General features: G+C 37.4%; 3 protein-coding genes across 3 annotated transcripts; 2 read left to right on the top strand and 1 right to left on the bottom strand.

Moving 5' to 3' along the window:
* The first annotated feature begins 41,125 nt into the window (after positions 1-41,125).
* LOC139125023 (uncharacterized) lies at positions 41,126-64,701 on the top strand. The gene is made up of 7 exons (XM_070691136.1): positions 41,126-41,290; positions 44,699-44,937; positions 45,826-45,931; positions 51,829-52,100; positions 61,005-61,175; positions 61,958-62,106; positions 63,567-64,701. The coding sequence occupies exons 1-6, from the start codon at positions 41,182-41,184 to the stop codon at positions 62,006-62,008; spliced, it is 948 nt and encodes a 315-aa protein (XP_070547237.1). The 5' UTR covers positions 41,126-41,181; the 3' UTR covers positions 62,009-62,106; positions 63,567-64,701.
* LOC139125025 (uncharacterized) lies at positions 52,123-56,907 on the top strand. Its single transcript, XM_070691137.1, has 3 exons — positions 52,123-53,308; positions 53,838-53,944; positions 54,353-56,907. The coding sequence occupies exons 1-2, from the start codon at positions 52,597-52,599 to the stop codon at positions 53,843-53,845; spliced, it is 720 nt and encodes a 239-aa protein (XP_070547238.1). The 5' UTR covers positions 52,123-52,596; the 3' UTR covers positions 53,846-53,944; positions 54,353-56,907.
* Positions 64,702-118,087: 53,386 nt separating the features above from the next.
* LOC139124775 (cullin-1-like) lies at positions 118,088-267,609 on the bottom strand. The gene is made up of 11 exons (XM_070690887.1): positions 267,483-267,609; positions 266,858-266,965; positions 266,378-266,533; positions 243,518-243,649; positions 228,052-228,249; positions 214,459-214,590; positions 188,104-188,151; positions 149,270-149,337; positions 130,892-130,997; positions 128,487-128,600; positions 118,088-119,647 (listed from the first exon to the last, which is right to left on the bottom strand). Exons 1-11 carry the CDS (start codon positions 267,600-267,602, stop codon positions 119,567-119,569), a joined length of 1,263 nt encoding a protein of 420 aa, XP_070546988.1. The 5' UTR covers positions 267,603-267,609; the 3' UTR covers positions 118,088-119,566.
* Positions 267,610-276,931: the final 9,322 nt, after the last annotated feature.

Raw genomic sequence — 276,931 nt, 5'->3', positions numbered from 1 at the left:
TAGTATCGATGCTAGAGTCAGTCCCTGGAAGTCGGACTTGGCCAGAACTCTGAGGTTGTGAAATCTCCGATATATATCGGATATTTACTTGCGATTTGACAGACTCTAGTATCGTCTAGTATCGATGCTAGAGTCAGTCCTTGGAAGTCGGGCTTGGCCAGAACTCTGAGGTCGTGAAATCTCCGATATATATCGGATATTTACTTGCGATTTGACAGAGTAGTATCGTCTAGTATCGATGCTAGAGTCAGTCCTTGGAAGTCGGGCTTGGCCAGAATTGTGAGGTTGTGTAATCTCCGATATATCGGATATTTACTTGCGATTTGACAGACTCTAGTATCGTCTAGTATCGATGCTAGAGTCAGTCCCTGGAAGTCGGACTTGGCCAGAACTCTGAGGTTGTGAAATCTCCGATATATATCGGATATTTACTTGCGATTTGACAGACTCTAGTATCGTCTAGTATCGATGCTAGAGTCAGTCCCTGGAAGTCGGGCTTGGCCAGAACGGTGAGGTTGTGAAATCTCCGATATATATCGGATATTTACTTGCGATTTGACAGACTCTAGTATCGTCTAGTATCGATGCTAGAGTCAGTCCCTGGAAGTCGGGCTTGGCCAGAACTCTGAGGTTGTGAAATCTCCGATATATATCGGATATTTACTTGCGATTTGACAGACTCTAGTATCGTCTAGTATCGATGCTAGAGTCAGTCCCTGGAAGTCGGGCTTGGCCAGAACTCTGAGGTGTGAAATCTCCGATATATATCAGATATTTACTTGCGATTTGACAGACTCTAGTATCGTCTAGTATCGATGCTAGAGTCAGTCCACGGAAGTCGGGCTTGGCCAGAAAGGTGAGGTTGTGAAATCTCCGATATATATCGGATATTTACTTGCGATTTGACAGACTCTAGTATCGTCTAGTATCGATGCTAGAGTCAGTCCCTGGAAGTCGGGCTTGGCCAGAACGGTGAGGTTGTGAAATCTCCGATATATATCGGATATTTACTTGTGATTTGACAGACTCTAGTATCGTCTAGTATATCGATGCTACATCAGTCCTTGGAAGTCGGGCTTGGCCAGAAAGGTGAGGTTGTGAAATCTCCGATATATATCGGATATTTACTTGCGATTTGACAGACTCTAGTATCGTCTAGTATCGATGCTAGAGTCAGTCCTTGGAAGTCGGGCTTGGCCAGAACTCTGAGGTTGTGAAATCTCCGATATATATCGGATTTTTACTTGCGATTTGACAGACTCTAGTATCGTCTAGTATCGATGCTACAGTCAGTCCCAGGAAGTCGGGCTTGGCCAGAACGATGAGGTTGTGAAATCTCCGATATATATCGGATATTTACTTGCGATTTGACAGACTCTAGTATCGTCTAGTATCGATGCTAGAGTCAGTCCCTGGAAGTCGGACTTGGCCAGAACTCTGAGGTTGTGAAATCTCCGATATATATCGGATATTTACTTGCGATTTGACAGACTCTAGTATCGTCTAGTATCGATGCTAGAGTCAGTCCCTGGAAGTCGGGCTTGGCCAGAACGGTGAGGTTGTGAAATCTCCGATATATATCGGATATTTACTTGCGATTTGACAGACTCTAGTATCGTCTAGTATCGATGCTAGAGTCAGTCCTTGGAAGTCGGGCTTGGCCAGAACTCTGAGGTTGTGAAATCTCCGATATATATCGGATATTTACTTGCGATTTGACAGACTCTAGTATCGTCTAGTATCGATGCTAGAGTCAGTCCTCGGAAGTCGGGCTTGGCCAGAACGGTGAGGTTGTGAAATCTCCGATATATATCGGATATTTACTTGCGATTTGACAGACTCTAGTATCGTCTAGTATCGATGCTAGAGTCAGTCCTTGGAAGTCGGGCTTGGCCAGAACGGTGAGGTTGTGAAATCTCCGATATATATCGGATATTTACTTGCGATTTGACAGACTCTAGTATCGTCTAGTATCGATGCTAGAGTCATTCTTTTGAAATTGGCTTCGACAAGACCCGTAAAATGAAGTTAGAATCAGTCGGATTTAGGGGCTTTACCCAGCTATCATTAGGGCACCGAATATTAACCTGTGAATTGACATAGTTTATTATCGTGGAGAACCAAAATTAACCCTCTGAAGGCCAAAGTAAATCTTTTTTTCGTGACAATGTATACCCCAGTCAATTTTTTTCCAAACAAATTTGTTAAAGTTTGCGCTAAATTTTTGTTGGAGATAAATAACGCGCTCAGAGGGTTAGAACAGACGTTGGTTTTACCATTACTGTAAGGTGGTGAAATGTATGATATATACAAGCGACTGACTCAAAATATATATATATATATATATATATATATATATATATATATATATATATATATATATATATATGCAAAGATAGTAAAGAAGGCAAAGTTTTATTTCGATGCTCCAAGTTCGAACTAATTTATTCATAAACTTTTCTGTTAAAAGCAAAGCATGTACGTTAAACATGCAGAGTACAGAGGACATCGACTATTTTTTTAAAGGAAGTAAAAACAGACTGATAATATATGCACAATAGTACAGAGGTAAAAATGCTGTTAAAGGCACTGTATACTATCCCTGAGATCGCTTTGTTCTAGCCTGTGAGAGGATTATTGAGTTATGATAGCCTGATGCTTACGATTGAACTTGTAATCTGTTGGAATAATTTTGTGATGAGAGAATGCAATGTGGTGCCAACAAAGGCCTTTAAAGAAAACATATTAATCATATACAACCAGGCTCTCCACGTCATATAGACAAGAAACATGGCAAAATTTTAAGCACTGCAATATTTTAGTAGTCATAACACATTGTAATAAAAGTTGTCCATGAACGTAAGCGAGAGTACTTATTTTCGTGAGAAAAACTTCGTTAAATTGAAATGTTATCTGCTGTTGTATAATAAATTTCGAAAAAGAAAATATTAAGGCCGTACAACAACTGTAAAATAGCCTCATGAAATATAAATGGTTACAGTATTAGAAAAACGCAACTTTATGTTACTCGTACAAATTGGCGCACGACTAGCCTATACAAAACACAATTTTTGAAAAGAATCGATAATATTATTGCAGATAACAGATGTAATGTCTTTGAGTTCCTTGACTATCGTGGTAAAGTTGGAGATGGAGGCAAACAGTATATCTTAATGCCCGACAAGACAAACAATTTCTAGCGTACTTATGTATGTTGACTTCTTATTTTCTTGTAGTCATGCTCGGTGATGGCACACTGCATCAGCACATCTCTGGACTCACTTTCGAGTTCATCGAACTTCCTCTTGCGGAACAGCAGGGATTTTCTTTTAACTTCTATTGTACCAAGTCCAAAGTCAGCAACTATGTTCAGGAAGAATCGGCACGCGGAGGCAGTGTATCTAATATAGAAAGCGAAAAATTATCTGTTAAGAAGTTGGTTCATAGACGTAGACGCCATTTTGTGACACGAGCTTTCCTCAAATATGTGAAAAGTTGTTATGAAATACACAATATGTGTGCGCGGTTTATTTTGAAAGACGTAATCACGAGAACATTCGTCCGTATACGAAGCTAGAATCAAGCTGAGGACAGTAGAGGTACATCTTACCTGTTTTTTTCATTGCCTGGAGTCTTGAATGATGGCATCAAATGTGACTGCATCACTTTGGTTGATGTGAGTTCTTCTAAACCATATGAAAGTAGTGAACGGATGTTGTGCTCAGCTCCGAGTGGGAAGTCTGGATACTGTTGGTTGTATATCTGCCATAGTTCGACCACGCTGTACTTCAGTGGTGACTTCATATTTGACGGTAGGTCCGAGGTTTCCCAAGGTTCATCTTCGTCTTTCATTTCTGCCACATGAGACTTGATTTCATCTGGCATCAGGGCGAACTTTTGTTCAATGAAGTAGTTCATCATGTATGAAGCTGGTGCAACCGTTTGTAGATTAACCGTGTTTGTGTGGTATTCGGTATCGAGCAACTGGTTATCTTCGATGGGGTTGATGTCTTGAGATTTGAGTTCGGTAGCTCGTACGATTACGTCACGCACTGACATTGCAGTACCATGCATATTCTGAGAAACAGAAATTGTCCGCGGGCTTCGGCTATCATCCCACGTCTGTTTTCATCATCGATGATTTGTTTCTTTCTTAGAGTAAGGCTGTCGATATATACTCAATTGCCGCTTCCTTTGCTTCCTTCGAGAAATGATAGATTATTGTAGAGAGAGCGTGTCGTGTCCATTTGCTATCATTGTGTGAATTTCTTCCATCGATGGTGTTTGTTGCGGCACGTTCACCATTTTACGAACAAGTGGATCGATTTCTGGTGGGCATGAAAAAAGTTGTCGATCGAAAAACCCGTCGGCGTCTTCTGCCATTAGATTTTTAATTACATAGCGTGGTTGGATATAGCCTGTCACGTTCAAATTGGTGTCATCCACGGAAGGTAGGCCTGTGTTTGTTAAGTAGTCGCGGTTCCACTCACTTCCATTGTACAGGCTCAAGAAAAGCTTTCTGTCAAGCTGACCCTTACCTTTGCTGCTTGCGATGATCTCGTACAGCACCGACAGTTCGTCAAAGAAGCAGAGCATTTGGTGATCATTGGCGAGTAGCATCTGATGGAGTCTTTCGAACGAGAAAACGGAAGTGTATTTTCTTGGTTCTTGGTCATTGTTTTTCTCACCTGGACTGCCTTGCCCACCATCAGAATTCTTCCAGAGCTGTTGCTCTTTGGATTGCATCGCCTTCACGCCACTGATGACATACTTGCCAGCCAACGATTTTTTCTCTCCTTTCCTGGCTGCCACAGCAGTCCAGATGATGCACGGTTCAGTCCACTGGGGTGATAACTCGATTACCGCTTTGCTTCCCATTTGGGAGGCGGTAATCGGCAGCAAGGGAACCAGTAAGAATTCGTCTGGAACGCCAAGGGATCGGGAATATGCTTGAACAAATTCTTTGATGTCAGGACAACTAAATTTGTCCCAGTCGAATGGTAGGGCCCAGGCGTGTCTCAGCCTGGAGGAGTAGATGATATCGTCTGGAGAGTTTGACATGGCGCTCTAATTGAGATCTTCTGTCCAATAGTGAAGGTGCAAAAGAGTAACCCTTATATAAGTCGCGGTACATAGTGATCTCCATCAGAATTCATTGATGAAATGTATTAATTAGTTAGGATAGGACACGTGATGCCTGTATGTATGAATAGAAGAGGGAAGTGAGGTATATAAATAGGCAAAGGAGAATGTGTGAAAGTCAGACTCATCTCAATCATGATTTGTTGAGGAGCTGAATTAATGAGTTTAGGTTTGTCACATGATGCCCGTATGTACCGATAAAATAGAGATATACACATAGGCAAAATTAGATGCTAAAGGTCAGCAGAATGTGTTAGAGTCAGACTCATCTCAATCATGATTCGTTGAGGAGTTACATTAATGAGTTACTGTGGGAAACGTGATGACCGCATGTACGAATAGAAGAGGAGAAGGTGAGGTACGCAAATAGGCGAACTTAAATGCCAAAGGTCAGCAGAATGTGTGAAAGTCAGAGGTGAACAAGCCTATGAAAATCTTAGCGTCGCTTTGGCGTAGGTGTAGGCATTGATGAATTTTATGGTTTATCTATGCTTCTATGCTAGCTGCATTATTTTTTGAACGAAGAAAATTAAAAAATCGAGAAAAAAGACAATTTTATTGCATCACTATGTTTACCGGAATCACATTAAATTTAACTCGGAACAAAAAATAAAAAAGCAAGTTCGATTGATTGGCAAAACTACGAACCATAAAAAAGAGGTTTGTAAATCCTAGCCTCGACAGAAAAGAGAATGGGAATAACACAAAATATTTTCTGACAAATAAAATGTTACTCGAAAGGAATGTAAATTAGCATTATTGTTCGTGAGATTACTTCAAATGAGAAAATGTCCAAGTTCAAGTGGCTCCGACAAGTCTGCTACCAACCCCTACCCCTGGAAACAAATATGAAAATGCCAAAGTTCAGCTATACATAATAATCTCGATCATGATTGGTGGAGTAGATGCATTAATGAATTAGTGTGGGACACGTGATGACCGTGTGTACGAATAGAGGAGGAAGTGATGTATGCAAATAGGTGAACTTAAATGCCAAAGGTCAGCAGAATGTGTGAAAGTCAGAGGTGGACAAACCTATGAAAATCTTAGCGTCGGTTTGCATTGGTGAATTATATGGTTTATCTATGCTTCCATGCTAGCTGCATTATTTTTTGAACGAAGAAAATTAAAAAATCGAGAAAAAAGACAATTTTATTGCATCACTATGTTTACCGGAATCACATTAAATTTAACTTGGAACAAACAATAAAAGCCAGTTCCATAGATTTGCTGATATGCGAACAAGAAAAATGGGCAACTCTTCCAAAATAGGATTGTAAACCTTAGCCTCGACAGAAAAAGAATGGGAAAACAAAATATTTTGTGACAAATAAAATCTTACTCGAAAGGAATGTTAATTAGCAATGTTGTTAATGAGATTACTTCAAATGAGAAAAAGCCAAGGTTCAAGTGGCTCCGACAAGTCTGCTACCAACCCCTACCCCTGGAAACAAATATGAAAATGCCAAAGTTCAGCTATAGATGATAATCTCTATCATGATTGGTGGAGTAGATGCATTAATGAATTTGTGTTGGACACGTGATGACCGTGTGTATGAATAGAGGGAAATTGACGTATGCAAATAGGTGAAATTAAATGCCAAAGGTCGGCAGAATATGTTCAAGTTAGAGTGTGCAATCCTATGACAATCTTTGCGTCGGTTTGCTTGGGTATGCATGGATGTATTTTATGATTTATGTATGATTCTGTTCTTGCTGCGTTATTTATAATATGAAAATCGAGAAAAGAGACAGTTTTATTGCATTACTATGTTTACAGGAATCACAAAAAAGTTTATTCCAACAAAAAAATAAAAACAAGTCAGATAGATTGGCAAAACTGCGAACCATAAAAAAGAGGATTGTAAATTCTAGCCTCGACAGAAAAGAGAATGGGAATAACACATACATTTTGTGACAAATAAAATGTTACTCGAAAGGAATGTTAATTAGCATTATTGTTAATGAGATGACTCCAAATGAGAAAATGGCCAAGTTCAAGTGACTCCGAAAAGTCTGCTACCTACCCCTGTAAGAAAATGCCAACGCAGCCACACATGTCTATTGGCCACACCTGTTGCTAATTCCTATCCAAAATAAATCATGCCGGATAACCTACATTGAATGCTAACGCGTGCTATTATGACAAATATATACTGAGATGATTTAGAATGAGAAAGAGTAGATTGAGAAAATGCCGAGGTTCACAAGTCCCCGACAAGCTTATCAAACCACCTTCCCGACAAAGAATGAAAAAACAAGTAGATCACAGTAATTTCTAAGTCCTTGGTAAGGCTACTTAAATCATGTATGATTCTTAACATATAGTTTAACTATTCAACGTTGTAACTATGTTCCTAATTTACATTGATGTTACATATAAGACTATTGTTAGTTAGCTTTCTAAGTTAATGTTAAATGTTGTGTAAAGGAGACTGCGAGGTTGCAATTGTCCATGGCGTTGTGTTATTCGACGAGAATAAAGTAACGTAATGCATGTATGAGTTCGGAGACAACCCAAAAGTAGTAAGTATCACATATAAATTCAATATAACCCGTGCCAACAAGGAAAGGATACGAAATATAGGAGACATAATTTTTGTCACACAGAAATAAAAGTGGAGCATCACTCACCTTAGTCTTAGAGAATAAAATCAACAGCTACGTGATGACACCTTAGTACATGTTTTAACCATGTACTGGACCGTTTGAGATGACTGATAAGGTAGTGTTTAAACTGCTCATACGTGATTCGGGTAACCTGTAAATTTCGACCGCCGATTCTTGACTGTATAATATAACGGGTCACACAATTAACTATCAATATTGCAATCTTGCGTTTGGAGTCAATTTTCAATGATGCGTTAGAGTTGCCACATACATCGCGTGCAAGTATACCACAGTTGCGTAACATCAATCTAACACGATGATCGTTTAGTAACGACCTATTTCTGGTAGATCCCATCTCAAGTACAACGAATGATGTGGTATATGCTCCCCTTGTCTGTGGCATGTGTTACTCAAGGAGTGTACATTTGGAGTAAGGTTTTGTGGGAAGCATCATTTCGACCTGCGTACCTCATTGATTAATTGCCATGTAACGCCTAAGACCGTGCCGTTATTTTGTAACAATTAAATAGGTATCAAACGCTTTGACTGTTTAACTAAGATTACTTTTATACGATCTCACACGGGCTTCACTGTATAGAGCGTGAAATCAACACCTGTGCGAAGTCATCACGTGTTTCCTGTTTAAAAAATGCTAAGTCTGTTGATACATCAATTAACACTACCGTGGCTCCACGGACACTTCGATGCACGCATCACTACTGCATCTCCGCTTGTGTTGCTCTAGCGTGATACAACATGTAAACATGGAGAGATGCACGTGATTTTGTTAGATAGCTTTCACCGACGGATGGCGGATTACTGTCACGTAAACCAGTCCAAAACTACCATAAAAATAATTACATGTAGTTCGTTGCTGTTTTAGTGATATAGGGGGATTGTAGCGATTAGTGGAAGAGCTCTATCCATTCTACTCCTACCAAAATCTGCTAAACATTAGACCAAAAGGCATGGCGAAGCACATTTAAATCACTTTGTTACTGTCAGTGATTGAGTGCATTGTATAGTGCCCTTTACAGAAATTGATGAAGGAAAGCTTACAGAGAAACAACTAAAACTAATGTCTGCACAGTATCAGTAAAGAACGTATTTGAGGGAAAGAGTCATTAAAAATCCAGGAACAATGTGGAGAATTACTGCAGACCACGGTTACTTTACCCCACCGTGTGCAGACAGATGAGGGATGTGTGCAAGGTGTGGAAGTGAGGCTGTCGGTAGAGGTGTGAACATACGTTGTAATGCGTAATGCCTATTGTTTTGTTCCGCACATGTGTTTCATAGGAATATAACACACGTACACGGTCCGCGACACAGCTAAAGAGAGCCAAGCGTTGTTTGCTGTTCAAAGTGTTCAAAAATGCGTGGATTTTATGTTAACACGTGTGAGCTCTCAAGTATAATCTCAGCTGCCGTACAATTTCCAGAGAGAACACCAAATCGATGGAGACATGTCAGCAGATTGGTCAGCGAAGTCAACAAATCAGTAAAACATGACCTTCCCCGGTTTCCTGTCGGGAAGAACTGCATGGTTTTTGAGTCAACGGAAGCGTCCTGCCGGTCACTGTACACCTTAATTAAGAAGCACTATCCTGACATCATAAATTTGGCTGTTGTACAAGACAACGTATTGGTTAGTGATGGGGAGAGTAAGGAGTTCAAGTCCATCGTTCTACTCCCTCCAAAGCGTATTTATCACAACGGAAATGTGAGCATCATATCCAGGCAGAGTAATCTGCACGTTTTCACAACAAGTGGCACTTTCATAGCATAAGCTTATTCAGGTAAGAGTCAAAAACTTTATTGTTTCGCATGTTTTTCATCTCATTTTCGCAGCAGGTCCAAGTAACTGTTACTCTTACGTGTAACTTAAACGTTTATGTAAAGGGGAAGTTCACCAAGGATGATTTTTACATATGTGGTAGCTCTGTGGTCATTTACCCCAGAAAAGCTATTTTCACCATTTATAACTCGCCCGATTTTCTACGAAAATGATAAAAATAGTACAGGAAGTTGCCCATGTAATTTGAATCATGGGAAAAAAGCCCAATCTTGGACTTGCATCATGTGATATGGAAGGGACCATCTTCGGATGGTATGGCCCCCACATTGTCCACTCACAGTAATACAGTAGTAAACAGCAACACAAAATCTGACAGTGGACAGTTTATTATAAGTGATTCACCGTTTATGCAAGGATACTCAGTATAAACAAAAGGTATGTAAATACGCACAGCCTGGGGTAAGCATGAGTGAGTGGACAATGCCATACCCATGGGGAAATGGTGCCTTCCATCTCACATGATGCAAGCTCCAAGCTTGGCGCTTTTTTTCCCATGATTCAAATTACATGGGCAACTTCCTGTACTATTTCTATAGGTTTTTGTAAAAATCGTGCAAGTTATAAATGGCGAAAATAGCTTTTCCGGGGTAAGTGATCACAAGCTAGCATATATGTAAAAATCATCCTTAGTGAACTTCCCCTTTAAAAGCACTGTGTACATTGTTGCCATAGACGCGGTCACATACCTGGAGCAAATGTACGCACAGACATATTAAGCTGAACTTATTAATGACTGATTGATCGATACTCATGTACGAGAAAAGTAAAAATACATTTTCATCTTGCTTGCAGGGAGATGCAATGCCTGCAAGGTCAGTTTGAGGCATAGCTACTACGAACACGATGCCGGCGCAAAATATTTCTACCACCATCAGGAGAGTGATTATTTTCAGATTTCATCCAAGTCTGCCTTCGGAAAAGCCTTGTTGGAGGACATGGCATATAATATTGAAGTCAGGATATGCAGCATAGAAAGTAGGGCTGAGGTGAATAACCTAAGTCATGGGGACAGGGACCAGAAACGACTGGAAAACAAGCAGAAAGTTAAACGTCAAACCAAAGATAAAGAACAATGGTGGAAGCTAACAGCTGACAGGGCAGAAGAGGCGTTTTGTTGGAAATCGTCAGCTATTATCGAAGGGCTGAGAGAGAGTTGAACAAAATTAATGTAAGTACAGGAGCTCGACAATCGTAAAAGTAAACAACACAGGAACATTGAACCACTTTGCAAAAAAGTAATGGAAGATATTTACACAGACAAAGATGAATGGGTTGATCATATATGTAGTGTAAAAGGTTGCGCCGAAGGTTATGTAACCATCGACGGAAATGAAAAGATTCGACGACGTAAGTGTGCGGCTCCTCAAGAGACAGTAAGTGTTGACAAATCGATGCCAAAATTAGTACAGTGCTGTACAGAAAGCCCACGCACAGGGAATCAATATGGTAAAAGAGAGAGGTTTTGTGACAGGCACACTTACTTAGATATGACTGAAAAGTTCACGAGAGCAAAAGCTAGAAATGATTCACCAGTTGAGAACAGAATACCACCTGTAAAGATAAGAATAACAGAAAACGGGGCGGGTGAGGTAATATAAAGGGTACCACAAATATTGATAAAATTATCTGAGTTTGACGGAATGAATCCTGTAATAAATAAGGGTGAACTGGCTGATAACGACGATGAGAGTGTTAATGTGGGATACAAAACCGGGAAAAACATCCCATCATTTGTGGATCAAACTGCTGGCATCTTAGCTGCAGTAAAATCATGTGGAATTATTGTTGATTACCAAGAAATGTTTCCTCAAGAATCACCCACTCAATCTTTTCTGTTTCTATTACGCACGTTTGTAAAAGATGGAAGATATAAAATAAAATACTATGGCTATGACAGATCGTGTGATCTAGAGCCTTTTGTGCGAAATATGGCAAAACGAGGCAATGATGCAGCTTAAGATCTTCTGGATAATGTCAGTTTTCTTGTAGATATTTTCCATTGTAACAAGCACACTGAACCACAATGTTTTCCATCTGCAAATCATTTGTGTAGATATCACCCATCTCTGGATCATTTTGAGGTTATTCGTTGGGTAAATACAGAAAGTGCAGAGCAAGCATTTTCCTGGTTGAGCCGCTTCACTGTTGCTGTGCATTTCTCACAATGGTAGTTTAGAATGTTCTTATTCATTATTATACAAAGAAGAAATAATCGTTTATGTAAGAGATTAAAAATCAACAAAAAGTTGTAAAATTGTGATGGAATATTTACAGGCTGGGCTAACTGTACAAAATGTTAATGTAAACACCGTTAATGTAAGAAATGATATTTGTAAATAAATATGAGGCTGGCGTAATGTTAAACGAAGTGAACGAGTAATGTTTTAATAACGTAATCATAAAATTGCTGATACGTCTAGTATCGATATTAGAGTCACCAAATTGCCGATAAATATCGGGTAAATATCGGAGATTTCACAGATCCGGCGTGCCGAGGCACGAGGCAAGTCATTCTAGTATCGTCTAGTATCGATATTAGAGTCCCCAAATCGCCGAAAAATATCGGGTAAATATCGGAGATTTCACAGATCCGGCGTGCCGAGGTACAAGACAAGTCATTCTAGTATCGTCTAGTATCGATATTAGAGTCCCCAAATCGCCGAAAAATATCGGGTAAATATCGGAGATTTCACAAATCCGCGTGCCGAGGTACAAGACAAGTCATTCTAGTATCGTCTAGTATCGATATTAGAGTCCCCAAATCGCCGAAAAATATCGGGTAAATATCGGAGATTTCACAGATCCGGCGTGCCGAGGCACAAGGCAAGTCATTCTAGTATCGTCTAGTATCGATATTAGAGTCCCCAAATCGCCGAAAAATATCGGGTAAATATCGGAGATTTCACAGATCCGGCGTGCCGAGGCACAAGGCAAGTCATTCTAGTATCGTCTAGTATCGATATTAGAGTCCCCAAATCGCCGAAAATATCGGGTAAATATCGGAGATTTCACAGATCCGGCGCCGAGGCACAAGGCAAGTCATTCTAGTATCGTCTAGTATCGATATTAGAGTCCCAAATCGCCGAAAAATATCGGGTAAATATCGGAGATTTCACAGATCCGGTGTGCCGAGGTACAAGGCTAGTCATCATAGTATCGTCTAGTATCGATATTAAAGTCCCCAACGGCTTCCCATGAACGACGGCATTTCATTCTAGTATCGTCTAGTATCGATACTAGTCCCGAAAACGTCGATATGTCAAACTTCGATACTAGATTGTAAATATCCGATATTCAAAAATTGTGCAAAGTCGCGCCTTCATGTGAGCAACGCACCGTCCAGCCAAAATTATTGCTACATAGACCCTAAAACATTCTGACCGCCAGCAGTAATTCACAGTCCGTGGCTAAATCAAATCAGAGTGGGTTGAAATGATGCAGGCGCTAGGCGATAATGCGTGCTGGTAGACACCGATAAATTTATGCCACGCTGCCGTGCCTCGGCTGCTGCTCAATACTCGAAGTGAGAGCTCACATGTTCTTGAACGCCTCTAGAATTCGCCTTGAAATGTGCGTTAACACGAAGCAAAGGAGTCAAATGAGTTTCCATTGTTGGAAGTGACGAAAAAGGGGAATCAAAGTGGCCGGCAAAACTATAGTTTGAATAACTCATATCGAAATGGCCGGGTGTCAAAGTGAAGCAGGCCACCTGCACCGTCAGCTTTTTAATTTACTGGGAAGACTATATAATTCACTAGGAGACATTCTGTGCTAAAAGTGACCGAGGCCGCTCCGCTATTAATGTTCCTTATATATGATTGGACATACTACCAGAAATGCAAGAATGTGATCATATTAAGGCACGTAACCGAAGCGATCATATTTCCTGTGTGTTACCCGCGTTGCTTATGAATTGACAACGGGCAGTGGTCACAATTGCCCCGTCTGTCGAATGACGCCACTCGCTAGCAACCTCGACATAGTTGAGCAACCCCGCTCGAAACCCATATTGCATGTTCATCCTCTGTCTTCAGCACCGCAAACCACAAAAGTGTATGTTAAAAACAACGTGACTCATAATAATGTAGTTGAAAATTGCAACAAATCCTGCTGAAACGTGCATTGGGGCGTCATTTGTAGATTCGACGTACACGGCCTGTAACAGCTTAAGTGTGAGATTTAGGATGTGTAAGTTTCTGCCGGTCACACCCCTAGGGAATCGGCTTAATCGACGGGACAGTCCAGATATGTCTTGCAGCATGCCTCGCACCGGCGTCCGCTCTCTCTCATTCTCGTACGGCTCCCGTTTTCGAACGCATGAGGGGATTTACATAATTTTGCGCATGCGTGGTGGTGGGTAGACGATTTCTCCCTGATGACGTACGCGTTGTACGATACGGTATACAGGCCTCCAGTCGCAGCTGATATTGGCTGGCCAAGCGTTCATCCCACGATCTACGCAACAGCCTACCATTTAATAGCGCGACGGTCTGCTAATGTTTAGGGAGCGTTCAGTTTTTACGGCCTGGGGGGGGGGCCGGCAAAATGTTGTCGCTGGTGTTCAAAAAATATAGACCCCCCCTGCATTTTTTGTGAAAAAATGATGACCCCCCTTTGTCAGACGAAAAAAATTGATGACCCCCCCCCCCCCTGAAAAATAACCAAAACCCATATGTCAAATTTACCCGCATGTTTGGATTTGAACTCCGGTACGCGGCGCACTTTATTCGATGCCAGTGCACAAACTTCTCAGCCACATCCATTGAAACGTCTGTTAATTAGGACGACTGTAAGGCAATTTTTAACTTTATTTCCATAGACAACTCATGTCCATGGACATTGTATAAAGTAAACTTTATCGGAGTGGTTCGCCAAAGGCAGCCCTCCGGTTAAGAGGGTCATGGGCCATTACGTAAAGTCAACTTTATTCTAGTGGGCCACCAAAGGTGGCACGCCGGTAAAGAGGGTCGATCATGGCTATTGCATAAAGTAGACTTTACTGGACAGGGCCGCTGAAGGCGCGCGGCCATTACCATTATTCAGTGCGTGATCCCAGGGGTCCCTCAAAAATGTTTCTAATACAAGCCGCGGCTTCAATTGGGAATTTTACGGTAAGATTGCCGTGGGGTATTACATAAAGTCAATTTATTGTAGTGGGCCGCCGAAGGCGGCCCGCCGGTAAAGAGGGTCAATCATGGCCATTGCATGAAGTAAACCTAATTGAAGTGGGCCACCAAAGGCGTCTGCCCGTTAAGAGGGTCATGGGTAATACATAATGTATATTTATTGTAGTGGGCCGCCGAAGGCGGCCCGCCGGTAAAGAGGGTCGATCATGGCCATGGCATAAAGTGAACTTTATTGTTGGTATTATGTTTTTGAAAATGTGGTGACCCCCCCTTTCCTACCAGTGAAAAAGCGATGACCCCCCCTTTGCGGATTCCAAAATTATGATGACCCCCCCCTGGATTTTGCCGGCCCCCCCCCCGGCCGTAAAAACTGAACGGTACTTAGGCCTTCAGTCCAGATACGCCAGGAAACGATAAGGGAAATATTTTTAATGTAAAATAACACCTGAGGGTCGCATAATAACAGGCTCTCATCAGCCAACAGTCCAAAAAATTATAACAGCAAGGTTTTATGCGGTAAAAGTACCTCGTGCTGCCGTGTACCGTTTCAGAAAACGCATAAGGCTGTATGATAGTTTAACGTCGTATTATAAGTGGCTCTCGGCCTGAAAGCAAAGTTTTATAAAGTATCATAGTAACTACCTCGCAACGCCGTACCGTTTCAGAAAACATATTATACGATAGTTCAATTGTCATATATCTACCTCGCAACGCCGTACCGTTTCAGAAAACGTATTATAGGATAGTTCAATCGTCGTAGTTCTACCTCGCAACGCCGTACCGTTTCAGAAAACGTATTATACGATAGTTCAATTGTCATATATCTACCTCGCAACGCCGTACCGTTTCACAAAACGTATCATACGATAGTTCAATTGCCTTATATCTACCTCGCAACGGCCGTACCATTTCAGAAAACGTATTATAGGATAGTTCAATCGTCGTAGTTCTACCTCGCAACGGCCTACCGTTTCAGAAAACGTATTATACGATAGTTCAATTGTCTTATATCGACCTCGCAACGCCGTACCGTTTCAGTAAAAGTATTATACGATAGTTCAATTGTCATATATCTACCTCGCAACGCCGTACCGTTTCACAAAACGTATCATACGATAGTTCAATTGCCTTATATCTACCTCGCAACGGCGTACCATTTCAGAAAACGTATTATAGGATAGTTCAATCGTCGTGGTTCTACCTCGCAACGGCGTACGGTTTCAGAAAACGTATTATACGATAGTTCAATTGTCATATATCGACCACGCAACGCCGTACCGTTTCAGTAAAAGTATTATACGACAGTTCAATTGTCATATATCTACCTCGCAACGCCGTACCGTTTCAGAAAACGCATTATAGGATAGTTCAATCGTCGTAGTTCTACCTCGCAACGTCGTACCGTTTCAGAAAACGTATTATACGATAGTTCAATTGTCATATATCGACCTCGCAACGCCGTACGGTTTCAGTAAACGTATTATACGATAGTTCAATTGTCATATATCGACCTCGCAACGCCGTACGGTTTCAGTAAACGTATTATACGATAGTTCAATTGTCATATATCGACCTCGCAACGCCGTACGGTTTCAGTAAAAGTATTATACGATAGTTCAATTGTCATATATCGACCTCGCAACGCCGTACCGTTTCAGTAAAAGTATTATACGATAGTTCAATTGTCATATATCGACCTCGCAACGCCGTACGGTTTCAGTAAACGTATTATACGATAGTTCAATTGTCATATATCGACCTCGCAACGCCGTACGGTTTCAGTAAACGTATTATACGATAGTTCAATTGTCATGTATCGACCTTGCAACGTCGTACCTTTTCAGAAAACGTATTATACGATAGTTCAATTGTCATATATCGACCTCGCAACGCCGTACGGTTTCAGTAAAAGTATTATACGATAGTTCAATTGTCATATATCTACCTCGCAACGCCGTACCGTTTCAGAAAACGTATTATACGATAGTTTAATTGTCATATATCGACCTCGCAACGCCGTACCGTTTCACAAAATATGATACATACGATAGTTTTATGTAGTGTCCCAGCCCCGGATTGGTTTTTGTTTTGCTCATCAATCTTATTAGTTTGGTTGACTGTAGTACCGATTTGATGACAAATTGCATCTTGGTTTTTTGTGTTGTGGCAGAAAATGCAGACAAGTTAAGCAAAATAAATCTTTTTCGCAGAGTCTCCGTTTTTTATACCGCTATCGTGAAACCTTTTAGCTGTTTGAGCAATGCGGGCAAAGTGTGTTTGACTTTACTCACCGGATATTTAAGTTTTCGGTCCGGATATCGACTGAATTCTTAATCCTTCTTATCAACTGATCAAAGTTATTTAACGAGGTCAAAATGACATTATCTTAATACTGGGTTTACTCAGACTACAAATACATTCGTTGGGACCGATGCAGCTTGCTTTAAATGTATTCGAGATGTACCACTCAATGTAGGAACTTGACGCAGTTTTACGTTCCCAAAATTCCAAAGTTATTTAGGAAAGTTGCTGTCTCAGACTACGTCCATTAATATTTTAAATTATCGTTTCGACAAAGAAAACTGCACATTCTGCTTCATCAGCGCTGATAATGATTGACTTGTACTTCTGACGCGCACATTCTCATCAAGTTGTGTTGGAGCACGGGCGTATTCGGTCGCTGTTTTGAAACCTGTTTTGAGCACAACTCCGATCAAGAGACAAGTTTCGCAAAAAAATCGCAAAACACCAACAACCACATAATCATTTGAAGACTCTCTTTGTTGTCTTTTCAGAATCATAAGGATGTCTTCTCCAAACATAAATAATATTGTTCTTTGTGGATGTATCTTGACTTAAATGAGCGTTCTCTCGGCTGATATCGAAGATTCCAGTATTGATGCATTGAGTTCGTGGAAAGCATCACATGCAACCTCCACCTGTGGGCATGGCCCCCCATTCTACACACACTAGTTATCGTGACTGAGTGACTCTTATATTTGCTATGCAATACGTGCTTTGACAAGTCATGTCGAGCCTGATGCAGAACACGCGCGGATCCTGGAGCGGACCAATCACAGTGGAGTTAAATGGACCAATCAGGTTACATTACGTAGTCACTTCAGGACCTTTTACAGAGTGAAGCAGTAATCTTTGTAGCAATTTTCTCATGTTGTTTGGCTACAATTTTCCCGCCTGACGGGCTCTGTAGTTTTAGAGATTCGATCTCAACTTTGGGGAGTTCAGAGTACCAGCGTTGTTTGTCGTTTTCTATGCAATAAAACCTCAAGTGTTTTATATGCTTTACTTCTACTGCTGGTGGCCGAGACTCGTGACTGCCATTGCTTTATTACTCCCCAAACTAGTAGTAGAAGTAGAAGTAAGCTTAGTAGAAGTAGTAGTAGTAGTAGTAGTATAGTATATATATATATATATATATATATATATATATATATATATATATATATATATATATATATATATATATATATATATATATATTACACTACAAGAGTGTATAGAGAGGGGGGATGCCTGGCAAGGTGAATCTAGTCTGTTCCAAGTTTGTTCCTGTTTGTTTGTTTGTTTGCTTGTTTACTTGTTTGCGTTTTTACTTGTTTGCTTTTGCTTCCTTTTAGACCGTTTTTTTTTTCTATTTTTCCTTTTTTTATTTGCTTGTTTACTGTTATTCTGTCAGAGTTCCCTGCAGTGTGGTTTATATTGACCTCAGACTCTTTGCTTTGGCCAATTAGGTGACATCAGTATCTGCAATTCACTGGTAGGATACCCTGGATACCTGTCACCATTAACATATTCGTAAACTTAATGCTTATCGTTACATTGTCTTTCGTTGCAATTGAAAAGGCGTCCATGATACAGATCGAACCACGACCTAAGGTTCTAAGGGAACCGTCATTATTTACACCCCGGGGGGCGAAGGAATTTCATCGCAAGCTTCGAAATTTTCAGTAACCCCCATGCCAACCATGATGAATTTGAGAAACCCCCATTCTGACCAAAAATTTGACTGACACCCCCCCAAACTTAGAAAAGTTAAACACCATACATGTATTTGGAAAATTTACAAAAATACAGCAATAGTAAAGAACTTTCAATTCCTGATGTACCCTTCTAGATTATCATCGGTTATCTCAATATGGTGGAAAAAAGTGACACCAACAAAATGAAATCCAAAGTGACAACAAAATAGAGAATATGTAAAAGCTCATGCTATAGCCAAAACATATTGTTTAATTTGGATCGGTATCGTGAAAAGATTTTCACGGGGATATCTGACTTTGCAGAGTTTGAAAATACAGGGCGGGAACACGTGAGGAGATGAAGGGCAGAGTGTCAATAATACACGTTAAACTATCGTATAATAGATAATATGATATAATACAACAATAATAGGATACTAATAATACCAATAAATACGACAATAATACTAGATAATACGACATTAAACTGTCGTAAAATAGTTTTTCTAAGCGAACGCGCAATAAGAACTCTGGTTACGAGAGTGTAAACTATCGTGTAATACGTTTTCTGACCCGGTAAACCGGTGCGAGGTAGGTATATGACAATGGAACTATCGTATTATATCATTATCATTTTGTGGAACTGTTGGCTAAAGAGAGACTCTTATAATATGACATTAAAGGGTCTATGACATGATTTCCAAAGTTTTTATTTTTTCCCTTCAAAAACTCAGCTAGGGGACTTGTCATGCGCGGGATTGCTCCACCTTTTATGAAATAAATTCAACCGTGAAAAGTTTAAACTAAGATTGATATTGTCTTATTTCATAAAAAGAAAATTCACTACCCTTTCTGAAAACTATCACTCTGAGTGTAGCTGTGTTGGACGTCGACCTTTGACAGAACTATCATTTTCTTGAGCACGAGACAAATGATGCAATCGACTCGTGTTCCCGTGCATTTTCAGAGCAAACGAATCTTGCAAAAAGTGATGTGTTAGGCCTATTTTGTACATGTTTTGATGAAGAAAAACAAAGAAAGCTTGTCGCCGCATTGTCGGGTCCCCATTTTATTTCGAATCGCCGTCTTCGAAAAGCCGAAAAAAGTCGAACGAGTTGGGCTAAGCGTACACGCCCACCCGTAACATTTACTTGCGTATTATCTGGACGGGTGGGGGGGGGGAATACGCGATGCAATATAGTGACATAAGCTAACTTCAAAACCCAAAGAGTGATTTTACGTTTGGTTGTACGGGGCATGTCATAGGCCCTTTAAACTATCGCATTATACGTTTTCTGAAACGGTACGGCGTTGCGAGGTAGATATATGACAATTGAACTATCGTATTATACGTTTTCTGAAACGGTACGGCGTTGCGAGGTAGGTATATAACAATCGAACTACCGTATAATACGTTTTCTGAAACGGTACGGCATTGCGAGGTAGATATATGACAATTGAACAATCGTATAATACGTTTTCTGAAACCGAGCGACGTTGCGAGGTAGAACTACAACGATTGAACTATCCTATAATACGTTTTCTGAAACGGTACGGCGTTGCGAGGTAGATATGACAATTGACCATCGTATAATACGTTTTCTGAAACGGTACGGCGTTGCGAGGTAGTTACTATGATACTTTATAAAACTTTGCTTTCAGGCCGAGAGCCAGTTGTAATAAGACGTTAAACTATCATACAGCCTTATGCGTTTTCTGAAACGGTACACGGCAGCACGAGGTACTTTTACCGCACAAAACCTTGCTGTTATAATTTTTTGGGACTGTTGGCTGATGAGAGCCTGTTATTATGCGACCCTCAGGTGTTATTTTACATTAAAAACATTTTCCCTATCGTTTCCTGGCGTATCTGAACCACAGTCTCTTGGTGGGCTATTCAGCTCTGAGACTATTCGCCCCATAGACGAGTGTGCAGAAGCGAGAAACAACCCTTGCTTCTGTACGCTCGTCTATGGGGCGAATAGTCCACAGTCGCTCGAGAGCTATTAAGCTCTGGGACTATTCGCCCCATAGACGAGTATACAGAAGCGAGAAATACCCCTCGCTTCTGTATACTCAGAGTCGTCTATGGGGCGAATAGTCCCAGAGCTGAATAGCTCTCGAGCGACTGTGAATAGTCCCAGAGCTGAATAGCCCACCAAGGGACTGTGATCTGAACTGAAGGCCTAAACATTAGCAGACCGTCGCGCTAATGGTAGGCTGTTGCGTAGATCGTTGGATGAACCTTTGGCGGCACACAGTCCATGTAGCCGACAATGAGATGCAAATGATATGCGGTCAAGGTCTCCTCAACTAACTTTCAGCTGGTTCTTCACTTTCTACTATTTTTTTGTATTTTTTACAAAGGCACAGACTTATTCTACCTGCAACTTAAAACTTATAGTGATTTTGTAGCTCATTCTTTACTATTTTTCATACTTTTTAGTAGCCGGTAACACACACTTCGTGTTCGTGTCGGCTACATGGACGATCTGCCCGGTTGGCCAGCCAATAACTCAGCTGCGACTGGAGGCCTGTCTACCGTACCGTACAACGCGTACGTCATCAGGGAGAAATCGTCTACCCACCACCACGCATGCGCAAAATTATGTAAATCCCCTCATGCGTTCGAAAACGGGAGCCGTACGAGAATGAGAGAGAGCGAACGCCGGTGCGAGGCATGCTGCAAGACCCTTCTCGGACAGGAAGTGGATAAGGCGCGTTTACGTTAGCTTATAAAATCGTAAACGCCCGATTTCATACAGTGGGATATATGTATATCCGATGCTATTCATTTGTGCACAGACAAAGATCTTTTCGAGTTGTCTGTACTGTCTTGCTATATGCTGGAGCTTGAATGACCAGTGACCTTATTCAGAGAGCATGTTTGGATTCATAAGCTTTTGAGATGGCTTTGAGGGCTCAGGGCCATATTAAAAGTAACACTGTACTATCATAGAATTATAGAATTACGGCTTCGTCAACAGTTGAGCTCTCAAACTCGCTCAATGTTTGGAAAACAATCGATGATTAGTTTGCAGGATATTCTCGATTCAGATTATTATTTATTCAAAGTGTTATAAACGCGATTGGAACTTAGATTTTTGGACAATTGGATGGTGAAGTAGTGTCGATTTAATCTGCAATGTAAGCTCATCTGCTTTCCTTTTAAGTTTCACATTTATTTTTATAGTAATGTGTAAAATTGCAACATTGAGCTATAGAGCTTAACAATTTTGATAAATTTGAAAAATATGAAGATCCAATTATCACGAATTAGTTCCAATCTTGCTTATAACATTTATAAAGTGAACATGGCATGAAACTTACTTCTGCAGGTCAGCTTGATAATTTTATTTTGTGAAAGCCAGGGCTATTTCTGCTTGTTGCCATCTGTTCAGGCAGAATAAAGCCATGTTTGTATTGTTTTTTCATTCTTTTTAGTCAATTCTTTTGTGTTCTTGCCACAAGTCTAGGCCTATAGAAACTTTTGTAGAAATTGACGCGCCTCCCTCAATAATTAAATGTAAAATTTTGACCCCCCTAAAAATCGTTTTCATACAAAGTCACCCCTCCCACTTTCCACTGACCCTCACTGTAAAAACAATGCTCCCTTTATATGCTATACAGTTTCTCATCCTAGAGCTCGCACCCTTTATACCCTGAATACTAAATTCAGCTTGACCCCGACATAGCCTGCACTGGGTATCGGGTGTGTACGTTGTTGTTCTTCACAATGATGTGCCAGGCTTATCACGACTTCTCAACAAAAGCATATTTTACATTAAGAGGTTCAGGAAATCGCCCCAATAATGAATGTTTACACTTTTCCAGTTTCTATCATTGTTGGACGAGGATGCCAGAGTTTGCCATAAAATTGACCACGATCACTTCTTATAAATGTACGTCGTGATGATAACCATAATTTATTATCCATTTTGTCTGTCAAAGCATGCATACACCTGGTAACAGAGCTACATTCCAAAATGAGCCTCAATCTGAACAAATGTATCACATAAATTTTTGAAATATGTACTACGGAAATTCTGTAGCATATACATATACAGATGCTGCATTTTGCTTTTAATTTGCCTTTCTTTAAAAAAACATGGAAATTTGGCTTTGTGGGGTGACTTGTCTCTGTTGACAATGTACAAGTAGTAGCTGCGTACAGGAAATCATTTCATGTGTAGTAACTGGAATCAATTCGGGTCCGTTAAAAAAACTAAACTGTATAAGAGCACTCAAGATGGCCATCAAATAACCTAACTTTATTCAAAATTTCCTGTGTCAGCGACCTGTACTATACCTGGAACAAACTTTATCACTAAAATTGGTAGTGGTTCTTTAAAGATTGAGACCTCGATGATTTCTCGTCTGCACATCAGTGATTTGCTGTACCGTGTAAAAAGATGCTTCTTTTATGTTTCAAACTTTCCAGCATTCCTGTACTTCCATGTAAATTTGGTGCAGCATTAAATTTCTCTATTCGTTTTGTCATGGCATATAAAGAAAAGCATTGTGACAGAAAAAACAGGAAATATTGGCATTTCAGCATGCGCATTAGGGCGAAAAAACCTTCTGAGAAAAAGGAAATGAAAAAGAGATGCGGTTGACAGAAATAAATCAAGATGACGCAGCCAGGAAGAAGGAATGATGCTTCAGAGTAAATCTTCTAACCAACCCCCACCCCACCCCCCATATCACATCGTTCACTGTGTTACTGGGTTATCCGGGCAAAGAAAGATTGTCTACCGCAGTCGAAGTGATGAATTTGGCGAAATTGTTTCTGTTCAAAGTTGGCACCAACCACAGGCTTCCGATCAGAAGGCGAACCGCCAAACCGTCAAGTGCTGTGCAATATATCAGTGATGGTTTGGCGGCTCGCTTGCATTTATTCGAAAGCAAGTGGCACCGACCATCGATAATTTTCATGTTAAGGTGTGTCTATAGTGCGATCTTTTCTTTTTCCGCCGAGACGCAATCAATGTTGCGCTGCGCCCTTTCCCGGGCCCTTTCACGGTCCCTCCAGGGCCGTACTACTAGTTCTTATCCCATGCCACATCCACAGGGGCTCATAAGTGCCTATTTAAGTCAATATTACAGCGTTTTTCTTTCTTTTCCATGTTACAAATAAAGCTGAAGAGCACAACATTTGTGTAGCTGTCTTTTGTGTAGCTTGTATTGGCATGTATAGTGCGCCCTCAATGGGGAATGTGATCATATGTAAATACGACCTTTAGTTCCGTGACCTCTAGCCAATTCCTCTGGCCATGCCTTCTGGCCACGTGTACAGACGTCGCTGTGTTTACTGTACTGTATAGTACAGTAAGCATAGCGAGGGCAGGGCAGGAAGTAGGCATGGCTAGAGCCGGGCCTAGAGGTCAGGGAACTAAAGGTCACATTTACGAGGACGCACTATACATGCCAATACACGCTACACAAAGACAGCTACACAAGTGTTGTGCTCTTCAGCTGGATTATTTGTAACATTGAAAAAGAAAGAAAACGCTGTAATATTGACTTAAATAGGCACTACTTATGAGGCCCTGTGCCACATCGAGCGGGGACTGCTGTTTACATACATGCATTATGGTAATTTTATGCAAATTTCATCCAATATCAAATACAAATACACCTATACCTTCACGCTGGTATACGCGTACGTATGCTACAGATCCAAACGGGGATCAAAACCAGCCAAAAAATAAATTGCAGCTGACTACGGTAGCTCGTGTGAAGAGCCAGGGAGGGATCATACCAACAATCTCATAACCGATAGCCGAAAGAGAACAATTTCATAACCGATAGCCGAAGAAGAACCAATCGTAATATGTTACACATATGCAGAACTGGGTATCCGGTATCCATTCAGCGATACGCTTTCAAGCGGTGAGGCACCTTTCGGCAAAGGTCATCTTGATGACACATCGATACTTTCCTCTCACCAACCAACAGAATCCAGCGATTCATCATCACTGTCTACTCACCAAGAAACGGAAACAAGCCACACTAATGAACAATCTACACATTGTGACAGTGAGAACGCCAGTGAGTATGCATCAAGTTCAAATTCATGTGACGATAGTATGAGAGTACGGCAAACAAAGAGACGCCGTCTATCACAGCCACTCAGAAACTATTCCATTTTGTACTAGGTCACATGTTGCAAAAACGTATCAGGGGTCGCACTAGCGCTCGCCACATTCGCAAAATGCGACAGAAAGTGCTTGGTGGCGAATAAATGTCTTCCTGGTTCGCCACGCTCATGAAAGTGTGGTGAACTGGCCTCAAACTCAAAGATCCCGGTCAAATTCACGGTGAACGATGCGATACTATCAGGTGATGAAATCAACGTGACTATACTCTCGCTCTCAGCGCCACGTCAGTTTACGATACCCGACAGTGGTTGCGTACTATGCGTTCTGTCCAGCTTAGGTACGCATTGCCGAACTCAGCAAGCCATAAAGCTTTTTCTTTACCCTTTGAACCCAGTTTAGTACCATATAAGGACTAAAATAATGACATCATCCACCCTAACAATAGAGAGTTCCAGTAATTTATGCGAACTTTCCGAGAAGGGGTCAGTGGTTTACGTGAATATTTAATCAGGTCAGCTGCCCCGCTGCCGTGTACTCAACGAGAGCGAGAGTCGAGAGACCTTATGATAGCTTTTCCTCAACTCAGACACAGTAGACGATTATAATCTGTACAGCTATTGCTCTCTGAGTGATAGAAACGGTAGATTTTACCACTTTTTTGATAATATTCTATGGAAAAATCGAGCGATTTGCTAGCAAAGTTGATTGCCACTGAACGTAGCGTTGGATGGCAGCATGGCCATCATTGCGTGAAGCTGAACGCTCCAGAAGCTCGCACGGCTAGACGGTCCCCGTGGTTGAGGTTTTCTTTCAATGTGCATGATGAAGAAATTTGTAAGATTTTAGTTAAACTGGAGTGTATTCTGTTGATTTTCAAGTGACTTGCAATCGATAAACTCATGCAGACTGTTGATATCGTGGCCTTATCCAGACTAGCGACGGTCGACCTAGTAAGTTTGTTTACAAATTTATGTGTTGTTACTGTTGACATCGTGACATATTTCCTACGTCGCGTCGCGTCTGACATGTGTCTGTTGCATCACCACAAGGTGACTGGAAACCGTATTTTGTGAGTTCGAAACCAATTGAAAACACTGTATTTTTTAACTTGAAATAAACCGGGCCTGAAACTTGTATCTCAATACTTTGTGGTTTCTTTCTATCTAAAGACCGCTTTTGGTATGGTTGAAACACATTGACTAACACAGTATGACTACGAGACACGATTAAATCAAGGCAAGTTATCGAAAGCATATGTTGTACGTACGTGAATCAAACTAATGTCAGTTGGTCCAAACACCAAATTTAATCAATAAAAAATTAGTTAACTGTTTTTGTCTTCAGCTCTTCATTCTATTATACTTGCAGTTCAAATGATGGGGAAAGGAAGCCCTGTATTTGTGTGTATGTGTTGCACAATAGTTTACCTCTATTGGTTGTACTAATTGAATCATATGGGTTGCTAGGATTCCTTATCACAGAAAATGAACTGCACCAGTCTTTTTAAAGAAGTATAACAAGCAGTTGCGTTCAAAAAGTCCTTGTCTGAGAAGAGGGGGGGGGGGGGGGGGGGAGGTAGGTAGGGTGGATTGCATGTGAAGTCTATGGCACTTCAAACAAGATGAGACCTTAAAATATTTTTGTTTTGTTTTTATTGTACAAAAGTTCTGTGTGGCTAAAGAAAGTTGTGTGTGGCTAACAAGATGTATGACCAATTCGCCACGCAAGGAATCTGTGGCTAACAACTTTGAAATCCTAGCGCTACCCCTGCGTATGCATACAAGATTTTTCTCCCGCTGAATTAAAAGATGTAGAACTCACAGTCAAGGACATTGGCAATGAAGTGAAACAGAAACAATATATCCTCGACAACATTAGACAACATTATTCCGTTCTCAGTATGAAAGGGAAACGAAAGCACACAGAGACTGATTTCCGCATTCTCGGCAAGCCTGTTTGCGTAAGGCATGGCGTGAAATGCACGACATCAGTCAGAAGCGGTACGAAAATTGTGTACGCATGTACAAGGATGGTGTCATCAACGTATACATGGTAATGCCGATCAGATAAAAATGAAGAGGAAAACGACAATGGCGTTGACGTGGATGCGCTTCCTGTTCGAGCGAATTGGTGATAGGATGCCGCACAAAACTGAAGTTCACCTGCCGAAATCATCATCAAAGAAAATGTTCTATCAGAGAATGTGCAAAGAGTTTGAAGAGGACTATAACATAAAACCAGAGGACAACATAAGCTATGAATATTTCACTACATTTGGGCCGAGCATTTACCCGAATTTAAAGTTCCATTAGCTGTATCTTCTGGCGATGTTTCCGTTAGTTTTGATTGAAATGATCACACTGGCTCATGTTGAATAGCCTGTCAAATAACAGAGAATCGCATTATTCGGAAACATAACGTGCCCTACAACTATGTAACATGTGATTTTACAAAGAAAATTTCAATTTTTGTCCGGACAGAAATACAAACTCTGTTGACACGCGGATTGCAACGTAGGCATTCTTCTGCACCTGCGCGAGCCATTTACAGCAATTTCAAAATAAATATTCATTACTTATGCCCGGTACTTACGTCGTAGTCCATCGTCCGAGCACCTTGCGCAGCCAGATGTCTGGCAATCCACGACGCAATGTTGTTTTACTCCCGCAATAAACGTGAACTTGTACATCTTGCGTGATCGCGGCGTCACCATATCTGCGTTCTCCCCAGCACGCTGAGCATGCCAGACGTCAACAAACGAGCTCGGAAGGGCAACACGTTTGAACAAAAATTAGCAGTTTTATGTGGCTATAACATCACTAATCATGTTTGTTTCTTCGTAAAACAACATTTTGCAACAAATATGAGCCTCCAACATGGAATTTTCCGAGGTAAAAAATGGTCAAAAGTTACAAATAATGGCCCTTTAAGATTACTAAGGTGAGCCACGGTCTTACAACATACATGTATTGCTAAATTACTGCTGATGGCAGTCTCGTTTTAAATGCAGAAATTCAACAAGTGACTGCTCTATTTGATCGCTTGCAAACAATATCCGCATTGTTTTGGTGTTTACACAATAACAAATTATGCATACTAGTCGCTGCACATTGTTATGACTTGTGCTTATACTTTAATGTCCTGAACCATGGAGGTAGGAAGAGACCTACTCCATGCCTGAACTAAATCATATGGAAGAAAGTACAATGAAAAGGCTTCTGTGGTAAAATTACAATTAAATTTGTGGTATCGATGCATTAGACTATTCAAACTTTACTAAACGTGTTGGCACCAACTTAGTTGGGGCTTTGGTAGTCATTATAATCTAAATTTATGTAATGATAGTGAACTAAAATGGAGATCAACTGGAGTGAACAAATAGCGATAATTAAAATATAGCTGCAAAGCAGCAATCACCGGGTTTCGAGACATCTCGGTCAACAGGGGCAATAGAGAAATACATATGCAAAAAGATGGGAGGCTATGGTAGTATTTGTGAAATCAAAGTCAAAAGTAGTCGAGGTGATGTGACATTTTGTTAAAAGAATTCAATATCATAGTTATCCCTTATACCAAAAATCAGACCTCTAGCTCTATCACCTTAGCCTAGAATTAGATATGTGCATAATTAATGAGGTCTTGTCATGTGACATATTAACAATTGATTTCTATCCATAATACTCCCTGTGTACCAAAATTCTGATCTCTAGCCCTATTGGTTAGCCTAGAATTAGATATGCACATAAATAATGAGGTCTGGTCACGTGACATATTGACAATAGATTTCTATCCTATACTACTATCTGTGTACCAAAATTCGGTTTTCTAGCCCTATTGGTTAGCCTAAAATTAGATATGTGCATAATTAATGAGGTCTAGTCACGTGACATTTGGACAATAGATTTCTATGCCGTAGTAGTCCCTGTGTACCAAAATTCAGATCTCTAGTCCTATTGGTTAGCTCAGAATTAGATATGCACATAATTAATGAGTCTGGTCATGTGACATATTGACAATTGATTTCTATCCCAAACTACTATCTGTGTACCAAAATTCGGATCTCTAGTCCTATTGGTTAGCCTAGAATTAGATATGTGCATAATTAATGAGGTCAGGTCACGTGACATATTGACAATAGATTTCTATCCCATAGTAGTCCCTGCGTACCAAAATTCAGATCTCTAGCCCTATTGTTAGCCTAGAATTATATATGCCCATAATTCATGAGGTCTGGTCACGTGATATATTTGCAATAGATTTCTATCCCATAGTAGTCCCTGTGTACCAAAATTCGGATCTCTAGCCCTATTGGATAGCCTAGAATTAGATATGTCATAATTAATGAGGTCTGGTCACGTGACATATTTGCAATAGATTTCTATCCCATAGTAGTCCCTGTGTACCAAAATTCGGATCTCTAGCCCTATTGGTTAGCCTAGAATTTGATATGCGCATAATTAATGAGGTCTGGTCACGTGACATATTTGCAATAGATTTCTATCCCATAGTAGTCCCTGTGTACCAAAATTCGGATCTCTAGCCCTATTGGATAGCCTAGAATTAGATATGTCATAATTAATGAGGTCTGGTCACGTGACATATTTGCAATAGATTTCTATCCCATAGTAGTCCCTGTGTACCAAAATTCGGATCTCTAGCCCTATTGGTTAGCCTAGAATTTGATATGCACATAATTAATGAGGTCAGGTCACGTGACATATTTGCAATAGATTTCTATCCCATAGTAGTCCCTGTGTACCAAAATTTGGATCTCTACCCCTATTGGATAGCCTATAATTAGATATGCGCATAATTAATGAGGTCAAGGTCACGTGACCTGACCCAAAATATTTCGGTGAACATTAACAGCCAATGATCGTCTATGTCGAAAAAGAACCAGACTCCTAGCTCTATTGGCTAGCCTGTAATGGGCATTTGTAAATCTATAGGGGAGGTCAAAGGTCACTGAAAAATGTGAAAAATAATACTTTAAAAATCTTCTTCTCAAAATCGGCAGGGCCTATGACCTTGAAATTTGGCATGAAGAAGCCTAGCCCTATGGTCTACAAAAATATCTAACAGAATTTTGATTGGTTTATTTTTATGCAAATTAAGCCAAGTTGAAAGTTTAATTTCAATATGGCTGCCAGGTCACGTGACCCATTGTTATGGTCATGTGATCAAAAAATTACTTGTGAGGAGTTTTACCTATGTGCCAAATTTGAAGTCTCTAGGTGCAACAGTGTTCGCGTGGCAGTTGCATTTAGAGGACGGAAGAAGAAGAAGAAGAAAAAGAATAATAAATATAGCTGCAAAGCAGCAATCACCGGGTTTCGAGACATCTCGGTCAACAGGGGCAATAGAGAAATACATATGCAAAAAGATGGGAGGCTATGGTAGTATTTGTGAAATCGAGGTCAAAAGTAGTCGAGGTGATGTGACATTTTGTTAAAAGAATTCAATATCATAGTTATCCCTTTATACCAAAAATCAGACCTCTAGCTCTATCACCTTAGCCTAGAATTAGATATGTGCATAATTAATGAGGTCTTGTCATGTGACATATTGACAATTGATTTCTATCCCATAGTACTCCCTGTGTACCAAAATTCGGATCTCTAGCCCTATTGGTTAGCCTAGAATTAGATATGCGCATAACTAATGAGGTCTGGTCACGTGACATATTGACAATAGATTTCTATCCTATACTACTATCTGTGTACCAAAATTCGGATCTCTAGCCCTATTGGTTAGCCTAGAATTAGATATGTGCATAATTAATGAGGTCTTGTCATGTGACATATTGACATTAGATTTCTATCCCATAGTACACCCTGTGTACCAAAATTCGGTTTTCTAGTCCTATTGGTTAGCCTAGAATTAGATATGTGCATAATTAATGAGGTCTGGTCACGTGACATATTGACAATAGATTTCTATCCCATAGTAGTCCCTGTGTACCAAAATTCGGATCTCTAGCCCTATTGGTTAGCCTAGAATTAGATATGCGCATAATTAATGAGGTCTGGTCACGTGACATATTTGCAATAGATTTCTATCCCATAGTAGTCCCTGTGTACCAAAATTCGGATCTCTAGCCCTATTGGTTAGCCTAGAATTAGATATGTGCATAATTAATGAGGTCAAGGTCACGTGACCAGACCTAAAATATTTCGGTGAACATTAACAGCCATGATCGTCTATGACGAAAAAGAACCAGACTTATAGCTCTATTGGCTAGCCTGTAATGGGCATTTGTAAATCTATAGGGGAGGTCAAAGGTCACTGAAAAATGTGAAAAATAATACTTCAAAAATCTTCTTCTCAAAATCGGCAGGGCCTATGACCTTGAAATTTGGCATGAAGGAGCCTAGCCCTATGGTCTACAAAAATATCTGACAGAATTTTGATTGGTTTATTTTTATGCAAATTAAGCCAAGTTGAAAGTTTAATTTCAATATGGCTGCCAGGTCACGTGACCCATTGTTATGGTCATGTGATCAAAAAATTACTTGTGAGGAGTTTTACCTATGTGCCAAATTTGAAGTCTCTAGGTGCAACAGTGTTCGCGTGGCAGTTGCATTTAGAGGACGGAAGAAGAAGAAGAAGAAAAAGAATAATAATAATAATAATAATAATAAAAAACGGAACGATTACTAGAGGGTTTCGGACCCGTGGTCTCGAAACCCTAATAATAATAATAATAAATATAGCTGCAAGCAGCGATGACCGGGTTTCGACAAAAGTGGCAGCATTAGAGCAAAAGAAAAATTAGATTGTGAAATAATTAATGAAGTACAGGATGCAGTGTCATAAGGTCTCCCATCATACCACATATGAAGTCTGTAGCACTTGTGGTTATCAAGTTGTGGACATATAGGTATATTTAAGGTCAAAGGTCATCGAGGTCACATGACATTTTGTCAAAAAAATTTACTGCTAAGCTATCACTATATACCAAAAATCAGACATCTAGCTCTATTGGCTGGCTCAGAATTAGATATGCGCATAATTAATTAGGTACATGATGTGGTGTCATAAGGTCTCCAATCACGCCACATATGAAAGGTGTAGCCTTCTGGTTACTTAGTTATGCCCATATACGTATATATGAGGTCAAAGGTCATCGAGGTCACATGATATTTTGTCAAAAAAATTGTATTGCTAAGTTATCCCTATATACCAAAAATCAGACCTCTAGCTCTATTGGCTGGCTCAGAATTAGATATGCGCATAATAATGAGTTGCAGGAAGAGGCCAAGGTCAAAGGTCAAGTTGAATCCCCGAAATTGTGGAGTGCAATTTGGTCCCCTACTGGCCATTGTCCAAAAGACGCTTGCTGTCTTGGACTTAAACATAGGCCAGAATAAGCCATTGCCATAGCTTAGCTGCATAGGTATAGGGGAGGTCAAAGGTCACTGAAAAATCAGAAAAATAATACTTTAAAATCTTCTTCTCAAATTGGCAACACCTGTGACCTTGATATTTGGCATGAAGGAGCCTAACTTTATGGTCTACAAAAATTTAGGACAGAATTTGATTGGTTAATTTTTATGCAAATGAAGTCAATTTTAAAGTTTATTTTCAAAATGGCTGAAAGGTCACGTGACCTTTTGTTATGGTCATGTGACAAAAAATTACTTTTGCTGAGTTGTACCCGTGTACCAAATACGAAGTCTCTACGTGCAACGGTATTCGCATGGTAGTTGCAGAAGCGCAACGGAAGAAGAAGAAGAAGAATAATAATAAATATAGCTGCAAGCAGCGATGACCGGGTTTCGACACAAGTAGCAGCATTAAGAGCAAAAGAAAAATTAGATTGTGTGCATAATTAATGAAGTACAGGATGCAGTGTCATTAGGTCTCCCATCATACCACATATGAAGTCTGTAGCACTTGTGGTTATCAAGTTGTGGACATATAGGTATATTTAAGGTCAAAGGTCATCGAGGTCACATGACATTTTGTCAAAAAATTTTTATTGCTAAGCTATCCCTATATACCAAAAATCAGACCTCTAGCTCTATTGGCTGGCTCAGAATTAGATATGCGCATAATTAATTAGGTACAGGATGTGGTGACATAAGGTCTCCCATCATACCAAATATGAAGGGTCTAGCACTTGGGGTTACTTAGTTATGCCCATATATGTATATATAAGGTCAAAGGTCATCGAGGTCACATGACATTTTGTCAAAAAATTGTATTGCTAAGTTATCCCTATATGCCAAAAATCAGACCTCTAGCTCTATTGGCTGGCTCAGAATTAGATATGCGCATAATTAATGAGGTACAGGATGTGGTGTCATAAGGTCTCCCATCATACCAAATATGAAGGGTGTAGCACTTGTGGTTACTTAGTTATGGCCATATATGTATATTTGAGGTCAAAGGTCATCGAGGTCACATGACATTTTGTCAAAAAAATTGTATTGCTAAGTTATCCCTATATACCAAAAATCAGACCTCTAGCTCTATTGGCTGGCTCAGAATTAGATATGCGCATAATTAATGAGGTACAGGATGTGATGTCATAAGGTCTCCCATCATACCAAATATGAAGGGTGTAGCACTTATGGTTACCGAGTTATGGACATATACTCATATTTAAGGTCAAAGGTCATCGAGGTCACATGACATTTTGTCAAAAAATTTGTATTGCTAAGTTATCCCTATATACCAAAAATCAGACCTCTAGCTCTATTGGCTAGCTCAGAATTAGAAATGCGCATAATAAATGAGTTGCAGGAAGATGCCAAGGTCAAAGGTCAAGTTGAATCCCCAAAATTGTGGAGTGCAATTTGGTCCCCTGCTGGCCATGGTCCAATAGACGCTGGCTGTCTTGGACTTTAACATAGGCCAGAATAAGCCATTGCCATAGCTTAGCTGCATAGGTATAGGGGAGGTCAAAGGTCATAGAAAAATCAGAAAAATAATACTTTAAAAATCTTCTTCTCAAAATCGGCAGGGCCTATGACCTTGAAATTTGGCATGAAGGAGCCCAATCCTATGGTCTACAAAAATATAGGACAGAATTTTGATTGGTTAATTTTTATGCAAATGAAGTCAATTTTAAAGTTTATTTTCAAAATAGCAAAAAGGTCACGTGACCCCTGATTATGGTCATGTGATCAAAAATTTACTTTTGCACACTTCTACCTATGTGCCAAAAATGAAGACTCTAGGTCCAGCGGTTTTAGCTCCAGAGTTCCAAACATGCGACAGAAGAAGAAAAATAATAAATATAGCTGCAAGCAGCGATGACTGGGTTTCGACACAAGTAGCAGCATTAAGAGCAAAAGAAAAATTATATTGTGCGCATAATTAATGAAGTACAGGATGAAGTGTCATAAGTTCTCCCATCATACCACATATGAAGTCTGTAGCACTTGTGGTTATCAAGTTGTGGACATATAAGTATATTTAAGGTCAAAGGTCATCGAGGTCACATGATATTTTGTCAAAAAATTTTTATTGCTAAGCTATCCCTCTATACCAAAAATCAGACCTCTAGCTCTATTGGCTGGCTCAGAATTAGATATGCGCATAATTAATTAGGTACAGGATGTGGTGTCATAAGGTCTCCCATCATACCAAATATGAAGGGTCTAGCACTTGGGGTTACTTAGTTATGCCCATATATGTATATATAAGGTCAAAGGTCATGAAGGTCACATGACATTTCGTCAAAAAAATTGTACTGCTAAGTTATCCCTATATACCAAAAATCAGACCTCTAGCTCTATTGGCTGGCTCAGAATTAGATATGCGCATAATAAATGAGTTGCAGGAAGAGGCCAAGGTCAAAGGTCAAGGGCAATCCCCAAAATTGTGGGGTGCAGTTTGGTCCCCTACTGGCCATTGTCCAATAGAGGTTTGCTGTCTTGGACTTAATCATAGGCCAGAATAAGTTATTGCCATAGCTTAGATGCACAGGTATAGGGGCGGTCAAAGGTCACTGAAAAATCAGAAAAATAATACTTTAAAAATCTTCTTCTCAAAATTGGCAACACCTGCGACCTTGATATTTGGCATGAAGGAGCTTAACCCTATGGTCTCCAAAAATTTAGGACAGAATTTTGATTGGTTAATTTTTACGCAAATGAAGTCAATATTAAAGTTTATTTTCAAAATGGCCGAAAGGTCACGTGACCTTTTGTTATGGTCATGTGACAAAAAATTACTTTTGCTGAGTTGTACCTGTGTGCCAAATATGAAGACTCTAGGTCCAGCGGTGTTTGCTCCAGAGTTCCAAACGTGCGACAGAAGAAGAAAAATAATAAAAAACAGAACGATTACAATAGGGTTTCGCACCCATGGTGTCGAAACCCTAATAAAAAACAGAACGATTACAATAGGGTTTCGCACCCATGGTGTCGAAACCCTAATAAAAACAGAACGATTACAAGAGGGTTTCGCACCCATGGTGTCGAAACCCTAAAAAACAGAACGATTACAAGAGGGTTTCGCACCCATGGTGTCGAAACCCTAAAAAACAGAACGATTACAATAGGGTTTCGCACCCATGGTGTCGAAACCCTAATAATAAAAAACAGAACGATTACAAGAGGGTTTCGCACCCATGGTGTCGAAACCCTAATAAAAAACAGAACGATTACAAGAGGGTTTCGCACCCATGGTGTCGAAACCCTAATAATAAGAAAAACCCAATGAAAGCAATAGGGGAAAGCTGTAGGCTTATGGGCCATGGTACACATACACGGGGATATGCTGTTGAGATGCTTAGGTCAAAGGTAGAGCTACTAGGTCAAAGGTCATCCGTTACCCACGAAGATAGTCCGGTTCAAAAAGTAGTGCCTGTCTCTATGCTTGAATAGCAGCTGAACAGCACGCAGTTTGTGGCTTACAAAGATAGAGCATGGGTTGTAAGTTGATTTTAGAGCCAACATGAGATTCACTGCAAAATCAGATCAGTTTTTTCAGAATGTGAAGCAAGCGAGCTTTCATCTCATTGAGTTACGTACGAGGCCAGCCTATAGCTTATGAATAGGGAATATGCTCAGCCAGCATTACTGCACAGGGGCTGCTAATGCCAATGCTGGGCAAGCCAATAGAGCTAGGGGTCTGATTTTTGGTACATGGGGAGACGTGTGGAAGCCAAGATTTTGGGCAAAAAGTCACGTGACCAGGATGACCTTTGACCTCGATTTCACGAATAGGCCTGTAAATCAGTAACCACAAGTGCTACTGCCTTGATATTTGGTGGGATGGAAGACAATAGGGTACCACATCACCTCGCTCATTAATTATGCGCATATCTAATTCCGGGCTAGCCAATAGAGCTAGGGAACTGATTTTTGGTACACAGGGAGCAGTATAGGAGCAAAGTGTGTTGACAAAATGTCACGTGACCAGGATGACCTTTGACCTCAAAAACTTTGTTTGCGTCCTTATAGCTAATTTCAGAGCTCTTGCAGTGTCTGGTACTCCGGAATTGCATATGTGCCTATTTAATAATGTGCTAAATGATGCCAAGGTCAAAGGTCAAGGGGCATTCCCAAAATTTCGGTGTTCAATGTGGTCCCCAAAAAGGTCATTGTTCAAGACACACTTGCCTATTGGGACCCTTAGATAGGCCAGAAAAAGCCTTTGCCATAGCTTAGCTGCACAGGTATAGGAAGGTCAAAGGACATAGAAAAATCAGAAAAATAATACTTTAAAAATCTTCTTCTCAAAATCGGCAGGGCCTATGACCTTGAAATTTGGCATAAAGGAGCCCAATCCTATGGTCTACAAAAATATAGGACAGAATTTCGATTGGTTAATTTTTATGCAAATGAAGTCAATTTTAAAGTTTATTTTCAAAATAGCCGAAAGGTCACGTGACCTTGCGTTATGGTCATGTGACAAAAAAATTACTTTTGCTGAGTTGTACCTGTGTACCAAATATGAAATCTCTAGGTGCAACGGTGTTTGCGTGGTAGTTGCAAAAGCGCGACGGAAGAAGAATAATAATAATAATAAATATAGCTGCAAGCAGCGATGACCGGGTTCGACACAAGTAGCAGCATTAAGAGCAAAAGAAAAATTAGATTGTGCGCATAATAAATGAAGTACAGCATGCAGTGTCATTAGGTCTCCCATCATACTACATATGAAGTCTGTAGCACTTGTGGTTATCAAGTTGTGGACATATAGGTATATTTAAGGTCAAAGGTCATCGAGGTCACATGACATTTTGTCAAAAAATTTTTACTGCTAAGCTATCCCTATATACCAAAAATCAGACCTCTAGCTCTATCGGCTGGCTCAGAATTAGATATGCGCATAATTAATTAGGTACAGGATGTTGTGTCATAAGGTCTCCCATCAAACCAAATATGCAGGGTCTAGCACTTGGGGTTACTTAGTTATGCCCATATATGTATATATAAGGTCAAAGGTCATGAAGGTCACATGACATTTTGTCAAAAAAATTGTACTGCTAAGTTATCCCTATATACCAAAAATCAGACCTCTTGCTCTATTGGCTGGCTCAGAATTAGATATGCGCATAATTAATGAGGTACAGGATGTGATGTCATAAGGTCTCCCATCATACCAAAAATGAAGGGTGTACCACTTGTGGTTACTGAGTTATGGACATATACGTATATTTAAGGTCAAAGGTCATCGAGGTCACATGACATTTTGTCAAAAATTTGTATTACTAAGTTATCCCTATATACCACAAATCAGACCTCTAGCTCTATTGGCTGGCTCAGAATTAGATATGCGCATAATTAATGAGGTCTGGTCACGTGACATATTTGCAATAGATTTCTATCCCATAGTAGTCCCTGTGTACCAAATTTGGATCTCTAGCCCTATTGGTTAGCCTAGAATTAGATATGCGCATAATTATGAGGTCTGGTCACGTGACATATTTGCAATAGATTTCTATCCCATAGTAGTCCCTGTGTACGAAAATTCGGATCTCTAGCCCTATTGGTTAGCCTAGAATTAGATATGCGCATAATTAATGAGGTCTGGTCACGTGACATATTTGCAATAGATTTCTATCCCATAGTAGTCCCTGTGTACCAAAATTCGGATCTCTAGCCCTATTGGTTAGCCTAGAATTAGATATGCGCATAATTAATGAGGTCTGGTCACGTGACATAATTGCAATACATTTCTATCCCATAGTAGTCCCTGTGTATCCAAATTCGGATCTCTAGCCCTATTGGTTAGCCTAGAATTAGATATGCGCATAATTAATGAGGTCTGGTCACGTGACATATTTGCAATAGATTTCTATCCCATAGTAGTCCCTGTGTACCAAAATTTGGATCTCTAGCCCTATTGGTTAGCCTAGAATTAGATATGCGCATAATTAATGAGGTCTGGTCACGTGACATATTTGCAATAGATTTCTATCCCATAGTAGTCCCTGTGTACCAAAATTCGGATCTCTAGCCCTATTGGTTAGCCTAGAATTAGATATGCACATAATTAATGAGGTCAAGGTCACGTGACCTGACCCAAAATATTTCGGTGAACATTAACAGGCAATGATCGTCTGTGTCGGAAAAGAACCAGACTCCTAGCTCTATTGACTAGCCTATAATGGGCATTTGTAAATCTATAGGGGAGGTCAAAGGTCACTGAAAAATATGAAAAATAATACTTTAAAAATCTTCTTCTCAAAATCGGCAAGACCTGTGACCTTGATATTTGGCATGAAGGGGCCTAACCCTATGGTCTACAAAAATTTAGGACAGAATTTTGATTGGTTAATTTTTATGCAAATGAGGTCAATTTTAAAGTTTATTTTCAAAATGGCCGAAAGGTCACATGACCTTTTGTTATGGTCATGTGACAAAAAAATTACTTTTGGTGAGTTGTACCTGTGTACCAAATATGAAGTCTCTAGGTGCAACAGTGTTCGCGTGGTAGTTGCAAAAGAAAGGCGGAAGAAGAAGAATAATAATAATAAAAAACAGAACGATTACAATAGGGTTTCGCACCCATGGTGTCGAAACCCTAATAAAAAACAGAACGATTACAAGAGGGTTTCGCACCCATGGTGTCGAAACCCTAATAAAAAACAGAACGATTACAATAGGGTTTCGCACCCATGGTGTCGAAACCCTAATAATAATAATAATAATAATAATAATAAAAAATAGAACGATTGCAAGAGGGTTTCGAAAACAAGGTGTCAAAACCCTAATAATGATAATAAAAACAGAACGATTACAAGACGGTTTTGCACGCATGGACTCGAAACCCTAATAATAATAATAATAAAAAACAGAACGATTACTAGAGGGTTTCGCACCCGTGGTCTCGAAACCCTAATTAGCATATGAATACTTTTATATATAGAGTAGGTTTGCAAAATGACTTAGGAATTTTCCTAACTGGATGATTAGAATAAATTACCAGGTAATGCAACTAGCAACTGCAGGGCAAGGTGCAGGCATGCATTGTCTCTCCCTCCCCCCCCCCCCCCCCCCCCCCACACACACACACACAAACACAACTTCTGAATCGTTTGAAGGGAAGGGAAGGCCGTAGGTTTTGATCATTTTGTGATTCCTCGTAGTTTTGATTGATATATACGTATTCCTGGCCACATTGATGTTGTTAACTTGCCATGATGTATGGGTCACAGTCTTACAACACAAAAAAATATGAATGAACATATCAGTGCAGGGTATTTTTCTGCATTTACTCAATATGACAGCACTAATTGGAGTTTTCCATCTTGTTTTCACTCGTTCATATCCATTCACAGACTTCAGAATTTGTTGAGTGTAGCATATGTGCACAGTTGAAAGAAGACCGAAACCGAGCTAAGACAAAACAAGAAAAAGAAATCATTTCGGAATTGCTGAAAAAACATTTCGTCCAAGTTTAGTAAGTATTTTGTGCATGATAATTTTAATGGAATGATAATATTATGTGCTGTAAATGTGTCATGCCTTTTGACAATGTTTATGATGATATATGCTGTTTTCAGGAGTGAAATTAAATGGAAAAATTTCAGGTACGTCACTAGTGCAGACACATAGATTTGAAACAGGGGAGACCAGTATGATAGGCGTCCCTTCATTCATTATATTGTTGAAAGCTGCTAAATTTGATGATTTCAGTACTTTGTTTTTTTTGTTTATGAACTGTTTTTCTTGATCTATTTTGCATCATACTATAATAAATCAATGCCACTATTCTTCCCGTCAGATTTGTCCATCTCTGTGTAAGAAGTAAATTTTGTTATATTAAGAAATGAGTTCAAGTCCACTTCAGAATTCAATTTCCTAGAGTATGTAAGTGTACTGTAGGTATTTGCTTTATACCATTCAGGTTATTTCATTGTTTCATGGATAACATTGTAAGCATGTGAGCTAAATCAATCGTGAAGAGAGACAAAGTGTTCAGAGTTCTATCCTTGGACAACACTCTACCTTGACTCTAGTATTATATGTAGTCATAATGCATGAGTTTGTTTGAAATAAGTTGATTGAATGACTGTGATACTGGTATACCCATGAAGGCGCGACATAGGCTTTTCTTTATTATCGGATAATATCGTCCAAAATTTCTAAGTTAGAGAGTTCCAGGAACATGAGACCAAAGTGATCTAACAGAGATAATATTATCGATTTTATCCGATAAAACAGCGTTTTTAGAATTTTCAACGCATCTGCTTCTAATATTAGACTCTAACTTAGATTTTAGACGATATTATCGATTTTATCGGATATTATCCGATAAAACAGCATGTCGGGCATCTGCCCCTTCCCCACTCGTCTATTATTAGACTCTAACTTAGATTTTAGACGATATTATCGATTTTATCGGATATTATCCGATAAAACAGCATGTCGGGCATCTGCCTCTTCCCCACTCGTCTAATATTAGACTCTAACTTAGATTTTAGACGTTTATCGGATATTATCCGATAAAACAGCATGTCGGGCATCTGCCCCTTCCTTTTCGTCTAATATTAGACTCTAACTTAGATAACTTAGATAATATTATCCGATAATGCCTATAGTGCCAATGTCGCGGTATCCTCGGTATGCCATTGACCAAACAAATGCCAAAAATAACCAACATAACAACCTCACAAACTAATAAAGGGCCATACTATTACTATGCATTTGCAAAATAATTTGTGTTTTTTTAACCCCGTACCTGCACGCATACATGCATGTGTATTGGCTTTGGTATTCACAGTTGTACCTGTCGTTTGACAGCAGTGAAGAGCTTCATTGTTACCCAGAAGGTTGATTTTGTGTAGTATCATAGATTAGTATTGAGAATGTTGATATTGTATCTTTTATGTATATAGGACAGAGAGAAAGGTGTATCATGCAACCCGAGAACAGGCAAGATTTTAACCTGATGAAATAATGTGTATAATTCAGGATGGAATGGATCAGAAGAAAACAGCAATCCCAAGACTAGTAAATGAGGATAAGATGACAAGCTTGCTTGCCCGCATACGATTGCATATTACCGGTGAGTTGTTGTCAGCCTTTGTCCATAGGCGATATGCCACACCAAGCAATGGATAAACACTATGTAAAATACTTTATGTACGTTCTTGTATATTTATGTTTATGAATGTATGACACACCACACTAGCGTTATACGTACCTAAGATCTAATGCGGTGTTCCATATACATTCAGGAACGTAATTGTACAAGAACTTATATTCAGTATTTTACATAGGGAAAGCACACCCAGTGACGGCATACCATGAGATTTTGATCAGTTCACAACCTATTTGCACAAGGAAGAGCGATTGTATACATGAATGGTTTACTATCGCTAGATGTGATTTATTGCTATTATATCATAACACTATATTGGAATTCTTGCACTGATGTCAGAAAAGGATTTTGCTCTTGCCGAAAGCTCATGCAGGTGCCAAACATGATATATCACGTATATACCATGGTCTTTTTCATTCTCAACCAATCTGATAGCTACATTTGTGCCATCAATATGCTGGTATGATATAATGCAAGATATTGACCGGTTTCCAACATATATTCCCAAACAATGACAAGTGCTAATCTGGAGTGAAGCGGTCAAAAACTAGTGGTATATCCATTGTTCAGTTGTCTCTAACACAATTTTCTCCATGCTATTGTCCAATAATAATGCAACTGTGCAGATGCCAGTATGACATGTCTCTGAAAGTGCACAAATTTGTGTTTACAACACAAATGATTGTAGAAATATGTGGGCCGCAGGATGAAAGTTCTAATGTCAATTAGATATATTCATGTAACACAGTGTTTTAAAGTGGCAATATGGATCAGAATTGACCTTCATATTTCGAACATTTAACTTAATAGAAAAATCCACAACAATTTCATTTGCAGATTCGACCATTAACAGGAACACGGAGATGACTGTAATTTGAGTAAATTGATTTAATTACCAAATAAATTTCTGCTTTGGTACGTACTGTTTGCGAGAGTAAAGCACAGAATTTGAAACGTCATTTTTACTATTTGAATATGTACGCATGCGTATTTGATGCATGGTAACGGTTTATGAAATTGTAACATTGTGTCAACATGCCTAGCTAGCCTTCCCACGGGCAAGCGGTCAGGTCCCTGCCCGCGCCCTGGGTCTCTGCTGACTGATTCGGCCTTGCAAAAATGGAAGAAATTGGCCAAAAATGTCGGCAAAATAAACATTGTTTGGTTAGATCGAAAGATGAAACCAGAAAATGAGTGACACGCGACTACTGCACCACGACGAGGAGGCAGACTCTGTCTACAGTTTCTCTCGAAAACACCAACGTCGCCACTGTGTGATGATCAACTTGGCTAGCCAGCGGTGTTTCCTCGGGCAACACCAACCTACCAACACCGTGGCCGTGCGGACCCCACGATTTGTAATGTGAACCGGGCCATAGTCCCCCCGCAAGGAAATAACTTTAAGATCTGTTAGCATTCATTGATAATCTATCCTTCAGGTCAAATATGCATTTTTCGGAAACAAAGAAAAACAGCAGTCTCCATCATTACATGTCATGGCATGGTCTAACTGATTTGTGCTGACCCTCCAGTAGCCTTCCCACTGTTAAACAGTTTGCTTATTGTACAACTTGGATACTTTGTTGTCCTCTCGAAAGTGTTCAGTTTTGTACTTTGTCCAATTTTGGAATGTACCATACCACACTCTCTGCTGGTGTGAGTTGAGTATAATAAAGATTGATTGATTGATTGATTGATTTACGACCCGTCGATCGACGCGCTGACATGGCATGGCCATGCAAGACCAGACTGAGGGGCAAGACAGTTGCCGAACTTCTGCAGTGGTGGATGATACTGAAGTGGGCAAAGCTTTCAAATAAATATAGCGTGCAGATACCTCGCCTTTTAACATGAAAAATATAACAACATGCAACGGGGAGAGGATTGCGGAAACGCTGTCAGGCACGCGGCCGGTGAACACAACCAGATCGGTGTACGTGGTCTGGACGCTCGATCGATCGAACGTACACAGTAGGTGCACACGGCGCGGCACTGACATACATGTATATGGGTTAGAAAAATCAATCACACGATCTTTTGTAGAGCGTTACTTTATCATATCGATATACTTATATTTCTGAAACATTGTGATGCTATCAAAGTTAGGCAAACGCAAAGTTTACAATGAATTATCATTATGTATGTCAAGTTCTGTCAGCGTAACAACGGGGGTAACAACATCGCCCCTCCAATGTGCACTCCAGTGCGACGTCATCACTCTTGGTTGTACAGCAGAAAACGCCAATGTTTTTGTTTTGAAAGTTTGTTTACAAAACAGCTTTTCTAGGCGGCCGCAACGTATCAAAATGAACGTATTTGTGTGTTGGGATTGGTAAGAGGCTTAGCTAAGAAGAGTACTTCAACGTAGTATGGTCTATTTGCTTTAGTTTTACGAAAAAAAATCGACAATTTTGATCCATATTGCAACTTTAAGGAGGAAATCTGCATAAAAATCTTTCCACCTACTGTCTGTGGTTATTTCAATGGGAATATAAGAAGTCATGGGTGCACTGTGGAACTGCTGATGATGCATGTCATTTCACACTGAGGGTAGTTTTTGAATGCTGTATAATAAACAGTGGCTATAACCATTTATCTGAGGTAAACCACTATCTGTTTCACTCAAGGTGTAGCACATGTTTTGAAACTTGCATTCTATGACAAAAACAATATTTTTTTTAGTTTGTTAAGATTTTCAGACATTATATGATTGAATGACAAGGGCCTCATAAGGAGATTCTTGGATCAAACAAAACACGTTCGATCAGTAGCTGACTTTTTGACATTTTTCTAGACTTACAAAAATTAAGCATTTATAGTGGAAATTTCTGCTTGTAATGCAGTACCGTGTGTATCCTGTAACGGCTTTAGAACCATTGAACATAACTCCTTTGTACCGGTACATGGATGCAACCTGGACTGTTTATGAGATTTTGTTGGAAACAAAACTTATCGTTATGTAAAATTAAATAAAAAATATGAAAAAATTATATACTCAAGAATTATAGGTCAAGCTGATTTTATGACTTTGTAATTACTTTTCATGTATGAGAAAAAAGATTCTGAAAAACTCCTGTTGTATCAGCCACTCCATGATGGCAATACTGGTATCATTCCTCTGTTTACCTCAATCATGACTCCAAAGGGATATATGATTATCAGATGATACTATTACAAGGGAGGAATAATGAATGGGGAGAGGAGGCTGTGTGATTTTTATGATTGCTCAGTAATTTTATTTTAGGTTATATCGCTCATATTGCATGTCTGCATGTCATATAAATGTCATTGATTCTAATAGTCAAGTACAGAAATTGTTAAATAATGTATGAAATAATTCTCCCGATATTTTTTCTTTTCTCCAAAATACAGGCAATATTATCCATACTAATGTACCAGGTGGTAAAATAATACCAGCTTATGTTGACCTGTTGAACTATCCACACGACAGCAACCTATCCATGCACCTGCTGCTGCAAACATTGTTTGACAACCGAGCCCGTTTATCCAGATGTTTATTTACTCAATTAGACAACTGCTATCGTGAAAATAAAAATCGATACATGTTAAGTCTTGCTCATGTGTTGGTGCAGTACAAGGTATTTGATATGGTGAGTTTATTTACTAAACAGTGTTACATTTAATAGACACCTCATATTAAAGCTCCAGAAGCTGTATCTTTTGTCTATTTTTTTAGAACTTTTGTTTTGTGTTTTCCCTAAACTTTCTGCATTGGATGCCTGAACTGTAATTTAATGCCAAGTATTTAGCATATCAGCACAATCTATATGAGTGTAATCTGTATTGTTATTGTTGAAAATTGTTTTCAAGTCCAGACTAGAATTCATTTGAAAACAGTAAGCAATGATCACTACACACATACAAGCTGCATTGACCCAAAAAACACCTGAAATTTCAGCATGACAAACGAATTTGGGTCAAACACTGTAGTTGATATACAGAAGCAGAATACTGAAAAAACTTGATACAAGTTACAGCTTATGTGCCTTTAAAATAGACAATGAGTTTAAACGGGTGTGATTATACCTGTAGTGTAAAACTTCAAAGGGAGGTTTGAAGGTTGATTTTTACATAGCTTTTGGGTCGCTTATTCTGGAAAAAGCCATTTCCCCGCGATTTCTTGGCATATCATATGATTAAAGTGCCAAGCTTTTCACTTTCTCTCCATGATCCAAAATAAATTGAGTTGAAGAAGCCCTAAACTACAACTTCCACTACTATTTTTATCTGTTTTTGTAAAAAATTGCATGAGGTATGAATGGTGAAAATGGCTTTTCGGAATAAGTGACACCAAAGGCAGCACATACGCAAAAATCAGCCTTGGTGAACTTCCCCTTTAATTTCAAACAGGCACAAAGTTATCAAGATATTTCCTTATGTCTATCCTCTATGGAAAATGGTAAATTAAAGTGAAAGAATGCAATATTTTTCCATGTGTTTGAATGGTCACTATTTATTCAGTGATGTATCCTTCACAGGTTGACCTTCATTTCCTACTGGTCGGTCATACTCACGAGGATATTGACCAGTTGTTTTCCTGCATCAGCAGACACTTGAAGAAGACAAACATTTATACAATGGATGGTAAGTTTTAATTTAAAGGAGTAACCTCATTTGCTACAAACACCAGTATACCCCTTGCATTAAGATTATGCATTCATGATATTGTACAAAATGAGAAAACTACCATATAGGTTTCTGATAAGACGGCAGGTTTCTGATACTAATATTGTAATTTCAGCATTAACTTTCCTCAGATTGAGTTTTTTTAAGTCACTTAGGCAACGTGCTGTGAGTTTTCATTGTCCTGAGTAAAAAAAGGAAATGTTAGGCTGCGTATACAAATAACAGTTAGGAGGGCTGGAGGAATTGTGATGGAAATCTTATTTTTTTCATAGCCTGCCTCAATACCCTTAACAATTTCAAGCTCCCCGTCTATATGATCAAAAATTTTAAAGTCCCCCAAATTATCATCATGTTCTTCCCAGGATTTCCTGGTAGAGTGGAGACCATTTTCCATAACAATAAATTTAATTGTGATGATGATGAGTTTCTATAATATTTACCAAAAATTAAGAGTGGCAGCCAACACTATAATTGCTTAGGGATTACAATGATCATGTAGCTGCATATGTATTAGGGATGCACACAAAGAAAATATAGAAATCTATTGGCAGTTCTGCTCAGAAGTGTCCAACACTACCTGTTATTAGCAGTTTGTAGAGCCATATTCCCAGGCAAGTTCTTTAATTGATTCATTTTTAAAGACAGTCGACTTTTTTGAATTATCAGTCAAAGCCGACTTAAGGTAATCCAACTTGATCTGGCCACACCAATGGCACCTGCTGAAGAGCACACAAAATGATGGCCATGAAAGAGTGAATGCCTGGGCACATTAAATGCTAGTTATAAGTTGTACAAAATTGACAATACCAATAAGGAAGGATAAAATATTCCATCAAATAAATGTTTTAATTGCTGAAATTTTTGGTGAATGATGCTAATTTTGCTAAAATTAAAATAATTCCATCTGTCACACATTTTTATTAGCTTCTCGTCTATGTATAGACAGAGAAGCTATTAGAATTGAAAAAAATACTGTCAATAACGCTGTACCTTCTCTAATGTGTGGCCAGGTCAGGTAATTGGTTGTTGGCAAATGGTTGATGATGTAGGGGCATGAGGTGGGATATGGACCCAAAGAACCCAAAAGATGATTAAATATATCAATCAAAAAAATTCTAAGCTACAGTATAAACTGCCTAAAGATAGTTCAATGTGGAAAAAGTTAAATAATTCAGAAATAAGAATTAACAGTCCAAAGTAGTAATGACGCACTTCCCTGCTGACCTGAGTGTATGTGAAATACAAAACCTGGCATCTACAAACTAAATGTATACCAAGTGAACATTTTAAGTCACATTTACCTGTTATTAATGGAATTTCCAAAGAGTCCTATGGAAATGATGAAAAACGCTTATCTGGTCTTGTGTTTGTTAAACCTCAGCGCTGATAATTGTCATAGTATTGAAAAAAAAAAATTAAAAGTGAAGAAATTACTGTTTTTAATAGGCATATTTTCCTTGAAATACATGACCGTGTAAAGAATATATGCAAAAAGTGTTTAAAGGAAATTTCTTTTCAAAAAATAATTTAATTTGTGACCAAAGGATTTTTAGCTCAAATTTGGTGTACCAATGTGAGGTTATCGTATAAGCTAGATCAGTTCATTTGCATCTGATTTGCATGTCTGTATGTCTGTATATTTGTGGGTATGTGCGGATGTATGTCCGTCACACACAAAGGCTCCCATACCGCCAAAGCTACCATCTCAGTATTTGGTGTACAGGTAGATGCAGGGGTTGAGATGTGAATTTATTCAAATGAACACATCAGTGTCAAAAATGTGCAAATGAGGTAAGAAAAAGTGAAATCCTGCAAATGTGCAGGAGGCACGCCAGTGAGAAACAGGCAAACTCCACTGATCTTGACTCATTTCCTGTCATTGTTTATGAACTGTTACATATTAACAGACCAGCTGCAACCATAGACAGTAGATGGGGGAAGACCGTTTATACTAAACTAAGAGGGGCTTGTTTCTGCTATGCATGTTGCTAAAGTTGACCTCCAGTACCTAAAGTTAGACCTTAATTACTTTTGTCATTCTTGTTTTTCTGATTTAAATATTTCTTGTTGTTTTTCTGGTTTTACTGTACAGAAATCATTGCCATAACATCAACGTAGAATTTTCCTCCACTGAACAGATAGAAACAACATTTATTGTTGATTGGTAACCAATACTGGTATAAACCAATTCTGATCAAATTTGAGCGACACTGTATAATTGCGGTATTTTTATTCTTTGAGTTTACAAATTCAAACTTTGCAATTTGTTCAATCATCTTGTGCATTGCAAAATTTATAAAATGACTGAAAAGTAAAAAAAAATTGGCAGAATTATAGTCATTGTGAAGTAAAATTGTGGGTGGACATCACGATAACTGTTAATCTGTTTGAAGTACTAATATACTATAATTTAAAAAAGTAAAGTACATGCAGAAACGGTAACAAATATTGTCAGCAATTTAGTGTTAATTTTACCTTTACATCAAAATATGCCTTTTGCGGATACCAAATAAACAGGGCGAAATATTGAAATCAGCAAAATCCACACAACAGTATCCTTTTCTAATTTGATTTGATTTGATTTGCTTATGTTATCCTTGTATGACAGTAGTATAATATGGAACATGAACACAACACGGTGAATATGTATGCTGTAAATGGAATGGTGTGGCTGCATCCACATGCAGCAATCGTGGTGCCTTTGTCTCTCACCCCTCATTTCCGACCTGTCCCATTCCTGAAAAACTAGTTTTTGTCTTATAATTTCTATATTTGTTAAAATGTGCACATCTAAAAGACTTTAGAACATAAACAATTTCATTGTTTTTTATGGCTGACCAGTCAGTTAACCTGTTTATTTTGAATATTTGCGCATTTTTGCTCAGTGTTTGACATTTTCAGAATACCTTCTTATTCAATTTGTCATTTTCTAAAAGTTAAAATGCTCCTTCGTGAGGTCAAGCTTTCCACAAGCATCAAATGTGGTATTTCATATAGGAAGGTCTGCCTCTAGAGGGTGGGCATCATGAACGGTGTTTGTTAGTAATTTCCCCCACATATCAAACTTCTGATTTTACTGTAAACATTGAACATGGCCGACGTCCGATTTTCTTGTCTAAAACTTTCACTCATTTTCGTTCATATGACTCTGAAACTCAAGGAAACGATTGGGAAGAAAGAGTTATCTTGAAATACTGAGGTACTTGCCGATATTTGCAAAATTGAATGAGAAAAAATGCTACGAAAATGCTGACAGGCCTAAATGATGACCGTTTTCAGACTCAGAGGCATAGCATATGATTATCTGCAGGTTATGCAACAGGCCCATATCACGTGAGGCCATGAGGGGATATCCACGCAACGCAGTACCAAACACTAGCGCACACAGAGTGAGCAAACACAAAGTGAGTACCCCTAACGTCAGCTCAGTATTCTGTAATAGATCGTATTCAGCTAAGAAACCTTTGAGAAAGGCTTTACACTGTTGCTATGCCGCTAAGTCCCTTGATTTTTGTCACAGCTCAAAATCGTTCTCCTACATCTCAATCTGAACCATGAACACCCCCACCAGTTTATGATATGACCCATCACAATGGCATGACGTCAACAGATCTTGACAGACGGAAGTAGAGGTTGACAGACGGAAGTAGAAGTTGACACCAGCATACTGGTTTTCAAATCTAATACCTTCTCCGTCTATAAATATACACGAGAAGGTAACCAGTATGGTCATGTCAACTTTTACTCCCGTCTGTCAAATACGGTGACGTCATTGTGTTGTGATTGGTCATATCATAAACTGGTGGGGGTGTTCTTGGTTCGGGTTGAGGTGTAGAAGAATGATTTTGAACTGCGACAAAAATTAAAAGGGACTTAGCCACAGTACAGTGTTAAGCCTTTCTCCATGGTTACTTAGTTGTCTGCGATCCATTAATTACAGACTTACTGAGCTGACGTTGTAGGAGTACTCCCTTTGTGTTTCCTCACTCTGTGTGCGCTAGGCGTGCATGGTACTGCATTGCCTGGATATCCCCTCATTGTCTTACGTGATATGGGCCTGTTGCATAATCTGAATATGCCTCTGGAAACGGTCATTGTGTAACCCTGTCGGTATTTTTGCAACATTTTTTCTCACTTAATTTTGTAAAATGTAGTAGGCGAATACCTCAATATTTCAAGATAACCCTTTCTTCCCAATCTTTTCCTAGAGTTTCAGAGTCATATGAACGAAAATGAGTGAAAATTTTAGACAGGAAAATCGTACACCAGTACCGGCTACGCTACGACGGCCATGTTTAAAATGCAAGCCTATGTGGAGAAAATAACTAACAAACACCATTCATGATGCCCGCCCTCTAGAGGCAGACCTTCCTATATGAAGTACTGTCATTATGCTTGTGGAATTTACTGCCTGTTGAAAGCTTGACCGACACAAAGAAGCCTTTTAACTTTTAGGAAATGACAGAAATTGAATAAGAAGATATTCCGAAAATGTCAAATACTGAGGAAAAATGCACAAATATTCAGAGTTAACAGTTTTACTGACTGGTCAGTTATAATGAAGGAAAAAACAATGAAAATATTTATGATCAAAAGTTTTTGAGATGGGCATATTTTAACAAATACAGAAATTATTAACATTATATATATAGGACCAAACTATTTTTTCAGGGATGGGGCAGGCTGGAAATGAGGGGCGAGAGACAAAGGCATTCCTATTGCTGCATGTTGATGCAGCCACACCATTCCACTTACCGTATACTAGTACTTATTTTTAGATCATAGTCAAGTAGTACTTCAAACAGATTAACCATTATTTTTCTGTCAACCCCTAATTTTACATCGCAAAGACTGTAATTCTGCCAAAATTTGTATTTTTCAGGCATTTAAAAAAATTGCACTTCACAACATTGAAAAAAACTGCAATGTTTGAATATGTTAAGCTCAAAGAATAAAAATCCTTTATCACAGAGTAATTTCTTTAAAGAAATTACTTTTCAACATTTCCAGCATATATTCTTTACAGAGTCATGTATTTCAAGGAAAATATGCCTATTAAAACTGTAATTTCATCACTTTCAACTTTTTTCTATACTATGACAATTACTAGTATTGGCCATGCGGTACATTTACAAACACAAACCCCAAATAAGCATTTTTGTTCCTTTTCAAAGGACTCTTTGGAAATTGCATTTAACAGTATATAATGACTTAAATGTTCACTTGGTATACATTTAATTTACAGACACCAGGTTGTGCATTTCACATGCACTCAGGTCAGCAGGGAAGTGCGTCATTACTTTCAGCCTGGACTCTGATTCAAATATCACCCAATATTCCCATATGCAGGCTTTTAACGACAAACTGAATAATATGTGTTTCAGCATACTTTAGGGAGACAGCAAGCAACTGTATTTGATATATTTCATAGAACTATTGAAAAACTTATCAACAGTTCCAGCTTCTGCCCTAATACTACACCTACTTGTTTGCTTTTTAACGAAAATTCATTAATTTTTAAATTTTTTGGGGGACAAAAGTAATGAAATGATACAAAATGGTTCTAGATCTTTCATAATTGTTAGTTAACATTAAAACAATTGAATTACATTAAAATGTTATTAAATTTCATTGAATTTCCAACCAAACCTTGGAATCATAAACAAAGGGAACCCAAAAATTTCCAAGTTCCCCTGTAGGTAGAGCAAAACTTCAAGTCCCCCTCTACTACCCCAAAAATTTTCAAATGTTACCCAAAATTCCTCCAGCCCCCCCCGGTTTTTTGTGAACGCAGCCTTAAGCACACTTTCGCTATTCCCTTGAGTGTTTATTATTCTGAATGTCTTTCTGTGCAGATATGGAGCGTGCTGTGATGAATTCATATAATGTCCCTGTATTTGTCAAACATGTAGAAGGAGTGTTTGACATAAAGAAATGGCTGTTGCCACACATGGTGAAGAACTTCAAGGGACAGTCAAAGCCACTGCATTTTCAGTTCAAGGAATTTGATGGTAAAGTGCGAATGAGATATAGACATCGTTCAACTTCAAACCGGAGACCAGTTCTCCAGTTTAAAGATGATGACTTCACACCAATTGAAGAACCAAAGGGGTTGATTTGCTTGAAGGTTAGCCATATCCTCTTACATCTCTGTCACTTCACTAACACCCTTTAAACTCAAATATTGGATATCAAAGACATCCTTACTATTTGAAAATTCATAATGACACATCAATAACAAATAGCAACAGTAAGGTGTACCGCTCAGTGAAAATGACACACCACCAGTCAACAAAAATTATTGGAATGGCATGAATATTTATCATTATGGGCCGGGTCAAGCAAAAACACCCCTGATGTCAGGTCACATGATTTCGAGAAACAATGTTGCAAAAAATTGATATACAAAGTTGCCACTTGATTTTTCTATTGTTCGAAGATCCATCGAAAACATCGTATTTTGTTCACTGTAAACAACTGAGGTCGCTTTTACTTCGTTCTGAAGTTATCGTGGGTGACATGTTACCGACGGGAACGTTCAGGTTGATGTAAATAACAGAAAAACAACCCAAATTTTAAATTATATTTAGCGTGAAATTACGACTAGAACCGTTTACGCGGGAATGCGGTTTCCCGCCATACTGAGATCGGCTGCTACAAATCATTGCCTCGCAAAGTCAAATCAGTGTTTCGACTACGTTCGCAAACTTGTGCTGTTTCCAAGTATGTCTGCGAGCTTATCCGATAATTTGTCCGGATTGGACCAAGAATTGGTCAATTTATTGCTTGATCGGCAAATGACGTCGAGAACAGACCGAATTCGAAGTAGTTCCAGAACGGTAACCAGTTGTCAGCGATCCATTGGCGCTTCCCAGTCACTCGGAGTCAGCCAACATGTCGACGATGTTGATCCATGTGACGATGAAGAAGGCATTCGCCAGCTAACCCAGGGTGAGATCAATCAACGCTCAAGGGATTTCATAGTGTCAACATCGAGCCGTTCCCAGACAACAGCGAACGAGAGTGATGGTCCTGCAAATGCGGACATCATTGATCCCCTGGATGAAGCTACAGCTCGTCGCATAATGGAGGTTGGCTGCGGATGTAACCGCAAATGCTACCAACGGCTGGACTTCGATCGTGTTCATGGGTACCGTCTCGATCTCGCTGAATTTTCGCGGCAGGAAAAGGACATTCTCTTGCTTGCCAAGCTCCAGTCTATGGAGATGTCTGGAGACACCGCTAGAGGGGAGAAGAGGTCGTGTCAACGCTTCCGTTACACGTTTGATGGCGAAGAAATTTGTGAAAAAGCTTTCAGATTTGTTCATTTCGTTGGTAAGTTTCTCTCAATGTCGTCATCATAATCTAGAATTTATTCATACGTAAAATGCAACCTCTTGAACCGCTTTACTTTATGCTTACGCTAATCGAATGACTTTCTAGTGCGATAACGAAAAACGTATGCTCAAGTTCAGGTGATTTTTTTATTGCCATTGTCTCGTCATTCTTTTCATTCCTCCTACGAATCCTAGTGTATATACACCCGGGTCGTGGAGGCCGGGAGTGTCGACAAATGCACAGGAGAGGGTTATCGATATGCATGTATTTTAACGACTTTAAATAAAGTATTTATATGATACTGCCGTTTGTATCAAAATTTTACTCTCATTTTTGATTTCATAGAGTCAGCTAAGTTTTGCCAATTATTACTCAGACGTACCGTGATGTACCAACAATGTGCCTTGTATTTGCATAAAAATGGTGGGACGTCAGCATGTAGGAGGGAGTAGTGAGCTGTCTATGTTGTGCTGAGAATTTTCAGGTAAGGTAAATCACCTTGTCTCATATTCCATTTTCTTTTCAGGTCCTTAGTCATTTAAAAACCTAAAGGCCCATTACAAGGATAAGGGAGTTCTTCCAAGAGTTCACGGATTAAAGGGGAAGAAGGCTCACAATGCTTATTCATTTGAGGTAAGTGATCTAAACAAAGTATTTTGTGCTCTTTAAAACAGAGACAACTTCGTATTATGAATTAATTTTGTTCATTCATGTTACTGTAGCTATTTTAAAAATTATTAACGAGGGCCTGCAATCATTGCAGTAGAGTTTTATAATCATTAAAAAAACAAAATGAATGAAAAGTATTTTTGCATGATTGATAAGTACTGTGCATAATTCGACAGCGTTGACTTTAAAATTATTCAAAAGAAAATTTGGTTGTATGTAAAGTTCAATTTACTTCAAATAAGTAAGCTTATAAATTTCAATAATTTTACTATTTACATTTATTTACAAAGTTTCATATTTTTTTACAGATAAGGGTAACATTATTATTTTATTTATTTTAACATATTTAAAATTATATTTTTCAATTTTCAGGTTATTGCTGATGTCATAAAATTCCTGGAGCAATATGCACAGGAGAATGGTATTCCCATGCCAGCTGCACCTCGTGGTCGTGACGGTGTCCCACCAGTTTACCTGCCATCAAGTGTACGCAAAGAGGACATTTATAAGCAGTATGTTGACTCTTGTAAAGCTTGTAGTCCTAGTAAGCAGTGTGTTGGCTTGACAACATTCAAAGGTGTATGGAGCTCCTGTGCTCCGCATATCCAAAAAATGAATATTCGTACTGATGTTTGTTTTAAGTGTGAAAAGTTCAGACAAAAAATTATGTATGCTGTAAGTGAGGAAGAAAAGTTAACTCTGACTTCAGAATACAATGACCATGTTTGCTGTGCAAAAGCTAGGAGAGAATTTTACAATGAATGTGTCAGTAAGTCATCAGTAGAGGTCAGTGCAGCATCTGATGTTGAAATTGGTTCTGAGCCATGTTCTAATGATTTATTTGATGTCCATTATACTTTTGATTTTGCACAAAGTTTTCTTCTTCCTCATCAAACTAGACAAGTAAGTCCATTGTATTTTTTGTCACCTTTGAAAGTACATTGTTTTGGAGTGTGCAATGAAGCCCTTAAGTTTCAGATCAATTATTTATTTGATGAGACAGATTCAATTTCGGTTGATGGGAAAAAGAGTCATGGACCCAATAATGTGATCAGCATGTTAGACCACTTTTTCAGCCATTATAGTTTAGGTGAGATGGAATGTAAACTTCATGCAGACAACTGTGGGGGACAAAATAAGAATAAGAGCATAATCCATTATTTTTGTTATAGATGTGCTAAGGGTTTACACGAAGAAATAAGTTTACATTTTATGGAGCCTGGTCATACAAAATGCATTTGTGATGCTTGTTTGGTAAGATGCGTCAGCTTTATCGTAGGTCAGATGTTGACTTACCTGACCAGCTAGGTGATCTTGTTAATGCCAGTGCTCGGGTCAACAAGGTACAAATGCATAGTAATTCTGCAACTTGTGAGGAAATTGTTCAGTGGTATTCATGGGATAGTTATTTATCTTCATTTATGCGCCCACTCAAAGGTATCAGAAAGTATCACCATTTTAGATTTGTAAAGGCAGATGCTGGGGCAGTGTATGTAAAGAAAAGTGCCAATGATGAGGAAGAAAGAATTAGTTTGCTCCTCCCTGGTAAATCATGGCCTCCACCTGATGATTGTCTCCCTCATAGATTACCAGCAGCTGGTTTGAGTGCAGCAAGAAAGAAAGATTTACATGATCACATACTTCAATTTGTAAGGCCACCATTCAAGGAAAGTTTCAAATCAAAGTTCTGTGTTTAACAACTTCCAGTTCTCAGTCATTTACAGTAATACTGGAAGAGAGTGAAGATATCACATCTATGTCACATGATATCCCCTGTGAGTAGAATGCATTTCCTTTATTTACTTGACCTCACACTGTAAAATGTCCCTTTTAACCAAATCTGTAATATTCTTGAATTGTTTCATAGCCTTGAAGGAAAATTTTCATATCAACTCCCATGAACTGCCCTCAAATATCTTCATTTCATCTCACACATTGCAGACCCTCACACTGAGCAAAATATCTTCATTTCATCTCACACATGGCAGACCCTCACATGGGGTAAAATATCTTCATCTCACACATGTCAGACCCTCACACTGGGTAAAATATTTTCATTTCATCTCACACATGTCAGACCCTAACACTGGGTAAAATATTTTCATTTCATCTCACACATGTCAGACCCTCACATGGGTTAAAATATCTTCATCTCACACATGTCAGACCCTCACATTTGTTAAAATATCTTCATCTCACACATGTCAGACCCTCACACTGGGTAAAATATTTTCATTTCATCTCACACATGTCATACCCTCTCATCATGGGGTAAAATATCTTCATATCACACATGTCAGACCCTCACACTGGGTAAAATATTTTCATTTCTTATCACACATGATCTCACACATGGCACACCCTCAGACTGGCTAAAATCTTCATTCCATCTCACACATGCCAGACCATCACACTTGATAAAGTACCACCATTTTATCTCACACATGGCAGCCCCTCACACTTGGTCAAGTATCTTCATTTTATCTCACACATGGCAGCCCCGACACTGAGAAAGATATCTTCATTCATCTGACATTGCTGACCCTGATTTTATTTCATCCCAAACATGTCAGTCCCTCACACTGGGTAAAATATCGTTATTAATCTCTAGCTCTTTGTAGGATATCTTCAATCTATCTAATTCAACAGTCCTATCACATGAGGTAGAATATTTTCAATCAGTTATTTATACTTAAGCAATTCCTGAGTACATTATTTTAATCTTGTTGATCTGCACATGTTACACATACCATTTATTTGCTAAGCAGAAAAGTGTATCTTGACACCAGCTTAAGGAATGTTCAATAATGAATGTCAAGAAATTTAAGAAAGAACTGTATAGTTTTTGAGGTCATGTTTGAGGTCATGATCTTATTGTCGTTACCACTTTGTAAAGGTATAGGGATATATGTCCATAAATTGTGTTAACAGGACAGCAATAAAATTACAGATTTATTTTATAGAAAGAGTTTGTTTGTGAAGATCTTTATTCTTGTTGAAGTGATTGTGTTGTTAAGTATGATATTTGTGTGGCAAGTGTATGCTGTAAGTGTTTTGCCTCTTTAATTAACCCCACCCACCCCCTTTTGAAAATGTAGTGATCCGTATTGCCTTAGTATATATTTCATACACGCCAAAAAGTTTAAAACGTGTAGAAAGCTTTCATTAATTATTTAATATTGCTTAGATGTGTTTTAATATAAAATATGAAATCATATTGGTTATGAAGGTCAAAGGTCATCTACAAGTAATTATGATGGGAGCATGTAAACTTATCTAAAAACAACATCAAAATGTTCAAACTTATAAAAATTGGTCACATTGAATTAAAATTGTGTATTACTGTATGAATCTATTACATTGACACATCCAAAAATTGAAAAAAATGTGAGTCCTTAGTATTCAGTCCCATCATCCAACACTAAAACTGATACCAGCACCCCTATCAAATAATGGTACAATCCAATACAAAATTATCTTGTATACAACAATTAACATAATTTTCTTTTAGTTTCACTGGTTACTTCTATTCTTATTTTCATTGAGTTATTGTTTTCATCCATGTGATTTTGTGTTATTTGCGCCAATGAGCTGTCCCATCTATACCCTGAGTGGGTCAAAGGTCAAACAAAATAGACCTCTTATCCATACTTACAGGATGAATTGAGCTAATCCGTTTTAGGGTACAAACTACTAATGGTCCAGAACCAAAATTTAGTAAAAACTCAAAATCTGAAAATTTTGACATCGGGGGTGTTTTTGCTTGACGCGGCCCATTTCATAAACACCTAGACCATAGAGAAATCCACATAATTTCAAAGGATTTTCCAATTACAAAGATTTTTTGGGAAAATTACTTTATGAAGAAATACAAGGGAACTTGGGAAACTTCGGTTCCACGACTCAAACAATTGTCAATAGGTCAGTGATATTCAGAGGTGTCCACTGCTTGAACATCTGCCGTGTAAGCCAGAACAATTACAATATGAACAAATCATGTGTGTGCATATATATAAATACATGTGCGAAAGGTAAACTCTTTGAGTTGTAATTGATTCTCTTGGATTTGTGAAAGTGGTGTACTGACATCATAAAACTGAAGTTTTTTTGAACGTAAGCCAGCAAGAAGTATGAGACAGTGTCATGAATAGTTGGTGGTGGGCACTGCCACACTAATGATTTCGCAAAACTGTAAGCATAGTCCATAGTTTGTACTCATGTTGAAAATAACCACAAAAATATTGTATACCCAATCAATCTTCACGTCTCGCCTCCACAATCGACAGCCAAAATATGGTATTGTACAGGTATTTTGGATATGCGGCCCAACAACCTTTAGGTTTGTGCACATGTTTTTACACAGTGGAAATTTGATTAAATGTTTAGGGGCTGTCGATAATAAAAGCTGACGCACAAGAAATGTAATTCCTTCGTTTTACATGAAACCCCCTCCCTCCCCCTCAAAACGAAAGTTTTTATGAGAAATTCAATTTCGTATTATGCCATTTCTGACAAACCCACACACACCTCTACGATCCGCACGCCCATGAAAAAATACCGGAAGGGCACATTAATTAATAAACCTCCACTTTACGTGTTTCACTTCTTAAGACAAAACGTTTTAATGTATTTCGCACGTAGGAAAATGTTTCACATACATGTTTCAAGTTGAAAAAGCATACAAGTTTCTATTTCACATTCATGTCTTTTTGTTGTCTTTTCTGTCTCCGTATTTTGTGGTCATTCTGTTCTCGATGAACGCGAAGGTAGTTTTGCATTTTCGCTGCAAAGTCACACTTCAAAAACAATAGAAAATCTTTACGCGATTTTGACACACACAAAACAAAATGAGCTTTTACCCACTCCCCCTAAATGAAAGAATTACGTTTGTCGTGCGTCAGCTTTTATTATCGATGGCCCCCCCTAGACAGTCATGATCGGTTTACTAAATAGTCCCAGCCATAGTAACATTTGTTTTTTCTGTGTTGAGAACAAAACACAGCTTAAAAGACATCGCAACAGTTGAAACATTTCCTCAGTCAGTTCAATGTGGATGGATATGTATGACATCAAATCTCATTGTCTCTTGGCCTGCATGTGTGATGATGGCGCATCGAATCATATGCTGCATTGTTAGATTTTGACAAACATTGGTTTGATTCCCTCCATAATTAAGATGCACTGACATTGTTGTCAATGCCAGTCAAGCATTGACTAACCTTTTGTTGAAAAAATCTTCAGACAATAAACTCAAAGGTTAAACAGGTTACCATACAAACAAATACTGTACATGAAACTCACTGAAATTTCAGCCTATACGCGACGTAATAAACTACCGAAGTTAATTTGCTCATAAAATAGTCCACCTACTGCCTACCATTGTCAGCACCATATTCTTTTGTTCATGCTCAGATGAAGAGAATTAGTATATCATATTTATATATATCCCAAAAAGAGGTTATCTGATAGAGTGAATCAGAGTTCATTTGCATCTCATTTGCAAGTCTGTGTGTATGTATATATGTATCTATGTCTTTTATTCAGTCCATATCCAAAAAACTCCCAAACTGCAGGACCTACCATCTCAGTATTTAATGTACGCTGTACATGCAGGGATGGAGATGTGGGTTTGTTCAAATGAACATACCAGTGTCAAAAATATGCAAATAAGGAAGGAAAGGGAAATATACTGCAAATTGCTAAAACTCTGTAACCATTGGTCAGATTGCGTTGAAACCTGCTTTGCAAGTTCCTTTAGGTATTCTTAATTAGTTGTGTACAAATTGGGGTATAATTTGCATGTTTAGATTTTTTGGATTTTTTATTTCATTTTTACCTCATATTTGGTATTTATATAAAAACCAAAAAGCTTATATGGTGAGTCAGTGGCGTTTGTATGTATGTATGTATGTATGTGCGGATGTATGTCAGTCACACGCAAAAGCTCCCAAACCGCCAAACAGGTATAGACCCAGGGGTTGAGATGTGACGTTGTTCAAATGAACATGTCGGTGTCAAAATATTCAAATATCCTGTCATTGTTCATAACCTGATACATATTGGCAGACCTGCTGAAACCATGAAGGACTGTGTTGAAACATTCCTGTGCTAAGCCTGTTCCTAAAATTGACCTCCAGTACCTAAAGTTTCAGACCTTATTTACTTTTGCCATTCTTTTTTTTTCTTGTGTAAATATTTCTTGATGGACCAATTCAAACCAAATATGAGCACACTGTCCTTGACGGTATTTTTTAGTCAAAAAATCTTCTTCTCTGAAACAGCTTGTCTGATTGCTTTGAAAGTTGGTACCTATGTTCCTCAGGATGACCTCAGTTCATTTAGTATAAAGTGTAGTGAAATGTTCGTATTTATAATTTTGGAGCAATTTTCCCAATTTTTTGGTCAATTTTTTTCCCAAAAATGACTGATGAGATAGCTTTTGATATTTGGTGCACAGGTTGCTAGAGTTTATCTTAATATTAGATATAGAATTTTGAATGAAATATTTAATTTTTTATCTTGGGGCAATTCTTCTCATTTGTAGTCAAAACATTTTTTCTCTCTCAAAAACTACTTGTCTGGTTGCTTTGATATTTGGTATACACGTTCAAAGGGTTTATATTAATGTGATATATTGAGATTAGGTAGAAATGGGCACTTTTGTATTGTGGGGGCAATTTTTGCCACTTGTGTAAAAAAAATATGTTTCTGAACGACTACTCGTGAGACAGCTTTGATATTTAGTAGACATGTTTGTACACGTGATTTTAAATAAATATGTTCAAATTGTGATCAAACTGATCAAATTAACTGCTGTACATATTTTTGCAGCTATTTTTGCCATTTTGGTCAGGCCAACTGAAGTGGGTTATCAAAGATTTCCTCCTCCATCAACACATGTGTCACAAAAAAGTCATTCTCAGCATAACACAAAGGAGCTCTATCCAGCTACACTCAGCATGTCATTGAAAATTCCTGGGAAAGATTGTAATTACAATAAATGTCTCTTTATGAAATATCTTAGACTTTACCCAATGTTGATGATGTGCCAGAATGGGTGAAACCCAGCATTGAGAAAATGGACCCAGAAAGACTACGGAAAGACTTGCCTGATGCATACCAGGGAAGAATCACATGTGAAAGAGATAAACAGTGGCTACGAGAATTTGCACAAAATATCAATGATCATGCAAAGGTAAGAAACAGTGCATTCGCATGCACTGGATAGTATATATGTGGGTTCTTTTTTCTGTTTATTCTGTGTTTACGGAAGTTAATCAAATGTGAACCTCACTGAACGCAGCATCTTACACAACACAACTTGGTGATTTTTTGTCGAAAACAGGTAAAATATTTACCGCCGTTACCACTGCTTTTGCTGTCATCCATCTTGTTTACGCCATTAACATAAAAATATTTCAAAGCTATTGTTTTAGATGACCAAACTTATGGATTCCATTCCAGCAACTATCATTTCCCTAACCAAGCTATGCTGCACGGTGTCAAAGCTATCGTTTTCATTCAAAAGCTACACTTTCTTAGGTACCCTGCACATGTGACAATTTTGGGTGAAATTTGGAGAAACGTTATTTGTAGAGATCTTGACGGCGCATTTGTCAAAGATTTGCGTTCACCAAGAAAAATACATGTGGTCATTCTTTACTGGTTTGGTTGAGTTTATTTCAATGAAAAACACTACTAACTGAGACCAACGTTTCTTCACAAGGTGTATTTTTAATCTTACCACCTATTGATACTAGTCTGTCAGTTTGTATCAATTTTACACGTAAATGTCATATTGGTACAGCAACTGTTTGATTCTAAAGGGACAGAAAGGGGCAGCATCAGAATGTATAGACCAAATACTGTCATATTGGCTTGTTTTGTTATGCCATTAGGTTTTGTAAATAATATTTCTGATACTATTGTGAACAATGCTATAAGATATTTTTCATTGAAATTTACTTTTCTTGTCAGGCTCCATCTTCAAGACCTCAAAGGTGGTTTCTACATGACTTCATGACTTGATTGATGCTGCCAAGCAGAGACGAGATAGGCAGCAGAACACTTCGATGCCAGATCATATACTTTCAATTCAACAGAACATTGAGAATGAGTGTCCAGATGTAAGTAGCCATGAAGATTCACTATTGTGTGTAAAGCAGTCTTTTTCAAATAACATTTTGTTTTTAGATGCAAATCACATTACTGTTTACATTATATTATTCAAAAAGTTTTAATTTTAATTTTTCGCTTTGAATGGCAGCCAACAATTCTTTTCAATGTTATTATTTTCTTGTTGACATCGATTGATGCCCTTTAGCTGTATAAATATGTTGGAAGTGAATATATATGTTTACCTGGTTCTGTATCATATTCTAAGATAGCTTAACCCCAGTGCTGCTCACTTTTGGTGGTTTTTTTTTTATTTTTTTTATTTTATAAATCAATTGAAACTTCTTATTCTACTCCCCAAAGAATGTTGAAACACCCACTGTTTAGCTTGTCAATTTAGCGTCTATATGTATAAAATGCATAGTTATTGTTTAAATTTGAATTCTAGTCCGGACCAGAAGTCAGTTTTCAACAATAACAATGCACTTTACAACCATAGGGGCTGAGTTGACAAGCTGGATGCTGTGTATATCAACATTCTTTGGGGAGAAGAACAAGGAATTATGGTTCACATTCAAAATAAAAATGGTGAAATTATCATCAAAAGTTAGCAGCACTGGGGCTTTAAGTGCTATGCTAACATTAGAATATCTTTTCAAGTCACTGCTGTTCATTAAAAATAATTTAGTGAAATAAAAGTATGCTGTGAACCATTTTCATGATGTCATTTTGTACAAAATGAGTATTAGTATTTTAGCATTATGTCAGAAAAAACTAATGTGTACATGTATTAGTGGTTCTGCCTGAGGGAAAAAAATTGTTCCTTGGAGTTTTTTGCTCAGCTTTTGAGGTAATGAGCAAGTTTTGTATTTGTTATTGTGTAATCCAGCAGTAATTCCTGCTAATAACATTGTTACTGATGACTTGGAGTCCAAACTTTACAAACTGTTCACAACGATAGAGGCATTAAATGTACAGGCAGTGTTCACAGAACTAATTCTGAGCATTTCAACTTGCTGCCAGAAGAACTAAAAATATGTGCTACAAAAAGGATTAACAGTAAAATGATAACAGTCTTGTGCTATTAGACTCCTCAATGTGGGTTGCATCATTTACTGTTTTTATTCATGTTACCTTCACCCCATGTATTAGCCACTTAACCTCTGCCCCACCACATTTTACAGAACAGTCTCATAATTCTGTCCTGTGATCAGAGTGAATTATACAGTTAGCAAGTAGGACCTTTTGTGCTCTGCAATAGAAACAGCAAGCTTCAAACAGGTTGCACTGACTAGTAATTTGTCTCCATTGGACTTTTCCATACCGCTCAGTTGTACAACGGCACTTCAATGATTGCAATGCAGAAGTATCTGCTGCATCTCAAAAAAAGATTCTAAATTGGCTTGAGTAGGAGGGGAAATTTCAAGGAAATTCCTTCCGGGCCTTAGTATAATAAAATTTGTTTTGACAGGTTGTCATTGGGAGACCAATTCCAACAAGTGAAGACAGGGGAAATAGCCTTGAGAAAATGGATGACTTCTCCAGCCTGAAAGAAGGCATGCTTGTAGCAGTCTATCTCCCAGATGTGAAAAGACTGCCACAAATTGGCAAAGTGGTTTGCTTAAAGACAGAAGAGGAAGTGCTTACTCTTCATTGGTACACTGGGTCATGGAAAGCAGCATGGAAGCCAACATATAGAGGAGTAGGAAGAAACAGAAGACCAAATACACAAATAATATGGATTCAGGCATCAATCATGTGGGATTTTTCCCTCACACCAAGTGGAATGCTGCCAAAACAGACTAGGACACAATTACATGAACAGTACAGAGAGATAGAGGATGAAAGAGACCAGGAACAGTAAGAAAGACAATAATGCATACGTACGTATGCATGTGTACATACATGTGTGTTTGTGTTTGTGTGTGCTTTATAGCCCCACTCTCAGCAACGTGGAGCTTATCTCATAGGTGATGTTGCCCAGAGTCTGTCATCTTTCTACATTCCAAGCTGCTTCTTCAAACTAAAAGTCTGATTCCTTTGATATGTGGAGAACAGGTCTGTAGGGATGAACTTAATCAGATTTGTTCAAATTAAAATGAAATATGCCAGTGTGTATTTTTCAGGCTAATTTGCTATTTGTGGGCAAAACTCTTCTCCGTAACGGCTGTTAAACAACTTATTTGGTTTACACGTCCATATAGGGATAACCTCAATTAGGTTTCTACAAACAGTGAATCTAAAATTTTGTATAGTTACAGTGGCATTTTTTCTCAGTTTTGTCAATTTTTTTCAAAGGCATGATAAAAATGTGTTATATTCAAATTACGTTGAAATCTACTATGTTTTTATTGTATTGCAATGAATTGATGTGTAGATATCTGCAGACCTGTCTTTTGATAAATTTAAAAGCCAACTTTCTATCAAATGGTTTATCAGACAGGTTTGGTACTCCAGTCAGGGGCAGAGAAACTCAAATTTATCATTTGTGAGGAATGATGCATTCTTATATGTCGAGAATATTTTGGTTAAATTTGCTGAAAAAAATTTATTTTGAATCACTGCACAGTATCATGGTTGTAAATAAAGCAATATCATTACCTATATACTAGCTGTGTAAACCTTAAAATTTTGTTTCAGTTTTAGGTGATTTTTGTTACCCATTGGATATTTATTACCAATATTGTTACAAAAGTCAGTACATAAAATTTAAAGAAAGATAAGTTTTATTAATGCCAAGTTAGTCCATTTGAAATATACTAATACTAAAAAAATTAAACTTGACTTTTTGTAGTTGGCAGAGTTATGATATTCAGTCTAGGTCATTTCAAAAATGTCCTAACTTCAGCTTTACATAAAACTATGTAATAAGTATAAAATATCTAACCACAATATTTTAAGTGCCCACACTTCTCATTGAAAACCAAAGTATTTCTGAAAACAAAAGTCAGATTCATTCGAAATGTGCCCTGACTCCATGTTCAAAACCAAAGTATTTCTGAAGACCAAGTCAGGATCACTTATAGTGCAAAGGCCAGAGCATAACATATCTGATGAACCAGGTCATCTCAAATGTGCCATTCCTTTATGTTGAAAATACACTTTTCTGATGACAAAGTCGAGTCATTTCAAATTCCCTGACAACATGTTGAACATCACACTAGATATAAAGACTAAGTCAGGGGCTTTAAAAATATGCACAACTACAAGTTGAAAATCACACCTTTTCTTAAGACCGAGTTAGGGTCATTTAAAATATGCCCAGACTTCATGTGGAAATCATGCTTTATCCAAAGTACAAGTCAGGGTCATATTAAATATGCCCTGACTTCAGGTTTAAAATCAATCCTTTTCTAACAAGCGAGTCAGGGTCATTTTAAATTTGCCCTGACAACAAGTTGACAATCACTCCTTTTTTCAAGACAAACACCAGCATTTGAAATGTACCCTGTCTTCAAGTTGAAACTCACACCTTTTCTAAAGACCACAAGTTAGGGTTATTTAATAATAATAATAATAATAAACTTTAATTCAGGATAAAAGCACAATAAGTATTAAAAATACAGTTTGTTGCATCCCATATAAAAAAGAATAAACAAAAAAGGGACATATTACATAGACTAAAAAAAAAAAACTTGCCACAAAAGCTAAAAGAGTCAAAAGTTACTAGGTTAAAATATACATCGACTTTCTATATGTCGCGTTAAAGCTAGAATAGACAAATGCATCCGATCTTCGAATTGTGGCTAACACGCTATTGTCACTATTTTGCAATCGGTCTGAGAATTTAAACAAGAACTTGCGTCGCAGAGCTTGGAAAGATGGAATTGAATTTTCAACAAACATTGCACTTGCACTACAATCACGAGGAAAACGCATGAGAATACGAAACGCATTGTTGTAAGACACTCTGAGGTTGTTCATACACTGACGGCTGAAATTCCACCATAATTGTGAACAATACATGTTGGTACAGTATGAACGGAAAAGAGTCACCTTAACAGCATTATTACAACTATGAAATTTACGTAGGAGTGAATTCGCATAACCATAAAATTTACGTATTTGTCTCTTAATGTCATAGTCATCACATAAATTATCAGTGAATATATATCCCAGGTAAGTATGTTTTGAAACGGCATTCAGTTTCTTGGCGCTCAAGTAGACAGGTGGAACCAGGTCAACAGAAAGCCCAAATGAACGAGGGATAAAGTACATGCATTCTGACTTTTTCGGTGATATACGATGTCGTGTTCCTACTCCATAATTTTCGCAAATTGAAATCAGTGCACGCAAACCTGCAATCGATGGACTCATTAAAGCAGTGTCATCTGCATACATGAGGTGGTTTATCATCAAACCGCCTACATTGCAACCTTTGTTACAACTACGTAAGCGAATGCTAAGGTCATCCATGTAAACATTGAAAAACAGAGGTGACAGGATACCTCCTTGGCGAACACCATTATTCACTGAGAAGAAAGCAGAGAACACATTGCCCCACTTAACACAGAATTGTTGTGTGCGATACCAAAAAATAATGAGACGAACAAAGTACCAAGGCATCTTTCTGTCTATGAGCTTTTTGAACAAAGTCCAGTGGTTGACCCTATCAAACGCTTTGGTAGCATCCAGAAAACATATATATACAGGACTGTTAAAGTGGCGATAATAATTAATTATTTCTTCATCACATATATGCAAAGGTCAGTTGAGTGACCGCTCTTGAAGCCAAATTGATAATCTTCTGTACATAAATAAGCTTTACAACGGTCTAAGATCACAGACTCAAGCAATTTTGACACTACTGTTGCGAGTGCAATTGGTCTATAGTTGTCTTTACTTGTCAGATCTCCCGATTTATCTTTAACAAGCCGAACAAGAACAGTTTCATTAAATTATCAGGTAAATGCCCATGGATAAGCCATATGGTGCCATATGCGGTACCTCATTAAATATGCACATATCTAATTCTGGGCAAGCCAATAGAGCTAAGGTCTGATTTTTGGTATATAGGCATAACTTAGCAATACAATTTTTTTGACAAAATGTCATGTGACCTCGATGACCTTTGACCTTGAATATACGTATATGTCCATAACTCAGTAACCACAAGTGCTCCCTGTCTCACAGTACGCTAAACTTCCCAAGATGCACCATTATTTGTGTTGGCCAATGTCACAAAATGGCCAATAGGGGGCGTACGCTAAATATCCGAGAAACCTAGGGCATCCTATAAAACGCTTGATAGCTTAGAGGGCTTTCTAATGACCTCGTTCACAAGCAAATACCAAAAAAATACGTTTTTCGACGATTTTAATGCATTTTGTATTTTTTTTGTATACTTAGCCATTGTCACACTGTATTCAGTTATAGTGAAGGTAAAATTTGGGGTTTTTTAAGCATTTTTAGCTATCTCCTTCGTCAGTTTTGAACTTATCTGCGTATGAGGGTGTCCTTTTCATGGCGGAAGACATCGTCAACAAAGGTACGTTTTCGTTTTCTCCTTTTATTCCGATTTGCTCTTCAAATTTACAAAATAGTGAAATATGAAGATCCACCTTAAATTTTGGCGCCTTTTTCTGTAACAGTCGATGTGATGGAAATAAAAACTAAACGTACTTTTATGCGGCGTTTTTCAGGCTGTCGAACGACATATTGGAAGTGATTGTTCACGCAGATATCCACAAACTAGATAGCGATTTAATGAAGCCGTGCAATGTAGATGATGTTTTACAAACTTCGGAGGTCAAATTGTAGCTGTCACAGTATGACTATACACAGTGGATATGGACGTCTGTTCGTTCCGTTTGCTTGTGTCTTGCACGTTGGCTATAAATCACAACGAAATCAATACAATGGAGAATTTTGTGCATTTGTAGACGTGATAAAATAAATTTTGATAAATTTAAAAGGTAGGAATTTGTTTTGAGATAGCTTTTACTCCTGCAGACTCTGCCTCTTCTTGTCATTCATTTATTTTTGGCCGTGTGCCTGAGCTGAGGCAGTGCTGGAAAAGATAATGATCTGGATCATCAACACTTTAATAACTGGTAAATATATTGTCATGTTTTGTCCAGTAACAACATGACGTATTAAAATATGCTGAAGCGTTAAATGTTTAAACTGTTGATAGTCATACACAAGCGTTTGAAGAAAGAGTTTTTGTATTCTCTGTCAAAAATGTTCAGTTTTCTAATTTGAACTGATTTCTTGATTTCCTAATATTATTTTATGTCAATTCTTGACTTTTTTGAAAAGTTGGTTGTATTGTTTGGTTTAACATTTAACTGGATTTTTTAAATATTTTTTATTTTTTAATATTTTTTATTTGTTTTCTGGTGTATTTAGGTTTCCCTTACCTGTTCCTGCTCTGTATGTCTTTGTATGGATCCGTGTCACTGTATGTAGTGCTGTATTGTGACTTGGCTGTTCATAAGGTAGGTCATGATCATTTAAATTTACCTAACTGAAAAAACTGTGGAAGACAACTCTACAAAGAAGTGAGATACTTTGATAGACAGTTTAAATGCTAAAACAAATCTTGGGCCTTGCACTCTACAATTTGATTGGAGTGTTTCTGAGAATTTGTCGGTCTGTTCGCATTAGCCACCTCAGCAAAATTGTTTTAGCCCAGTATCCTCCACCAAGATGGCGCCGAATGTCCATCTTCATCCGCTGATGTGACATCTCAATCCCTGAGCTGCTATGAATATTTATTCCATTGTCTCTTTTTAAGAGTTGACTTCCATGGTGAACAACAGCATGCATATAGTTGGTGTGTGACATGTGTGGCAGCTCAGTAACAATACGTTTCAACCAGTGCTTAGCTTTATCACTGAACATATCACAGAGCTGGTCAAAAGTATGGACATCTGTGTTGTATTGTTTGTTTAATGCATGTAGATTTTGTTCAGTGAAATCAGTAATACTCATCACACTATTCAATAACCTATAATCTCTCATCAAAGATAAAATAACAGTTGCATTGTCTGTTGCACACAATAACTTTTCACAGAAAGAAATTATTTTTTCGTCCATCATCCTACTACAAGCTCCCCCTTCATAACCACCTCCAAATTTCTTTATTATACCCTGGCTTCGCAAATATAATTTTAATTTTATCATGACACTCAATGGTGCATTTCCTCCATACATTGTGTTCTCCACACCAGATAATTTGTCATGCACAGTCTTTTTATATTTATTTTCTAACATTCTCTTTTTACTACTTTCAACATCCTCAACAACTTTGCCATCACTGTCTTTCGGTGGTGCCACATATTTTACTGACCCGTTTATGTAGTTAATTATAGCATTATAGGTGTCTAATTTGTTATCATGTATAAGCTTTGCTACTTTGTGTTGTTGGAATGCATTGACATCTGCTGCCTGACCTTTCTTGGTTATTTCATTTTCAATCATTTCAAACTTCAATATGACATCTTGAAATTTATCAGGACATTTTATTTGTATATTGTTACATGGCTGTGAAGTGCCTGATAGAATACCTTCAATTGTATGTACTGCATCAAATTTCTGCTGAATTACACTTTCATCAAATTCTTTTTTTCTCTTTTGCAGATCTTTGTTGGAAAGTTTATTATGTTGGCGTTCCACATGGTTGAACACACCTGACCTTGACTTATATTGTGCATTACACAAGCCACATTCAAATATTTTTTTATTTTTACCATCTTTGGTTTCCATTAAAGATTTAATATATTTTTCTATGCAATCATTTGTGTCAAGTGTGCAGACTTCATTTACATTGAACAAAAATGCTGTTTTAGCTGCCTCAAGCTTCATGTTCACCTTTTTAATGTGATCATGTTGTCTTGCTTCAAGCATGAGGCATTCATAAGAGTCACTCTGGATCTCCATTTTCAGTTTAAATTGCTCAGCTTGCCCCTCCTTAAATTTGTCCACATTACTTTGCAGTGTTTCTGGCAGTTCTGCATATTTTAACAGATACTCAGTTTTTTTGTCTATTAATTCTGCTTCTGCAAAAAGTTCATCAATTAATTTACCGATATTTCTTAATTTGGCATGTAGATGATCCATTGTGTACTCGACTTTGGGGTTATAATGTACAATGGGGTTAGCTGTCTGACCAAAATGATGAGATTCTGCCCATGAGTTCATGTCATCAGATGATATTGTCATGTCCCAAGTGTGGTAGGTATTATAACACTGGTCTGCAGAGACAACACACAAGTTACAAAAAAATTTTGTACTTTTTCTCTGCAAAACTAAACATTTATACTTCTCATCACCTTCAAGTTTGCGTTTGTAGATGATACCTCTGAGACCAGTGTGGGACAAATTTTCTGTTGTCTGCAAGATGGGCAGAATCTCATCTCTAATTAAGGAATCAGACTCTGCAGCATTGATCACTGCAAATGGAATGCGGCTGTCTTCAGATTGTGGGTTTGGATCTCGCCACACTTCATTCCCCTTGTATTTAATTAGTCTTATGGCACCACTAATTGCAAATATTTTGAAATTTTGTGCAATTCCCTTGCTATCTGAAAATGTATCCCCCCCTTCCCCCACAATGATTTCAATATTTTTTCTATCTTCCAGATCACTCAAATTTAATTTCAAATTATATTCCCTGATTATTTCAGACAGCTGAGTCCATATTGCATCTTCCACACATGAGATACGCCACCCTTTTTTAGTATTATTAGTTTCAGAGACTTTTTCTTGAAAACGCTTTAAATTACTTTTAACCTGTGAGCGCCTGGGAATACGTGAAACATTTTCAGTTGATCTTAGGGATTTTTCCAGGCTATCATAGTCTGCTTCGGACAAGCCACCCCCTAAGTGTATAAACATGTGCTCTGCTTCTCTCTCAGACCAAAGATGAAACCCATCCTTTCCTGCATCACCAGTTTCATCAACTCTTTTACTTTCTAACAGAGACGTTTTAACAGATTGGGGAAGGATGTCAAAATCCCTTGCAGTCATGGCTTCCTTAAAAAAATCTGGAGTCAAAAGTTTTCTGGCAAAGTCCTTATCAGTTTTCAGTCGCGATCTCCATAAACTGACCTCATCATTTCCAGACAGATGCACACCGATTGCTTTATGTTGGTTCAAGGTTTTGGTAGTGTATGATCTGTTTTTGCTTTCCGAAAACTGTGAGCGGTTGGTGCTGAATAAAACAGCCGTAGCAGCATCAACATGATCATTATTTTCCACACGTTTAAGCCTCTCCAGCAACTTTCGAACAGCTGACTTCACTTGATTCGGTCCCATACCCTTGATTGCATTTATGTGACTGTCTAATTCGTTTGCCATCGTAAAACGTGCCTTCATTAATTTGTATTTTCTGAAAAAATGTTTTGGAGCATCAATATTTATGTTTTCATGGGCTTTGTCAGAAGACTGATCAAGACCTAGCTGATTTTTCAACATATTTACTATGAAAAAGTCACTAGCTCCAATAGCGTAGAATCGACTACATACCATCCGAATTGAGCACATCGTTTTAACTTTCTCGTATTGTTTTAATTCACTGTCATTGCCATCAAAGTAACAGCAAAATCCGAAAATTCTGAGTAAAAGTTCGGAAGAAAGCTCGAGAATGTGAATAGACCGAGGCGGCGGCGGTGGTGCTGTAACCGTCGAAGTTGAAGCTTCCGAGTCCGCCGTCGGTACTGCTGGAAATCGAGAGCCGCTGGTTTGAGCAGCATCGATGCTCTGACGTCGCCTTTTTGAATACTTTGGCATGATTAATCACAGTGTTTGGAACAATAAAAGCTCAGAATGAAAACGGACTAACTCTGTTGGCTATAGAAACAGACACACGATCACGATGAAATGTGACGGCGACGATCGCGATCGACTGAACCGAACACTGACGAATTGCGTGTACACTCTGGCTATATACCACCTAAGTATGTTTACTGTCGATCACACAGTCTGCAGCAGTCGTGTCCGTGGTGCTATGGAAGATCGAGTTGAGTATAGTTTCAGAGAGTTTACGTAGAGAAACGAGTTCTAGATTTTAAAAAGACGGAACAAATGTGTGATAGACCACGATGGCAGTTGACTAACAATTCAACAGGAACGAAAAATGCCTGGCCATATGCAATTAGCCTACATGTTATATCATGCGACCACACTGTGTGCGGTGCACGTACGTGTATGCTTCGGGCGCCATCAGAATATAAAAGAATTAGAGTTAAAATAAACGGAATCAGAAAGCAAGAGACAGTAGATTGACAAATTTATTTAAGTTGCCGGACAATAAAACCTCAATCGGTAATCAGTTTACAGAGCAAAACGTGGACGCCGGCCATGTATGGTGCGTCGCATCGGGATCGAGATCGATCTATAAAACTACATGCGCAGAAACTTGTAATATATTATCGACTGCGCAACGCTACCTCCGAGCATACAAAACGTGATGCATTGTGGGAAAATTTGCGTACTGTAAAGTGCTACACCCTTCATATTTGGTATGATCACCATATGGTGCCATATGCAGTACCTCATTAATTATGCGCATATCTAATTCTGAACCAGCCAATAGAGCTAGAAGTCTGATTTTTGGTATATAGGCATAACTTAGCAATACAATTTTTTTGACAAAATGTCATGTGACCTCGATGACCTTTGACCTTGAATATACGTATATGTCCATAACTCAGTAACCACAAGTGCTACACCCTTCATATTTGGTATGATGGGAGACCTTATGACAACACATCCTGTAAATCATTAATTATGCGCATATCTAAATCTGAGCCAGCCAAAAGAGCTAGAGATCTGATTTTTGGTATATTGGGATAACTTAGCAATACAATTTTTTTGACAAAATGTCACGTTACCTTGATGACCTTTGACCTTGAATATACGTGTATGTCCAAAACTCGGTAACCACAAGTGCTACACCCTTCATATTTGGTATGATGGGAGACCATATGGTGCCATATCTTGTACCTCATTAAATATGCACATATCTAATTTTGGGCAAGCCAATAGAGCTAGAGGTCTGATTTTTGGTATATGGGGATAAGTATGGGATACAATTTTTTTCACAAAATGTCACATGACCTCAATGACCTTTGACCTCAAATATACATATATGTCCATAATTCAGTAACCACAAGTGCTACACCCTTCATATTTGGTAGGATTGGAGACCTTATGACGCCACATCATGCACCTCATTAAATATGCACATATCTAATTCTTGGCAAGCAAATAGAGCTAGAGGCCTGATTTTTGATATATGGGGATGGGTATGGGATAGAAACTTTTTGACAAAATGCCACGTGACCTCGATGACCTTTGACCTCAAATATACATATACGTCCATAACTTAGTAACCATAAGTGCTACATCCTTCATATTTAGTACATTGGGAGACCTTATGATGCCATATCCGGTACCTCTTTAAATATGCACATATCTAATTCTGGGCAAGCCAATAGAGCTAGAGGTCTTATTTTTGGTATATAGGCATAACTTAGCAATACAATTTTTTTGACAAAATGTCATGTGACCTCGATGACCTTTATCCTTAAATATACGTATATGTTCATAACTAAGTAACCACAAGTGCTACACCCTTCATATTTGGTATGATGGGAGACCATATGGTGCCATATCTTCTACCTCATTAAATATGCACATACCTCATTTTGGGCAAGCCAATATAGCTAGAGGTGTGATTTTTGGTATATGGGGAAAAGTAAGGGATACAATTTTTTTTCACAAAATGTCACATGACCTAATTGACCTCCAGAACCAACACACCGTTTCGATCGGTCACGCGATCTGGCCGCAATATTGGATTTTCGAAAAATACCAATTTAATCTGCAAAAATCTACATTTCCAAAACGAAACCACCGATTGAGTCAAAATCTTACTCATGTCATCCTTGAAGTGATACATGACGAGTACTATAAGATAAAAGCTTTTCTCAAATACCCGATTTCAAGGTCAACTTTTTGTGTGTATATGTCATATTAGGCTAGGGCACCGCCAACGCTGCTTGCAGCTTTAATTAGGGGCCGAGCGCCCTCATGGGCGAGGCCCCTATTGGTATTGCTCAAATTCTACTTTCTTTAGGGGCCGAGCGCCCTCATGGGCGAGGCCCCTATTGGTATTGCTCAAGTTCTACTTTTTTCTTCTTCTGCTTCTTCTTCTTCTGCCGTTTTTTTGTCCGTCCTAATCTCTGAAACTGCTCAACGAAATTTTTGAAACTTGGTACAATGTTTAAGGTCAATGAGAGGTAGTGCATGTTAGTCTTGAATTTTTAATTAGTCATGTGACCAGGCTGCAATTTTGAAATGAAAATGTTTTTTACTGTTCCATTTCATAAAATTTGACTGATCCAAATCTTTTCGCAAACTTTATAGTCAATACTACCTAGATGCTATATATTAAATTTCAAGGAAATTGACCTGGCAGTTGAGAAGAAGATTTTTAAGTATTATTTTTTTATTTTTCAATGACCTTTGACCTCCCCTATACCTCTGCAGCTAAGCTATACCAATGTCTTATTCTGGCCTATGTGAGAGTCCTGGGGTGGCGGGGGCTAGTGACTACTGAACAATGACCAACAGGGGATCAAACTGCAAATCAATATTTTGAGGATGAACTTGACCTATGACCCTAGCATGTTTCTATACCTCATTGATTATGCACATATCTAATTCCAGCCTTCAAACAGGAGCTAGAGTTCTAATTTTTGGTACACACGGACATGTATCAGTGTTAAGGTTTTTTAACAAAATGTCACATGACCGGCACTTCCTATACCTCATTGATTATGCACATATCTGATTCTGGGCAAGCCAATAGAGCTGGAGGTCTGATTTTTGGTATATAGGGATAACTATTGAAAACAATTTTTTTCACAAAATGTCACATGACCTTGTGACCCTTGACCTCAAATATACATATCTGTCAATAACTCAGTAACCACAAGAGCTACACCCTTCATATTTGGTATGATGGGAGACCTTATGGTACCATATGTCATGCCTCATTTAATATGCACATATCTAATTTTGGCCAAGCCAACAGAGCTAGAGGTCTGATTTTTGGTATATAGGGATAACTATGGGATACAATTTTTTTGACAAAATGTCACGTGACCTTGATGACCTTTGACCTTAAATATACATATATGTCCATAACTCCATAACCACAAGGGCTACACCCTTCATATTTGGTATGATGGGAGACCTTATGGTACCATATGTCATGCCTCATTAAATATGCACATATCTAATTTTTGGCAAGCCAATAGAGTTAGAGGTCTGATTTTTGGTATATAGGGATAACTATGGGATAGAATTATTTTGACAAAATGTCACGTGACCTGATGACCTTTGACCTCAAATATACATATCTGTCAATAACTCAGTAACCACAAGGGCTACACCTTCATATTTGGTATGATGGGAGACCTTATGGTACCATATGTCATGCCTCATTTAATATGCACATATCTAATTTTGGCCAAGCCAACAGAGCTAGAGGACTGATTTTTGGTGTATAGGGATAACTATGGGATACAATTTTTTTGACAAAATGTCACGTGATCTTGATGACCTTTGACCTCAAATATACATATATCTCCATTTCTCAGTAACCATAAGGGCTACACCCTTCATATTTGGTATGATGGGAGAGCTTAATGTACCATATGTCATGCCTTATTAAATATGCACATATCTAATTTTGGGCAAGCGAATAGAGCTAGAGGTCTGAATTTTGGTATATAGGGATAACTATGGGATACAATTTTTTTGACAAAATGTCACGTGACCTTGATGACCTTTGACCTCAAATATACATATCTTTCGATACTTCAGTAACCAAAGGGCTACACCCTTCATATTTAGTATGATGGGAGACCTTATGGTACCATATGTCATGCCTCATTAAATATGCACATATCTAATTTTTGGCAAGCCAACAGAGCTAGAGGTCTGATTTTTCTTATATAGGGATAAGTATGGGATACAAATTTTTTGTTAAAAGGTCACATGACGTCGACGACCTTTGACCTCAAATATACATATTTGTCCATAACTCAGAAAAAAACAGTGCTACACCCTTATACGTCAAATATACGTATGTACCTAAACGTGAACAACAATTAGTACAAAAACCTTCATGTTTGGTATGATTGCAGATCCCAAGGTGACGTCTTATGTTTCTCATCAACTATGCGAGCTGCTCGGCCCCTACAACGCTGCTTGCAGCTTTAATTAGGGGCCGAGCGCCCTCATGGCGAGGCCCCTATTGGTATTGCTCAAATTCTACTTTCTTCTTCTTCTTCTTCTGCCGTTTTTTTGTCAGTCCTAATCTCAGAAACTGCTGAATGAAATTTTTTGAAACTTTGTAGAATGTTTAAGGTCAATGAGAGGTAATGCATGTTAGTCTTGAATTTTTAATTAGTCATGTGACCTGGCTACAATTTTGAAATGAAAATGTTTTTTACTGTCCCATTTCCATAAAATTTGACCGATCCAAAATCTTTTCGCAAACTTTATGGGCAATACTACCTAGATGCTATATATTAAATTTCAAGGAAATTGACCTGGCAGTTTTGGAGAAGAAGATTTTTAAAGTATTATTTTTCTGATTTTTCTATGACCTTTGACCTTCCTATACCTGTGCAGCTAAGCTATGGCAAAGGCTTTTTCTGGCCTACCTTAGGGTCCCAATAGGCCAGTGTGTCTTGAACAATGACCTTTTTGGGGACCGCATTGAACACCGAAATTTTGGGGATGCCCCTTGACCTTTGACCTTGGCATCATTTAGCACATTATTAAACATGCACGTATGCAATTCAATTCTGGAGTACCAGATACAGCAAGAGGTCTGATTTTTGCTATAAGGAGGCAAACAAAGTTTTTGAGGTCAAAGGTCATCCTGGTCACGTGACATTTTGTCAACACACTTTGCTCCTGTACTTCTCCCTGTGTATCAAAAATCAGATCCCTAGCTCTATTGGCTAGCCCGGAATTAGATATGCGCATAATTAACGAGCTACATGATGTGGTACCATATTGCCTCCATCCTACCAAATATCAAGGCAGTAGCACTTGTGATTACTGATTTACAAGCCTATTCGTGAAATCGAGGTCAAAGGTCATCCTGGTCACGTGACTTTTTGCCAAAAATCTTTGCTTCCACACGTCTCCCCATGTACCAAAAATCAGACCCCTAGCTCTATTGGCTTGCCCAGCATTGGCATTAGCAGCCCCTGTGCAGTAATGCTGGCTGAGCATATTCCCTATTCATAAGCTATAGGCTGGCCTCGTACGTAACTCAATGAGATGAAAGCTCGCTTGCTTCACATTCTGAAACACTGATCTGATTTTGGAATGAATCTCATGTTGGCTCTAAAATCAACTTACAACCCATGCTCTATCTTTGTAAGCCACTAGCTGAGTGCTGATCAGCTGCTATTCAAACATAAAGACACGCACTATTTTTTGAACCGGACTATCTTCGTGCTAGTAGCTCTACCTTTGACCTAAGCATCTCAACAGCATATCCCTGTCTATGTGTACCATGGCCCATATGCCTACAGCTTTCCCCTATTGCTTTCATTGGCTTTTTAGGGGCCGAGCGCCCTCATGGGCGATGGCCCCTATTGGTATTGCTCAAGTTCTACTTTTTTCTTCTTTTTAGGGGCCGAGCGCCCTCATGGGCGAGGCCCCTATTGGTATTGCTCAAGTTCTACTTCCTTCTTCTTCTTCTTAGGGGCCGAGCGCCCTCATGGGCGAGGCCCCTATTGGTATTGCTCAAGTTCTACTTTTTTCTTCTTCCGCTTCTTCTTCTTCTGCCGTTTTTTTGTCCGTCCTAATCTCTGAAACTGCTCAATGAAATTTTTTGAAACTTGGTACAATGTTTAAGGTCAATGAGAGGTAGTGCATGTTAGTCTTGAATTTTTAATTAGTCATGTGACCTGGCTGCAATTTTGAAATGAAAATGTTTTTTACTGTCCCATTTCCATAAAATTTGACCGATCCAAAATCTTTTCGCAAACTTTATAGGCAATACTACCTAGTTGCTATATATTAAATTTCAAGGAAATTGAACTGGCAGTTTTTGAGAAGAAGATTTTTAAAGTATTGTTTTTCTGTTTTTTCAATGACCTTTGACCTCCCCTTTACCTGTGCAGCTAAGCCATATCAATGGCTTATTCTGGCCTATGTAAGAGTCATATCTAATTCTTGGCAATCCAATAGAGCCAGAGGTCTGATTTTTGGTATAAAGGGATAACTACGGAAAGCAATTTTTTTAATAAAATGTCACATGACTTCAATGACCTTTGACCTGAAATATACATATATGTCCGTAACTCAGTAACCACAAGAGCTACATCATTCATATTTGGCATGATGAGAGACCTTATGATGACACATTATGCACCTCATTAAATATTCACATATCTAATTTTTGCAAGCCAATAGTGCGGGAGGTCTGATTTTTGGTATACGGGGATAGGTTGGGGAAACAATTTTTTTATCAAAATGTCACATGGCTTCGATGACCTTTGACCTCAAATATACATATATGTCAATAATTCAGGAACCACAAGTGCTACATCCTTCATATTTGGTATGATGAGAGACCATATGGTGCCATATGTAGTACTCATTAAATATGCACATATCTAATTTTGGGGAAGCAAACACAGGTAGAGGTCTAATTTTTGGTATATAAGGATAACTATGGGATACAATTTTTTTCACAAAATGTCACATGACCTTGTGACCCTTGACCTCAAATATACATATCTGTCAATAACTCAGTAACCACAAGAGCTACACCCTTCATATTTGGTATGATGGGAGACCTTATGGTACCATATGTCATGCCTCATTTAATATGCACATATCTAATTTTGGGCAAGCAAACAGAGCTAGAGGTCTGATTTTTGGTATATAGGGATAACTATGGGATACAATTTTTTTGACAAAATGTCACATGACCTGGATGACCTTTGACCCCAAATACACATTTATGTCCATAACTCAGGAACCACAAGTACTATATCCTTCATATTTGGAATAATGGGAGACCATATGGTGCCGTATATGGTACTTCATTAAATATGCACATATTTAATTTTGGGCAAGCCAATAGAGCTAGAGGTCTGATTTTTGGTATATAGGGATAAGTATTGTATACAATTTTTTTGACAAAATGTCACGTGACCTCGATGACCTTTGACCTCAAATATACATATCTGTCCATAACTCAGTAACCACAAGGGCTACACCCTTCATATTTGGTATGATGGGAGACCTTATGGTACCACATGTCATGCCTCATTAAATATGCACATATCTAATTTAAGGCAAGCCAACAGAGCTAGAGGTCTGATTTTTGGTATATAGGGATAACTATGGGATACAATTTTTTCGACAAAATGTCACGAGACCTTGATGACCTTTGACCTGAAATATACATATCTGTCCATACCTCAGTAACCACAAGGGCTACACGCTTCATATTTTTTATGATGGGAGACCTTATGGTGCCATATGTGGTACCTCATTAAATATGCACATATCTAATTTTGGGAAGCAGACACAGCCAGAGGTCTGATTTTTGGTGTATGGGGATAAGTATGGAATACAATTTTTTCAACAAAATTTCACATGACCTCGATGACCTTTGACCTCAAATATACATATATGTCCATAACTCAGGAACCACAAGTGCTACATCCTTCATATTTGGTATGATGGGAGATAGTCCAGTCATTTTAGGCCAAAAAAGGGGCTAACCCACCACAAATTGCAACAGAATTTATTTTTTCACCATTCATCTCAGAAAAACCCATATAAAAACATATCAAAAGTCTTCCAAAATCCGAGGAGTGGAAAACTGCCTAATTTGCGTAAATCCAAAATGGCCGCCCGGTATTATAGTTTCAACGCTTTACTGCCCAATATTGGTCCGATTTTAATAAATTTTTTTTTATTTCCATATACCTTGTACATTCCCTCCATATTTTAGACATTTTTACAATAATTCCATCGTTATTATTTACAAAACAGGAACATGAGTCCGAATTTTACTGTAAAACAATAGTATTCTCACACACTATGTTTTGTAATCAATACTTGTTTTATTTTATATGATACAAATGTCTGTAATGTGAAATAAATAAATAAATAAATAGATAAATAGATAGATAAATAGATAGATAAATAGATAGATAAATAAATAAATAAATAAATAAATAAATAAATAAATAAATAAATAAATAAATAAATAAGAAAGAAAGACAAGGAAGACAAAATTATTCATCAGTTGTTGTTCGTCTTTGCTAGTAAAGGAAAAGCAACTCCACTTCATATTTGGGTTGTTTGCGTTTTGTGTGTGATATTGTGTATGATATAAGTGTATATCATGTTTGGCTGTTTTGTGTAAAATGTTGCTCGGCCATGGCGAGACGTACCCGTAATCTACGTGTCTTGTGTTTATCCGCACTGGCGCGGAGAGATTGCTGTGACACTACGATACTTTGGCGCTACGTTTCGAAAACAGAGTTTTCTGGGGTACACACTTGGAGATAGGTTCGGATTAGAGAGAGACAGAATGGCCGGAGACAGCTTTGTATTGAGTCTTATATGACCAAGTTCAAAGATAAAAAAAGGAAACACATAAACAAGAATCATAGAATGACAAAAATAACGAAAAGTCACAATAGAACAAAATTGAGCACTGCATCAAACAACTCAGATTCATTAAGAACCTATCGACACACAAACTCACCAACATTGAAATCAACGTACTTAGCAAAGGCTTAAAATTCATTCCCACAACAAATCGTCCTAACAGAATCCACCTGTTATAGGGGAAATAAAATATACATTCCGAAAATGAGACTCTGATATATCATGAGACACAGACAGTACAACACCCAGTCAAAATGAACTCGAAATGGATCCCACATACAACCGAGAACACAAAACTAGAAAATTATTTGGAAGCAACAAAATTGGCTATTGTTAACACACCTATTCGAAACACAAAAAAACAACATGACACGTGCAGAACAAATAGTGTTCAAAACGCTATAAAAAACAAGAAGATAACCATCAAACCGTTTGATAAAGGACAGGGGACAGTCATTTTAAACACTGATGATTACATAAGATAATGTCAACTTAACAATCAACAATACTACACAAAATTGGCAACAGATGACACAAAAAATACAATAGAAGACATACCGGTACACAATCTCATAACAGAAATGTACAATGAAAAAAAACATTGACCATCACACATATGAATATTTGAATCCAGTCGATAGAAAAATAAGAACGCCACTTTGGTACCTTCTACCGAAAATACACAAAGTGCCGCCACCAGGAGCTATGTTTGTAGTACGGCCAATCATAAGTGGATGCTCCAGTCAAACATTTCACATATCAGAATTCATTGACCATTTTCTCAAACAAATCGTCAAGAAAGAACCAACATACATCAAAGACAACAGACTTATTACAGAAAATTGAGACAATCAAAGTTCCGGCCAAAGCGACACTAGTAACACTGGATGTAATTTCCATGTACACGAATACACCACATGATGAGGTAATTGAATCAATCGGCAGAGCATTAAATCAGGAAAGATCATCAAACAGTTACATAATCAAGGAACCACCAACGAAACACATGATAGCTCTTCTGGAAGTAATCTTAAAAAAAAAACACACATTCGAATTCAACGATGAATTCTACTGTTAAATATGGGGATGCTCGATGGGGTCCCCGTTTTCTCCAGAAATAGCAGATATTACATTTCATGAGACAGAAACGAGAATAATAAAGAAACACAAACAACAAATATCGACCAAGCTGAGGTTCAGGGACGATGTTTTTCTGATTTTCATCGGAACACAACACGAACTCAATGAATTCATATCAAACATCAACAAAATGCATCCTACTTTTCAATTTTTCGTTTGAAAGCTCCTCTTAAGAAATCACATATTAGACCTATCTACAAAGGTCGTCGATACAACAAAGAGAATATTCTCGACATCAACACACACACAAAGCCAACAGATACATTTCAATTCTTACAAAGAAACTTATGCCATCCGGCAGCAACATTCAAAGGTCTGATCAAAGGTGAATCATTACGATACATCAGAACATGTAACAACGATATCGATTTTACACAAAAAGTCACACAATTTAGTGAAAAATTACAAGACCGACAATACAAAAAAATGAAATAGAATACCCCGTACTTAGAAACGGCAAAAATCAAACAAGCCCTGACAGAAAACTGGAGTGAACTTGAAAAAGACAAAACACTAAAAAAACTGTTCCAAAAGCAACCTATAATCGCATATATTTATTAGAAGGAACAGAAATATAGGTGACACATTTATAAGCGCCAGACTTCACAAAAACTACAATAGCTCAAACTCAGGGTCACACGAACCTACACAAACAAAACGAGATCAAACTGTAGACATTCTAGCTTCCCTACTTGAACAACAAACGTTAAGTGGAACAACGTATTACCAAATTAAAAAATCTAACAATCAATCAATTGGTCTCACCAATCAAAAATGAATTTTAAGTGGCTGGTGAAGAAAAAGTCTGTTTTCGAAACGTAGCACCAAGGATCATAGTGTCACAGCAATCTCTCCGCGCCAGTGCGGATTAACACAAGACACGTAGATTACGGGTACGTCTCGCCATGGCTAAGCAACATTTTACATAAATCAGCCAAACATGATATACACTTATATTATACACAATATCATTCACAAAACGCAAACAACCCAAATATGAACGATGTGTGGAGTTGCTTTTCCTTTTCTACCAATACTATTTAATTCCAATGTGATCTGTACACTTTCCAGGAGACTTTAAACCCCCTCTCCCTTTGCTTGGCTCTCCCGCGCTGGCACACTTTGTCAATTCAGGCGCGGCTGTTTATCTACAATTTGGGTAAAATAAACAGCATTTGGGAAACTGGTAATTTTCCAATTACCAGCTAGTATTGAACCTCATGTTGAGTTTCACAACTATGGTGACAACCAGTGTACCCTGGTAACACAATATCAACACACTAGATATAACTAGACTTCAAACCAGGTTGACTGTGTTTGATATGAATAAACCGTCCACTTTTTATACGACGAATGTTCTAAAAAATGCGTAAGTTCAGCCGGTGGCTTTTAATGTGAAATAGGGAATAGGTTATTGGCAAATTAACAACCAAAGTTTAAATGGATACATATTCTGTATTAGTTATACTGAGATTGCTTTCAATTTTATTTATATATTTCACACCATATACGTTAGCATCTTGCAAAATTAGACCAGTATTGATTGGAAGGTGAAGTCTGTTTGTGTACCATTGTTTTACCCTGAAATTCAGACTTATGTATCTGTTTTATTAATAACTACAATTGGAAATTCCCTAAAATGTTGGAACTTAGAAGAGAATGTACAATTTATAAGAAAATAAAAAAAATATTGTCCAAATCGGACTGATATCGCGCAATATGTGGTCATAAGTGTTGATTCAATAATACCAGGGGCGGCCATTTTGGATTTATGCAAATTAGTCATTGTTCCAATCCTTGTGTATTTATTTATTTACTTATTTACTTATTTATTTATTTATTTATTTAACATTACAGACATTTGCACCTTATAAAATCATGAAACAAGTATTGATTAGAAGACATAGTGTGTGAGAATACCATTGTTTTACAATTATGTTCCTGTTTTGTGAATAAAAACAATGGAATTTTGGTAAACATGTCTAAAATATGATGAAAATGTACAAGGTACATGGAAATAAAAAAAAATTACCAAAATCGGACCAATATTGGGCAGTAAGTGGCCAAAAGCATTGAACCTATAATACCGGGGCGGCCATGTTGGATTTATGCAAATTAGGCACTTTTCCACTCCTTGGATTTTGGAAGACTTTTGATATGTTTTTCTCTGGGTTTTTCTGAGGTGAGTAGTGAAAAAATAAATTCTGTTGCAATTTGTGGTGGGTCATTTCATATTTTGACTGGACTAAGACCTTATGGTGCCATATGTGGTACCTCATTAAATATGCACATATCTAATTTTGGGCAAGCAAACACTGCTACAGGTCTTATTTTTGGTATATGGGGATAAGTATGGGCTACAATTTTTTCAACAAAATGTCATGTGACCTCGATGACCTTTGACCTCAAATATACATATACGTCCATAACTCAGTAACCACAAGTGCTACATCCTTCATGTATGGTATGATGGGAGACCAAATGGTGCCATATGTTGTACCTCATTATATATGCACATATCTAATTTTGGGCAAGCCAATAGAGTTAGAGGTCTGGTTTTTGGTATATAGGGATAACTATGGGATACAATTTTTTTGACAAAATGTCACGTGACTTTGATGACCCTTGACCTCAAATATACATATCTGTCCATATCTCAGGAAGCAAAAGTGCTACATCCTTCATATTTGGTATGATGGGAGACCATATGGTGCCATATGTGGTACCTTATTAAATATACATATATGTCTATAACTCAGTAACTACAAGGGCTACATCTTTTATATCTCGTATGATGGGACACCTTATGACGACATATCCTGTACTTGATTAATTAATATCTAATTTTTTGCAAGCCAATGGAGCTTGAGGTCTGATTTTCGGTAGATAGGGATAACTATGACATTCAATTCTTTTAACAAAATGGCAAATCACCTCGATGACCTTTGACTTCGATTTCACAAATACTACCATAGCCCTTCCTCTTATTGCATATATATTTCTCTATTGACTCTGTTGACCAAAATGTCTCCAAACCCGGTCATTGCTGCTTTGAAGCTATATTTATTATTATTATTATTTATTGCTAATGTTGCCTTTCTTAGTTTTTCTTGTCCGACATTTAACTTCGTTCGCATTTCACATGACTTTTGGAAAGAAAATTTGTTCATTTTGTCTTGATTTACTTTTCTAAAGGGAGATTGGTAGTACTGCAGCGGCATACCTGATGGCTTCTGCCTGTATATGACCATTGAAATTGTCGTACTTTAGGTAGGGAAGATAGTCAGCTGTTTATTGGGCACTTGTCACACGCTGCCCCCATAGAGTCAGTCAATTTCACGAACCTTAGGTACGGCAGATTGTCAATCCTTTTTGCGGGTAAAACTTTCACTAACTGTCCGCTGACGGTCATTCCGATCTACATTCTTTGGTATGGAAAATGACCACCCTTTTCCGGGCACACTTGTGGTCTGCTGCGCGTTGACATCGATTCCAATCATGGCGCTTCTTATGCGGGAAATTTTCAATATCTTTCACGGCATACCTGTCTCCGGCAGCAGATTCAGTGCAATTACAATCGTCGCACTTTAAGTACGTGTAATTTGTGGCATTTGAATGAGTGCATCTGTCGTCCAGTCGCCACCATCTGACATTCAAATAACCGTACTTGGGGTACCGAAGTTTGTCAGTGTTTTACCGCACAATAAGCTACCCTGGTCCCGACGCTGACATCTTTATTCACTCTCATCTGTACGGAAAATTGTCTATTCTTTATCGGGTACAGCTGTCACTGATTCCGCCGTCCGACTTTGTAGTCCTCGCCACTTTTAGCGGTCAGCATTGACAAACCTTACCGAGCCTAATGTCCCCTTATTCCTGATACTCGACAACATAGGCCTACATCTGTTCTGACATGACTTTGTCAGACCACTCAGGAGCAGTACAAGACTTTATAAAGCTTTTATTAGCTCGGCCGTAAACTGCCTCGGGGAGAATATTAAAATCCCCGTAGAACCGTGCCAGTCCAACATCACTACGCATTTATCCCATTACATTTATGCTGACTCTTGAAATGTAAATTTCGTTTAGAAAAAAAATCAATCTAAATTCATGTTTGCCAGGTATAGATTATTCCATCTGTGGTAAATGTAGACGCAGAACAAAATTTGTACATTTTTGTATTTATTTACTTTTCTAACGGGCGATTGGTAGTACTGCAGCGGTCTAATTGACGGCTTCTGCCTGTATATGACCATTGAAATTGTCGTACTTTAGGTACGGAAGATAGTCAGTTGTTTATTGGGCACTTGTCACACGCTGCCCCATAGAGTCAGTCAATTTCACGGCAGCAGATTGTAAATCCTTTTTGCGGGTAAAACTTTCACTAACTGCCCGCTGACGGTCATTCCGCTCTACATTCTTTGGTTTGGAAAATGACCACCCTTTCCGGGCACACTTGTGGTCTGCTGCAGGTTGACAGCGATTCCAATCAAGGCGCTTCTTATACGGGAAATTTTCAATCTCTCTCACGGCATACCTGTCCCAGGCAGCCGTTTCAATGCAATTACAATCGTTGCATTTTAAGTACGTGTAATTTGTTGCCCTTGATTTAGTGCAACTGTCGTCCAATCGCCGCCATCTGACATTCAAATAACCGTACTTGGGGTACCGAAGTTTGTCAGTGTTTGCCGCACAATACTAGTATCTTCCGTACCTAAAGTACGATGGTCATATACAGGCAGAAGCCATCAAGTATGCCGCTGCAGTATTAAAATGTATTGGGGAAATGCGTAGTGATGTGTTAGAGTGGCACGGTTCTACGGGGATTTTAATATTCTCCTCGAGACAGTTTACGGCCGAGCTGATAGAAGCTTTTTAAAGTCTTGTACTGCTCCTGAGTGGTCAAACAAAGTCATGACAGAACGGATGTAGGCCTATGATGTCGAGTATCAGGAATTAGGCGACCAATATGCTCGGTAAGGTTTGCCAATGCTGACCACTAAAATTGTCTTTGACAAGAAAGTCGGACGGCGGAAATCAGTGACAGGTGTATCCGATAAAGAATAGACAATTTACCGTTGATATGAGCGTGAATAAAGATGTCAGCGGTGGGACCAGAATAGCTATTGTGCGGTAAAACATTGACAAACTTCAGTACCCCAAGTATGTTATTTTAATATCAGATGGCGGCGATTGGACGACAGGTGCAATCATTCAATTGCCTCAAATTACATGTACGTAAAGTGCGACGATTGTAATTGCACGGAATAGGCTGCCGGAGACAGGTATGCGTGAAAGATATTGAAAATTTCCCGTATAAGAAGTGCCTTGATTGGAATCGCTGTCATCGCGTAGCAGACCACAAGTGTGCCCGGAAAAGGGTGGTCATTTTTCATACCAAAGAATGTAGAGTGGAATGGCCGTCAGCAAGCAGTTAGTGAAAATTTTACGCGCAAAAAGGATTGACAATTTGCCGTACCTAAGGTTCGTGAAAATGACTGACTCTATGGGGCAGCTTGTGAAAAGTGTCCAATAAACAGCTGACTATCTTTCGTATCTAAAGTACGACAATTTCAATTGTCATATACAGGCAGAAGCCATCAAGTATGCCGCTGCAGTACAACCAATCTCCCGTCAGGAAAGTAAATGAAGACAAAAATGTACAAATTTAGTTTTGCCTCTACATTTACCGCAGATGGAACAATCTATACCTGGCAAACATGAATTATATTGATTTCTTTTTTAAACAAAATTTACCATTCAATGAGTCAGCATAAATGTAATTTGGGAAATGCGTAGTGATGTGTTAGAGTGGCACGGTTCTACGGGGATTTAACATTCTCCCCGAGACAGTTTATCGCCGAACTGCTCCTGAGTGGTCAAACAAAGTCATGACAGAACGGATGTAGGCCTATCAGGAATTAAGCGACCAATTTGCTCGGTTAAGGTTTTCCAATGCTGACCACTAAAATTGGCTTGGACTAGAGGCAATAGAGAAATATATATGCAATAAGAGGGAGGGCTATGGTAGTATTTGTGAAATCGAAGTCAAAGGTCATCGAGGTGATTTGCCATTTTGTTAAAAGAATTGATGTCATAGTTATCCCTATCTACCAAAAATCAGACCTCAAGCTCCATTGGCTTGCAAAAAATTAGATATGTGCATAATTAAAGAAGTACAGGATGTGTCGTCATAAGGTCTCCCATCATACCAAATATGAAGGGTGTAGCACTTTTGGTTACTGAGTTATGAACAAATATGCATATTTGAGGTCAAAGGTAATTGTATCCCATAGTTATACCTATATACCAAAAATCAGACCTCCAGCTTTATTGGCTGGCTCAGAATTAGATATGTGCATAATTAATGAGGTACATGATATGTCGTCATAAGTCGTCCCATCATACCAAATATGAAGAAAGTGGCACTTGCTGTTATTAAGTTATGGATATATATGTATATTTGGGGTCAGAGGTCATCCAGGTCATGTGATATTTTGTCCAAGAAATTGTATCTGTTAATTCTGTTAATTATACCTATATACCAAAAATCAGACCTCCAGCTCCATTTTTATGCCAAGAATTAGGTATAAGCATAATAAATTAGTTGCAGGAATATGCCATGGTCAAAGGTCAAGTGGTATCCCAGAAACTGTTGAGTGCAATTGGTCCTCTACTTGTCATTGTCGAATATACGCGGGCATTCTCGGACTTTAACATAGGCCAGAATAAGCCATTGCCATAGCTTAGCTGCAAAGGTATAGGGGAGGTCAAAGGTCAATGAAAAATCAGAAAAATAAGGGAGCATTCGTTTTTTTACAGGGGGGGGGGCTCGGTGGAAATCACGGGGGGTTGACTTTACAAAACCTGTTTTTAGGGGGGGATCAAATTTTACAATCAATGATTGAAAGGGGGGTGTCAAATTTTACAAAGGTTTGTATTGAGTTATGGAAAACAAAATTGACTTTGGAATTTCACCGAAATGTTGCTTGTGTAACCGATGTTTCGAGACAGCAGAATGATAACCGACCAAAGCTCAGCCAAATTTCTTTCTCTAGCAGGGCCAACAAGTCCGAGACTAGCGTTAACCTCTCTAGAGCAGCAACAGAGCATGTAGCCCTGAGTACAGGTCTGTGTGTTCCTGGCGTTATACGGCCTCCACAACAGCCCTGCAACAGTCTGTGGAGATAACTGGGGTCTCTGCAGCGAAATTCAAAATGGGGATCTCCATGGGTAAACAGCCTGTCGAGTACGTTATGTTTCAGAAAATGAACGAATTTGGACGTTAGATGAAGTCAATCGCATCGTTTCTGGGATTGGTTAGGAGGTAAAGGTAGGCAGGGAAAGGATTTTGCCCCAATAGAGCAGAATTTCGGCCAAAAAGACCGTTTAGTCTTCAGTGCGGTCCAGATCCAGGCCGCAGAGACCTCAGTTCTCTTCATAGACCATTGCAGGGCTGTGGTAGAGGCCATATCAAGCTGGGATCACACGTGCACAGACCTGTACGCAGGGCTACAGAGCATGGGGCATGAAATGAGGAACCAACACACAGTCATACAATGTAGCAAACAATTTCTGTATATTACTGTATTGTGTCAAATATCGGGGTCTACATATAAAATAGTAAAACCGTACTTCAAAACTATAAATATTACTCCATGGTAACAATAACCGTACTGATCGATCCCCCCGACGGCAGGAGTCGAACACACTTCAGAACAAAAACTCTGTTCAAACCCTTTCTAAATGCTTAACTACAGAACAAAAACTCTGTTCAAACCCTTTCTAAATGCTTAACAATTTCTATGGAAAACTTAACGTTGCCGCAGAGGTACCTAAGACTTGACCACGCGGCTCGGACCAGGCGACTTTAAAGCGCAGTGGTCGTCGCGCTGCGCGTGCGTGATTTTTTGTTGATAAACATAAATTTTTGTAAACATAAGTCTTCTCAACTTCAATAGGAGTGAGATGGGAGCAGTCCCCCACTTTGTTAAGGCCTTTGTAAGACTCAACATCATGCAATAGTAAAATATTAAGATCGGAAACGAACTTCAGTGGTGTATTTCTATCTATAAACTCGTGTAGAGCTACGAACATTGGAACACTACACTCAGCACATTATGTCGCTGAGTTCACTGTACGCAGACACAGTGAACAAAAGGTTTGATCGCGCGCGATCACGCTGGTTGTACACAATGCTACGTACAGTAAAGTGAAAATACATAACTAAAATGATCAACATTGCCTATATATGTAGACCAGCAACAAGCACAATGCCTACCACAAAAATACACTCAAGACCATGATCGGCAAGCAAGAGCAGGATGTTGTTGGGAGACGGTCACCGCGTTGACGTACACGGATATAGAGAATCCGGTCCCACAATGTACCGGCCGGCCCGCGACGACTTGGCCCACAACCAACTGTTGATCACCATGTCTTACTTCTCCTAGTATTACGTGGTAAGAAATAGTAAAATGACAGGAAACAATAGACAAAACGAGCGGGTTTTCGCGGCATTTGGCTGGAAAATTGCACGGCTACACCGTGCATAGACGTATCGAGAGATCCTGTGCCCCGGTCCTGTGCACGGTCATGGCAGTGATCCAACCGCTAGCTGGTGTAGGCCTACCGGTGCTGGGCAAACTTCGTTGTTGTACCTCCTGATTGCCGGGTAGGTCTGAATCCTCTTTCAAGTGAGATAACCCCCACATAACAAGAAGACCTAGATGAAAGGTCCTTCGCTTGACTTGATACCTGTTCTCAGAATTCTCGTTTGCACCCCAAAACGGGGTAAACTTTGTAGTTGAGTTGGATTCTCCACAGCCGAGTGTAGCGCGCCATATACCCGGTTTGACACGGACGTTCATACAGACCACGGAACGGAACAGATGCAGAGATGCTTCTTGCTGCAGCGGGCATTGCTCTGCGAGCTGTAGATTTCTGTAGTTTGAGTTGTTGTCTTTGTACAACTTGTTGTACTCCTGTCGGGCCTCTTGAAATGAAAGCTCTCGTCCTTGCTAGCGATGTCGAAAACTAGAGCCCGGTCGTTGATAGTCTGTTGGCGTATACATGCGTACGTCTAGCTCTATGGCTCGAGCGATAACAGTAGCCGAGCCCCATTCAACTGATTCAAGAAAATCATGAGCAAATGTGATCTCAATCCAGCGTGCAATTATTGTTCAATATTCAGCAGATATTTAACTTAGATTAATTGACCTTTTATTGCGTGTTACATTTGGTTAGTTGGTATGCTTGTGACAGATCAGCCGCCATTTTAACAAGCGGCAATATCGCAAACATTACAATCAACCGGTAACATGTGCGGCGTTCTTGGATTTGTTTACAACAAAGGGGGACCCCTCAGGAGGATGCGCAGCGCGACGACCACTGCGCTTTAACCCATGTTCGATGATGAGCACAATTGTAAGTCCGGTGTAATGTCTGCACATGAAAGTCGGCGACAACACACGCAATTCACTGCTAAGCAGCGTCCAGTTCAGCTACCACGGGAGCAGCCATCTTAGATCTTTGTCTACTTCCGGTCGGGACGTACCAAACTGATCTGAATCCTTCCTCTGGTAACTCCGCGCATCGACAAAAGTTCAGTGGAACAATCATAAATAATGTTCTCATGACAATCTCAGACATCTGACTGAACTCATGAACGGAATAAAATTCGCAGTTAACACACAATTTGCTGCAGAAAGATCAGCTTTCAACTTGTGGTGATACTATCATCTCAGCGTGCAGTGCGTATTGCAAATATACGGCACGGCTTTCACTTGTGTGAGCAATGTTCGTTCGATCGACTAAAGTAGCAGATGGCGTAGGGTTTAAATATACAGTCCGATCCGCATAAAGTTCGATCTCTGCCACTCTCCGGTTTCTTTACATATCTGCTGACGTAAATAAAAATCAAAATAGAGAAATATCTGACTTAAGAAGCACATGCTGACACTCAAACCTTCCAGTGCCAGTGCAGCATGCAACGTAAAACACTCTCTGGAATGTTCCCGTCTTGGACTCCCAGGCAAAATACACAAGAAAATACACGTCTTTCATACATAATCTATGAGAAGCTATGAATAAAAATTTCTTCTAAATAAAAAATAGCTAAATCTGTGTATTTATAGGACTCTTGATTATTGATATTAATGTACTTGATCAGACTAGGGTAGTTACCAGTGCATGTGTGAGCAAGAAATTTGATTTGGAATTTCACCGAATTGTTAATTCACTATCTTGTCAGAGGAAACTATGAATAATATTTTCCATTACAAAACTAGTTAAATTTGTGTGTTTATGTACGCTTGATTATTGATATTAATGTACTTGATAGACTAGGGTGGTTACAAGTAGTGGATGTTTGTGCAAGAAATTGATTTTGGAATGTCATCGTAATGTTGATACACTATATTGTCTATGAGGAAACTATGAATATTTTTTCCCATATAAAACTAGATAAATCTGTGTATCTATTTACTCTTGATTATTGATATTAGAGTACTTGATTAGACTAGAGTGATTACAAGTTCATGTGTATGCAAAAAATTTTAATTTGGCATTTCACCAAAAATGTTGATTCTCTAGTATGTGAGGAAACTTTTTCAGCCCGGGGCCACAGGTTGCGAAGGGTTAATGAAGCAAATGTGATGAATTTTTTTTTCATGGGAGGGGGGTCTCATTTTACAATTGATGAATTGAGGGGGGGGGGTCAAATTTTAGAAATTTGATTTGGAGGGGGGTCGCTTTTCAAGTTTCATTTGTCGCTCAAATTCGAAAATTTCACCGGCCCCCTCCCCATAAAAAAACGAATGCTCCCCAATACTTTAAAAATCTTTTTCTCAAAATTGGCAGTGACCTTGATATTTGGCATGAAGACGCCTAGGCCTATGGTCTACAAAAGTTGTTGAAATATAAATTTTACTATGACCCAAACGGGATTCGAACCCCCACACACTCACGGCAACATCGCCTAGCTGCTAGGCCTCACACAAAACCAGTCGGCCACTGCTTCCAACCCAAAAGAGTTGGTCACAGTAACCGACTTAGATGTTTCAATTCTGTGCGCGACCGAGTAACACGGTATGAGTGGAGCAGACGACACACAGACACAGTACACACACACAGTACACACATATATAGTAATCGGAAAAGCACGAAGTTTTTAACTGAGCTATCAGACAGACTCGGGGACAAGTAAATATCCACCAGCAGAACTGTCTACTCAGGTTACTATAACCCAAACGGGATTCGAACCCACATAGAAGAATTTCAATTGATTAATTTTTATGCAAATGAAAGTTTATTTGAAAGTTTATTTTCAATATGGCTGCAAGGTCACCTGACCAATTGTAAAGAATCAAAAAATTACTTGTGAGGAGTTTTACCTATGTGCAAAATTTGAAGTCTCTAGGTACAACAGTGTTCACATGGCAGTTGCATGTAGAAGACGGAAAAGAAAAAGAATAATAAATATAGCTGCAAAGCAGCGATGAAGGGTTTCGAGAAAATGAGCAAAATCAGATTGGCCTGCTTAGAATTAGATATGTGCATAATAAATAAGGTAAAATATTGAAAATAAACTTTCAAATAAACTTTCATTTGCATAAAAATTATTCAATTGAAATTGAGTGATGATTTATGCAAACTTACTCAAATTCAGCAATTTTTGCAAGAATGGAACAATCTATACCTGGTGGTTGATGAGAAAACACCCCGATGCCAGTGGCCAATAGCACGTGTTGTGGAAACCTTTCCAGGAGAAGACGGTCTTGTGAGAAAAGTTCGACTGCGCGTTGGACAATCAACATATGATAGACCAATCCACAAACTTGTGCTACTGATGAACCGAGGCAGCCCCGTCGAGGAGCCTTGATTTGATTCGATTTGATTTGATTTGAATTTATCTGAATCTATTACTCGATAGTATAGTGAACTTTGATAGATGTAGTAAAAAAAAAAATTGACACACTTTACCTTTTGCTTTTCCTTATTAGTTAGGGACCATTTTGATAAGTTTAGGTAAATTGCTTCCAATTTAGGGGAGCCATGTAACGAATGACAATGAACACTGCATTGATACGAACTGAACTGAACTGAATTGAAGTAGTTTGCATTAGAGCGCCCTCTACATTAACCTTGAAACACAAGATCATTATCATGTTCTCTTGAAACAATAGAGCGAGTGCCACCCTAAACTAGTAGACCGGCCTCAACATCGATGGTACTTTGATGCCAAAATAACCCATGAATTCACCCTCCGACCCAGGAATAGAGGTGCGTATCCATAGTTATCCCTATACACCAAAAATCAGACCTCTTGCTCTATTGGCAAGCCCAGAATTTGATATGTGCATAATTAATCAAGTACAGGATATGTCGTCACAAAGTGTCCCATGATACCAAATATGAAGGCTCTACCAGTTATGGTTACTAAGTTACCGACATATTCGTATATTTGAGATCAAAGGTCATTGACATTTTGTCTAATAATTTTTATCCCATAGTTATCCCTATGTACCAAAAATCAGACGTCTAGCTCTATTGGCTTGCTCAGAATTAGATATATGCATAATAAATGAGGTACAGTATGTGTCGTCATGAGGTGTCCCATCATTCAAAATACGAAGGTTGTAGCACTTATGGTTACTTAGTTATGGACATATACGTATATTTGAGGTCAAAGGTCATCGAGGTCACGTGATATTTTTCCAAAAAAATTGTATCCCGTAGTTATCCTTATAAACCAAAAATCAGACCTCTACCTCTATTTTCAAGCCCAGACTTACATATGCACATAATTAATGAGGTACAGGAAGTCCCAAGTCATGTGACATTTTGTTAAAAACTTTGTTTCAATAGTTATCCCTCTATTCCGAAAATCAGACATCTACCTCTATTTCCGAGCCCAGAATTAGATATGCGCATAAATAATAAGGCTCAGTATTATATGAAGGTCAAAGATCAAGGGCAACCCCACATTCAGGTTTCCAATTTTGTCGCACACTTGACTTTAGTCCATAGACACAAGTTCTCAGGGACAGTTGAAAAGGCCAGAATGAGATATAGCAATAACTAAACTACAGAGGAATAGGGAAGGTCAAAGGTCATAGAAAAATATGAAAAATAATGCATTAAAAATCTTCTTCTCGAAATCGGCCGGGGCTGTGACCTTGATTTTGGCACGAAACAGCCTAGCTGTATGGTCTACAAAATAAGCTCAAGGAATTTTGATACGTTTCTTTCTATGCAAATGAGTTGAATTTTAAATTTTATATCGCCATGGTAACAAAATAGAAAAATGTGAATTTTGATTTTTACCCATGTGCCAAATATGAACTGAATTGGAATAATGGTGTCCGAATGTGGGGCGAAAACGTGGGGAGAACAATAATAATAATAAAAAACAGAACGATTTTGAAACGTAACGATTACAAGAGGGTTTCGGGGGAACAGCAGTTCTTGACATTGGTAATTTATACATAAGAGAATGTCAGCGACAACTGGGCGATCTGTGGATGCAACACAAATTTAACAACAGAGTAAACGGATTACTCAAATAAAACCACAACAGAACAACATATAACAACAAGGCCGTTTTTTGCACACAGTCATCTGAAAGACTGTCATTTTTTTGTTCCCAAAGTCAAATATTTGCTTTAATTAAAGGAAAAATGGAATAAAAACAGTCATTTTAAAACCTAAAAGTGACAATATTTAAAATTTTCTAACCCTAACCCTGACCCTTCCCAGTCTTCGCCATGCTTATGATCATGACGCCAATGCTCATACCTATCTTGGGTAAGTTAGGCATTTAGTCGTTACCTCTCTCCATGACAGCTAATATCTATGCAAGTTAGGCATTAAGCCTATATATCCATAAAAAGCGAGAGTAACTTATCTAGGTAAGTTAGGCATTAATCCTTAGCATAGACTGGATGATCAGTCGAAGATAGGAGCGCAGGGAGCGTCTTCTAAATTTTCTAAATATTGGATAATGGTTTAATTATTCTAAGACAGAGACCTAGAGATCGAGAAAAGATTCTAATCTAATCTGTAATCAATGTGAACAACAAATGGGATTCAACTGTTAATCTCTTTCACAGTCCCCTCGATCGCTTCTTTCTCGGATCTTTTTCCATACGCCCTCAACGGACTTTCAAGTGATCGTGCTTCAAGGAATTGAGAGTGGGATGTCAAACATTCAAAAGTTCAAACGAAGCTTGACAACGCCTAATTTCTAAATATTGAACTACAATTAAATCATACAAATTCTAGCGGTCACCACCTACCTAACTAACCAACATCTACATAGTTTCTATTTACTGTCCTAATCCTGGCAAAAAGGGTAACCCTTACCCTAACCCTAAGCGCTGTCTTGTACAAGTCGCTCACATCTCCCACTCAATAAAGGCTTGTATTGTACAAATTGCTCAATTGGAGTTTTTCTTGCACAAATCACTCAATAAAGTGTTTGTTGTACAAGTCGCTTAATCAGCTTGTTTAGATACAAACCACTCAATTAGATAATGTTTTATACATATCACTCAAAAGCAGTTTCTGTTGTACAAATAACTCAATCGGAGTGTCTCTCGCAAAAATCACCCAATTAGAGTTTTTCTTGTAAAAATTCCTGAATTTGAGTAAGTCTTGCATAAATCATTCGATTGGAGTTTATCTTGTACAAATCGCTCAATTGGAGTTTGACTTGTACAAATCGCTCAATTGGAGTTTTTCCTGCAGAAATCACTCAATTGGAGTTAGTCTTGTGCAAATCACTCGACTTGTAAAAATTGCTGAATTTGAGTTAGTGTTGTATAAATCACTCAATTTGAGTTTGTCTTGTATAAATCGCTCAATTGGAGTTTTTCTGCACAAATCACTCAATTGAAGTTAGTCTTGTACAAATCAATTAATTAGAAATTAGAGTTTGTCTTGTAAAAATTGCTGAATTAAGTTAAGTTCAATTCCTATACAAATTATCGATTTGTGTAGGAAAAACTAAATTGAGCGATTTGTACAAGACCAACTCTAATTGGGCAATATCTACAAGTCTAACTGCAATTGAGTAATTTGAGCAAGAAAACTTCCAATTGAGCGATTTACTCAAATACAGCAATTTTACAAGACAAACTCTAATCGAGTGATTTGTTCAAGACTAACTCGAATTGGCGTGTGCGCTAAAAATGCCAATCGAGCGATTTGTACAAGAAAAACTCCAATTGAGTGATTTATGCAAGAGTAACTAAAATTCAACAACTCTTACAAAGCAAATTCTAATTTATTTGTACAAGACTAAGTCCAACTGAGTGATTTTTGCAGGAAAAACTAAAATTGAGCGATATATGCAAACCTTACTCAAATTCAGCAATTTTTACAAGATAAACCCTAATTGAGTGATTTGTACAAGAGTAACTCTAATGGAGTTATTTGTGCATAAAAACTCCAATTGAGCAATTCGTAAAAGATAAACTTAAATTGAGTGATTTATGCTAGACTAACTAAAATTCATCAATTTTTACGGAAAAAAATTCCAATTAATTATTGTGCACAGTAACAACCCCTTTTTACTGTAGTTTAAATAGCCTTGGTAGAGGATGCCCTAGGTTTCTTGGCAGTCCTGGGACGAGGCTATTGTTGCTGCCTCGTGTTCACTTATATTCAGCATTGCACTGTAGTGCACAACATTGTTCAAGCAAAATATATATATGATTTACTTTGGTTGGGGGTTTGGCGCAAGTTGGCTATTTATGTCAACTATAAATAAAGTTGACCTTTGACCCCAACCTTCCGTGTTTGTTGTTGCATTGTTAGGGATATTTAAGTGCACAGTAACGACCCCTTTTTACTGTAGTTAAAATAGCCTTGGTAGAGGATGCCCTAGGTTTGTTGGCAGTCCTGGGACGAGGCTATTGTTGCTGCCTCGTGTTCACTTATACTCAGCATTGCACTGTAGTGCACAACATTGTTCAAGCAAAATTTTCTTTTTTGTATTCATTGGCGCAAGTTGGCTATTTATGTCAACTATAAATAAAGTTGACCTTTGACCCCAACCTTCCGTGTTTGTTGTTGCGTTGTGTTAGGGATATTTAATGTAAAACACAAACGCCTTGTACAAAACAGAATCTAATTGAGTGCTTTGTATCAAAACAAAAGCTAATCGAGTGATTTGTAGAAAACAAACCCTTATTGATTTGTGCAAAAAAAACTCCAATTGAGCGATTTGTACAGACAAACTCTAATTGAGTGATTAGTGCAAGACTAACACAAATCAGCAATTTTTTATAACAATTGAATGATTTGTGCAGGAAAAACTCCAATTTAGGGATTTGTACAGGACAAAATCCAATTGAGTGATTTATGCAACACTAACTCAAATTCAACAACTTTTACAAGAGAAACTGTAACAGTGATTTTTACAAAACTAACTCACTTTGACTCATTTCTTTAGGAAAAACTCCAATTGAGCGATTTGTACAAGACAAACTCCAAACGATCGATTTGTACAAGACAAACTTCAATTGAGTGATTGGTGCAAAACAAACTCTAATTGAGTGATGATTTATGCCAGACTTACTCAAATTCAGCAATTTTTTTGCAAGATAAACCCTAATTGAGTGATTTGTACAAGACTAACTCCAATTGAGTGATTTATGCAGCACGAACTCAAATTCAGGAACTTTTACAAGACAAAACCTAATTGAGCGATTTGTGCAAGACAAACTTGAATTGAGTGATTTGTGTAAATAAAAACTCCAATTGAGCGATTTGTACAAGACAAACTCCAATTGAGTGATTTATGCAACACTAACAACTCAGCAACTTTTACAAGACAAACTGTAACAGTGATTTGTACAAGACTAACTCACTTTGACTCATTTCTTTAGGAAAAACTCCAATTGAGCGATTTGACAGGACAAACTCCAAACGATCGATTTGTACAAGACAAACTTCAATTGAGTGATTGGTGCAAAACAAACTCCAATTGAGTGATGATTTATGTAAGACTTACTCAAATTCAGCAATTTTTGCAAGACAAACCTTCATTGAGTGATTTGTACAAGACTAACTCCAATTGAGTGATTTATGCAACACGAACTCAAATTCAGGAACTTTTACAAGACAAACCTAATTGATCGATTTGTACAAGACAAACTCCAATTGAGTGATTTATGCAACACTAACTCTAATTTAGCAATTTTTACAAGACACACTCTAATTGAGTGATTTGTACAAGAACTAACTCCAAACGATCGATTTGTACAAGACAAACTTCAATTGAGTGATTGGTGCAAAACAAACTCTAATTGAGTGATGATTTATGCAAGACTTATAGTCTAGTCGGAAGGTAGGGTTCCCATGCACCCCATGGATGTATTTTTTAACCTACATTTTTGTAATCCTTAGGGTCTATATTTAATGAATTTTGATGTTCCCAAAATCAAATCGTGTCCCATAGGGTTCATTTGGCGCCATCTTTACCGCTATCCTGGCCGCCATCTTGGATTTCAACAATGGGGTAGGGGTCACGTATTTACCGCTCGACGGAAACAGAAACAATAAAATACTATAAATGTTACATTTTTAGAAAGCCAAGATTATGGCTTTTCATCGATATATAACTTAATAGGGATAAATTAATATTCGAACGTCGATTAGACTTTATATCGGCAATCGACCATAAATCGTAAAATTTGCTAAATTTCACACCAAATAATTAAGTTCCCGTTCCTCCAAAAAATTTTTCATCAGGTATTTATAGATTTTTGGGAAGAACTCAGTGCAATAAACAAGATAAATAACATTAAAAGTATGTCTTGATATTTAGTGGGTGCATGAGCTTGTTTTCTTATTACGCGGTATGCCATATATCCGTGTGTAACATAAGGGGTAGGGTAATGTTTCCCTTTCTCTTTCGAATCATGAATGATGAAACCATAAAAATGTTACATTTTTTAAAAGTGCTGCATTAGACCTTTCTAAAAATATACAGATTTATGGGGAAAAGTTGCATATTTAAAAGTTACGAAGCTTAAACCTTTCGGTTTTGTCGATTTTAAGTGATTTTTTAAGAACAAAATTACAACATATGGGGTAGGGGTAATGTTTCCCTTTCTACCTCGAACCATGAATTATGAAACCATATAAATGTTATACTGTTTGAAAGCTCTGAAATAGGCCTTTCCAAACATGTATAATTTTATTGGATAAAGTCCATATTTTAAAGTTACAAAGCTTATGCCTTTCGGTTTGTGTCAATTTTAAGTGATTTTTAAACAAAATTATAATATAAGGGTTAGGGGTTATGTTTCCCGTTCTGCTTTGAGCCATGAATTATGAAACCATATAAATGTTCTACTGTTTGAAAGCTGTGAAATAGGCCTTTCATAATGTGCATAGTTTTATTGGGAAAAGTTGCATATTTGGAAGTTACAAAGCTTAATCCTTTCAGTTTGTGTCAATTTATAGTGATTTTTTGAATAATATGCACATAACAGTTAGTCCGTTGGCCAGGTTTCGAAATCATCCCCTCTAAGGCATTTTACCCACTATGATTTTCTGTTAGCTAGTATTCTCAGCTGTCATAATCTGCTTATTTCCATTTAACTGATAGTGTGTGGGAGTGTAACGACTTGTTTTTGAAGGGTTGTCACGCCCTCAGTAGTAAAATAGGAATGGTTTAGGGGTAACATATTTACCGCTAGTCGGAAACAAAAACCAAACAGTACCATGAACAATACATTCTTAGAAAGGCCAGATATAAGGTTTTTACTTTATTGATAATTATTCGACTTTAGACGGCGCAAATATTCCGTATGTACATGGCTTAGTCAGTAGCCAAATCATTCACATATTGAACGTTGATATTGCCTGAAACTTCGGTAAATTCATTCAAGCAAACTCTTGTTTGCTTAAGTTGATAGTTTTCCTTTCTTCTTTATTTCGAGTTTTTGCCATGGCATGACTGAAACGAACCTGAAAACGAAGGCTTTACGTATCTATATTAGTCCGAGCCTGAGCGTGATCTGAGAGCGAACAGATCCGCAGATAATGCGAACGATCGTCAACTGTTACCAACAGACTCATTATGCAGAGCCATGTCCCAAAACGCCCAACCAACTTGGCACTAATCATGATCCTAGTCCATTTCGAGCCGGGCTTTAAGGGAAGTGCGGTGACCCTGAAAGACCCTTTGGTTTGGTTTTGTACCGTAGTATAGGAAGAAAACCCGACCTATCGTCGTTGCTGTGAATGTTTGTGTTGTTTTGGCCTCTTTTTTGCCTATTTGAAGAATTGTCTTTGCAGCCTTCAATCCTGCGTTCTGTGTAGCGTCTTCGATCGCTCTCTTAAGTTTGTGATGTACAACTGTCTTGAGTCCCGTGCAGAGGTAAATAGTTAGAGATCAGGGTGATAAATTGGTTGCCGCAGTGTCTTTCCAGGCGTTGCCGCTTTTGAAGGAATTCAACACTCGGTATTTTGGCCTGTTAAGTAATCTTCAAAGTGTACCTGTAAGCTACTTGTTACTGAATAGGGCCCACTTACGTTTCAACACATTCGATACTCTTGGCTTTCGCTTATACCCCGTTGTATGAGTATCTTGGCTTTCTAAAAATGTAACGTTTATAGTTATTGTTTCTGTTTCCGTCGAGCGGTAAATACGTGACCCCTACCCCATTGTTGAAATCCAAGATGGCGGCAAAGATGGCGCCAAATGAACCCCATGGGACACGATTTGATTTTGGGAACATCAAAATGGTTAAATATAGACCCTAAGGTTTACAAAAATGTAGATTAAAAAAATACATCCATGGGGTGCATGGGAACCCTACCTTCCGACCTGACTATTACTCAAATTCAGCAATTTTTCATCACAAACCCTAATTGAGTGATTTGTACAAGACTAACTCCAAATGAGTGATTTATGCAACACAATCTCAAATTCAGGAATTTTAACAAGACAAACCCTAATTGAGCGATTTGTACAAGACAAACTTTAATTTAGTGATTTGTGCAAAAAAAAACTCCAATTGAGCGATTTGTACAAGACAAACTCCAATTGAGTGATTAATGCAATACTAACTCTAATTTAGCAACTTTTACAAGACAAACTCTAATTGAGTGATTTCTTCAAGACTAACACCAATTGAGTGATTTGTACAAAAAAACTTCAATCGAGCGATTTGTACAAGACAATCTCCAAGTGAGCGATTTATTCAAGACTAACACAAATTCAGCAATTTTTTAATAAGACAAATTCTAATTGAGTGATTTGTACAAGACTAACTCCAATTGAATGATTTGTGCAGGAAGAACTCCAATTGAGCGATTTGTACAAGACAAACTCCAATTGAGTGATTTATGCAACACTAAACTCAAATTCAGCAACTTCTTACAAGACAAACTGTAACAGTGATTTGTACAAAACTAACTCACTTTGACTCATTTCTGCAGGAAAAACTCCAATTGAGCGAATTGATTAATGTACAAGACAAACTTTAATTGAGTGATTTGTGCGAAAAAAACTCCAATTGAGCGATTTGTACAAGAAAAACTCCAATTGAGTGATTAATGCAAGTCTAACTCAAATTTAACAATTTTTACAAGACAAACTCTAATTGAGTGATTTCTTCAAGACTAACTCCAATTGAGTGATTTGTGCAAAAAAACTCCAATTGAGCGATTTGTACAAGACAAACTCTAATTGAGTGATTAATGCAAGTCTAACTCAAATTGAGCAATTTTTACAAGACAAACTCTAATTGAGTGATTTCTTCAAGACTAACACACAATTGAGTGATTTGTGCAAAAAAACTTCAATTGAGTGATTTGTACAAGACAAACTCCAATTGAGTGATTTATGCAGCACTAACTTGATTCAGCATCAAGTACAAGACAAACTGACAGTGATTTGTACGAAACTAACTCACTTTGACTCATTTCTGCAGGAAAAACTCCAATTGAGCGATTTGACAAGACAAACTCCAAACGATCGATTTGTACAAGACAGGTACAAGACAAACTCTAATTGAGTGATTTCTTCAAGACTAACACCAATTGAGTGATTTGTGCAAAAAAAACTTCAATTGAGTGATTTGTACAAGACAAACTCCAATTGAGTGATTTATGCAGCACTAACTTGATTCAGCATCTTTCACAAGACAAACTGACAGTGATTTGTACAAAACTAACTCACTTTGACTCATTTCTTTAGGAAAAACTCCAATTGAGCGATTTGACAAGACAAACTCCAAACGATCGATTTGTACAAGACAAACTTTAAATGAGTGATTGGTGCAAAACAAACTCCAATTGAGTGATGATTTATGCAAGACACTCAAATTTAGCAATTTTTGCAAGACAAACCCTAATTGAGTGATTTGTACAAGACTAACTCAAATTGAGTGATTTATGCAACACGAACTCAAATTCAGGAACTTTTACAAGACAAAACCTAATCGAACGATTTGTACAAGACAAAACTCCAATTGAGTGATTATGCAACACTAACTCTAATTTAGCAATTTTTACGAGACAAACTCTAATTGAGTGATCTGTACAAGACTAACTCCAATTGAATGATTTGTGCAGGAAGAACTCCAATTGAGCGATTTGTACAAAATAAACTCCAATTGAGTGATTTATGCAACACTAACTCAAATTCAGCAACTTTTTCAAGACAAACTGTAACAGTGATTTGTACAAAACTAACTCACTTTGACTCATTTCTTTAGGAAAAACTCCAATTGAGCGATTTGTACGAGACAAACTCCAAACGATCGATTTGTACAAGACAAACTTTAATTGAGTGATTTTTGCAAAAAAAACTCCAATTGAGCGATTTGTACAAGAAAAACCCCAATTGAGTGATTAATGCAAGTCTAACTCAAATTTAGCAATTTTTACAAAAATTCTAATTGAGTTATTTCTTTAAGACTAACACCAATTGAGCGATTTGTACAAGACTTACTCGAGTCATTTCTGTAGGACTAACTAAAATTCATCAATTTTTCGAAAAAAAAACTCCAATTGAGTGATTTTTGCAAGAGACACTCCGATTGAGTTATTTGTACAACAGAAACTCCTTTTGAGTAATTTGTACAAAACAGAATCTAATTGAGTGGTTTGTATCAAAACAAAAGCTGATCGAGCGATTTGTACAAAACAAACCCTAATTGAGTGATTTGTGCAAGAAAAACTCCGATTGAGCGATTTGTACAAGACAAACTCCAATTGAGTGATTTATGCAAGACTAACTCAAATTCAGCAACTTTTACAAGACAAACTCCAATTGAGCCTAACGCAAGTATCCATAATCACACAGTCACCGACGGCCAAACACGGATTTCCAAAACTATCTGTCAATTGAACAGCCTCATAGAAAGAGTTCAGTAACGCCAACCCGTTTGGTGGGCCAATGATCACATCGGATGATCGACACCCGTCGCCACTATGTGGTGCTGCTTTGTTATGTCGCCCTCTCGCGTCAGCGTCGCGTTTACTTAGTTGTTATGCGCATGCTTCTCCCCCCTCTCTCTCTCTCTCTCTCTCCTCCGCATCGCCATGTTGTAGTTGTGTTAGTGTTATACCAGTCGTGATAAATTCGACGTTTATCTCCGACATCCTGTGTCTGGTTGCGGTCTTGACCTGACGGTTAAACGGGGATTGTCTCCTCACTGGCGTGGTGGCAGCGATTTACGGACCTTCACGCCATTTACAAAATAATGAAGCTTTTCGAACCGACCTTTCCCCCCCCCCCCTTTCCGTACCAGCTGCCGTCTAAACTTCACGCATAGGTGGACAGCCAGTCAGTAACTATAATATTACTGGGTATCACGGACGTTCGGACACTCAGGCTACACTCAGCATGGCGAACCTCCACCGCGCTCCAAGGCAGTGGCGCCTGAGTAAGTCAGAAAGCTGGCGTGCTCCACCGCGCTCCAAGGCAGTGGCGCCTGAGTAAGTCAGAAAGCTGGCGCCAAAATCTCAGCTACACTTTGCACTGTTTTTGGAAGAGAGCACCACTTGGAAAGCCAAAACCAAGTCTTTTCCTCTTAGAGGATTTAGCGACGACGATGACGAAGACACCTCTGCTGCTTCAGGTCGTACAACACTACAAAAGGGTCAGATCGCTAACTATTGCTCCATCATCTCTCGTAACAAAATAGTCAGAAAGTCAAGATCAGTGGACCATATTTGCAAACTGTACGTCTTCACTATGGATTTCAGTCCACCGGAGCACATCTTCTGGACTTTTGTGACATTCATCTTCAACCCGACGAGCGGCCAGGGGACCCCTTTTTCAACGCTTGACAGCATTTGTCGAGGACAACCAGCTTCGTAAGGACTGTGGCATTTCTCATAATGGAGAGGACAGATCCATCTCCTTCCTCATCAGAGCCAGCCTTTAACGACAATGTTCCGTGACCACTTCCAGGTTGCGGTCCCTTTCTTGACACCTCCCATGATGCCAACTGCAGATGATCTTCACGCAAATAGAAGCTCCCTTGACACTTAAGTGACTTGACTCTTGACTTTGAGTTGCTTTGCGGCAAAGTTCTACGCGTTCCCCCCTTGTGTCTTGGGCAGTTGACCGTAGTTTGTAGTTTCTTTCCTATTTTTCTTTCAGGCGTGCGGACTTGTTGTGTAGAGAAAAAAAGTGGTCACGCCTGTACGGCGCTTATCTGACAAAAGGTGCTTATCTGACAAAAATAACTAATTACTGCTTTTAGCCTTACTCATTTGTGGAAAGTCTTCGTCTGTTAAAAACACACAAACGAAATCTTAATTAGAGCAGTCTAAAATCACAAACATCACAAAATAGCCATATAATAATTAAAAAATACAGTAAATTTCATTGATTGCGTAAAATCGCCGAGCACCTCAATTAATCACTCTGTATACATCGATCAACACATACAGGCGGTCTTAAGGGGTAGAGGAGAGGGCACGAGGTCACATGAGGTCGTCCGCTCTCACGGTGGCAGGAGTATAAAAATCACCACAATGCACGTGAATGGCAAGCAGAGTACTTGTGTTTTTGTTTTTCATCACCTTCCTCGATCGCTCATTTTGCCATTTAAGAACATAAATTATACTCGATAAGCATGCAAGTGGATGAGAAGAAAAGCACCTACACTGTACATATTGCAATACGGAGTTATCTCCATGGTCTCGACTACAGTACAGCGAGCGAGCGCGAGCCCGAGCCCGGCCGATGGAAGAACAGCCACAATACAAATGAATTAATTACATGTCAACAATTTGAGAGTAGTTTACAGAAACAAAATCATTCGTATAGTAGACTTCGTATTAACGTTAAATTGGCACACTACGTGTACACAAACATCGTACGAAGCGCGAAGCGACATGTACCACGCGCATGAAGTACAAGGGGGCTGGCTAAAGTAACTCCCCAGGTTATTGCTAAAAAGAGTTTTGTCAGATAAGCACATTTTGTCAGGCGCCGTACACACGCCACTATGTGTTGTTGGTTTGTTATGTCGCCCTCTCGCGTCGACTCTTTACTCTTTACTTAGTTGTTATGCGCATGCGTCTCCCTCTCTCTCTCTCTCTCTCTCTCTCTCTCCGCATCGCAATGTTGTAGTTGTGTTAGTCTTGTACCAGTCGTAATAAAGTTCGACGTTTATCTCCGACATCCTGCGACGTTTATCTCCGACATCCTGTGTCTGATTGTGGTCTTGACCTGATGGTTAAACGGGGATTGTCTCCTCACTGGCGCGTAGCACTGGCAAGGTTAATCGTGTACGTAGCGTTCGATGCACGCCGTTGTAGTAGCGATCTTTCACTAAACGAACGTGAAAAACAGAGGAGAACGTCGTGTTTCCAACTCCATGCCATTGGTCCGCTTTCGTCACATTTGCATGTCTCGTTGCAAATTCTGCAACCCGGTAGGACAGTAGCCTAATTAATCAGTAGCCGACGAGCACTCGTCCGCTCCTTTCGTCTTCTCATTATAATATCCGGGCACTGCTTTGTGCGACGGACAAGACAATTGACAGAAATAGTTGCAAAAAGGGACCGTTCACTGATGCGGTCGACGGGAGGGGGTAAATTGTCATGTTAGGGTTATATATATTTGGAACCTTGGATTAGCGGTTAGATGATAGGGTTTACATCGTGAGTAGCACGACTTCCACAGGCCAGGAGGTAAACCATTCATTTTTGCTAAGATAAAACATACCTATTACACGCACAATATACGGTGATAGTAGCGATGGTTTTAATTCACTTAGGCCTATATAGGCCTATTAGTAACCAGGCAAAAAAGAACCAAATAGACACTGTTTCCCTAGCGAAGTCTTCGCACTACGAAGTTTTCACTAATTAATGTGGCGCTAGGCGAGAAAGGCACACACATCGGCAACTACAGGCATGAACCAACGAGGTTGGCGGTACAGTTCTTTTGTAGCTTTATAGGTCTTGGAAATATGATATCACATACTCCATGTTAATGCGACACCGATTAAATTCACGATTGAATATCATCCGATCCATTCGATTCTCGCCAACCAGCTGACTCTCTGGAAACTTGTCAGAAGCGGATACTTGTTCATGTATCCATGATCAGCTAATAACTATGTGTCATTCGGAATATCCAATTCAAGTCCAGAGCCGATGCCTGGCAGCATCTGAAGTTGTCCTTTCTCATTTAAATGGCCCAAAAATCCAGACTCTAGATATATTATATTTCCACTGTTGTCACAAATTAATTGGGTACTCATCGCATGATATCGAGAATGTCCGCTGTAAAAGTTGTGTTGTGGTCCGTTGTTGGACGATATATTTCGTGCAACGTACCGTCAATGGTGCCTATTGCGTTTGGAAAAAACTCCCAGTGTCCTCGGAGAGTTTCGATATCCTCCCTTGAAGGCCATCTCACCATTCCTCTGAAATAGTGCCACAACAAGGGTACCAAATGGGTAATTTCTCTGGAAACGGTTGATATGCTAACTTGAAACCATGATGCCAGTGTATCTCCATTTAGGTACTTTCTTAACCAGATCAGTACCAGCAAGATTCGATTTCTTGGTGTCATCGCTCGACGCTCAGAACAGTTTAACCTTGGATACAGATCGGTGACAATCTTATCCATCGACTCCTTAGTTTCGCCAGTTTGCATCAAGAACAAGGTCGGGTACCGTACTAAGTCACTCCATACATCGCGGCTTCCCCGATGCTCACCGATTACACTTAATGGGAACATTAAAGTGTAAAATGTCGGGTTTGGTGGAGGCAGCGGCAGTGTGGTTACAGTTAACAGCGGGAGAGCTGTCTTCAATAACATCAGCATGGCGCGTATCATGGAACGTACATAAATGCTAGTATAAGTGTTCCTGGAGGTACGGGTAGCGTGATAAAGTGTATTAAACGCACGGTGATGCATAACAAACGTAAAAATTGCTGCAGCAAGGTCGGGACGTCAGGCATTTTAGCTTTACAATTATTTGTCTGTGGCTTTATCAAACGTTGTTTCATCAATTTACATCTTTCAAATTGTTTGGTTATTCAGAGTTCCATTTTCATTAAAGTCGCACCTGTATGTTAATCAGTAATCAGCAAAATTAATAAAAACATTACTTCATTTATCACGATGGCTGGACAGCAACAACGTACGCGAGCTGCTGGTGTCCGAGTTCTCGAAGATGAACGAAATTTGATTTTCGAGGCATTAGAATGTATGACAACAACTACAGCAATATTGTAACATTCCTAAGAAGAAAGACGGGGAGGCTTGTAACCTCCACAAATGTAATAATCTCCACAAATGTAATATCAACCACAATTGTAATAAAATAACCACAAATGTTAATAAAATAGTCAACCATTAAGTAACAACCCGCAACCACAAATGTAATAAACAAATTAACCATAAATGTAATAAAACTCTACCATAAATGTTATAAACTTGAACTTGCATATGTGATCATTTGTTTATCAATGCCCTGAGTAAATAATAACTTTAATAAGACTAGTGTAGTGTTATTCCATACTTTCCTGAAACTAGGTTTCCTTTCCGAAACACAGAAAGAATACTTTGAGAACGCTATCAGAAAACGGCGAAAGTACTGATCAAACCGTTGGATAAGGAAAGTGGAACAGCAGTTCTAGACACTGATAATTACATAACAAGTCATCGTTGATGACACAGTCCCCACTTGTTAATGGGTGCTTTGATTACAGGTCCTAAGAGAGGATAAGAGTCCTCTTCATTAGGTCTGTGATAAAAATACTTTTGAATAAATTCGCTTGATACGTGTCTGAGTTGTAGTTCAGGACATGAAAAAATCGTAATAAAATGGCCACATGGTGGCCATAATGGATCGAATCACAAAACAAATCAATGTGCATATGTATGACATACGGTAGGTCAATGTCCTTGTACCAACTTTGATTAAAATTGGTTGAAATATGCCTGAGTTATGGCTTTGTACATGAAAAAATCATAACAAAATGGCCGCACAGCAGCCATATTGGATCGTATCACAAAACAAATTAACATGCATATGTATGACATTGGTCAATCTCCTTGTACCAACTTTGAATAAATTTGCTTGATACATGTCTGAGTTATGGTTCTGGACATGAAAAAACGTAATGAAATGGCCACACGGCGGCCATATTGGATCGTATCACAAAACAAGTCAATGTGCATGTGTATGACATAGGTTGATGTCCTTGTACCAACTTTGAATAAAATTGGTTGAGATATGCCTGAGTTATGGCTCTGTACATGAAAAAATCGTAACAAAATGGCCGCACGGCGGCCATATTGGATCGTATCACAAAAAAAATTGATGTGCATATCTATGACATTGGTCAATGTCCTTGTACCAACTTTGAATAAAATCTGTAGAAACATGCCTGAGTTATGGCTCTGTACATGAAAAAATCGTAATAAAATGGCCGCCTGGCGGCCATATTGGATCGTATCACAAAACAAATTGATGTGCATATGTATGACATAGGTTAATGTCCTTGTACCAAGTTTGAATATAATCGGTTGAGATATGCCTGAGTTATCGCTCTGTACATGAAAAAATCGTAACAAAATGGCCGCACGGCGGCCATATTGGATCGTATCACAAAAAGAATTGACGTGCATATCTATGACATTGGTCAATGTCCTTGTACCAACTTTGAATAAAATCAGTTGAAACATGCCTGAATTATGGCTCTGTACATGAAAAAATCGTAATAAAATGGCCGCCTGGCAGCCATATTGGATCGTATCACAAAACAAATCGACGTGCATCTGTATGACATATGAAGTAATCCTTGTACCAAGTTTGAATGAAATCGCTTCGGGCATCTCTGAGATATCTGCGTGAACGGACGCACGCACGGACGCACGCACGCACGCACGCACGGACATGACCAAACCTATAAGTCCCCCCGGACGGTGTCCGTTGGAAACTAATAAGTAAGCGTCAAAATAACTCGTCAACCAGTGATACCACACAAAGTTTATGACAGTTGACTCAGAACAAATAACAGAGAAATATAAAACCTTATAACAGAAACTTACGACACAAAACATGTTGGACGAGAACATATATTTCAATCTAGTAAAAAACAATACGAACACTACCTAGAACACAGTAGAGCAAATATAAATTTATACTATAACCCAAACGGGATTCGAACCCCCACACACTCACGGCAACATCGCCTAGCTGCTAGGCCTCACACAAAACCAGTCGGCCACTGCTTCCAACCCAAAAGAGTTGGTCACAGCAACCGACTTAGGGACCGTCTCAGATTGTCGCAGAAGTTCAAAAAGCGAAATTTATTCGTTTAGGGGGGGAGGGGGTTTGACCTCCATTCAATTAGTGAACTTCACTTTCGCACTTTTATTTTGTGATCACAAGTTTTCGTGTTTTATTTTAAATTAAAGAAAAACTGCACACTTGTGCCAACAAATTTGTAACCGTTTCCATCTCGTTTGTGCCCCAAACACAATTTACCAATACTAACATTGTATCCTAAACCTTTCACTTATCAAATTCATCAAAGACAAAGTATCATTTTTTAAATGTGCTATTTATAAGCGTATGCTCTAACCACTTGATGTCTTTATTCTCACATGTTATGCAACTGGTCATAGTCCTTTTAATATGATTGAACATGCCTGGTCCCCCTTGTCAAAGTTTCTCGCTTATTTACGCCCCTACCAATTACAAATAGCGTGTGTTCGCAGAGACAAAGAACAGATGCAAAAAGGGAAAGTAAAATAAAATGAAACTTTTATGCGGTAAAATGCCCTGTTAGTAGTCAAATCTGATCGATTACTTTAATTGTAATGTGGCATGGGGAATGCGTCTTTAGTAGCTATAGCAAAATGCAACATTGTACCCTCAGGCAGACATAAACATTTCGCACTTTTGAAGTTTCGTTTAGGGGGAGGGGGGAGGGGGTTTTGATCAAAACGAATTAATTTCGTTTCTTGAACTTCTGCGACAATCTGAGACGGTCCCTTAGATGTTGCAATTCTGTGCGCGACCAAACAACACGGTGTGCGTGGAGCAGACGACACACAGACACAGTACACACACAGACACAGTACACACACATATAGTAATCGGAAAAGCACGAAGCTTTTTTACTGAGCTATCAGACAGACTCGGGGACAAGTAAATATCCACCAGCAGAACTGTCCACTCAGGTTAAAGAAATATAAATTTTACTATAACCCAAACGGGATTCGAACCCCCACACACTCACGGCAACATCGCCTAGCTGCCAGGCCTCACACAAAACCAGTCGGCCACTGCTTCCAACCCAAAAAGAGTTGGTCACAGTAACCGACTTAGATGTTTCAATTCTGTGCAGGACCGAGCAACACGGTATGAATTAGACATCCTGGCATCCCTAGTGGAGGAACAAACTTCAAGTGGGACAACATAGGAATACAGACAATCTATCGATTATTCCACACAATTTATCCACTGAAGACGAATTTGAGGTGATCGATTAAGAAAGTACGGCAATTTTCGAAAAAACGGCGTTAAAGGATCGTAGTGTTATACAGTCTTCCCCACTCTGGAGTAGAGACTGCACTGACGTTCAGATTACAGCTGTGTCTAGCCATGGCCAATCAGTTCTGTACACAAAACAGGGAAACGTAAAATACACTTTCAAATATGCAAAACACACTAAACGCAAACAATTAAGAAATGAATAATGTGTGGAGTTGCTTTCCTTATTACATAGATCAATATTTAAGGGCTAATTCCTCAATTGCAACGACAAAATAGATTTAGTACATTAATGGGTGATTTTTTTATTACATTTATTGTTACCATTTAGTACATTTGTGGTTGGTGTTTTTATTACATTTATGGTTGATTTTTGTTACATTTATGGGCGATATTACATTTATGGGTGCATTTTATTACAATTGCGGTTGATATTACACTTGTGGAGATTATTACATTTGTGGAGGTCACAAGGCTCAACAATAGCGCTGCGGAGTTGTACAGGGGAAGCACTGAGGTCCGTCTACGGAGGAGAGTGCGAGATATTGAACGCACTCGAGTGGAAAAGTGAGTTCACTTCTCTGTAGGTTTTCATTGTTTATTTTTATCATCACTTGAAAACCATGTTTTCATTTCTAATTTCTTTCTTTCATTTTGTTTCCAAAGTGAGTGGACTGTGAGAGAGCGGGAAATCCGGTACGCTGAAAGGGGTACACCGGAGGAAAGGACTAGAAGACAGCGAATGACACCACGCTCACCTCCTCCAACCCCACGACCTCCTCCTCCCCCTGAACAGCAACTACAGCAACAGCAGCAGCAGCACCAACAACAAGATCAACAAGAACAACAACAAGAACAACAACAACAACAACAACAACAACAACAATATTGCTGGTCAAGAGTTGAACCATGGCAACGGAAATGGCGTGATTGGTGGATACCTTCCTATTCCCAACAATGTGGGTTATGAGGGGAATCGTCGTCCTCTCCATACTCTAATCAGAGAGTGTTACGAACGATATTTAAACATTATGGACAGATTGCCACATACTCTGGATTTGGTTGACCACATGATGCAACACTTCATTAGACAAATTTGATTTTAATATTTGAATAATTTTAGGAAAGTCAATGTTTTATCAACTGAATATATTTATATAATAATTATGTTTGCGAATTTTTTATGGAAGTCATGGAAACAATGGCTATTCGGACTAAAATTATGGGTTCTAAGTTAGTTTCTGTTTTTTTAAGTTTTAAAGAAATCACAAGAAGCGATTTCAAACCAACAGTTACAGTAAATGTAATAAGGAAAATACGTACTTTGTTTATAAATAAATATTCCATTAGTCGAACAATTCAACAACGGTATGTAGTTTTCTTCATTTATATGGCAAAAATAAAACTAGTTAAGAACAATATAAGTGGAATTTGGTCGCAAAAGAGAAAGCGATGACATACTGCTTGTGACAGTTGGAGACACAATGGCCGAAACTTGTCCCAGAGACTGAATATTCACAGTGTTATGCGATTCTGAACGGCTAAATAAGCAACACGACTGTAACGATTCCATAAAGTAAAATCATTTGATTACAAAATTGGGCAATTCAATGGAGTTTTCTTTTTCTTGTTCGTCCGACCGATTGACCATTGAACACCAAATAGATTTTAAAAACTCGCCATTATAGCAATGAAGAAATAATTCTTATTTTTTTTAATTCCATTCAAAACAAGTGATAGATATGCAACGTAATTTTCCGAGACTAAAGGTGCCGTGAATGTATCAAGGGACGACTCGAGTTAAACAGGTTGCGCAGCCTACAATACTTGTAACACCCACATGCTTTCATAATGACAATTCCTGGACTTACAGGAACACGATGGACAGGTGTGCATTAATGTCGACACTCACAGTCCTGCCATCCACCTGTCATACGCGAAGCTATTATCTGATTGGAAGGCATGAATCAAGCGCTACCGTGGCGGCAACACAGAGCAGCGTCTGAATATTATAATGAGACGAGAGACGACGAAAGGAACGGACAAGTCCTCGCCGGCTACTAATTAATTAGGCCACCGTCCAACCGGGTTGCCAGAATTTACGACGAGACATGCAAATGTGACGAAAGCGGACCAATGGCATGCTTGGAAACACGATGTTCTCGTCCGTTTTTCACGTTCGTTCTGCTGATGTGCAGCTTGAATAAGCTCTTTCTCTGATTGGTGAATTTATCTTATTCAGCGCTGCACATTAGCCCCGATCGTTTAGTGAAAGATCGCTATTTCAACTGCCGGTGTTCTGATTTCTGCTTGTCTAAAACGACGATTGCCAGCAGTTCGGATCACCAAAGACTCATCAAACCAATGAATTTGATTTATATTGTAGTCAGAAACAGTTTCTATGAATTCCAGTGTGTATTGTTCGATAGCTTGAGTCATTGATTCGGCGGCAAGACGATATTTTCTTTCGACTCATGCTCAGGTATTTGGTTATCGCTCGGTGGATTGTCGCCAGCGATACGATGGCACGTTTTCGGCCGTACATACGTTATCATCAAAAAGTTTTCTTCTGATTTCGTGTAAGTAAATACTTGGCTACCGCCTTTTGTAGAACTCGATATGTTGTCCACAACTCTGGTGCGTAATCGCACTGGTCTATCGCGGCTGTTAGGGCCTGTTCTCTCGTACTCACAGCAGACACTGTGCGCTGCTGATTTAGAGATTCAAGTCGTCGATGCAATTTCACCATAAGAAACACCTTTCAAGTGAAGTTCTAAGATGCGCCTTCGCGTCAGAAATGGTATCGGAAAACCACAATGCATTTTGTCGGTGGAAGTGTGTACTGTGCATGCAGACAGGCACTTACAATGTTGCATTGTCAACTATGCCGCCAAACTATTTTTGTAACCGCGACTGTTGTTATCATGTACCATATTCGCTTTTCAGTTGTGGTATTGAAATTCACGCATAAATTTTACTTGGCTGAAACTTATGTTTTAATCTCACTGCATCATATTACCCATTATTTTTGAACGAATCACAGGAATCGCTAATGTAATGGTACGTATTACCTTAGAGGATTAGTGGCCCTACAACGTATAAATGTACCCTAAGAGGATTAGTGGCCCTACCACATATATGTACCCTCAGATTAGTGGCCCTACCACATATATGCACAAGCGTACGGAACGTTTCCTAGATCGTCGTCGGATGGGAAGTGACTGACACTGCACTGTGAGGCCGAAGGCCGAACCTCGATACTGTATAAGAATATTCTTATACAGTACCGAGGTTCGCCTTCGGCCTCACAGTGCAGTGTCAGTCACTTCCCATCCGACGACGATCTAGGAAACGCTCCGTACGCTTGTGCATATATGTACTCTCAGATTAGTGGCCCTACCACATATATGTACCCTCAGATTAGTGGCCCTACCACATATATGTACCCTTAGAGGATTAGTGGCCCTACCAAATATATATGTACCCCTAGAGGATTAGTGGCCCTACCACATACATGTACCCTCAAATTAGTGGCCCTACCACGTATATGTACCCGTAGAGGATTAGTGGCCCCAAAACGTATATGTACCCGTATTGGATTAGTTGCCCTGCCACATACACGTAGCCTTAGAAGATTAGTGCTTCCACATTCTACATATACCCTCAGATTAGTGGCCCTACCACCTGTATGTACCCTTAGAGGATTAGATATATCTTGGTGTGATCAACATTTGTAGCAAATCTCAACAAATTGTGTGTAGTCGTTTTTAATGTATATCCGTTTTTTCTAAAATCATTAATTATGCAAATGAGCAAAAAGTATGCAAGCCACACCCACCAAAAACTAATCAGTTCTTGCCATTTGCTAACTGAATATATGTACCAGATTTGATTCTGATCTGATAAGCCGTTTTTGAGATATCGGACCAACAGACAGACAGACACACACACACACATCGCTGCGACATATGCTCACGTGTGTAAACACGTGAGCAAAAAATGGTCGCCACACAACATATTCAATCCTCAGGTAAAACAAATCATGTGCATATGCATGACATAGGTCAATGTCCTTGTACCAACTTTGAATAAAATCAGTTGAGACTTGCCAGAGTTTATAATCTCTGGATAAGAAAAAATACAGCCAATGGCACTTGGACATAATGACCGCCTGGCATTATCGGCATTTATCAACAACCCCACTCACTGTGAATTAGACAGACCAAGAAGTCAATGTGCAACATATAGCTGAAAGACTATTTTTCACATTGCGATTTAAGCCCATTTTTATGAGAAAAGGGACATGTATATGTATATGGAGAAAAAAGCAGCAGACATATTTGTAAATGGTTTGTTGAGTGACAATCATGTATGCATCTCTTGAAATTTTGTGGTTATTAGGTATAACAGTAGTGTAAGAATAATGAGGTTAGAATAAGTGTAGTATTATAGGGGACAACCATTTGATTTTGGGGGGGGTATGGAGGAAATGGGTATGGGAGCAATTTTTTTTTTCCTGTCACAGTGACAGCAATTTTTTTTTTTCTACTGTCAGAGCTGCATCAATTTTTTTTTTCCAAATGGAGTAGCAATGCAAATTTTTTTTCTTTGTCATCAAGTTTGTGATGCGTTGTATATAAGGGAGCCGTCATTATTTACAGCCTGAAGCCTAACCACCCTATCATGACAAACTATTATGAGCAATTTCTTTTAGATAACATACAGGGCACAATAAATGACGGTTCAGAATATGTCAAAGTTGGGATTCAGGAAAGTTGCCTTTACATGTTTTAATCCTCCAAGACGGTAGGCATTTCACTATGAACTGTCAAAAAAAGTTGAACTTTCTGATAATTCTACACTAAAATTATTTTGGCTTTGATGATTTCCCAATTAATTCAATTATTTAAAATCATATTAATTATTTTTTTCTGGGTGAATTGATAGGGTTTATACAGTACAAGAATTACATACAATGTAAGTCAAATTTTGACCAAAAATGACAAAAAAATTCCTTAAAAATACACCTTTGCATATTTCATCACAATTTGAACAAATCTAAGTTGGGTTATCCCTAGGGACCTGTATACCAAATAACAAAGCTGTCTGACCAGCGGTTATGAAGAAGAAGATTTTTTACCAAAAACGCCTTTTTTGGAATTAATTTGCCTATTTTCAACAATATCAAAAAATTAAAAAAAAACAGTTTCTCAAAATCATATTTTTCATCTACACAACAAATATCAAATCAGTAAGTACTGCGGTTCTCAAGATATTTGAGTGGACGGACGCCTCACAAACGGACATACATACATACATACAGACTGACGCCGGACGGATACCCATCCCAATAGCTTCTATAGACTATAGTCTATAGTAGCTGAAAAGTAAATTTCACCACAATTTGAACAAATCTACCTGAAATCACCTTAAGTAAACTGCACATCAAATTTCAAAGCAATTGGACATGTGGTTTCAGAGAACTTTTTAATAATAATGGCAAAAAAATGCCCCAAACCACAAATATGCAAATTTCACCACGATTTGAACAAAGACAAGTGAGGTTACCCCAAGAGAACTGCATATCAAATTTCAAAGCCATCGGACTTGTGGTTTCAGAGGAGAGGGCAACTGATGATGGACAAAGGACAACAAACAGAAAATCAGCCTACCTTTGATAAGCTCCACGTTGCTGACAGCAGAGCTAAATAGTTGTATTGAGTTTGTGCAAAGCACCTACAAACAAAATATTATACAGGGCTTGCCAGTGATTCAAGAGTTTCAGTGTTTTGACTGATTTCATTTTTTTAAACTTCATATGTATATTTTAGACAAGAAACTTGTTCATTTCAACATATTCACATTTCTACTGTTTGATGCACCTGCCCACCAAATACTAAGATGGAAAGTGCTATGGTTCTAAAGTTTTGATGTCAACAGACACACATACACACATTCAGACGACAAAGTTTTCTAGGCTACAAGACTAGTTTCCATTGACATATATACATGTAATAACACAGGAAATTAGTAGGGTTCTGTCGGTTGAAATGAAAGTCTTTTGGAAGTAAATGGAACTGGGTATCTTTGGACGCTCTAGAGTACATTTGGCCCCAAGTTTGTTTGACTAGAGGAAGAGGAGGGGGAGCTTTATAAAAAAGAGAACAAACTCATGTGGTTTTGATACGTTTTATAGCCCTATCACCACTAATTTCTGCTGCAGTTCCAGGGACTACTAGAAAATACAGAAAGAGTTCAGCAAATTCACAGCTCAACAAGAAATAGACTCAAAAAGGAAAAGTAACTCTCCTGTACGACTTTTATTTGAAATAATACAAATGAACAACTAACTGAAATTTAAAAAAAGTCAGATTGACCAATTCAAGCCTGTGACAAACCTTATTCCAGTGGGTAATAAACATAAATTTGTCTTCTTGGAAAATCTGGTGTAATTGGTCATTCACATCATTCAGATTTAGCTACCAGTGATTTTTCACTACCTGCTCAATTTTGTCTTCAAGTTTCCTACAAACCATCTTTTTTCATAAATTTCTTCATTCATATATGATTTCTGGGGCAGAAACTTAAAAAATTCACTTTTTTCCAATAGCATAAAAAAAAAATCTAAAAAATTAAGATTCTAGCAACTGTTGAAACACTGATGTTTGAATATTTCAATCAAGCTGACTAAATACAAAGGCAACTGACTTCCATTCTAAGTTTGCAGTGACATCCCTCTATGCTAAGTTTCATGACATTATATTACAACAGATTCTTCAACAGCAAAAAAATATTGGAGAAGTTTAAACATTATGTAGATGTTTCCAAGTGTTTGTTGGACTATGTTTTGGTTAAATCAAACACACTGTAGCTATGATTACATATTAGTGATCTTTTTGCAATGCTAATAACAACAGAATACATCAGTGATAACACTTAACCATGCTGGAATATTTGATCTTCATGATAGTGTTTGCTGAATCCTGAAGTGACAACCGAATGTTGGTACACCATTTCATATAGCAAGTAGGCAATGCAAGTTTGATACAGGTCAGCAGACTGTAAATGTCATCACTGTAATAATCTGTTGTATTGCATCAAATCTCAATGCACTGTACAGATACTAAGGTATTTACTACAGATGACAACATTGAAATAAAGTAATACAAGAAGCAATTAAGAGATAAAAAATTGGGGGAAAACAGATACAAAGTGTCTGCTTCATTGATTTAATACACCACGTGTTTCAACAATTTTCACAATATTCACTGCAGAAAATATGAACCTTCTAATTTCAAAGAAATGTAAATGTAAAGAGAAATTCAAGAGTCCTCCCTGCTCATACAGAATCAAAACTTGTATGACTAATCTGACCAGAGAAAACATTGGGAATTTATCTCTAATAATATAGAGGTTGTTGGTAGTCATAGGATGTGCAGCAATCATCCATTTTTTTTTATTCCATGTGCACTAAAATATAATTTTGGATTAGGTTTGAATAGGCACATGAAAACCTGTTTGTCAGCCAAGCACAACATCCTAGTGTTTTGACTGCAGTGAGCATGGCATCTAGACATTATCACACTGCAGCGAGTTTATCAGTAAATGCCATGATGGATCTTGGTAGGTGTATTGACAAATATTGTAAGTTGATCTAGGCAAGGTAACTGTAGGTATCCTTTTCACCATCAACTCTTTCAAGGTATTCCTTTTCTATCAGGATATCAATGCATTTCTGAAAGAGAGATCAAAAAATTGCTGCTTAAGAATACTTCAATTCTCTTAGTGTACAGGCTTAGAGATGTCATTCAAATTTACCAATTTTTATTTTTTTTCAAAATTTTGAATCCCTGAAATGTGATTTTCCAACTGGTGAAAAATGTGTGGCCACATTGTACTGGGAAATGCATGAAATGTTAATAATTAGAAATTGGAAATAACGGAGAATTTGGAGATGAGATCACAGTGACAGGAAATAAATACAACGTCTTAAAGATGTATCAGATTTTTGAAATCTGGTATACTAAAACAGCAAAAATCTACAGAATGATAGGGTCACCATAATTAATTTTATACAAAACGACAATCAAAAATCTTTTTTTCACAAAAATTAGCTTTGCAAGAAATTTCAATTTCATGCAATGAATAAAATGTTCACATTGTCAGCATACAATAACACAAAATTAAAACTTCGAACAGTAAAAGATTCTTAATTTAAAAGAAGGAAAGGTTTGAATAAATTGGAGAACTTATTTCTTTAACAAATTTGCCATTTTTACACTCAAGATTTCAGATATTTAAAGTATTATTTGATGGAATATTAAAATCTCCTAGTATTGACAATTTAGCCAAACATAAATTTAGCTCTTGCTCTGTACTGTTCAAAATTAATTTTTCAGGTAGGTCACTTGTTTTGCTATTTTGCAAAATGTATCAAGGAATTAAAAAATACCATCAAGGACAGTGTGCTCATATTTGGTTTGAATCGGTCCATTCAAGAAATATTTAAACCAGAAAAACAAGAATGACAAAAGTAAATTAGGTCTGAAACTTTACGTACTGGCAGTCAACTTAGCAACATGCATGGCAGAGAAATGTTTCAACACAGCTAGTCCCTCTTAGTTTGAGCAGGTCTGTTAATATGTAATATTTCATAACAATGAAAGGAAATACTCATAATCTGTTTTAGTTAATACAACCACTCCCACACATTTGCAGGATTTCCCCTTTTTCTTACCTCATTTGCATATTTTTTGACACTGACATGTTCATTTGAACAACATCACATCTCAACCTCTTGGTCTACCTGTACACCAAATACTGAGATGGTAGGTGCGGCGGTTTGGGAGCTTTTGAGTGTGACGGACATACATCCGCACATAAATACAAACATACATAAATACATACACACAGACATACAGATGCCACTGACTTGCCATATAAGCTCTTTTTGGCATTTATATACATACCAAATATGAGCTAAAAATTAATTGCATACTCTCCCATGATTGTCGATTTGGGTGCTTTTCAATGGGTATCATTGACCAAGCTAGATTTGGATTAACTTAAGTTGTCTTAGACTTATAGATATAAGAATTCTGCTAATGCATTTACAAATGACAAAATATGAGGGTGGAAATTGGACTAAACATGCACACATTGTGTTCGAAATATGATAAAAATGACAAAAAGAATATAAAAATATGTCTGATCCATCAATAGATTTCAAACTTTGACACATTTTTCAAAATATGTATGATCCATAAAATAGATTTCAAACTTTGACACATATTTCATGGTATAAAAGACACCGGTTTATACACAAAATTTCAACTGATCATATTAAAGAATGTAAATCATAAACAACAAACAAACAGTTAATTGGTGGTTATTTGTAATTTAAAATACATTCCCTGTGCAAATGCATCTCAACAAAAGCACAAATATTAGTATACATAATAAAGATCCTGGACAGGTAGACAAAAAAGATGACATAAATATACTGACATATACATCAAAAGTCACAACTGGTGGAGCTTTAAGAATAGCAACATTGAATCTGTAATGCTACCACTCATTTTTCTAGAACATTTATTATGATTCAGAGTTATTACCCAATATTGCCTGTTTCTGTATCATATCAGCATTAGTGGCCAGTGTCTGACTAGGCACAAATAACATCAACGCTCATATTATGCAAGAAACGACATTTGGTAATAACCAATTTATGATATACTCAGGCCCAAAATTTTACAAAATGATAGGAAAAACCTTAAATTTTGAGGCTTACTTTCGTTCCACCTGCACATAATATAACCTGCTTTTTGCAGAAGTCACTACCACACCAGACAATTCTTCATATCTCAAAAGAAGATATTAGGACTCAAAATAAATTGTTGCACCGGACGAACATTTTATGGTGCAGTATATTGTTACAAATGTTACTGATCATAAACTTTCCTCTGATTTAAATCTCTCCTGATTTTGATCACACTCCATCATTGCACAGACAGGAGAGAGGTAGCCATTTGTTTTGTTTACACTGAGAGTTGCAATGTCATTAGGTGTCACTCACTACCTGTTCAGAGGAAGACCATGCCATGCCAATAGTAGAATGTTTACTTGTCTAAAATTTATGAGAACTTTAATGAAATAATCATGGAAAAACATGAGAAGATTCAACTCATTATCTCCAAATTTAGCAACATGAAATTTCCTTGTTCCTCAATTTCCTTCACATTTTCATGTTGCTGACATCGCACCATAGATGGAGAATGGCAACAATTCTGTTCACATTGTTTACTATCAATTGCAAATGTTGTTTTGGAACACTCCAAATCTAATGATGTTTATCACGAATATCTTGACGTTTACTGTAAAATATAACAGCTGATATTTTATGGTAAACGTCCCAGGATCTAGAGCAATATGGGCACGGGTATATGATAAAAAATAATGAATTCAGTGAATATTTAATGTTACAAATTCTTTTTCTAAACAATTATTATTACATAACCATCACCTTTTGTTTATGAATGATGTAGGAGTGAAGGAAGTTAAAAGTATCTAAAGAAATTGTGTAGTGATTGTTTGATGGCCGAAATATAATGACAATATTTATTGTTTATTGACTCTGTTCTCCAATGTTTGACAAGATCCTACTAGTTATGCATAGAAAGTCCTACTAGTTATGCACAGACAGTCCTACTAGTTATGCATGGACAGTCCTACTGCTAGTTATGCACTGACAGTCCTACTAGTTGTGCATAGACAGTCCTACTGCTAGTTATGCACAGACAGTCCTACTAGTTATGCACAGACAGTCCTACTAGTTATGCACAGACAGTCCTACTAATTATGCACAGACAGTCCTACTAGTTATGCACAGACAGTCCTACTAATTATGCACAGACAGTCCTTCTAGTTATGCATAGACAGTCCTACTACTAGTTATGCACAGACAGTCCTACTAGTTATGCACAGACAGTCCTACTAGTTATGCACAGACAGTCCTACTAGTATGTATAGACAGTCCTACTAGTTATACAGTCCTACCAGTATGCATAGACAGTCCTACTGCTAGTTATGCACAGACAGTCCTACTAGTTGTGCATAGACAGTCCTACTACTAGTTATGCAAAGACAGTCCTACTACTATGCATAGACAGTCCTACTAGTTACGCACAGAGTCCTAGTTATGTATAGACAGTCCTACTGCTAGTTATGCACAGACAGTCCTACTAGTTATGCATAGACAGTCCTACTACTTAATGCATAGACAGTCCTAGTTATGCACAGACAGTCCTACTAGTTATGCATAGAAAGTCCTTCTAGTTATGTATAGAAAGTCCTTCTAGTTATGCATAGACAGTCCTACTAGTTATGCACAGACAGTATACTAGTTATCCATAGACAGTTGCAATAAGACAGTAGTTTTTGTATGTGGTGAGATTGCTTGGATCTTTACAACACACATACAAACCCATAATTACAATACAAACATAGGGCAAAAGTCACTGAAGCTACTATAGACATGGATACAAAATTAAGTATTTCCTGACTGTATGAAATTATCTCACTAAGGTCATCCTAGGGACCTGTAAACCAAATATTAAAGCTGTCTGACCAGCGATTTTGAAAAAGAAGTCATCGTTGATGACAGAGTCCCCACTTGTTAATGGGTACTTTGATTACAAGTCCTCAGAGAGGATAGAGTCCTCTTCATTAATTAGGTCAGTGGTAAAAATACTTTGTGGCGCTCAATTGCCAAGAATGAGTTCAATGGTGATAAAAACATAAAACCAATGTAGGCGGCCATCCTAATTACAAAAGGTCATTAAATGAGTCAACTAGGAATTAATCAACTAGATTTTGCCTAACATTTTTGCATACTATCCTAACACTAACAGATTATCACCGGGACCATATTCCATATGAGATCAACATCTGTATCAAGTTTTATCAAATTTGACACAGTATTTGTGGATATATCACTCTAATTAGGGACCTTGTGAAAATCAAACAGCCCGGCTAGCCAAGTCGCTCCGCGGCGCTCCGATCGGAGACTCGGGTCGCCGACGTCCGCCTAGGAATATTCATGAGATATGGAAATGTATTCATGAGGTACGCATAATCATAAGTTGACCCAGACGGTGGGACAGTGTGGTAGCCCACCACTGAAAAGCCGGTCGAATCCGACCCATGCCGATTGCTTTCAACCTTACACGATTTTTGAAGCTATGATAGTACTGGCTTGCGATTCTTGAGGTTATATTCGTGAATCACTCCTGAGATTCTACGATGCATTTTCTACATAAACCGTACGCGTGCACAAATATGGCAATGGGGTACCTGCACAAATCATAAATGAAAAAACCACCACATTTGGTTGGAGATGCACAAGATGTTAGTGTGCTGTATTTATAAAACTGTGTAAACAGATATTGCGACATTCATGCAGATAGTGCCTTGACTTTGGAACGAGGAGTTTTCAGTCATTTTTTCAAACTCCATTCTGTTCGAATCCCCGATGTCTTTGTATGATAGAATCGCTTCAGAAATTATACTTGTGCTACATATCACTATTATCAGGACAAAAGAGATGGTTTGTAACAGCAGAGGAAGGACGGCTGCATGCTGAAAAGACATGTAGTTGAATAATTCTGTACATGTGTGACAGCCAAAGAAAACCGTTATCTGAAATTCGGGTTGTAATAAAGTTGACTTGGGGAACTCGGGTTGGCAATGAAGTTGACATGTCAATTACTTTGTGTGCGTTCACAGAAGGTCACGGTGTTTGTAACATAAGTCACAAAATAATTTCAATCAAAAATAATTCCATTCAAGAAAATTATTCTCTGAAAAAAAATCTATGTTGAAAAGTTTGGCTGTTATGATATTATTCTGATGGTGCGAGCAAGCCCTCAAAATAGACGTTCTCAACGCATAATTTCAGAAGGTATCACAGACCTCAAATCCCCACCGTGACATCTCAACGGTTGAAGGTTAGTATACTGAAGTATTTACACTATAAGACTCTTAGAGATTTTGTTGCTGAAGTACGGACGAAGTGTTTTGCTTTATGATCGTTATTTTAAACGGATATTACGATTAAAATATTCCATGTGGAATGAAAGATGGCACATTTTTGGACAGTTGCTGAAAGTTTTGAAGTTCGAATATTTTGCGATGTTTTGAAAACACAATGTGCAGACTTTGTGCAAGTTTATATGGCCGTATCTGTACAAGATCGTGCAAACTTCTAATGATTTTTGGAACAGTTTTTGACACTGCTTCTGCAACTGTGGAGTCTCGAGAAATTCCGATGATTCCATGATTTTTTTGTAGATCTGCAACCAGTGACAAATAAAGATATATGTCTCTCTCAGCGACATGTAACCGGAATGGCATGCAACAGAATATGCACATACCGTACGCATACTGCCTGTGTCACGCATGTTTTCCATGATTGTTTGTTCACCTTGTCCCTATAGCGTCACATGTCAAAGTATTTTTGTTTGGTACATCAGAATAAAGGAATAAAAATTGAATGGTCTTGTCTGACAAATGGCCATGACTCCGTCTGTCATTTTTGTTCTATACATCTCAGCGTCTGTAATTTTCACTTTGGAATGATCTGGAAACACTTGGCCAACAAACACCAAGCGGATATATATAGACTAAACATACATCAAAGATCGCAGTCCCACCTTTGGAATCACGCTCAGAAACCCAATGAAAAATAAGAAAAATACCGTCAGGGACACTATGTGCTCACATTTGGTTTGAATTGGTCCATTCAAGAAATATTTAAACCAGGAAAAAACAAGAATGACAAAAGCAAATAAGGTCTCCAACTTAGGTACTGGAGGTCATCTTTAGGAACATGCATATCAACTTCTATAGCAATGGGACAAGCAGATCCTAAATACATAAGCAAATGTCAACAACAAAAAATAGACAGAGAAGGCTTGATAAAAAGAAAAGGTGGGAGTGGGCAAAAACATGTACAAGGGATCTGGTATAAAAGTAATGCTACCTCATCAATCTTCTAGACCCTACCCCCTCCTGAATATCAACTGTTCCACCACTTGGTATTACATAAGGCCAGCTGCACAAGATGACAGGAAATGTATTTACAACCTTGGGGATTTTTTAATTAATGCATTCTAATGTAAACAGCACTTCAGTGTGTCACAGATAGTGAAATGCCTTCCACTGTGGGCGGTGATTATAACATCTGGAATTATCCTGGGTCAAAATTTCTCACCAGTTCTTGTGTGTCTTACATAGAAAAGTTGCAAAAATTGGTCCGCAATGAAAAAATTCACCTCAGCTTGTTTTCTGGATCAAATAATCCTACAAATTGAAACCAAATATGACAAAATTATGTTCACAGCCTTCGAAACTGTCTCACAACATATCCTGGGTTGGTATAGGTCATTTAAGGTCACAAACTGAGAAAATTACCTAAAATATAAAAATTTGGGGTTTCCCAACACTTTGAGCAGAAACTTTAATCTAATAACATCCCTCGGTACTTTACACCAAATTACAAAGCTATCAAACAAGTAATTTTGAGAACAAGTTTTCTTGACTGAAAATGACAATATTGTCTTAAAAATACAAATTTGTATATTTCAGGACAATTTCCACATATCTAACTATTGTCATCTCTGTACGTCTGTGTACCAAATATAAAAGCTGTCTGTCCAGGGGTTTTAAAAAGAAAATACTGTTTAAGATTTTTTGACCAAAAATGAAAAATTGCTCCAAAACAGTAATTTTCCCAATTTTGTCATAATTTCAACAAATTACAAGAGTAACACCCTCGCAAAGATCCAACCCAAATTTGAGAGCGATTGGGCTGGCGGTTTCAGAAAAGAAGAATTTTACTTAAAATGAGAAAAATCTCCAAAAAATTCAGCAAAAATACAAAATTGGGATATCTTCACAATATTCATAAAACTGTATACGGTTCACCTAAGGTACTTCCACACAAATTTTCATAGCAATCAAAACAGCGGTTCTCGAGATATTAATTCTTGACCATTTTCACATTTTGTGAGCTCATTTGCATAATTTTGGCAATGCAGACTTCATTTGAACAAAATCCCTTCATAGCCCAGGATGCATCTACACACCAATTACCAAGCTGAAATGTGCAGTGGTTGCGTGTTTTTGATGTTGACAGACATACTGTACGTACATACATACTTACATACATACATACATACACACATACATACAGATGCCATCGACTTCGGCTTATACGATAAACTCACATTGGTATAACCAAATGTGAGCTAAAAAACTTTCTCATAATCATATTTCATCTACACCACCAATATCAAATCTGTAGTGGACAGACGCCTCACAAACGGACGGATATACTGTACTCGTCCGAGTATAAGCCCTGCTTGTGTATAAGCCCCCCTACTGTTTCAGAGGATTTTAGAATAATGCATTACATCCGTGTATAAGCCCCTACCCTAGTGTAACTCAAATACAGAAAGGTTAGGAGAGTATATTTGGTCATTTAACTTGGCAAAATTACTTTTAGATAATAAAGAAACCATTAAAAGATGTTAAAACAATGGGAAACTGGAGTTCCCTTGACAGCATCGTAAGGAAGATGACACGTTTTCCCAGTACTATCATGATTCTTTGACCCTGCTCACCCCCGTCACCTAAATAGAATAGTCTCACTCATGTCGGCCATTGTTCATTTTCATTCACAGCCACGATATTTTCATGCTTGAAACATGCAGTTTCTTTTGTTTGAAGCAATTATCCTTTCATTTGTGAAGACTTTTCCTGGTGACTACGGTATTACAATTTTTACTGTTATGTTGTTGTTTTCACAAGATGTAGACAGTTTGATACTGGAATATTGAGTTGCCTTTCCGTGTAGGCAATGCATGCCTGTTCACATTACTGTTGATCAGCAGCATACATGACATCTTTGTTTCAAGTTTGGGGGTTTTTTCGACACTGAAATTTCACCAAAATGTCACTTCTGTATTCAGAGATTGTACAATCAGTTTCTTTGGATGTGTAAGTCGATTTGAAAGCGATAGAAAGATCGAGTAGTGTTGGAAAAAATCATGCACAAAATCAGCATAAATTATACATCCATGCCAGATAACATGGGGTTGCTAGCTCGAGTATAAGCCCCTCCCCTAGTTTTACAGCTGTTTAGTGTTGCCGAACCGGGGGCTTATACTCGGACAATTACGGTATATACATACATACATACATGCAAGCATGCATGCATGCATACATACATACATACATACATACGTACATACATACATACATACATACATACATACATACATACATACAGACAGACATAGATACATACAGACATACCGACATACAGACATACATACAGACATACATACATCCATCCATACATACATACATACATACATACATACATACATACATACATACATACATACATACATACATACATACAGACTGACGCCGGATGGATATCCATCCTGATATCTTCTATAGACTATAGTCTATAGTAGCTAAAAATTACTAAATAAATAAAAAGATTATACCTTGATAACTGGTACCCTTGGTTTGAATCTGGATGACAACTGTGTCAACACTTCACTAAGTAACTGTTGATGTTTCAACATTTTACGCATCTTCATTATACGAACAATGGCAGCCTCAAAAAAAAGAAATAACACAATAGAATTAGATAAAACATGGCATTTATACTCCAGCTATAGGAACTTGCTTTTTCAAATGAACATATTTTATGTATAAGGTGACAGCCGTTTCAAGTAACAGAGCAGAAGAAAACATTTCATCTCTTCAATATTGAAAGTGAAAGTGAAAAATACAGCCAATGGCACTTGGACATAATGACCGCCTAGTATTATCGGCATTTATCAACAACCCCACTCACTGTGAATTAGACAGACCACGGAGTCGATGTGCAACATATAGCTCAAAGACTATTTCTTACATTACCATTTTAAGCCCATTTTGTGAGAAAAGGGACATGTACATATGTATATGGAGAAAAAGCAGAAGACATATTTGTAAATGTTTGTTGAGTGACAATCACGTATGCATCTCTTGAAAATTTTGTGGTTATAAGGTATAACAGTAGTGTAAGAATAATGAGGTTAGAATAAGTGTAGTAAAGCTAAGTTGACAGTAATTAAGATTACAAAATTATACACTAAGCTAAGGAAATCTGAATGAAATAAATGTTGAAAGTAGTAATTGAAACTAAGATAGGAATAAACTGAATTACTGCTAAAAGGTTGGTGGAAGGCCACCACAGGAATTTGTCCATACTCATGGTGTTAGAAACATAAAGCCAATCTTGCCTGCCACCATTATTACAAAAAGGTCTATAAATATTAGTCAATTTAAGGGGGCAACATGATCAAGTAGGGCAGCAAAGTCATGGTCATCTTTCTGTCTAACACCTTGCGTAAGTTCATGAACTTTACGTAAATCTTGCTATAGATTTGTTGCTAATGGGCAATAACTGTGTTTCAGATCATTCGAGAGCAATCCATCCATGACAGGTTTGAATTGTAATATAGCTTCTATTTAAAGGAGAGAAACTTCTCAAATAAGTTTTATTCTCTGTAATTTCCCGTGAGAACACACGGACAGATACTCAGGACAGGTGCTGGTGCTAGCTTGATAACCCTAAAACTTGTAACTTCATTGTCTAAGAGTAAAGACTTTAACATGTAAAATCGTGGATACTTAATCTCGGGAATGTGAATGTCAAAGTCTGTATATTGACTCAAAGATGTTTACTTGATTGAAGTGAGCAGATGTAAAATAATGTTGGGACACAACAATAGAAATCTTCAGGCTAGCTTTGTTGTCGCAGGTTGTTGTCATGAGACACAAAAAATGTTCCTGTGTAGCATGGGTCAGTCCACTTTCAAAGCATCACCATTATCAATGAGAAATGAACTGAAGTCACAAACAAATCTTATTTCCATGCTAACAGACCATGTTTGAACGACACTACAAATCTCTGCCACTATATCATGTACATAGAACATCTGGTCTTGAAATCAATGTGCGTATAAATAGGTCAAGTAGTTAGTCATGTGACTAAGTCATATGACAAATGCCTAGGGTCATCTCAAATGTGAGAATCTAAAATATGAAATATGTTTTTTTTATCGCTTTTGTTGCCCAAAAGAGCATGGAAATCTCTGATACTTCGAATCAGCCATCCTGCATATTTCTAACATTCATCAAAACCACATTTCTGTTCCACAACTCATAAAACAGTCCAAAATGCAGGATTGGTGTACCTTTCAAAACTACATATATGAAAGACCCCTAAAAATCAATTAGTTAAAAAGGGGGGTTAGCGATTTCCCAAAACTATCTTACCGCTACTCTGTTTAACTCCATTTTTACGAATCGGAGCCTTGAACACAATCTGAATCTGTACCAAATATCAACACAGTCTATTCAGTGGTTTTTGACTTTTTTGTTGTGTATGGATGACGTCAACCCAAGCCCATTACAATAACATGATGACCTTCGGTCATTATGTTAAAGCAAATAGACTTTCTTGGTATTTAGCGAGATCAAAATCTGATGAAAAAAACTTTCAAGCCTAGGTACTTTTGGTGCAAAATCATAGAATATTGGGGAACAGCGTATATTCTTGATTGGCTAAAAAATTGAATCTCAGGAAAAAAAATGTCATCTTCATTTTCACCATGTTCATCTTAAGATTTGATCACTGATCTCTTACCATAAACAGCATCATATAAGCAATCTGACAAGGGGTTTCTTAGAAGTAGATTTTTTAAATATTTTGACCAAAACTTGCCCCAAAATACAGTGCTACTGACTCTGTCAGAAGTTTATAAGCCTTGTGTTGCTGACAGTGAAGCTAAAATGTTGACAAACAATGCATATTATTAATCTGTAAATGAAAACCCAAAAAGCAGACTAGATTTACCTGTATAAGAAGTTTCCTATCTTCTTCAATGTGTTTGTGTGTAGTTTCTTGTTCTTGTTTCTGTTCAGTCTTCATTGGCACATTTATATTCACACGCAGTTTCTTGCTATTAAATCAATCAAAATGATACCATATAGTTAGTTGTTTTCATGAAAACTGCAATTTATTTAGAAACACTTGTGTCTAAATGTCTTTAAGCAGTTGTAAAAGATGTGAAAACAGGACATTTGTATGATTACTCCCCATGTGTAAGAGTGGAGCTAGATACATACACAAAAAAGACCAGCCCCATTATAATTCTACTTGAGTTGTATTCATCATTAAATGGGCATTCAAGAGAAAAAGATATCACACACTTAAAGGTCTGGTGAAATGCCCGTGTTGCAAAATCACAGAAATACAGTTGATGGTCTATAAAACAGTACATTCATTTCTTTTTTCGTTTAGCGCGCGTGATTATGAAATATGGCAAAAGAAAAATGCAATGTAGGCGTGTCCCCGAGCCTCTCCAGTCGACCGACTCTGTATCTCATAACGGGAAGTAAGGTATTTCACACCTCCGTAAGCTCCCTACGGGGGGTAACTTCTAGGGTTTCCGCTTACATGATCAGGACAGTGTCCTCCTTCACTATGGGAAGACATTGTTATTTTGGTGGCTGTGACAGCGGCAAGAGCATGAACAGCTCAACTGTAAACTTTTTCAGTGTTGAGTGTTTGAACCATAATGTGCTTGTCTCTTCTGGTTCGTACGATCGGCCACGGTCCCTCGGCTGAGCCTGCCTCGCTACTCGCTACACAGAAGGTTGGGACCGTAATGCAAATCAACTGCATGAACACCAACACTGAACGTTGTGACTGCCACTCATAAAATGCACTAGTCTGAAGTCGGGTCCGCAATGCAAATCGACAGTAACTTAAAACGTAAATGGGACAGTGATTAAAATGAACTACAACACGGAAGGTTGGACCGCGATGCAAATCAGCTGCATGAACAGCAACACTGAACGTTGACCATTAAAACGAACAACAACACGGAACGTAGAGATCGCGATACAAATCATGGAGGTAGAGTCCTCCCTGATACAAATCGACAGCAACACGGAACGCGTCGTTGATTAAATTGACTGAATTGAAGAACACTGAGAACAACGGGGAATACCGGATCACGAGGACTTGACCGCGATGCAAATCGACCTCAACATGGAATTTAAATGCACAACACAGAACATCTAGACCGCAATGTAAATCAACTGCAACACCGAACCTTGTTGCCTCGATTAAAATGCGTATGTCTGCTATGTATAGCAAAAGTTTCAATTCTCGCGAGCGTTCCTATGCCTGCTGTACACTAGCCCTGTGTACGATGCTGTGTGTTCCGCTACAGCTAAATGTGGTGAGCGGGGCGATTAGCTGTAGCGGACACACAGCATCGTACGCAGGGCTAGCTGTACACTAGACAAAATTACGTCAAATTTATCGCGAGGGCTCCATTGCGGTGTGTAAGTTTCAATTCTCGCGAGAGCCATTTATGCATGTTGTACACTAGACTAAATGACGTCAAATCTCTCGCGAGACTTGGCTCGATGTACGACGGAAAGAACGCAATAATACGGAAGTAGACACAGTTTTTGTGAATCGCCGAGAGAGAAGCGCAGATTAAACAAAAGACTAAAAAACCCACGTTTTTTCTTTATTTTACCATATTTTTTAAACAAAAATCAGTTTCGCCACTGTGGCGAATTAGGATCGATTTTTTTCGCCACTTCGGATTTCGATTCGCATTGGCGAACAAACGTGGCGAATGGGCAGCAATGGGTACGAACACTGAGGCTGTTTTGTTAGCGGATACCGGGCAGAGATAAGGCGGCGTTGGACCGCTATTCGATGTAAATGAACACACCTGTGACGTCACAGACGGCCAACCATGATCCCCGCTGCGGGCGTGACCTGAGTGTCGCAAAATGACCCCATGAAAGCCGCGCGTAGAAATATCAAAAAATTAACACTTGCGCATACTTTTAGGTTGCAATTATGTTGCGAGTGTAATAGTACTGACCCCCTGGAAGATATTCAGTCACATGAACGGGACCATTTCACCAGACCTTTAAGTACATAGGAGTAAAGAATATGTGAGCTACACACCATTTTGACAAAGTCTTCTTTCACACAACTTTTCTACAAAGCTGTCTTAGCACTGGCTTATGATTTCAATTGGCTATTGTGAATAATAACACTAAATTTAAGAAGTCATACATGCAAAATTAACCCTTACAGCACCATAGACTTTTCATGCCATACAACCTCACCAGCCAAAAAACTTTTTGAACCAATAAACTTGACATGTTACACTGCTTTTAGAATGGTACAGTGTGTTTCCTGTGATTGGAAGCCCAGCCAAACCATCATGAATTTCACAGATCAGAAAATGAAGAACCTTTGAGTACTGTTTCCATGTTTGATTTCACAAACCAGGGAGAGAGAATAGGCTAAAATGCACATTTTGGTTCAATTGATTTTCGAATGGAAACATGAAAATCTCACATCATCATCATTCAAAGTAACAGGGAAAATCTAGTCTAATGTTGGCTAATTTAGAACCTGATCACTATTTGATACTATATTGTAGTTGTTATGGAATGAAATTTGTCATTTAAGTCTGAAAATAATCAGTCTGAAAATTGCTTGCATTACAAATTGCTCATTAAATGGAAAAACAATAAATATTGAGGAATAAAATATTTATCTGGTTTATTCAGGCAAAACAATACGTTAATACATGTCACATGGTCAACAGTGTGAATCTGATGCATATCTAGACATCTTGTAAATAAACCAGTGACCTTTATCATTGTTTTGATATACAGTAGAGCATACTATGATGTAAAAGTTTACTTGAAATGACTATTGGCTTATTGATTGCTCAAACATCAACAAATGAAATCCAGATTTTTTGAAAATGCTTGCAAATTTCTGAATCTCATGTGTTTTTGGCCAAGAAAATCTAAATAACAAGATCTTAAGAATTCATTTCGCTGGCCAATGCTATGCTCTGAGATGACACCATTTAAATTCTCCTTTAAACTTCAAAATCATGTTCAACAAATTAACAAAAACCTTTGGCACAAAATGTTCTCAACAAGTCATTGACAATGACAAAGTCCCCACTTGTTAGTGGGTACTTTAATTACAAGTCCTCTAAGAGGATAGAGTCCTCTTCATTAATTAGGTCTGTGATTAAAAATACTGCAATAAAGATGGGGCTTAGTGGCCAAAAATGAGTTCTATGGTCAGATTGAAAACATAAAACCAATGTAGGCCACCATCTTAAAGTTCATAAAATGAGTCAACTGGGAATTAATCAACAGGATGTTGCAAAACATTTTTTCATACTATCCTAACACTGACAGATTATCACTGGTACCATATTTCATAAAGTTGGATGCAGCACTTTGGACATTTACCCTAAAAACAAAAATCCATTATGTAAATGCAAACTAGCCATTAATCTATATATGTAAATGATACCACTAAGTGTCATTGATTTGTATTTACAACACTATGAGATCAACATCTGTAGCAAGTTTCATCAAATTTAACGCAGTATTTGTGTATATATCACTCTAATTAGGAAAGTTCATTACATATGCAATTACAAATTAATTAACTTGACACTGATAAATGTCTTTTTTACTGTTAAAGCAATGTGAGCTTAACATCTGTACCAAGTTTCATGAAATTTGATGCAGTATTTCTTGACATAATAGACTAATTACGAAAATTCAATAATTGACATGATAGTGTTACATGCCGTTAAACAAACTGATGAGCATATGTATGACATAGGTCAATGTCCATGTGCCAACTTTGAATGATACTGGTGGAAATATGTCTGAGTTATAGCTCTGTACATGAAAACATCGTAACAAAATGGCCACCAGGCAGCCATTATATTGCATTGGACTGTGAAACCAATAGACATGCATATTTATGACATGATAGGCCAATGTCCTTGTACCAACTTTGAAAACAAGCGACCTAGCGGCCGATATAGCTCCGCTGTGTTTATGTAGAGAATAACTATTTTTGATACATGTTGATGAAGAAGGTGGAAATCTTTGATAGCTCAATGCAGTGGCCAGAAAAAAGTGGCTAAAATAGCTGCAAAAATACACAATTGAAGATTTCATCATACTTTGAATATATCACATCAGATCATCCCTAAGAACATGTCAACCAAAGCTATCTGATGAGTAGTTTTTTGAGAGTAAAATTTTTTGACCAAAAATGGCAACAATTGCCCCCAAAAACAAAAATTGCAGATTTCATCATAATTTCAAAAGATTAAATTTGGTTCATCTATAGAAACCTGTATACCATATTTCAAAGCTGTTAGACCAGTACTTTTTGAGAAACACATTTTTTGACCAAAAATGGAAAAAATTGCCCCAAAAATTCAAAATTGCAGATTTCATCATAATTTCAATAAATACTTTTAAGTTCATCTATAGAAACCTGTATACCAAATTTTAAAGCTATCAGATGAGTAGTTTTGGAAATACACATTTTTGACCAAAAAATGGCTAAAATTGCCCCAAAATACAAAATTGCAGATTTCATCATAATTTCAATAAATATCATTCAGTTCATCTGCAGGAACCTGTATACCAAATTTCAAAGCTATCAGATGAGTAGTTTTGAAAATACACATTTTTGATCAAAAATGGCAAAAATTGCTCCAAAATTACAAAATTACAGATTTCATCAGAGATTCAATATATATTACTTAGTTCATCTGTAGAAACCTGTATACCAAATTTCAAAACTATCAGACCAGTACTTTTTGAGAAATACATTTTTTGACTAAAAATGGCAAAAATTGCCTTAAAAATGCAAATTTGCATATTTCTCCACAATTTGAACAAATCTGAAAAAGATCATCCCCAGGGACATATGTACCAAATATCAAAGCTATCTGACTGGTAGTTTTGAAGAAGAAGATTTTTAAAGATCTTTTACCAAAAATGACAAAAATTGCCTTAAAAATACAAATACGCAAATTTCACCACGATTTAACAAATCTGACTGAAGTCACCTAAGTCAACTGCATATCAAATTTCAAAGCAATCGGACAAGCGGTTTCAGAGAAGAAGATTTTTTTACCAAAAACACCAAAAAATAGTGACAATGTCACGGTCGCTCCCATATAGTTATCAAAACAAGCTAAAATCAAGCTAAAAGATTTTTTTATCACAAATAGAAACAATTCCCCCAATAAAATAAAATTATACAAATTTCACCAGAATTTGATCAAATCTTACTGACGTCACCCGTAAAAACCTCTACACTAAGTTTCAACTCAATCGGACGTGTGGTTTCAGAGTTAAAAAAAATTTTTGATCAAAAATGAAAAAAAATAGCCAAAAAATGCAAATATGCAAATTTCACCACGATTTGCCCAGATTTGAGAAAGGTCACTCCTATGCACTTCCATACCAAGTTTCAAATCAATCAGACTTGTGGTTTCAGAGAAGAAGATTTTTTGACCAAAAATGGGAGAAAATTACAAAAAAATTCATGAAAAATAGCAAGTCCAAGATACTGACCCAAGATGTGCACAATCATTTCAGGTCAGCCCAAAGTACTTACATGCTAATTTTTCATCTAATCTGCTCAGTGGCTATTGAGATTTTCAATAAAATGTAAACTTGTAAACATATATACATATGGCTATGGGAGCTAACAAACGACCCAATGGTCGACAGAGCTCTGCTGTGTTATGAAGAGAGCAACGTTTTGTGACATATGTATTGATGAAGAAGGTTGAGATCTTTGATAGCTCATTTCAGGATGGCCTGACCTAAAATGGCAAAATTAGCTGCAAAAATACAAATTGATGATTTCATCATAATTTTGTATAAAAATGTATACCAAATATCAAAGCTATCACATGAGTAACTTTTGAGAAACAAATATTTTGACCAAAAACGGCAAAAACTGACCCAAAAATACAAAAATTGAAGATTTCATCAAATTTCACTATATCACACTAAGAGAACCCCCAGGAACCTGTATACCAAATATCAAAGGCATCAGACAAGTAGTTTTTGAGAAACACATTTTTGACCAAAAATGGCAAAAATTGCACCAAAAATACAAAATTGCAGATTTCATCATATATTGTGTATATCATATTTAGTTTATCTGTAGGAACCTGTATACCAAATATCAAAGCTGTCAGACGAGCGGTTTTCATGAAATAAATTTTTGACCAAAAATGACAAAAAAATTCCTTAAAATACAGATTTGCTTATTTCATCATAATTTGAACAAATCCAAGTTGGGCTATCCCTAGGGACCTGTATACCAAATATCAAAGCTGTCAGACGAGCGGTTTTGATGAAATAAATTTTTGACCAAAAATGACAAAAAAATTCCTTAAAAATACAGATTTGCATATTTCATCACAATTTGAACAAATCCAAGTTGGGTATCGCTAGGGACCTGTATACCAAATATCAAAGCTGTCTGACCAGCGGTTATGAAGAAGGAGATTTTTTACCAAAAACGCCTTTTTGGGCACTAATTTGCATATTTTTGGCAATGACAACTTCATTTGAACAAATCTCATCTACAGCCCATCATCCATGTACACACCAAATATCAAGATGAAATGTGCAGCGGTTTTGGAGTTTTGATGTTGACGGACAGACATACAGACATACAGACATACAGACATACAGACATACAGACATTTTCCTAGCCTATAAGAATAGCTTCCATTGCCATATATCAATATGGCTATGGGAGCTAAAAATGCCCCAAAAATACAAATATGCAAATTTCACCATGATTTGAACAAACTCAAGTGAGGTCACCCCAAGTGAACTGCACATAAATTTCAAAGCAATCGGACTTGCGGTTTCAGAGGAGAAGGCAATTGTTGACGGACGACGACGGACGACGGACGACGACGACGACGACGGACGACGACGGAAAATCAACCTATTTGATAAGCTCCGCGTCGCTGACAGCGGAGCTAAAAATCAGTTGATACATAACCAAATTATGGCTCAGGAGATGACAAAATCATGACAAAAATGGCCAATTGACATGCATATTTATGACATAGGTCAATGTCCTTGTATCAACTTTGAATAAAATACGATGATACATGGCTGAGTTATAGCTAAGGACATGAAAAGATTTTAACAAAAAGACCGCCATGCGGCCATATTGGATCATATCTTGAAACAAATTGACATGCATGAGTATGATATAGGTCAATGTTCTTGTACCAACTTTGAATAAAGTTGATTGAGATGTGCCTGAGTTGTTGCTCCGTACATGAAAAAATCGTAACAGAATGGCTGCACGGCGACCATATTGGATAATATCATGAAACAAATTGATGTGCATATGTCCTTGTACCAACTTGGAAAAAAATCATTTGAGATTTGCCTATGACTCTGTATATGAAAAAATCCTAGCAAAATTGCCGCCATGCGGCCATATTGGATTTATATCACAAAACAAATCAATGTGCATATGTATGATACAAACGGTTAAGAATTATATCATACCAGTATATTGATGGCGTAAAATGCAGCAGTCTCATTGATGGAGACGCGAAAAGAACCATATTGGCGATATACCACGTCTGGCATATGCCCGAGCTCTCTGCTTCAGCAAATATCCATTTTTGACGTTCCACGCCAGAATTTCAATTTACTGTTATGATTAAGTCATCGTTGATGACACAGTCCCCACTTGTTAATGGGAACTTTGATTACAAGTCCTCAAAGAGGATAGATAGTCCTCTTCATGACTTTGGTCTGTGATGTCCTTTTACTAAGTTTGAATAAAATCGGTGAATAAAATCGGTTGAGACGTGGCCGAGTTTTGGCTAAGGACATGAAAAAATTGTAACAAAATGGCTGCCATGCATATGGCTCTGTACATGAAATAAATCATAATAAAATGGCCGTCTGGCAGCCATATTGGATCATATCACAAAACAAATCGACGTGCATATGTATGACATAGGTCAATGTCCTTGTATCAAATTTGAATAAAATCAATAGAGATATGCCTTAGTTACGGCTCTATACATGAAAAAATCGTAATAAAAATGGCCGCCTGGCGGCCATATTGGATCATATCAAAAAACAAATCACAGTGCATATGTATGACATATGAAGCAATCCTTGTACCAAGTTTGAATGAAATCACTCCAGACATCTCTGAGATATCTGCGTGAAGGACATACGGACGCATGCATGGAAGGACGGACGGACGGACATGACCTAACCTATAAGTCCCCCCGTACGGTTTCGTTGGGGACTAAAAACTACCAAATTGCCAGTTTCTGTCATACAGTGGCAAATAATTTGCAAAAAACTCAGTTTTCCTTGTGCATGGTCGGCAATAATTTTCAGAAGTCTGTCAGCTGAGTCAGTGTCAAGTCTTGATTAAACAAACATTCTAGTAAAAATACCTGCCCAGTTTCCTTGAAAGTTTGCATAAATTACTTAAAGCCCCAGTAATGCTAACTTTCAATGATTTTTTCATTATTTATATATGAATTGCAACTTCTTATTCTACTCCCCAAAGAATGTTGAAACACCCACTATTCAGCTTGCCAACTTAGCATTTATATGCATAAAATGGATTGTTATTGTTCATATTTGAATTCTAGTCTGGACCAGAAGTCACTTTTCAACAATAACAATACAGTTTAAATACGTATGGGCTGAGTTGACAAGCTGAACACTGTGTATATCAACATTCTTTGGAGAAAAGAATAAGGAATTATGGTTCACATTCAAAATAAAAATGGTGAAATTATCATAAAAAGTTAGCAGCACTGGGGCTTTAAAATGCCACAGCTAAAGCTACACAGTGTTATTGTATTGCTCCTTATATAGTTATGAAGTGGGTTCAAAGGGTATGGAATGGATCTATTTGTCAGGTGACCTTCTAAACTGTGAACCTGTGGTGTGTTGTGTATGGATATATCCAAGCATGATGTTTAGTGTGGGTTGGGCATGTACATATTTATCCAGGCATAACGCCTATATTGTTACAATAACAATAATAATCATCATTATCTTTATTTCAACTCGATAGCCTTGATTGTATACGCCTCTTTTAATGATCACATAAAGAAACTTATTTAATCCATCATCCCACAGGTAAACGCTCAATTACAGGATGAGGTACCCATCAGCCACTACCTAAGGAAGCAATGAGGAGTAAAGGGCACAACACTGTGCTGGAGTTTTGACCTCACCATCCTCTAACAGTGAGTCCGTTACTCTGGACTTACATGTAGAGGGTCTCAACAAACTCACCATCCTCTGGTGGTGAGACCAGTACTCTAACCACTGTCCCACAAAGTTGACAGTGTTGTCATGACATTTGACTCTTGCATCAATTCAAAGAAAAGATATTCATGTGGAGTAAGATAGACAAGTACACGGATTCTTTGATTTGTTTCTCCAACCTTCATGTCATGTATCATGTTAACAATCAGCACACAAATATGGTTGGTTTTCACTTTATTGCAAAAACTTTGTAGTGTACATTGAAAGACACAGTTTACTGCATTTCAATCTAATGAAATGTTACTAATCAGTTGATGCACTCCACATAGACACATTAGTGAGTTTTGAATCAATGCAAAATTGACACTTATGTGCACCATGGGGCAAACAGAAATCACAAACAAGTGCTTTGTACTATCCATGGCTAGTGTATTCAGCTTTTTTTAGTTGGTTTTTGTTGAACCAAACTCCTGCTGTGAGCCACACTGCCTGCTAATGCAAACCATATTGCTACTTCCTGGTATACGGCCTCAGATTGGGCAGAAAAATTAATATGTCACAAAAACCAAGAGATAGTATCTAGAGAGATCAGAGTATTTTGATGGTCATGACCATTAATTCATATTTGCAATGGTTTCATGTGTCTAAAACCAGGGTTTATTATATGCACGGTCACCCATTCATTATCTTTCAGCATGTCAAAATATAAGTAGTATCTCGTATCAAACAAAATTCATGAAAAATGGGCAACTTTGTCCTTTAATGCATAGAGTTTATTTTAGGAGTTTTATTTCCCATTTTACAGAGGCAAATTTATTTGAGGAAAATATTTGAGTTGCATCTGTAGATGTGGCCAACTGGGAGTGCAAACACAGCAAAGAAACAACACATCTACCCAATTATTACAGCATATTTTTGTTATTTATGAAAGCACAACTGCATAAAATGTCTATGTACAACATTAAAAGTTCAGACAGCAATGCCTAATGTCTTGGTTAGAACACCTGTCAATGATTTTGTAAGAGTACTGTGATCTACCGGTTGGCTTTCTACATATCTACCAATAAAATTATACCGCAGTTTACATGCATTGGAGCTCGTGTGTACCATTGGTATTTGAACTGCAGTGCAAAATGGTCATCTGCAAGTTGTACAACTTTGCAAGAGAAATTCCATTGGCATGAAAGATTTCAAAGACGATAGCCATGACAAGGCTTACAGATATTTTTTATCTAAGAGAGAAAATGACTTTCTTACAGTTTTGATATATTTAGACTGCAGTATTATCCCATGTTTCTTTCCCTTGAAATAACCCTAACTCCAACAGGTTCCATCTCAAGCTCTTTCTCAAATCAATAAATTAAACCATGGTTCCTTATTGCTTACATCAAACCTGATTACAACAAGCGACCTAACGGCCGATATAGCTCCGCTGTGTTTATGTAGAGAATAACTATTTTTGAAATGTTGATGAAGCAGGTGGAAATCTTTGATAGCTCATTTCAGCGGCCAGAAAAAAGTGGCTAAAATAGCTGCAAAAATATACAATTGAAGATTTCATCATAATTTGAATACATCACATTGGATCATCCCTAAAAAACATGTCAACTAAAGCTATCTGATGAGTAGTTTTTGAGAATGAAATTTTCTGACCAAAAATGGCAACAATTGCCCCCAAAATAAAAATTGCAGACTTCACCATAATTTCAATACATCATGTATTAAAATAATCCCTTGGAACCTGTATACCAAATATCAAAGCTATCGACTTGCAGTCTTTGAGAAACAAATTTTTTGTCCAAAAAATTGCCCCAAAAACACAAAATTAGAGATTTCAACATAATTTCAAAATATCAAACTTAGTTCATCTGTAGGAACCTGCATATCGAATTTCAATTACAGATTCATCAGAAATTCAATATATTACTGAGTTCATCCATAGAAACCTGTATACTAAATTTCAAAGCTATCAGACCAATTCTTTTGAGAAACATTATTTTACCAAACATGGCAAGAATTGCCTTAAAAATGCAAATTTGCATATTTCTGCATAATTTTAAGAAATTTGAAATGATCATCCTTAGGGACCTATGTACCAAATATCAAACTTCTTACTGGTAGTTTTGAAGAAGAAGATTTTTAAAGATTTTTTAACCAAAATCGACCAAAATTGCCTTAAAAATACAAATATGCAAATTTCACCACAATTTGAACAAATCTAAACTGCATATCAAATTTCAAAGCAATCGGACTAGCGGTTTCAGAGAAGAAGATTTTTTACCGAAAACAGCAAAAAATGCGCCAAAAATAGAAATATGCAAATTTCCAGGTATGTGAGAGGTCAGAAATCGATAGTCTGCGCCCCCAATCTGCGCTAGCGCATTTTAATCTGCGCTATCGATCTGCGCTCCCATTCTGCGCTATCAATCTGTGTTCTCGATCCATGAATGTTTAGATTTTAGTCATTACGGCGACATAGCTGCCCGACAGATAGTAAGACATGGCATGGTTTAGTGTTGAAATAGATTTGTATTTTTGTACACCATAAGCTTATACCGAGTGTCAGGAAGACTGGTTATTGGATAATGTACGATCGAATGCATTTTGAATCAAGCGCAACATACCGTATAGTCTCATGGATCCTAGGGCTATGAAGTACACATTCAATGAATTTTCTTTCTCATATAAAAAGGTCGAGAAATGATCAAGTACATATAGTAAGCGCGAAGTCAAGTACGCTTACAATTATGGTAGACCTTGCTACGACGACTTATGTCGACAGCCCAACAACGCACAGCAGAGGGAGTGGCAGGGCTTGCTACCAGCACTGCAGCAACCTTGCGACATTGATTGAATTAGTTTGTAGGATGGCCTACGGAAGCGCAAGTGGATGCAAATTTTGGTTTGGGTTACTGTCACTATTTAAAACTTTTTTTAAAGATTTCTCTTTCGATATTGAGCATTTCTGTTCATGTTCAGAGAAACGTTTGAGCCCGATAACTCTGACGTTTACCTGTTTCGCAATGTCCGTGATGATGATTAACAAGGTCTACGTCCGTTGACGTCAAGCTAGCTGAATACACGCGTGTGCGGCCGGTGACCTGTCAATGACGTTATACAATGGCCATCTGTCTATGTACTGAACAGGAAGGTTGAGGTTGGGAGTAAACTTGCCAAAGTAATTCACAGTAATTGTGCACAAAATCGCAAAAATCGTAAAGGGAAATGTAAATCTAAGCCTTTCTGTTTCACCTAACACAAATACAAATGGCCTGCCACTATAAATATAGTTTCTCTGACGAGGGCTAACATTTGACTCCGATTGAGGATTCAATGAATTTCTCAAATTAAGATGACATCACTGATCTGAGAGATGTGATGTCGAAGAAACTGATACTATGACGGTGAAGATTAGGTAAGTTGATGCCGTAAGACATCGCAGAAGACAAGTAAAAACAATAATACATTTTCTCGAGATGTTTTTGATTTTTCAGATTTGCATTTGATAACAGGAAAGCGATTTAGTCCTATCAAGCGAGAAGTGAATGCCCGTTAACTTAGAACACTCTGCTTTGAACCAGTCATTTCATGGTTCGAGTTTAAATACTTTTTTCAATTGTCCACAAGGACGACCCACAACTAAAAATGTATAACTTTTGTGGCACTTTCAATGCTGCTCCCTTGTTTTCATGAATGATCGTAGATTGCATTGATGAACAAATTATGACATCCGTTCTAGCTTGACTTTTATATCATGCGAGGACGTCAGAAACGACTGTCTACTCCCTTGTCCCGCGTCAACCTGTCCCGATATTATTAGGGCAAGGTGGTACACGTCTGCAAAGATAATAAATTACTTACCATAATTCCATAGACGCACACTCACCATATAAATGCAAGCGCACTTCTCTTCCGATTGTTGAAACCATGTTCATACGGAATGATTGAACTAACAAGCACAAAAATTGCGATTGAGGTTCCGCCCTTGTAAACAAGCGTCACTCCGTAAATCTTTCCCTAGCACGAGCATGTCCCCGTAATTTCAATAATTTCACAAAGCAAGCATCTCTTTCAACCCGACTATTACTATTACAGTAGCTACACCAATAAAAAAGTTAATTTGAGTGGTGAAAACGAAATAGATTCGTATTGCAAACTTTTCCACAGATGTGAAGACGAAATATCAAACTCTAGCCAAAACATGTCTCTGCGTTTTGTAGGCGGTTGCACTCCACGTCTTTTTGCTTATACTAGCTACAAGTTTATATCATGAAGAAAGGTTACGCGATAGGGCACGTTCAAGTAGTCCTATTTCATAAGTCAGGTCCATGACATATGTACCAACATCAGTGATTGGTTCATCTTGTAATTTAAGGTCCGTTTACGTTACGCTGATTGGTGGGACCTCATGCATTAGGTCTCATTATTATTCACTTAACAGCTCCCTGATTGGTTAATGTGTAGGTCCTGTCCTCCAGTGTTCACTGTCTCATTATGCAATGTTCCACACGCTTCCTGGCTACAGCTGAAGTGATACGTTATTCGCAATGTTCACGGATCGGCCGAAAGTTACAACGGAAAATGCCCGACAATACTTCATGTGTTAAATTTCCATGTTTTTACTTATCCCTGTCCCTTTATCTTTATGCATTACAGGCATGTTTGCTCGTTGTTTTCCAATTGTTGGTTACGTACAAAGTTTACGATTTTCATTTTGATTTAGCGGGGGCATTGGCCGCATCGACAACAATGAGGCTTGTGATTGACAAGAGGAAACATTAGAGCTTCAAGGGAAACGCATGGGGTTCACTATATAATCCAGTAAGCCGTTTACCATGTTCCAAACTTCGAAAATTGTGACTGCGTGAGAACAGTTGTTCGCAGTCGACTGACTGCAGCTGGTGCCAGTCGTCATAGATTCTATTGGTTCAGTCGTACCGGTTGTAACCTACTTACACCGATCTTTGGACGTACATGTAGAAATACCTTTCTCGCAAACTCTTGGAGAAATGCAAAATTGACTTGATCAAGAAATTTATTATTATTAATGTAATTTAGTTTAAACGAAGATGTTGTGATAAGCAACACATCTTCCATAACATCTGTATATTGCTTTCATAAAAAGTTTGAGAACTATGTACTGGTTCGTTTAAAGAAGTAAAATTGAAAACAAATAATTAATACCTGTATAGCAACTAATGAAGTAACCACGCAATACTATTCTTATATATAATCCCATGGTATTTTTCTCTGTTTGACGTCATCGTATACGAGTGTTTTTCGCGGAGCTGTACAACTTCGAGCCGAAGGCGAGAAGTTGTGCGGCTCCGAAAAAAACACGTGTATACGATGACGTCACACAGAGAAAAATACCATGGGATTATATATTTATCACATGAACAGTCTTCTTATTTTTCTTTGATGTGAATGGATCAAAATTATCGTAACAAATTGCATGAATTTCGTCGCTATTTGTGTTTTACTTACGCGGATTACTTTCATTTAAAGAGTAAAGCGGCCCGTCACCCAGGAGATACTTTCATTCATAAATCCCATCAAGCTGAAATTTGCTACATGAAATGGTATCTCCACCAACCAGACATACGGATTCTGTCACGTGAACCTGTCAATCATTGTCTCGCGCTGTACTGATGCCAAGGCAAGTCGGCCATCGGTACGGTGCGCGGTGGACATAACTTTCATCGTGCTAGCGACGGATAGCCATAGTATTCAGAGTTATTCAGAATATTTACAAATAGATTTATGAAGTAAATGCAACGACACGATCGAAACAGTAATTCTCATTCTCAGAGATTCCGTGGCTTTTCAAAATATCACACAAGTTTACGACCGTGGCGTTCGATGACTCACACCTCATTGCATGTTTATGCCCACAACGCTGCCATCACCGGTCTCTGCAATGCCGGTGTCAACTCGTTAATCCCAATCTCGGTCGTCAATGTTTTCGTCTTAAGGACTTTGATGTTTGCAGTGACATATATCTCACCCGTCGATACATCCTAATTTTACTTTACGGAAACTCTGTTTTGAGTGTTGTCTGAGTCAACTTCCGAAGTACATTGGATTCCACAGCGCTGCAATGCATATAGCTGATGTCTTCGCTAGCGCTACAGCCTTATGCCTACGCCGCGCAACAGGTTTGATTCCGAGCAAGAATTTACAGAATTTGTTGTATGATGAAGAAAATTTATCGTTGTGAGTCGAATGACTTTATGCTTGTGCCTGTATGTCGCTTTCCCGAGGATTATACTGTACTCATTTATTCAGTTGAACTTCCGTTGAGGTGTAGATTTATCGCCAACCGGGATCGCCCGACTAAGCCTTACGAGGCGACGCGACTGGATCGGCGGTATCCCCATTCGATTCTTGGGAACAGCTATAGTTTTAGCGACTAGAAATTTCGCTGGACATGCCTTCTATGTTTCCAAGTGTGGATTTATCGGGTCACCTTTTTTGTAAAAATGTCATGAGAGCACGGCATCGATCACGACAAATCGGTCTATGTTCACGTCGCGACCGCATGTATGAACGGTACCATGCAAGAAACAAGTCATTGACAATGACATAGTCCCCAGTTGTAATAGGGGAGTATTAGTCTTGATGGGGCAGCAAATGTGGTCATTAAGAAGTATCACTGGAGTGTATATGTTGAGATCTATGGGCATCTATCTAGCTGTATTGGCCAGCCAAGAAATACATATGCGCATAATAAATGAGGTACAAGATGTGACATCTTAAGGTCTAATATCCTATCAGAATTGGAGGGTATAGAACTTGTGGTTACTGAGTTATGCATATATATGTATAATCACGGTCAAAGGTCATAAGGTCACGTGACATTTGAAAAAAAAATTGTATTGCTAATTAATCCCTATATGCCAAAAATCAGACCTCTAGCTCTATTCCCTTGCCCAGAATTAGATGTGTGCATAATTAATGAGGTAAAGCGTGTGTTGTCATAAGGTCTCCCACCCTACTAAATATAAAGGACATAGCACTTGTGGTTACGTATTTATCGACATAAACGTATATTTCAGGTCAAAGGTCATCGAGGTCACATGACATTTGGTCAAAAAATTTCTACCCTATAGTTATCCCTATATACCAAAAATAGCGTCAGGGACACTGAAGCTCCTCAAGTGTGAGGCCAGTTGAAGTAGTTGGTTGTTGGTAAGCACTAATTGACTTGGAGGCATGGGGTTGGGATACGGGATACACAAGATTTGTGTTAGATACATTTAATTGTTTGGGGCATTAATATAAAAATAAGTTGCATACATTAACACCAATCTATCCTGATGGAGTATGTGGTGGTTATTATTAGGCGACTAGTAAAGTGAGTAAGCGCCATTTACTGCATTGGAATGCAGCTACATTGGATATACTTACCTGCGTTTTGACAAGTCTTGTATCACCTAGGTAAAGCATATGACAAATTTGACTTTTTGTACAGTGCTAGTATCAAAGTTAGAGTCAGACTGATGACTCCGGGCTAAGCCAGATCTATCCATTGGTGAAATCTCTGATATTTCATGATTGGATAATTACCAGCGATTTGACAAGTGTAGTCTCGGTATTAGAGTCCCAAAATTGCCGATAAAAATCGGATAATCGACGATTACGCAGACCCATCGTGCCCAGATACAAGTCACGTCGTTGTGGTGACGTCTAGTATTGATATTGGATTCAACATAGTCTGTTATCCGTATATCTATAACAGAAATATATGAGACGTCAAACTTCGACGTACGGTAAATATCCAATATTTAAAAACTGTGCAAAGTCGCTCCTTCATGGGGAAATACCCGATCGGTTATGTTGTGCAGTTGACTTTCCCGATACTTTGGTGTTATTAGTCATTTTTGGAACTCGATTTTCAACATGAGACGTCAACGATGACATTTATTATTTAGTTTTTTGTTCCACAATGACAATTCTAGCGTTTCATGACCACAGTTTAGTCCCGCAGTGTTCTACCTTTCTGAACACAGTTCATGATGCGTACGTCTGTGATCAGATATTTTTAATAACTGACACGACAGGCGTATTCGGCCTTCGCATGTCTCAGCAGGATGTTGTGCCAATTCGACAAACTCTGAAACTGTTCAGCCCGATCTTTTTTGACTGATAGACAAAGCAGATCTTAGTGAGAAAAATAAGTTAGCCAGTGACAACTCTTGCATTCATTCATACATTTTTATTTGGGGACATTACGTTGACCTATGCGGACTCATATTGCAGAACAAACCATTTACCACGAAGTTAAACTATAGACAGTTTGAGCAAAGTCGTTCGGTAAAAAAGTTATGGACAAAAATACAAGTTTTCAAAACAATAATGTAATATGTTTTCCCTTTTACCTTGGATATTCTTTGAATTCTACTCACTGCATGATCTGTACCCTGAGAGTTCGAAAGCGCAGAATGGGAGCGCAGATTGAAATGCGCTAGCGCAGATTGGGGGCGCAGATTGTCGATTTCTGACCTCTCACATAGCTCAAATTTCACCACGATTTGAACAAACTTGAGTGAGGTCACTCCAAGTGAACTGCATATAAAATTTCAAAGCAATTGGACTTGCGGTTTCAGAGGAGAAGGCAATTGTTGATGGACGATGACGGACGACGACAACGACGGAAAATCAACCTATTTGATAAGCTCTGCATCGCTGACAGCGGAGCTAAAAAGCAGGAACCAGTGCATAGTCATTCCGCAGACTTAAGAGGTTGAAACTCATTGTACTGGGTATCACGTTTTCCATTGTAGCATACGTAATAATATCAGAACCCTGTGGTGAGAAAGCAAGCTCAACTTATAAAAGGTATTCACATTCAGTCTTGTAGTGTATATTCTCCCCACATGAGTGTCTGGCTCATTTGAAGATGGTCAATGAATACACTGCAAGCCCTTGTGCAAATACCTCAACACTGTATTCATGAATGAACCTAGGACACAGCAAGCAAGAGAGATGACAGATACTTAGCAGAAGGTCCATTGATACTCATTTCAAACAATTCGTGCAATGGGAAACTTACTTTTTATATCCAAGGAACAGCTTGACAACTGATGATGCAGAGATACTTTCTTCATCCTCTTCACATTCCTGATTACAAATTTAAAAAAATCCATGTTATTGTTAGTACTGACTTTTCCATGATGCCAACATAGTAGAATTCTGGTTTTCACCATACTAAGGTGTTTGTGTTGAGGAATGTACAATATCTGCATCCTGCTGGTCCAGCACAAAGCACATTTCTAAGAAAAAAATCTGTTACACACCAAACTAATGAAAAGTATCTTGAATGTGATTTGTAGAACTACTTCATACCATCCTTTAATATTAAAAGCAGATAAAAATATAGCTGCAAGCAGCAATGCTGGGACCAAAGCAATCTTAAGTGGGGAAACATACCATTAAAGGACAGTGTGCTCACATTCGGTTTGAATTGGTCCATTCGAGAAATATTTAAACCAGGAAAACAAGAATGACAAAAGCAAATAAGGTCTCCAACTTAGGTACTGGAGGTCATCTTTAGGAACATGCATATCAACTTCTATAGCAATGGGACAAGCAGATCCTCAATACATAAGCAAATGTCAACAACAAAAAATAGACAGAGAAGGTTTGATAAAGAAAGGTGGGAGTGGGTAAAAAATGTACGAGGGATCTGGTCAAAAAGTAATGCTACCTCATCAATCTTCTAGACCCTACCCCTCCTCAATATCAAATGTTCCATCCCTTGGTATTACATAACAACAGATTACAGGAAATGTGTTTAAACCTTGGGCAGTTTTTTATTAATGCAATAAGTGTTATCATTCTAATGCAAACAGCACTTAAGTTAGTTACAGATAGTGAAATGCCTTCCACTGTGGGCGGTGATTACAACATCTGGAATTATCCTGGATCCAAATTTCTCATCAGTTCTTGTATGTCTTACATAGACAAGTTGCAAAAATTGGTCCGCAATGAATCAGCTTTGTTTTCTGGATCAAATTTTCCTACAAATTGATACCAAATATGACAAAACTATGTTCACAGCCTTCGAAACTGTCTCACAACATATCCTGGGTTGGTCATTTAAGGTCACAAACTGAGAAAATTGCCTAAAATATAACCATATATGAACTGTAAATGCTCACGTGTTTCATTATATATTGCAGTTATGTGTAAATTTGAACCTTTGCCACATGTTTGCAACTTCATTGAAATAATTATGAGCAACATAATAAACAATATTCACCACAGATTCACCTCTAAAGGTCATTAAGTATTTAAATATGTAATTAGCTCAAATAAAAATAATTGATTTCTTTGACTGCTATCTTTGTATCACCACTTTATATAGCAAGTGTAATTAATTGCCTTTGGTCAAGTCCTTCAAACTATATATTCAAAACTTTGAAAGCTCATTAGATATGCAAACTATAAATTAGCTGACATGAAAACTTAAGTGCGAAATGATTCCAATATTGGTATAACCAGGTATAATCATCAATGTACATAGCATGTTATGCCAACTTTGATCAAATAAATCCAAGTATATATCCCTAATTAGGAAAGTTCATTAAATACACACATTAGGAATTGGCTGAAGCAAAAATGCTTAATGCTTTTCAATAATGTTAGCCTACATAATAGTATCTTTAATGTACATAGCAAGTTTCATCAATTTTGGTAATGTAAATTCAAATATATATCCCTAATTTAAAAAATTCATTAAATATGCAAATTAGGAGCTGGATGAAGTAAAATGCTTAATGACTTTCAATAATGTCGTATCGTAGCATCTTAATGTACATAGCAAGTTTTGTCAACTTTGGTTTACTCAATACAGATAAATATCCCTGATTATGAAAGTTCATTAAATATGAAAATAAGGAATCGGCCTAAAGTTTAAATGCTTAGTGACTTTCAATAATGTTCTATCATAGTATCTTTAATGTGCATAGCCAGGTTCATCAACTTTGGTCTCGTCAATTCAGATAAATACCCCTAATTAGGAAAGTTCATAAAATATGCAAATTAGGAATTGGCTGATGTAAAAATGCTGAATTATATTTAATAATGTTCAATCATAGTATCTTCAATGCACATAGCAAGTTTCATCAATTTTGGTCATGTAACTTCAAATATATATCCTTAATTTCAAAAATTCATTAAATATGCAAATTGGGATTTGGATGTAGTAAAAATGCTTAATGACTTTCAATAAGGTTAAATTATAGTATCTTCAATATGCATACCAAGTTTCATCAATTTTGATCGATTCAGATATGTACTCCTAATTAGGAAATTTCATTAAACATGCAAATTAGTAATTATCTTTCACATCACCCTTTAATAACTTTCACAGCTGATATATCTTGGTGTGATCAACATTTGTAGCGAATCACATCAAATTGTGTGCGGTCGTTGTCAAAATATATCAGTTTTTTCTAAAATCATTAATTATGCAAATGAGCAAAAAGTAAGCAAGCCACACCCACCAAACATAGGGCCAAAGTCCCTGAAGCTACTATAGACATGGATACAAAATTAAGTATTTCCTGTCTGTATGAAATTATCTCACTAAGGTCATCCTAGGGACATGTAAACCAAATATTAAAGCTGTCTGACCAGCGGTTTTGAAAAAACAAGCGACTCAACAGTTGACAGAGCTCTGCTGTGTTATGTAGAGAATAACCTTTTGTGACACATGTATTGATGAAGAAGGTGGATATCTTTGATAACTCATTTCAGGATGGCCTGACCAAAAATGGAAAAAAATTCTGTAAAAATACAGATTTGCATATTTCATCAGACTATATTAGTCTATAATAGCAAATAAACGAGAGTTAATTACATTCTAATTAAAGTAAACAAGACTTGCTTAAATCAAGATTTACGTCATAAAAAAACAGCATATCTGTCAGGTTATAAAGAATTTTGAGCTGGTTATCTTTTAATATCAGTAGTTTCATACTATTAACCAAGCACATTTTAACTTTCAAATTAACATTGTAAGTAAGTTCTGTTGAATAAGTTGAGACTGTACATACTCAGAGAAAGCACACTGAAGAGACAAATGTTTGAAACTTAAGAAGTTCAAGGTCATCAAAAGCATTATAAGGAATCATGTTACACTTTCATTGCACTGTTTACACAGATTGCATAATTGCTATAAATAGCACATGAGGAATCTTACAGCCCAGCTTTACCATAAAAACCCTATCACTTTGACCACTCTTTTAATTGACCACTCTATTTTTTTCCTCAAAAAGTAATTTATTTTATCCTTACCAAGTCAACCATAAATGGAAATTAGAACTTTCTCTATCTCTATTTATTTGACCACCCTATCATGACAAACTATTATGAGCAATTTCTTTTAGATAACATAAATGGTGGTTCAGAATATATCAAAGTTGGGATTCAGGAAAGTTGCCTTTACATGTTTTAATCCTCAATTCACTATGAACTGTCACAAAAGTTGAACTTTCTGATAATTCCACACTAAAATTATTTTGGCTTTGATGATTTCCTAATTAATTCAATTATTTAAAATCATATTAATTATTTTTTCTGGGTGAATTGATAGGGTTTATACAGTACAAGAATTACATACAATGTAAGTCAAACTTTGACCAAAAATGACAAAAAAATTCCTTAAAAATACACATTTGCATATTTCATCACAATTTGAACAAATCTAAGTTGGGTTATCCCTAGGGACCTGTATACCAAATAACAAAGCTGTCTGACCAGTGGTTATGAAGTAGAAGATTTTTTACCAAAAACACCTTTTTTGGCATTAATTTGCCTATTTTCAACAATATCAAAAAATTAAAAAAAATAGTTTCTCAAAATCATATTTTTCATCTACACAACAAATATCAAATCAGTAAGTACTGCGGTTCTCAAGATATTTGAGTGGACGGACGCCTCACAAACGGAACATACATACATACATACATACATACATACATACATACATACAGACTGACGACGGACGCCGGACGGATACCCATCCCAATAGCTTCTACAGACTATAGTCTATAGTAGCTAAAAACTAATCAGTTCTTGCCATTTGCAAACTGAATCTATGTACCAGATTTGATTCTGATCTGATGAGCCATTTTGAGATATTGAGTACACAGACAGACAGACAGACAGACAGACAGACAGACAGACATCGCTGCGACATATGCCCACGTGTGTCAACACGTGAGCAAACATGGGGCCCGGGGGCACCGACGTCCTTTGTACCTCCTTACTGTTTATTAATTGCCATAAATGTGAAATTTGGCAAAAAGTCAAATTGTTTGGACATAAATGAAAGTTATTTGAACTGGTTGGTTACTGCTCAGCATAAGTTCAAGTGTGGATTCTAAGTATCAACAACCTTGATATGTGTGAAAGTGAATTAAGAATAAGAGATATGGGACTCAATAGGATCAACAATATCTAAAACAGAAAACGGTGAACTTATATAATACAGAAGGGGAGAAAATTTAGCCACAAACTATTGTAATATAATGGACAATGGCTAATCGAAACCAAATTACTTAAACTGGATTGTTGGCATTGATTACACATGTATTTATTGTCCATCAAATAGAAAATAAATTTGGGCCATTGACTAAAAAACATTTGCTTGTTACACTCACCACACTTGTACTTAGTATTTGGAGTGTACACCTATCTACAATACAATGATAAAAAGTTTTGACTCTGTAGGTCAACAGTGCATCTTTAATTAATGTATGAGACTAATGAGACTAAATAAGCTTACCCCTCAAGTATGTATAGGCCAAAAACAATATTTAATTTTGAATAATGTAGTGCAGGGAAGGACATACAATATGGTGAAAAGCAAACTAAATATGTCAACAATGATGTCAAAATCAATGCACAACTGTCGAAATTACCCAAAATAAGCAACAGAAAACTAAAAGTTATCGCTGTGTCGAAAGGACAGTACATCAACATAAAACGACGCTAGTTTGTTATGACATGGAAGCCGGAGGTAGAAGGACCATGGAGGTAGTAGGCAGTGTTCTCCCCAGAAATTTATGAAACAGGATCGGCTAATTTGCATAACAATAAGTATGTAAATATTATGTTAATTATGCAATACACACATCACTCCATAGCATCAGAAAAAATCCTACAATAAAAGGATAAAGTAAAATCTTTTATGCACTTTAAGCACTTCATATATTACATCAATATTTTCATTCAAAGTCTTCCAGTTCACTCTAGAATAACATTCAAAATCAGACGTTTTATGTGATCCTCTGTTACTACATGTTTGTCTGTAGCCAGATTGCAAAAACCATGGACGTCTTTTTTAAACGACCATGGCAAAACAGTTACACGGACAAGTTCATACAGGACTGAATATTATTGCACTGACAATTCTGAGTCAGCAGAGCATGCCTGCAGAGAAATATGTCGACTTTAAAACTCAATTCATAATAAAGAGAAGCTTGAAAATATTGATACCGGGTATTTTCAAGAACAAGATTTGAAATTGCATCGACTTCTACTTCGACAAACGTACGAAACATTGTATGGAGCACACTTGAACACACGCGACCTTTGAACCTATACTGTATACCCTATGCCTAACCGTACGTACATAGCTGCTGTATTCAGATGATCAACAAATGATTATTTTCGCTCATGCAGTTCCTTTTTATTTCATTTCATGGTGCCTTGAATATCGTAAAACGGGTCATGGGTTTTGAAACTGGATCAAGTGCAACTGTTTCTCAAAGTCAATCGAACGAATCCATGCAAGTTACGAATGCGTGACACGAGGTGACACACATGGCTCCAACGTCATGTTGACGTACACAGATCTCGAAATGGTGCGAGCGTGCTAACTCAGACACGCAACGATCTGAACACGCGGAAGTACCATAGAATTTTACATTTGCTGTTTGTCTCAACCAATCGTACGATTTCAGCCACTTCTAATCGAAATCACTTTTCCTGACCTTCGGATCCTTACCAGTGCGAGACATTGGTGGCAACGGCAGTTCAACCAGTTGCCTATACTATAGTATATAGATGCTTTGACGGTGTGCCCGCTGGCAAAGATGCAACACCGAGCCTTTCGTTTAGTATACTCCATGTCCGTTGTATAAAATGGCCGTTGTCTGTACGATCGGCAGCGTAACACATTTCATGCTTTTTTAATTTAAGTTTCATCCGTCTTAGCCGATGTTCATTTGCACTACGGTTGGCCCATTTATTCTCCTCACAGACAAACGTGACTTTGGGTGCTTTGCACCCGATAACCCTGCCTCATTGTGTGTAAAACACCGAAAGCATCGACATGAAAGGAAAACAGTCTGACCATTTCACACATTTTTGCGATAGAATAAACCTTTTACATGTAATCATCTGGCACGTCGTGTTATCGCCACATTAGAACCGTTTCACACTTGATACGCTCGCTGAAATAAAAGTGACAAAATCGCCGCCGAGAAACAATAGGTCTTCTGCCACATTCAAAGAGTATCAGCGAACATGAAACAGGATCGGCATGAAAAATAAAGGATCGGGCGAAAAAATAAAGGGTCGGGCGAAAAAATAAAGGATCGGGCGAAAATAATAAAGGATCGGGGCCGATCCTGTTAAACGGCCTACTACCTCCATGGAAGGACAGAGCATTCCCTCGCTCTCACCCAGCTATTATAGTACGGGCCGCCGGTGGGATTGCCTCGCTAAAGCAATGGATTCGCCGGTGTTGGGGAGTACCGAGTACGGAGGCCATCATTCTTCAGTCTATCGAAGGAGCGTTTCGTGCCAAAAAATACATGACAGCAACAAAAGTACCATCACTGTGAACTTCATATTTACAAAACATCATCAAATACACGCTAAACCGTCAAAATTCGCACCTGACCGAGAAACAAGATGGTGTCGGTTTGATTTTTCAACGTCCTTGAAAAACAACGCTAACTTGTTATATGCGCATGCGCATATTAAGGGGAGACCCATTTGATTTCGGGGGGGGGGGGGTATGCAGGAAGTGGGTATGGGAACTTTTTTTTTGTTAGAGAGACAGCATTTTTTATTTCTACAGTCAGACCTGCATCAAATTTTTTTTTTTCAAATGGAGTAGCAGTGCAATTTTTCAAATTTAAGCCAGTGTTTCACATATCGCAGGATGTTTTTATTTATTCATTTTACATTCCAACAAATGACAAACAAAATGGAAAGTCTATTATATATACAACTTTAAATTATAGAACACTTTTTGGCAAATCAACTGTGATCAGTACTATACCTGCTTTTCTTTAAAACAGTCAATTCCTTTTAAGTTCTCAGGGGAGATGTTATCTTTTGTGGTCAGAGGAACAAGGCTCACACATTGTATTTCATTATATTTGTTGTTCCTCAATTTTCATTGTCAACTTGTAATCTTTCTAACATATTTATATTGAGAGAATAATGTGTTGGTTTTAACACTAGTTTATTGACTCCCATCTTGTGTTTTAAATTTTCACAATTTACAGAAGTCAAATAGTCCCATCTAGATATTGTCTATACCATTGAGATATTGCAACAAAATCCTGAAATATGATTTCTTGGGTCAGAAAAGGGAAGGAAAACATCGAGTGCACTGAGGTGTAAAGTAGTGAATGCTTATATAAAATAATCGCAATCATACCAATCCATAATCCAATAACACTAGGTCAAAATTTGTAAGACAAAAGTTGTAAACATAGACACAAAACAGCACAGAACAGACAGTAAATAGACGGTACAAACAAAGTCAAATTCATGAAAGAAAGATATATGGACCTCTGGCCAAAAGACCAAGAAGTGATGTCAGGTGTTTCGAAAATAGTAAGCGCATCCTGCCCCACATGTGGCACCCGCCATATATCAATCTGTAAGTCAGATAGGTAGTGGTCACTAACTAAGGCCCAATGTCACCGATGCCATCAGTGATCATTTGTCGAAGAGAGATATTGTATTTGCGATACCTGCCAAAAAAGCGTTTGAATGTAGAGACAAGTCTTGCTCTGGTGTAACCTTGATTTAACAGTTTGAAAGAGAGATGGCCATGTCTCTCTACAAAATCACCATATGAACTGCATGCTCTTGCATATCGTATAAGCTGGGAAATGTATACCCCATAAGCAGGTGAGAGTGGAATATTACTGATGAGGTGTGGAAAATTAATTATACTAAAGTTGAAATCATCTCTCTTGTCATATAGCCTAGTAGAAAGGTGACCATTGGAGTCAAATTCAAGTAAAATGTCCAGATATGAAGCAGAAGAGGCCGTTTCTGTAGTTTCTTTAATCTCCAATTCTGGAGGATAAATCATAGCGAGATATTTACTGAATTCAGAGTTATTCAATGAAATAACATCGTCTATGTATCTAAATGTTAGGTTGAAAGTACGAGCTACAGAGACCTTTTCTGCTTGATAAGGTTCTGGATAAATTCTGCCTCGTATGAGAACAGAAATAAGTCGGCAAGTAAGGGAGCACAGTTAGTGCCCATGGGAATTCCTATACACTGTTGGAAAATGTGTCCTCCAAATTCAACAAATATGTTGTCAATGAGGAAATCAAGCATACTGATAATGTCTTTCTCGGTATAAAACACTTTAGCATTAGTTGTATTTTTAACAAATATGTAGAATTATACCTAATACCACATATTTGTAACGGCGTGAACCGTTTTTGTAGAAAAATGCTTGGTTGATGATGTTTTTCAAGCGTTCTTTCAATTTATCATGTGGTATTGTGGTATACAATGTGGAAAAATCGAAAGTTTAATAGATGTTATTTTTGAAACAGATCTTGATTTCAAATTTTCCAAGAGTTCCTTCGAATTTTTTAATATCCACATTTGATTTATACCACTCCGAGAAAAGACAACATCACAGTATGATTGAAGTCCCCGTTTAACAGTACAAAGAACAGAAGTCAGTATCTTCGATAACTCTGTTGTTGAACATTTTGAAGATCCTGTGATAAACCTAGCTTTGTAAGGTGTTTTGTGGAGCTTTGGTATCCAGTATAAGCTAGGCAAGTGCTGGAAAAAAACACATAAGAATTACTTGTGGTAAAAACATTTGCGTGCCTTTGGCAGCATGCCAGCAAAGAATACATGAGAATGAAGTTCCAAAATTTTGCTCATTTCAATAGCATTGTGACAATTCCTTTTTTATTTCTGTCTGTTATGAGAATTTTTTTTCTCAAGCCATTACAGGCTTAATTTTTTTCTTTTATTCCACCTGGTGACAATTTTTTTTCCTCAAAATCCTCCATACCCCCCCAGAAATCAAGTGGTTCTTCCCTAAGCGAGCCCCTGACCTATACATGCTATACGGGCCAGTGGATTACTTCCTCAGTAGAACTGATATGCCTGCCAGCACCGGTGTTTATCGCCTACGGAGGCCATCATTCTTCAGTCGATCAAAGGCGCCTTTCGTACCAAAAAATACACGACAGCCGCAAAAGTGCATCACTGTCAACTTCATAACTATAGATCGTATTGAAATACACAGTGAAACGTTCACAACGTAAAAAATGTGCCCATACCGAGAAACAAGATGGCGTCCGTTTCGATTCTTCAACTCAGATTTTGTCCTACAGTTGTGCGCATGCGCAGACGGTAGCTTTAGCGAAAGCGAGTCAAAATCAAGTAAATGTAAAATAACATGGGGCCCGGGGGCACCGACGTCCTTTGTACCTCCTTACTGTTTATTAATTGCCATAAATGTGAAATTTGGCAAAAAGTCAAATTGTTTTGACATAAATGAAAGTTATTTGAACTGGTTGGTTACCGGTCCAGCATAAGTTCAAGTGTGGATTCTAAGTATCAACAACCTTGATATGAACCATTGACTAAAAAACATTTGCTTGTTACACTCACCACACTTGTACTTAGTATTTGGAGTGTACACCTATCTACAATACAATGATAAAAAGTTTGGACTCTGTAGGTCAACAGTGCATCTTTAATGTATGAGACTAAATAAGCTTAGCCCTCAAGTATGTATAGGCCAAAAACAATATTTAATTTTGAATTATGTAGTGCAGGGAAGGACATACAATATGGTGAAAAGCAAACTAAATATAAAAACTGAATATACAATTATATGGAAATGTTGTTTTACAGTCATGAGTATCTGGTGTGTGCCGAGAGACAAATATTAAAATTGGACAGTATCATCCTGACCACAGTTTGTCTGACTGGTTGCTTCCTTCTGATTTTCTGACACGGTGATAGGTACAAAATATTATGCTATTCACGATAGTTATACAACATACATGTAGCTTGCATTTTGTTCACAGTAGAACTGAGTTTTACATGTAAGATAACTTTCTCGTAAACTGTAAATTCTGGCTTCTGGCAGCTCAAACGTCGCAATACTACATTTTTTGATATGATATGGAATAATTTGCACACATGCAGTGACAGTCGATATATTCATAGTATGAGAGTCTACTGTACATTAAAGCATAGTGATGTTGACAACTACATGCATGCCAGTGCACGATTTCAAAGTAGCCAGGAGGAAATTCTAATGGTCTTTTAGTGGAAATATAGGTATTAAACGACAGTGAAACAAACAACATTAGTTATCGTGACCTTGCTAAAGTGCAATCTCGGATCAGTATGATCTGATGATCATGGCAAATTACCATGTCGGATTTAGCCCTGCGTACGATGCTGTGTGTTCCGCTACAGCTATTCGCCCCGCTCACCACAGCCCTGCAAACACCCGTACGTAGGGTCGGTGACTTCAAATCCACTTTGGGACTTGACAAAAAAGCCAAATTACTGCCGAAATTCAGCGTTCTTGGGCCCAAGTCGTATCCCTGCCCACCTCAGCTACTCGATCGCTTCCAAAAATGCCAGTCTTTTATTCACTTTTCGTAAATAACCGTCGATGTCGGCAACTCTCTCGCTAGCCCTGCGTACGTACGCAGTGTACGCAGTGCATTCCTGTTTTCGTTCCTAACACACAGCATCATACGCAGGGCTAGCGAGAGAGTTGCCGACATCGACGGTTATTAAGTAAAAGATGATGTCAAAATCAATGCACAACTGTCGAAATTACCCAAAATAAGCAACAGAAAACTAAAAGTTATCGCTGTGTCGAAAGGACAGTATATCAACATAAAAAGACGCTAGTTTGTTATGACATGGAGGCCAGAGGTAGAAGGACAGAGCATTCCCTCGCTCTCACCCAGCTATTAGTCCGGGCTGCCGGTGGGATTGCCTCCCTATTAAAAGCAATGGATTCGCCGGTACTGGGGAGTACGGAGGCCATCATTCTTCAGTCTATGGAAGGAGCGGTTCGTGCCAAAAAATACATGACAGCAATCAAATATACGCTAAAACCTTTAAAACGTCAAAATCCGAAACTGACCGAGAAACATAATGGCAGTCCTTGAAAAACAACGCTAACTTGTTATGTGCGCATGCGCATATTAAGGGGAGACCCATTTGATTTCGGGGGGGGGGTATGCAGGAAGTGGGTATGGGAACTTTTTTTTGTTAGAGAGACAGCATTTTTTTATTTCTACAGTCAGACCTGCATCAATTTTTTTTTTCAAATGGAGTAGCAGTGCAATTTTTCAAATTTAAGCCAGTGTTTCACATATCACAGGATGTTTTTATTTATTCATTTTACATTCCAACAAATGACAAACAAAATGGAAAGTCTATTATATATACAACTTTAAATTATAGAACACTTTTTTGGCAAATCAACTGTGATCAGTACTATACCTGCTTTTCTTTAAAACAGTCAATTCCTTTTAAGTTCTCAGGGGAGATGTTATCTTTTGTGGTCAGAGAAACAAGGCTCACACATTGTATTTCATTATATTTGTTGTTCCTCAATTTTCATTGTCAACTTGTAATCTTTCTAACATATTTATATTGAGAGAATAATGTATTGGTTTTAACACTAGTTTATTGACTCCTATCTTGTGTTTTAAATTTTCACGATTTAGAGAAGTCAAATAGTCCCATCTAGATATTGCCTATACCATTGAGATATTGCAACAGAAATCCTGAAACATGATTTCTTGGGTCAGAAAAGGGAAGGAAAACATCAAGTGCACCGAGGTGTACAGTAGTGAATGTTATATCATAAGTGCTGGGAAAAAAAACACATAAGAATTACTTGTGGTAAAAACATTTGCGTGCCTTTGGCAGCATGCCAGCAAAGAATACATGAGAATGAAGTTTCCAAAATTTTGCTCATTTCAACAGCATTGTGACAATTCCTTTTTTATTTCTGTTGTTATGAGAATATTTTTTTCTCAAGCCATTACAGGCTTAATTTTTTCTTTTATTTCACCTGGTGACAATTTTTTTTCCTCGAAATCCTCCATACCCCCCCCCCAGAAATCAAGTGGTTCTCCCTAAGTGAGCCCCTGACCTATACGGGCCAGTGGATTACTTCCTCAGTAGAACTGATATGCCTGCCAGTACCGGTGTTATCGCCTACGGAGGCCATCATTCTTCAGTCGATCAAAGGCGCCTTTCGTACCAAAAAATACACGACAGCTGCAAAAGTGCATCACTGTCAACTTCATAACAATAGAACATGTTGAAATACACAGTGAAACGTTCACAATGTAAAAAATGTGCCCATACCGAGAAACAAGATGGCGTCCATTTCGATTCTTCAACTCAGATTTTGTCCTACAGTTGTGCGCATGCGCAGACGGTAGCTTTAGCGAAAGTGAAGCAAAATCAAGTAAATATAAAATAAAATGGATAAAAATATTGTTTAAAAATAATGTAAGGCATGTATCACCAAATTTTGAACATTTCTGATGGTATTTCAACTATATGAACACCCATGCCAAACATCACAATAATTTGTAGTCACGCAACACAGAGGGCGCTATCATGTGACCTCAAGTCACATGTATTTTGTGTTCTTTGCTTGGTGCGTCTCCGCCAGCAGAAGCCATGTCGGAGGCTCCGACGGAAACTGGCGATTTCGCAAAAATACTAACAGAATTGAAGGCATCGGTTGATGCCCTTTGTCAACAAAATAGGGATACACAAGCCCGCCTTCACCATCTCGAACGATCACTAGGTGAAATACAGCGACCGCAAGTAGACGCTGCCCACGTGGGTCGTCAAACAGCAAACGGCCACGATCAACCGGATCAGACCAGTCAAGCTCAGCCAGACCAGGCCAACGTAAGGCAAAGTGAAGCCCGCCAAAATTGCACACAGAATAGTGCCCTTGGTCCTGTTTCTACAGCGACTTACTCGCAACACACCACCGAGGATATTCAAAGTGAGTTTACAACTATTAAAGACTCTCTACAAAAAGTAAAATTACCAAGTGATCTGAAATTATCAGAATCCCGCCAAGGCATTAAGCGGGAAGACCAAGCAGTCCTCAACATTGTTACAAAGTGCGCAAGGTATACTGAAACGACGCTGAAGCTACTAGCTACTCTGTCAACAACCACACTCTCAGAAGAGACATTGCGGCATTTATTTCTAATCCAGTGGGCACAGATTAGATATTTACAAGACGAATACGCAGCCATAGTAGTACAGGGGCAATTTGATAAGGACACATCAAGACTGTTTCGTTCCCTCCAAAGAAACACCTCAGGTTTACCACGTGAGGCCCTCGAGAATTTACGACAAGCAGCTGCAATAGCGGCTGTACGCCAGCCTCCATCAACTGGCACCCGACAGCGTGGTAGAGGTAACTATAACAGCAACTATAATAGAGAAAGAAGCAGTTTCGGTAACAACAGACAGGACACGTTCAGTCAGTTTGCCAATAGAAACATTCCAGCAAGAAGACAGGTGTCTGGATCTTACAGCCCTCAAAATGAAAACAGTGAAGCATGAACAGTAAGTTTCAAGCTGCTTCCCTTAGCGACCATGTGGATGAGTGGATTAAAATTGGAGCACCTAAACATGTTGTGAAGTGGCTTTCTGAAGGTGTTAAGCTACCATTTATCGGTAACCCGCAACCATTTTGTTTACCAAATCACAGACTTTCAAAGAAGCAGACTGACTTTATAGACGTTGAGATTGTTAGTTTATTGAAAAGCAATGCTATAGAACAATGTTCAGAAAAACCTTATTGCGTTTCACCAATTGGATGTGTGCCAAAAAAGGGAGGAAAATGGCGTATGATAACAGACTTGCGAGCACTGAATCAAACTTGCATCCCACCAAAATTCCAGTACGAAGATATACGTACAGTTATGGAAATGGTACAGCCGAACGACCACATGGTAACATGGGATATCAAGAATGGTTTTCACCACATACCAGTGCATCAAGACTATCACAAGTTCCTAGGTTTCAAGTGGAGAAACAGATACTACCAATGGAAAGTCCTTCCTTTCGGCCTAAATGCCAGCCCATATTTCTTCTCCAAAGTGATTCGAGTTGTGGTTCAACACTTGCGGACAATAGGTTTTCGCAACATGGCATATGTAGACGATTTTTTCCTGACAGCCCAAAAGGAGAAAATAGACAATCAAATGACAAAAGCACTACAGACAATGCATTCATTGGGTTGGTACCTAAGTTGGGAGAAATGCGACCTATCACCGTCCAGCAAGAAAGTGTTCATTGGCTACCAAATAAACAGTATTGGCCCAGATGGGTTACCAGAGATAAGCATACCAGCTCAACGTGTTCGGAAATTACGACGCGATCTGATAAGAGCCTTGAACAAGAGTTCCTTACCGGCACGAGTACTGGCCAGGATAGCCGGACAATGTATAGCAATGACTCAGGCAATCGTGCCAGGCAAGCTACTGCTGCGCAGTGTTTATCGACTGCTTGCTACCAAAACTTCATGGGAAGATATCTTGATCTTAAACCAACCAGTGAAACACGAAATGAAGTGGTGGTTGCAAGCTCTACAGTCTTGGAATGGTCGGTCAGCAGCAACACAACTAGTAGATGCACAGATGTGGACAGATGCATCCCAGTCAGGATGGGGTGCTGTGTGCCTTCATTTCGAAGCGGCAGGGCATTGGAACAAAAGAATGTCAATGAAACATTCAAACTACAGAGAGCTCATGGCGATACTGATGGGACTGAAATCTTTTGCCACAAAACTGAAAGGCAAAACACTTCAAATACTTTCAGACAATGTCACAGCAGTAGCATATTTAAACCATTTGGGTGGAAGCAGTCCAGAAATGACACAATTAGTCCAGGCAGTGTGGATGGAAGCTCACGACTACCAAATAACATTATCAGCAAAACACTTGCCGGGGAAAACAAATTGCCAGGCAGATATGTTGTCCAGGATAGTGGATCATTACGATTGGAGATTGCACCCAAAACTTTTCCGGATTTTAGACGATATGTGGGGACCTCACAGTATAGACCGCTTTGCCAGTATGACAAACACGCAGATACCAGTTTACAACAGTTTGAGGTACGACCCTTTGTCTTCCGGAATCGATGCTTTATCACAACAAAATTGGAGAGACCACAACAATTATGTGAATCCACCGTTCCGATTACTGCCAAAAGTGTTACAGGTGGTACAGCGACAACAGGCAGATGCAACAGTGATTGCACCGTATTGGCCCGCACAGCCGTGGTTCCAGGAGCTCAAACGAATGACGATTGCTACGCCACTTCGTCTACCAAACTCACCCCGAACATTCTGGAAAATGGGAACCCAGCCAGAGCCAAGGAGAAACCCAAGATGGAAGATATATGCCTGGAGGATATCTGGAAGAAAAGACTGATGGATGAAGGATGGTCATATCGTGCAACAAAACAATACCCCCTATGTTGGGCTGACTCAACACTTACCTTATATAATCGTTTTATCAGACAGTTTTACATATACTGTGTGGAAAGACAGATAAATTTCCCACCATTAGATACTGCTATTATTGCAGATTTTATGTGCAAAATTGCTGACAGTTCAAATAAACCAAGATCACAATTACGATCAGCCTCCGCCGCATTGGGGAGTCTGTACAGTGCATTTAACTACCCAAATCTTATGAATGAACCAATAATAGCAAACTTTATGTCATCTCTCGTTAAGTCAGGTACAGTAGAACCTATGAAACATTCATCGGCAATGCCAGTATCAGCCTTCCATGAGCTGTTTATGTCATGGCCAGACAATGAAAAACTGAGTATCAAACAGTTGCGTTGTAAAGCAGTAACATTACTTGCATTAACAGCGGGTCTTCGCCCATCAGATGTTGCTCCAAAAGGGCAAACCTTTAACCCAAATACTTGTAGAAAGGAGCCAATTTGTTTTTCGACCAACCAACTGCGATTCAATGAGGACAAAAGTGTCAATATCACGTTTTTTGGTATTAAGAATGATACTAGTCGTACAGGTTTTGAGGTGTGTTTACCACCTTCAACTATTGAAAAACTAGACCCTGTTAAGACTTTGTTTGATTATATTCAACGTACAAGCGATGTAAGACCAAGTAATAATGCAGTATTTATCAGTTTGAATGCACCTTATCATGCAGTTGAAGCCCCTAGTATTGCTCGAATTTTAGATGAAGCAATTCAACTTGCTGGTTTAGGAGGAAAGTATAATGTGAAGGATTTTCGCCCTACTGCGGCTACATCTGCAATCACTGCTAACATTGACCCAGAGATTGTCATGAAAATTGGAAGGTGGAAAACGAGATCTGTTTTCTTCGACCATTATGTGCACAGCAAAACTCCACCAGATTATACAGACCAAGTGCTTGATTTGTAACACAGAACATTAACAAAACAGCAACGGTAACTCTCCAAATAGGCATATTGTATTAATGTTTAATGTTAAAGTTCATTAAAATTGTTGTTTCCACTCACAGTGTTGCGTGACGTAAGTTTACAAAAATTGTAGTCACGCAACACAGAGGGCGCTATCATGTGACCTCAAGTCACATGTATTTTGTGTTCTTTGCTTGTGCGTTTTTGTTGGTGCGTTTGTTGATATTTTGACTAGTTTTTGGAGACAGGTTAGTATTATAGAGTCATTGTTGGAAGGAGACGTACTAGCAGGGATATAGGCATATTGTATTAATGTTTAATGTTAAAGTTCATTAAAATTGTTGTTTCCACTCACAGTGTTGCGTGACGTAAGTTTACAAAAACAATCATCAGTGGTTTTGAGGAAAAGTGAAAATAGTGGTTTTCAGAAAAAAGCTAAAAAAGTGACTTTAAAATGATTCAATCAAAAAAGAAAAAAGACCGTTTGAGATACATGCCCAAGTGACCACCAGACCAAATTTCAGAAAAAGTCACTGAAGCGTTTCTGAGATACCTGCGTCCACAGCATACGGCCCACATTGTTGGCCGTATTGGGCCGCGCCATCACATTAGTACCTTGTGCCCACAGGCACAAAGTACTAAAAATGGATAAAAATATTGTTTAAAAATAATGCAAGGCATTTATCACCAAATTTTGAATATTTCTAACGGCATTTCAACTATACGAACACCCATGCCAAACATCACAATAATCAAATCAGTGGTTTTGAGGAAAAATTGAAAACAGTGGTTTTCAGAAAAAGCTAAAAAAGTGACTTTAAAATGATTCAATCAAAAAAAGAAAAAAGACCGTTTGAGATACATGCCCAAGTGACCACCAGACCAAATTTCAGAAAAAGTTACTGAAGCGTTTCTGAGATACCTGCGTCCACAGCATACGGCCCCTATGTTGGCCATATTGGGCCGCGCCATCACATTAGTACCTTGTGCCCACAGGGCACAAAGTACTAAAAATTTGGGGGTTTCCCAACACTTTGAGCAGAAAATTTATCTAATAACATCCCTTGGGGCTTTATACCAAATTACAAAGCTATCAAACAAGTAATTTGAGAACAAGTTTCTTGACCAACCAGATATGAACTGTAAATGCTCACGTGTTTCATTATATATTGAAGTTATGTGTAAATTTGAACCTTTGCCACATGTTTGCAACTTCATTGAAAGTATTATGATCAACATAATGAACAATATTCACCACAGATTAACTTTATAGGTCATTAAGTATTCAAATACGCAATTAGCTGAAATAGAAATAGTTAATTTCTTTGACTGTTGTATCACCACTTTATATAGCAAGTGTAATTGCATACCTTTGGTCAAGTCCTTCAAACTATATATTCAAACTTTGAAAGCTCATTAGATATGCAAACTATAAATTAGCTGACACGAAAACTTAAGTGCGAAATGACTATCAATATTGGTATAACCTGGTATAATCATCAATGTACATAGCATGTTATGCCAACTTTGATCAAATAAATCCAAGTATATATCCCTAATTAGGAAAGTTCATTAAATACACAAATTAGGAATTGGCTGAAGCAAAAATGCTTAATGCCTTTCAATAATGTTAGCCTACATAATAGTATCTTTAATGTACATAGCAAGTTTATCAATTTTGGTCATGTAAATTCAAATATATATCCCTAATTTCGAAAATTCATTAAATATGCAAATTAGGAGCTGGATGAAGTAAAAATGCTTAATGACTTTCAGTAACGTCGTATCATAGTATCTTTATGTACATAGCAAGTTTCGTCAACTTTGGTCTAGTCAATACAGATAAATATCCCTGATTATGCAAGTTCATTAAATCTGCAAATAAGGAATTGGCTAATGTTCAATGCTTAATGACTTTCAATAATGTTCTATCATAGTATCTTTAATGTACATAGCCAGTTTCGTCAACTGTGGTCTCGTCAATTCAGATAAATACCCCTAATTAGGAAAGTTCATAAAATATGCAAATTAGGAATTGGCTGAAGTAAAAATGCTTAATGACATTTAATAATGTTCTATCATAGTATCTTTAATGTACATAGCAAGTTTCATCAATTTTGGTCTTGTAAATTCAAATATATATCCTTAATTTCAAAAGGTCATTAAATATGCAAATTAGGATTTGGATGAAGTAAAAATGCTTATTGACTTTCAGTAATGTTAAATCATAGTATCCTCAATATGCATACCAAGTTTCGTCAATTTTGATCGAGTAAATTCAGATATATATGCCTAATTAGTAGATTTCATCAAATATGCAAATTAGTAATTATCTTTCACGTCACCCCTTAATAACTTGCACAGCTGATATATCTTGATGTGATCAACATTTGTAGCAAATCTCATCAAATTGTGTGCAGTCGTTCTCAATGTATAGCCATTTTTTCTAAAATCATTAATTATGCAAATGAGCAAAAAGTAAGCAAGCCACACCCACCAAAAACTAATCAGTTCTTGCCATTTGCAAACTGAATCTATGTACCAGATTTGATTCTGATCTGATGAGCCGTTTTTGAGATATTGAGCACACAGACAGACAGACAGACAGACAGACAGACAGACAGACAGACAGACAGACAGACAGACAGACATCGCTGCGACATATGCTCACGTGTGTCAACACGTGAGCAAAAAATGACAATATTGTCTTAACCAGTCATGAACTGAAAATGCTCACGTGTTTCATTATATATTGCAGTTATGTGTAAATTTGAACCTTTGCCACATGTTTGCAACTTCATTGAAAGTATTATGATCAACATAATGAACAATAATCACCGCCGATTAATTCTAAAAGGTCATGAAGTATACAAATATGTAATTAGCTGAAATATAAAAATATAAAGTTCTTTGACTGCTGTCATTGTATTACCATTTTATATGGCAAGTGTAATTCCGTTGGCCAAGTCCTTCAAGCCATATATGTCGAGCTGTGAAAGCTCATTAGATATGCAAATTATAAATTAGCTGACATGAAAATGTGAAATGACTTTCGATATTGTTTTAACCAGGTATAATCATCAATGTACATAGCATGTTTTGCCAACTTTGATCAAGTAAATCCCAGTATATATCCCTAATAAGCAAAGTTCATTAAATATGTAAATTAGGAATTGACTTGAGTAAAAATGCTTAATGATTGTCAATAATGTTGTATCATGGTATCTGCAATATATGTAGCCAGTTTTGTCAACTTTGGTCAAGTCAATTCAGATATATATCTCTAATTAGGAAAGTTCATTAAATATGCAAATTAGGAATTGGCTGAAGAGAAAATGCTTAATGACTTTCAATAATATTGTATTATAGTGTCTTTAATGTACATAGCAAGTTTCATCAATTTTGATCAAGTCAATTCAGATAAATATCCCTAATTATGAAAATTCATTTAATATGCAAATTAGGAATTGGCTGAAGTAAAAATGTCTTTTGACTTTCAATAATGTTATATCACAGTATCTTTGATGTATATAGCAAGTTTCAACAACTACAATCAAGTTAATTCAGATATATCCCCAATTGGGAAAGTTCATTAATTATGCAAATTAGGAATTAGGTGAAGTAAGAATGCTTAAAGACTTTCAAAAATGTTGCATCATCGTAGCTCCAAATACATGTAGCAAGTTTCATCAACGTCGGTCCAGTCAATTCAAATATATATCCCTAATTAGCAAAGTTCATTAAAATATGCAAATAAGAATTGAATGAAGTAAAAATGCATAATGATTTCAGTAATGTTAAATAATAGTATCTTTAATATACATACCAAGTTTGGTCAATTTTGATCGAGTCAATTAAGACATATATCCCTAATTAGGAAAGTTCATTAAAATATGCAAATTAGCAACTATCGTTTGTGTCACCCCTTAATGGTTCCCACTGCTGATATATCTTGGTGTGATCAACATTTGTAGCAAATCTCATCAAATTGTGTGTAGTCGTTTTTAATGTATGTCCGTTTTTTTCTAAAATCATTAATTATGCAAATGAGCAAAAAGTATGCAAGCCAGACCCAATAAAAACTAATCAGTTCTTGCCATTTGCTAACTGAATATATGTACCAGATTTGATTCTGATCTGATAAGCCGTTTTTGAGATATCAGACCAACAGACGACAGACAGACAGACAGACTGACACACAGACAGACAGACGGACAGACATCGCTGCGACATATACTCACGTGTGTAAACACTTGAGCAAAAAATACAAATTTGTATATTCAGGACAATTTCCACATATCTAACTATTGTCATCTCTGTACGTCTGTGTACCAAATATAAAAGCTGTCAGTCCAGCGGTTTTAAAAAGAAAATACTGTTTAAGATTTTTTGACCAAATATGACAAAATTGCTCCAAAATAGTACTTCTCCCAATTTTGTCATAATTTCAACAAATTAAAAGAGTAACACCCTCGCAAAGATCCACCCAAATTTGAGAGCGATTGGGCTGGCGGTTTCAGAGGAGAAGAATTTTTACTGAAAATGAGAAAAATCACCAAAAAATTCAGCAAAAATACAAAATTAAGGATATCTTCACAATATTCATACAAGCGACCTAGCGGCCGATATAGCTCCGCTGTGTTTATGTAGAGAATAACTATTTTTGACACATGTTGATGAAAAAGGTGGAAATCTTGATAGCTCAATGCAGTGGCCAGAAAAAAGTGGCTAAAATAAGCTGCAAAAATACACAATTGAAGATTTCATCATACTTTGAATATATCACATCGGATCATCCCTAGGAACATGTCAACCAAAGCTATCTGATGAGTAGTGTTTTGAGAATAAAATTTTCTGACCAAAAATGGCAACAATTGCCCCCCAAAATAAAAATTGCAGATTTCATCATAATTTCAAAAGATTAAATTTGGTTCATCTATAGAAACCTGTATACCATATTCAAAGCTGTTAGACCAGTACTTTTTGAGAAACACATTTTTTGACCAAAAATGGAAAAAATTGCCCCAAAAATTCAAAATTGCAGATTTCATCATAATTTCAATAACACTTCTAAGTTCATCTATAGAAACCTGTATACCAAATTTTAAAGCTATCAGATGAGTAGTTTGGAAATACACATTTTTGACCAAAAATGGCAAAAATTGCCCCAAAAATACAAAATTGCAGATTTCATCATAATTTCAACAAATATCATTCAGTTCATCTGCAGGAACCTGTATACCAAATTTCAAAGCTATCAGATGAGTTGTTTTGAAAATACACATTTTTTGACCAAAAATGGCAAAAATTGCCCCAAAATTACAAAATTACAGATTTCATCAGAGATTCAATATATATTACTTAGTTCATCTGTAGAAACCTGTATACCAAATTTCAAAACTATCAGACCAGTACTTTTTGAGAAATACATTTTTTGACTAAAAATGGCAAAAATTGCCTTAAAAATGCAAATTTGCATATTTCTCCACAATTTGAAGAAATCTGAAAAAGATCATCCCTAGGGACATATGTACCAAATATCAAAGCTATCTGACTGGTAGTTTTGAAGAAGAAGATTTTTAAAGATTTTTTTACCAAAAATGACAAAAATTGCTTTAAAAATACAAATATGCAAATTTCACCACGATTTGAACAAATCTGACTGAAGTCACCCTAAGTAAACTGCATATCAAATTTCAAAGCAATCAGACAAGCGGTTTCAGAGAAGAAGATTTTTTTACCAAAAACACCAAAAAATGCCCCAAAAATACAAATATGCAAATTTCACCACGATTTGAACAAACTAAGTGAGGTCACCCCAAGTGAACTGCACATACAATTTCAAAGCAATCGGACTTGCGGTTTCAGAGGAGAAGGCAATTGTTGATGGACGACGACGGACGACGACGACGGACGACGATAGACGACGACGGAAAATCAACCTATTTGATAAGCTCCGCGTCGCTGACAGCGGAGCTAAAAACTGTGTAAGGTTCGCCTAAGGTACTTGCACACAAATTTTCAAAGCAATCAAAACAGTTCTCGAGATATTAATTCTTGACCATTTTCACATTTTGTAAGCTCATTTGCATAATTTTGGCAATGCAGACTTCATTTGAACAAATCCCATCTATAGCCCAGGATGCATCCACACACCAAATACCAAGCTGAAATGTGCAGCGGTTTTGCGTGTTTTTAATGTTGACGGACATACTGTACGTACATAATACTACATAATATATATATACATACATACACACATACATACAGACGCCATCAACTTCTGCTTATACGATAAACTCATATTGGTTTAACCAAATGTGAGCTAAAAAAGGCAAATGTCATCACAGAGGGCAAAGGTCATCTCAGTTACAGATGTTTTTTGCAACAAAACGTTCGTTCCTATCTCTACATCTGTCAACCAAAAATCAGACCACGAGGTTCACTGGCTAGCTCAAAATTGTATATGTTGTTATGTATGTATGTCATTTTCCCCCCACACTCATCATGACCTGAGTTTAATTAGTCTAGAACATTCTCAAGGTCACTGCCCTTAATGACCTCACTATCTTGAATTCAATTAGTCATGTTTGGAATGTTCTGGAAATTCAATTAGTTGTGTAAGAGATATAATTTTAGAACAGTAATAAACACGTCAATAAAAGTTCTAGATGTTCTTATATGCTTTATGTAAGCACATGGGTATAAATAGGGTCATGCACAGCTGGCACAAAGTCCACAGTGTACATCCAGCATTGGCAGTGAAGGTCTTGAAAAGTCTTGAAGTTAATACTGCTGGAGTTTCCAAAGACTTGAAGTAACATGGTAGAGACACAATCCCAAAGTCTGACTGCAGCAACTTAAAGCCTGCAAGCCAAGGACTGTTCATTCATTGGACTGATTGTTACAACTCTGAGACTGGAGCTTTGCCGTCCCAGCTGAGATAAGTAGTCTGTACACTTTTACAGTTTGTATTCTATCCCTCACTTAGCAATTAGTTTTATTTTCGTAATAAATTTTGTTTTACACGTAAACTACTGAGTTCATCTTTTGTTCGTTTTCTGTCACGTAACAAAATTGGGGGGCTTGTCCGGGATCCGAACCCGGGACCTGCTGCATAATTAATGAGGTAAAGGATGTGGCGTCATAAGGTATCCCATCATACAAAATATGAAGGCTGTAGCACTTGTGGTTACTTAGTATGGACAAATATGTATATTTGAGGTCAAAGGTCATTGAGGTCATGTACATTTTATCAAAAAATAGTGACAACATCACTGTTCGCTCCCATATAGTTATCAAAACAAGTCAAAAATTGTATGAAATATGGACATACATATACAGACAGACTGACATACACAGACTGGCACAGAATGATGACATTGACCCCAAGTGTGCCTTGGCCCATGGAGAGTGATAAAGATATAACAAACAGCTGAATGTAATGATAAAATAGTTAAGTATAGGCCTACAGGCACTCAGAGTGAATATGTTACAGCAATTTGATTAGTTTCTTTTCGTTTTCTACTTCTGTGATAATTTTAAGACAATCAAACTGCAAGGCAGTTTTAATATGTATTGACAACATGTTATCTTTTACAAGCACACAGCAAACTGTTCTTGATTTTTCATTTACAATATTTGACATAGACTGAAATACATAACATGCAACCAATGTTTACATTTTGCCCATACACCAGATACATGGAGAGATTTCAACATACAATCATCAACTACAGGGAAAAGTAAACATTGTTTTCTTCCAGAACAGCTGGTGCATCCACATCTGGAACACCCTACAAACTTAACAAATTACACGAGGATGATGACACAAGAGATAAAGTTCAACTGTGGTGAACTTGACTATTCCTTTCAAATCCTTACCTAACTTGACAGCTTAAACTAAAATACACTGCATGGTTAATTGCGTGCAAAAATACATCGAGGTGGAGTATTTGATAAATGGGGGGGGGGGGTGTCTGGAAGATTGATGAGGTACATTATCTTTTTATCCATTCTTTTTATCCAATCCATTGTACATTCTTTTTTCCCCACTCTCCCACCTTTTCTTTTTGTCAAACCTTCTCTGGATGAATTTTTTATTGGCATTTGTTTGAAATTTTTTTAAAAATCTACCAGGAACCTCCCCCTCCCTCACTCTTAAACATTGAAGAAAATTTTGAATATATTTGTAGGAAACCAAACTTGCTCAAATCACCTCAGCTATGTTTTCTAATGATTTTTTTACTGCATTTCAACACCAAATACAGTTTTCCATATCAAACGCTTACTAAATCACCACATTATATACTCTTAGTTCCAGTAGGTATAAATTACTAAAAAATACAAAATGAAAGATATCCAAGTTAAGGTAGAGACACACGTTAGATGATACTTATTGTTATGTAGGTCATTTCCCCCACACTCATCATGACCTGAGTTCAATTAGTCTAGAACATTCTCAAGGTCACTGCCCTTGATGACCTCACAACCTTGAATTCAATTAGTCATGTTTGGAATGTTCTGGAAAGTTGATTAGTTGTGTAAGGGAGATAATTTTAGAACAGTAATTAGCATGTCAATAAAAGTTCTAGATTGTTCTTATATGCCTTTATAAAAGGGACGTGCTCAGCTTCCAGTCAGACTTTTGGGATCGTGTCTCTTGTGTGTTACTAAACTCCAGCAGTAGTCATTCTCTAGACTTTTCAAGACCTTCACTGCCAACGCTGGATTTATACTGTGGACTTTGTGCAGCTTCAAGCCTGCAAGGACTGTTCATTCTCCAACTGACTGTTACAACTCTGAGACTGGAGCTTTGCCGTCCCAGCTGAGATAAGTAGTCTGTACACTTTTAAAGCTTGTACTCTATCCCTGACTTAGCAATTAGTTTTATTTTCGTAATAAATTTTGTTTAAACGTTAACTGCTGAGTTCACCCTTTGTTCGTTTTCTCTGCACGTAACAAATTGGGGGCTCGTCCGGGATACGAATATTTTGAGCCGTTTGACAACATTTTGCCTACCTTTTCAAAACTACTTTACACTGTGAACTCAGCGAAATTTAATCATGGCGGAATTCAAGCCAGACGAATTTATGGAGGACCTTGATCAGGACACATTTAATTCCCTCAGAAAAGACAACCTCATAGCACTGGCAAATTTCCTTAATGTAGAAGTCAAAAGATCTATGCGCAAGCGAGAGATACAGTTCAAGATTGCAAAACATTTAGTTAATTCAGGCCATTTTGAGGAGTCTGCCCTAAAAGATTATGAACCTGAGTCTTCCTTTGAACTCAGAAAATTAGAGTTAGAAATACAGGCAGATTTGGCACGTGAAAAGTTAGCAATGGAAGAAAGACAGAAAGAAAAAGAATTACAAATGAAAGAAAAAGAATTGCAAATGAAAGAAAAAGAAAGGCAGGAAAGATTAGAAATGGAAGAAAGACAGAGAGAAAAAGAATTGCGATTAGAAGAACAGCGATTGCAGGTAGAAATGAAACGTTTAGAGCTTGGACAGTCATGAAAATTCTTCCCTTCAGACAATTTTGACATCACTAAGCATTTCAGGTTAGTTCCCCCTTCCAAGAAAAGGATGTTGATAAATATTTCCTTCATTTTGAGAAAATTGCTCAGAGTCTGAATGGCCTAAGGAGTCCTGGTCTATGCTTTTGCAGAGTGCTTTGGTGGGTAAAGCCAGAGAAATTTACATTCAGTTGTCAGTAGAGCAGGCTTCAAATTATGATTCTGTGAAGGAATTAATTCTCAAGGGCTATGAGTTGGTGCCTGAAGCTTACCGTCAGAAATTTAGGGATTGTGAGAAGGTGAAGGATCAAACTTATGTTGAATTTGCTCGAACAAAAGAACAACTGTTTGATCGTTGGTGTTCTTCTGAAAAGGTCAGTCAGAATTATGACAAATTACGACAACTTGTTTTGATTGAGGAATTTAAAAAAGGTGCATCCGGAGTGACATCAAGACGTTTATCAATGAACAAAAGGCAGATACATTAGAGGTTGCTGCACGTTTGGCCGATGATTATTCATTGACCCACAAATCTTCATTTCTCAGCAAACCATCCCAGTCCTTTTCATACAGAAACAATGCAGGTAAATTTAACTCGTCCTTTTCATCCAAGAATTTCTCAAAGGAGAGTAGGAAATCAAATGACAGCAGTTCACACAGTTCAAGTAACACTTCCACATCATCAGATCCCAAGTCTCAATCTCCTTCTGACAAACAGTTCGGTACACTTTCTTGTAATTATTGTAAGAAAGACGGCCATTTAATGTCAGAGTGTTTCAAATTGAAAAGAAAACGTGAAGGTCAAAGTGGTCAAAGTGGATCTAAGCCAACCGGCTTTATTTCTTCATCAACTCAATTAGAGTCTAATAATGTGTGTAACACATTTTCTGAGGTTAAATCCCTCTCATCCCAATTAATGAGGTCAAGGTCAATTCTTCTCAAGATAGCATTATGGTATTTTCGAACCATTTATTCATGATGGTTTTATATCACTTTCTAGTGATTTCTCTTCCGCTACCCCTGTCAAAATTTTAAGAGATACCGGGGCTTCCCAGTCTCTTTTGTTGGCAGATACCCTGCCGTTTTCTGAAAAGTCATTTTCAGGTTCTAAAGTTCTTATTAAGGGGGTAGATTGTAATGACTACATTCCTGTTCCTCTCCATAATGTCTATTTGTCTTCGGACTTTGTTTCTGGACCTGTGACTTTAGGTATTAGGCCTTTTTTGCCTTTTGAAGGGATTCACTCTTCTTGGAAACGACCTTGCTGGGGACAAGGTCATTACTAATCCACTTGTGACTGATAATCCTAGTTTAGATCAGGATCCAGAGCCAATTGAACAAGAGATACCGATTTATTTCCTTCATGTGCCATTACTCGAGCCATGTCAAAGAAAACTTCCGAGAATCAAAATACTCTCAAAAATAATGTCACAGATGTTGACTTAAATGACACCTTTCTCAGTCAGGTGTTTGACACGGATCATTCCGTTATCCCTCGTGGATTTGAAACTTCCAGTAAAACTTCTGCTGACCAAAGTCAGACATTTTCTAGATCAAATCTCATTGCAGAACAACACAAAGACCCAGATATTTTGTCTTTGTTTGACAGGGTAGATGATGAAGGTAAAACTTCAGATAGCTCTGTTTCCTATTATACAAAGTCTGGTATTCTCATGCGTAATTGGAGACCTCCAGATGTTTTGGTTGATGACGATTGGGCTATAAAACATCAAATTGTGGTTCCAAAGCCCTATCGTGCTGAAATATTGCGCCTGGCCCATGAAACCCCTGGGCTGGTCACTTAGGGGTCAGGAAAACTTATCATAAAATTCTCAGTCACTTTTATTGGCCTAATCTCAGGCAGGATGTAGCACATTTCTGTAAAACTTGTCACACATGTCAAATGGTAGGAAAGCCAAATCAGACTATTCCAAAGGCCCCTTTACAGCCAATTCCTGCATTTCAAGAACCATTTAGTAGGATACTAATAGACTGTGTTGGGCCCCTACCAAAAACAAGATCAGGAAATGAGTACATGTTGACAATTATGTGTACATCAACTCGGTTCCCAGAAGCCATACCACTGAGAAATATAAAGACAAAGACTATAGTGAAAGCTTTAGTCAAATTTTTCACTTTATTCGGCCTCCCTAAATGTGTCCAGTCCGATCAAGGCTCCAACTTTATGTCTGGAATTTTCCAACAAGTAATGGATCAGCTAGGCATTAAACAGTATAGGTCATCCGCCTATCACCCAGAAAGTCAGGGTGCTCTTGAGCGATTTCATCAAACTTTGAAAAACATGATTAGGACCTACTGTTTTGACACAGAGAAGCAGTGGGATGAAGGAATTCATTTTCTGCTCTTTGCTGTTAGAGAGTCAATTCAAGAGTCTCTTGGTTTTAGCCCATTTGAGCTTGTATTTGGACATACAGTCCGTGGCCCACTTAAGCTCGTTAAAGAGAAATTCCTATCAGACGATGATGATTGTCTGAATATTTTGCAATATGTGTCAGATTTTCGTACGAAACTCTCTAAAGCATGTGAATTAGCCAGAGAAAATCTTGAGTCATCTCAGCAGTCAATGAAAACCAAATATGATAAAAACACCTCAAAACGGAAGTTTGAACCAGGTCAAAAAGTTCTTGTTCTACTTCCAATTCCTGGCAAACCACTCCATGCTCGTTACTTTGGGCCATACCTAATTGATAAGAAATTGAGTGATTTAAATTACATCATAATAACACCTGACAGGCGAAAACAAAAACAGCTATGTCACATAAATATGCTTAAGCCATATTTGGATAGGGATAATCCTACTATAACTCAGCCTGTCAGTACCGTCAGTTCTGGCCATTATGAAGATAGTGATACTGAAACTGACTTGAGTGAAAATACTCAAACTCAAAGCTGGGCTCGGTCAAGCTTCAGAACTCAGAAATCCTGGAGAAGCTGGAGTCTACAAAGTTGGCACACCTCCAGCCAGAACAACAACAACAGGTGAAAGAACTGCTCCACGAATATAAACATCTGTTTCAAGATGTTCCAACGAGGACAAACATCATCCACCACAACGAAGATGTCTGCGACAGTAATCCAGTGGAACAACATCCAGACGGACTGAATCCTGCGAAAGCGGAATATCTCCAGGAGGAAGCCAAGTATTTGCCGAACAATGACTTTATCGAACTCAGTAAAAATAACCGGACTTTGCCGTGCATACTTTATGCCAAATTCAGTGCCATTTCAAGTTTTCCAACAACAAATTGCAAGAGGATAGTCATGGTGTAGATCATCCTGTTTGCTATTTTTCACGCAAATTTAACAAATCCCAGAGAAACTACTCTACAATTGAAAAAGAGTGTTTATCTTTGATATTAGCTTTACAGCATTTTGAAGTTTATGTTACTTCTTCAAATCAGCCAATAGTGGTTTATATTGATCACAACCCTCTTGTTTTTCTGCAGAAATTCAAAGGCAAAAATCAGAGATTGGCTAAGATGAGGAGTTTAATGTTACAGGAGTTTAATCTTGACATTAGACATATCAAAGGCAGAGACAATTTAATTGCAGACTGTCTCTCTCGTATTTAGAGTTTATTGTTGTTCACTTTCAAGAAATTTTACTTTAGAGTAAAACAAAATTTGAGTACTTAAATCCTTTTCAAGATTACATTTGTAAAAGAAAGATTTTTCTTTGAAAAATTTTCTTTTTTTGAAGGGGGGTGTGTTATGTAGGTCATTTCCCCCACACTCATCATGACCTGAGTTCAATTAGTCTAGAACATTCTCAAGGTCACTGCCCTTGATGACCTAACAACCTTGAATTCAATTAGTCATGTTTGGAATGTTCTGGAAAGTTGATTAGTTGTGTAAGGGAGATAATTTTAGAACAGTAATTAGCATGTCAATAAAGTTCTAGATTGTTCTTATATGCCTTTATAAAAGGGACGTGCTCAGCTTCCAGTCAGACTTTTGGGATCGTGTCTCTTGTGTGTTACTAAACTCCAGCAGTAGTCATTCTCTAGACTTTTCAAGACCTTCACTGCCAACGCTGGATTTATACTGTGGACTTTGTGCAGCTTCAAGCCTGCAAGGACTGTTCATTCATCCAACTGACTGTTACAACTCTGAGACTGGAGCTTTGCCGTCCCAGCTGAGATAAGTAGTCTGTACACTTTTAAAGCTTGTACTCTATCCCTGACTTAGCAATTAGTTTTTTTTTCGTAATAAATTTTGTTTAAACGTTAACTGCTGAGTTCACCCTTTTGTTCGTTTTCTCTGCACGTAAACATTATTTTAAACTCACTTTTTCTCAATAAATTTCACTTTTGGACCCTACATATAATATATTTTCTGTTAGCCCTATATCTCAAAATTATGAAAAATATGTTATTTCCAAAATAACTGTGTCTGTGTCCATTTCTTTCAAAAATATGCGTTTTGAGTTTTTTTTACCTGAAAAAATTAGGTGTTCAAGGACTATGGCGACTTGAGATCTTTTAACAGAAATCACCAGTTGAGTACTCTGGGGAAAAAACGGTGTCCCAGATTTTTTCTATTCCCTTGTGTTTCAGCACAATGAGGTGTGAAAGTAACAACTCTGGGTTTTTGAATAAATTACCGGGTTTTGTTGACTTTAGCAAGACTTTCTCTTGTTCCATAAATTTTGCCGAAAATATGAGACACCGTTTTACAGATATGTATTCCTACTGTGACCTGGTAAAAATCAGACCAATCTGTGCACCCTACTCCAACCTAATTCTTTTGAAGTTACGCTTGTCAGGCCAAAATTGGAAGAGAGATAATCAAAGAATTGTGTAAACACCCCTACACATACAAAAATCGATTGTTGATATGACTTTCCAGGCGATTTTTATTCATGTTCACGAACTTGCATCAAGCAGGAGACTAGCAGTTTTGTATTTTACATCAAATACCCTTCCGAAGATCATAAATGGCGAGAAAATCAGGAGAAACACACACAAAACTGTTGAGATGTACGAGTAATGAGGGCGGTTTATTTACATAACAAACACTGCCACGGCTAATCTGTTTTTGCTCAAATTAGAGTCTAAGCTTGTTACCGTAACTGTAAACGGTTGTCAAGATCTATCAATCCGTTTCTCTTCAGTTTAGAAGTATCTTCTACGCCTGTCGGAGGTGAATTGCGATATTTTACGTTTGCGAGAGTCTCAATGGACCACATTGATTTTGACATTGCGGTGGCTATTCAAGTTCGTCATTTGGCCCATACGCTTGTTGAACTTCCCCTGGAAGATGAAAATTTATGCATACGCATCGCTTGACACGTCCACCAGTTTCATTCACAAATTTGTTCACTTATCGCCGACCTTGCATCGGAATGAGCGTACTGTGCAGACTCTGTCGCTGACTTTCACGTTGGAGAACTTTCTTCGGTGGAGAGAATCTGATAATCAACCAGCTTCCTCGTCGGAAGAAAGACTCGTGTCCGACATCTCATCTTCTGCCACGTTGCTGTAGTACGACCCTAAGTCAGACAATCTGAGTTTTGTTCTGGTAGCCTGGTCCATGATCTTACTTACTCTCTTCTTACGACCACGCTTACGTTTTACGCGTCTCTGTCTTCCGCTTTTCACCACGGAAGCCATTATTAACGTCACGCACACAAGACAGTGGAAAGTATGCGCATGCGCGCCGGACAAGATCAGAAAAATTAGCATAATCTGTTGACCTTGCGTCGCTATCCTAACTAATCCGTCCACAGTTAAGACAACCGAATATAACAGTACGCGTAGTTCGCAAAAAGTCTATTTTTATTAGTATTTTAAGCATTTCTTAATACAATATTGTCTCGACATTTTTCCATACGTAAAGGTCATATGGTACGGACTCCAATTTTGAAAACATAGGGCCAAAGTCCCTGAAGCTATATAGACATGCATACAAAATTAAGTATTTCCTGACTGTATGAAATTATCTCACTAAGGTCATCCTAGGGACCTGTAAACCGAATATTAAAGCTGTCTGACCAGCGGTTTTGAAAAAAACAAGCAACTCAACAGTTGACAGAGCTCTGCTTTGTTTATGTAGAGAATACCTTTTGTGACACATGTATTGATGAAGAAGGTGGATATCTTTGATAGCTCATTTCAGGATGGAAAAAAAAATTCCGTAAAAAAAACAGATTTGCATATTTCATCACAATTTTAACAAATCTAAGTTGGGCACAGGCGACCAATAAGTTCTGAGTTTTTCACACTGTTTTCTCTATCATTTTCTCTTCTTTCTTCATGCTCTGAATGATCGGAATAAATAAAATAAATGGTTTATATAACCTAACCTAGCCTCTGTGACTCTTTATTTATTTTACACTCCATTACAAGGGCGTATATCTCTCATACACACATGCTGTAATTAATTAGTCAACACAACTAATTATGCTAATCCGTGGACTTATCAGAGGTTGGTCAACATCGGAAAGATAGTGATGTTAATGAAAAAGGAGAAGGTATGAAGATCTTGGGAAACATGTCCCGAGGACGTCCGTAAACCTAGTGGACGCTTATATATTCATGATATGCGCAAACAAACACTGCTCATTATTCAAAAATAAACGGGAAGTTAGATCGAAAGGAACGCTGGAAACGCACATGCTTTTCGTTGCCAAGCGCCAAATTCTAACATAACTAATTATGGTCCTGCTCCATGTAACAAATGCCACCCAGAAAGTATCGACCGACCAAGCAGAAAAAGATTGCCGGAGTGGCCGTTTCATGAGTTTTTCAACAAAATTATATAGATGTATGTTTCACGTCGTCGTTTTCTGGAGGTGAGTGTATATACCAAGTATAATTTACAAACCGCGTCGTGATTCAAGGCACAATGGTGACACATTAGCAGGAGCACACACTGGAGAATTTTGGCCAGCACTGTGATTTTTTTAAACCAGTCACCTTCATTTCTCTGCACTCGCTATTAACTCCATGTCTACCGGTAACATATCGTTATTTTCTGTCTCAAAGTACGTACCAGCAACAGGCCTTTGACGTCAAAGTCGGTTGTTTTCTGGTATACGGTAGCAACCAAGCTCATGACTAGAATGACTCTACGGCGTCAAAGAGTTAATCTCGCCGGAGCTCCATGGTCGCTACTAGTCTAAGGAATTCATCGATTTTCAATCGCGCCTTATACTGTTAGTGCACAAAATTCCCGAAAGCGGCGCACGGGCTATAAAACTTCGTTTGTACTGTTAGGCTAGCTTTGGGTCCATAGCTGTGGTGTTTTCGGACGGGATTTCTGCCTTTTACGGCTGGTTTTGACTTTAACGTCACCACCACAGCCATGGGAACGTCCATGTTCTGCCCGACAGCACGCTTGTCGCAACTTTGTTTGTCGATATTTCGAAAATTTTCCACCCAAATTGCCAACACTCATCGACAACATGGTTATTAGGGGCCTACCACTACCAGAAATCCGCTCAAAAATCACCAAACTATCGCCGTTTTCCAGCTTTTTCCGACATGACTACTCGCAGACCGTTCTTTTTCTGGCGTACAAGCGATTGACGAGGCTCAGTGCAGCCCGTCACTAAAGTCACGTCAGCGGTGACCTCGCAACATCGACACACAAACTGACATCACCGATGATGTCGGCCACTACTTTAAGAAGCCTGTGAGAATTTTTACCAGCACTGTGGATTTTTAAACCAGTCACCGTCATTTCTATTCACTCGCTATTATCTCCATGTCTGCCGGTAACATATAGTTATGGAGAAGTTTAGTTACACGTAATTACGTTCCATCATCAGCTGATCAGTGATAACCATACGTCGCGTACGTGTAGAACATACGTTCGGAACGGCAAACAACACCTCTACACATACAAAATGTGGTCATAATTACGTGTAGTATTTTTTAGATATTCTTGATTATTTCCGCGAATTTAGACAAGAAACCTTGTAAACTATCATGGAAAACATCTTTGATACCATAATATTTCGTAGAGTTTGCACCAGCGTAAGAAGTACTTGCTATATGATTTCCTTACATGGACGAAATGTTGTTGTCTCATTCCACTTGTTATCTGACGCCGCCCCAAAGAGTTCTCCAACCATATAAAAAACTGTATCAAAGAAAATCGGCTGATTTAATTCGAGGATACGAGCTAGAATATTCCTCATATAAAAATAATGTTTCTTAAAACTCAAACGAATTTCCAATGTTTGTGGGAAAAAATACAGCAAAATTATTAAGGCAGACCACTGTCCCTCCACCCACGGACGGTGGGCAGACAAAAACCTTAGCAACACCACCCGATTGAGAGAACCACGCTTAACCACGTACACGAACTATGACCCTAGTCAAAATCAGACTTGTCCCGGGAAATATGTTTACAAGTTTGCCCACATATAAAAACAACGTAAAGGTCAAAGGTTTCAACTTCCGACTTCCTGCTTTACGGACGTCCTCATGCCATGAACTGCAGGCAAGGCACTGGCAGGGTTTGCACTGTTCGCGACCATTTAAACGTTTGAAATTAGAGTAGCTGACTCTCCTCGGCCATCAAAATACATTGGCTGCAGTAGATTGTGGATAAATGGTCATGACTGGCCGCAATTTGGTAATTTCTGGACACATTTCAGGAGAGCTTCTTACCTTCCCGTTTTAGTAACCATTCCTATCTTTCGCGATGTTGACCAACCCGTAAAATCCCTGATAAGTCCCACGGATTAGCATAATTAGTTGTGTTGACTAATTAATTACAGCATGTGTGTATGAGAGATATACGTCCTTGTAATGGAGTGTAAAATAAATAAAGAGTCACAGAGGCTAGGTTAGGTTATATAAACCATTTATTTTATTTATTCCGATCATTCAGAGCATGAAGAAAGAAGAGAAAATGATAGAGAAAACAGTGTGAAAAACTCAGAACTTATTGGGTCCGCCTGTGAGTTTGGTTATCCCTAGGGACCTGTATACCAAATAACAAAGCGCTCTGACCATGCAGTGGTTATGAAGAAGAAGATTTTTTGCCAAAAACGCCTTTTTTTGTGCTAATTTGCATATTTTCAACAATATCAAAAATTAATAAAAAGTTTCTCAAAATCATGTATTTTATCCACACAACAAATATCAAATCAGTAAGTACTGCAGTTCTCAAGATATTGAGAGGACGGACGCCTCACAAATGGACATACATACATACATACATACATACATACATACATACTGACAGGCACGCTGGACAGATACCCATCCCAATAGCTTCTAAAGATTATATTAGTCTATAGTAGCTAATAAACGAGAGTTAATTACATTCTAATTAAAGTAAACAAGACTTGCTTAAATCAAGATTTCATCATAAAAAAACAGCATATCTGTCAGGTTATAAAGAATCTTAAGCTGGTTATCTTTTTATCAGTATTTTCATCCTATTAACCAAGCACATTTAACTTTCAAATTAACATTGTAAGTAAGTTCTGTTGAATAAGTTGAGACTGTACGTACTCAGAGAAAGCACACTGAAGAGACAAATGTTTGCAACTTAAGAAGTTCAAGGTCATCAAAAGCATCATGTTACACTTTCATTGCATTGTTTACACAGATGGCATAATTGCTATAAATAGCACATGAGGAATCTTACAGCCCAGCTTTACCATAAAAACCCTATCACTTTGACCACTCTTTTAATTGACCACTCTATTTTTTCCTCAAAAAGTAATTTATTTTATCCTTAACAAGTCAACCATAAATGGAAATTAGAACTTTCTCTATCTACATTTATTTGACCACCCTATCATGACAAACTATTATGAGCAATTTCTTTTACATAACATACAGGGCACAATAAATGACGGTTCAGAATATGTCAAAGTTGGGATTCAGGAAAGTTGCCTTTACATGTTTTAATCCTCCAAGATGGTAAGCATTTCACTATGAACTGTCAAAAAAGTTGAACTTTCTGATAATTCTACACTAAAATTATTTTGGCTTTGATGATTTCCTAATTAATTCAATTATTTAAAATCATATCAATTATTTTTTTCTGGGTGAATTGATATTGTTTATACAGTACAAGAATTACATACAATGCAAGTCAAATTTTGATAAAATATGACCAAAAAAAATTCCTTAAAAATACAGATTTGCATATTTCATCACAATTTGAACAAATGTAAGTTGGGTCGTCCTTAGGGACCTGTATACCAAATAACAAAGTTGTCTGACCAGCAGTCATGAAGAAGGAGATTTTTTACAAAAAATACCTTTTTGGCATTAATTTGCGTATTTTCAACAATATCAAAACATAGGGCCAAAGTCCCTGAAGCTACTATAGACATGGATACAAAATTAAGTATTTCCTGACTGTATGAAATTATCTCACTTAGGTCATCCTGGGACTTGTAAACCAAATATTAAAGCTGTCTGACCAGCAGTTTTGAAAGAACAAGCAACTCAACAGTTGACAGAGCTCTGCTGTGTTATGTAGAGAAGAACCTTTTGTGACACATGTACTGATGAAGAAGGTGGATATCTTTGATTAACATTGTAAGTGAGTTCTGTTGAATAAGTTGAGACTGTACATACTCAGAGAAAGCACACTGAAGAGACAAATGTTTGAAACTTAAGAAGTTCAAGGTCATCAAAAGTAAGCATCATAAAGCATTATAAGGAATCATGTAACTTTCATTGCACTGTTTACACAGATTGCATAATTGCTATAAATAGCACATGAGGAATCTTACAGCCCAGCTTTACCATAAAAACCCTATCACTTTGACCACTCTTTTAATTGACCATTCTATTTTTTTCCTCAAAAAGTAATTTTATTTTATCCTAAACCAAGTAAACCATAAATGGAAATTAGAACTTTCTCTATCTCTATCTCTATTGACTATTTGAGCAATATCTTTTAGATAACATACAGCGCACAATAAATGACGGTCAGAATATGTCAAAGTTGGGATTCAGGAAAGTTGCCTTTACATGTTTTAATCCTCCAAGATGGTAAGCATTTCACTATGAACTGTCAAAAAAAGTTGAACTTTCTGATAATTCTACACTAAAATTATTTTGGCTTTGATGATTTCCTAATTAATTCAATTATTTAAAATCATATTAATTATTTTTTTCTGGGTGAATTGATAGGGTTTATACAGTACCGGTACAACAATTACATACAATGTAAGTCAAATTTTGACCAAAAATGACAAAAAAATTCCTTAAAAATACACATTTGCATATTTCATCGCAATTTGAACAAATCTAAGTTGGGTTACCCCTAGGGACCTGTATACCAAATAACAAAGCTGTCTGACCAGCGGTTATGAAGAAGAAGATTTTTTACCAAAAACACCTTTTTTGGCATTAATTTGCCTATTTTCAACAATATCAAAAAATTAAAAAAAATAGTTTCTCAAAATCCTATTTTTCATCTACACAACAAATATCAAATCCGTAAGTACAGCAGTTCTTAAGATATTTGAGTGGACGGACGCCTCACAAATGGACATACATACATACATACTACAGACTGACGCCGGACGGATACCCATCCCAATAGCTTCTATAGACTATAGTCTATAGTAGCTAAAAATTAAAAAAAAACAGTTTCTCAAAATCATATTTTTCATCTACACAACAAATATCAAATCAGTAAGTACTGCGGTTCTCAAGATATTTGAGTGGACGGACGCCTCACAAACGGACATACATACATACATACATACATACATACAGACTGACGCCGGACGGATACCCATCCCAATAGCTTCTATAGACTATAGTCTATAGTAGCTAATAAAACCAAAATCTCTGTAAAATGCATTAAACGTGTGTCTATACCTTAATTGACAATTTCGATAAGTTGCCGTAAAAATTCAAAATTCAGGATTTACACTTAATTTCAATATATCATATTAACAAAAACCCTAAGAACCTGTTTACTAAATATCAAAGCAATCGGACTGGTAAATTTTGAGAAACAAATTCTTGACCAAAAATGAGGAAAAACTGTCCGCTAAAATACAAAAACTGCAGAGTTCATCCTAATTTCAATATATCTTATTAACATAAACCCTCTGAACCTGCACACTAGATATCAAAGCTACCAGATCAGAAGTTTTAGGAGAAAATTTTTTGACGAAAAAAGGGCAAAAATTGCCCCAAAATAAAAAAATTGCCAGTTTCAACATAACTTCAATACATTATATTGAGATTAATCTTAGATACCTGCATACCAAATATCAAAGCTATCAAATCAGTAGTTTTGGATAAATTTTTTTTTCATCAAAAATTGGGGAAATTGCCCCAAAGTTATAAATATGACAATATCAATACAATTTGTACAAGCATGACTGAGGTCATCCTGAGGAACATGAATATTAAGTTTCATAACAAGCAATTTCAGAGAACAAGATTTTTGACTAAAAACGGAATAAAAATACCCTAAAAATACAAGTAAATCCGGTCCTCAAAACACACAATTCTAGTGAGTTTAATACAGTCTTTCTACAAGTCATCATTGATAACATAGACTAGTCTGCCCAATGATCAAATGTCTTCCATTTATGCAAACATTACTGAAACATGAGATCTTAAAGATTTAAATAGACTGGTAGTTGAAATTGAAGCGTACTACCAGGAGTTTTGACTTCACCAGAATCTGAATCACCTGCAGCAAGATGTCCTGTTGATTCAAAATAAATGTATGTAAATTTATGTAAATTTCAGACAAGCGACCTAGCGGCCGATATAGCTCCGCTGTGTTATGTAGAGAATAACTATTTTTGACACATGTTGATGAAGAAGGTGGAAATTTTGATACCCAGAAAAAAAGTGGCTAAATAGCTGCAAAAATACACAATGGAAGACTTCATCATACTTTCAATATATCACATCAGATCATCCCTAAGAACATGTCAACCAAAGCTATCTGATGAGTAGTTTTTGAGAATAAAATTTTCTGACCAAAAATGGCAACAATCGCCCCCAAAATAAAAGTTGCAGATTTCATCATAATTTCAAAAGATCAAATTTAGTTCATCTATAGAAACCTGTATACCAAATTTCAAAGCTGTTAGACCAGTACTTTTTGAGAAACACATTTTTTGACCAAAAATGGAAAAAAAAATTGCCCAAAATTCAAAATTGCAGATTTCATCATAATTTCAATAAATATCATTTTAGTTCATCTATAGAAACCTGTATACCAAATTTCAAAGCTATCAGATGAGTAGTTTTGGAAATACACATTTTTTGACCAAAAATGGCAAAAATTACAAAATGCAGATTTCATCATAATTTCAATAATATCATTAATGTGATCTGTAGGAACCTGTATATCAAATTGCAAAGCTATCAGATGAGTAGTTTTGAAATACACATTTTTTGACCAAAAATGGAAACAAGCGACCTAATAGCCGATATAGCTCCGCTGTGTTTATGCAGAGAATAACTATTTTTGACACATGTTGATGAAGAAGGTGAAAATCTTTGAAAGCTCAATTCAGTGGCCAGAAAAAAGTGGCTAAATAGCTGCAAAAATACAAAATTGAAGATTTCATCATACTTTGAATATATCACATCGGATTATTCCCTAAGAACATGTCAACCAAAGCTATCTGATGAGTAGTTTTTCGAGAATAAAATTTTCTGACCAAAAATGGCAACAATTGCCCCCAAAATAAAAGTTGCAGATTTCATCATAATTTCAAAGCTCAAATTTAGTTCATCTATAGGAACCTGCGTATCGAATTCAAAGCTATCAGACCAGTACTTTTCAAGAACACATTTTTTGACCAAAAATGGAAAAATTGCTTTAATTGCAAAAAATACAAATTGCAGATTTCCTCATTATTTTATAAATATCATTTAGTTCATCTATTGGAATCTGTTTACCAAATTTCAAAGCTATCAGATGAGTAGTTTTGGAAATACACATTTTTTGACCAAAAATGGCAAAAATTGCCCCCAAAATGCAAAATTACATATTTCATCAGAAATTCAATATATTACAGTGGAAAAATTTGATTGAGTGTCCGGTTTGCCTTGCAGAGCTCGACAAGTCTACGTGTTGCTTATCATTAGAAAAGTAAACACAAATTGAGTCTTTGGTGTTAGATTACAGGGCGCGGCCAACGTTTCCCATACACTGTCTAGTCTACTACAATCACGACAGTCGTTTCAGCATGCCACTCACAAGAAGCTTGGCACTGCACCACACATCATCAAAGCTTTCTTTCAGGTATTTATTTTTATCTGGGAACTTTATGAAGAAACGGGTAAATTCTTCTCAAAATGCATCCTTTCACTCCTCTTTTTCTTGCCTCAATCACAAAATTTACTCAACGGACTTGTTATGTATGTACACATGTCACATGAACACAAGAAATACCATTATTAGGCTTAACATGAACACCGTGCGTAGAAGTTTGCCGATACATTAAGTTACCGATGTACACATTGCAGTTGCTGGTTGGATATGACGGCGTGAAACATTATCGTGTAATTGAAGGCGGCTCTGACACCAACGAATATGTCCATTTTATCCATAAAGCTGTGCAATCGTTCGGCGAGGATGGACAGAGTGCTTTGCTACAAGGTGACATTTTAATCGCTGACAATGCATCGATTCATCGCAACGAAGGTGAACTGATTCTATCCGACTGGCTTGACACCCTTTGAATTGAGCATAGTTTTACCCCAACGTATTCGGCCAAACATCCCCCCCCGATTTGAACCCAGTTGAACATTGCTTCAGCAAGGTAGAGAAAATTTTGCAGGCAGAGAGATATCGCCGTCTCCTCAATGCTAACTTATCCGTTGCCGTGTATGATGCCATCCGGAGAATTACGTTGCAAAATAGAGTGAATTATTTCAGAAACACTGGGGGTGTTATTTAATGGCACGAAATGTACTGCGTTGATTGAGAATTGCACTTACATGTGTAAAATCAACACTTGTCTTCTAGTCCGAATCTATTTTGTAGTTGTGTCATGTATTTGAGAGAAATGTCAATGGAAAAAGTTTCATTCATCTGGGACAAAAGAGAAAGCAGGAAAAAGTTTCATTCAGAAGTGTTAAGAATTTTCCGGTTGAAAATATTCATAAAGTTCCCGATCAACTTGAAAGAAAACGTTTGTTGTATTGTGTCAAACTTGTTGACTGTTGTAAACTGCACTGGACATGCTACATACTGTATGCCGGAGGGACTGTTGCCGTCTTTGTTGACATCAAGAGGAGAGCAGTGTTCTCCCTGAATAAGGTAACAGGGCGTGGCGCCCTCTTGTAAATTCCGAGCGCCCCCTTGCCAGAAATGAAAAAAAATTATTTTTTGAAAAATAAAACAATAAAATGTACGAGATAAAAGTTGACGGTGATTTACAAGCAAAATGCAAGCGTGAGCGTCGATCCTGCAGGCTGCAAACGTAATTCTCATCGATCTTGCAAATCTCTCGAGTTTGTGATGTCATCCGAGATCATAGGCCCATGTGCAACTCATCAATGGCAGCCATATTTGCATGGCTCAGGCCGTAACGTTATCCACGGTCCCTCCATAGGGACCGTGCATTAGGTAACCGACTTAGCTAAGTAAACCATGCCAAGGAGCTTGAGGGTAACCAAGGACAGCTTGAGGGTAAACCAAGGACAGCAGAGTACACTGAAATTTTTTTTTATAGGTTTGAATTTCGCTTGTGTATTCCTTCCCAAAGCAGAACGAACCATTTTTAGGCTCGGCCGGACGTGTATCAGGATGAGAATACGTGAGTGTTATGGTGATAATTTTGACATCAATGAATAAAATGTACGTCAGTGGCTATGTTTCATTTTCAAAAATGTAATCTTTATTGAAATCAGTGAACTGGAATAAAAGTTATCGAACACTGCAAAATCGGAAAAAATACTCCCCAAGTGCCACAAATAACACCATTTTAATCTCTGTTTTTCAAAAGCTCCAACGGCAGGAGGGGGGACACCCCCCTTCTTACCTCCCCCGCGACCGCTGACGCGGTCGCTTGTGGTGCTTTGCACCACGTCTCCGCCCTCTTGTCAACATATCCTGGGGAGAACACTGGGAGAGGGAAAGTTCATTCTTGTAAAGAATTTACTTGTTTCTTCATAAAGTTCCCAAGTTAAATAATAATCTTTACGGCCCTGATACGTCTTTTGCGGCCCGAGGTCGTATGGCGGAAGGGCCCGAGCGTGCGAGGGCCCATACGCCGTACGACCAAGGGCCGCAAATGCCGTATCAGGGCCGTAAAGGTTTTATCATATACCTTATGGAATGATAAATATGTATTTTACATAATATTCAACATTGTTTAGGAGATAAAAATGCGTGCGATATCAAAAATTCAACGCCATTTGTGTCAGTTTTTCATAAATACGATGGCCGCTTCCCGTCGCGGATTTACATACATAATGACGTCATTTGTTTACCTGCAGAATTCTAGAAACACACAAAGCAACATCCGTACTGTACTTGACCAACAGAGATCAAGGCTGAAATCGAGGTGTAAGGAGGACAAAAGCGTGATGTCAGTTCTGGTAATTTATACTGAACAGGCATGCACTTAGGATACACAGGATTTTCACTAGAATTTAGAAATAAATGCCGATATCACCTGCGCGGCTCCACTGTCGCCACGCGCAACTACGATCTGAGCGAGCAGACGTTTTCCTAATCTCGCGCTGGCTTTGTGTACGAATGGAACGTTTGCCAATAGCAAACGCGCTTAGTAACCAGAATCGAGATAGTTCAGAAATGCACGCGATTGCCCATATTGGGCACCGGGCCGGGGCGTGATACGTAAAAAAACATAGGGCCAAAGTCCTGAAGCTACTATAGACATGGATACATGACTGTATGAAATTATCTCACTAAGGTCATTCTAGGGACTTGTAAACCAAATATTAAAGCTGTCTGACCAGCGGTTTTGAAAAAACAAGCGACTCAACAGTTGACAGAGCTCTGCTGCGTTATGTAGAGAATAACCTTTTGTGACACATGTATTGATGAAGGTGGATATCTTTGATAGCTCATTTCAGGATGGCCTCACCAAAAATGGAAAAAAAAATTCCGTAAAAATACAGATTTGTTTCATCACAATTTTAACAAATCTAAGTTGGGTTATCCCTAGGGACCTGTATACCAAATAACAAAGCTGTCTGACCAGTGGTTATGAAGAAGGAGATTTTTTACCAAAAACGCCTTTTTTGGTGCTAATTTGCATATTTTCAACAATATCAAAAAATTAATAAAACTAGTTTCTCAAAATCATATATTTTATCCACACAACAAATATCAAATCAGTAAGTACTGCAGTTGTCAAGATATTTGAGTGGACGGACGCCTAACAAACGGACATACATACATACATACATACATATATATATACATACATACATACAGACTGACGGTGCATGCCGGACGGATACCCATCGCAATAGCTTTTATAGACTATATTAGTCTATAGTAGCTAATAAACGAGAGTTAATTACATTCTAATTAAAGTAAGCAAGACTTGCTTAAATCAAGATTTACGTCATAAAAAACAGCATATATGTATCTGTCAGGTTATAAAGAATCTTAAGCTGGTTATCTTTATCAGTATTTCCATCCTATTAACAAAGCACATTTTAACTTTCAAATTAACATTGTAAGTAAGTTCTGTTGAATAAGTTGAGACTGTACGTACTCAGAGAAAGCACACTGAAGAGACAAATGTTTGAAACTTAAGAAGTTCAAGGTCATCAAAAGCATTATAAGGAATCATGTAACACTTTCTTGCACTGTTTACACAGATTGCATAATTGCTATAAATAGCACAAGGAATCTTACAGCCCAGCTTTACCATAAAAACCCTATCACTTTGACCACTCTTTTAATTGACCACTCTATTTTTTTCCTCAAAGAGTAATTTTATTTTATCCTTACCAAGTCAACCATAAATGGAAATTAGAACTTTCTCTATCTCTATTTATTTGACCACCCTATCATGACAAACTATTATGAGCAATTTCTTTTAGATAATGTACAGGGCACAATAAATGACAGTTCAGAATATGTCAAAGTTGGGATTCAGGAAAGCTGCCTTTACTTGTTTTAATCCTCCAAGATGGTAGGCATTTCACTATGAACTGTCAAAAAAGTTGAACTCTCTGATAATTCTACACTAAAATTATTTTGGCTTTGATGATTTCCTACTTAATTCAATTATTTAAAATCATATTAATTATTTTTTCTGGGTGAATTGATAGGGTTTATACAGTACAAGAAACATACAATGTAAGTCAAATTTTGACCAAAAATGACAAAAAAATCCTTAAAAATACACCTTTGCATATTTCATCACAATTTGAACAAATCTAAGTTGGGTTATCCCTAGGGACCTGTATACCAAATAACAAAGCTGTCTGACCAGCGGTTATGAAGAAGAAGATTTTTTACCAAAAACGCCTTTTTTGGCATTAATTTGCCTATTTTCAACAATATCAAAAAATAAAAAAAAATGGTTCTCAAAATCCTATTTTTCATCTACACAACAAATATCAAATCAGTAAGTACTGCAGTTCTCAAGATATTTGAGTGGACGGACGCCTCACAAACGGACATACATACATACATACATACATACAGACTGACGACGAGACGCCGGACGGATACCCATCCCAATAGCTCTATAGACTATAGTCTATAAACTAAAAATGCACGGATCTGAGGACGCTTTCTCCCAAGCTTTTACAGCTATGTGGAATGTAGGTATATGATAACCAACTGAAAGAAAACTTTGATGATGGTGTACGTGTTGTGAGTGACATGCTGAAACGACTGTCATGATTGTAGACTAGACAGTGTACAGGAACCTTTCCTGCACTGTAATCTAACACCAAAGACTCAATTTGTTGCAAATGTTTACTTTTCTAATGATATGCAACATGTAGACTTGTCAAGCTCGGCAAGGCAAACCGGACATCAATCAAATTCCACTGTACTTAGGTTTTCTATAGAAACCTGTATACCAAATTTCAAAGCTGTTAGACCAGTACTTTTTGAGAAACACATTTTTTGACCAAAAATGGAAAAAATTGCCCCAAAAATACAAAATTGCAGATTTCATCATTTTTTCAATAACAATCATTAAAATCATCTGTAGGAACCTGTATACCAAATTTCAAAGCTATCAGACGAGTAGTTTTGGAAATACACATTTTTTGACCAAAAATGGCAAAAAATGCCCCAAAAATACAAAATTACAGATTTCATCAGAAATTCAATATATATTACTCAGTTCATCTGTAGGAACCTGTATACCAAATTTCAAAGCTATCGGGCCATTACTTTTTGAGAAATACTTTTTTTGACCAAAACTGGCAAAAATTGCCTTAAAATGCAAATTTGATATTTCTGCACGATTTGAACAAATCTGAAATAGATCATCCCTAGGGACATATGTACCAAATATCAAAGCTATCTGACTGGTAGTTTTGAAGAAGAAGATTTTTAAAGATTTTTTTACCAAAAATGATAAGAATTGCCTTAAAAATACAAATATGCAAATTTCACCACAATTTGAACAAATCTGTCTGAAGTCACCCTAAGTAAACTGCATATCAAATTTCAAAGGAATCAGACAAGCGGTTTCAGAGAAGAAGATTTTTTACCAAACACACCAAATAATGCCCCAAAAATACAAATATGCAAATTTCACCACAATTTGAACAAACTTAAGTAAGGTCACCCCGAGTGAACTGCATATAAAATTTCAAAGCAATTGGACTTGCGGTTTCTGAGGAGAAGGCAATTGTTGACAGACGACGACGACGGACAAAAACGGACGACGACGGAAAATCAACCTATTTGATAAGCTTCGCGTCGCTGACAGCGGAGCCTAAAAAGTTGATGATAATGATGGATGGTGCCAGACAAACAGCAATGACAGACAATCATCTTTGATAGCCTCTGCGGCAGCTGACAGCAGAGTTAAAAGAGGTTGAAAGACACAATTAGTTTCAACATAATGTATTGTTATTGGCTCCATGTTACAAAGATTGGATAAACGGTCTCACCATCTTCAACTGAGTGTGTCATGAAGCGGTTGTATTGGGTAGGGGTCAGCTGTGTGTACTGTAATAGTACTGCCATTTGGAAAGGGATGCCTGAAATAAATCAAATCAATAGTTTGAGTTTATATAAATCAAGTCAAAAGTAACCAAGTATATATGGAATAACAGAGTGGACTAAGATAACTCTATTGTGTCAACAGTGGCAATCATTCTTGAACTTATACAAAACACAAGAGTTCATTACTACTTTTCTAATTTATTCTTACACTTGTATGGACTTTGTTTCCAAAAACAATATACAAGACACTAACTGAAAATGCCCTTGTATTTCAGTATATGCAGTATTTTCAATTCTTTGCAATATCCTATCCCCAGTAAAAGAACCAACAATGGATTGCAGCATTTCCCCAAGATACAAGTGAAACTTAAAAGTCAGTAGGTGGTTGGAAATGCTATTTTTGCACCAATTCTTTTCTCAGAGTTAATGTCAAGTTTCAAGTGTTAGAATCAAGATATTTAGTTCAAATTTTCAGGATAACTCCCTTAGTTAATACTTTCTCCAAAGAATACGAAAATTGTATATTTGCAGCCATGATTTTGAAATATGACACCAGTAAATATTAAAATTTAATTTTTCATATTTTTTTTACATATTTGAATTTAATAATAATTGGATAGTATTAATATTACCAAATTAGTTATAAATATGTTGACACTATTTATTGTAAGATTTGTACGGCAGGATTTGTAAATAAAATTTGTTTTTATGATTTTACATGGGTTTATATATCAAAAAATTATTAAAAATTCTTTAAATTTCAAAATGTGATTTTTCAAAAAGTACTTCAAATACAGGAAAATTGTGCCATACAAATCTTATCTGTAACCTTGTTAATAGGCTGTAAAATTCCATGTCCTATCTCATTTCATAGGTGGATTAAATTGGTATACAATTATGTAGGAAAACTGTATTCTGTCAAAAATGTTGAAAACAAGCCATATTTGCACTCCTCTTTTGAAGTCACAGAGCAGTTTTTTTGGTTAATCTCACTTTTGACACCTCTTTGACACTCAAAGAATCTAAAAATGCATTTACAATAGCAGTCACTCACTCTGATGCCAGCACCGCCTTGTCAAACTTTCCTGAAAAACAGCAAATAATGACTTTCCCTTTTCAAACATTTTATTAAAAGCTAGGGGACCTCTACCATAGTTAATACACTAAGGACTCCCCAACTTCTTCTTAGTTGGTCAGTTTTTCAGAAGTTTCAACAGGCTATAACTCTGCAATGCCTTTGTGCCAAATGTCTAGTTTTTTTATTCCACAGAGAATGTTGACTACTTTTATATTTTAATAGTTTTATTGAAGTTTATAACTGACGCTCTAGCCTTTCCAACCACCTTAAATGTGCAAATCGAAATGTATGTGAACATGTGAGTTGAAATTGGTTTTATTGAAGTGATGTACATAGATGTTTGTAGTTTTAGCTTCATAAAGTCAAGTCAATACTTCCATTGGATACTTTTTTTCATTTATGATCAGTGTTTTTACAAGCTTTAAGGAGGATGCAGAATACCAGTGGAGACCAGTGACAGCACCATTGCGGCCACAAACATGCACAGATTGAACTTTTCAGGCTCGTGAAGATTGTAAACATGTGATCTTCTTGAAAAGCCACAACACCTCCTTGAATAACAAGTCATCCGTAGCATGACACAGTCGCCAATTGTTAATAGTACTTTAATTACAAGTCCTCAGAGAGGATACAGTCCTCTTCATTAATTAGATCTGTGATTAAAAATACTGCAATACAGATGGGGCTTGATGCCAAGAATGAGTTTCCATGGTGTGAAAAACATAGGGCCAAAGTCCCTGAAGCTACTATAGACATGGATACAAAATGAAGTATTTCCTGACTGTATGAAATTATTTCACTGAGGTCATCCTAGGCACCTGTATACCAAATATTAAAGCTGTATGACCAGCAGTTTTGAAAAAACAAGCGACTCAACAGTTGACAGAGCTCTGCTGTGTTATGTAGAGAATAACCTTTTGTGACATGTATTGATGAAGAAGGTGGATATCTTTGATAGCTCATTTCAGGATGGCCTGACCAAAAATGGAAAAAATTCCGTAAAAATACAGATTTGCATATTTCATCAGACTATATTAGTCTATAATAGCAAATAAACGAGAGTTAATTACATTCTAATTAAAGTAAACAAGACTTGCTTAAATCAAGATTTACGTCATAATAAAACAGCATATCTGTCAGGTTATAAAGAATCTTGAGCTGGTTATCTTTTAATATCAGTATTTTCATCCTATTAACCAAGCACATTTTAACTTTCAAATTAACATTGTAAGTAAGTTCTGTTGAATAAGTTGAGACTGTACGTACTCAGAGAAAGCACACTGAAGAGACAAATGTTTGTAACTTAAGAAGTTCAAGGTCATTAAAAGCATTATAAGGAATCATGTTACACTTTCATTGCACTGTTTACACAGATTGCATAATTGCTATAAATAGCAATGAGGAATCTTACAGCCCAGCTTTACCATAAAAACCCTATCACTTTGACCACTCTTTTAATTGACCACTCTATTTTTTTCCTCAAAAAGTAATCTTATTTTATCCTTACCAAGTCAACCATAAATGGAAATTAGAACTTTCTCTATCTCTATTTATTTGACCACCCTATCATGACAAACTATTATGAGCAATTTCTTTTAGATAACATAAATGGTGGTTCAGAATATATCAAAGTTGGGATTCAGGAAAGTTGCCTTTACATGTTTTAATCCTCCAAGATGGTAAGCATTTCACTATGAACTGTCAAAAAAGTTGAACTTTCTGATAATTCCACACTAAAATTATTTTGGCTTTGATGATTTCCTAATTAATTCAATTATTTAAAATCATATTAATTATTTTTTCTGGGTGAATTGATAGGGTTTATACAGTACAAGAATTACATACAATGTAAGTCAAATTTTGACCAAAAATGACAAAAAAATTCCTTAAAAATACACATTTGCATATTTCATCACAATTTGAACAAATCTAAGTTGGGTTATCCCTAGGGACCTGTATACCAAATAACAAAGCTGTCTGACCAGCGGTTATGAAGAAGATTTTTACCAAAAACATCTTTTTTGGCATTATTTGCCTATTTTCAACAATATCAAAAAATTAAAAAAAACAGTTTCTCATAATCATATTTTTATCTACACAACAAATATCAAATCAGTAAGTACTGCAGTTCTCAAGATATTTGAGTGGACGGACGCCTCACAAACGGACATACATACATACATACATACATACATACATACATACAGACTGACGATGGACGCCGGACGGATACCCATCCCAATAGCTTCTATAGACTCTAGTCTATAGTAGCTAAAAACCAATGTAGGCCACTATCCTAAAGGTCATTGAATGCAGTCAATTAGCAATTAATTGACAAGGATGCTAGCCAAACATTGTTGCCATCCTAGCCTAATACTGACAGATTATCACTGGTACAATATTCATAAAGTTCGATGCAAACAAAAATCCATTATGTAAATGCATACTAGCAATTAATTTAAATGATACCGCTGAGTGTCATTGAATTGTATTTACAAACTATGAGATCAACATCTGTACCAAGTTTCATCAAATTTGATGCAGTATTTGCGGATATATCACTCTAATTAGGAAAGTTCATTACTTGTACAATTACAAATTAATTAACATGACACTGATAAATGTCTTTTTCACTGTTAAAAGCAATGTGAGCTTAACATTCTATTAATTCTAAAAGGTCATGAAGTATACAAATATGTAATTAGCTGAAATGAAATATTAAAGTTCTTTGACTGCTGTCATTGTATCACCATTTATATAGCAAGTGTAATTACCGTTGGCCAAGTCCTTCAAGCCATATATGCCGAGCTGTGAAGCTCATTAGATATGCAAATTATAAATTAGCGACATTAAAATGTGAAATGACTTTCGATATTGTTTAATTAGATATAATCATCAATGTACATAGCATATTTTGCCAACTTTGATCAAGTGAATCCCAGTATATAGCCCTAAGAAGCAAAGTTCATTAAATATGTAAATTAGGTATTGACTTCAGTTAAAAATGCTTAATGATTGTCAATAATGTTGTATCATGGTATCTGCAATATATGTAGCAAGTTTTGTCAACTTTGGTCAAGTCAATTCAGATATATATCTCTAATTAGGAAAGTTCATTAAATATGCAAATTAGGAATTTGCTGAAGAGAAAATGCTTATGACTTTTACTAATATTGTATTATAGTGTCTTTAATGTACATAGCAAGTTTCATCAATTTTGATCAAGTCAATTCAGATAAATAACCCTAATTATGAAAATTTATTTAATATGCGAATTAGGAATTGGCTGAAGTAAAAATGTCTTTTGACTTTCAATAATGTTATATCACAATATCTTTGATGTATATAGCAAGTTTCAACAACTACAATCAAGTTAATTCAGATATATATCTCTAATTAGGAAAGTTCATTAAATATGCAAATTAGGAATTTGCTGAAGAGAAAATGCTTATGACTTTACTAATATTGTATTATAGTGTCTTTAATGTACATAGCAAGTTTCATCAATTTTGATCAAGTCAATTCAGATAAATAACCCTAATTATGAAAATTTATTTAATATGCGAATTAGGAATTGGCTGAAGTAAAAATGTCTTTTGACTTTCAATAATGTTATATCACAATATCTTTGATGTATATAGCAAGTTTCAACAACTACAATCAAGTTAATTCAGATATATATCCCTAATTGGGAAAGTTCATTAAATATGCAAATTCGGAATTGGCTGACAGTAAAAAGACTTTCAAAAATGTTGTATCATAGTAGCTCAAATACATGTAGCAAGTTTCATCAACGTCGGTTCCAGTCCATTCAAATATATATCCCTAATTACCAAAGTTCATTAAATGTGCAAATAAGAATTGGCTAAAGTTAAAACACTTAATGACTTTCAATAATGTTAAATAATAGTATCTTTATTATACAAACAAAGTTTGGTCAATTTTGATCGAGTCAAATCAGATATATATCCCTAATTAGGAAAGTTCATTAAATATGCAAATTAGCAGCTATCTTTTGTGTAACCCCTTTAATGGTTCCCACTGCTGATATATCTTGGTGTGATCAACATTTGTAGCAAATCTCAATCAAATTGTGTGTAGTCGTTTTTAATGTATATCCGTTTTTTCTAAAATCATTAATTATGCAAATGAGCAAAAAGTATGCAAGCCACACCCATCAAAAACTAATCAGTTCTTGCCATTTGCTAACTGAATATATGTACCAGATTTGATTCTGACTAGCCATTTTTGAGATATCGGACCAACAGACAGACAGACAGACAGACAGACAGACAGTCGCTGCGACATATGCTCACGTGTGTAAACACGTGAGCAAAAAATGGTCGGCACACAACCATATTCAATCCTAAGGTTAAACAAATCAATGTGCATATGCATGACATAGGTCAATGTCCTTGTACCAACTTTGAATAAAATCAGTTGAGACTTGCCAGAGTTTATAATTCTGGATAAGAAAAAATACCGCCAATGGCACTTGGACATAATGACCGCCTAGTTTTATCGGCATTTATCAACAAACCCCACTCACTGTGAATTAGACAGACCACAAAGTCAATGTGCAACATATAGCTGAAAGACTATTTTTCACATTGCGATTTTAAGCCCATTTTTATTAGAAAAGAGACATGTATATGTATACGGAGAAAAAGCAGAAGACATATTTGTAAAAGTGTTTGTTGAGTGACAATCATATATGCATCTCTTGAAATTTTGTGGTTATAAGGTATAACACTAGTGTAAGAATAATGAGGTTAGAATAAGTTAGTAAAGCTAAGTTGGACAGTAATTAGATTTTTTGGGGGGGGGGGTATGGAGGAAATGGGTATGGGAGCAAATTTTTTTTTCCTGTCACAGTGACAGCAATTTTTTTTTCTACTGTCAGAGCTGCATCAATTTTTTTTTCAAATGGAGTAGCAATGCAAATTTTTTTTTCTTTGTCATCAAGTTTGTGATGCGTTGTATATAAGGGAGCCGTCATTATTACGGCCTGAAACTCAGAAATTTCAAGTGACACCCCCCCCCCCCCCCCCCATCAACCATGATGAATTTGAGTAACTCCCCTCTCTAACTCTGAAATTTTGACTGATCCCCCCACTTAGAAAAGTTAAATACAAATACATGTATTTGTAAAATTTACAAAATACAGCAACAGTAAAGACCTTTGAAATCCTGATGTACTCTGGTAGACTATCATCAGTTATCTCATGATGGTTCAAAAAAGGTGAACCCATCAAAATGAAATTGCAAGTCACAATAAAATAAAGATATAAAAGCTCACGCAGTATCTAACCATATAGTATATTGTTTAATTTGGATGGGTATTATGACAGGGTTTTCACTAGGATATCTGACCGGGCAGAATTTGAAAGTACAGGGGAGAACACGTGAGAGGCTTAGGGGGAAAGTGTCACAGGGGCTTTCCCCTATCTTGCAATGGTGCAGTCTGGCGCGATCTGAGAGGTGTTTTTTAATTTTTTTTTTACTAAGTGAAACTGTTAGAACACCCCAAGGGGGAGAGCACAAGAGGGGGTTTCCCCCTCTCGTATTGGAAATTTTGGGAAATTGATGTGTTTAATGGTGCAATCTGAGAGGAGTTTTAGGTTATTTTGCATTGGTAAAACTGTTTGAAAATGACATTGAACACTGCAATATTTTTTTTACATTTATGCATGATCAGTGTTTGTGTCACAATATTCAACAACCAAACAATGACAATACAATTTGGAAAAAATAGCGTCAATGACACTGTAAGCTCCCATCCTGGACTATTTAGTGTTTGTTCTCTGGTCAGATATTTGAACATGTGTGAAAGGGATAAAGTGCATGAAGTGAAAATACTTAAATGAAATGTACTGGAGACAGTGAAATATGTTTAATGTAATTATTCAGAATATAAAATGGAAAAAATACAGAATTAGATATATCGAATACTGTGATACAACCATTAACTCAACAAGTCATTTACAATGACATAGTCCCCACTTGTAATAGGAGTATTAGTCTTGATGGGGCAGGAAAATGTGGTCATTAAGAAGTATCACTGGAGTGTATATGTTGAGATCTATGGGCACATAGGTCTATGTCGTTGTTCCCAATTTGAAACACATGAGGCATGTCTAAGTTATGGTTCTAAATCGGGAAAAAAGATCAGACCTCTAGCAGTATTGGCCAGCCAAGAAATACATATGCGCATTATAAATGAGGTACAAGATGTGACATCTTAAGGTCTAATATCCTATCAAAATTGGAGGGTATAGAACTTGTGGTTACTGAAATATGCATATATGTATAAATCAAGGTCAAAGGTCATCGAGGTCACATGACATTTTGAAAAAAAAAATTATATTGCTAATTAATCCCTATATGCCAAAAAATCAGATCTCTAGCTCTATTCGCTTGCCCAGAATTAGATGTGTACATAATTAATGAGGTAAAGCGTGTGTTGTCATAAGGTCTCCCATCCTACTAAATACAAAGGACATAGCACTTGTGGTTACTTATTTATTGACATAAACATATATTTTAGGTAAAAGGTCATCGAGGTCACATGACATTTGGTCAAAAAATTTCTCTCCTATAGTTATCCCTATATACCAAAAATCAGACATCCAGCTCTATTGGCTCGCTCAGAATGAGATATGCGCATAATTATTGAGGTACAGTATGTGGCGTCATAAGGTGTCCCATCATACCATACATGAAGGGTGTAGCACTTGTGGTTACTGAGTTATGGACAAATATGTATATTTGAGGTCAAAGGTCACCGAGGTCACGTGACATTTTGTTAAAAAAATTGTTTTGCTAAGTTATCCCTATATACCAAAAATCAGACCTCTAGCTCTATTGGCTCGCTCAAAATTAGATATGCGCATAATTAATGAGGTACAATATGTGGCGTCATAAGGTGTCCCATCATACCATACATGAAGGCTGTAGCACTTGTGGTTACTGAGTTATGGACAAATATGTATATTTTAGGTCAAAGGTCACCGAGGTCACGTGACATTTTGTCAAAAAAATTGTTTTGCTAAGTTATCCCTATATACCAAAAATCAGACCTCTAGCTCTATTGGCTCGCTCAAAATTAGATGTGCGCATAATTAATGAGGTACAATATGTGGCGTCATAAGGTGTCCCATCATACCATACATGAAGGCTGTAGCACTTGTGGTTACTGAGTTATGGACAAATATGTATATTTGAGGTCAAAGGTCACCGAGGTCACATGACATTTTGTCAAAAAAATTGTTTTGCTAAGTTATCCCTATATACCATAAATCAGACCTCTAGCTCTATTGGCTCGCTCAAAATTAGATATGTGCATAATTAATGAGTATAATATGTGGCGTCATAAGCTGTCCCATCATACCATATATGAAGGGTGGTAGCACTTGTGGTTACTGAGTTATGGACAAATATGTATATTTGAGATCAAAGGTCATCAAGGTCACATGACATTTTGTCAAAATATCCGAGATATCTGCGTGAACGGATGGACTCACGGATGGACGAACAGACGGACATGACCCAATCTATAAGCTCACTGGACTTCATCCGTGGGGACTAAAAATTGTGTCACTGCATCCTTTTTGCAATATGAATACGATGAGAAACTAAATTTTATTTTTCGTGGCCTTATACATGGGAGTCTATGGAGATCTGCCTTATACATGGGAGTCTATGGACATGTAAACTAAAAATATGCAAATTTCACCACGATTTGCCTAAATTTGGAAAGGTCACTCCTATGCACTTCCATACCAAGTTTCAAATCAATCGAACTTGTGGTTTCAGAGCAGGAGATATTTTGACCAAAAATGGGAGAAAATTACAAAAAAATTCATGAAAAATAGCAAGTCCAAGATACTGACCCAAGATGTGCACAATCATTTCATGTCAGCCCAAAGTACTTACATGCTAATTTTTCATGTAATCTGCTCAGTGGTTATTGAGTTTTTTCAATTTTGACTGTTTTTACATTTTTTCACTTAATTTGCATATTTTTGGCAATGACAACTTCATTTGAACAAAATCTCATCTACAGCCCATCATCCATGTACACACCAAATATCAAGCTGAAATGTACAGCGGTTTTGGAGTTTTTGATGTTGACGGACAGACATACAGACATACAGACATACAGACATACAGACATACAGACATACAGACATACATACATACTGACGTTTCCCTAGCCTATAAGAATAGCTTCCATTGCCATATATACATATGGCTATGGGAGCTAAAAACAGTTCTGTTTGCCAGATACTGAAGACAAATGAATATACAGGAACAGAAAATCTGTGACCTTCTTGTGTCATTTCTCCAGCTGCCAGCTTCTACTGAAAAGCATGAATATGGTATGTTTAACTGTCAAAATGGTCATTGAACTGAGGTAAATGAAAACATGTTTCTGTGATAATAAAGGATGAATTCACAACAGTTCAGTTTTGTCCTAGATCCTGTGAAAATTTTGAGAAATTGATGTGCACTACGGTGCAGTGTAGTGCAATCCGATAGGTATTTTAAATTTGTCTTTTACCAGTAACACTGTTAGAAGACCCAAGGGGGAGAGCACCAGAGGGGGTGCCCCCCTCTCGCATTGAAAATTTTGAGAAATGGATGTGTGCAATGGTGCAATCTTAGATGTGTTTCAATTATTTCGCCAAAAAAATTGAGTAACCCCGTCCCCCTTCTTTTTCTCCACATTTTGAGTAACGCCCCCTGAAGTTTTCAATTTTTTTAGTGACCCTCTCCCTTGTATTTCATTACATTTGTTGTTCCTCAATTTTTCATTGTCAACTTGTACATCTTCCTAATATATTTATATTGAGAGAATAATATATTGATTTAAACACTAGTTTATTGACTCCTGTCTTGTGTTGTAAAATTTTCACAATTTACAGAAGTCAAAAAGTCCCCTTTAGATAGTGCCTATGCCATTGAGATATTGCAACAGAAATCCTGAAATATGATTTCTTGGGTCAGAAAAGGGAAGGAAAACATTGAGTGCACTGAGGTGTAAGTAGACCTATGTAGTGCATGCTTATATCATAAGTGCTGGGAAAAACATAAGAATTGCTTGTGGTAAAAACATTTGCGCCGCCTATGGCGGCGCGCTGGCAAAGAATACTTGAGAATAGGGTTTCCAAATTTTGCTAATTTCTGGTGCATTGTGACAATTTTTTTTTTCACTTCTGTCTGTTATGACAATTTTTTTTTCTCAGGTCATGGCAGGATCAATTTTTTTTTCTTCTATCTCACCTGGCGACAAATTTTTTTTCTCAAAATATCCTCCATACCCCCCCCCAGAAATCAAATGGTGTTCCCTAAAGCTAAGTTGACAGCAATTAAGATTACAAAATTACACACTGAGCTAAGGAAATCTGAATGAAATAAATGTTGAGAGTACGTAATTGAAGCTAAGATAGGAATGAACTGAGTTACTGCAAGGGGGCAAGATGATCTAGTAGGGCAGCAAAGTCATGGTCATCTTTTTGTATAATATCTTGTGTAAGTTCATAAATCTTGCTATGGCCAATAACTGTGTTTCAGATCATTTGAGAGCAATTCATCCATGACAGGTTTAAATTGTAATATACTTCTATTTAAAGGAGAGAAATTTCTCAAATAGTTTTTTTTCCCTGTAATTTCCTGTGAGAACACACGGATAGATGCTCAGGACTCTATGCTGCCAGAGCTCGCTTGATAAGTAACCTAAAACTTGTAACGTCATTGTCTAACCTGTTCACCCCAATTCCCTGTAGACAGGTCCACACTCACCATTGATAACAATGGGTTCGGGCCATACCATGGCAGGGTTAAGAGTAAAGACTGTAACATGTGAGGTCGTGGATACTTAATCTCTGGAATGTCAAAGTCTGTATATTGACTCAAGGATGTTGACTTTACAAATGCCTAGGGTCATCTCAAATGTGAGAATCTAAAATATGAAATATGTTTTTTTTATCGCTTTTGACGCCAAAAATAGCATGGAAATCTCTGATATGTCCATTCAGAGTATCCTCCATGTTTCTAGCATTCATCTAACACACATTTCTGTTCCGTAACTCATAAAACAGTCCAAAATGCAGGATTGGTGTACCTTCCAAAAATACACATATGGAAGGCCCCTAAAATCAATTAGTTGAAAAAGGGGGTCAACAATTTCCCATATCTATCTAACCGCTGATCCGTTTGGCACCATTTTTCGGAATCGGAACCTTGACATTAGTCTAAACATCTAAATATCAACGCAGTCTGTTTACGGAAAATGTTCACTGTCCGACATCCCACTTAACCCCATCTTAATAACATAACGACCTACGGTCATTATGTTAAAAAACATTATAAAATGGCCGCCATGTTGCCATATTGGATCATATTGTGAACAAATTGACGTATATATGCCATAACATAAGTCAATGTCCTTGTACCAACTTTGAATAACATTGCTTGATAATGTCTGAGCTATGGTTTCGGACATGAAAAATTGTTACAAAATGGTCCCCAATACGTCATCCTAAAAAGGAATAAATTGCCTTTCTAATGATACCAAACAAGTGAGGTTATGTTAAAACATAGGGCCAAAGTCCCTGAAGCTACTATAGACATGGATACAAAATTAAGTATTTCCTGACTGTATGAAATTATCTCACTAAGGTCATCCTAGGGACCTGTAAACCAAATATTAAGGTGGTTGGAAAGGCTAGAGCGTCAGTTATAAACTTCAAAAATACCGCAATTATACGGTGTCGCTCAAATTTGATCAGAATTGGTACATACCAAAGATCAACAATAAGTGTTATTTCTATCTGTTCAGTGCAGGAAAATTATGCATTGATTTTATGACAATTTCTGCACAGTACAACCAGAAAAACAACAAGAAATACAACCAGAAAAACAACAAGACATATTTAAACCAGAAAATTAACAGTGACAAAAGTAAATAAGGTCTGAAACTTTAGGTACTGAAGGTCAACTTTAGCAACATGCGTAGCAGAGAATCTTTCTACCATGGATGTACAAAAATAGGCATCCATATGGTTTCAGCAGATCAGTTAATATGTCAAAGTTCATAAACAATTACAGGAAATGACAAATTAGCTGTTTCAGTTACTGCTATCACTCCCAAACATAATAGGTACCCTGCATACAAATACGTTAAAGGTCAAAATCCTCTTATTCAGATGTGTGGGCTGATTCAGTTCACTGCCACCACTCCTGCACACTTGCAGTATTTCCCTTTTTCTTACCTCATTTGCACTTTTTCACACTGATGTGTTATAAATTTGAACAAATTCACATCTCAACCCCTACATCTACCTGTACACCAAATACTGAGATGGTAGCTTTGGCGGTATGGGAGCCTTTGTGTGTGACGGACATACATCCGCACATACCCACAAATATACAGACACAGACGCCACTCAGACTCATCATATAAGCTCTTTTTGGTATTTATATATAAAACCAAATATGAGCTAACAAACTATTAAAATATAAAAGTAGTCAACATTCTCTGTGGAATAAAAAAAACTAGACATTTGGGCACAAAGGCAGAGTTACAGCCTGTTGAAACTTCTGAAAAACTGACCAAAAAGAAGAAGTTGGGGAGTCCTTAGTGTATTAACTATGGTAGAGGTCCCGTAGCTTTAATAAAATGTCAAAGTTTGACAAGGCGATGCTTGCATTCAGAGTGAGTGACTGCTATTGTAAATGCATTTTTAGATTATTTGAGTGTCAAAGAAGTGTCAAAAGTGAGATTTACCAAAAAGACTGATCTGTGACTTCAAAAGAGGGTGCAAATATGGCTTGTTTTCAACATTTTTGACAGAATAACAGTTTTCCTACATAATTATATACCAATTTAATCCAACCTTTGAAATGAGATATGGAATGGAATTTTTACAGCCTATTAACAAGGTTACAGATAAGATATGTATGGCACAATTTTCCTGTATTTGAAGTACTATTTGAAAAATACCGCAATTATACGGTGTCGCTCACATTTGATCAGAATTGGCACATACCAGTATGGGTACCAAAGATCAACAATTAATGTTGTTTCTATCTGTTCAGTGCAGGAAAATTCTATTTTCAATGTTATGACAATGATTTCTGCACAGTACAACCAGAAAAAATACAAGAAATATTTAAACCAGAAAAACAAGTTGACAAAAGTTGGACACACTGCTACAGAGAAATAGATGTTTTGATCAAAAAGGGCAAAAATTGTCCTAAATACACAAATATTGAAATTTCACCACGTTTTTTTGCAAACAGCTTCTCAGCTTGTCAAAAGATGACCTGCAACATTTCGCGAAATCTATCAGCAATATAAATCACTGGGCCATATGTATGTTGTAGTTACAGCACGCAATCTTACTTGCGCTAGTGATATGGATGTACATTGTATCCTCAGACAGCGTCGAACTAAAATAAATTATAAATCTTAAAATTTACTCAGAAAACAAAATTAGCACAGCTTTTCTTATTTGGAAAAATTTTTTTTAGAAATTTACAATTGTAAAAAAATGTTCAAAATTTCAATGGTCCATCCCCTAGTTTGAGCAGGTCTGTTAATATGTAACAGTTCATAAACAATGACAGGAAATGACTAGAGGTCAGTGGAGTATCCTGTTTCAGCCATTGGCATGCGACCACTCATGAACATTTGCAGAATTTCCCTTTTACTTACCTCATTTGCACATTTTTGACACTGATGTGTTCATTTGAACAAATTCACATCTTAACCCCTACATCTACCTGTACACCACATACTGAGACGGTAGCTTTGGCGGTATGGGAGCCTTTGTGTGTGACGGACATACATCCGCACATACCCACAAATATACAGACTAGACGCCACTCAGACTCATCGTATAAGCTCTTTTTGGTATTTATATATAAAACCAAATATGAGCTAACAAAAAGAGTTTCTCAAAATCATATATTTTATCCACACAACATATATCAAATCAGTAAGTACTGCAGTTCTCAAGATATTTCAGGGACGGACGCCTCACAAACGGACATACATAAATACATACACACATACATACATACATACTGACAGTGCACGCCGAACAGATACCCATCCCAATAGCTTCTATAGACTATATTAGTCTATAATAGCTAATAAACGAGAGTTAATTACATTCTAATTAAAGTAAACAAGACTTGCTTAAATCAAGATTTTCATCATAAAAAAACAGCATATCTGTCAGGTTATAAAGAATCTTAAGCAGTTATCTTTTTACCAGTATTTTCATCCCATTAACCAAGCACATTTTAACTTTCAAATTAACATTGTAAGTAGTTCTGTTGAATAAGTTGAGACTGTACGTACTCAGAGAAAGCACACTGAAGAGACAATGTTTGAAACTTAAGAAGTTCAAGGTCATCAAAAGCATCATGTAACACTTTCATTGCACTGTTTACACAGATTGCATAATTGCTATAAATAGCACATGAGGAATTTTACAGCCCAGCTTTACCAAAAACATAGGGCCAAAGTCCCTGAAGCTACTATAGACATGGATACAAAATTAAGTATTTCCTGTCTGTATGAAATTATCTCACTAAGGTCATCCTAGGGACATGTAAACCAAATATTAAAGCTGTCTGACCAGCGGTTTTGAAAAAACAAGCGACTCAACAGTTGACAGAGCTCTGCTGTGTTATGTAGAGAATAACCTTTTGTGACACATGTATTGATTTCAGGATGGCCTGACCAAAAATGGAAAAAATTCCGTAAAAATACAGATTTGCTTATTTCATCAGACTATATTAGTCAATAATAGCAAATAAACAAGAGTTAATTACATTCTAATTAAAGTAAACAAGACTTGCTTAAATCAAGATTTACGTCATAAAAAAACAGCATATCTGTCAGGTTATAAAGAATCTTGAGCTGCTTATCTTTTAATATCAGTATTTTCATCCTATTAACCAAGCACATTTTAACTTTCAAATTAACATTGTAAGTAAGTTCTGTTGAATAAGTTCAGACTGTATGTACTCAGAGAAAGCACACTGAAGAGACAAATGTTTGAAACTTAAGAAGTTCAAGGTCATCAAAAGCATTATAGGAATCATGTTACACTTTCATTGCACTGTTTACACAGATTGCATAATTGCTATAAATAGCACATGAGGAATCTTACAGCCCAGCTTTACCATAAAAACCCTATCACTTTGACCACTCTTTTAATTGACCACTCTATTTTTTTCCTCAAAAAGTAATCTTATTTTATCCTTACCAAGTCAACCATAAATGGAAATTAGAACTTTCTCTATCTCTATTTATTTGACCACCCTATCATGACAAACTATTATAAGCAATTTCTTTTAGATAACATAAATGGTGGTTCAGAATATATCAAAGTTGGGATTCAGGAAAGTTGCCTTTACATGTTTTAATCCTCCAAGATGGTAAGCATTTCACTATGAACTGTCAAAAAAGTTGAACTTTCTGATAATTCCACACTAAAATTATTTTGGCTTTGATGATTTCCTACTTAATTCAATTATTTAAAATCATATTAATTATTTTTTCTGGGTGAATTGATAGGGTTTACACAGTACAACAATTACATACAATGTAAGTCAAATTTTGACCAAAAATGACAAAAAAATTCCTTAAAAATACATTTGCATATTTCATCTCAATTGAACAAATCTAAGTTGGGTTATCCTAGGGACCTGTATATCAAATAACAAAGCTGTCTGACCAGCGGTTATGAAGAAGAAGATTTTTTACCAAAAACACCTTTTTTGGCATTAATTTGCCTATTTTCAACAATATCAAAAAATTAAAAAAAAAGTTTCTCAAAATCATATTTTTAATCTACACAACAAATATTAAATCAGTAAGTACTGCGGTTCTCAAGATATTTGAGTGGACGGACGCCTCACAAACGGACATACATACATACATACATACATACATACATACATACATACATACAGACTGACGCCGGACGCCGGACGGATACCCATCCCAATAGCTTCTATAGACTATAGTCTATAGTAGCTAAAAACCCTATCACTTTGACCACTCTTTTAATTGACCACTCTATTTTTTTCCTCAAAAAGTAATTTCATTTTATCCTTAACAAGTCAACCATAAATGGAAATTAGAACTTTCTCTATCTCTATTTATTTGACCACCCTATCATGACAAACTATTTTGAGCAATTTCTTTTAGATAACATACAGGGCACAATAAATGAGGTTCAGAATATGTCAAAGTTGGGATTCAGGAAAGTTGCCTTTACATGTTTTAATCCTTGAAGATGGTAAGCATTTCACTACGAACTGTCAAAAAAAGTTGAACTTTCTGATAATTCTGCACTAAAATTATTTTGGCTTTGATGATTTCCTACTTAATTCAATTATTTAAAATCACATTAATTATTTTTTTCTGGGTGAATTGATAGGGTTTATACAGTACAACAATTACATACAATGTAAGTCAAATTTTGATCAAAAATGACAAAAAATTCCTTAAAAATACCGATTTGCATATTTCATCACAATTTGAACAAATCTAAGTTGGGTTGTCCTAGGGACCTGTATACCAAATAACAAAGCTGTCTGACCAGCGGCTATGAAGAAGAAGATTTTTTACAAAAAACGCCTTTTTGGCATTAATTTGCCTATTTTCAACAATATCAAAAAATACGGCAACTATACGGTGTCGCTCAAATTTGATCAGAATTGGTGCATACCAGTACGGGTACCAAGATCAACAATAAATGTTGTTTCTATCTGTTCAGTGCAGGAAAATTCTACGTTGATGTTATGACAATGATTTCTGCACAGTACAACCAAAAAAAAACAACAAGAAATATTTAAACCAGAAAAACAGGAATGACAAAGTAATTAAGGTCTGAAACTTTAGGTACTGGGGGTCAACTTTAGCAACAGGCATAGCAGAAAGGCAGCTAGCCCCCCATTAGTTTGACCATAGAAGGTCTTCTTCCCCTCTACTGACGGTCTTCCTCCCCTCTACTGTATATGGTATGAGCAGGTCTGTTAATATGTAACAGTTCATAAACAATGACAGGAAATGACTCAAGTCAGTGGAGTAAGCCTGTTTCAAGCCTGTTTCAGGATTTCACTTTTTCTTACCTCATTTGCACATATTTCACACTGATGTGTTCATTTGAACAAATTAACATCTCAACCCCTACATCTACCTGTACACCAAATACTGAGATGGTAGCTTTGGCGGTATGGGAGCCTTTGTGTGTGACGGACATACATCCGCACATACCCACAAATATACAGACATACAGACCCATCAGACTCATCATATAAGCTCTTTTTGGTATTTATATATAAAACCAAATATGAGCTAAAAATTAGAAAAAATGCTTCTCAAAATCATATTTTTCATCTACACAACAAATATCAAATCAGTAAGTACTGCGGTTCTCAAGATATTTGAGTGGACGGACGCCTCACAAATGGACATACATACATACATACATACATAAATTAAGCGTCCATGGCAGATGGGTCCCCTTGATTTACAGCTGTCTTGTTTTGCCGAACCTGTGGCTCATACTCGGATAGTGCAATAAAGGCAAGTGAATGACCTTTGGTAACTTTACTGGCATGTTTTTGTGAACTGTTTTGTGGTCAAATTTTATTTTCTCATGATCAAAAACGGAACGTGTACAAGTTTATATGCACCCACCATGGTCATTCAGCAGTACCATGGATGTAAAAAATAGATCCATGGCAGTACAGTATAGGCATGGCAGTTCATTATGTCAATATGATGCAGGTGGTGGTGTTGTACGTCAGGCATCGGTAAGGGTACGTGGGTATTGAATGAAAACTACGTATTTGAAACATGGTATCTCAATCTCTCAACTATTTTAACTTGTACACAAACACCGTTGCTTCAAAATTGTTGCATCAGGTAATTGACTATGGCAGTGTTTACCACACTGACAAAAACTTCGGCCGTGTTCAAACATACACACAAACGTGCCGATATACATGGGGCATTGTTTGTACTTTTGTTACTATCAATGACAAAATGCACAATGGTAGTAGTGTTAAAAAGGAACTTTTTATTGGGTATTTTTTCTGTAAGAAAGACACCTGTCAATCATTAGCACAAGTCAATGACGCGACGCAAGCCAGCTGGTGTGAATTTCAGCATGCATTGTTTCATGATGGGCTCAGAGAAGGGGTGCGGCTTCTATAATGGTACAATTCAAAAACCCAAAATGGGCAAACAATCAGCCAAGACAATGTTTCAAAGTCAGGTGCGGCTCAATTAGAGGTGCGGCCTCAATGGGAATTTTACGGTAGTCTATAGTAGCTAACAATAAGCTCAGCAGATGACTTACAAGAAGACAGATTTAAGAAAAATGCAAGTGGGTCGCAAAATCGTGATTTTGCGGTACCTTCAAAACATGACCGTAACAGCTACTGCATACCTATATCTGTTAAAATTCCATTTTGTATTCTAGGGATCCCAAGGCTTCTGAAAAATACAGGTTTGTTATCCTGTTAGGGGGGGGTGCACGTAGACCACTCTAAGAGGGGGGGGTGGGGTGCACGTAGACCCCTCTAGCCCAGGACTATAAAGTATCCCAACAGACAACAGCTGTGGTGACTATGCAATTTTGTTAAATTTGACAGAATGAGTTGTTTGGAATTTGTTTGCACTTCATCCATCCTCACACAGAACCATATCAACCAAACTATTAATTCCATTTCTTGAACATCTCCTCTAAGATACTTACCTGTAAAGTGTATCTGTTTTTAAAACAATTGGTCACCAGTTCACCTTTGGACATTTGAAACAACCACATCAGCTTTCGACCACTATGTTGACTGGCGTAAAATGTTGTAAAACGTTGAAAACTACGCTCAAGCTGAAATAAGACAAAAACCACTTTGTTTAAAAGTTTAGTGATAAATTAATCATGGTACCTAAAATAATTACCAGGGAAAGACCTTGACAATGATATGCATGCTGTTGTGCAATTCTAACTTCACAGAAAAATTCAAATATTAACAAGTCATCGTTGATGACACAGTCCCCACTTGCTAATGGGTACTTTGATTAAAAGTCCTCAGAGAGGATAGAGTCCTCTTCATTAATTAGGTCTGTGATAAAAATACTTTTATACAGATGGTGCTCAATGGCCAAGAATGAGTTCCATTGGGATGAAAACAAAAAATCAATGTAGGCCACCATCCTAAACTAGGCTAAAGTTCATTAAATGAGTCAACTAGGAATTAATCAACAGGATGTTGCAAAACATTTTTGCATTCTATCCTATCACTAACAGATTATCACCGGTACCATATTTCATAAAGTTTGATGCAGTATTTACAACACTATGAGATCAACATCTGTATCAAGTTTCATCAAATTTGACATTGTATTTGTGGATACATCACTCTAATTAGGAAAGTTCATTACATATGCAATTACAAATTAATTAAAATGACACTGATAAATGTCTTTTTCAATGTTAAAGCAATGTGAGCTTAACATCTGTACAAAGTTTCATGAAACTTGATGCAGTATTTCTTGACATATCAGCCTAATTATGAAACTTCAATAATTGACATGATACTGCTACATGACGTGAAACAAATTGACAAGCATGTATGAAATAGGTCAATGTCCTTATACCAACTTTGAATGATACTGGTTGAAATATGTCTGAGTTATGGCTCTGTACATGAGAAAATCAGTGTTTGATCTAGAGTGCGCCATTGCGCATTTTGCGCAAAAAAAATCAGCTAAGGCGCCATTTTCACAGGCCATGGCGCCATTTCGGGCGCAATAATTGAAGGCCGCCGCCTGGTAGTTTGTTTCTGCAAAGCCACTATGTTTTACGCCCGTGCTCTACGACAACACGAGGATTTACCGTAACGTGGTATATATTCAATCATGACATTTTGCGACAATGACGTAAGTTGGGATGCGTCTTTGACGGGACGTGTGCAGAAGGCTATGCGTAGCGCAAGCTATGCCAGCGGCTATTCGATGCTTACTATGCCGTGTCTACATCTGTAAAGCCGTCGGGTTGTCTCCTCACCCACGCCCGACGATGAAGGAGGTACAACGATGGAAGTGTCAGAAACTGACACGCAGACCGATGCTACCGGTTTGCAACACAACCGCACCCCGCAGGTGAATACAATTTTGGGAATTTTACCGTTGACTCCGATATGTAAGGCTACCATATGTTAGCCCTGCGTACACAGGTACAGGTCTGTGTGTTCTCGGCGTTATATGGCCTCCGTATATCGCCGGGAACACACAGACCTGTACGCAGGGCTAACCATATGTAAGCTTTGACTGTAGGACGTTATGGTCAAATAACAAGCAATGCTATACGGTATAACTATTTTACATGATGGAGTGGCCGGGACTGGTATTCAGTGCATCATGCATGGTGTTGTGGACGCTAATTTCTGACATTTCTTGGGGTGATCAAAATATCCGAGTGGTAGGGAATATAATTGGTTATGTTTGTAAACTGGCTGCGAGTTTCCGAGGACAAGTCACTTGTTTATTTTTTCGTTTGGCAGTGACTCGCATACCAGCGTGGTAGCCACGTGGGGTTTCCAGTCGTACATTCAGTTTAGATATTTCATATTTCTGTCATCAAACAAATAGAGAGTGTGTTTTTGTCTGTTTAATTTTTCTCTAGTATACGTAATTCTAGTATTTTACAGGTTTGATAATTTATTTTTTCACTTATTTACGTGAACCCCCAAATTTTATTTTAGTCCTTTACTCTAAACTTGAAATTTTGAAGATATATGAGACAAAGGACACACTCTCAAATCTAAGTTCATTATTTCTCTGGATACCAAAATCTAGTATTTAACATTTTTAATAGTTTATTTTTTTAATTTATTTACCCCCTCTTTTTATTTTATTCCTTTACTCTTTACTTAAATGGTACATGTTAGGGTGAAATTTTTATTAAAATCAGATTTGGCATTTCAATGTGTACAGCTCAATAAAAAAATCATATTTTCTTCTCTCAGGTGAAGTGGCTGTCACAATGGCACTGGCTGTACTATGGACATGATGAATGGTAGCTGATGGTACATGTCTGCAATAAAACATATGCATAATCATCAGTATTGAGTTGAGAAAATGGTCAAAATTTGAAAAAAAACGAATAAAAGTGTGTTATTAAATGTTGACTCACCTGTACGTCTGTCTTTTTGTAGAGATCCTTCTTGTGGGTGAACTGCCAGTCACTGCAGTAACTTCATATTATTTGATTAAAGGGACAGTAGCTGTCACTTTTAATAGGCTGCTTTCAGTGTTTTCATTCTGAGTATCAAAATGGTTTTTTGTAATTCTTAAAAAAATCAAGTTTGTCAACAAAGTCTGAATATCCACTCTATTTCTAGCAGTGGTATTGTTGACAATTAAATCTAAATTAAATTGTGATCAATAAGGGTTTACTTTACAACTAAAATGTGTACAACTAAAACGTAGTTGACAAACTGAATGCTCGTGAAATAACTTCAAGCTCAATAGAAAACTGCCATTGTTGGATGACACACAGAAAGAAAAATATCAATAGTTACAGCTTCTGCACCTTTTTGTCAATATCAGCACACGTGGAATCTGTCTTTGCAAATGTTGCCTGGCAACTCAATCTGTCCATTATAAACCTTTTAAAAACAATTAATTGCAATTTAATTTGATTAATAATTCTGGGGGACCACTTTTTATCCGCTGATCAACAAGGGCCCTCTTTAAAAATTGCAAGGGGCCCAGCATGGCCCCCTTTTTTGCCAGTGGCCCCTTTTTTCAAGGGAGTGGGCCCGCGATGGCCCTATTTTTGAAGTCCTAGATCAACACTGAGAAAATCGTAACAAAATCACCGCCATGCAGCGATATTTGATCTTACTGTTAAAAAACAACCCGTATATGTATGACATAAGTCAATGTCCACGTACCAACTTTGAAAAATACCGTCAATGACGCTGTACCTTCTCTAATGTGTGGCCAGGTCAGGTAATTGGTTGTTGGCATGGAGTTGTTGGTAAATAGTTGATGATGTAGGGGCATGAGGTGGGATATGGACCCAAAGAACCCAAAAGAATAAATACATCAATCAAAAAAAATTCTAAGCTACAGTATAAACTGCCTAAAGATAGTTCAATGTGGAAAAAAAGTTAAATAATTCAGAAATAAGAATTAACAGTCCAAAATAGTAATGACGCACTTCCCTACTGACCTGAGTGCATGTGAAATACACAACCTGGCATCTGTAAATTCAATGTATACCAAGTGATCATTTTAAGTCACTGTAACTGTTTTTAATGGATTTTCCAAAGAGTCCTGTGGAAATGATGAAATATGCTTATCTTGTCTTGTGTTTGTAAAACCTCATGGCTGATAATTGTCATAGTATTCAAAAACATAGGGCCAAAGTCCCTGAAGCTACTATAGACATGGATACAAAATTAAGTATTTCCTGACTGCATGAAATTATCTCACTAAGGTCATCCTAGGGACATGTATTAAACCAAATATTAAAGCTGTCTGACCAGCGGTTTTGAAAAAACAAGCAACTCAACAGAATCTTGAGCTGGTTATCTTTTAATATCAGCATTTTCATCCTATTAACCAAGCACATTTTAACTTTCAAATTAACATTGTAAGTAAGTTCTGTTGAATAAGTTGAGACTGTACATACTCAGAGAAAGCACACTGAAGAGACAAATGTTTGAAACTTAAGAAGTTCAAGGTCATCAAAAGCATTATAAGGAATCACATTACACTTTCATTGCACTGTTTACACAGATTGCATAATTGCTATAAATAGCACATGAGGAATCTTACAGCCCAGCTTTACCATAAAAACCCTATCACTTTGACCACTCTTTAATTGACCACTCTATTTTTTTCCTCAAAAGGTAATCTTATTTTATCCTTACCAAGTCAACCATAAATGGAAATTAGAACTTTCTCTATCTCTATTTATTTGACCACTCTATCATGACAAACTATTATGAGCAATTTCTTTTAGATAACATAAATGGTGGTTCAGAATATATCAAAGTTGGGATTCAGGAAAGTTGCCTATACATGTTTTAATCCTCCAAGATGGTAAGCATTTCACTATGAACTGTCAAAAAAAGTTGAACTTTCTGATAATTCCACACTAAAATTATTTTGGCTTTGATGATTTCCTAGTTAATTCAATTATTTAAAATCATATTAATTATTTTTTCTGGGTGAATTGATAGGGTTTATACAGTACAAGAATTACATACAATGTAAGCCAAATTTTGACCAAAAATGACAAAAAAATTCCTTAAAAATACACATTTGCATATTTCATCACAATTTGAACAAATCTAAGTTGGGTTATCCCTAGGGACCTGTATACCAAATAACAAAGCTGTCTGACCAGCGGTTATGAAGAAGAAGATTTTTTACCAAAAACACCTTTTTTGGCATTAATTTGCCTATTTTCAACAATATCAAAAAATTAAAAAAAATAGTTTCTCAAAATCATATTTTTCATCTACACAACAAATATCAAATCAGTAAGTACTGCGGTTCTCAAGATATTTGAGTGGACGGACGCCTCACAAACGGACATACATACATACATACATACATACATACATACATACATACATACAGACTGACGACGGACGCCGGACGGATACCCATCCCAATAGCTTCTATAGACTATAGTCTATAGTAGCTAAAACCTGATTATCCCACTGATAATTGTCATAGTATTCAAAAAAAATTGAAGAAATTACGTTTTTTAATAGGCATATTTTCCTTGAAATACATGACCGTGTAAAGAATATATGCTAAAAGTGTTTAAGAGTAAATTTCTTTTCAAAAAATAATTAATCTGTGACCAAAGGATTTTTATTCTTTGAGTTTACAAATTCAAACATTGCAATTTGTTCAATCATCTTGTGCAGTGCAAAATTTATAAATGACTGAAAAACAAAAAAAATTGGCAGAATTACAGCCTTTGTGATGTAAAATTATGGGTTGACATCACGATAATTGTTAATCTGTTTGAAGTACTAATATACTATAATTTAAAAAAGAAAAGTTCATGCAGAAACATATATTGTCAGCAATGTAGTGTAATTTTGACTTTACATCAAAATATGCCTTTGCTGGATATCAAATATGTAGGGCGAAATATTAAAATCAGCCATGTTCAGCAAAATCCACACAACAGCATTGATCCTTTTCTAATTTGATTTGATTTGCTTATGTTATCCTTGTATGACAGTCAGATGGAACTTGAACACAACACAGTGAATAAGTATGCTGTAAATGAAATGGTGTGGCTGCATCCACATGCAGCAATAGGAGTGCCTTTGTCTCTCACCCCTCATTTCCAACCTGTCCCATCCCTGAAAAAATAGTTTGGTCTTATATTTATAATGTTAATAATTTCTGTATTTGTTAAAATGTGCGCATCTCAAAAACATTTGATCATAAACATTTTCATTGTTTTTTATAGCTGACCAGTCAGTTAACCTGTTTATTTTGAATATTTGCGCATTTTTCCTCAGTATTTGACATTTTCAGAATACCTTCTTATTCAATTTGTCATTTTCTAAAAGTTTAAATGCTCCTTTGTGTGGTCAAGCTTTCCACAAGCATCAAATGTGGTACTTCATAGGAAGGTCTGCCTCTAGAGGGCGGGCATCATGAGCAGTGTTTGTTAGTTATTTCCTCCACATAAACTTCTGATTGTACTGTAAATATTGAACATGGCCGACGTCCGATTTTCCTGGCTAAAACTTTCACTCATTTTCGTTCATATGACTCTGAAACTCCAGGAAACGATTGGGAAGAAAGAGTTATCTTGAAATATTGAGGTACTCGCCGATATTTTGCAAAATTAAATGAGAAAAATGCAAGGAAAATGCTGACAGGCTTACACAATGACCGTTTTCAGACTCAGAGGCATATGATCATTTGCAGATTATGCAACAGGCCCATATCACGTGAGGCCATGAGGGGATATCCACGCAACTCAGTACCAAACACTAGCAAACACAAAGTGAGTAACCCTAACGTCAGCTCAGTAGTCTGTAATAGATCGTAGTCAACTAAGAACCTTGGAGAAAGGCTTACATGTAACACTGTGGCTATGCCGCTAAGTCCCTTTGATTTTTGTCACAGTTCAAAATCGTTCTCCTACACCTCAACCTGAACCATGAACACCCCCACCACTTTATGATATGACCCATTACAATGGCATGACGTCAACGGATCTTGACAGACGGAAGTATTGACAGACGGAGTAGTTGACACCAGCATACTGGTTTTCAACTCTAATACCTTCTCTGTCTATAAATAGACACGAGAAGGTAATAAATCAGTTGAGACTTGCCAGAGTTATAGCTCTCGACATGAAAAAACCATAACAAAATTGCCACCATGTGGCCATATTGGACCATATCGTGAAACAAATCGACGTACATATATGTATAACATGAGTCAATGTCCTTGTACAAATTTTGAATAAATTCTGAGTTATGGTTCCAGACATGAAAAACTCGTAAAAAAATGGCCACACGATGGCCATATTGGATCGTATCGCAAAACAAATCAATGTGCCTATGTATACTATGACATAGGTCAATGTCCTTGTACTAAGATTGAATAAAATCGGTCATATCAGGTGAGACGTGCCCGAGTTTTGGCTAAGGACATGAAAAAATTGTAACAAAATGGCTGCCATGCAGCCATATTGGATCATATCATGAAACAAATTGACATACATATGTATGACATAGGTTAATGTCCTTGAATAAAATCAGTTGAGATATGTCTGAGTATTATGGCTCTGTACATGAAAAAATCGTAACAAAGTAGCTGCACAGCAGCCATATTGGATTGTATCACAAAACTAATTGATGTGCATATCTATGACATAGGTCAATGTCGTTGTACCAACTTTGAATAAAATTGATTGAAACATGTCTAAGTTAAGGCTCTGTGCATGAAAAAAATTTTAACCAGATATGAACTGTAAATGCTCACGTGTTTCATTATATATTGCAGTTATATGTAAATTTGAACATTTGCCACATGTTTGCAACTTCATTGAAAGTATTATGATCAACATAATAAACAATATTCACCACAGATTAACTCTATAGGTCATTAAGTATTAAAATATGTAATTAGCTGAAATAAAATAATTAATTTCTTTGACTGCTATAATTGTATCACCACTTATATAGCAAGTGTAATTGCCTTTGGTCAAGTCCTTCAAACTATATATTCCAAACTTTGAAAGCTCATTAGATATGCAAACTATTAATTAGCTGACATGAAAACTTAAGTGCGAAATGACTTCCAATATTGGTATAACCTGGTATAATCATCAATGTCATAGCATGTTATGCCAACTTTGATCAAATAAATCCAAGTATATATCCCTAATTAAGAACGTTAATTAAATACACACATTAGGAATTGGCTGAAGCAAAAATGCTTAATGCCTTTCAATAATGTTAGCCTACATAATAGTATCTTTAATGAACATAGCAAGTTTCATCAATTTTGGTCATGTAAATTCAAATATATATCTCTCATTTCAAAAATTCATTAAATATGCAAATGAGGAATTGGCTGAAGAGAAAATGCTTGATGACTTTCAATAATATTGTATTATAGTGTCTTTAATGCACATAGCAAGTTTCATCAATTTTGATCAAGTCCATTCAGATAGATATCCCTAATTATGAAAATTCATTTAATATTCAAATTAGGTTTTGGCTGAAGTAAAAATGTCTTTTGACTTTCAATAATGTCATATCACAGTATCTGTGATGTATATAGTAAGTTCAATAACTACAATCAAGTTAATTCAGATATATATCCCTAATTGGGAAAGTTCATTAAATATGCAAATTCAGAATTGGCTGAAGTAAAAATGTTTAATGACTTTAAGAATTGTTGTATCATAGTGGCTTCAATACATGTAGCAAGTTTGATCAACTTTGGTCCAGTCATTTCAAATATATATTCCTAATTAACAAAGTTCATGAAATATTCAAATTAGGAATTGGCTGAAATTAAAACGCTTAATGACTTTCAATAATGTTAAATATTAGTATCTTAATATACATACCAAGTTTGGTTAATTTTGATCGAGTCAAATCAGACATATATCCCTAGTTAGGAAAGTTCATTAAATATGCAAATTAGCATTTATCTTTCATGTCACCCTTAATGGTTCCCACTGCTGATATATCTTGGTGTGATCAACATTTGTAGCAAATCTCATCAAATTGTGTGTAGTTGTTTTTAATACGCTAGTTTTCATCGTATTCGAACCCACAACATACGGCATCAGTATATATCCATTTTTCTAAAATCATTAATTATGCAAATGAGCAAAAACTATGCAAGCCACACCCACCAAAAACTAATCAGTTCTTGCCATTTGCTAACTGAATATATGTACCAGATTTGATTCTGATCTGATAAGCCGTTTTTGAGATAATGGACCAACAGACAGACAGACAGACAGACAGACAGACACACAGACGGACAGACAGACAGACATCACTGCGACATATGCCCACGTGTGTAAACACGTGAGCAAAAATCGATAAAAATGGGCGGAGCAAAACATAACTAATATGGTATCTTTGTGAACAAAAAGTAGCAAATTAAACAGCTGGTTGACACCTCCAAAAATAGAACGTGCACGCCACATAATGTAAACATTGACTGCACGGTGACTTTACGTATACTATTTTCACCCAATTTTACGGTTTACTTTCCATACGATACATCCACTCATTTCCCCCATAGGTTTGTCTTGAACATAGACTTTTTCGAAGTCTTACTGGAGCAGAGGTTCGGCGCGGCGTCGCCTCGGATTTGTACAAACCGTGATGACGTTGCCAGGCGATCGATCGACACTCCTTAGATCTCATGCGTCATGGTATTACGTTTCTCGTCCGAAAACGAAGCGTTTGTCATTGTATTCTGCGCGTTTTTGAATGATTCAACATAATGCATATCATGGCAGTGGCAATAGCTATCCGCATCTTTGTATACGGGTAAACGATGCAGAAATCCAACGAGTAGTTTTTCTTCCACGGGATCTATTATCGGAGTTTTCCTCGGCTCGTCATAGTGTACATCACTCTTGCAGGGAGTCTTGATTGCAGAGTCGTATTTGCCTTGATAATGAAGCACCGTTTTGTCCAAACGCCGTCCTAGAAATGCCGCATTTCAGGAAAGAACGGGAAAAAATCAAAACAGTTCTAAAAGAACAGCAAATTCGCCTACTAGATGTCCAAATTTATCGAGTGTGGTTATTTCAATGGACGACGTTGGACATTTACCACAATGCTCAACGGCCGGGTCGTCCACCAATTTTGTAGAGCTTTTGTCTTACAAATAATCCTTTCCTTATTCGACCTTAGTTTAGCGAGGCAGGCTGTGTCTCCATTATAAAACGTAGTTTTCCACAGTTCTTGGATGGTAGTTGTAGTTTCCTTTTCAAAATTTCGTTGTCTCATGAACTCGGCGCTGTCGCGGATGGATGGGAGGGTACGGACGACTATTCCCCCGGCGTCGATTACACGTTTTATGGTGACCAAAATGAAATGTGGTGTCGATTTGTTGTCTTATGATTATTTCAAAAAGCTTCTGAAAATACTTATTTTAGAAATCAAACCTGTTAATATTTAATCACCTAAAATAAAATCAGAATAAAGTGATCGCATGATCTCTCGGAGTATTCATTTCAATGTCCATCCCTCCTTATACCAGATATGAACTGTAAATGCTCACATGTTTCATTATATATTGAAGTTGTGTGTAAATTTAAACCGTTGCCACATGTTTGCAACTTCATTGAAATTATTATGATCAACATAATGAACAATAATCACCATCGATTAATTCTAAAAGGTCATGAAGTATACAAATATGTAATTAGCTGAAATAAAATATTAAGGTTATTTGACTGCTCTTATTGTATCACCACTTTATATACCGTAGCAAGTGTAATTACTGTTGGCCAAGTCCTTCAAGCCATATATGCCGAGCTGTGAAAGCTCATTAGATATGCAAATTATAAATTAGCTGACATGAAAATGTGAAATGACTTTCGATATTGTTTTAACCTAGTACCTGGTATAATCATCAATGACATAGCACGTTTTGCCAACTTTGATCAAGTAAATCCCAGTATATATCCCCAATAAGCAAAGTTCATTAAATATGTAAATTAGGAATTGGCTTAAGTAAAAATGCTTAATGATTGTCAATAATGTTGTATCATGGTATCTGTAATATGTGTAGCAAATTTTGTCAACTTTGGTCAAGTCAATTCAGATATATATCTCTAATTAGGAAAGATCATTAAATATGCAAATTAGGAATTGGCTGAAGAGAAAATGCTTAATGACTTTCAATAATGTTGTATTATAGTGTCTTTAATGTACATAGCAAGTTTCATCAATTTTGATCAAGTCAATTCAGATAAATATCCCTAATTATGAAAATTCATTTAATATTCAAATTAGGTTTTGGCTGGAGTAAAAATGTCTTTTGACTTTCAATAATATGATATCACAGTATCTTTGATGTATACAGCAAGTTTCAACAACTACATTCAAGTTAATTCAGATATATATCCCTAATTAGGAAAGTTCATTAAATATGCAAATTCGGAATTGGCTGAAGAAAAAATGCTTAATGACTTTCAAAAATATTGTATCATAGTGGCTTCAATACATGTAGCAAGTTTCATCAACTTTGGTCCAGTCATTTCAAATATATATCCCTAATTAACAAAGTTCATGAAATATGCAAATTAGGAATTAGCTGAAGTTAAAACGCTTAATGACTTTCAATAATGTTAAATCATAGTATCTTTAATATACATACCAAGTTTGGTTAATTTTGATCAAGTCAAATCAGACATATATCCCTAGTTAGGAAAGTTCATTAAATATGCAAATTAGCTTTTATCTTTCATGTCACCCCTTAATGGTTCCCACTGCTGATATATCCTGGTGTGATCAACATTTGTAACAAATCTCATCAAATTGTGTGTAGTCGTTTTTAATGTATATCCGTTTTTTCTAAAATCATTAATTATGCAAATGAGCAAAAAGTATGAAAGCCACACCCGCCAAAAACTAATCAGTTCTTGCCATTTGCTAACTGAATCTATGTACCAGATTTGATTCTGATCTGATGAGCCGTTTTTGAGATATCGGACCAACAGACAGACAGACAGACAGACAGACAGACAGACACACGGACACACAGACAGACAGACATCGCTGCGACATATGTAAACACGTGAGCAAATAAAATTGCCGCCTGGTGGCTACATTGGATTGTATCACAAAACAAATTGACGTGCATATGTATGACATGGGTCAATGTCCTTATACCAACTTTGAATAAAATCAGTTGAGATATGCCTGAGTTATCGCTCTGTACATGAAAAAATTGTAACAAAATGGCCGCCTGGCGGCCATATTGGATTGTATCACAAAACAAATTGACGTGCATATGTATGACATAGGTCAATGTCCTTGTACCAACTTTGAATAAATTTGCTTGATACATATCTGAGTTATGGCTCTGTACATGAAAAAATCGTAACAAAATGGCCGCACGGCGGCCATATTGGATTGTATCACAAAACAAATTGACGTGCATATGTATGACATAGGTCAATGTCCTTGTACCAACTTTGAATAAATTCGCTTGATAAATGTCTGAGTTATGGCTCTGTACATGAAAAAATCGTAACAAAATGGCCGCACGGCAGCCATATTGGATCGTATCACAAAACAAATTGACGTGCATATCTATGACATTGGTCAATGTCCTTGTACCAACTTTGAATAAAATTGGTTGCAACATGTCTGAGTTATGGCTCTGTACATGAAAAAATCGTAATAAAATGGCTGCCTGGTGGCCATATTGGATTGTATCACAAAACAAATTGACGTGCATATGTATGACATATGAAGTAATCCTTGTACCAAGTTTGAATGAAATCATTCCAGGCATCTCTGAGATATCTGCGTGAACGGACGGACGCACGGATGGACGCACTGACACACACACGCACGGACATGACCAACCTATTAGTCCCCCCGGACGGTGTCCGTGGGGACTAAAAAGAGAGGAAATTTAGAAGGTATTTTGGTAAAACTACAATCAACAACAGTGCTGAAAAAATAACCAGCAGTATGGTACTCAAATATACGTGTACAAGCACATACAGAATGTGGGGCCATTTTTCTGCCCTCCAAGAGCACGTACAGCGTGTCAGTGCATTGTGACGTGCCGAGGATAATAATACACATGTGTATACATACAGGGGTTGGGCCTTGCTATAAATTCATGTACCAAACTACAATCTACAGCCAACTGCCATTTATTTCCTAGACACAAAGGTATGTCTGCCACAGTAAGAGTGAAAACACCTGTATATTGTGTAACAGCTTGACACTGTCTGTGAAGGCAATCCTCCCACAGTCAATTGAAGAAGCCGTTCATGCCAAAAGATGCACAAAGTCAATGAGAATGATATCAACATCAAAATGAAAACTATAAAACACACAAATACAAGTGGAAAAGTTTAGAAGGTGACAAAATGGATAAGACCGAAAACAAAATGGTGCCCATTTTGATGCAGTTTGTTAGCCTACTTATTAGCCATACAAACATGCAAACATCGTAGCTGTTTTGATTAACTATGCCGAAAGTTAACTACATATAATGGATAACAATATTACAGACATGTATTGCCACTAGGTGACAATTCTGACTTAACTTGAAGGGAACTCATATGCCAAAAATCAATGCCATAAAAATAGTTCCATTTGAAGAAAAGTGGCACTAAAATCCTTAAAAAGTTACTTTAAAATGATTGAATAAAAGGAAAAGGCAGTCCTAACCCTCTCAGGCCTAAACCCCTCTATACAGTGGTTGCTCTGGTAAGTTAGTTAGCAGAAATGTATTTGTCCAAGAAGTTACTGAAAGATTTTCAAGATATCTATACAGTATAGGGCACTAATACACAAAGCCATGGCCACATCTATATAGGGCACTGATACACAAAGCCATGGCCACATCTATACTGTATAACTTATAAGGCATTGATATACAAAGTCATGGCAACCAAAAGACAAAAGCCATGAGAATGGAGCTGGTGGCTGGAGTAGTAAGCAAAGTGAGAAAATGCAGTGAACTTTTATCATTATTTTCAGTGTACCGTATCAAAACACTTTAATTGTAATACTGATAACATAAAAGACTGACAAAAGATGTAGTTACATCAGTATAGACTGACCTCTGATGGAAGTACAAATGTACATGACTGCTGGAAAGGCCATGATCCTGAGCTGAGGACTTGTATGGTGAAATCTATATCCAATGGTTCATTGCTATTTTTGAGGTGGCCTTTAAATTGTTCATTAAGATCTTTACTGACACCAATGTCCTGGAACATACGTTGCAATTTGGATGTGTACTCAAAGCCACACGCTTGCTGCAATAGAACATAACATTACTATGAATCCACTTTTGTTGACACAAATAGCAAAACTACTACTGACAAATTGACAAATAATGCAATACCGGCTGATGTGCAATGCAATACCAAACTGACCTGCAATACCAAACTGACCTGCATTGCAATACCAGACTGACCTGCAATGCAATACCAGACTGACCTGCAATGCAATACCAACTGACCTGCAATGCAATACCAGACTGACCTGCAATGCAATACCAGACTGACCTGCAATGCAATACCAGACTGACCTGCAATGCAATACCAGACTGACCTGCAATGCAATACCAAACTGACCTGCATTGCAATACCAGACTGACCTGCAATGCAATACCAAACTGACCTGCAATGCAATACCAGACTGACCTGCAATGCAATACCAGACTGACCTGCAATGCAATACTAGACTGACCTGCATTGCAATACCAGACTGACCTGCAATGCAATACCAGGCTGATCTACAGGTTATGATTTACAGTAATTTCAGGTCATGATAAATGACAAATACAGTGCAGTTACTGCTGAATAATTGACATAAACTGTAATACAATGCTGAAATGGAGATTATCAATTCAAAGTCTTTTAAGTCAATGTGCAAACCTGGTTCAATATGATCAACACTTTTTGTGTAAAATTAACTTAAAATATAGCTGCAAAGCAGCAATAACCGGGTTTCGAGACATCTAGGTGCACAGGGGCAATAGAGAAATATATATGCAAAAACATGGAAGGCTATGGTAGTATGATGTCACATTTTGTTAAAAGAATTGAGTCCCATAGTTATTTCTATATAACAAAAATCAGACCTCTAGCTCTATTGGCTTGCCCAAAATTAGATATGTGCATAATTAATGAGGTAGAGGATATGTTGTCATAAGGTGTCCCATCATACCAAATATGAAGGGTGTAGCACTTGTCGATACTGAGTTGTGGACATAAATGTATATTTGGGGTCAAAGGTCATCGAGGTTACATGACATTTTGTCGGAAAAATTGTATCCCATAGTTATCCCTATATACCAAAAGTCAGACCTCTAGCTCTATCCGCTGACCCAGAATCAGATATGTGCATAATTAATGAGGTACAGGATGTGTCATCATTAGGTGTCCCATCATACCAAATATGAAGGGTGTAGCTCTTGTGGTTACTGAGTTATGGACAAATATGTATATTAGGGGTCAAAGGTCATCGAGGTCACATGACATTTTGTCGGAAAAAATTGTATCCCTTAGTTATCCCTATATACCAAAAATCAGACCTCTAGCTCTATTGGCTTGCCCAGAATTAGATATGTGCATAATAAATGAGGTACAGGATGTGTCATCATTAGGTGTCCCGTCATACCAAATATGAAGGGTGTAGCTCTTGTGGTTACTCAGTAATGGACAAATACGTATATTTGAGGTCAAAGGTCATCGAGGTCACATGACATTTTGTCAAAAAAATTATATCCCTCAGTTATCCCTATATACCAAAAATCAGACCTCTAGCTCTATTAGCTTGCCCAGAATTAGATATGTGCATAATTAATGAGGTACAGGAAGTGGCTGGTCATGTGACATATTGTTGAAAAACTTTGCTCCCATAGTTATCCCTATGTGCCAAAAATCAGACCTCTAGCTCTATTAGCAAGCCCAGAATTAGATATGTGCATAATAAATGAGTTGCAGGAAGATACCAAGGTCAAAGGTCAAGAATGTGGACTGCAATTGGTCCCCTACTGGTCATTGTCCAATAGACGCTGGCTCTCTCGGACTTTAACATAGGCCAGAATAAGCCATAGCTTAGCTGCATAGGTATAGGGGAGGTCAAAGGTCACTGAAAAATGTGAAAAATAATACTTTAAAAATCTTCTTCTCAAAATCGGCAGGGCTTATGACCTTGATATTTGGCATGAAGGAGCCTAGGCCTATGGCCTAAAAAAATTTACGAAAGAATTTTGATTGATTAATTTTTATGCAAATGAAGTCAATTTGAAAGTTTAATTCAATATGGCCGCCAGGTCATGTGACTTATTGTTATGGTCATGTGATCAAAAAATTACTTACGCATAGGTTTACCTATGTGCCAAATTTGAAGTCTCTAAGTGCAACAGTGTATGCGTGGCAGTTGCAATTAGGAGGCGGAAGAAGAAGAAGAAGAAGAAGAAGAAGAAGAAATATAGCTGCAAAGCAGCAATCACCGGGTTTCGAGACATGTCGGTCAACAGGGGCAATAGAGAAATACATATGCAAAAAGATGGGAGGCTATGGTAGTATTTGTGAAATCGAGGTCAAAAGTAGTCGAGGTGATGTGACATTTTGTTAAAAGAATTCAATATCATAGTTATCCCTTTATACCAAAAATCAGACCTCTAGCTCTATCACTTTAGCCTAGATTAGATATGTGCATAATTAATGAGGTCTTGTCATGTGACATATTGACAATTGATTTCTATCCCATAGTACTCCCTGTGTACCAAAATTCGGATCTCTAGCCCTATTGGTTAGCCTAGAATTAGATATGCGCATAATTAATGAGGTCTGGTCACGTGACATATTTGCAATAGATTTCTATCCCATAGTAGTCCCTGTGTACCAAAATTCGGATCTCTAGCCCTATTGGTTAGCCTAGAATTAGATATGCGCATAATAAATGAGGTCTGGTCACGTGACATATTTGCAATAGATTTCTATCCCATAGTAGTCCCTGTGTACCAAAATTCGGATCTCTAGCCCCATTGGTTAGCCTTGAATTAGATATGCGCATAATTAATGAGGTCTGGTCACGTGACATATTTGCAATAGATTTCTATCCCATAGTAGTCCATGTGTACCAAATTCGGATCTCTAGCCCTATTGGTTAGCCTAGAATTAGATATGCGCATAATTAATGAGGTCAAGGTCACGTGACCTGACCCAAAATATTTCGGTGAACATTAACAGCTAATGATCGTCTATGTAGAAAAAGAACCAGACTCCTAGCTCTATTGACTAGCCTGTAATGGGCATTTGTAAATCTACAGGGGAGGTCAAAGGTCACTGAAAAATGTGAAAAATAATACTTTAAAAATCTTCTTCTCAAAATCGGCAGGGCCTATGACCTTGAAATTTGGCATGAAGGAGCCTAGCCCTATGGTCTACAAAATATCTGACAGAATTTTGATTGGTTTATTTTTATGCAAATTAAGCCAAGTTAAAGTTTAATTTCAATATGCTGCCAGGTCACGTGACCCATTGTTATGGTCATGCGATCAAAAAATTACTTGTGAGGAGTTTTACCTATGTGCCAAATTTGAAGTCTCTAGGTGAAACAGTATTCGCGTGGCAGTTGCATTTAGAGGACGGAAGAAGAAGAAGAAGAAAAAGAATAATAATAATAATAATAATAATAATAAAAAACGGAACGATTACTAGAGGGTTTCGGACCCGTGGTCTCGAACCCTAATAACAATAAATATAGCTGCAAAGCAGCAATCACCGGGTTTGAGACATGTCGGTCAAAAGGGGCAATAGAGAAAGACATACGCAAAAAGATGGGAGGCTATGGTAGTATTTGTGAAATCGAGGTCAAAAGTAGTCGAGGTGATGTGACATTTGTTAAAAGAATTCAATATCATAGTTATCCCTTTATACCAAAAATCAGACCTCTAGCTCTATCACCTTAGCCTAGAATTAGATATGTGCATAATTAATGAGGTCTTGTCATGTGACATATTGACAATTGATTTCTATCCCAAAGTACTCCCTGTGTACCAAAATTCGGATCTCTAGCCCTATTGGTTAGCCTAGATTAGATATGCGCATAATTAATGAGGTCTGGTCACGTGACATATTTGCAATAGATTTCTATCCCATAGTAGTTCCTGTGTACCAAATTCCGATCTCTAGCCCTATTGGTTAGCCTAGAATTATATATGCGCATAATTAATAAGGTCTGGTCACTTGACATATTTGCAATAGATTTCTATCACATAGTAGTCCCTGTGTACCAAAATTCCGATCTCTAGCCCTATTGGTTAGCCTAGAATAGATATGCGCAAAATTAATGAGGTCTGGTCACGTGACATATTTGCAATAGATTTCTATCCCATAGTAGTCCCTGTGTACCAAAATTCGGATCTCTAGCCCTATTGGTTAGCCTAGAATTAGATATGCACATAATTAATGAGGTCTGGTCACGTGACATATTTGCAATAGATTTCTGTCCCATAGTAGTCCATGTGTACCAAAATTCGGATCTCTAGCCCTATTGGTTAGCCTAGAATTAGATATGCGCATAATTAATGAGGTCAAGGTCACGTGACCTGACCCAAAATATTTCGGTGAACATTAACAGCCAATGATCGTCTATGTCGAAAAAGAACCAGACTCCTAGCTCTATTGACTAGCCTGTAATGGGCATTTGTAAATCTACAGGGGAGGTCAAAGGTCACTGAAAAATGTGAAAAATAATAGTTTAAAAATCTTCTTCTCAAAATCAGCAGGGCCTATGACCTTGAAATTTGGCATGAAGGAGCCTAGCCCTATGGTCTACAAAAATGTCCGACAGAATTTTGATTGGTTTATTTTTATGCAAATTAAGCCAAGTTGAAAGTTCAATTTCAATATGACTGCCAGGTCACGTGACCCATTGTTATGGTCATGTGATCAAAAAATTACTTGTGAGGAGTTTTACCTATGTGCCATATTTGAAGTCTCTAGGTGCAACAGTGTTCGCGTGGCAGTTGCATTTAGAAGAAGAAGAAGAAGAAGAAGAAAAAAGAATAATAATAATAATAATAAATATAGCTGCAAGCAGCGATTACCGGGTTTCGACACAAGTGGCAGCATTAGAGCAAAAGAAAAATTAGATTATGCGCATAATTAATGAAGTACAGGATGTGGTGTCATATGGTCTAACATCATACCAAATATGACGGATGTAGCACTTGTGGTTACTTAGTTATGGACATATACGTATATTCAAGGTCAAAGGTCATCGAGGTCACATGACATTTTGTGGAAAAAATTGTATTGGTAAGTTATCCTTACATACCAAAAATCAGACCTCTAGCTTTATTTGCCGGCTCAGAATTAGATATATGCATAATTAATGAGGTACAGGATGTGGTGTCATAAGGTCTCCCATCATACCAAATATGAAGCATGTAGCACTTGTGGTTACTGAGTTATGGACATATACGTATATTCAAGGTCAAAGGTCATCGAGGTCACATGACATTTTGTCAAAAAAATTGTATTGCTAAGTTATCCCTATATACCAAAAATCAGACCTCTAGCTCTATTGGCTGGCTCAGAATTAGATATGCGCATAATTAATGAGGTACAGGATGTGGTGTCATAAGGTCTCCCATCATACCAAATATGAAGGGTGTAGCACTTGTGGTTACTGAGTTATGGACATATACGTATATTCAAGGTCAAAGGTCATCGAGGTCACATGATATTTTGTCAAAAAAATTGTATTGCTAAGTTATCCCTTTAAAGCAAAAATCAGATCTCTAGCTCTATTAGCTGACTCAGAATTAGATATGCGCATAATAAATGAGTTACAGGAAGATGCCAAGGTCAAAAGTCAAGTGCGGTCCCCAAAATTGTGGGATGCAATTTGGTCCCCTACTGGTCATTGTCCAATAGACGCTGGCTGTCTACGACTTTAATATAGGCCAGAATAAGCCATTGCCATAGCCTAGCTGCATAGGTATGGGACAGGTCAAAGGTCACTGAAAAATATGAAAAATAATATTTTAAAAATCTTCTTCTCAAAATTGGCAAGGCCTGTGACCTTGAATTTTGGCATGCAGGAGCATGGCTATATGGTCTACAAAATGACCTCACGGAATTTGATAGATGAATATTTATGCAAAAGAGAGGCATTTAAAAGTTAAAATTTAAGATTGACGGCAGGTCATGTGACCTGTTGCCATGGTAACGAAATAAAAAAATATGGTCTTTGAGTTTTACCTATGTGCCAAATTGGAAGTCATTTGGTATAACGGTGTTCGAATGGCAAGCATGTAAAGGTGGCGGAACAATAATAATAATAATAAAAAACATAACGATTACAAGAGGGTTTCGAGACGAAAGTCTCGAAACCCTAATAATAATAAAAAACGGAACGATTACTAGAGGGTTTCGGACCCGTGGTCTCGAAACCCTAATAATAATAATAACAAGCGACCTAGCGGCCGATATAGCTCCGCTGTGTTTATGTAGAGAATAACTATTTTTGAGACATGTTGATGAAGAAGGGTGGAAATCTTTGATAGCTCGATGCAGTGGCCAGAAAAAAGTGGCTAAAATAAGCTGCAAAAATACGCAATTGAAGATTTCATCATACTTTGAATGTATCACATAGGATCATCTGTCAGAACATGTCAACCAAAGCTATCTGATGAGTAGTTTTTGAGAATAAATTTTTTGACCAAAAATGGCAACAATTGCCTCCAAAAGTAAAAATTGCAGATTTCATCATAATTTCAAAAGATTAAATTTAGTTCATCTATAGAACCTGTATACCAAATTTCAAAGGTGTTAGACAAGTACTTTTTGAGAAACGCATTTTTTGACCAAAATAGGAAAATTGCCCCAAAAATTCAAAATTGCAGATTTCATCATTATTTCAATAAATATCATTTACTTCATCTATAGAAACCTGTATACCAAATTTCAAAGCTATCAGATGAGTAGTTTTGATATACACATTTTTTGACCAAAAATGGCAAAAATTGCCCCAAAAATACAAAATTACAGATTTCATCAGAAATTCAATATATATTACTTAGCTCATCTGTAGAAACCTGTATACCAAATTTCAAAGCTATCAGACCAGTACTTTTTGAGAAACACATGTTTTGACCAAAAATGGCAAAAATTGCCCCAAAATTACAAAATTGCAGATTTCATCATAATTTCAATAATTATCATTTAGTTCATCTGTAGGAACCTGTACACCAAATTTCAAAGCTATCAGATGAGTAATTTTGGAAATACACATTTTTTGACCAAAACTGGTAAAAATTGCCCCAAAATTACAAAATTGTAGATTTCATCATAATTTCAATAAATATCATGTAGTTAATCTGTAGGAACCTGTATACCAAATTTCAAAGCTATCGGATGAGTAGTTTTGGAAATACACATTTTTTGACCAAAAATGGAAAAAATTGCCCCAAAAATACAAAATTACAGATTTCATCAGAAATTCAATGCATATTACTCAGTTCATCGATAGAAACCTGTATACCAAATTTCAAAACTATCAGACCAGTACTTTTTGAGAAATAAATTTTTTGACCAAAAATGGCAAAAATTGCCTTAAAAATGCAAATTTGCATATTTCTGCACAATTTGAACAAATCTGAAATAGATCATCCCTAGGGACCTATGTACCAAATATCAAAGCTATCTGACTGGCAGTTTTGAAGAAGAAGATTTTTAAAGATTTTTTTACCAGAAATGACAAAAATTGCCTTAAAAATACAAATATGCAAATTTCGCCACGATTTGAATAAATCTGACTGAAGGCACCCTAAGCAAACTGCATATCAAATTTCAAAGCAATCGGACAAGCGGTTTCAGAGAAGAAGATTTTTTTACCAAAAACACCAAAAAATGCCCCAAAAATACAAATATGCAAATTTCACCACGATTTGAACAAACTGAAGTGAGGTCACCTTAAGTGAACTGCATATAAAATTTCAAAGCAATTGGACTTGCGGTTTCAGAGGAGAAGGCAATTGTTGACGGACGACGACGGACGACGGACGACGACGACGACAGACGACGACGGACGACGACGGAAAATCAACCTATTTGATAAGCTCCGCGTCGCTGACAGCGGAGCTAATAAAAAACGGAACGATTACTAGAGGGTTTCGGACCCATGGTCTCGAAACCCTAAATACATCTCATAACCACTGTATTTAATATAGAAGAGTTCACAGGAAATGCTGCGTACGGACTAAAATGCATTAAGTAACATCATTACATCCATGGTGATGTACTTGCATCAATAAATCATGGAGCATGTCAAAATAAAATGGCACAGTTTGCTGAGTCACTCCCTACTGCGCCTACACATGCCGACAGTAGCTACTTAAGATGATGCTGCACCCAACACAGCGTATTTTGATCAAAAATAACTTTTTTGCAAATATTCGTTCAATTTTCATTAATTTGTTAACCCAAGATTAAAATATTGGTTGGGTTCACCTTTCAGCTTGTCAAGCAGTCATAAGTTGCGTGATAAAGAAGTGTTAAATTATGCAAATGTATGCAAATCATACAATTACCAGGCTTCCTTTTTCCAAATTTTAAGATTTCGAAAGAATTTAACTCCACTCTGACTGGGTCAAATTTTTTCGAAAATTTTCACATTATGTTCTTAAAATGCTCAAAACGACTATTTTGTTTGACAATAAAATTCTTACATTTTGGATAAGAGCCATTTTAGTTTTGCTAATCATGTTTTTAATCACTTTTTGAGTGTCAGTCTTAAAAAGTTGTTTTTTCTACATATACTCTTGTTTTAAGTGAAATATCACATTTCAGGAAACAGTATCAAGTTTTTTACTTATTATAAATTAATTGTATTATTAATACCAAAATTGAGTTTTTTTACCCCAAATATACACCCACTTTATTCTTTGAGTAAACTACTGCTACCATACTAAACTTTAGAGTCTCTGCTTTTAGAAAATACATAGTATGATGGGGTTTCCTTGTCATTTTTGATGAGAAATATCGCTTTGAAAAAAACTGTGTTGGCAACATGCAGCTCCACCTTAAAGGATAGTACAACACCAAATATCAACCTACCTTTAAAAGTTGAAGAAGATTATTTTTGTAACATTTATGATGAAAAGATAAACAAGCGACCTAGCGGCCGATATAGCTCCGCTGTGTTTATGTAGAGAATAACTATTTTTGACACATGTTGATGAAGAAGGTGGAAATCTTTGATAGCTCAATGCAGTGGCCAGAAAAAAGTGGCTAAAATAGCTGCAAAAAAACACAATTGAAGATTTCATCATACTTTGAATATATCACATCGGATCATCCCTAAGAACATGTCAACCAAAGCTATCTGATGAGTAGTTTTTTGAGAATAAATTTTCTGACCAAAAATGGCAACAATTGCCCCCCCCCAAAAAAAATTGCAGATTTCATCATAATTTCAAAAGATCAAATTTAGTTCATCCATAGAAACCTGTATACCAAATTTCAAAGCTTTTAGACCAGTACTTTTTGAGAAACATATGTTTTGACCAAAAATGGCTAAAATTGCCCCAAAAATTCAAAATTGCAGATTTCATCATAATTTCAATAAATATCATTTAGTTCATCTATAGAAACCTGTATACCAAATTTCAAAGCTATCAGATGAGTACTTTTTGAGAAACACATTTTTTGACCAAAAATGGCTAAAATTGCCCCAAAAATAGAAAATTAAAGATTTCATCAGAAATTCCATATATATTACTTAGCTCATCTGTAGGAACCTGTATACCGAATTTCAAAGCTGTCAGACCAGTACTTTTTAAGAAACACATTTTTTGACCAAGAATGGCAAAAATTGCCCAAAATTACAAAATTGCAGATTTCATCATAATTTCATTAAGGTGATCTGTAGGAACGTGTATACAAAATTGCAAAGCTATCAGATGAGTAGTTTTGGAAATACACATTTTTTGACCAAAATGGCAAAAATTGCCCCAAAAATACAAAATTACAGATTTCATCAGAAATTCAATATATATCATTAAGGTGATCTGTAGGAACCTGTATACAAAATTTCAAAGCTTTCAGACCAGTACTTTTTGAGGAACACATTTTTGACCAAAATGGCAAAAATTGCCCCAAAATACAAAATTGCAGATTTCATCATAATATCAAAAATATCATTAAGATGATCTGTAGAACGTATATACAAAATTGCAAAGCTATCAGATGAGTACTTTTGGAAATACACATTTTTTGACCAAAAATGGCAAAAATTGCCTTAAACATGCAAATTTGCATATTTCTCCACAATTTGAACAAATCTGAAATATATCTTCCCTAGGGACCTATGTACCAAATAGCTAGGCCATCTGACGTGCAGTTTTGAAGAATATTTTAAAGATTTTTTGACCAAAAATGACAAAAATAGCCTTCAAAATACAAATATGCAAATTTCACCACGATTTGAACAAATCCAATTGAAGTCACCCTAAGTAAACTAATATCAAATTTAAAGCAATCGGACAAGCGCTTTCAGAGAAGAAGATTTTTTTTACCAAAAACACTAAAAAAAGCCCCAAAAATACAAATATGCAAATTTCACCACGATTTGGACAAACTGAAGTGAGGTTACCCTAAGTGAACTGCATATAAAATTTCAAAGCATTTGGACTTGCAGTTTCAGAGGAGAAGGCAATTGTTGACGGACGACGACGGAGACGAACGACGACGACGACGACGATGGACGATGACGGAAAATCAACCTATTTGATAAGCTCCGCGTCGCTGACAGCGAGCTAAAATTGTGCTGTTTATTCTCCTAGAAATTAATGTTTTATAAACTGATGTGTATGACGCCATTTTAGTGATCTGGAAGCGCCACCTATTGGAATTCCTCAGAGAGGCTTTACCTGTGATGACGTAGAGTTTTTGTGTTTGGTTGAGGAAGTTTGGGGTGTCGCTAGGGGTTTGATCTACCGTACGTTTGTATTGAGCTATTGCCCTATGCACTATGCCTTCAACCTTATAACTTATCGGTTTCAAAAAATCATCTATTAAAACTTTCGATTTTTCCTCATTGTATACCACAATACCACATAATAAATTGAAAGAACGCTTGAAAAACATCATCAACCAAGCATTTTTCTACAAAAATGGTTCACGCCATTACAATATGTGGTATTAGGGTATAATTCTACATAATTTGTTAAAAATACAACTAATGCTAAAGTGTTTTATACCGAGAAAGACATTATCAGTATGCTTGGTTTCCTCATCGACAACATATTTGTAGAATTTGGAGGGCACATTTTCCAACAGTGTATAGGAATTCCTATGGGCACTAACTGTGCTCCCTTGCTTGCAGACTTATTTCAGTTCTCATATGAGGCAGAATTTATCCAGAACTTAATTAAAAAGAAAAAGGTCTCTGTAGCTCGAACTTTCAATCTAACATATAGATACATAGACGATGTTATTTCTATGAATAACTCTGAATTCAGTAAATATCACGCTATGATTTATCCTCCAGAATTAGAGATTAAACAAACTACAGAAACGGCCTTTTCTGCTTCATATCTGGACATTTACTTGAATTTGACTCTAATGGTCACCTTTCTACTAGGCTATATGACAAGAGAGATGATTTTAACTTTAGTATCATCAATTTTCCACACCTCATAAGTAATATTCCACTCTCACCAGCTTATGGGGTATACATTTCCCAGCTTATTCGATATGCTACAGCATGCAGTTCATATGGTGATTTTGTAGAGAGACATGGCCATCTCTCTTACAAACTATTAAATCAAGGACTTAGGTTACACCAGAGCAAGACTTGTCTCTACATTCAAACGCTTTTTTGGCAGGTATCGCAAGCTGGTAGATAAATACAATATCTCTCTTCGACAAATGATCACTGATGGCATCGGTGACATTGGGCCTTAGTTAGTGACCACTACCTATCTGACTTACAGATTGATATATGGCGGGTGCCACATGTGGGGCAGGATGCGCTTACTATTTTCGAAACACCTGACATCACTTCTGGTCTTCTGGCCAGAGGTCCATATATCTTTCTTTCATGAATATGACTTTGTTTGTGTACCGTCTATTTACTGTCTGTTCTGTGCTGTTTTGTGTCTATGTTTACAACTATTGTCTTGCGAATTCCAACCTACTGTCATTGGATTATGGATTGGTATGATTGCGATTATTTTTTTTTTTGAACCGGAATTCAGAGATTCCAAACTCCAGGATTTTGAACATGGTATTTCCTACGAATACACGGACACATCGATAGAATATGGGAAATAAAACGAGGGAACGTAGACATGACTGAGCAATTATAAAACGTTCTGATTTCAATTGATTATTAAAGGTCTGGTGAAATGGTCCCGTTCGTGTGACTGAATATCTTCCAGGGGGTCAATACTATTACACTCGCAACAGAATTGCAACCTAAAAGTACGCGCAAGTGTTAATTTTTTTGATATTTCTATGCGCGGCTTTCATGGGGTCATTTTGCGACACTCAGGTCACGCCCATAGCGGGGATAATGGTTGGCCGCCTGTGACGTCACAGATGTGTTCATTTACATTAAAAATCAGTCCAACGCCGCCTTATCTCTGCCCGGTATCCGCTAACAAAACACTGTTAGCGCTGCCCATTTGCCACATTTGCCAATTCGAATCAAAATCCGAAGTGGAGAAAAAAATCGATCCTAATTTGCCACAGCGGCGAAGTGATGTTTAAAAAATATGGTAAAATAAAGAAAAAAGATGGGTTTTTTAGTCTTTTGTTTAATCTGCGCTTCTCTCTCGGCGATTCGCAAAAACTGTGTCTACTTCCGTATTATTGCGTTCTTTCCGTCGTACGTATTTGCAATCGAGCAAAGTCTCGCGAGAGATTTGACGTCATTTAGTCTAGTGTACAGCATGCATAAATGGCTCTCGCGAGAATTGAAACTTAGACACACGCAATCGAGCCTCGCGATAAATTTGACGTCATTTTGTCCAGTGTACAGCGGGCATAGGAACGCTCGCTCGCGAGAATTGAAACTTTTGCTATACATAGCAGACATACACATTTTAATCGAGGCAACAAGGTTCGGTGTTGCAGTTGATTTACATTGCGGTCTAGATATTCTTTGTTGTGCATTTTAATCACGGTCTTAAACATTCCATGTTGCGGTCGATTTGCATTGCGGTCCTCGTGGTCCGGTATTCCCCGTTGTTCTTCAATTTAATTGCCGTCCCAACGACGCGTTCCGTGTTGCTGTCGATTTGTATCAAGGAGGACTCTACCTCCATGATTTGTATCGCGATCTCTACGTTCCGTGTTGTTGTTCGTTTTAATGGTAGTCTCAACATTCAGTGTTGCTGTTCATGCAGCTGATTTGCATCGTGGTCCCAACCTTCCGTGTTGTGGTTGTAGTGCATTTTAATCACGGTCCCATTTACGTTTTAAGTTACTGTCGATTTGCATTGCGGTCCCGACGTTCCGTGTTGTAGACAAGTGCATTTTAATGGCAGTCACAACGTTCAGTGTTGGTGTTCATGCTGTTGATTTGCATTGCGGTCCCAACCTTCTGTGTAGCGAGGCAGGCTCAGCCGAGGGACCGTGGCCGATCGTACGAACCAGCAGAGATAAGCACATTATGGTTCAAACACTCAACACTTGACGTGAACTTGAAAAAGTTTACAGTTGAGCCGTTCATGTTTTTGCCGCTGTCACAGCCACCAAAAGAACAACGTTCTCCCATAGTGAAGGAGGACACTGTCCTGATCATGTAAGCGGAAACCCTAGAAGTTACCCCCCGTAGGGAGCTTACGGAGGTGTGAAATACTTTACTTCCCGTTATGAGATACGGCGTCGGGCAAACTTCGGAAAGCCGAAAAAAGTCGACTGGAGAGGCTCGGGGGACACGCCCACATTGCATTTTTCTTTTGCCATATTTCATAATCACGCGTGCTAAACGAAAAAAGAAATGAATGTAACTGTTTTATAGACCATCAACTGTATTTCTGTGATTTTGCAACATGGGCATTTCACCAGACCTTTAAAGCAAACTTTATTATGTTTTAAATACCAATGCGATGCCATCAAAATAACAAGAATAATAAGAAAACTTTTTGCAAGAAAGATGATCACAATAAAGCTCTCCAGCATTTGTAAAATCATAAATATTTTAAACAATAAACCTCTGTTCTTTTACGGAAAGTCTCTCCCATAATCGTCCTTGATGTCCTCCTAGGCCTTTTCACCAATGTATTTGCTTTCCGGCATAATTTTGTGGTACAGTATCATCGTTGAAGTCTTTTCCTAATCCTTATTTGATTATAAAGTCATTCTCTTGGAAACGGTCTTAGCATATGTAAAAACATGCACTGTACTTATAATTTTGAAAACTTTTGTCAGTGCAAATCTTTACCACCACCAATTTTTAGAGGCAGTGTTTTCACTTCGGGTTTTGAATCATGCAGAATGCCTTATCGAAATCTCGAGCACGATAAATCCGTAATACTTACAGGCAGGCATATGTTTATATCTAAGCTGATTATGAGCCTCCCTAGATCAGACTCCCTAGCTAATGCACCAAACCTGAAAACTTTATGTCATTATCCAGCATTGCACCCAGCGTACTTTGCAGAGGAAGTAGACAGTATGGCCATGCACAGTCGGCTAAAAAGTCTCCATATTGCCTGATTTTGATATTTATTTTCATAGATAACTTCAACAAATCGCTGTTTCTGTGCAAAAAGTAACGATAAATGCTTTTATAACATAAATATAAACCTGTATACAGCTGATTAAATTTTGGGTGGGCTATTCCTTCATGCACATGAATAATTGATGATACCTGATTAGCTCCACAACAAGATCTGGCAACCTGTATATTTTACACTATAGGCATGGATCGGCATCTCTTGCTATCGTCTAGGCAACTACAAGAAAGATTCACTTATGGTATGTATTTTGATAACCTTTGTCAAATATTTAAAATTTTTAAAGTTTTTGAAACAGATGCTACAGCATAGAGTATTCTACAGAGTGCACAAAACTGAGACCTAGTCACCAACAAAACAATCCTTGTCAACACTTTGATCGTAACTGAAATTAGCATTCGTCAAGTTAAAGTTTAAAACAGATTTTACACTCCTACTGTTTAATTCTTTTCTTACAGGTATTTATGCACAAGAAGGGCTGATACCATCACTACTCACAAGCAGAGAAACTTTCAACACTTCTAGGATGAGCAGTATGCGACTGAATCAGGTATATCATCAGCGGAAAAATATCAATTGTTAAATTTCAATGTATCACCTGCACTTTACAGAAAGAATTGTGGATCTGATGAATAGGACTGGTGGTTTTCAAGAAGCTTTGAATGCCAAAAGTTGATAGATAACAACAGACTACAGGACTACAGATATAAGATGATGATAGACAACCATCTATTTGACAATCTCATCGTCACTGACAATAAAGCTACAAACTTCAATTATTTAATTTTGAAATAATACCACAATGATCTTACCTTCAATTTGGAAATCATACTGGCTTCAGCATCATCACTGGCTGAATTATGTTGCACCAGCCTCTTTGCCAACATCTTGGCATAAAATTTTTGAAAAACGTCTTTGTCTTCAATGTACTTGAATACTACCATCTATAGAAAAAATGTAGAAAATAGATATGTTAAATCAACCTCCCAACTTGTCTCTAGTTTTCATTTATAACCACACACACTTAGCCATGACCTAATTCTACTGCCATATGAAGGTCTGTATTGTCACAATGTATGACCTAATTCTACTGCCATATGAAGGGTCTGTATTGTCACAAAGTCACCTTGATGTATACATTAATGTACATGGCCTCTAATAATCTTCTTTTGTCCACATGTTGTTCTTTATCAATGACTTTGACTGACAATCCACGTACATTAATGTAAACAATCCACCACTCAACGCCAATGTTGGAAAATATGAGATCCCATCCATCTATGGTGACATCCTGAGAGTCAGTGGACAGTTCAATGTCCACACTTAACACATTTTCTGTGACAATGAAACGTTTTCACACCTCAAGTTTGTTCACACCTCCAGCTGTTTAAATGCCTGCATTTGGATCTTTCTGTCAGATCAAGTGTGGACACTGATGAAGGACAAGCGATTTGTTCGAAACATGTCTGTTTTGCTAATTCACAGTGGAAGAAGAGAACTGTTCTGTGTTTCAATGTTAATGCTTCCATGATGAACATACACAGTATCTTATGATACAATGATTAAAAATGTAATGTATGGTAAATGAATAAAGAGAGTTGTGACAAGAGAAAGGGATGGACAAGTTGCTTAGCAACAGAAGGATTGTAATCTTCACAGCTGATCTGAATAACAGTGATATTTTGATAATAATGGTTGATATTCCTTGATGACCTTGAAGGTTGTGTTATTCCTAGAAGCTCATATATTATAAAATAGCGTCAATGACACTGAAGCTCCTCAAGTGTGAGGTCAGTTGAAGTAGTTGGTTGTTGGTAAGCAGTAATTCACTTGGAGGCATGGGGTTGGGATACGGGATACACAAGATTTGTGTTAGATACATTTAATTGTATATACTGCATGATTTTGCGCATTAATACAAAAACAAGTTGCATATATTAACACCAATCTATCCTGATGGAGTATGTGGCAGTTTATTATTTGGCGACTACCGTAAAATTCCCAATTGAAGCCGCGGCTTGTATTAGAAACATTTTTGAGGGACCCCTGGGATCACCCACTGAAGTCCCGGCGTGGCTTCAATTACGTACATTTCCTGTGTTTCGATATTTTTCTCAATGCTCACCAAGCATTGCAGGGGCAATCGCTATTGTTATGCAAATTAGTACCAATGAATTCTGCGTGAATAAATTACCCACATAAAATGCCCCTACCCTAGTGTTACTCCAATATAGAAACGTTAGGAGAGTATATTTGGTCGTTAAACTTGGTAAAATTCCTTTTAGATAATAAGGAAAATATTAAAAGATGTTAAAACAATGGGAAACTGGAGTACCCTTGACAGCATTGTAAGGAAAATGACACGTTTTTCCAGTACTTTCTTGATTAACTGACCCTGCTGACCCCCGTCCCCTAAATAGAATAGTCTCACTAAGGTCGGCCATGTTGACCAGCACTGCGGTAGCATGCATGATGTCTTTGTTTCAAGTTAAGGGTTTTTGGATGCTGAAATTTAACAAAAATGTCACTTCTGTATTCAGAGATTGTACAATCAATTTCTTTGGACGTGTATGTCGATTTTGAAAGCGATAGAAGATCAAATGGTTTTGAAAAAACTCGTGCATAAAATTAGCATAAATTAAGCGTCCATGGCAGATGGGTCCCCTTGATTTACAGCTGTCTTGTGTTGCCGAACCGGTGGCTCATACTCGGATAGTGCAATAAAGGCAAGTGAATGACCTTTGGTAACTTTACTGGCATGTTTTTGTGAACTGTTTTGTGGTCAAATTTTATTTTCTCATGATCAAAACGGAACGTGTACAAGCTTATATGCACCCACCATGGTCATTCAGCAGCCACAGTACAGGCAGTTCATTATGTCAATACGATGCAGGTGGTGGTGTTGTTGTACGTCAGGCATCGGTAAGGGTACGTGGGTATTGAATGAAAACTACGTATTTTAAACATGGTATCTCAATCTCTCAACTATTTTAACTTGTACACAAACACCGTTGCTTCAAAATTGTTGCATCAGGTAATTGACTATGGCGGTGTTTACCACACTGACAAAAACTTCGGCCGTGTTCAAACATACACACAAACGTGCCGATACATGGGGCATTGTTTGTACTTTTGTTACTATCAATGACAAAATGCACAATGGTAGTAGTGTTAAAAAGGAACTTTTTATTGGGTATTTTTTCTGTAAGAAAGACACCTGTCAATCATTAGCACAAGTCAATGACGCGACGCAAGCCAGCTGGTGTGAATTTCAGCATGCATTGTTTCATGATGGGCTCAGAGACGGGTGCGGCTTCTATATGGTACAATTCAAAAACCCAAAATGGGCAAACAATGAGCCAAGACAATGTTTCAAAGTCAGGGTGCGGCTTCAATTAGAGGTGCGGCCTCAATTGGGAATTTTACGGTAGTAAAGTGAGTAAGCGCCATTTACTGCATGGGAATGCACGTGAGCCACCATAATTTCTCTGTCAGCACTCTAGTGAAAATTGCTTCATTGTGTTTTTCAACATTTAAATTTGTAGTATACAAGTGAATTGCATTTTCACATTGATCTGCTTGACCAGAAAATTCATCAGCCTTTTGCTGAAGTAGGTTTATATCTTCTTGTGTATATTGGCCAACTCTGAGGCGATTAAGTAATTCTGCAAATGTTTACCATCTTTCTGTCTGCACAGGCGCAATACAGAAATAAATATGCAAAAAGATGAAAGGCTACAGTAGTATTTGTGAAATCGAGCTCAAAGGTCATCGAAGTCATGTGACATTTTGTCAAAAAAATTGTATCCCATAGTTATCCCTATATACCAAAATCAGACCTCTAGCTCTATTGGCTTGCCCAGAATTAGATATGTGCATAATTAATAAGGTACAGGATATGGCACCATACGGTCTCCCATCATACCAAATGTGAAGGGTGTAGCACTTGTGGTTATTGAGTTATGGCCATATATGTATATTTGGGTTCAAAGGTCAGCCAGGTCACATAATATTTTGTCAAAAAAATTGTATCTCATAGTTATCCCTATATACCGAAAATCAGACTTCCAGCTCTATTGACTGGCCCAAAATTAGATACATGCATAATTAATGAGGTACAGGATGCGTCATCATTAGGTGTCCCATCATACCAAATATGAAGGGTGTAGCCCTTGTGATTACTGAGTTATGAAGAAATATCTATATTTGAGGTCAAAGGTAATTGAGGTCACGTGACATTTTGTCAAAAAATTGTATCACATAGTTATCCCTAAATAACAAAAATCAGACCCCCAGCTCTATTGGCTTGCCCAAAATTAGATATATAAATAATTAATGAGGTACAGGTTGAGGCGTCATAAGGTTTCCCATTATACAAAATATCAAAATATGAAGGGTGTAGCCCTTGTGATTACTGAGTTATGAAGTAATATCTATATTTGAGGTCAAAGGTAATTGAGGTCACGTGACATTTTGTCAAAAAAAATTGTATCTCATAGCTATCCCTATATACCGAAAATCAGACTTCCAGCTCTATTGACTGGCCCAAAATTAGATACATGCATAATTAATGAGGTACAGGATGCGTCATCATAAGGTTTCCCATCATACAAAATATGAAGGGTGTAGCCCTTGTGATTACTGAGTTATGAAGAAATATCTATATTTGGGGTCAAAGGTCATCAAAGTCACATGATATTTTGTCAAAAAAATTGTATCCCATAGTTATCCCTACATACCAAAAATCAGAACTATAGCTCTATTATGAAGCCCAGTATTAGGTATGTGCATAATTAACACAGGAAGTGGCTGGTCATGTGACATTTTGTCGAAAAACTTTGCTCCCACAGTTTTCTCTATGTACCAAAAACACATTGAAGTTGACAGCCAGTTAGAGTGAAATCCGATCAAGCTGCAAAACTTAATTAGCCACGGTATTGTGTATCAGCGATTTTTACGACATTACAGCTGGGCTTGATGTGGTCTTGTTAATATCTTTAATCAGCTACACCTCTCAGTTACACATCACACCAGCAGGGCCACTCCACTGTACGCCAGACAGAGAATTCCCATAAACAAATCACTACACTTTGCAATGTCATGTATCTTTCTTTTTTATTCATGATGAACAAATGAGCTTGAAAGTTCCGGAAGGATTTGAAATTTTCGCTTGTCCAGTCTCAGTGAATCTACATGTTAAACAATTTTGGGAATTCCTGACAATTGGACACAATGATAAGTTATCTGTTGCTTACAACGGTCTAATCATTGCAATCCTAGTTCTTACAGATGAATCGAATCATGAAACTGTGAGGGAAGATTCTCATCACAGTATACCTCAAAACAGAATGAAAGAGAAAGTACTAGAGCTGTTACAACTTTAAAAATATCTTAAAGCTAAAAATAGAAATAATAGTGAAAAATTTGTCTAAATGGTATAAATGAAATGAACTACACGTAATAGAACACATCATAATCATGTTTGCAAGTGTTTCAGTGAAAAGGATGCCTTGTAACAAACTGTCTTTTTTTACGTTTTATTAGAATCGTTATGTTGAAAAGGTTCTTGCAGTGCACCATTGAGTCCAATCAGGGACTCCACCAATACATTTACAAATGTATTTTGAACATGTAAGTTTATATGATGCTGGTCTAGCCGGTCAATTCCTAAAGCTACCTGAACTTTCACGCTCACTTGTTCATCACAAATAAAAATGAAAGATACATGACATTGCAAAGTGTGGTGATTTGTTTATGTTTCTCTGTCTGACATTCATGGAGTGGCCCTGGTGTGTTGTGTAACTGAGAGCATGTAGCTGATTAAAGATGTAAACAAGACCACATCAAGCCCTGCTGTGTTAATGTTGTAAAAATCGCAGATACACATCTACGGAAGCTAGTTGGCCAAATCTTGACAGAAGGAAGTCTTGACAGAAGGAAGTAAAAGTTGACGCCGCCATTTCTAGTTTTCAATTCTAATAGGTCCTCAGTATATAAAACTGAGGAGCTAACAAGCGACCTAGCGGCCGATATAGCTCCGCTGTGTTTATGTACAGAATAACTATTTTTGACACATGTTGATGAAGAAGGTGGAAATCTTTGATAACTCAATGCAGTGGCCAGAAAAAAGTGGCTAAAATAAGCTGCAAAAATACAAAATTGAAGATTTCATCATACTTTGAATATATCACATCCGATCATCCCTAAGAACATGTCAACCAAAGCTATCTGATGAGTAGTTTTTTGAGAATAAAATATTCTGACCAAAAATGGCAACAATTGCCCCCAAAAATAAAAATTGCAGATTTCATCATAATTTCAAAATATCACACTTAGTTCATATATAGAAACCTGTATACCAAATTTCAAAGCTGTTAGACCAGTACTTTTTGAGAAACGCATTTTTTGACCAAAAATGGGAAAAATTGCCCCCAAAATTCAAAATTGCAGATGTCATCATTATTTCAATAAATCTCATTTAGTTCATCTATGGAAACCTGTATACCAAATTTCAAAGCTATCAGATAAGTAGTTTTGGAAATACACATTTTTTGACCAAAAATGGCAAAATTGCCCAAAAATACAAAATTAAGATTTCATCAGAAATTCAATATATATTACTAAGCTTATCTGTAGAAACCTGTAAACCAAATGTCAAAGCTATCAAACCAGCACGTTTTGAGAAAGAAGTTTTTGAAAAAAATGGCAAAAATTACCCCCAAATTACAAAATTGCAGATTTCATCATTATTTCCATAAATATCATTTAGTTCATCTGTAGAAACCTCATACCAAATTTCAAAGCTATCAGATGAGTAGTTTTGGAAATACACATTTTTGACCAAAAATGGCAAAAATTGCCCAAAAATACAAAATTACAGATTTCATCAGAAATTCAATATATATTACTTAGTTCATCTATAGAAACCTGTATACCAAATTTCAAAACTATCAGACCAGTACTTTTTGAGAAATAAATTTTTTGACCAAAAATGGCAAAAATTGCCTTAAAAATGCAAATTTGCATATTTCTGCACAATTTGAACAAATCTGAAATAGATCATCCCTAGGGACATGTGTACCAAATATAAAAGCTATCTGACCAGTAGTTTTGAAGAAGAAGATTTTTAAAGATTTTTTTACCAAAAATGACAAAAATTGCCTTAAAAATACAAATATGCAAATTTCACTACCATTTGAACAAATCTGATTTAAGTCACCCTAAGCAAACTGCATATCAAATTTCAAAGCAATCGGACGAGCGGTTTCAGAGAAGAAGATTTTTTTACCAAAAACACCAAAAAATGCCCCAAAAATACAAATATGCAAATTTCACCATGATTTGAACAAACTGAAGTGAGGTCATCCCAAGTGAACTGCATATAAAATTTCAAAGCAATTGGACTCGTGGTTTCAGAGGAGAAGGCAATTGTTGACGGACGACGACGGACGACGACGGACGACGGACGACGGACGACGACGGATAATCAACCTATTTGATAAGCTCCGCGTCGCTGACAGCGGAGCTAATAAATGATGTAAATGTAAAAACACAAATAGAATTTGGAAAAATGTAAATGGAATGACTACAAATACAAGGGCTACTGGCAAGAATAACGCAAGGATTGGTTACTAAGCAACAAAAGGTTGCGCAGCCTACCTGGATGGCAATTATAACATTTCGAAATGGACAAATGATTTCAAAAGCAATGTAGAGGTTTAAATGTATGATAAAGCAATTAAAATGCAAATATATGGTAAATGAATAAAGAGAGTTGTGACAAGAGAAAGGGATGGACAAGTTGCTTAGCAACAAAAGGATTGTAATCTTCACAGCTGATCTGAATGACAGTGATATTTTGAAAATACTGGTTGATATCCCTTGATGACCTTGAAGGTTGTGCTACTCCAAGAAGCTCATATATTATATAATGATGTAAATGTAAAAAACACAAAAAGAATTTGGAAAAATGTAAATGGTATAACTACAAATACAAGGGCTACTGGCAAAAGAATAACACAAGGATTGGTTACTTAGCAACAAAAGGTTGCACAGCTGACCTGGATGGCAATTATAACATTTTGAAATGGACAAATGATTTCAAAAGCAATGTAGAGATTTAAATGTATGATAAAACAATTAAAAATGCAAATATATGGTAAATAAATAGAGTTGTGACAAGAGAAATGGATGGACAAGTTGCTTAGCAACAAAAGGATTGTAATCTTCACAGCTGATCTGAATGACAGAGATATTTTGAAAATACTGGTTGATATCCCTTGATGACCTTGAAGGTTGTGCTACTCCAAGAAGCTCATATATTATATAATGATGTAAATGTAAAAAACACAAAAAGAATTTGGAAAAATGTAAATGGAATGACTACAAATACAAGGACTACTGGCAAGAATAACACAAGGATTGGTTACTTAGCAACAAAAGGTTGCACGGCTTACCTGAATGGCAATCATGACATTTCGAAATGGACAAATCATATCTCTTGATGACGCTGAATGTCTTATTTCAGTAAAAAATTCAACTAATGCAAATAAATATAAAGAACCAAAGACTTAGAATTGTAAATGAATTATTGGTAAATAATGGGGCTCCTAACATATGGAGGGCAGATTGAATGTTTAGCCACTATGTTATGTAACTTTGAAACCTTCATAGTTGATCCAATAGCTTTCAATTGACAAAGAGTTTTGAAAACTAACGTGCAATTATTTGTATGAGAACTTTCTGGGTCCACAATTCAACAAAACTCACACATGGTCATTTGTATCAGAACTTTTCGGTGCACACAATTCCCAAAAACTCACTTGTAATTATTTGTATCAGAACTTTCGGTGAACACCATTCTAAAACTTTACATGTGTAATTATTTGTATCAGAACTTTCGGTGAACACCATTCTAAAAACTTGCATGAGTAATTATTTGTATCAGAACTTTGTGTGTACAAAATTCTAAAAACTCTCACTGGTAATTATTTGTATCAGAACTTCGGGTGTACAAAATTCTAAAAGATACCGTCAAGGACACTATGTGCTCACATTCGGTTTGAATTAGTCCATTCGAGAAATATTTAAACCAGGAAAAACAAGAATGACAAAGGCAAATAAGGTCTCCAACTTAGGTACTGGAGGTCATCTTTAGGACATGCATATCAACTTCTATAGCAATGGGAGAAGCAGATCCTAAATACATAAGCAAATGTCAACAACAAAAAACAGAGAAGGCTTGATAAAAAGAAAGGTGGGAGTGGGCAAAAAATGCACAAGGGGTCTGGTAAAAAAGTAATGCTACATCATTGATCTTCTAGACCCTACCCCTCCTGCATATCAAATGTTCCACCCCTTGGTATTACATAAGACCAAATGACAGGAAGCACATTTACAACCTTGGAGATTTTTAATTAATGCCATGAGTGTTATCATTCTAATGTAAACAGCACTTAAGTTAGTTACAGATAGTGAAATGCCTTCCACTGTGGGTGGTGATTACAACATCTGGAATTATCCTGGATCAAAATTTCTCATCAGTTTTTGTATGTCTTACATAGAAAAGTTGCAAAAATTGGTCCAAAATGACAAAAATCACCTCAGCTTTGTTTTCTGGATCAAATTTTCCTACAAATTGGTATCAAATATGACAAAATTATGTTCACAGCCTTCAAAATTGTCTCACAACATATCCTGGGTTAGTATAGGTCATTTAAGGTCACAAACTGAGAAAAGTACCTAAAATATACAAATTTTGGGGTTTCCCAACACTTTGAGCAGAAAATTTATCTAATAACATCTTTTGGGACTTTATACCAAATTACAAAGCTATCAAAAAGGGACTTAATACCAAATTACAAAGCTATCAAACAAGTAATGTTGAGATAAAGTTTCCTTGACCAAAAATGACAATATTGTCTTAAAAATACAATTTTTTATATTTCAGGACAATTTTCACATATCTAACTATTGTCATCTCTGTACGTCTATGTACGAAATATGAAAGCTGTCTGTCCAGGGGTTTTAAAAAGGAAACACTGTCTAAGATTTTTTGACCAAAAATGACAAAATTGCACAAAAATAGTTATTTTCCCAATTTTGTCATAATTTCAACAAATTAGAAGAGTAACACCCTTGCAAAGAGACAACCCAAATTTGAGAGCGATTGGGCCGGCGGTTTCAGAGAAGAAGAATTTTTACTGAAAATGAGAAGAATCACAAAAAAATTCAGCAAAAATACAAAATTAAGGATATCTTCACAATATTCATAAAACTGTATAAGGTTGACCTAAGGTACTTGCACACAAATTTTCAAAGCAATCAAAAAGCGGTTCTTGAGTTATTAATTCTTAACCATTTTCACATTTTGTAAGCTCATTTGCATAATTTTGGCAATGCAGACTTCATTTGAACAAAATCCCATCTATAGCCCAGGATGCATCCACACACCAAATACAAAGCTTAAATGTGCAGCGGTTTGCGTGTTTTTGATGTTGACGGACATACTGTACATACATACATACATACATACATACATACACACATACATACAGACGCCATCGACTTCAGCCTATACGATAAACTCACATTGGTAAAACCAAATGTGAGCTAAAAACTCGAATGCAATTATTTACACTACTAAGAACAATATTGTGCTTTGCATCTTTCATTGTTTCAGATGACTAATACCCTTCAGAGTAAGACAAAAAAAAAAATCTGTTCAACAGACCCATCCAATCCATTTTGAGTCCCTTCAATTAATTTGATGCTGACTCTCACTGAGCAAAATGGGGCAAAAAAAAAAGTGAGCGCGATGTCATTTCAAGAAATGAACTCAAGCTGACCTCACAGAACCTATTACTGATTATATACTATATGAAAAGCAAAAGGGAACAGAAAGTTACTGACACAAAAATGAAAAGAGGGTCTGTTGAACAGAGTTCTTTTTCTTGTCATTTATGGAATCTTATGGAGAAAATTAATTTTCCTCATCTGAAGAATTACTGCATCCAGACGCTCGTCTCTCAAAGGCACGGACAAAGTCCTTCTTTGTGTGGTAGAGCTCGAAGCAATGGAGTGATGCACATCGCCTCTAAGCATTGCTTGCACTGGTAAGATGACTCTTTACCATATCTTTTCTTTGTCACTCCCTGTACTCTGCAATGACGTCGGTCAGCTGGGCCACACACTTGACATTCTCGTGTGATGTTTTGCTTCACCGCAAGTGGCTGGATTTTCTTGAGGAAGTTACGGCCATCAAGACGAGCAAGATTTTCAGTTGAATCAGCCTGACGTCCTCTTGGTGTTCTTTGGCTTACTGCAGGGGCACCAGATGCTACCAGCTGTTTGACGACGTCTCAGCAAAATATTCTTTGCAGGACTGGTCGCCTTCCATTCTGACTGGACCATTCTCTATACAAAATATATGCATTTAGAAAACTTTCTTCCACCATTTGATGGTTCGCCGTCAAAAAGATGAATAGCCTACCATCTGGTCACTCCTATCAACTGCAGCATTATTCTGGTTGTACATGTGGATCATTTCTGGCCACTTGACAGAACTACCATCTCTTGTTCTCTTGCCGGTGTCGATGTTTTTGGCAGAGTGGGTTGTTGACAACATCGCCACATCTTTGCGATCTTTGTATTTCATGACCATTAGTGGACCCTTCACCATGACAAGCTTCTCACCTTTCTCCTTCAGCTTTGTCTCTTTTATTCTGGCTTGGATCCCTTTCCTGTGTCTGCTGGTACCACAGGCTAATGTATCTTCTTTGTATAGGTCATAAAATAAGATGGGTGATGTATAGTAGTTGTCAACATAGAGAACATGCCCCTTTCTCAGGTAACCATCCATCAAGCCCATTACCAGATCGTAAGTCTTGCCCTTGCCACTGGTCGTCTCGTCACTTCTACCAGTGTACAGTTCAAACTTGCAGCAGTATCCATTCCACGAGTCACATACTTCATAGGCTTTGATGCCATACTTGTCTGGCTTATCAGGGTTGTATACCTTGAAGTGGATGTTACCACGGAACGGCACCATTCCCTCATCGACACAGATGTTTTTGTTCGGCTGCCAGACATCCCAGAAGTTGCGCACAATGTTCCGGTATACTGCTCGAAGTTTGAATAGTGGATCGTAGCCGTCCCGTCCTCTTGGGATATAATTGTCGTTATTTGCTAGATGAAAAAACGAAGAAATCGATCTCGCGACATAATCGATGGAAAAAATGGAGTCGCAAGGACGGGATCGGTTGACCAGTAGACGCTGATGTCTTCGTGGATTACCAGTCCGATAGCTAGTACCGCACTGACGAAGAATTTCATTTCATTGGGGGTCGTATCAGTCCAATGGCAAAAGCGAGTAACTGTGTACCTGACAGATAATCCCTTGCATATTTGTTGGTTTGAAGGGACATCACATCGAAGGAGTCGGCCGGAATCATCAGGAAAACAAAATCTAACAAGTCATCGTTGATGACACAGTCCCCACTTGTTAAGGGTACTTTGATTACATGTCCTCAGAGAGGATAGAGTCCTCTTCATTAGGTCTGTGATAAAAATACTTTGATACAGATAGCGCTCAATGGCCAAGAATGAGTTCCATGGTGATGAAAACAAACCAATGTAGACACCATCCTAAAGTTCATAAAATACCGTCAATGACGCTGTACCTTCTCTAATGTGTGGCCAGGTCAGGTAATTGGTTGTTGGCATGGAGTTATTGGTAAATAGTTGATGATGTAGGGGCATGAGGTGAGATATGGACCCAAAGAACCCAAAAGATGATTAATACATCAATCAGAAAAATTCAGTATAAACTGATAGTTCAGTGTGGAAAAAAGGTTAAATAATTCAGAAATAAGAATTAACTGTCCAAAATAGTAATGACGCACTTCCCTACTGACCTGAGTGCATGTGAAATACACAACCTGGCATCTGTAAATTAAATGTATACAAAGTGATCATTTTAAGTCACTTTTAACTGTTTTTAAGGGATATTCCACAGAGTCCTGTGGAATGATGAAAAACGCTTATCTGGTCTTGTGTTTGTAAAACCTCATGGCTGATAATTGTCATAGTATTGAAAAAAAATTGAAAGTGAAGAAATTACTGTTTTTAATGGGCATATTTTCCTTGAAATACATGACCGTGTAAGAATATATGCTAAAAATGTTTAAGAGTAAATTCCTTTAAAAAAATAATTTAATCTGTGACCAAAGGATTTTATTCTTTGAGTTTACAAATTCAAACATTGCAATTTGTTCAATCATCTTGCGCAGTGCAAAATTTATAAAGTGACTGAAAATAAAAAAAATTAGCAGAATTACAGTCTTTGTGATGTAAATCATGGGTTGACATCACGATAATTGTTAATCTGTTCGAAGTACTACTATACTTTAATTAAAAAAAGAAGAGTTCATGCAGAAACGGTAACATATATTGTCAGCAATGTAGTGTTAATTTTGACTTTACATCAAAATATGCCTTTGCTGGATACCAAATATGTAGGGCGAAATATTAAAATCAGCCGTGTTCAGCAAAATCCACACAACAGCATTGATCCTTTTCTAATTTGATTTGATTTGCTTATGTTATCCTTGTATGACAGTCAGTGCAATATGGAACTTGAACACAACACAGTGAATAAGTATGCTGTAAATGAAATGGTGTGGCTGCATCCACATGCAGCAATAGGAGTGCCTTTGTCTCTCACCCCTCATTTCCAACCTGTCCCATCCCTGAAAAAATAGTTTGGTCTTTTATTTATAATGTTAATAATTTCTGTATTTGTTAAAATGTGCGCATCTCAAAACTTTTGATCATAAACATTTTCATTGTTTTTTATAGCAGACCAGTCAGTTAACCTGTTTATTTTGAATATTTGCGCATTTTTTCTCAGTATTTGACATTTTCAGAATAGCTTCTTATTCAATTTGTCATTTTCTAAAAGTTAAAATGCTCCTTTGTGTGGTCAAGCTTTCCACAAGCATCAAATGTTGTACTTCATATAGGAAGGTCTGCCTCTAGAGGGCGGGCATCATGAATAGTGTTTGTTAGTTATTTCCTCCACATAAACTTCTGATTGTACTGTAAACATTGAACATGGCCAACGTCCGATTTCCTGTCTAAAACTTTCACTCATTTTCGTTCATATGACTCTGAAACTCAAGGAAACGTTTGGGAAGAAAGAGTTATCTTGAAATATTGAGGTACTCGCCGATATTTTGCAAAATTAAGTGAGAAAAAATGCAAGGAAAATGCCGACAGGCTTACACAACGACCGTTTTCAGACTCAGAGGCATATGATCATCTGCAGATTATGCAAAAGGCCCATATCACGTGAGGCCATGAGGGGATATCCACGCAACTCAGTACCAAACACTAGCGCACACAGGGTGAGCAAACACAAAGTGAGTACCCCTAACGTCAGCTCAGTAGTCTGTAATAGATCGTAGTCAACTAAGAACCTTGGAGAAAGGCTTACATGTAACACTGTGGCTATGCCACTAAGTCCCTTTTGATTTTTGTCACAGCTCAAAATCGTTCTCCTACACCTCAACCTGAACCATGAACACCCCCACCAGTTTATGATTTGACCCATCACAATGGCATAACGTCAACGGATCTTGACAGACGGAAGTATTGACAGACGGAAGTAGTTGACACCAGCATACTGGTTTTCAACTCTAATACCTTCTCTGTCTATAAATAGACACGAGAAGGTAAAATGAGTCAACTGGGAATTAATCAACAGGATGTAACAAAACATTTTGCATACAATTCTAACACTTAACAGATTATCACTGGTACCATATTTCATAAAGTTTGATGCAGTATTTACAACACTATGAGATCAACATCTGTATCAAGTTTCATCACATTTGATGTTGTATTAATTTGTGGCTATATCACCCTAATTAGGAAAGTTCATTACTTATGCAATTATTACAAATTAATAAAATGACACTGATAATGTCTGTTTCAATGTTAAAGCAATGTGAGCTTAACATCGGTTAACATCTGTATAAAGTTTCATGAATTTGATGCAGTACATATTTCTTGACATATAAGCCTACTTACGAATCTTCAATAATTGACATGTTACTGCTACATGACGTGAAACAAATTGACGAGCATATGTATGAAATAGGTCAATGTCCTTGTACCAACTTTGAATGATACTGGTGGAAATATGTCTGAGTTATGGCTCTGTACATTTGAAAATTGTAACAAAATCACCGCCATGCAGCGATATTTGATCTTACTGTTTAAAAAATCAACATGTATATGTATGACGTAAGTCAATGTACATGTACCAACTTTGAATAAGATCAGTTGAGACTGCCAGAGTTATGGCTCTCGACATGAACAACCATAACAAAAGTGCTACCATGTGGCCATATTTGACCATCTTGTGAAACCAATCGACATACATATGTATAAATAAGTCAATGTCCTTGTACCAACTTTGAATAAATTTGCTTGATACATGTCTGAGTTATGGTTCCTGACATGAAAAAATTGGAAAAAAATGGCCACAAGGCAGCCATATTGGATCATATCACATAACAAACTGACATGCATATCTATGACATTAGTCAATCTCCTTGTACCAACTTTGAATAAAATCGGTTGAAACATGTCTGAGTTATGGCTCTGTACATGAAAACATCGTAATAAAATGGCTGCCTAGCGGCCATATTGGATCGTATCACATAACAAATCGACGTACATATGTATGACATAGGTCAATGTCCTTGTAACAACTTTGAATAAAATCGGTTGAGATATGCCTGAGTTATGCCTCTGTATATGAAAAAATCGTAATAAAATGGCCACACAGCAGCCATATTGGATCGTATGACAAAACAATTGACGTGCATATCTATGACATTGGTCAATGTCCTTGTAACAACTTTGAATAAAATATGTTAAAACATGTCTGAGTCATGGCTCTGTATATGAAAAAAATCGTAATAAAATGGCCGCCTGGCGGCCATATTGGATCGTATCACAAAACAAATTGACGTGCATATCTATGACATTGGTCAATGTCCTTGTACCAACATTCAAAAAATCGATTGAAACATGTCTGAGTTATGGCTCTGTATATGAAAAAAACGTAATAAAATGGCCGCCTGGTGGCCGTATTGGATCGTATCACAAAACAAATTGACATGCATATCCATGACATTGGTCGATGTCCTTGTACCAACTTTGAATAAAATCGGTTGAAACATCTCTGAGTTATGGCTCTGTACATGAAAAAATCATAATAAAATGGCCGCCTGGCGGCCACATTGGATCGTATCCCAAAACAAATCGATGTGCGTCTGTATGACATATGAAGTAATCCTTGTACCAAGTTTGAATGAAATCGGTTCTTGCATCTCTGAGATATCTGCGTGAACGGATGGATGCACGCACGCACACACACACGCACACACGCACGGACATGACCAAACCTATAAGTCGCCCCGGACGGTGTACGTGGGGACTAAAAAACTGGGGTCCGCTGGAACGTCAACCTGAAAACCTGGGTCGCCAGTAAAGGGAGGTGGTTGCCGACGTTGATGGTCTGCGTTGACCCGTTGCCAACCCTGAGCATTTTCGGCGTCAAAGTCATCGTCTGAGTCATCATCGACATCCGAAAACCCTAAAAATTCTTCTCCACTATCCTCATCGTTGAAAATTTCGCGTATTTCTGGCGGAAGATTGTGCAATCCGCCGATGTCAGGACCCGTTGCCGCCATTTTTAAATCCACCGTGACAGCTCGACCTTCAAAATCAAAACATTGCAACATTTCATCCGGGTAACATTCGAATCACGTGATCATATTTTCGCCAGACTGACCTATCACCACCAACTTTACAATACATGACACAACATGTTTAAATTTTATAAAGATCGTTTTTATTTGTCGATGTTGATAACAGTACCATGGCCCCTGCCCTGACCCGGATTATTCCGGGTTCAGTTTAGGAGTGCGCCCCCAACGCCCGGAATATTCCGGGTTCAGCAGGAGAAGGGTTAAAAGGACAAAGTTGGCCATTTTTCATGAATTTTGTTTGATGAAAGATACTACGTATATTGTTTGACATGTTTAAAGATACTGAATGAATGGGTGACTATGCATATGTTCGACCCCGATTTTAGACACGATAAATGAAACCATCGCAAAAATGAATTTATTGGTCATGACCATTGATTCATTTTAGCGATGTATCATTTAATTTAAAAATACCGTCAAGGACACTATGTGCTCACATTCGGTTTGAATTGGTCCATTCAAGAAATATTTAAACCAGAAAACAAGAATGACAAAAGCAAATAAGGTCTCCAACTTAGGTACTGGAGGTCATCTTTAGGAACATGCATATCAACTTCTATAGCAATGGGAGAAGCAGATCCTAAATACATAAGCAAATGTCAACTACAAAAACAGAGAAGGCTTGATAAAAAAGAAAGGTGGGAGTGGGCAAAATGCACAAGGGATCTGTAAAAAAGTAATGCTGCATCATCGATCTTCTAGACCCTACCCCCTCCTGAATATCAAATGTTCCACCCCTTGGTATTACATAAGACCAAATGACAGGAAGTACATTTACAACCTTTGAGATTTTAATTAATGCCATGAGTGTTATCATTCTAATGTAAACAGCACTTAAGTTAGTTACAGATAGTGAAATGCCTTCCACTGTGGGTGGTGATTACAACATCTGGAATTATCCTGGATCAAATTTCTCATCAGTTCCTGTATGTCTTACATAGAAAACTTGCAAATTGGTCCAAAATGAAAAAAATCACCTCAGCTTTGTTTTCTGGATCAAATTTTCTTACAAATTGGTACCAAATATGACAAAATTATGTTCACAGCCTTCAAAATTGTCTCACAACATATCCTGGGTTGGTGTAGGTCATTTAAGGTCACAAACTGAGAAAGTACCTAAAATATACAAATTTTGGGGTTTCCCAACACTTTGAGCAGAAAATTTATCTAATAACATCATTCGGGACTTTTGACCAATTACAAAGCTATCACACAAGGGACTTTATACCAAATTACAAAGCTATCAAACAAGTAATGTTGAGATAAAGTTTTCTTGACCAAAAATGACAATATTGTCTTAAAAATACAATTTTTTATATTTCAGGACAATTTCCACATATCTAACTATTGTCATCTCTGTACGTCTGTGTACCAGAAATGAAAGCTGTCTGTCCAGTGGTTTTAAAAAGGAAATACTGTCTAAGATTTTTTGACCAAAAATGACAAATTGCACAAAAATAGTAATTTTCCCAATTTTGTCATAATTTCAAGAAATTAGAAGAGTAACACCCTTGCAAAGAGACAACCCAAATTTGAGAGCGATTGGGCTGGCGGTTTCAGAAAAGAATAATTTTTACTGAAAATGAGAAAAATCACAAAAAATTCAGCAAAAATACAAAATTAAGGATATCTGCACAATATTCATAAACTGTATAAGGTTCACCTAAGGTACTTGCACACAAATTTTCAAAGCAATCAAAAAAGCGGTTCTTGAGTTATTAATTCTTAACCATTTTCACATTTTGTAAGCTCATTTGCATAATTTTGGCAATGCAGACTTCATTTGAACAAAATCCCATCTATAGCCCAGGATGCATCCACACACCAAATACCAAGCTGAAACGTGCAGCGGTTTGCGTGTTTTTGATGTTGACGGACATATTGTACATACATACATACATACATACATACATACATACACCAGTGTGCGAAATTAAGAGAAAATAGCTTCAGGTCATAAGGGCCTGCACCAAGCCAAAGCTTCAGGTCCTTACAGAAAACTGCCGGTCCTCTATTAATGCAGTTGTTAACGACCATCAAAGTCAACACTCTCTCTACTAATACTATGCTTTTGAATGTTGTAATATTTAATTTTTCTTGTCCTTTTTTCAATACAAAAGGACTATCGTTCACATACATTGCAGAATACTGTAAGTGAATGATTCATTCAGCTACATGATCTGAAATCTGAAAAAGATCACAGCCCTCATCTTCCTCACTGTCATGCGCATACATTTATCAATGTTTTCACCACAAGGAGGGGGCCTTGGGACTAACGGGAGAATTTGACTGTTTTTTCAAGCCATGTCAAATCCCACTTTCGGACCATAAAATGTAAAATACCCAGGGGCCGGCGAATACAGGCTCATGCACTGACTACGTGTGGGTGATGAAAGCGAGACAGTTTGTCTCTCATGACAGTCTATGGAGATGATGTTCTCTACATGGCTGTGTAAAATTGTACACTACACCAGGGCATGTGATATTGTGATTTGAAAATGGTTGGCGAGCTGAAAATCACTTCTGAAATTAGCCAACATGAGTGGTAGAGAAGTGAGTGAATACCTTAGTACCCTGAAAACGGTCATGAGTAAGGGGAGTGTGTGAATAATTTTTTATGCAAACATTGATCACTACGTCTTTTTTAATTGTAACGTAAAGTAGAAGGAAGAAAATACTTGGTATGTATTTTGATATGACGTATGGCTTACTTTCAAAATTTTTCAAAAAATAAATGTGCTTATGTGGTCTCTGTTGCATTCATGAAGAAACAGGTGAAGTTATACTTTTAATTAAAAGGACAAGTATCGTAACTTTTTTCTCGATTATAGAAATTGCAGACACCATGAATGGCACACGTATTTTCTGATTGAAAAGTTGCTGGGCCTCATCGCCTTTTAAAATGATTCTGAAAAGTTTGACAGACACTCTATACTGCTGAAAACGATCGCGACACGATCAGTTAATGATACCATAAAATCTTAAAAGACGTAATTTTTTGCGATATTTAGGCGTACAGCCTGTAACCTCCACAAATGTAATAATCTCCACAAATGTAATATCAACCACAATTGTAATAAAATGCACCCATAAATGTAATATCGCCCATAAATGTAACAAAAATCAACCATAAATGTAATAAAACACTAACCACAAATGTAATAAATGGTAACCATAAATGTAAACATACATCCGCACATACCCACAAATATACAGACATACAGACGCCACTCAGACTCATAATTAAGCTCTTTTGGTATTTATATATAAAAACAAATATGAGCTAATGAAAAAAACACCCATAAATGTAATACTTATCAACCATAAATGTAATAAATCTATTTTGTTGTTGCAATTGAGGAATTAGCCGTTAAATATTGATCTATGTAATAAGGAAAGCAACTCCACACATTTTTCATTTCTTAATTGTTTGCGTTAGTGTGTTTTGTATATTTGAAAGTGTATTTTACGTTTCCCTGTTTTGTGTACAGAACTGATTGGCCATGGCTAGACACAGCTGTAATCTGAATGTCAGTGCAGTCTCTACTCCAGAGTGGGGAAGACTGTATAACACTACGATCTTTTAACGCCGTTTTTTCGAAAATTGCCGTACTTTCTTAATCAATCGCCTCAAATTCGTCTTCAGTGGATAAATTGTGTGGAATAATCGATAGATTGTCTGTATTCCTATGTTGTCCCACTTGAAGTTTGTTCCTTCACTAGGAATGCCAGGATGTCTAATTTTGTTCTACTGTGTTCAAGGTAGTGTTCGTATTGTTTTTTACTAGATTGAAATATATGTTCTCGTCAACATGTTTTGTGTCGTAATTTTCTGTTACTGTGGTTTTACGACTTATCCGGACACCAAACTTGCTAATTACCCAGCAACTTCGCTGATGATATTGAGACTTTGATCAGTAATTACCAAAGCACTTTGGTAATTCACCTCAAACTTGATACTTGATCTGGCTGCAGTAACTCCATGGGTGGCAAAGTGTAAACACAGACGCTGACATCTCAGTGCATACAGTGATAGCATAAACCAATTTGAGACGTGAGTTTGCACTCAAAGTTTTCAACAGTGTACCCATACAAAAAATTGCTGAACAAAGTGATGAAAATGGCACAGGACAAATACAACTTGCATCGCAGTAAACCTGCCCACTGCACCAAAAAGATTTCTGTAACTTCAATGGACATCATGTCTGATTGAACAGTCCTACTTAAATATTTTTTCCGCTCAATTCGTGCTGATTTAGGCACAATTATTGAACACCACTCAAACTTTCAATCACTTTCCTAAATCGACTTACACCTGAAGAAATTGTAAAGGAAGCTAGAATACAGAAAAGATTTTCAATCTCTCTATCTTCATGAACGGGCATTCCTCGATCACATTTACGCTGATAGACAACCTTTGCCAAAAGGCAGCAAAACTCAGCAACGATTCCGATCTAAACTGACACAGTATTTCATATCCCTGCATCAAATGAAATTGAAAACACAATCCCATCAGTGACATTTGGTAAAATTTTCACATGAATCATATCTTGAAAAAAAAAGTGAAACAAATATGTCTTGTGCTTTGCCGATCAACAGCACAGTGTGAATTGTGAAGTGGCATCTGCATTTCCTGCACGTAAAAGCAACTCAGTGTACTCAGTATCAAATGGTCTGCATCTTATGAAAACAGCAACTGGCAGTGAAAGTTGTAAGAGTCATCAGAAAAAACTCTTCAAAGATGGAAGGATAATTGCTTCAAATGAATGAAACTGCAGGTTTTAGAGGAGGAAAACCAATGGCGGATGCGTGGAGTGGGAATATTCTATTTTAGGTGACGGAGACGGAGGGTCATAGGATTAAATAAACTGGATAATGTAGGATTTTCCTCACAATGCTGTAACAGGAATTCCAATGTCAGCTTGTTTTAACGTTAGTAATAGTTTTTCTGCTCTGAAAAGTAATTTAACAAACTCTAACGACCCATTATACTCTCCTAACCTCTCCGTAGTTGAGTTTTACATGTAGCACGGATGAACAGCACACATGTACATATGTTGGTTTTACTGAGGAATGCTGTCCTGTGGAATGCCAACCCCTGGTCACAAATTAGTTTATGGCACTAGTATGATACTTATCAGTGACTTTGTATACACATTGTGTACCCCATGGAGCACTCATGCAGCCAGATCAAGTATCAAGTTTGAGGTGAATTACCGAAGTGCTTTGGTAATTACCGATCAAAGTCTCAATATCATCAGCGAAGTTGCTGGGTAATTAGCAAGTTTGGTGTCCGGATAAGTCGTAAAACCACAGTATAAGGTTTTATATTTCTCTGTTATTTGTTCTGAGTCATCTGTCATATACTTTGTGTGATATCACTGGTTAACGAGTTATTTTGACGCTTCCTTATTATGTAATTATCAATGTCTAAAACTGCTGTTCCACTTCCATTATCTAACGGTTTGATCAGTACCTCGCCGTTTTCTGATAGCGTTCTCAAAGTATTCTATTCTGTGTTTCGGAAAGGAAACCTAGTTTCAGGAAAGTATGCAATAACATTACACTAGTCTTACTAAAGTTATTATTTACTCAGGGCATTGATAAACAAATGATCACATATGCAAGTTCAAGTTTATTACATTTATGGTTGAGTTTTATTACATTTATGGTTAATTTGTTTATTACATTTGTGGTTGCGGGTTGTTACATTAATGGTTGACTATTTTATTACATTTGTGGTTGATTTTATTACAATTGTGGTTGATATTACATTTGTGGAGATTATTACATTTGTGGAGGTTACACAGCCCAGGATGATGGTGAGTTTTGCATGCCTGTCGTAAAACGGTATACATTGAAACAATTTGAAGCCCTACTCTCGGCCTCTGAGAGTATACACGATGGATCGTGCAACTCAACAAAACTGTTATGATAAGGCTGTTATGTTTTATAAAAGTATGTACTCTTGTTATCACGACGATATATATCGTGCTAACAGTCGGTTTTGTGAACTTTGGTTGAAGACCAACGAGCAAGCAAGATGTTCTAGCGGTCCAGAAACAAACGTAGCGAAACGTGAACTTGACTGTCGACTGCAGGTAGCACTATTGGGCTGTCGTGTAACATCTTATCCTTGTATTGGGTGTAGTTCAAAACCATGGAGGTAAAAAATACCTCCATGTGCAAAACTAAATATGTTCAGGCAACAGCACTGTACTCGTAGTAGGTTTTTGTCTTAAACTCTTCTATGAACCGTTTATGTTTTGAACGCGTCTACCAGGACACGAAGTGCGATCAATATCCCCTGTTGCCCCGCACTCCCACGGTGGAAAACATTGATAGGTGCATGACATTCAAGTCTGAATCAATATGATTCAAAGTTAGTCATTATCTGGATCTGTTACAGGTCTTGACGGACAAATTTTTATCATCTATTCCAAATTCCAGTCGGTCATAAGGACCGACATGTTGCTAAAAACTTTCGGCCCGACGAGTCGGTCTCGGACTGTCGGACCGACGTTAATTTCGCACACTGACATACACACATACATACAGACGCCATCGACTTCAGCCTATACGATAAACTCACATTGGTAAAACCAAATGTGAGCTAAAAATGGCCAACTTTGTCCCTTTAACCTTCTAAAAAAACTGCTACTGATGTATACAGGAATGCACAGATGGAGGGACAGACTGAACTCAAACTAAAAGTTCCCTTTTTGAACTTGTCTTGCATAAACTAACAATGTCACATTGTACAGGTAAATCATGAAAACATGGATGCGATGGTCTTCTGAAAATAATTATTTTGACGGAAAGTATACATACCACTTGATTTAAAGTATCTTCTAATTCAGCTTCTTCAGGGTTCTTGGAACTCTTCTTAAGGAGAGAATCACAGTATCTTGCAAGTAGCTCTGGTGATTTACTAGATGAATTAGCAGATCTTGTCACTGAATTATTATTGATAAATTTACCACAAGCCTATAACAAGAAAACAGGTCAATTATGAATATGACAGGCTGAGTAGAAGTTATAAAACAAAGTGTGCTTACTTGCTCCAATCGGGAAACTGTTGGGTTTTTTGTAAAATATTGCACATAACACAGCCTGTTTTGTTCAAAAGTTCTGGAGAGATGACCCTTTGAAACAAGTGCTGATAATAATGGTATGAATAACACCTGACTTTATGGCAATAGATTTGACAAAGTAAATTTCTCTATAAAGAGACCCTATTTGGCTATAACATACCAGATATTTGAATCCAAAGAAGAACTTAAATATGCATATCAAGTTAAAAGAATTCACCTTATCAAGTGCAGCTACAAAACCAGAATCGTTGTTGAATGAAGTAAGGACCAATGCATTGTATTTTCTGTGCACATCTAAGATAGTCTGTACATATAACTTGGGATCCTATAATGATTAAAAGATTGTTAGTAAAATAGGTACAATTAAATCTAAGTTTTTAATGGTACAAAGGGGCTACTATATAAGATCAACTCAATTCATGTTCTCTGACTGACATTAGACTGGCTTCCTTTCAATTTCTATCAAATAATCTGACACGTAACAGTTGAAAACTTGCAGCGATGGTCTCAAATTATTTTTCAATTACCAAATTGAAATTAGTGTCAATTATCATTGAAGGCATTGCTTTCAGGCAGTGTGACCTCTCCGTATTCAGGGTCACAATGGTGCTTGGTGTGAAGCAGGATTTAGAATAACCAACATCATGTTTATAACCATTGAGCGTCACAGAGCAAAACTTCTGTTTTGGATTTTGGCGCTATATAAACTTTTGCTGATTGATTGATTGATTGATTGATTGATCTCTTCATTTTTATTTTGGAATAAATTTGAAAGATCTTCAAACACAAACGTTAAAACTTACTGTCAGACTTTCAAAAAGCAGTGCAGTGTGTTGACTTACATTGAGTGCACTCTCTCCACATTTCTCAATAGCTGTAAGACCTTGATTTGTGATATGTGATTCTAAAAGATTTTTCAGTTCCCCAAGACCATCCTGGATACGTGATACCAAGTTATACATCCTGGCCAAATCTGTGGTAGAGATTGGGATATATACAGATTTAAGCTACAGCAAAGGTAGAGATTGGGTTTCATACACATTTAAGTTACAGCAAACTGTGTTCGCGCTGCCCATTCGCCACGTTCGCAAATGCGAATTGAAATCAACAGTGGCAAAAAAAAATCGATCCTAATTCGCCACAGTGGCGAAAGTAATTTTTGCTTAAAAAATATGGCAAAATAAGAAAAAACGTGGGGTTTTTAGTCTTTTGTTGATCTGCGCTTTTCTTTCGGCAATTCGAGAAAAAACTATATCTACTCCCGTAATGTTCTCTCCGACGTACGCAATTGTAATCAAGCCAAGTCTCGCGAGAGATTTGACGTCAATTTGTATAGTGTACATCATGCATGTAAATGACTATAGTGAGAATAGAAAATTTAGACAGACAAAATCAAGCCCCTAGTCTCACGATAAATTTGACATCATTTTGTCTCGTGTACAGCAAACAAAGCAAACACTCGTGAGAATTGAAACTATTGCTACAGCAGACAGACGCATTTTAATTGTGGTCACAACGTTCGGTGTTGAAATTTATTTTCATCGCGGTCTAGACGTTCCTTGTTGCGCATTTTAATCACGGTCTTATTTTAATGGTGGTCGATTTGCATCGCGGTCCTCATGGTCCGGTATTGATGTTCATTTAATCGCCATCCCAACGACGCGTTCAGTGTTGCTGTCAATTTGCATCGCAGTCTCGACGTTCCGTGTTGTTGTTCATTAGAGAGGTTTAGTTAAACCTAATCCTACATGTACATCTGAACTTCTCAGACTGAAGGCACACAGTGGCTTACGCGTATACGTGCTCAGCTGTGAATTTTTTGGTTTAGTCACAGTCACGTGTGATCTATTCCACTCTCGGACTATGCGCCCATCGACGTGTGTACATATGGGTTTTTCTCAGGCACATGTGGTTCAGGGAAATCTTTGTGACAGCTTCAGATAAAATGTTGCATTAGACGACATTTCATGGGTAACTAAATCACTGAAATTCTCCTTGAACAAAAAGAAAATTGCGTTTCAAGAAGGTAACATGGCGGAATATCATGAAGCCAAAAAAGAAGTGAGACGGGAAATCAGAAAAGCAAAACATGCTTACAAAGAAAGAATGGAGCAGAATTTAAGTTCAGGGTTAATCGCTTCAACATGGGATTGTATAAAAACAAAATGGCTGGTTTGAAAAACAGAACAAGTGGAAATGGGGAGTTCAAATTGGACAACATCAAGTATAGTGACTGTGAACTCGCCGAAAAGTTAAATACATTCTATGTTAGATTTGATGTCCATGATTTCTGAAATGAAGACAGGAACATTTGACATAAAGTTGTTACCGATGATTGAATATTGATCGATAAAGAGAGTGTTTTTAAATCACTGAGAAGCAACAAAATTCGGAAAAGCCCAGGCCCCGATAATATTAGTGGCCATGTGTTGAAATTTTGTGCAGGGCAGCTGTGTGAGATATTCCAAAGCATTTTCCAGCTGTCCCTTGACCTCCAAAAAGTCCCAAAGCTCTGGAAGCGGGCTGTAATTGGTCCTGTTGCAAAGAATTGTCCCGAAAGTTCTCAACGATTTCAGGCCAGTTGCCCTCACTTCTCTTGCTATGAAATCGTTTGAAAAGTTAAAGTCAAATTCTGGAGAAAACCCAACTTTTGCTAGACCCTTTACAATTTGCATAAAGGTCAGGACGGGAGTTGAAGATGCCACCCTTACCCTGTTAAATTTTATTTACAAACATCTGGAAGGCAACAAAACACATGCATGCTTCCTTTTCGTTGACTTTTCCTCGGCATTTAACACCATTCAACCGCACCTGCTCGCCGAGAAACTCATGTCACGTTTCAATTTGCATTTTAAATTAGTCGGGTGGATTTTAGATTTTTTAACAAATAGATCTAAGTGTGTGAGGGTCAACAGATGTATGTCAAAAATGCGCTTTACGGGTTCACCTCAAGGTTGTGTTCTATCTCCCCTGATATAAATATTGTACACTGACGACTGTAGAAGTCAACACGTGAATAGACATATTCTGAAGTTTGCCGACGACTCGGCTATTGTCAGTTTATTGAATAACTGTGAGACCGGCCACGGTCCCATAGTAGATGATTTTATCGAATGGTGTAATAGATCATTTCTACAATTGAATGTTGGTAAAACAAAAGACGTGTATTGATTTCAGAAGGAGCAAATCTTCTCCGGAGCCAACAGTTATAGACGGCTCCGAAATTGAGATTGTCAGCAAGTACAATTATCTTGCTTCTACAGTGGATGATAAGTTATATGCTGGGATGAAAATGTCGATGCTATTTGTTGTAAAGTCAACAACGTGTATTTTTCCTGAGGAAGTTGAACCAATTTAATGTAAACTAGAAAGCATTTGCAAGCAAAAGCGAAGTTCCAGAGACCAGAGCAGCGGAAGAAACAAGAGAATGTGTGACAAAGATAGGTGCAGAATGAAAGAGTGCTTTGGATTTTAATATTCAAGCACGTACCTATAGTTAGGGCTGATAGCAGTAAACACCAATACAACTAAAAGCAAGGCAGTCCGTGGAATTACAGTACACAGATTACAAATGCCTACATGTATGGTAAAAACGCAACAGATACATACGGGGGCGACAACGCACGGAAATGTATATCAGACGACATTCTTGCGAGCCAGAGCAATTATTTTCGCTCCGCTGACCTACGCAAAAATCAATCGCTTGACGGGTAGCGCTGAGTTGTTGCCGTAAAGAGGCGCGTAGTTTACGATGATGATCAGACAAGAGGAAACATCGGACCTAGGCTGTTGAAATGAATACCGAGGCCACATGCATTTTCATTTGATTAAAAGCACAGACTAAAACAAGTCACTATGAATGCCTAACTCTGCATGGCAGGGCTGTGTGTTTCCGGCATTAAACGGCCTCCCACCACAGCCCCGCAGACTGATATAGGAAAAACCGCTGGTGGCTCCTCAAAATACGGCTGGCAGTTTCTCCGCCAAAACAGCCGATTTTGAATCCAAATTTTGCATTGATTGTCGTTTTCGAGCACACCCACCTCGCCTTGGTACACGATGTGCCCAACCGCGCTTGTAAAACTTACGGAAACCCTACTTGTCTCTCTCTTTGCGAGCGAAGTGATCGTATGCCGCTGCCATTTTTAATCTCATTCAACCATGAGCATTCGGGCGAAACAGTATAGCGCCACGTACGGCGAGTATTTAGAGAAAAATAAAATCAAAAAGCAACAAAAAACAAAGCGAAAGAAAGCTAGAATTATTAATAATTATTGATGGAGTTACCTTTGCGTTAAACATGTTTCTCATACAGGTCAGTGGGCCCCACTTTTTGTTCTCCGATAATTTTGCTATTGATTGATTGATTGATTGATTGATTAAGTTACAGCAAAGGTAGAGATTGGGTTATATACAGAATTAGTTACAGCAAAGGTAGAGATTGGGTTTTATACACAATTAAGTTACAGCAATAGAAGTGTTCCGTCAAGTAGCAAGCACTGCTCCTCTTTGGAAATTAATGAAATTAAAAAGGCATCACTGATTTACCAGAACCAGATGTGCAGAGTCTACTGAGGTCAGTACTCTTCATCAATCCAAGCAGTCATTCATACCAAAAATGTGCAAGGTCAACGAAGAACAATCACCATCAAAATAAAAATTACAAGACATGTTCATATACACAAAGAAAAGTTTCAATGAGAAAGCAGATAAGATGGGAACCATGAACAGAGATGGCTGTATTGGACATGAACCAGAGATGGCTCTATTGGACATGAACCAAAGATAGCTGTATTGGCCATGAACCAAAGATGGCTTGTATTGGACATGAACCATCGTGGCTGTATTGACCACGAACCAGAGATGGCTGTATGGACATGATCCAAAGATGGCTGTATTGGACATGAACCAAAGATGGTTGTATGGACATGAACCAAAGATGGCTGTATTGGACATGAACCAAAGATGGCTGTATTAGACATGAACCAAAGATGGCTGTATTGGACATGAACCAAAGATGGCTGTATTAGACATGAACCAATGGTGGATGTATTGGATATGATCAAAAGATGGCTGTATTGGACATGAACCAGAGATGGCTGTATTAGACATGAACCAATGGTGGCTGTATTGGATATGATCATAAGATGCCTGTATTGGACATGAACCAGAGATGGCTGTATTGGACATGAACCAGAGATGGCTGTATTGGACATGAACCAGAGATGGCTGTATTGGACATGAACCAAAGATGCCTGTATTGGACATGACCAAAGATGGCTGTATTGGATATGATCCAAAGATGGCTTGTATTGGACATGAACCAATCGTGGCTGTATTGACCACGAACCAGAGATGGCTGTATGGACATGATCCAAAGATGGCTGTATTGGACATGAACCAAAGATGGTTGTATGGACATGAACCAAAGATGGCTGTATGGACATGAACCAAAGATGGCTGTATTAGACATGAACCAAAGATGGCTGTATTGGACATGAACCAAAGATGGCTGTATTAGACATGAACCAATGGTGGATGTATTGGATATGATCAAAAGATGGCTGTATTGGACATGAACCAGAGATGGCTGTATTAGACATGAACCAATGGTGGCTGTATTGGATATGATCATAAGATGCCTGTATTGGACATGAACCAGAGATGGCTGTATTGGACATGAACCAGAGATGGCTGTATTGGACATGAACCAGAGATGGCTGTATTGGACATGAACCAAAGATGCCTGTATTGGACATGAACCAAAGATGGCTGTATTGGATATGATCCAAAGATGGCTGTATTGGACATGAACCAGAGATGGCTGTATTGGACATAAACCAAAGATGCTGTATTGCACAGTGCAAAATGGCGCCGTGCAAGGGCAACACACTGTCGAGATCTCTCCTGGTGTGTATGCTATTATGACGTTATTTACGTTGCTGTCTCGAAGTGTTGTGTGTGTCCCTCTTCATTATGATCGTCACAGTCTATTGCAAATCAAAGTAACTGTTGACAATGGCAAGTGGCTCTCTCTTTTTGATTTTCAACAAGTTGACACAAAGCTTGGTATGACAACTTCTCCAAAGCGTGTAACAAAGCCCACTCGTCAAGCTAACAAAAGGCAAGTACGTAAACGAGGGAGACGTGGTGGTGTGCTGTCAAAATTTCGGCACCGTTACCGTCGGCCACCCTTGCCAGCTATGCTGCTCGCGAATGTTCGCTCTCTCCGAAACAAAATCGATGAATTTTTCTGTCATCTTGAGACAAAAAGAGACTATAAGGACTGTTCTGTCATCTGCTTCACCGAAACCTGACTGGACCCGAACGTTCCTGACTCAGTCATTCAACCTACTGGCTTCTCACTTTTCTCACTTTCTCTGTCCCCTACTCTCAGGCAAAGGAAAGGGCGGTGGTGTTTGCTTCTATGTAAACGATCGCTGGTGTATTGATGTCTAAATACAACACCAATCTTGTTCTCCTGAACTAGAAACACTGACAATCAAATGTCGACCATTCTACCTCCCTCGTGAATGTTCCTCTGTTATTTTAACTGCCGTCTATATACCACCACAAGCAAATAGCAGTGCTGCGATAGGCCAGCTTACAGACCTGATTACAAGTTTTGAAAACTCTAATCAAGACTCTGTCGTCATCGTAGCCGGCGATTTCAATAAAGCCGACTTGAAAAAGGGACTTCCAAAATTCAAGCCACAAATATTAGGAGCGACAACACACTGGATCAATGCTACACTACGATCATCAATTCCTACCATGCAGTACCCCGGGCACCCTAGGTAACTCCGATCATGCTATGAATTTTCTCATTCCATCTTACAAGCAACAACTCAAATGCGGAAAACCCAAGATAATTACTTCAAAGAAATGGTCCAGCGATGCCATCGATTCTCTACGAGCATGTTTCGAGTGTACGGACTGGTCAATATTCAGAGACGCCACTAACGACATCCATGATTATACTGACACTGTTTGTGACTATATTACATTCTGCGAAAGTTTGTGCATCCCGTCCAAAAAGATAAAAGTTTACCAGAACAAAAAACCATGGTTTAATAGTGATGTTGCAAGGAAACTCAGTGAAAAAGAAATGGCTTTCTGGTCAGGTGACACAGATATGTATAGAAATCGAAATACGACCTGAGGAGGAGCATCAAATCGGCCAAAAGGAACTATCATAATAAACTGGAGGAAGATCTTACAGCAAATAACACAAGAAATATTTGGCAGGGCCTTCAAAAGATAACAAATTACAAGAAAATATCAAGAACTGCAGATGCTGATAATGTCGAGTTACCTGACAAACTCAATGTATTCTTCAGTCGCTTTGACAAAATTAACACCTATCCGGATCCACCTGTTACAACCGGTCCGCATACTCCACCTTTTGTTATTCATGAGTCTGACGTTCAAAGTCAGTTCAATCGCCTAAATTTCAAGAAAGCAGCAGGTCCTGACAAAATTTCACCACGTCTGTTGAATAACTGTGCTCAGCAGCTGTCCGGTGTCTTCACAGACATCTTCAATCTATCGCTCAAACAATGCAAAGTTCCTCATTGCTACAAAAATCAGTCATGGTTCCAATACCGAAAAAAGCATCAATATCTTGTTTAAATGACTACAGGCCAGTCGCACTGACTTCTGTTGTAATGAAAACACTTGAGCGTTTGATTCTGGCATTTTTGAAGTCCTGTCCCAGTTCATTGTCTGACCCCTTTCAATTTGCTTATCGTCAAAACAGATCTGTTGAGGATGCCGTCTCTCTAGGTATCCATTATGCACTTGAACATTTGGATAAACCAAATAGATATGTTAGAATTTTGTTTGTAGATTTCAGCTCGGCCTTCAATACGATACTCCCGTACAAGTTTTTTGGCAAACTTAAACAGATCGGTTTTGTCGACTCTATTAGTTTATGGATTCTTGATTTTCTTTTGAACAGACCACATAAAATAGGTGATGCCATGTCTTCGTCTCTTGTACTCAATACAGGCGCACCTCAAGGATGCGTTCTGTCACTGTCCCTTTACTCCCTGTATACTTATGATTGTGTTTCTACTCATGATACCTCTCCATTGATTAAATTTGCAGACGATACAACCATTAAAGGGCTCATAAACAACTCCAACGAAACTTCATATCGCAAACAAGTTGAGAGTCTTGTCAGTTGGAGTTCAGAAAACAAGTCATCGTTGATGACACAGTCCCAACTTGTTAATGGGTACTTTTTTTGTATTTAAGTAGTTTTATTGGTAACATTTCTTTAGTAACAGTAACTTAAATTAACCCTTTGCAGTCCAGAGCGCCCTCAAACGCCCTATGGGGGTGCGGCCAAAGCGCCCGAAAGCGCCCGAACATTCCAGACTCCCGGGTCGATTTGAAAATGCGGGAAACATAATGGTTTTCCGTGATGAACGTATCATCATTTTCTGATGACGTACTAAGCAAATGTTAGGCTACATTTTCCCGCTCATAAATATACAGGTTGCCATTAAAAGTTTTTGCACAAAATCGATCGATGTTTTCTCAGAAGCGTCGCTAAGTTTGAATTTTAAATTTTCGTTTACGTCCTGCCGAAGCATCAACCCTAACTGAAAATCGCGGATGTCGGTCGCTCGAATACCTAAATCATGAGAATTTTCCTTGACAATGATGAAAAGGAGGAATTTGAAGGCTTTTCAGACGTAGACACAGTGAGTGACATAGACGTTGGCGAGATCGATGCAGCGCTACGGCAAATACTCCAGTTTAGGACTTCAAACCGTAACCGAAGCGCCCGATATCTTGCGTGAGATCCATCGTCGTCCCATGGTATAAAATTTCGATCTTCCGAATTTTCTGGTCGCTGAATCTGGCCCTTAGCATCGTTTAGGTGTCGGAGCTCATCCGGTAGATTATTTTTTCTGTTGATTCCGTTTTCAAAATGTAGAAACAGTGAGTGACATTGACGTAGGTGAGATCGATGCAGCGCTACGGCAAGTACATGCTGCATGCAAACTATAACCGGAAGCGCCCGATAAATAGTGTGAGATCTCATAGGGTCGCCTCGTGGTACAAAATTTCGATCTTCTGAATTTTCTGGTCGCTGAATCTGTTTCTTATCATAGTTTAGGCATCGGAGCTCAGCCGTTAGATTATTTTTTCTGTTAATTCCGCCGCCTTTCCGTCAACAAGTTGTCGATGAAATCAACCACTACGCGACTCTGTGTCGATGGCCCGGCGCCGACGTAAACCAGTACTGGTATGAGACGAAGGTTGATGAAATGCGGGCGCTCATAGCAAAATATTTTGATCGAAATTCACACCATGCCAGATGTAAATGACTACTGGTCAACAGACGACAGATTACAACTACCGGGGATCGCAAAAGTAATGCCAAAGAACCGATATCAGAAGTATTTTCATGTCAATGATAATGAACTCGATGTGCCCGCCGGTTACCTCAACCGTGCATGATCGTACGTTCAAAGTTCGACCTCATCTTGACCTCAGGCGTTCAATTTTCTTTTCCCGCAAATTACGGTCATTTCGCCAGCTGTCGATTGATTAGGCTATGATAAAATTCAAAGGCCATATGATGCAGTACATGCAAGCCAGACAGTCAAGTAGTATTTCAAAGTTTAGATGCTGACTTGTCCCCTTAGCGGATACTGTCTGAGCTTCGATCCCCAGAATTTATTGGAAAGAAAGGCGGACGTACACGGTACAGGCGCCAAAAAGAGAACTATCGTACCCTCATTTTTTTGAATTAAAGACACTTTATAAATAAATACTTTTATTTTGTTGTAAATTTGATAATTTTGTGTTCGATATTACTTTTACTTTATAATACGTTTAAAAATGATGCAAACATTTCCTCAATGTGCCATGAAATTTGCACAAGCTGGTTGATGATATATAATAATATGTACGGCAAATTCTCGTCTCTATGATGCTACAACAATTGCAAAATTAGAAAAACATTGATTTTCAAAATAACATCATGTAAAAAAAGAAGAAACACTCAAATTATGTGTTTTGTTTATTTTTATTTCATCTGGGACTTCTTACCTGAAAAGGAAAGTGTAAAACTGCGCAATAAATCAGCTGCCAGCTTCATTTGATGAGGAAAAGTGTCAAGAAATTTTCTTGAATTCCCCATAAGCAATATATCATTGGAAAGGAAATTTTATAAGCTTTAAAATAATTTCAGGTTGCTGTAGTCAGTTTTGAGCCACTTTTTTACAAATTTGGAATAAACAATACACTGTTAATGATTACAGAATATTTTAAT

The sequence above is a fragment of the Ptychodera flava genome (assembly GCF_041260155.1).
Source record: "Ptychodera flava strain L36383 chromosome 23 unlocalized genomic scaffold, AS_Pfla_20210202 Scaffold_24__1_contigs__length_23054250_pilon, whole genome shotgun sequence".
Lineage (NCBI taxonomy): Eukaryota > Metazoa > Hemichordata > Enteropneusta > Ptychoderidae > Ptychodera > Ptychodera flava.
Note: the sequence above shows the minus strand (reverse complement) of the source record. Positions and strands in the feature narration are given on the sequence as shown.

Bases quoted from the DNA above. Each gene is read 5' to 3' on its own strand.
- LOC139125023 (XM_070691136.1), top strand. From the start codon at position 41,182: ATGTGTATAATTCAGGATGGAATGGATCAGAAGAAAACAGCAATCCCA. The intron at 41,291-44,698 runs GTGAGTTGTTGT...TCCAAAATACAG, and splicing joins CATACGATTGCATATTACCG to GCAATATTATCCATACTAAT. The intron at 45,932-51,828 runs GTAAGTTTTAAT...CTTTCTGTGCAG, and splicing joins AAACATTTATACAATGGATG to ATATGGAGCGTGCTGTGATG.
- LOC139125025 (XM_070691137.1), top strand. From the start codon at position 52,597: ATGCGGTTTCCCGCCATACTGAGATCGGCTGCTACAAATCATTGCCTC.
- LOC139124775 (XM_070690887.1), bottom strand. From the start codon at position 267,602: ATGTATAACTTGGTATCACGTATCCAGGATGGTCTTGGGGAACTGAAA. The intron at 214,591-228,051 runs GTCAGTCTATAC...GTCTTATTTCAG, and splicing joins CATTTGTACTTCCATCAGAG to CTTGAGCGTAGTTTTCAACG. The intron at 130,998-149,269 runs GTAAGTTTCCCA...TTGATTTAATAG, and splicing joins CTGTTCCTTGGATATAAAAA to CAAGAAACTGCGTGTGAATA.